General features: G+C 40.1%; 4 protein-coding genes across 6 annotated transcripts; all 4 read left to right on the top strand.

The window, feature by feature from the left end:
- The first annotated feature begins 11,688 nt into the window (after positions 1-11,688).
- pnpla3 (patatin-like phospholipase domain containing 3) lies at positions 11,689-39,664 on the top strand. The gene is made up of 9 exons (XM_060839465.1): positions 11,689-11,875; positions 20,400-20,632; positions 26,637-26,702; positions 29,808-30,017; positions 34,265-34,325; positions 34,854-35,102; positions 35,318-35,450; positions 37,752-37,874; positions 39,141-39,664. The coding sequence occupies exons 1-9, from the start codon at positions 11,689-11,691 to the stop codon at positions 39,367-39,369; spliced, it is 1,491 nt and encodes a 496-aa protein (XP_060695448.1). The 3' UTR covers positions 39,370-39,664.
- Positions 39,665-49,375: 9,711 nt separating this feature from the next.
- Positions 49,376-78,248, top strand: LOC132824756 (sorting and assembly machinery component 50 homolog). 2 transcript variants are annotated; one of them, XM_060839463.1, is made up of 15 exons: positions 49,376-49,515; positions 52,774-52,884; positions 55,284-55,385; positions 58,198-58,285; positions 58,864-58,970; positions 59,060-59,190; positions 62,727-62,814; positions 63,486-63,614; positions 63,969-64,040; positions 70,635-70,721; positions 71,018-71,088; positions 72,627-72,694; positions 75,740-75,886; positions 77,243-77,384; positions 78,107-78,248. In XM_060839463.1, the coding sequence occupies exons 1-15, from the start codon at positions 49,495-49,497 to the stop codon at positions 78,150-78,152; spliced, it is 1,410 nt and encodes a 469-aa protein (XP_060695446.1). In that variant the 5' UTR covers positions 49,376-49,494; the 3' UTR covers positions 78,153-78,248. The 2 variants fall into 2 exon arrangements, with proteins under 2 accessions (XP_060695446.1, XP_060695447.1); XM_060839464.1 differs by lacking the exon at positions 55,284-55,385.
- A 1,812-nt stretch (positions 78,249-80,060) lies between these two features.
- parvb (parvin, beta) lies at positions 80,061-159,763 on the top strand. 2 transcript variants are annotated; one of them, XM_060839911.1, is made up of 13 exons: positions 80,061-80,467; positions 115,967-116,056; positions 116,332-116,402; positions 117,090-117,192; positions 123,979-124,119; positions 130,553-130,668; positions 134,649-134,707; positions 138,197-138,216; positions 140,221-140,282; positions 141,937-142,005; positions 148,484-148,585; positions 151,877-151,949; positions 155,123-159,763. In XM_060839911.1, the coding sequence occupies exons 1-13, from the start codon at positions 80,350-80,352 to the stop codon at positions 155,197-155,199; spliced, it is 1,101 nt and encodes a 366-aa protein (XP_060695894.1). In that variant the 5' UTR covers positions 80,061-80,349; the 3' UTR covers positions 155,200-159,763. The 2 variants fall into 2 exon arrangements, with proteins under 2 accessions (XP_060695894.1, XP_060695895.1); XM_060839912.1 differs by lacking the exon at positions 80,061-80,467 and adding an exon at positions 103,232-103,319.
- A 20,319-nt stretch (positions 159,764-180,082) lies between these two features.
- Positions 180,083-219,479, top strand: parvg (parvin, gamma). The gene is made up of 13 exons (XM_060839461.1): positions 180,083-180,426; positions 184,931-185,021; positions 189,101-189,165; positions 191,578-191,680; positions 192,377-192,520; positions 195,163-195,278; positions 201,753-201,808; positions 203,424-203,452; positions 204,924-204,985; positions 209,324-209,392; positions 215,690-215,791; positions 216,531-216,603; positions 219,116-219,479. Exons 2-13 carry the CDS (start codon positions 184,946-184,948, stop codon positions 219,187-219,189), a joined length of 969 nt encoding a protein of 322 aa, XP_060695444.1. The 5' UTR covers positions 180,083-180,426; positions 184,931-184,945; the 3' UTR covers positions 219,190-219,479.
- Positions 219,480-225,101: the final 5,622 nt, after the last annotated feature.

The raw sequence follows: 225,101 nt of genomic DNA, 5'->3' as shown, positions 1-225,101 counted from the left end.
CTGCTACCATTATTTTCATGAGAAAAGGGTCTTGTCTTAAATGCGATGTTGTATATTGCAAGGTAGCAATCAGAATCAATTTACAGATAGACAATGTTACTCAGACTATTGCTGAACCTATGTTCTGTCCTCTTTGACATCTTAAGATGTTCTGCCTTTCCACGCCCAAATGTTTATGACATCATCAGATTGATGGACCTTAATTCAGTCTTCAGCATTCACTCTTTTATTATCAAGGCTTTATACAATGGAGGTCAGCAGCTTCTCACCATCAAAGTTAAATTGATTTGGAAAGCATCTCATAATATTCAGTGAGGGAAATGCATATGGAATCCAGGTACTAAGGGAATGCACAAGGAGTTTATCTATTATGCTAGTTTTTTGTTAATGTTTTCTAATCAACCAGCTCAGAGATGTTATTACACATTTCTAAAGCAGATGGGATTTGAACCCGGATCTTCTGGCTCAAAGGTAGGAGTATTACTACTGCATCATAGGAGCCCTGTTTTATGCTGGTTTAAACCAGTGTAAAATTTAGCAGGTGCTAGTAATTTTGGTCCCTGACATAACTGTCCAGTTAGTGAGCAGTGTGGATGCCACCTGGATAATGAAATCATTCAAAGCAAAAGGCACCTGGAAGTTGGTGTAAAAGCAAATGTGGATGTGAAATAAAAATGGAAAGTGCTGAATGAATTCAGCTGGCCTGGCAGTATCTGTGGAGACAGAAATAGAATTAAAGTTTCAAGTCCAATATGCCTTCTTTGGAATGTTCAGTTTCAAAGAATAGTCATGTTGGACTCAAATCATGAACTCTGTTTCACTTTCCAAATGGCGTGGCTTAATCATCTATCACAGCTATCACACCCAGTTTTAGAGAATGATGAATTTAGTCCCAGTAATTACCTAAGCTCCCAGGTTTGTGTTGTGAGATTTACTGGTGATGAAGCTGCAAAACAGAAAAAAAAATCAGCACTTTCAGAGGAGGAAGAAGACACTGTGCGTTTTTTTTCATTCAGAACTTGCATTCTGAAGAATTTTTTTTTCTTTTTGAGGCTTTTATTCACCCATATTCACCTCAAGGTACTGAATATCACCAGAACAGCCTTCTAGAATATTGCTAACAAACATTTAGTATTTCGCCAAGTGGGTATTAATATGTGAGCTCAGAGTCAGTGATGATAGGTTAATCAACACAGAAGGCATTCCATTCTGGGCAATATTCGCTTGTGTTTACAATCCAACAGTGGATACTGAATAACAATCAGGAGGCGGAGCCCTGGCAAGTTTTATTTAATTGATGTTATTAATCAATGTATTCTCATGTCAGTGTGTTAATTTGGTACCACAACTGGTTCCTTAAACAGCTATCCTTTAGAGAGAGTATCACCATCAACGAGCCTTACCACCAAGTAATTCTTATCCAACACAAAAACAGAAGTTGCTGGAAAAGCTTAGCAGGTCTGACAGCATCTATGGAGAGAAATCAAAGTTATTGTCTCAGGTTCATTGACCCTTCCTTAGAACTGATGGTAGCTAGGAAAATATTGGTTTATATTTAATTCTTATGTTGCACCACGAAGTTAACTCTTAATTCCTTCCAGGCATCCAGGGACTGGTAATAAATGCTGGCAGTCCATCCCAAGCACAGATTTCCTTTAGCATGAGGCTAGTGATACTTCTCTGCAAAGCACTGTTTTGAAGTTTCTGGACTCCTGGCACAGTCTCAGCAAAGCAAGCACAATGTGCTCAGTAAACTCGAATCAATTTCAGCTTCCCAAAGTCATAAGACAGTTTAATATATTTTCAGAGATAATAATAGCTGATTAGAATGGTACTACAGAATATGTTTACAGGCACTCCTCAGATAACAAGCATATCAGCCCCTGGACTTTGTTCAAAAACTACTTATCAATATGCGTGAAAATCAAGAAGATAGAAAACAGTTACATAAGTGTAATTAAAAGTCCAATTACAGTAATAGAGAAGGAGCAAAACTTGACATTCTCTTGGGAAACAAAGCAGTGTCAGTGACTGAGGTGTCAGTGGGGAAGCACTTTGGGCCAGTGATCATAAATCTGTTAGTTTTAAAATAGTTATGGAAAAGGATAGATCTGATCTAAAAGTTGAAGTTCTGAATTGGAGTAAGGCCAATTTCGACAGTATGAGGTAAGAACTTTCAAAAGTTGATAGGGAGAGACTATTTGCAGGTAAAGCATGGTTGGAGGCCTCAGAAATGAGATAATTAGAGTCTCGAGGCAATATGTTCCTGTTAGTGTGAACAGCAAAGCTGGCAGTTGTAGGAAATGCTGAATGATGAGAGAAATTGAAACTCTGGTCAAGAAAAAGGAGACATATGGTAGATATAGACAGCTGGGATTGAGTGAATCCGTCCAGGTGTATAAGAACAGTAGGAATATACTCAAGATGGAAATCAGGAGGGAAATAAGGGGACAAGAGATAGCGTTGGCAAATAGGGTTAATGTGAATCCAAAGAGATTCTACAAAAACATTAAGGACAAAAAAGTAACTAGGGACAGAGTAGAGCCCCTTAAGGTTCAACAAGGCTTTTTAAGTGTGGAAATGCAGGAGATGGGTGAGATACGAATTGTGTATTTTACTTCAGTATTTATTATGGAGAAAGATATGAAAGCTAGAGAACTTTGAGAAATAAATGGTGATATCTTGAAAAATGTCCATATTACAGAGGAGGACTGGGCGTCTTAAAACACATAAAGGCTGTTAAATCACCAGGATGTAATCAGGTGTTTCATAGAACTTTGTGGGAAACTAGGGAAGTGGTTTTTGGGCCCCTTGCTGAGATATTTGTACCATCGATTGTCACAGGTGAGGTGCCAGAAGACGAGAGGTTGGCTAATGTGGTGCTACTATTTAAGAAAGGTCATAAGGAAAAGCCAAGGAACTATAGACCAGCGGGCAAAAGAGAAAATGCTGGAAAATCTCAGCAGGTCTGGCAGTATCTGTAAGGAGAGAAAAGAGCTGATGTTTTGAGTCTAACTGACCCTTTGTAAAAGACCCTTTGTCTCTTTTGGTTTCAGATTCCAGCATCCACAGTAATTTGCTTTTATTTTTTATAGACCAGAGGGCCTGACATCAGTGGTGGGTGAGTCATTGGAGGGGTATCTGAGGAACAGGATTTATATATATTTGGAAAGACAAGGACTGATTAGTCAACATGGCTTTGTCTGTGGGAAATCATGTCTCACCAACCTTTGACTGAATTTTATGATGAACTCGCATAGAAGATTGGTGAAGGCATTATCTAAGTGGATTTCAGCAAGATACTTAGACTGCTTAGCAAGGTTAGATCACAGGAATCCAGGGAGAGCTAATCATTTGGATTCACAATTGGCTTAAAGATAGGAGACAGAGGGTGGTGATGGAAGGGTGTTGTTCGGACTGGAGGCCTGTCACCAGTGGTCAGCTGCAAGGATCAGTGCTGGATCCACCGGTTTTCACCATTTATAGCTGAAAATGTGTTGCTGGAAAAGCGCAGCAGGTCAGGCAGCATCCAAGGAGCAGGATTCTCCTGCTCCTTGGATGCTGCCTGACCTGCTGCGCTTTTCCAGCAACACATTTTCAGCTCTGATCTCCAGCATCTGCAGTCCTCACTTTCTCCTTGAAGATTTTCACCATTTATAAAAATGCTTTGGATGTGAATATAGGAGGAATAGTTAGGAAGTTTGCAAATGAAACCAAAATTGGTGGTGTATTAGACAGTGAGGAAGGTTATCTCAGAGAATAATGGGACCTTGATCAGATGGACCAATGGGCTAAGGACTGGCAAATGGAGTTTAATTTCAATTAATGTGAGGTGTTGTATTTGGTAAGGCAAATCAGAGAAGGACTTATACACTTAATAGTAGGGTCCTGGGGTGTCGCTAAACAAAGACACCTTGGGGTGCAGGGTCATAGTTCTTTGAAAGTGGAGTCTCAGGTAAACAAGGTAGTGAAGAAGGCATTCAGTATGCTTGCCTTTATTGGTCAGTGTATTGAGTAAAGGAGTTGGAATATCCTGTTGCGGTTATACAGGACATTGGTTAAGCCACTTTTGGAATACTGCATTCAATTCTTCTCTCCCTGCTATAGGAAACATATTGTTAAATTTGAGAGAGTTCAGAAAAGATTTGCAAGGATATTTCCAGGATCGGCTGGTTGGAGCTATAGGGAGAGGCTGAAAAGGATGGGGCTATTTTCCCTGGAGCATTGGAGGCTGAGGGTTAACATTATAAAGATTTATAAAATCATGAGGGGCATAGAAATGGTGAATAGCCAAGAGCTTTTTCCCAGCATAGGGCAGTCCAACATTAGAGACATAGGTTTAAGGTGGGTGGGTGGGGGCAGTGGGAAGATAGATTCAAAAGGGACCTGAGGGGCAACTTTTTCACACAGAGGGTGGTGTGGGCATGGAATGAGCTACCAGAGGAAGTCGTGGAAGCTGACACAATTACAACATTTTAAAGGCATCTGGACGGTATATACGTGGGAAGGATTTAGAGGGCTGTGCTCAGATACCGGCAAATAAGATTAGATTAATTTAGGATATCTGGTCGGCATGGACTAGTTGGACAGAAAGGTCTGTTTCCGTGCTATACCTCTCTGTGACTCTATCCCTCTATTCCTTAAATGTTTTATATGATTATTGCACTTTGCAGCTTCTTCAAAAGCTGGAAAGTTCTCATGAAAATGAAGAGAATTTTCATATTGTGTCTAATAGAAGCGAGACAATCTAGGACAGTTTCACACAACAGAAAGCTGCATAACATGGAAAGCCCATTGTGGAAAATGGGATTGATTAGTGTGGGTTAACCTGATTGTTTATGACAGAACTGAAAATGTGTTGCTGGAAAAGCGCAGCAGGTCAGGCAGCATCCAAGGAGCAGGAGAATGACGTTTCGGGCATGAGCCTTCTTCAGGAATGAGGAAAATGATTGTTTATGACAGGCAATTTTTAAAATGTTAGAAACTGAGGAATTTTCCAGCATTATAACTAATGGATCCAAAAAAGGTCTGCTACATAGTTTCTTCTTTCACTACTGTTGGCAACAATTGCATTTTCCGGTGATTTGTGACACCAACACCTCAAGGATTAGTGGATTAACACAATTAAGTATGTGCAGATAGGTCAGAAGCACAGTTCCTGCACTGCACTGCAGCACATTATTGAGTGCTGTTTCTTTCATCTCTCTCCCCATCTAGGATAGTCTAAGCTGTACCACAAGAGGTTTATTGACTTGACAAAGGAAATCAAGTTCAGATTAATGTGGCCTTTACTTTAACCGTGGGGCATCCTCCACTTCTTCAGTAGAATGAAACATCTTCATTTACACTGCACTGTACTGAAGTGTTCCATCAGGATCTCACCTCACAAGCTTTTCTTTCAGCCCCATTGATCCTTCTGTCCCATTGGTTGTTTACTGCCATCTGGCAGATTGCATATAAATGTCTACCCCTCTCAGTACCACTCGGGAAGAAACTGATATTTAGGAGCTTAAAGGAAAAACTGAATGTTCCAAAACACTCTATGGTTCTGAGCCATAATAAGAGAATACTGTAAGTCAGAATAGGAGGCAATCTGAACAGTCTTGATTTTAACGTAGTGATGATGCAAGGAAGAAGAAAAGTTCTACAGTATGATTTGAAATTAGCAGCAATGAGTGAGGGATATAACGGGAGAGATGGCAGAGAGTTAAGAAAGTTAATGATGGGAGGAGGGTGGAGATGAATTACTGAAGATGGATTACTGGGCTAATGGTAGGCTACTTGGTAGTGTGGTTGAGCAGAGGGATCTTGGTGTCCATGTACACAGATCTCTGAAAGTTGCCACCCAGGTAAATAGTGCTGTGAGGAAGGCATATGGTGTACTGGGCTTTATTGGCAGAGGAATTGAGTTCCGGAGTCCTGAGGTCATGTTGCAACTGTATAAGACTCTGGTGCGGCCTCATCTGGAGTATTGTGTGCAGTTTTGGTCGCCATACTATAGGAAGGATGTGGAGGCATTGGAACGAGTGCAGAGGAGGTTTACCAGGATGTTGCCTGGTATGGTAGGAAGATCGTATGAGGAAAGACTGAGGCACTTGGGGCTGTTCTCATTGGAGAAAAGAAGGTTTAGGGGAGATTTGATAGAGGTGTACAAGATGATTAGGGGTTTAGATAGGGTAGACACTGAGAACCTTTTACCGCTAATGGAGTCAGCTGTTACAAGGGGACACAGCTTTAAATTAAGGGGTGGAAGGTATAGGACAGATGTTAGGGGTAGATTCTTTACACAGCGGGTTGTGAGTTCATGGAATGCCCTGCCAGTAGCAGTGGTGAACTCTCCCTCTTTATGGTCATTTAAGCGGGCATTGGATAGGCATTTGGAAGTTATTGGGCTAGTGTAGGTTAGGTAGGATTCGGTCGGCGCAACATTGAGGGCCGAAGGGCCTGTACTGCGCTGTATTTTTTTCTATGTTCTATGTTCTTTCTATGAAAGGAGGACCCTTTATCTGACAGTAAGTTTTATGTACTTTCATGGGTTTATAAAATCGTGAGGGACATGGATAGGTGAATGGCCAAGGTCATTTCCCAGAACAGGCAAGTCCAAAACTAGAGGGCATAGGTTAAAGGTAAGAGGGGAAAGATTTAAAAGGGACCAGAGGGGGCAATCTTTTCATGCAAGGGGCGGTGTGAGTATGGAATGAGTGCATACAATTACAACATTTAAAAGGCATCTGGCTGGATACATGAATAGAAAGGGTTTAGAGGGATATGGGCCAAATGCTAGCAAATGGGACTAGATTAATTAGGTTATCTGGTCAGCATGGGCCAGTTGGACCAAAGGGTCTGTTTCTGTGCTATATATCTTTACGATTCTATGTCAACAAGTAATAGAGGTACTAGAAGAGTTTTTCCATTTATAGGTACAATACTCAAATTTGGGTTGGCTTTACTTTCTTTCAAGGCAGGAAGAGGAGGTCTTTAATAAACCATTCCCATCAATAATACCTGGAATCAAAACCTGATCAGAAATATTATTGACGATAAAACATTGATAAATACAGAACCCAAGTTCATTAGAACAAGCAAAAAAAAGCATAAACATTGAGTGAAACAGATCTAACCCACTTAGAATTAAATTAGCCAATAAATGTAATATCTTCACACAAACTAACCCAGTTGGAACTAAATTAACTAATGAATGTAACATGTTAACACAAACCAAAGTAATTTATGACACAAGATTACAAAGGTTAATTCAGGATATATAATCATTACAATCTCACTGAAATTGCCTGCCACTGCTAAATATCCATGCATTGTAAAATCATTAAAATAGCAAACCAACTGATAACAATGATGTTACACCTGTTAACATGCTGAGGTTGCACCTTAAAGAAATATCACTGAAATCTTGCTCTTCGACGCTTTAAACATTGCCAGCCTCCATGTATGCCTGTGAAAATTATACCTACAAAACAGAGAAACTGGAGCTCATGCTTTGGTGCAGTGATAAGGCATAAAAAGAGACAGGGCAGTAACTTAGTACAAAGTAAGGTCTGGGTAACATATAATGCAAAAAGTACAAGAGAATATCAACAGCCAGGTGTATACCTCACCTAATTTTATTCCCATTATCACTCAGCAATCAAGACTGAAATACAAATATGTAAGTTGCTTGGTAATATAAGGAGATCATGGTAAATTGTGGTTACACATAACCCTGCTGCATTACCCTGAGGTGACAGGGTTCAAATACGTGTCGAACAATTGATTGCACAAGTTTGTGATATCTGAAAGAATGTCAAATGGACATTGAAAGAGGGAATGAGAAGCATTTCCATGGGATGACAAGAAATTAATCATAGCAGTGGGCTCTTGTGACATTATGTTCTTCCTAATGACAGAAAAAAGTCTGTATTTATGCAGCACCTATCTCAAATTTGGAATGTGTCAAATTATTTCACACCTAATGAGTTATTTTCTAATGATCCAATCATTAACATTTAAAGAAAAGTCTAAATATCCATTCATCAGTTGAGAAATTGATTATAAGTACAGGGAGTTAATGTTGAAGATGTGTAGGACTTTGAATAGGCTACATCTGGAATACCATGTGCAGTTCTGGTCAATGCATTATCGGAAGATGTGATTACACTGGAGGGAGTGGAGAGGAGATTCACCAAGTATTGCTTAAGATGGAGCATTTCAGTTATGAGCACAAGCTGCATAAGCCTGTGCTGTTTTCTTTGGAGCAGAGAAACCTGAGGGAGTACCCCTGATGGAGATGTACAAGATTGTGAAGGGTTTAGATAAGATGAATAGAAAGTAGCTATTTCCCTTAGTTGAAGGGTCAATGACAAGGGGACACAATTTAAGGTGATAGACAGGATGTTTAGAGGGAGGTTAAGGAAAAATACTTTCAGCCACAGGGTTGTGAGGGTCTACAATGTTCTGCCTGTGAGGGTGTTTGAGGCAGGAAACCTCACAAACTTTAACAAGCACTTGTATGAGCACTTGAAATATCATAACATTCAAGGCTATGGTTCCAGTGTGGGAAGGTGGGACTAGTGTCAATTTAATGTAAATCCTGTCCCTCAGGATTCCCTCCAATAACTTACCCACTACCAACATCAGGCTCACTGGTCTATAGTTCCGTGGCTTGTCCTTACCACCTTTCTTAAATAGTGGCTTGATGTTAGCCAACCTCCAGTGTTCCGGCACCTCATCTGTGACTATCAATGATACAAATACCTCAGCATGAGGCCCAGCAATCACTTCCCTAGCTTCCCACAGAGTTCTAGGGTACACCTGATCATGTCCTGGGGATTTATCCACTTTTATGCATTTCAAGACATCCAGCACCTCCTCCTCTGTAATATGAACATTTTGCAAGATGTCTTTTTCCCTAAATTCTACATCTTCCATGTCCTTCTCCACTGTAAACACTAATGCGAAATACTTGTTTAGTATCTCCCCTATTTTCTGTGGCTCCACACAAAGACTGCCTTGCTGATCTTTGATGGGCCCTATTTGCTCCCTAGTTACCCTTTTGTCCTTAATGTATTTTTAAAAACCCTTTGGATTCTCCTTAACGCTATTTGCCAGAGCTATTCTCATGTCCCCTTTTTGTTCTCCTGATTTCCCTCTTAAATATACTCTTACTGCCTTTATACTCTTCCAAGGATTCACTCAATCCATCCTGATATACCTGACATATGCTTCCTTCTTTTTCTTAGCCAAACCCTCAATTTCTCTAGTCATTCAGCCTTTTCTTTCACCTCAACAGGAATATACTGTCTCTGGGTTCTTGTTATCTCATTTCTAAAGACTTCCCATTTTCCAGCCGTCCCTTTCCACCACTATTTTAAAACTAATATAATTATGGTCCCTGGCCCCAAAGCGCTCCACCACTGACACCTCAGTCACCTGCTCAGCCTTATGTCCCAAGAGTAGGTCAAGTATTGCACATTCTCTAGGATATCCTGGGGACTTATTTACCTTTATGTGTTTGAAGACCTCTAGCTCCTACTCTTCTGTAATATTGACTCTTTTCAAATGTTGAGTACAAAGAAAAATTAGATTTTTATTTATAAAGACCATTTTGTCACAAAATACCAGCTTTCAGTCTAGTGGAACAGGTGTAATAATTTCTCTTTATATCAGATGTCTATGTGTATCTCTACAAGTCATGTTTATATACATAAGTCCTCTGTGAAAAATCATCAAGGGGATCATTAAAATGGATAGGGAGTATTTGCAAAAGAAGCAAATGTGATGTGGGAAAAAAATGTTTTCACACAATTGCTGGTTAGGGTGTGGATTGTACTTTCTGCTCCTGTGGTGAAGGCAGTCATTCAAGAGGGTCCTTTGTTATTTGTTATTTACATAAATGATCTGGATGTGAATATACAAGGCATGATTAGTGTGTTTGCAGATGATACAAAATTAGGAGGTTTATAGCCAGAAAGGTTATCAAAAATTACAAAAGGATCTTTGATCAAGATTGGGAAGTGGGCTGAGGATTGGCAAATGCAATTCAATACAGATAAGTGTGAGATGTTGCACTTGGGAAGTCAAACTAAGGTAGGATTAATACAGTAAATAAGAAAGTCCTGAGGAGTGTTGTGGAACAGAGAGACTTAGGAGTACAAGTACATAGTTTATTGAAAGTGGTGTCACAGGTAGACAGGATGGTGAAGAAGGCATTTACCATTCTGGCTTTCATTGGTCAAGGCACTGAGTATAGGAGTTGGGGTGATATGTTACAGTTGTATAAATTGTTAGTGAGGCCACACTTGGAGTATTGCGTACAGTTTTGATCACCCTGTTATAGGAAAGACATAGTTAAACTGGAAAAAGTGCGAAAAAAGATTCACCAGGATGTTGCCAGTACTAGCAGGCCTGAGTTCTAGGGACAGGTTGGATAGGATAGGACTTTATTCCTTGGAACGTAGGAGAATGCGGGGTGTTCTTATCAAAGTGTATAAAATCATGAGGGGCATAGATTGGATGAATGCATATAGTCTTTTTCCCGGGAATGGAAGCACACTAGCTTTTGGAGCGACGCTCCTTCAAACCTGTTGGACTATAACCTGATGTTGTGTGATTTTTAACTTTGTACACCCCAGTCCAACACTGGCATCTCCAAATCATCCCAGGAATGGGGAATTTAAAACTATAGGGCATAGGGAAAGAATTATGAAGGACCTGAGGGGTAACTTCTTCATGCAGAGAGCCATGCATAATGAGCTGCCAGAGAAAGTGGTTGAGGCGGGTACAATAGCAACATTCAAAAGAAACATTTGGATATGTATATGGATGGGAAGGGTTCAGAAGAATATAGACCAAATGCAGACAATTGGAAGGAGCTGAGTGGGCACCATGGTCAGCATGGACCAGTTTGGGCTCAATGGCCTGTTTCCATGCTGTATTACTCTACGAGTCTAAGAAGACAATGGATTTTTATTTTAAATAGAAATCAATATGGGGGATAAAGTGGTGCTCATTTGGAGAGTCAGTGCAGATACCATTTGCTGAATAATGTTCTGCACCGTAACTCTGTTGTGATTACGTATGGCTTCCGTTGTTAATAATGCTCCAAAACCGCCGTTCTCTCCTGTTCCTTCGCTCTCCAATTGGAATAACTTCGTATTTTGGCTGATAACAATTCAATTGTAAATTACAGGATTTTCAATGACTTGATTAGATATGAAAACCTGCAGAACTGTCACATTCGCTGTCAACGATTAAGATTGTCGCCAATGTGCTTCTATATCACCAACTGCGGTAGGCAGCAAGTTCCCTCAACTTACCTTCCAGCATTTTTTCTTTCTAAGTTGCTGATATTTTGGTAAATGTTGCGTCTGCACCTTTTACCTGTAAATTTCACCGGTGTGTATATGAAAATATCGACATGAAATAAGCCAGGTTCCATTAAAATGAATTTGGAGACTGATGAAAAGTTCTCCAATAATTCCATGTCCCCACCCTTAAGTCTGTGTAGTTGATTGGCCAGTGTTAGCATTCCTGTCACACGGGCACAGTGCCTTTAACTGAGCTTCCTGCTGCCGTGTGAAACAGATCAGGAGGAAGATGATTAGCTCAGCTCTCCTTAATGTAAACTCTTAGGGTTGTGAAATTCCCCTGTCGCTTTCCTTTCTCGCATTGGAGAGGTTTCTGTAGCTCGAGATGTTCGATCTGGAAGGCGGCTGGAACGTCTCTTTCGCCGGCTGCGGGTTTCTGGGTGTTTATCATATCGGTGCAGCGAGTAGTATCCAAGAACACGCTCCTTACCTGACCAGGGACGCCACCAGGATCTATGGAGCATCCGCCGGAGCGCTCACCGCCGCCGCTGTGGTTTGCGGGGTTCCGCTGGGTGAGTCCTAAACCTGGGGTGGACAGGGGACACTATCTGGGTCAATAAATCCTCGACACCAACGCCAGCATCCTGCTGAGCACGGGGCTGGGGAGGGCTCTAGAATCCAAAGGAAAGTCAGAGATGAGGTTATGTTTGGAAAGTAGGCAACGGGCAATTTTGGAAAGTTTTTAAACTTATTTCAAAATATACTTTGTTTACAAAAATCTTATTCACAAAGGCAGTTCCATTCTGTACAATGGCACATTAAGGAAACAAACAGACCATTGGAGTTACATTTTTTTATACATAGTATTTCCTTTCTTGGAGTCTGGAAAATGTGTATAATTTTGCCTCAAAGAATTGAACTTTTATCTCCACCGTTATCGTCACTAACTTTTTACATTTTAAAATCAAATAGCTTCCAGTTTTGAGAAACTGCAACAGCGTTTTGAGCGGCAATGTCTTAGAGCCTGGCTTGTTTCTCGTTCAGACTGCAACACGTGAAATTTCCACTATCCTCCCAACAATTCCAATGCCGAACCTGTTTTACATCCGCTGCAGAAGCAGTGGATGTGTTTAATTGATTGTTTTCTTGTTAACACACCATATTTGGCCGCTTTCTGTTATTTACTAATAGGGTTGACAGAATGATCCTCAGTAGCTGGAGGTTTTTGTATTGCACAGAATCCAGTGGAGAGAAATTCCAAGGCGAAAGTAAAGCTTGTTTTCTCTCGGCCTGCCCCTATTTAATAAACACCCTGCGTCTCCTCGCTGACTTCCCGCACGTTTAATACACAATGATTTAACAAGTCTCTTTATTATTAGCTGGGACAGCTGTTAGGTTTTAAAAATCTGATTCGCTGTATCCAATGTTAATGTGGAGTTACTTCCTGCCCAGGGTTGGATGGTGATTTGTAATTCCTCCGAATTTGAAGGCAGTGATTCCACGATGAATCACGACTGACCTGAGGTACAGCGCTCTGTGTAATTGGAGGCTGCTCCGTGGACTGATTTCATGGGGCGGGTTTCAAAGTCCGCTTGTTGGTAGGGTTACTGTCGGCCATTGACCTCACTGACCTCACACTGAGCTTGTTGTAATTAGGCTCTTTTCAAATACAAACTTCTCAAAAATGATTTTAAAAGTTCAAAGTTTTTTTCAAAATAACACTTCCACTGTTTACGTGGAAAGTGGATGCTTGGTTTTGGTATTAAAGGGACTCCTTTTATAATTGAAAGCCTTTTTTAAAAATGATATTATCCAGTGTGTTTTAGCAATCATTGCAAATGTTTGCTGGTAGATCTTTAGGATGAACTAAACGACTTCACTAACTTACAAGCTGAATTTAAACATGCATGATTACACTTTTAAATTAAATAAAATGTTCCCTCCTGAGGGGCTTTAAAGAATGTTAAGTACAGATCGATGACAATGACTTCATTCAGTCATATTTGCTGTTCACAATGTGGCCCCCTCTAAATTCGAGATGAAACTCACACTGGGTGACCATTGTGCTGAATATGTACACTTTGTAAAAATGGCCACAAATTTCCTGCTGCCTGCCACTTGGATACATCCCCTTGTCCCATGCCAACATTTGTCACAGGCATGTTACAGTGCTGCAATGAGCTTCAACACCAGCTTAAGGAACAACACCTCATCTTTCACCTTGATAGCAAACTTGAGTTTAACAATTTTTTAACAACTTAAATATCTTTCTCTATTTTCATTAGTCTTCTCCTACGACACACCTCTACACCTCGGTCCTCTTGTCAAACATATACACTTCTTGTTAGCACCATACCTAGCATTTATCTCTCTCAGCTTATCATCTACAATTTTTTTTGCCTATCCTCTTTGTTGTTACATGCTTTCCTGTGCAGGTCTCTCACTTTTGTCTCTAAGTGAATAATAAAAGGTACTTAGTCATTTACTTCCATTTAGAATGTATTTGCAGCTTACAATGCATTGTCTTGCCTTGGCAAGACTAAATATGGATTGGATTAGTGGTGCTGCAAGAGCACAGCAGTTCAGGCAGCAGCGAAATCCTTTTGCTTGGTTGACGAGCATTATCTTTTAGTATTTCTAACCTCTGTCTTGCTAGTATGTGCATGTTCCCATCCATAAGCTGCTGTACTGTTCCAGTGAAGCTTTGACACCAACCAGAGGAAAAGCACCTCCTGCTGCTTGCTCCGTTTTGGACAACACATCATCTAATAATAGACTTTGATCTTGACAAGAATCACCAAAAGCCAAGGCAGCTGTTCTTTTTTTGAAGGAGTTTTTGATTCTGGTTTCCTTTCCTCCACTTGTAGTTGCAACTGTCAGAATCGCGATCAAAACTTTGTGAACGTTTGTGTACCTTGAACCCAGTGTTATGACCCCAGCTGATTGTAATACTGGACAAGTCTGGTTCTGGAGTGAAATCTAGACTGATTCACCAGTGCTTTATTTTGGTTACCTATACTTAATCACTGAACGTGTTCATATGAAGTTGCTAATAAACTCATTAACAAAAGGACATGAGTGTAATGTTGTAAAGATTAGATTACTTACAGTGTGGAAACAGGCCCTTCGGGCCAACAAGTCCACACCGACCCGCCGAAGCGCAACCCACCCATACCCCTACATTTACCCCTTACCTAACACTACGGGCAATTTAGCATGGCCAATTCACCTGGCCCGCACATCTTTGGACTGTGGGAGGAAACCGGAGCACCCGGAGGAAACCCACGCAGACACGGGGAGAACGTGCAAACTCCACACAGTCAGTCGCCTGAGTCGGGAAATGAACCCGGGTCTCAGGCGCTGTGAGGCAGCAGTGCTAACCACTGTGCCACCGTGCCGCCCATAATTGGGGGGGGGGGGGGGGGAGAGAAAACTGGTTTTTAAACAAATTACATTTTGGAAAGATCTTATTGTAAGCAACCAAGCAAAAACTAAGTTTCTTTCAGCAATATCTTTTACAGATGTTGAATCCTAGTCATGCATTACTCCTATCTGAAACTTTCTTCAACTGGCAGGTTCGTAAGCATTGCTTTTGCAATCTTTGCGCACATTCTCCAGTTGTGAATTTTTCTGAGACTCAAAACATTTTTCATTGCATCTGACAGAAGATATGCTGGCTTTTTCCAGACTTATGTACTTGAACCATTAAAACAGTAAAACACTTCTTTCCAACCCTCTTAGCATGAAAACCTCCAAGTTAAAGACAACTCTTCAAAAAAGATCCATTCCAGCAGAACTTGAATGCTTGAGGCTATTGACCATCTATCTTTATCACACTAGCAAATATTCAACTCTAAACATCCCTGCATTTTTTATCTCCAGGTAATATGCTTGTCATTTAACTTAAGTTAGAGAGTTATAAATACGTACAGCACGGAAACAGAACCTTCGGTCCAACTTGTCCATGCTGACCAAATATCCGGATCTCATCCCACCTGCCCCATATTCCTCCAAATCCTTCCTATTCATATACCCATCCAAATGCCTTTTAAATGTTGCAAGTGTACTAGCCTTCACCACTTCCTCTGGCAGTTCATTCCATACACGTACCACTCTGTGTGGAAAAAGTTGCCCCTTAGGTCTATGTTATCTTTCCCCTCTCATCCTAAACCTATGCCCTCCAGTTCTGGACTCCCTGACCCCAGGAAAAAGACTGTCTTTCTTTTTATCATATCCATGCTTGTCATATTTTTTGTAAACCTCTATAAGGTCACCCCTCTGCCTCCAACACTCCAGGGAAAACAGCCTCAGCCTATTCAACCTCTCTCTGTAGCTCAAATCCTCCAACCCTGGCAACATCCTTGTAAATCTTTTCTGAACCCTTTCAAGTTTCATAACATCATCCCAACAGTAAGGAGATCAGAATTGCACGCAATATTCCAAAAGTGGCCTCACCAACATCCTGTACAACTGCAACAGTAATCTCCCAACTCCTGTATTCAATACTCTGACCAATAAAGGAAAGCAAACCAAACGCAACCTTCACTATCCTATCCACCTGCGACTCTACTTTCCAGGAGCTATGAACCTGCACTCCAAGGTCTCTTTGTTCAGTAACACTCCCAGGACCTTACCATTAAGTGTATAAGTCCTGCTAAGATTTGCTTTCCCAAAATGCAGCCTCTCGCATTTATCTGAATTAAACTCCATCTGCCACGCCTCAGGCCATTGGCCCATTTCATCAAGATCCTGTTGTACCTCAAGGTCTGAGGTAACCTTCACTGTCAACTACAACTCCAATTTTGGTGTCTTCTGCAAACTTATGACTATATACCTCTTAAGCTCACATCCAAATCATTACATAAAGTGACTGAAAGTAGTGGATCCAGCACCGATCCTTGTGGCACTCCGCTGGTCACAGGCCTGCAGTCTGAAAAGTGACCCTCCACCATCACTTCTGTCTTCTACCTTTGAAATGGTTCTGTATCCAAATGGTTAGTTCTCCCTGTATTCCATGGGATCTAACCTTGCTCACCAGTCTCATGGGGGATCCTTGTCAGCTGCCTTACTGAAGTCCATATAGATCAGGTCTACTGCTCTGACCTCATCAATCCTTTTTGTTATTACTTTAACTCAATCAAGTTTGTGAGACATGATTTCTCATGCACAAAGCCATGTTGACTATCCTTAATCAGTCCTTGCCTTTCCAAATACATGTACGTCCTGTCCCTCAGGATTCCATCCAATAACTTGCTCGCCACTGACTTCAGACTCACTGGTCTGTTGTTTCCTGGCTTGTCCTTACCACCTTTCCAAAATAGTGGTACCACGTTAGCCAACCTTCAGTCTACCAACAGCTCATTTGTGACTATCTATCATACAAATATCTCAGCAAGGGGCCCAGCAATCACTTCCCACAGAGTTGTATGGTACACCATGGTCTTTTTTTTTTAGCCAACTTCAACTCTGCATTCAAAAGGGTTTCTGGTCCTCAAAAAATAAACCTCAGAACTGAACCAAAAATTCCATTGCTTCCATCTTGGAACCAAGTTACCAAATAATAGTAATATATTGTGAACATCCATCACAGAACCCGGAGAACAAGGACAAGTAGAAGTTCTGCCCTGCTATTGTTTTGATCACCTACTTTGCTCTGTGTTACATTTTACACTTGTATGGAAATCCCTGATCCACTGGCAATTTGAAGTTTTCCCCTTTTTTTTATATTTACTCCCATGGTCACCTAAAAATGTAATCAGAACTTGAAAGTAATCCTTACTGTGTAAGAAAATCTCCTTTTTAAAGGAGAAACTAAGGTCTACAGCTAGCAGTGTTAAACCTTCAAAATAACTGGTCTGCCTCTTTTTTTTGATTTGGGTTTGCAGAACATGCTTTCAAAGGTTGCAGGTGATACAAAATTGAAATGCTGTAAACAGAAAAGATTTGTAGCAGATTTCCAAAGGACAAAGGTAGATTGGTAAAATGGACAAGATACATGCAGATGAAATTTAATTTAGATAAACATGAAATCCTACACTTTAGTAGGAAGGATTGAGATACAATACAAATTTTAAATGGTATAATTTTGAAAGGGGATGCTTGAACACAAGGATCTGTGCAGTGTGTCCAAAATTGATTAGAGCAGATTGGATATGCTGTGATGTAAGGTGTGTGATCTTTAAATATTTAAGATTATTTTGTTTTTGGAGTTTGGATTTTGAACTAGTTATGAATTGGTCTGTGATGAATGGGTTTTTGACTTAATTTGTAATTTTTGCAGCTATAGTGAATTCTTTTCTTTGCTCCATAGTATGTGAGAGAGACTTGGAGATTTATTGGCCCTTTGTTTGTTTCCGTTTTTAGTTGAGATTCTGAGTGAACCAAGTAAGAGGTGTAGTGCAACGGTCTTTAGTTAGGTTCTGAATTGAATTGTTTTTGACTCGAGTGAAACATCCTACTTTGGTGAAAAAGACCTCTGGATTTTAGTTTTTGCAGAAATCTTGGCTGAACCTGGATATGTAAGGCAATTGCTCCTGAAGAAAGGGAATATTCTTGAATTGTTAAGTAATACATTAAACTCCTTAAATGGAGATATTTGAGACCACAAGTGTTTAATTAAAATCCTGAGGGGCTGCTTCAAGCTGATAAAGTTTACATTCCATTGTATGAAGACTAGAGGCAGAGGGTTATCAGATTATCGAAACTGGCAATTGAAGCCATGTTTAAGGTGGACCTTGAGTTCATAAGATAAAGGCCGGCAAGTGTGTTCTACCATTCCATCATGGCTGATGTGCGCCTCACCCCAATTTTCCTGCCTTCAATCCATTACCAAACTTAATTTAAATGAGGAGTTAGACATTTAATTACTGTCCCATCATCCACCACATTTGTGGTTCACTTAATCTCACTACCCATAAATGCACAACCCTTTGGAAGAAGTAGTTTCTCCCCAACTGTTTTAAATTTGTCACCCATTATCCGAAGACTATGACCTCTCATTCGAGAATGCTCCACAAGTGGAAGGATTTGCTCTACATTTTATCCACACCACCTCTTTTTATCATCTTGAATACCTCAATTTTATCTCCCATCATTCTTCTAATTTCCAAAGAACATAGACCTCAACTGTTCAATCTCTCTTCAAATGACAAACCTTGACCTCTGGGATTAATCTAGTGAACCTTCTCCGAATGCCTCCAAGGCCACTACTTTGCTCAAATAAGGAGACCAAAACAATACTCCAGGTTTCACCAATACCTTTTTTATAGTTGTAACAATATTTCCTTCCTTTTTTACACTATATTGCTTTAGCTATAAAAGCCAACATTCCATTTGCTTTCTTTATTATCTGCTGTACCTGCATGCTAGCTTTCTGTGACTCATGAACAAGTAAACCTAGATCCTTCTGCACTGGAGCACCCCTAAGTGTCCACCCACTAAGATAATAGGTCACCTTCCTATTTTCTCAGCCCAAATGCATGACCTCGCACTTATCCACATTAAACTCCATCTGCCACATTTTGGCCCACTCTCCTAACCTATCTATAATCCACTTGTAAGGTTCTTATTTCATCATTGTAATTAACCATCCTGTCTATTTTTGTTGTCCACAAATTTTGCTATAGAGCATTTTATAAAAAGCTGGGGTCCAAGGACTGAACCTGTGGCACCTCACTAGTTACATCTTGCCATCCAGACAAAAAAAAAATCCCAACTCTGTCTTCTGTCCATCAGCCAGTCATCTATCCAGGCTAATAAATTACCCCTAATTCCATATGATCCAAATTTGTGTGGCACTTTATCAAACATCATCTTCTGGAAGTCCAGACAAATTATATCTACAGTGTGCCCGTTATCCACTTTTCTTAATTTTTCAAAGAATTTAGTCCAACATGATTTGCCCTTCATAAAGCCATGCTGACTCTAATGGATATGAAATAGAACATAGAAAGATACAGCGCAGTACAGGCCCTTCGGCCCTCGATGTTGCGCCGACCGAATCCTACCTAACCTACAGTAGCCCAATAACTTCCAAATGCCTATCCAATGCCCGCTTAAATGACCATAAAGAAGGAGAGTTCACCACTGCTACTGGCAGGGCATTCCATGAACTCACAACCCGCTGTGTAAAGAATCTACCCCTAACATCTGTCCTATACCTACCACCCCTTAATTTAAAGCTGTGTCCCCTAGTAACACCTGACTCCATTAGCGGTAAAAGGTTCTCTGTCTAAATGGAAGGAGTATTCTCTAATGGGATTAATATGATTGTGTATTTTACTTTGTTTTGAAATAATTAAACTTCTGTTATGTAACTGGTTTGGTTTAATCTATTTTTCCATTTGTGTAATAAAATCTGCCTTTATTGCACTTGCGTTTTACTGCAATTTGTGGTTGTTTAACGAGACCATCTAGCTTAAAACTGAAAAGGAATGATCTATCAAGCCAACTTTTAGCTGGGATTATAAAGTTAAGACTCTTGGATTAAATGAGATACTGGATTTGAAGTATAGTTTAATTATACAAAATAAGTCCACAACTGAATTATACTTGTCAAATTATGACAATCAGGAACTATGTTGAGGCCTTCGAAATTTCTTTAGCATTGTGCTACTATCCCAGCAGATTATCAGTTATGTCAAGAAATTGGAGAAGCAGGAGTTTTTCTCATTGGAATGGAGCATGGTTTTAAATGTTTTTTGGAGTTCAATCATTTTAATAAAGATGCTGTGTTCAGTGGCAGAAGGGTGAGTAGTCAGTAATCAAGAACATGCAATTAGTGTAATTGAGGAAATCAGTCATTAAGACTTGAAATTAGACAGTGGTTTATGATCTGGAATGTATTGCCTGAAAGGGTCATTAAAGCATATTCAATAGTAACTTTAAAGGGTATTTGATAAATGGGAAGGCCAAAATTTCCACTATTTTATGGAAAGAAAGGGAAATTGATTAGATCGGACTTTAAAAGAATTGTCAAGGGCCTAATGATCTGAATGGCTTTCTTGTGCGATATTATTCTGATTGCATAATCTATTATTTCTTTGTGTTTTGATGAACTGCAATTCTTTAACTTTGTTCTTTGTTTAACTCTTCAAGACAGTTGTTGTGCAGATGTCATGAAAGTAGCTAAGGAAGCCAGAAAAAGACACCTAGGACCTCTGCACCCATCCTTCAACCTCGTAAAAATAATTAAAAATGGACTTTTCAGGAGTCTTCCAGAAAATGCACACCAACTAGCCACAGGCAGGCTCTGCATTTCTCTTACACGGGTACCCGACGGTGAGAATGTGCTGGTATCTGAGTTCAACTCTAAGGAAGAACTCATTCAGGTAAGATGGAATCTCCTCAAGCTGTAGCTGTCCCTACATTGTTATACGTGCTGAGTCGTAATTTCTACCTCCATTAGGATTGTGCAAAGCAATGATATGGGACCGCAACTGAGGCTAACAGTCTGTGAATTGCTGAGTACCTCTGCACCTGAGTGGGGAAAGGGGATACTTGTCACTCAGCGGTGACAACAAACTTTAGGAGTTCAATCATATGAGTGTTTGTGACATCTTGCATATTGCTATTATAAAAGATAAATCAGGGTCTGTGCAATTGTCAGTGTTTGCAAACATTCCTGTACTGAAACTAAAACAACCTTGGACATGTGCAGCATAACACAAATCCAAAGGTGCTATTGGTGAGTGCATGCTGTCCCTTAAGGTGCACTGTCAAGGTTCACATGCATTGCTATGTCCCTTTTTTTGAAATTACAAATTACCAAATGCTGCCAGTTTTCCTTATTTGAAACAATAATTTGGAAAATGTTGCATCTTATTGAATGAGGTATAAGTGAATGTTTTCATCATGTATAAAGTCCGGTTTGACATGCTCAATGGCCCTAAAAAGTTAACTTTAAATTTGTGTACTGTCAAATTTATCTCAAGTTCCATATTTTGGCAATCATTTGAAAGTCTGTTTTACTTGATTTTAGCTTTTATATTAATGAAGTTGTACACCTTGGTGTACATCTGAAAATGTAAATGAAGGCTTTTAAGACCTTGTAACTTCCTGGTTTGCTGTGTGTGAGTACTTCAATGTGATTGTCTAGTTCCTTGTTGACATCATTGATATGGTATACAAAAATACCCTCTTGATTTGATAGCAGATTGTTGGTACATTTTTGTCAGATTGATAGATCTTTGTGGACAGTTTTTCTAGGTCAATGGTTAACATCCTTGCTTCATCACTGGACTGGCCTGGATTTTATACAATGTCAAAATCATCCTGGGATTGAGCCACTGTGCTTATTTTGTTTTGCTCTTGTTCTACTATTACCAGTATTTGTTTTGAAGTTTAATTAACATTTTTTTTTAAAATTTTAAATTTCATGAAGAAATATAACTTTTTTTCAGCAAAAAGACATAGGTTTGCCTTTTGAGAGTCTGAGTTTGTCCAAAGTTTAAAAAAATCACACAACACCAGGTTATAGTCCAACAGATTTAACTGGAACCATCAGGTGGTTGTGACCTGATGGAGTGTCGCTCTGAAAGCTAGTGCTTCCAATTAAACCTGTTGGATTATAACCTGGTGTTGTGATTTTTATTTTTTAAAAAATTTTGTACACCCCAGTCCAACACCGGTATCTCCAAATCATGAGTTTGATCCATCTTTGTGATTGTTGCTCTCCTTGTTAGCCAAATGTTGTTCTTCACTGCAATGACTGCTCATTATGTTCTCCCTGAGGTGGAGGTGTCGGTGTTGGACTGGGGTGGACAATGTTAAAAATCACACCAGGTGATTGTCCAAAAGGTTTATTGGGAAGTACAAGCTTGCTGCTTCATCAAGTAGCGAATAGGGCAAAATCATAGGTACAGAGTTTATAGTAAAAGGTCAACGTGTTGTACAACTGATGCGATTATATTGAACAAACCTAGGTGGTTGTTAAGGTTTTTTTTCATTCTTTTTTAGAATAGGTTGCAACTTTCTATTCTGATATGTAAATTCCAGAATGTCTTTCACATCACAGCCCTGAGAAAGTAAGGTTTTTTTAAAAATGTGATCTCTCGGCTCAGTGTATTTAAAGGTGTGCAGTTAGAGTCTATCTATATCCCAACCTTGAGTCATGCTGGTTCTGTTTTCAAAGTAGGAATTTATAAAATGTCACATGGAAATCAGAATGGTGTTTTGCCTCCCTGGTGCCAGGATCAAGGGTGTCTCAGGATGCAGAATGTTCTCAAGGGGGAGAGGGCCCAGTAGGAGGTTAATGTACACATGGGAACAAATGACATGGGAAGGGAAAAGGATGAGATTCTGAATAGAGAACTAGGCAGGAATTTAAAAAGTAGGTCCTCCAGATTAATGACATTTGGATTACTCTTGGTGCTGTGAGCTAGTGAATGTAGCAATAGTAGGGTAGAACAGATGAATGCATGGCTGAGGAGCTGGAGCATGGGAGAAGGATTCACACTTTTGGATCATTGGAATCTCTTTTGGGGTAGCAGCGACCTGTACAAGAAGGATGATTGAAACTGAATTGGAAGGGGACTAATATACTAACAGGGAGATTTGCTCGAGCTGCTCGGGAGGTTTTAAACCAGTGGGATGGGGTTTGGGAAACCGGAGATAGTGAGGCAAGAGATCAATCTGACCCTAGCACAGCTGAGAAAAAGAGTCAAACAGGCAGGGACAAGGTAGAGAACAACAAACTGCATTTATTTCAATGCAAGAGACCCAACACGGAGAGCAAATGAACTCAGGGCATGGTAAGGAACACGGGACTGGGATATCATAGCAATTACAGAAACGTGGCTCAGGGAAGGGCAGGACTGACCGCTTCAAGTTCCAGGATACAAATGCTACAGGAAGGATAGAAAGGGAGGCAAGAGAGGAGGGGGAAGTGGTGTTGTTGATAAGGGATAGCATTACGCTGTGCTGAGAGGATATTCCTGGAAATACATCCAGGGAAGTTATTTGGGTTGAACCAAGAATTAAAAAAGATGATCACCTTTATTGGGATTGTATTATAGACTCCCTAATAGTCAGATGGAAATTGAGAAACAAACTTGTAAGGAGATCTGTTATTTGTAAGAATAATAGGATGGTTATGGTAGGGGATTTTAACTTAGACTGGGACTGACATAGTGTTAAGGGTTTAGATGGAGAGGAATCTGTGTGTACAAGACAATTTTCTGATTCTCTAGTAGGTACATCTACATACTGAAGATGCAAAACTTTACCTACTCTTTGGAAATGAGACAGGGCAGGTGACTGAGGTGTCAGTGAGGGAGCACTTTGGGGCCAGCAACCATAATTCTATTAGATTTAATATAGTAATAGAAGTTGAAGTTCTAATTTGGAGAAAGGCCAATTTTGACGGTATTAAGCAAGAACTTTCAAAAGCTGGCAGTTGTTCACAAGTAAAGGGACAGCTGGAAAGTGGGATGCTTTCAGGAATGAGATAACAAGAATCCAGAGAAAGCGTATTCCTGTCAGGGTTAAAGGGAAGGCTGGTAGGTATAGGGAATGCTGGATGACTAAAGAAATTGAGGGGTTGGTTAAGAAAAAGAAGGAAGCATATGTCTGGTATAGACAGGATAGATCGAGTGAGTCCTTAGAGTATCAAGGAAGTAGGAGTATACTTCAGAGGGAAATCAGGAGGGCAAAAAGGGGACATGAGATAGCTTTGGCAAATAGAATTAAGGAGAATCCAAAGGCGTTTCACAAATATATTAAGGACAAAAGGGTAACTAGGGAGAGAATAGGGGCCCTCAAAGATCAGCAAGGCAGCCTTTGTGTAGAGCCACAGGAGATGGGGGAGATACTCAATGAGTATTTTGTGGAAAAGAACATGGAAGACGTGAGGAAATAGATGGTGACATCTTGAAAAATATCCATATTCCATAAGAGGAAGTGCTGGATGTCTTGAAATGTGTAAAGGTGGATAAATCCCCAGGATATGAACAGGTGTAGGCAAAAGTGAAGACTGCAGATGCTGGAAATCGGGGTCTAGATTAGTGTGGTGCTGGAAAAGCACAGCAGGTCAGTCAGCATCCGAGGAGTAGGAAAATCAACGTTTTCGGGCAAATGCCCTTTATCAGGACTGGCTTTTGCCCGAAATGTCTATTTTCCTGCTCCTCAGATGCTGCCTGACCTGTTGTGTTTTTCCAGCACCACTCTAATCTAGACCCTGATCAGGTGTACCCTAGAAGTGATTGCTCGGCCCCTTGCTCAGATATTTGTATCATCGATAATCACAGGTGAGGTGCCGGAAGAGTCTAGCTTGGCTAATGTGGTGCCATTATTTAAGAAAGGTGGTAAGGGAGACCTGACCGATAGTGGGCAAGTTGTTAGAGGAAATCCTGAGGAACAAGATCGTGTTTTTTTTTGGAAAGGCAAGGAGTGATTAGGGATAGTCAACATAGCTTTGTGTGCGGGAAGAAATAACAGCGGATTGAGGGCAGAGTGTTACATCTGATCTATATGGACTTCAGTAAGGCAATTGACCAGGACCCCCATGGGATACTGGTTAGCGAGGTTAGATCTCATGGAATAAGGGAGAAGTAGCTATTTGGACACAGAACTGGCTCAAAGCTAGGCCTGTGATCAGTGGAGTGCCACAAGGATCGGTGCTGGGTCTACTACTTTTCTTATAAATGAGTTGGATGTGAATATAAGAAGTATAGTTAGTAAGTTTGCAGATGACACCAAAGTTGGAGGTGTAGTGAACAGCAAAGAAGTTTACCTCCGATTACGAGGGGATCTTGATCAGATGGGCCAATGGGCTGAAGAATGGCAGATGGAGTTTAATTTAGATAAATGCAAGTTGCTGCATTTTGGGAAAGCAAATCTTAACATGACTTGTACATCTTTAATGGTAAGGTCTGAGGGAGTGTTGCTGAACAAAGAGACCTTGGGATGCAGGTTCAGCATTCCTTGAAAATAGTCATAGGTAGATAGGATAGTGAAAAGGCGTTTGGTATGCTTTCCTTTATTAGTCAGTATTGAGTACAGGAGTTGGGAGATCATGTTGCGGCTGTACAGCACATTGGTTGGGCCACTGTTAGAATATTGCATGCAATTTTGGTCTCCTTCCTATCGGAAAGATTTATGGAGCTTGAAAGGGTTCAGAAAAGATTTACAAGAATGTTGCCAGGATTGGGGGATTTGAGCTACAGGGAGAGGCTGAACAGGCTGGGGCTATTTTTTTCCCCAGGAGCGTTGGAGGCTGAGGGGTGACCTTAGAGATTTACAAAATCATGAGGGGCATGGATAGGATAAATAGACAAGGTCTTTTCCCTGGGGTCAGGGAGTTCAGAACTAAAGGGCATAGGAATAGGGTGAGAGGGGAAAGATAAAAGAGACCTAAGGGGCAACTTTTCCACACACAGGTTAGTGTGTGTGGAATGAGCTGCCAGAGGAAGTAGTGGAGACTGTACAATTGCAACACTTTAAAAGGCATCTGGATGGGTATATGAATAGGAAGGATTCAGAGGGATGTGAGCCAGATGCTGGCAGGTCTGACTAGATTAGATTTTGGTTGGGATGTCTAGTCAGCATGGACAAGTTGGATCGAGGGGTCTGTTTCCATACTGTACATCTCTGACTGTCTGTTGGAACAAAATAGAATGTATATGCAAATTTACCCCATAGACTGATATGTACGTGGGAGAGAGAGGTGTATGTGCCAAAGAGTAAATGGCTATATTGGGTGGAGGTGTGGTGTAGTGTCTGAAAGAGTGCATATAGAGTCTAATCTCTCTCCTTTTTTTTAGAAAAAGCATTGTCTGAACTGAGATGGCACCTTTTTTTTTTATTTTTAATAAAAGCTTGTTATCTGAAAGAGTGACTTGAAAGAAGTTCTGGGATTTACATATTGAATTGAAACCTGCATCCCCATTCTAAGTGATTAAAGGCTTGCCAGCAATCTGTTTGTTCAGTACACCGCATCAGTCTTATGAGGCTTTGATATTTTAGTATAAATTGTGTCCTATGATTCTGCCCCACTAGCTACCTGACAAAGGAGCAGTGCTCCCCAAGTTGTACTTTCAAATAAACCTATTGGAGTATAACCTGGTGATGGATTTTTTTTTAATGTCCTCCCTGAGGTTTGGGTGTTTTCAAATGATCAACTGAAAAAGTTGCATAAAGTAAAGAACTTTTCACTCCTCCCAACACTGACCCGCCCTCTTTTCCCCCCCCCCGCCCTTTTTACTGAGGCCCGGTTATGTTGATTAGGATCTGACTCCTGCACTTAATTCCATAACTTGTGATGTTTTTATACTCTGGCTCTAACACTGAATACTGCATTAAAATATATCTATTACAAATATTTCTGCTTATTCTCAGGCTCTGATCTGCAGTGCCTTTGTTCCAATTTATTGTGGACTCATTCCACCATCTTTTCAAGGAGTGGTAAGTGTGTTGTTTTTTATTTGGTAGGCTTTTCAGAATATATCTCTTCAATATTAATTTAAAACCCTTTTTAACCTATGTAGGAGGGTCAATATAGCGAAAAGATCATGCATCAATGGGGTTTGATCATGACCGATTCGGAATGGTCTGTCTGATTTCAGTGCAAGAGTCTTTAAGAATGCTTCTTGCTGCAACTTGGAGTTTTGTGATCAAAAGTTGTCCATGAAAGGGAATTTGATCTGCTGACTCAAAGATGAATGGATCTACCATGTGTGATTTGTGTTTTTTTTTTGCTCTTTTTTTTCCCCAAGTGGAGTAGCACATTTTCTGTGCAGGGAAAGCAGAGTTAATTTTTTGAATCCAGTGACCCTTCTTCTGATCACTGGACTCAGTATTAACTCTACTTTCTCTGTACAGTTGCTGGCAGATCTAAGTTTCATCAATTTCTGCTTTTTGTTTTGGATCTTCTTCATCCACCATTCTGTTTTATTTTAGCAAATTGTTCTGGAAGATAGCAAGTGTGAGTGTGGAAAAAATGTTTCTCAGATTTCTTCTGGTGACAACTGGTAGAAATATTCAAATGCTTTAACCAAATAATTTTGCATAAGGACCAAGATGAATTCTTGCTATTTGGTTTCTCCAATATCTAATTACTAATTGTGCTAATAGGTTAGGTGCTTCCAATACAGAACACTGGCCAAAATTTTTTAACATTCATGAAGTGCCAGATCAGCATTAGAACCCTAGAATGACGACTTGATTAGGTATTGATAGGAAGAAAATAAACCTCAATTTTAGAAAAAAAAGGAAGTCCTCAGTTTAGTAAAATCTTACCACTCACCTCTTTTTAACCATGCTGATGACCAATGTGTGATTTTTGTTTTAATTAAATTTAAAAGTAAAACATTTGGCTTGCCCTATTACCTTGCAGTTCTGTACTGCTGCCAGTGTGAATTCAGGGGTTGGCCCTCAATGTTTGTTGCCTCCGATATCAGACCCAGAAAATAGAGTCTTTCTGTGTTGGGGTGAAGAAATAAATAACTACAAAGGATTTAATAAGGTTCTTGGCTTACGATAGGCATAACAAGTTTACTGAACCTACATAAAATGTCCTTGTAATTAAGTTCCCCAAAATCAGTATATAGTGACTGAACACACAACTTTTGCTATTTCAAAAAAAACGTGAATAAAGGTATATAGCTCACAGACAAAAGAATGTTTTGTGATTGTGTAAAATACACAACGTCGTATTTCTTTTCCACACTTATGTTCTTGTAATTGACTCTTGTTGCAACACTGCTTCAGTGTCCAGCTCATGCATTAAATGAGTGACTGATTGGATTGGGAATTAATCATTGCAAGGACATTTTTTTTTGTCGGATTTTTGACTTTTACAGACTACGCAGTGTGAAGTGGGAGGCTTTTTTTTCATAGGTTTGAGAAGAAAACCTAAACAGCATGTTCTTCACTACAGTCCTCGTACAGAAATGGTTAATTACTGAAAGCTCAAAACATTTCTGAAGATTAACTCAATAAGATAATAATAGGTAATGGTCCTTAAATGTCACCCAACTTGAAGAGCAGTAAGAATGCAGATCAAACAAATTTTTTTTCTTGGTTTTGAAAAGCCTAGGAGTGTAGTTTGTTTGGGGTGCAGGTGGTGTAGGGAAGTTAAAATTATGCAGTGAGCTCTGAATTAGTCAGAGTTGTACACACTGACCAAATATCCCAATCTGACCTTATCCCATTTTACAGCATGTGGCCCATATCCCTCCAAACCCTTTCTATTCATGTACCTATCCAGATGCCTTTTAAATGTTCTAATTGTATCCACCATGTCATCTGGCAACTTGCTTCATGGACACACCACCCTCTGTGTGGAAAACATTGCTCAGATCCTTTTTTTAAAAACAAAATGTCTTCCCCTCTCACTTTTAAACCTATGCCTTTTAGTTTTGAACCCTTAATTCCCTAGTTAGCAAAAACAATCTGTCTACCTGTCTTGAAGTATTCAATGCCCTTTTATCCACCATCTCCAGAGGCCAAGTGTTACAAAGTCACAACTCGGAATAAAAATGCCCTCAACTGTCCTAAAACAGTGTCCTCTAACCCTCATAAGAGGGTAGCATAAATCTTTTTAAAAATTTTATTCCTTTTTTTAATCACTCAAGTGTAATTTATGGCAATGCCACATTGGAATGAATATTTAAGAGCTCTTAGGAAGTGGACAACTAATCTTGCCTTGCCAATTAAGTTAGCTCAGCTTCAGTGCTGCATGGCATTCACCTCATAATGTTTCCACTAATCTTCAAGGAACAAAAGTCACCTTTATCAGAATATTTTGAAATGCTATCACTGTCTCTATTTGAAAATGTCAGTTTTAACTTTGTTTTTTCTCATTCCAATATTCTCAACTGCTTTGAACCGAAAACATACTTGTATGAGCTTTCTTCTCTTAAGAGTGTTAATGATCTGACTGACTGTAGATTCGTGGATGTTTACAGCACAGTAGGAGGGCATACCGGTCAACAAAGATGTAACTACACTAATCCTATTTTCCAGCTCTTGGCTCATAGCCCTGGAGGCTATGGTAACAAGTGAATATCTGAATGCTGTTCCAATGTTAGGGTGATAGCTTTTCTAATTCAATCAAGCAGTGAGTTCCACATTCCATGTACTATCTGCACAAGGGAAAAAAAATCTCCTTGGCTTTCCTCTTAGTTTTCTATCTCTTGCTTTTTTAAAGTCATCCCTGTGGTTATTGACCTCACGAATAATTAACATACCATTCCTGTGCTTGTAACACACAGGACAAGTTACCATGCTTGACATCCAAAAGACTTCCTGCATTATCTTGCATTTATAATTACCTTTTCTTTCACCCTCCACAGACACTACTGTAAATTTCAAACGCCTGCACTCCGTTTTCTAATTTTCCTGTGTTTTCTTTTGAGTTTTGCATTTTATTTTGATTTAAGTAACTATTTTTACAGTGTGACTTTGGAAGAAACCTTGTCTTTAAAATGTATTCTAAGGTTGAACTGGAGACTCTACCATGCAGATCTGATTTAAAAGCATTTAAAATGAATCCCTTTATTTTGTTAGCGTTATGTGGATGGAGGGATCAGCAACAACCTACCTCTTTCTGAATTGAAGAACACAATTACAGTGTCTCCATTCTCTGGAGAAAGTGATATCTGTCCTCGAGACAACCCCAGCAATTTCCATGAACTGCGGGTCACCAATACCAGCATCCAATTTAGCTTGGGAAACCTGTATCGACTGACCCGAGCACTCTTCCCTCCAGAACCAAAGGTAGAATTTTTAAAATTACAAAAGTTTTTAAAATTGTTTAAATTTAAAGACTTAACTTTGCATTAATGGATTTTTAAAAAATATTTGCTTATCTGGGTACCACTCAAAACAAAATTGGACCCCAGCTTTTCTGAATTTCACACATTTTTGTTTTGCAAAAAACCTTTTTGGATTACTTATTTATTATGTAGATGGAGAGATCAAAAACAGTTTTATCAGTGTATTTAAATACTATTTTGACTTATCTTTGTTGCATAGGAAGCTTATTTCATCTTTGCACAACTTTGACATCTTTGGACAAGGTTACAGGATTTTTTACTTCAAAAAGCCTCAGTCCTGTCTGCCTCCCTGATGAGTTCTCCCACAATTAGCTTTGGCTGCCTGCTGAGGCCACACTTAAACTGCATTTGGGTTCAATGTAATGTAAAACAATGTTGTTTTTGTGATGTTTATTGTTGCCTGCTCAAGAGACCAAATGAAATTGGAACCAGATGGTTCCATGATCCAAAACGGAAGCTCTTCTGGTAACTTTTTAAACTTTTTTTCCCTAACATATGACTTTCACTGGACAGGCTAGAGTTAAATTCACTCGCAGCGTTTCCTGCTCATTTTATTCTGATCAGGCAGAGGATGACTTCAATATCTGAAGTGTCTCCAAAAGTATAATTGTTTCATTACATATTTGTCCATGGTTACGTAAATGTAATAGATGAATTTATTTTTCCAATGTCTGGATTTCACATTATTCAAAATAAAATGCAATTCTGAAAAAAAACATCTAGTTCTCTCCTTGTTCACACACCAATCTACCCATTGTTATATGCATCCATCAAATGAATGTCTTGATGTGATCAGAATAGGAAATACAGGGATTATGCGGGTTCTGCAGTTAAGACAGGATAACATTTGTAATATTTTGGATTTAATCGCTAGAAGGTTCATCTTCTCTCCTTTTTATATAGTTGCCAATGCACTAGATGTGTATTTCAAGCATTTTGTATGTTTATTTCCAAGTTATACACTTTTTTTTCTTTATGCCAGGTTACCTTTCTATTCTAAATTATATTTTGAGACCTCTGAGCAGAGCCATTTGGCCCACTCCACTATTCAGTGAGATCATGGCTGATCTGATAATCCTCACTCCGCTTTCCTGCCTTTTTTTTCTCCACCACCCTGGAGTCACTTGCAGATTTAAAAATCAGTCTCTGCTTTGAATATATTTGACGACGCAGCCTTGACCGTGCTTTGCAGTAAAGAATTCTGTAGCTTCACAACCCTCCGAGGACATTGCTCTTCACCTCTGCCTTAAATATGTGACTCATTATTTTGAGATCATGCCTTTTTGGTTCTACAATTTCCCCTTTTTTGGTTATGAGTGGAAGATGGAGTTTTAATTTTAGATAAATGTGAGGTGCTGCATTTTGGAAAAACAAATCTGAGCAGGACTCATACACTTAATGGTAAGGTCCAGGGGCATGTTGCTGAACAAAGAGACCTTGGAATGCAGGTTCATAATTCCTTGGAAGTGGAGCCTCTGGTAGATAGGATAGTGAAGAAGGTGTTTGGTATGTTTTCCTTTATTGGTCAGTGTTGAGTACAGGAGTTGGGAGGACATGTTGTGGCTGTACAGGATGTTGGTTAGGCCATACTTGGAATATGGTGTGCAATTCTGGTCCTCCTATCGGAAGGATGTTGTGCAATGTTGAAAGGGTTCAGAAAAGATTTACAAGGATGTTGCCAGGGTTGGAGGAGTTGAGCTATAGGGAGAGGCTGAATAGGCTGGGCCTGTTTTCCCTGGAGCATTGGAGGCTGAGGGGTGATTTTATAAAGGGTTACAAAATTGAAGGGCATGCATAGGGTAAATAGGCCAAGTCTTTTCCTTGGGGTTGGGGAGTCCTGAACTAGTAGGCATAGCTTTAGGGTGAGAGGGGGGGAAAAAATTTTAAAGGGACTTAAACTCTTTATGCAGCAGGTAGTGTTTGTATGGAATGAGCTGCCAGAGGAAGTGGTGGAGGCTAGTATAATTGCAACATTGAAAAGGCATCTGGATGATTAAATGAACAGAAAGGGTTTAGAGGGATGTGAGCCAAGTGCTGGCAAATGAGACCAGATTAGGTTGGGATATCTGCTCGGTATGGACGGGTTAGACTGAAGGGTCTGTTTCCGTGCTGGACAACTCTGACTTTCTTTCGCTCTACCCTGCCAAGAGCACTAGGAATTTTGTATGTTACAATAAGATCTCTTTCATTCTTCTAAATTCCAAAGAGTACAGGCCTAACCTATCTGACCTCTCCTCATAAGGCACACCCACTGTACTTGCTACCAGTTTAGTAAACCTTCTCCGGAATGCCTCTGTTGACTGTGTATATCCCTTTTTTTAAGGAGCCCAAAACTGTTCACAGTATTTCAGCTGAGGTCTTTTCCGTGCTTTGTACATTTTTAAAGTCTTCACACTTTCTTATCCTGCTCTCTTTGAAATAAAGGCCAACGTTGCTTTTGCTATTAACCACAGAATTTGGTTGCCAGCTTTTTGTGGTTCATGGATAGGGAATTCTAGATCCCTCTGTTCTGTACCTTTTGGCACCTTCCTCTATTTGAATGAAATTCAACTTCTCTTCTCCCTGACAAAATACACGACCTCGCGTTGTATTCCATGTGGTAAATTTTTGGCCACACTCTGCAGATGTTGAGTCAGCCTCACCAGTTGCCTTACATTTTATTTTTGTCATGTGCAAACCTGGCTATAGTATTGTCACTTTGCTTATCCAGATCATTTGGTCCCAGCACTGCACTTAAATGCATAGTGATAGGGAATTTAAAAATTACTTAAAAGGAAACTATTAGTTAGGATTTTTCCCCACCCCCCTCTTTAGAACTAGGATGCAAGCAGCAGACTTGGGAGATCGAAAGACAGAATGAGACGGAATGCTCGTTGTTTGGGTTATAAGAGACAGCGATGCAGTCAGAACAGTTAACTGTCAATCCTAATTCTCAGGCCATGTAGGCAGACCGGAATTGATCAAGGATTACACCAGCGTTAAGCTATTGTCTTCCTTTCATTTTGAGGAAAGTAAAATGTATGCACAAACTCTTTTTTTTTTTTGCTGACACGAAACCAGAGACTGAATATTCCTGGATTCTAGCTAGCGCAAATAGAATATACTATAGCCTGGCTGATTTTTATTTTGAATTGTTTCCTGGTGGAATTCTTAGAACAATCCTGATTTTATTTGAAAGCATGACTTCTAATAGCAGAATGGTGGATATATTTTTGAGGCTTGCACAGATGAGCCGGTAGAACACAGTCAGGATGCTGTCAGATGTGAATGCTCAACAGGACCGGTTTAGTCTGCCAGTCATTAGGAAGTACAGCTGACATACCAGGCTTTACACTTGCTCTGAAACTATTGTCACATTACTCGTACACATGGTCGGCAAAATGTCTTTTTGACTTGACCGTGCCGTGTAAGTGACAAAAACAATTCGTGGATTAGTCTCCAAGTATATTCATAGCACGTGATTATGCTATAAGAAATCATTTATTTTTAAAAATCCAGACTCTGTAGAGTTGCACTGACAACCGCTTATGATCATCAGCTGGGCCCGCAATGTGCTTTTGCTTATGGTAGATACATTTGTAAAGGTTAAGGACATTGTTTTATGTCAGCAAAATGAATTTGTACATCCACTGCACCTCTCCAAAACAAAAATGATTTGGAGATAGAGACTTTTGCTGCATCCCTCTGCAACACTTGGATCAATCAGAATCTGCTTTGTCTGGTATGATGATTTAATTTCTTAGTTAAGCTTTTTTTTCTCATGGCATCTCCAGTGAATTATTAACCAACCAATCAGCACACTCTTCACATTCTGTGTAAAATGCTGTCTGTTATTTCCTGCCCCCCTCCCTCCTGAGTCTGCTTCTTGCATCCTAGATCCTGAGTGCAAGCTCACAAGCTTCAATGCCTGGGTCTAGCTGTTCTGAATTGTGTTCCAGTTTAACTGAATGCAGAGAGGGGAGGAAAAATGTCATGAGTATCTTGTGTAAGTGTGAAGAATGCAGGGTTCGGCCAGGAAGTGATCTTGTGATTTTTTTTTCATTAAAAAATTCTACTGCCACCTTTTTTGTCTGTTACCATAACATGCTTTCTTAAAACCAGACAGAATGTCTGTACACTCTTTTATCCTTTTTTCTACACAGCCTGCCTTTTATTCAAAATAAATTTTTTGATGAAACCTATTTTCAGGTGCTTGGTGAAATGTGTCATCAAGGGTATGGAGATGCACTTCGATTTCTTAAAGGGAATAGTAAGTCTTGAATTTCCTTTTGCATGATTTCAATCTTGAACATTGTTAATCTAATTTGTTGCCACCATTTCCTAAATTTCCTAAACCTAAGAGTAGCGCTTGGTTTTCACAAACTAACTTTCTTTAACAATTTTTAAGAGCATTCCTACTGTCAATAATCTTTTTTTTAAAGAGTGGGATGTATTCACACCATTTGTGCATAGCAAAGCTGTCAAAACTAAAATGTGAATGCAGTCCAAATCCAAACAAAGTCTGATCTATCGGTGAAATTGAAGTGGTTTCCTTAAGGATGGGAATCTTGTTATTTTTTATCCCAGAATTTAAAACTACTCCAGTCTCTGGATTTGCATTTCATGAGTTTTAGTGCCAATAATTACTTTCTTTTTGTGTTGCACCTTTTTTAAGAAATATTGACGTGGTACTATTTATTTTGCAGTTTCTATCTACTATGTGGTAGAAATTTTTGTTAGCTGCTTTTTAAAATATTTTTGCATATGCCAATCTACCCTGTTTCTGTTTGCTTCTCAGATCTGCTTAAAATGCCAGTTCTTACAGTTGATTTGACTTCTGTCACATCAATGAGGGAGATTGACAAATCTTACAAACAGTATCAGGACAATTGTAACAGCAAATCTCTGGAACAGGAGGAGGTAACAATGGTTACAAACAAAGCTTCAGCACCAAAACCCAAATCAAACAATCAACAACTGAGGAAAAAGCATTGGTCATCAGCTTTGGATGCAGAAACAGACAATTTACCACCAAGACTTTGTATCGGTACTGTTAAAAACAAATGCCTGCCTTGAATATATAATTGCATTAGCTAATTGAACTTATTTCCACAATGGCCAGATTTCAGAATTTATATGATACATTGATTTGTGTACAAGATTCCTGTTGCAAGTTTCTATTAAAATTCCCCAGGGTATGTAATCGATCTAAAACTGTTCGGTTCTGACATCTCCATTTTCTTTTTTCTTCTTCCCCTATAGCGTTGCATGAAGCTTGTAAGGAGACAAGTGGTCTTTATGCACAGCTTAGCAACCTCCTCTTGGTTAGAATGGCATCTTATGCAATGTTGCCTTACACACTACCATTGGAGTCTGCTTATTCTTTTGGTTGCAGGTATGTGTTCTGAGCAGCTAAATTTTGCTGGCTTCAGTGACTTTTAAAAATATGGTTATTTTACCAAATAATTTGACTACTGCATGAATCTTCCAAAAAAAAATTTACATAAGGAGTAGGCTGTGCACGTTCTGCCATTCAGTAAGATCATGCTCTAATCTTGGCTTCACTCTGCTTTCCTGCATTTTGCCTGTAACACTGTGTTTTCCTATTCAGTCCAGAAACCTGCCTCTTAGCCTCGAATATATTCATGACTCATTGGGGCAAAGGTCTTCCCAGCATGCATCCTGTCAAGCCCACTCAAATTCTTTATTTCAATTAGATCACCTCGCATTCTTCCAAACTCCAAGTATAGGCCCATCCTGCTTAGGAAATAACTTTTCATTTGCAAGTTGATGGGGCAGTCAACACACTCCATTCCACAACAAATAAAGATAGTTGCATGACCTTTGCAGTTACTGGAAAAGTAAAAAGGCATAGATTGATAGAACCTACATGTCAGATATACCTGACGTTCCTCCACTTTATTGTACTAAAACAATACTATTAATAGGAGGAATATACTTGCACTTGAGAAACTGTCACCATTAGTGGCATTGTGACAGCAAAATTTATTTAAGGATGACAACACTGGAGATAGGAGAATTTTGTTTTCTGTTGGGTTATATTGCAATGGAACATGTAAATGCTTAAAACTAGTAAGGTGCATCTCAATATCAATATATTAATTGCATCTCTGAATAAATTGGACTAATATGTTAAATTGAAGTGTCTGATTGCTCCTATTCACTCCTTGGTTTGTTCCTAACCTGAGGCTATTCCACAAGTAGTGTCCGGAACTGTCAAATACGCATGCATCATTTGGTTGTATTTGGAAACTACCATCATATCTCAAATCTATAAAGTAATTTAAAAAAAAATAAACAGCCACTATGGACAGACGCCTCAAAATCCCTTTTCTTACTGAGGAAAGTGTAAATTTTTAGAAGCATCTTAAAATAATACCATGAAGTAGGAAATCATTGATCTATTGTGCCAGCCCTTAGGGTGTTGTTGTTGTTGTCGTTTTATTTTAAAGAAAATGGTTAATGCAGTCATCTTTTTGTTTTAGCTCCCTTTCTGTGTAACTGTAGCTTTTTGAGTGGTTAAGGTTGTGCAAATATATAACAATGTATTTGTGCTCTTCAGTTAAGATCAACTAACTGATTTCCCATTAAGGACATGGCAATCTCAGTTATTTTCCTTGGCTATCACAGTTTCCACCCGTCATGCCAATAGAAAGTCTAATTGTGTTATCCCAACTGCCACCATCAAGTAAATTACTTAGGCACCTAGTTCAATTCTCATACAGCAAATGGCCATTTCCACAAGGTATTGGAGAGTTATGTTTCAAGGTGCTGTGGCCTGTGTAAAGGGAGAACTCCATTTTCTGTGTAATTACAGTAGGTTTGGATTTCCCTATTACTGTACAGAATTGCAATTGCAACATCATATAGGATACTTGGTAGAGGAAGCCAAACCTGTTTACTGACATGTAGTGGTGTTTCATGTGCTAACTCAACTGGGTTGGATTGACCCTTGTGCCAGTGACGTCACATGGTTGCAATTACATGCGAGCTGCTGTTCTTGACAACACAAAGGCAAAATATAGCAGATGTTGGCAATCTGTAAGAAAAGGAGGAAAATGTGAGGTCTGCACATGCTGAAGATCAGAGCTGAAAATGTGTTGCTGGTTAAAGCGCAGCAGGTCAGGCAGCATCCAAGGAACAGGAAATTCGATGTTTCGGGCATAAGCCCTTCATCAGCCCTGATGAAGGGCTTATGCCCGAAACATCGAATTTCCTGTTCCTTGGATCCTGCCTGACCTGCGTTTTAACCAGCAACACATTTCAAACTGAAAGAAAACACTACTGAAAACATTACGTGGCTGAATAGGTAACTTTTTTTTTCATAATAACTGTTAAGTCACTGGTCTGGAGTTTAATCTTTCTATCTCGTCACAGCTATGACCTGACATACTCGCGTCTATTAGCATTTTTATGCTTGCCTTTCTTTTCAAAAGGCTTGCAGTTGTCTACATATTCAACAGGCAAGGAGATGAATTTCATGTAACTGAGTGAGACTTCTGTTGCTTGGTCTGCCTAGAATGGTTGTAACTTCAACCAGCAATGGCTTGGAACAGAAATTACCTGGTTGGTTTTAGGGAAGTGCTGGTTTGATTGCAATCAGTAAAGGAACATTACAATTGCAATAATTTGGCTACTACAGCTTTGATTTAACTTATGTTTTTTTGGAAAACAGGTTAGTGGCGTGGCTTCCTGATGTCCCAGAAGATGTCAGTTGGATTCGTGAGCAATTGCATATTATCAGTGGTGTCATTTATCACCGAGCGACAAAGCGGTTTCGGCTGAGTCCACGTTCTAGGTATGCATAGCACCGTTTTCTGTCTTGTAAATGATTTTTGTTTGGATGTTCCAGCTTCCAAGTATAGGCAATATAATTGACTAAGACTTCGAAAACTTTTTGGATATGTTTGGAAATAAAATTACTTCAGTTTAAAGCAAAGGCTGACCTTTTATAAACTAATGTCATGACTGAGTTGCTCATAGTCTTTGATCTCTTTTTAGGTTTTGCACACCTCTGTTGGGTTAGAATTTTTCTTAGTCCAAAATGAAATGGGGAAACAAGTCCAGAAACATAGAAAATAAGAGCAGGATTAGGCCATTTGACCCTCAAGCCTGCTGTGCCATTCAGAATGATCATGGTTGATCATCCACTATTCCCACTTTGTCTCCATACCCTTTGATCCTTTTATTACTAAGTATGTATCTTTAAGGATTAAGAAAATAAATAATCTATGGCTCAGGCAGTACCACTGTACCTCTGATCCAGAATGTTCCCAGTTATAGTGCTACTCCAGGGCATGATGGTAAGGGAAGAACCTAACATTGGCTTGTCTGCACCAGCTGTTATCAGTACAAGTCCTTAGCCCAGAAGAGCAAGAAGGGTTTAGTGGCAGGAAAGTAAAATCGTCCACCAAATCCAAAAATGTTGATTTTTGACCATGTCGTTTTGCATACTCATCAGGATAATCAATCCGCATTTCAGGACTCCGTCCAAGATTATGCAATGAAGACTGAAAGAAGTGGTATGCTGGAAATGTGTATAACTAACTGAATATCCCAAGATGTGTCTGTGATTTGGGAATGAATTAGTTATCATGAGCAAGTTGAACAATCTAATTGCTAGATTGACTGACTCTATTTCCCCAACAGTAGATACTTCCCTAATCTGAGGGGGTCTTGTTGTACCTACCTCTAGACTAGGAGGGTTCAAGTCCCACCTGCTTCAGAGGTATGTAATAGTATCTCTGATCAGGTTGATTAGAAAATGTCTACACACTAATCTAGAATCATCATACCAATAAAACAGTTGTCAGGTCATGAGTTTCAAATAAGACTAAGATAAAGCTTTAGAAGATGGTTGTTCTGTTGGCTGTCTAGAATGTATTTTCATTGCTATAATAGCACACATTTTTATTCAACAGTGATTTTGAATTTTATGTATCCAGGCTGTTGTGAATTGATTAATGCTTTTTTTAAACAAAGTTCAAAGACCCCTGTTTTTAATAGAACCTTATTTTGATCCATGAACTCTGTTTTTGGTAATGGTTGCCTTTTTATTTTTCAGTGTTCTACCTAATGTACCTCTAAGAAAATGCTTTAGCCTACCACCTATCTCCAATCCACGCCAACCTTACTTCACTTCTCAAATCTCATCTGTGGAGCTTCACTCCCAGCAGTTTGGATTGCAGGAGCTGGGGAATTCAATGCTGTGTGAATCTGATGCTTTGGCAAAGCAAGATCTAGTTGCGTCAGACAAGCAAATTCATTTTTTCACCAGCTCTTATGAATCCTGAATGGTGACAGAAGATTTGGAAAGACTGCCAAACAGGACATCTTTTCAGAGAGATGTGTGTTGCCTCCGACAGTCGTCATTCCTATATTCAGTCAGAGTAACCAATGTTTCTCCTAGTTTCAAGTTAATTGTCTTAAATCCACTTAAATGTTTACCTCAGAATTGTTGTACAATCCAAACTGCTTTTCAGGAATCTTAACGTGTTAGGAATTACATAGGGCATGACTTTGTTTGCACTTTATTGTTAACCAGATACAAATGGCTTCCACAGCATTGGTGATTAATGCTGAACTGTTTATAGCACATCAACTCAATGGTATTTATCATTTTAATCTACTAAAGTTATCAGGATATAAACTATTTTATTAAAACAATTACTGGATTTTAAACTACTGGATAGTTAGTTTGATCCAAACCATATGCATTAGTTTACTTCTTTCTGTGTACTATTGCTACTGTGCACTCCTTTACGTGCGTGACTAATAGAAACCTGACCAATTGCATTTGTTAATTAAAAGTTAGTATATCAAATTCATTAATACTTTGGTATTTTGCCTTTGGGACTTTTGAATATTCAAGTATTTGTAAGTGGTATCGAATTCACGTGACCATCTTCTACAACTTTACACATTTTTTTGGACTGTCTAATTAATGTTTCTAGCATTGCAAAAATATTAACTTGTTAAAATGTTTGAGTATTGGACTTTATATTGTGCTGAAGGTCTTGTTGTAACAATGGAGGGAGTCTCTAAATTTTGTTTTTAAATAGAGATCTTTAATATTCTATCTATCTACTCCCCAGTAACTTCCAGTGAATGAACTTGCTACATGCTATGGAAAATTGTGTGTGTGTGTGTGTGTGTGTGTGTATATATAAAAGCATACATTTCTTACACCATGTATTTTTGTTCATCCATTAAGATGACTAAAAAAACCTGGAATTTTTTTCAGTAAAAGGTGATTTTTTTTTCCTCTTAAAATTTCTGTCAAGTCAACTTTTATCTCTGGTGCTATTTTCATTGTGATCTTTTTGAAGATGATAAAAGTCATGATGTGTTTTGTATCTGTCAGTACTAATTGATGCACGTACCTCAATTTCAAATTTGTTTTTGAATATTACACTTTTTTTGGATAAATTTAATTCTATTTATGTTTTTTTTGTTTACACGTTAAATTAAGTAATTTTATAGTTAACAAATTTCTGTATGGTCTGAAGAGTGTATCTCTAGAAAGGTATAATATACACTGTATCTTAAATCAAGATGAGTACTAATTATAGTTTCTTCTCTGATTCAACACACTCTCCAATATTACAGTCAATCTTTTGTGACATTGCCTGGAGTAGAGATCAAGTTTTCTTTGGCTTCAGGATTAAACAGGAATACTGTAGCAGAAAATGCTGAAAATACTAAACAAGCCTGTTTGTACCAGAGAACAAAGTTAACATTTCAGGACCATGATCTGTCACCATGTTTGAGACATTGGCCTGCATAACTTTTTTTTGTTTCCCTCAGTCATTTGAACATATGTCCGTCTGCACTTGCAGCTTTCTAACCTGACATTTATCAACTTGCTGACAAGATGCTGTCTGCAGAACTGATCTCTATGTAATGGGATTAACACCAATTATCTGACACCTTCTCCACCTCCACAAGACCATGACTATATCATTGAATGTAAAGCCATTTTTCTATCACTAAACGCTATTGTAGATCTTCCCTCCACAGCCTCAATCCCAAATAACCAACTTCTCCCACAACATCCACAAACAGGACTCTGCTTGCAGATTTCTTATTGCAGCCTTTGTCATCGCATGGAACTGACTGACCCTCTTTATCTCAACACTTTTTTTTGGTTTAAACTGTTCCCACCTAATCAGTGACTCTTTCATATCTTGCCACATTTTTTTTTAAAAGTTCTGATGTACAGTCAGGGACCTGAAATGTTCATTTCTGCTTTTCACTCTCTACTGTTAGACCTGAGTATTTGTTTGTATTACTGATTTTCTGTCTTGACCGTACTTCATTTTTGCCACAGAAATGGTGTGCACAGATAATTCTGCTTTCATTTTAAAGACCTGTATTCTAATGTTTATGTAATGCGTTGATGTTTTTATAGAAAAATCTGTCCAGGGGAAAAAAAAAGCAGAGTTCACATTTAATCAAATAAAACAGTTGTAAACAGGTGCTCGATTATCATTTAAGATGACAAGTTTGCATTGGCTATTTCTAGCATAATCAACTTTATTTTTCTATGCTCACATTTCAGTAAATATTTCGCACAAAAACATGTGAAGACTTTTTATATTTGTACTTGCTCACCCATGCCATTGTACGTGCCCAAAGGGAAAAGCAAATTACCATGTTTTGATAGATCTAGGCAATAATTAACAAGTTTAATTTAGTCTCTTTCAGATCTGCATTTCTCTTTTTTGTTTTCATTCACTTTACACGAAAGTCAACTAGAGTCTGTAGGTAAAACTTAAGAAGAATGCAGCATAATACACTACAATACAATATATTGTTAGAAAACTTTTAGATCAGGCAGTTCAGAAGTAACACATTTATTCTAGATGAAGGGATGATCACTTTTTTTTATTGGGATTGTACAATAGACCCCTTCCCCCAATTCTTCCCCCACCACCACCCCAATAGTCAGAGGGAAATTGAGAAACCAACTTGTAAGGAGATCTCAGTTATCTGTAAGAATAATAGGGTAGTTTATGGTAGGAGGTGTTAACTTTCCAAACATCGACTGGAACTGCCATAGTGTTAAAGGTTTAGATGGAGAGGAATTTCTTAAGTGTGTACAAGATAATTTTCTGATTCAGTATGTGGATGTACCTACTAGAGAGGGTGCAAGGCTTGACCTACTCTTGGGAAATAAGGCAGGGCAGGTGACTGAGGTGTCAGTAGGGGAGCATTTTGGGGCCAAAGACCATAATTCTATTTGTTTTAAAATAGTGATAGAAAAGGATAGACCAGATCTAAAAGTTGAAGTTCTAAATTGGAGAAAGGCCAATTTTGACGGTGTTAGGCAAGAACTTTCGAAAGCTGATTGGAGGCAGATGTTCGCAGGTAAAGGGAAGCCTTCAGAAATGAGATAACAAGAATCTAGAGAAAGTATATTCCTGTCAGGGTGAAGGGGAAGGCTGGTAGGTATAGGGAATGCTGGAGGACTAAAGAAATTGAGGGGTTGGTGAAGAAAAAGAAGGAAGCATATGTCGGGTATAGACAGGATAAATCGAGTGAATCCTTAGAGTATAAAGAAAGTAGAGTATACTTAAGAGGGAAATCAGGAGGGCAAAAAGGGGACATGAGATAGCTTTGGCAAGTAGAATTAAGGAGAATCCAAAGGGTTTTACAATTATATTAAGGACAAAAGGGTAAGTAGGGAGAGAATAGGGCCCCTCGAAGATCAGCAAGGTGGCCGTTGTGTGGAGCCACAGAAAATGGAGGAGATACTAAATGAATATTTTGCATCCGTATTTACTGTGGAAAAGGATAGGGAGGATATAGACTGTAGGGAAATAGATGGTGACATCTTGCAAAATGTCCAGATTAGAGAGGAGGAAGTGCTGGATGTCTTGAAATGCATAAAGGTGGTTAAATCCCCAGGACCTGATCAGGTGTACCTGAGAACTCTGTGGGAGGCTAGGGAAGTGATTGCTGGGCCTCTTGCTGAGATATTTGTATCTTCGATGGTCACAGGTGAGGTGCTGGAAGATTGAGGTTGGCTAATGTGGTGCCACTGTTTAAGAAGGGCGGTAAAGAAAAGCCAGGGAACTATAGACTGGTGAGCCTGACCTCCGTGGTGGGCAAGTTGTTGGAGGGAATCCTGAGGGACAGGTTGTAACATGTATTTGGAAAGGCAAGGACTGATTCAGGATAGTCAACATGGCTTTGTGCGTGGGAAATCATGTCTAACAAACTTGATTGAGTTTTTTTGAAGAAGTAACAAAGATGATTGAGGGCAGAGCAGTAGATGTGAACTATATGGACTTCAGTAAGGCATTTGACAAGGGTCCTCACGGGAGACTGATTAGCAAGGTTAGATCTCATGGAATACAGAGAGAACTAGCCATTTGGACACAGAACTAGCTCAAAGGTAGAAGACAGAGGGTGGTGGTGATGGAGGGGTGTTTTTTAGACTGGAGGCCTGTGACCAGTGGAGTGCCACAAGGATCGGTGCTGGGTCCTCTACTTTTTGTCATTTACATAAATGATTTGGATGCGAGCATAAGAGGTACAGTTAGTAAGCTTGCAGATGACACCAAAATTGTTTGTGTAGTGGACAGTGAAGAGGGTTACCTCAGATTACAACAGGATCTGGACCAGATAGTCTAATGGGCTGAGAAGTAGCAGATGGAGTTTAATTCAGATAAATGCGAGGTACTGCATTTTGGGAAAGCAAATCTTAGCAGGACTTATATACTTAATGGTAAGGTCCTAGGGAGTGTTGCTGAACAAAGAGACCTTGGAGTGCAGGTTCATAGCTCCTTGAAAGTGGAGTCGCAGGTGGATAGGATAGTGAAGGTGGCGTTTGGTTTGCTTTCCTTTATTGGTCAGAGTATTGAATACAGGAGTTGGGAGGTCATGTTGTGGCTGTACAGGACATTGGTTAGGCCACTGTTGGAATATTGTATGCAGTTCTGGTCTCCTTCCCATCAGAAAGATGTTGTGAAACTTGAAAGGGTTCAGAAAAGATTTACAAGGATGTTGCCAGGGTTGGAGGATCTGAGCTACAGGGAGAGGCTGAACAGGCTGGGGTTGTTTTCCCTGGAGCGTTGGAGGCTGAGGGTGGATCTTATAGAGGTTTACAAAATCATGAGGGGCATGGATAGGATAAATAGACAAAGTCTTCTCCCTGGAGTCAGGGGGTCCAGACTAGAGGGCATAGGTTTAGAGTGAGAGGGGAAAGATGTAAAAGAGACCTAAGGGGCAACCTTTTCACGCAGAGGGTGGTACCCATATGGAATGAGCTGCCAGACGAAGTAGTGGAGGCTGGTACAATTGCAACATTTAAGAGGCATTTGGATGGGTATATGAATAGAAAGGGTTTGGAGAGATATGGGCCGGGTGCTGGCGAGTGGGACTAGATTGGGTTGGGATATCTGATCGGTATGGACGGGTTGAACTGAAGGGTCTGTTTCCATGCTGTACATCTCTATGACTGTAACTGCCCATGTTAAACTATCACATTATAATTACACTTCTGGAGCTGCAACAATTCCAATCACTTAAAGGTTTAATTCCAGGATGTGACATAATACTTCAATGAGATTTAAGCTAACTCAGATTAGTTTACCTACAGTGTGAAAACAGGCCCTTCAGCCCAACACAGCGACACTGACTCTCCAAAGAGTAACCCACCCAGACCCCTTTCCCTCCAACTAATGCACCTAACACTATGGGGCAATTTACCATGGCCAATTCACCTGACCTGCACATCTTTGGACTATAGAAGGAAACCCACACAGATACTGGGAGAATGTGTAATCTCCACACAGATGGTCGCCCAAGGCTGGGATCAAACCTGGGTCCCTGGTGCTGTGATGCAGCAGTGGTTAGCACTGAGCCACTGTGCCACTCCTGTTAAAGAGTAACCCACCCAGACCCAATTTCCTCTGCACCTAGGACTACAAACAATTTAGTATAGCCAATTCACCTGGCCTGCACAGCTTTGGGCTGTGGGAGGAAACCAGAGCACCCAGTGGAAACCCACACAGACACGGGGAGAATGTGCTATTTTGCTGTAATGCTTTTACAGAAATAGCTTGCTTCTATTCCTGAAATATATGAAGAAGCAACACTATACCACTTGAGAATGTGGAGACAACATCCTTAGACTCAGGTTCACACTTATTGCATTTCCCTTTTAAATAATAATGAAACAACATCCATGATTCTGTGAAGAAGTCTTTCAATCCTCCTATTTTGGAAAATGTTTAAATTAAGCAAAGGAGCAAGTCTGGCAACCCACTCTTGCTATGGAAAGGTTTGGCTGGAGATGGCATGAAAAGTAAGATTTGAACGTTATAGTGCTTTTCCTGACCTTAGAATGACCTAAAGAGATTTCCAGCCAATGGAATTCCTATACTGTTGAACTGTAAGAAGTTCATAATGTCATATGTACTGTAGTCATAGTCTCCCTTTATTATGGGGCCACACAAGAAGATTTTATGAGAGGCATAAGAACTTGTAGAAAGTCAGTTTCTCTTGAGGCTTTCCTATTTCAAATTGCAGTCGAGAAATCATTAATTGTAGTAAGTTTGCTGCTTCTTTGTATTTGTTCAGTTGTAGCACATCTGTGGGATTCTTTTCTCACTGTAGAATTCCGAACTGTGCTAATGTCAGTTATTACTCCCTTTTCTGAAAAATTAGATTCCATACTTAAGTAAAATTCAACAAGCAGTTGTTCCTGTCTGATAAGTTAAGTTGCTATTAGTTATATTTGAGCTTTGCCACTGATTATTAACTTGCGTCATGTCACGCTGATTCTGACCATATTTGTCAGGCATGCCTATAGGTATGCAGCAGTGATGGTTCGAAGGAATAGAAATACCAACCCTAATACTCCTTCCCTTTCTGGGCACCAAGACAGTGATAAAAGCCTAGAGATCAACAAATTTGACACAAGCCAGTTGTCCAATATGGAGCTTTGCTAATCAAGGGAGTCATGTTTGTATTATTATAAGCATGCCTTTATAGGCTATAGGACCACTGAAAAGTTATAGCATAGAAATAGGTCATGCACTCTATCATGATGGCACAGTTGAATAAACCACCTTCCTATTCCAATTCTACTTTACAGCACCTGATGCTTAGAGACCACAGGTTATAATGCTTCAGGTGCAGTTTCAGATTGCTTCCAACTGAGTTGAGGGTTTCTGCCTCAACCAGCAAACTGGGCAATGAATTTCAGACAACCACCACCCTCTGCAATTTGCCTGACCATCTTATCTAAAGGCAGCACCTTCTCTAGCATAACCTCAGTAAGGCAATGTTGCGTCTCCCAAGTATTGCTTAATCTTTATAATGGACATGAACTTAAAAATGTGTAGAAGTGCAAAAACTGAGCTAAAGACATAGTAACTATATACTGGATGAAATAATCAAAATTGAATATGTACAGCATTTATCTTAAGGGTAATTGACTATATGGAGAACAGCAACCATGTTACTGTGAACCAGAATTTCAGTAACAGCAATATGGATTATTTGCCAGCATTCTTTAAAAGTTTGTAAAATTTGAAAATGTGTAATTTGTTATGAAAATAAATGATTGAATGCTTAGTTATTAAGGTTGGAAGCATTTTCAGTAATGTACCAGAATACCATGGGCGGCACAGTGGTCAGCACTGCTGCCTCACAGTGCCAGAGACCTGGGTTCAATTCCCGACTCAGGCGACTGACTGTGTGGAGTTTGCACATTCTCCCCTGTGTCTGCGTGGGTTTGCTCTGGTTTCCTCCCACAGTCCAAAGATGTGCAGGTCAGGTGAATTGGCCATGCTAAATTGCCCATAGTGTTAGGTAAAGGGCAAAATGTAGGGGAATGGGTGGGTGGTGGGTCGGCGTAGACTTGTTGGGCCAAAGGGCCTGTTTCCACACTGTAAGTAATCTAAAAAAAAATCATGTTCCAACTATCCTGAAATATGCCATACTCAAATTTTATTACTTTTGATTTTACATTACTGTCCAAAACGTAGTGACTATCTTGATCAGTAAGCACCTCTTAATATATATTGTTCTGTTTGAAAAATTGACAAAAACATCAACATAAATAGGGCAGGTGACTCATTGAGGTATAAGGATGTGCATTTCCAAAAACCAATGCATTGAACATCAGAACTAACAAAATTTCTAATAAAACATTTCATCAGGACCAGAAACACTAAGAAAATTGATACACATCTCTTGAATAAATGTACATTAAATAGAAAGAATGATCACAAGTAATGAACATTTGCATGGAAAAAAGTTATTTTCAATGAGTGATCAATCCAGTGCCAGGCACAGAACTTTCAGCATCAAACCTTTGGAAAGAATGAAGGCTGGAGAAGTGGGAATTCACTTATTTGAACAACCTGGAGAAGCTGGTATTACTTCTGGAATATAGTGTGCCTCTACTTTTCACTGGAGTGAACAGAGAAAGTTAGTATTCTAATTTATGAAGTTTCAATAAAATAGAAGCAGATTCAATAATGATTTTCAAAAGTGAACACTGGAAATACTTGGAAATCACATCAGAGTGCTTGAAGAGTGGAATCAATGGAAATCTTACAAAGGGCTGGTGTCAGGTCCTGGGGTTTCAAGAAGTTTGAAATATTGCTATTTTGCCTATATCTCGAGATGGTAATAAATGTATTTCTCAGATCTTAGCATCTGATTTGGATTGTTACATTGAGATACCAATAGCAGGGTACATGTAAGTACGTGTGTACAATATAGTTTCCAGATCATATCTCTTAAAATACTCAGCTCTTCCCTTGAAGCTTTTTCCTGCTTGCTTGACACTCTACTTACATTACTGAAAAACATGAGAACTTCCATTTCGCTGGGAAGCTTCCAGTCAATCAACATCCAGCAACTTGCTCTGAAAACAATACTAAATTTGTGATAAATTGCACACATCTGTAGAGACCAACCGCAATATTCTAAATTAAGCTGTATCTTTTGAATAAATAATCAAATTGCCCTATCTTCTAATGTTATTGAATCATTTTTTATTAAAATCCAAAATCTGGAACTGCATCTGTACACAAAGTAATTTTTCTCCTGGGGAATGTTGCTGAACAAAGAGACTTTGGAGTGCAGGTTTATTGTTCCTTGAAAGTGGAGTTGCAGGCAGACAGGATAGTGATGCAATTCTGGTCTCCCTCCAATAAGAAGGACATTGTGAAACTTGAAAGGTTCAGAAAAGATTTACAAGGATGTTGCCAGGTTTGGAGAATTTGAGCTTTCGAGAGAGGTTGAATAGGGTGGGGCTGTTTTCCCTGGAGTGTCAGAGCCTGAGGAGTGACCTTATAAAGGTATTTCACATCATGAGGGACATGGGTAGGGTAAATATGGGGAGGGGTGGTACAGTGGCTCAATGGTTAGCACTGCTACTTCACAGCACCAAGGTCCCGGGTTTGATTCCTGCACATTCTGTGTCTGTGTGGGTTTCCTCCCACAATCCAAAGATGTGCAGATCAGGTGAATTGGCCATGCTAAATTGTCCATAGTGTTAGGTGCATTTGTAGGGGAATGGATCTGGCTGGATTACTCTTCAGAGGGTTGGCGTGGACTTGCTGGGCTGAAGGAGCTGTTTCCATACTGTATGGAATCTAATCTAAAATAGACAAGGTACTTTCTCCAATGTAGGGAGTCCAGAACTAGAGGGCATAGGTTTAAGATGAGAGGGGAGGGATGTAGGAGGGACCAGAGGGTGGTGTGTGTATGGAATGAGATGCCAGAGGAAGTGATGGAGGCTGGTACAAATACAATATTTAAAAGGCATCTGAATGGGTATATGAATAGGAAGGGTTTAGAGGAATGTGAGCCAAGTGCTGGATAGTGGGACTACATTAGATTGGAATATCTGGTCAGCATGGATGAGTTGAACCATAGGGTCTATTTCCTATAGGATTGTACATCTCTATGACTCTAACTGGGCCATACGGAGGTATGTCTGTTAGTTTTATTTTGATTTGATTTATTGTTGTCCCATTTACCTAACTCCAGTGAAAAGTAGAGGCACACTATATTCCAGAAGTAAAGTCCGAAACTCCTTAGTATTCCAGGAAGGATCAACGCTCCAAAAGTCAGTGTCTTCAGATAAACCCGTTGGACTCTAACCTGGTGTAATGTCATTTTTGACCTTGGGGATAGCATCAACCGCGGGCCGCATGGCCGCCTCTAGCTGGAAGGTTCCGCCGACAGTTGATTGACGGCTACCTTCAACATGTGATTGGTCCGTGTCGCGGCCCCGCCCTCTCGCTGCCACCCAGTCAGCGGGCGCGCTGGCCCGGTCACGTGCTGTGTGCTGACGGCGGCGTCCTTGCTGTCGGTCTCGGGCCGTGTGAGGGGTCATCAGGTGGAACCCGGCGGCGAGGAGGAGACCGCGGGCCCGGCTCTCAGTGACTATGGGTACTGTCCACGCTCGGGTAAGGACAGGCGAATGATCCGGGATCCCCGCGGGGATGTCCTCTTCAGCCCTCGAGCCTCCCTAACCTTCCTCCCCAAAGTTGCTGGGCCCTCTCTGGGATCAGCTTATTGATCTGTCCAAGTGTTTTCCCAGTGAGTTACTGCTGCCACCAGCATCCTGACGGGGAACTATTGACAAATTTCCCTCGAATATTGAGGAGGAGCGTTACGTTTCTTCGCTGTCCATTCCTGGGATGTGGTTGGCAAGGATTGATTGGCCACCCGTAATTGGGGAGGCGATGATGTGTTCAACCACTTGGCGTGGTGTGAGTGCAGTGCCCTTTCCTCAAACAGTTTGATGCAACTGGGTAACTTGCTAGGTAGGTCATTTCAGAGGGTAGTTAGCTCACTTTTGTAGGTCTGTTTCATGAGTTTGTATGACTTTAGGCTTCTTGTCACCTTGCTGCTGCTGCTGACCTTTCTTTGTGGTTCAAGGTTGTAGAAAGGGTGACATTGATGATTTACTAACTTATTGCAATGCTTCTGTTAGATTGAATACTACAAACAAATGTGTGTCAATGGTATGGGCTGTGTATATGAGTCTAACTGTAGAGAGATTTTTGAGTTTTAATGTGTCCCTTCACCTGTCCAAACGCACAATGAGTGTATGTCATCATTCTTTTGACTTGAGCTGTATTGGTGCTTTCACAGGTCAAGTGGTGAACTACATGTCACAGAATATCTTGCTTCAGCCCAGCTCTTTTGCGGTGTAATTTTTAAAAAAGTTAACGCTTGAGATGTTGACATTGCTTGGTCTCTATGCCAGTGGAAGTGTTGAAATTGGGGTTGTTGAATTTTTAGACCATCAGGATGCATAAAATACTTGACACATTTTTCTTTTGATGTGTAGTCTCTGTAGTTATCATAACAAATCTATAAGCCAATTTATAATTCTGTTGTAAGGTCCTGCAGACAACAAAGGAGATAAGAGACCAGTTAAACTTTCTTTGGTGTTAGAGGATGCACATTAGCCAGAATACTTGATGAATTCTCTAGCTTTCTCCAGGTATGGAACACAAGGTACGTCTAGCAGTCAAGTCCTCAAGTTGGATTTGTGCCCCTTGAACATCAGGCAGAGATAAGAATGATGAAGTTTCATTGATAAGCTTTTTCTGCTGCCACATTTGGGAGAACGTTACCAACTCTCCTGACAGTTGGATAATGTGAAATGGAAATATATTGCACACTTGTTGGGTTAAATGGACAATTTGTGTGCTCTTGGTGCCATCTTATGTACATGTTACCTAGGTACAGGATGCTTAAGTATATGTTACAGAATTGAGCAACTCATTAATAAAAGCTCAGCATAAGAATAAAGGATAAAGAAGTTTTCTTAAAACGTACTCGCACTTTAGTCTTTTAATTAAGTCCATGCCGGCTTTCAGACCGCTGAGCCAAGTGTCTAGGAGATGCTAGGCATCAATCCTGGAGGCCTTGCTTGCAGTCCTCAAGGAGCTCGCTGCTGTTCCCGTGCTGGCTTCCGCTCTGCTCTGTTTATCTCTGGGACTCCCCAAAACGTGTTGCCCCCATGCTGGGTTGGCATGTCTTCAGGGCTCACCTGGAGTCGCTGCCTCCCACGGTGGCCTCACCTGGGACTTGCCCCTAGGACATGCCTGAACTCGCTACCTCCATGTTGGCCTGGCCTAGGCCTAGCCTGTGGGATTCACCAGGACTTGCCGCTGCCACTCCAGCCTATCCTGGGCCTCTCACCCGGCACTCGCCTGAGCTTGCTGCCTCCGTCTGGCCCCTCCAGGGCAACTGACTGCCCACTTGGCAACTACTTGCAAGAACAAACCCCCATTGCTATCTCTGTTGTATCCAGATCATGCATTACACATAAATAAGAGATAACAAGCTGGGCACCAATAGGTTTCATGCACATTGCATTGTATTCACATTTTTATATTGTGAACTCACTTGTGAGGGATGTATGTGACCTGATCATAAGACTTAGGAGCAGAAGTAGGCCATTCAACCCATCATCTGCTTTGGCATTCAATGAGATCATGATTGATCTGATATGCCTCAACTTTCCTTTCCTGATGACCTTGATTCCCTAACTGATTAAAAATCTCTCTATCTCAGCCTTGAATGTACTGAACAACCCAGCCTTAGCAGCCCTCTATGATATATAATTCCGTGGATTTGGAGCCCCTTGAGAGAGAAAACTCCTTCACACCTGTATCTTAAATGTGCAACCCCTTTTTTTTGAGGTTATACCCTCTGGTTCTCAACTCTCCCACAAGGGGAATCAGACCTTTCCACATGTACTCTGTTAAGTCCACGAAAACTCTTCTATGTTTCTAGAAGGTTTACTCTCATTCCAAAGAGTGCAGGCACAATCTACTCAACCTTTCCTCATAAAGCATAATCTTTCATCCATACTGGTATCAGTCTAGTGAACCTGCTGTGGACTGTCTCCAATGCCATTTTACTTTTCATTTGACAAAATGCCCAAAAATGCTTCACAGTATTCCGGTTGTGGCTAGTACCTCATACGGTTTGAGCAAAACCTCCCTTTTATTGTTTCAATCCCTTTGAAATAAAGGTCAATATTCCATTTGTTTTCCTATTTACCCTTCGAACTTAGGTGCTAGCATTTTGTGATTCACATGATCCTCCACATGTTTATTCTGTACCTTGAGTTCAAAGATGATGCATTTCCCAAAATAACATGATTGGTTTTGTTTTACCTTTGAATAAATGTATGCCTTAAAATCTCAAACAGTTTCACCATTGAAATGTATGTTACTTGTCAGCAGTCTTTAACATTATGCTCATTATGTCTGGCATTTACATTTTCACTGTGTGTTCTCAGACCTGCGCCTTCTCTACCCAATGAGAAAACCAGTGAACATTTGGGGGAAAAAAATACATTTTGCATAATTAATCATGTTTGAAGATCTTTCCCTTATTATTAAAATTTTAGACATGAACTGATTATAGATCCATTGTCATTATCCCTGGCTCATGCTTCCTAGAAATGCGTACTTTTATTTTCCCAGACCCTTTTGGTCTAGGGAACTATTTTGAGCCTTGGATCCAATAAGACTGAATTATTTTATTCATTGACTCTCGATGTGCGCAGCACAAACTAAGAGTAAGAAGCAAACTACTGGTATTTGACTTCTTCATTTTTTTTTCCATGTTACTGTATCAAGCAAGTATGCATTTAGAACACTAGAGAATAAAAGAGAAATATATACAATATCTTTCAGAGCTTGGAGCCTCTTCCAGTGAGTGGACCGAATTTATCACCTTCAGTGGATGAACTGGAAACAGTTGAAGTGGAACCTGAAACCAAGCAAGAGGTTCTGGAAAATAAAAGGGTGAGAAACTTTTTTTTAATCTTGTGCTTTATTTAAAACAGATTTGTTTATGACCATATATTGTGGGATTTTGTCTGTTTTCACTTAGCTAGCAATGTCTGCTGTGTGCTAAAGGACAGACAAGTGATAACGTGGTGAGTTATTCAAATAAATCACAAGATGAAGCAAGTTGTGAAATTCACCTGGAATATAAGTTGGGAGTCTTAGTCTGTAGAGCACTGGAAACAAAAAGCCCTGGGTTGATTCATGGAGAAAATAGTCTGAGAAATCAGCACTTCAAGTCACCAATCAACCTAGTGGTTTGAAACAAAAGCACATTGCTGCCATAACTCAGAAGGTCCAGCAATATCTATGGAGTGAATACAGAGTCCAGTGACTCTTCTTGAGAACTATCCTGATGGTATTTTTGCTGTTTCTATAGCCTTTCAGCATTGTTTGTAATGCCTGAGAGATTCAGGCAATTGTACTTTTAAACCTAGACTTTTTTTCTTGCTAACAGCTTGAAGTTGTCAAGCCTGCATGCTAGATATTCTGAACCACATACAAAATGTTGGAGTTATTTTTGCTAAGTGACTTTGAGTTAGCTATTGCTAGTTAAATTCTAAAATGACAAGCTAATCAATATAGTTTATTGATTTTGAAGTTTACCGCTTCAGTTTGTGTCTGTGGGCAATTCAGTTTTTATTATGACCTCAAATTGATGCTTGTTAGATACTCAAAGTCCCAGAAGATTGGAAAATTGCCATTGTTGCACCTACATTGACAAAAGAAAGGACATAGAAATGAGGTAACAAGAAGTCAGTTGGCTTCATGTCTGTTATTGGGAAAATGTTATAGTCTGTCATGAAGGATGTAAGAGCACAACATTTATAAATGCAAGTTATGATCAAGTAGAGTCAGCGTGGTTTCATGAATGGAAAATCATGCTTGACAAATTTACTCAACTTTTGAGGAGGTATCCAGCTAGATAGATAAGTGAAGCAATGGATGTGATTTTATTTTGATTTTTAGATGGCTACTTAATAAGGTAAGAACCCATGTTGGTGGAGGTAATGGTTTATCGTGGCTAGAGGATTAGCTAATTAACATACAGAGTTGATGAATTTTCAGGATACTAACTAACTAGTTTTCTACATTGTATGGTTTTATTCTGGAAGCGAATACTGATGCAGCATGGAATTAATTCCGGTGTTGGTTTCAGAAAGAGTTGTTTTTCCCTCTTGCTCATCACTTCATCAGATTTTCTAATGTGTTTCAGGCAATGAGTTATACATTTGGAGTATCATAACTTTCAGCCTTTTCTGTTTGGTACAAAGTTCCACTGTTTGCCGATTTTTTTTTTTAAAATTCTAAATCCCCTTTTGGAATTGCTATGTCCTCATTCTCATAATTGCACTTTTTTACATGAATTCATTTGCTTATGCATGACTATCACAATGTTGAATGAACTTGTATTCTAATTGTTCAGAATTGTAGTACTTAAAGTATGCAGAACTATGTATCTGAATTGACAGCTAGTATAAATTTCAAATCTAGGTCAGAAGCCTCCTTTTAAGTATCTCTTTAGCATCAGATCTTACCTCAAAACCATGCAGCTAGGTTGTGATTAACAAAGCAGAAATGTGTGGTTTGAATATAGAGTTTCTCAGCTATAATACTGTATTGATTCTGCTTGAAGAACCCAAGATTATGTTTTAAAATTGAAGAAACTGTCTGAATTTCACGTGGACTTTAAAACTTTAGCTCAAACTCTTTAACTACCCGACTGACTTCTAATCACTTTTTGACTTCTGTTATTGTGTTGATAATCTGTATATGGGACTTCTTAATGACTTGTCATTTTCTCCATTTGCGAAGCTGGATATTGTAACATTCAAAATGTAATGTGGAGTTTTCTTGTTTTGGCCCAGAAATGAGGAAGACTATGTGTTCAGCAGAACCCCATGCTCCTTCCACCATTGTTGCCACTGCTTTCAGATCCAGCCAATCAAATTTTAATTGTAGCGTATGACAGGAGTTCGCATTGCTCAATTAAGTATCTGGTAACATAGTGATTTAATTTAATTTGGTTTCAGTACTGGGTACTATTACTGGCACATGTATCAATATTATATTAAATACATGCTAAATCACTTAGAGAACATCATTCTTTCCAATCCTCTGATACGTTCTAAATTCCTGAATTTAGTCAAGACTGTCTGATTGGGTTTCTTGGTTAATCCTTGGTCTTCTTTTTTCTTGTTAAGCCCTATTAAATAAATTATAATTGTACGTCATGTTTGGGTTCTGCTCGAGGGAATTAGCTTTTTAAAGTTGAATTTATACATGCCTATTTTAAGTTTAGAAGAATTCTCAATTTGAAATACTTGTCAGGTCATAAACTCTTTTTCCCATTCTAGGTGGTAGTTCAGCACGTGCACATTGATGGAATTAGCAGAACTAAAGATGATCTCCTAATATATGAAATTGCTGATGTATTCAAAGCTAAAAACCTCATTGAGGTAAGTATATATATATATATATATATATATATATATATATATATAAAAAAGCTAGTAGAACAAATTTACAACAGCATTAGAGTGTTCCAGGGCCCTTTCCATAAACATGTTAGTTAATTTGCAGGAGAAATAATTTGCATTTCAATTGGGAGGAAAGTCCCAGGGCTAATTAATGGAGAAGAATGCATAAGACACAAGAAGTGCATAAAATATCATTGGACTATGTTTGTCTTCACTATGGCTTCGAGGTACCGTTGAGCTATTTGTTTCATGTACAACTTTAACTTTTCTCCTGCTCAACAGCTGTAAATTCCCAGCCCTGCAAGGTGATTCATGTTTTACATTCTGTGTCTGCCCATTTTTTCACCCTTAACTTCTTCCAAATAATCATTTGTTTCTCTAATCCAAAGCCCTAGCCCTCTTTCAAATCTTCTGTCTTGTGATAGTTTCTCTCAATGCAGTCATCTATATTGTTAATAAAGATGAAGAGCAACTGTCCTAATGTCATGTTATAGTAACCAATCTGCTAATAGAATGATTATCATTGGAAAATGCTATTAACAAGAATGTAATAAACTGATGTTCCAACCAAGTCCATAAGATTCTGTCTCATTAAAATAGACTATGTATGTTTCATAGGCAGAATTGGATAATGCAGATGCTGGAGATTAGAGTCAAGATTAAAGTGGTGTTGGAAAAGTACTGCAGATCAGGCAGCACCCTGACGAAAGGGCCTTTGCCCGAAACGTTGATTTTTCTGCTGTTGGATGCTGCCTGACCTGCAGTGCTTTTCCAGCACCACTCTAATCTTGACATGTATGTTTCATACGGACTTGTAATGCAGATTGTCTTCCCCTTGAATTCTTTCTATCCTGAATTTAGTAATCTCAGCAGATTAGATTAAAGTACAAAGTAATATTTTGAGGCGTTATCTTTTGTAGAAACAGAATATTAGATTGTCGAAACATGGGGTCCTAATTACCTTTCTGATCCGTTTTAAATAGACATTAACAAAATGAATGACCAACAATGTAAATTACAATACTTTTCCTGCACTTTTGATTCATTTTTAAGACCGGAAACCACAGAGTAGATGTGGTTGGTACTAGTACAGCTTTAAGGTGTTTGCTTCTAAGATGATTTAAAATTAATGAAAATTTATAAGCAGCCACTGTAGATAATGTTTAAATTTTTTTTAATTAGTGGACCTCCACAAAACATTTGAGTCAAAATGAGATTTTGTGTATTTTATAATTAATGTATTAGAGATTAAAGAATGTGATGAATTTAGCTTTATCTTCCCCATTTTTCACAGTCAGGTAATTACTTTTAAAGTTTTACTGGTGTAAATGCAGCTGCAAATGTGTGCACAGTAAGTTCCTAGGAACACCAGTTAAACGAGTGACCAATGCTTGTGAAATTAAATATTGACCTGAATATGACAAGAACTCACCGCTCTTGTCAAAGCAGTACTATGTGTATGCAGTAGGCAAGGATTGGATTTAATGCCTTTTCTTAAGGCTGGTGGTGCCGTTCTCCTTTAGTCTGTATTGAACTGAAGTATAAACCATGATTATACAATTGAATCTCTTCAGTTATGATTGACAGAATAATCTTATGACTCTCAGAAGTGTGAACACCAACCCAAGACTGACACCTGAACAGAGCCATATGATTAGAATTTATACAAATATAAATTTATATTAATAAGTTTATTTAGTACCTAGTATGATGTACTGAAGTAATGCAATTGTATTGGAATCACTGAAGTCTGTGGTGCAGAAGAAGGCCATTTGACTTATTGTGCCTAGCAATTCATATGGGCATTATTCTCTAGTACCAAATCTCCTTTTTTTTTCCCCATACATTTAAAACTTTCCTCCCTAATGTTAATCCATGCAGTATTTGCCAGGTAGAAGCAAAACTTTGCAAGGCCTCTATTGAACCTGCCTTCACCACCATTCCAGACGGTACATTCCATATCCTAACAATTCGCTCACTGAAAAGGTATTTTTCTCTTAACACCCTTTCTTCTTTTACCGGTCACTTTAAATTTATGTTCTTATTCCCATTCCTTTTCCAAGCAGGCACAATTTTGCCCTATCTATTGTGTCCAGTCTGCTAGATAGAACCATTTTCAGTGTGCTGCACACCCACAAACTGTGTTGAGTAGAAGGATATTCGAAGATTTTGGTTAAATATTATAGAGAATATGATGGTTTTGAGGTCTGGTCTTGAGCCTTTTCTAAAAAAATACAAAATACCGAGTTAAGGTTTCAGGCCAATGTCATAGTGTATGTTCTGAGTTGGGGGAATGCCTGCGCTTCATGCACTGTGCAGTGTTATCACCCGTAATAAATCAGCAAGAGATTTTTAAGATCGAGGGGAACAGAATCAACCCAATTCAGTACAATAGGTTAAATTTGAACTGATAGGTGAGATTGACCTCTGCAGCTATTAGTTTGCTCCACTATTATTAACTTTATTGGTTATTAAGTTATGGAATCGACTTTGCTATTATTCTGTTTCTTTAACAGTCACTTAGGCAAAACAGTTTTTTTGAATCTACGTTTTCTTGACAGCAGTACGTGTCCTCCTCAAACATTACTTTTGTCATACAATTAAAACTTTTCCCCTTAAGTTAATCCATGCAATGTTTGCCAGTTAGAAGCAAAACTTAGCAAGGCTGTGTTTAGCAAGGAGCACTATAAAATTTAAATTTAATACTTTGATAATACTTTTATCACTATAAGAGCTGTTTCATTGCAAAGTTTGATGAAATATTAATTTTTTTCCTATCTTTTTTAAAAAGGTGATGAAGAAGTCCCATGAAGCTCGTGAACGCTTACTTCGTCTGGGAATTTTCAGAAATGTAGAAGTCCTTATTGATACTGCCGAGGGTAATTTTCAAGATGTACATACTCTAACCTTCTACTGCCTAGCAGTTCCTGGCATAGTTGAATGCAGTTTAATAGTATTCCTGAAGTCTATGAAGGGTGTCTCCTTTAAATATTTTTCTTTGCTTTTGCCACCCCTCCAATTCAGCCTTTGTTTTTTTTCCAAAAGAATCTGTGATTAGATTAGTAAAACATCTGGTGATCAAAATAATCCTGTCTTTCACCTGTATCATTTATTCAGTATTTCAGACACATTCATGCTCTATACTGGGCCCAGTAACCCTTGTATCTGGCTACTACATTGTCTTCGATACATATCATTAAAAGGGAAGCAAATAACTTGTTTCCACTCTTACGGCTACAAATCCTTAATAAGCTGTGCAACTACTTGTGGAGAATGTGTTCCATCCCTCCCAGTGAAGTTAAATTTCATTCTTATTAAGAACTCATGAAGTGGTTGTTTGAGCTCAGAAGCTCTGTGTTAAACATATTTTGCTTTGACCTGTTTTGTGCGTTGACCAATGGTGCTACAGAGCTTTCTGATGTTTGTTTACGTTTGATACATTTTGTTGATATTAAAGGTGAGGAGGCATTGGCTGAAGGATTGGACGTGATTTTTGAAGTAAAGGAAATGAGGCGATTGACTGGGAGTTACAACACTATGGTTGGCAATAATGAAGGAAGCATGGTAAGATAGTTTTTATAATTGCATTAGTTGTAAAGAATACAGCTGCAATTTCATTTTACAACTTCTCTCTTTTTTCTTTTTCCATGTAGGTTTTGGGTCTAAAGCTGCCCAATCTATTCGGTCGAGCAGAAAAAATAACTTTCCAATTCTCCTATGGAACAAAAGAGACCTCTTATGGCCTCTCATACTTTAAACCACAGCCTGGTAACTTTGACAAAAAGTAAGCTCTTAGTCCATGCTTTTCCACCATATGAAAATGATCAGCAGGAAATTATGATATTTTGCATGTTTGTCTGATGTCTCCTCAAAATCATTACATATATAGAGGTCCACGGCACAAGAACAGACTGTTTGGGCTATTGAGTCTGCCTGGGTCAAAATCAAGCACCAAATTATTCAGCACCTGGCTTTTGTCTTGTATCCCTTAATATTAAAGTGCACAACTAAATATTTCATCAATGTTATGAGGGTTTCTGCCTTTACCATTCTTGGAACCAGTAAGTTCCAGATTCCCACCACCCTCTGAATAGGTCTTTCTTTCATTTGCTTCCCCCCTAACTTACTGTCCTGTACCTTAAATGTATGTCACCCTTGTCATTGATCCTTCCTGCAAGAAGAAAGGGTCCTTACTGTCTACCCTATCTATGCTCGTAATAATTTTTCTTATCTCAGTCTCTTTTGTATGCTGTCCAGTACAGAAGCATCACTCCCATAATGTGAATTCTAGAACTGCACATAGTACTCAAATTATTTTTCAAATAATAACTATTGATCTGTGAATGTTTTCCAAAGGCGATGAACATTTCATTTTGTGCTTCACAAGAATAATTTGGGTTTTTGATAAATACTACATAGAAATGCAACCTCCACCTCTCTCATCAAGCTCCATATCTCTTGGGCAAGGATTGGGGAAGTACAAAATATAAATTTCATTATGCAAATATTTGTCTAATTTGTGAAAACTATGGGTAGGCTGATGGTACTTGGCATTATTTTAATACAAATGCGACACAAATTCTGCCAGGGTTAGGTACACAATTAAACGTGTAAGTTGACAGGTTGCTGTCAGGAGTGGGTGTAGCTGTGTACCAGCTTTGCAAAAGCAGGATCTCATGGTTTAACTTTTTATTCAAATGTGTTGAGTGACATGAAGTTCTTGTATGAAGTCAAGTTGCCGCAGAAAGTTAAGTCAAGCCCTAAGTGTCTTGTTAATAGTGTAATTAGTGTTCAGTACTCCCAGTGCATCTGTCTGGTAAGAAAATGAACTATTATGACTGCATATTGCTAAAAAAAGACACTTTGTGTTGAAGATTTTCATCTGGCAGTCTTTAGATCAATTTGGGGGAAAACCAACCTCAAGTTATATGATAGGAGAGGGCTGATTGGTGATAGGATTTTTGTAGAGACATTGTCATGAAGAATGCATCTATTAATAATGATTGACAGTTAACTGCCATGCATTGTTTTCATATTTCAAACCAGCCAGGTTGACACTGATTGGACAAGGCATTGTTCTAACAAATGAACCAGCAAGTAGCTGTCACTTGTTTTGTTGAGTTTATATATACATGTACATGTTCTTTCTGTCTGCAGTGAACAGGATCTTGTGTATTAATATATGTAGCATCAAGTAAACATGTCAAACTGACAGCCCAACTGACAAACATAAAAAGTGAAATTCTTCTCACTATCCAGAGTATCTAGTAAATGTTGATGCTTGGTATGTAGGATGTACATCCCAAAGACCAACAGATCATCTCAAAAAGCATATCCTTCAGCTGTTTGAAACAAGCAAATTATTGATGATATCAAACCAGCCATGCTTGCTTGCATAAGTCCTATCAATAGTCATAGACTAATCATGGAAACAGACACTTTGGTCCAACCAGTCCAGGCTGAACATAATCCCAAACTAACTAGTCCCACCTACCTGCTCCTGACCCTTATCCCTCCAAATCTTTCCTGTTCATGTATCCATCCAAATGTTCAAAGTTTGTGCGAAGATTTGTAGCTCAGGTGCTTGTTGTAGTGGTCCTGTTCGCCGAGCTGGAAGGTTTTGTTGCAAACGTTTCGTCCCCTGGCTAGGAGACCTCATCAGTGCTCTGGAGCCTCCTGCGAAGCGCTTCTTTGATGTTTCTTCCGGCATTTATAGTGGCCACTATAAATGCCGGAAGAAACATCAAAGAAGTGCTTCACAGGAGGCTCCAGAGCACTGATGATGTCTCCTAGCCAGGGGACGAAATGTTTGCAACAAAAACTTCCAGCTTGGCGAACAGAACCACTCCATCCAAATGTCTTTTGAACATTGTAAATAAACGCACGTCCACCACTTCTTCAGGACGTTCATTCCACATGCGAACCGCCCTCCGTGTAGAACATTTGCCCCTCAGGTCTTTTTAAATCTGTCCTCTCATCTTAAAAATGTGCCTCCTAGTCTTGAACACACAACTGCCATTAGCTCTATCTAAACCCCTCATTATTTATAAAGTTCGATAAGGTCGCCTCTCAATCTCGTACAATCCATTGAAAAGAAGGTCTCAGTCTATCCAGCCTTTCTTTATAACTCAAACCATCCATATCTGGCAACATCCTGATATACCTCTTCTGAATCTTCTCCAGCTTAATAATATCCTTCCTATAACTGGGTCAGCAGAACTGGACAGTGTTCCAGATGAGATCTCACCAGTATCCTGTACAACCTTAACATGACTTACCAATTCCTATACTCAGAGGACTGAGCAATGAAGCAAGTGAGCCAATGCCTTTTTAACCATCCTGTCTATATGTGATGCAAACTTCAAAGAATTATATACCTGCACCCCTAAGTACTTGTGTTCTACAACACTACCTAAGGCCCTACCGTTAATTGTATAAGCCTTACCCTTGTTTGTTGTACCAAAATATAATTCCTCATATTTATCCAGATTGAACTCCATTTGCTATTTTTCAGTCTATTGACCCATTTAATCAAGATCCATTTGTAATCCCAGTAGTGTCAAACATTAGATGTGATCCTGCAATTGGACACCATTCATTGGTCCCCCTGCACCTCTGAAGTCTGTAGACATTCTCAGTTTAAGTGACACTCTGCTTTTTCCTGCCAATGTAAACAAATTCTTCATTTTTTTTCCCCCATTATACTCCATCTGCCAGATTTTTGCATACTGATTCAAGCTATCTGCATTGATATGCAACTTTAAGATGTTGTCACACATACTTTCCAACCTGGCTTTGTGTTGTCTGTAAATTTAGCTCCAATTGCTTTTTCTCATCTAGGAATAAAGCCAGTTAGAATTAGACCCTTTTTATAAAAATAATCTGATGCTTTGACCATTTCCGTGCAGACAAATTCAGCATCTGTTCATTTGGAAATAAATAATTCTTTGTACTTTTTGCTGTAATAATTAGTTAACTGGTTGTCCATTTGCTTCAATGCATGCAAAGTTGTATTATCACTTTTGGTGTTTTTAAGAAATCATAAATACACTCCCATCCATTTAGGCCTGCAAGTAATAAAATTCATGGTGTTACTGCTTTGTACAAGATAAGAATTGAGCTGAGGGATTTGGAGATTTCCTGTGATTTAATGAGGTATTGTTCCCTGCTTGCTGAGGTGAACTATATAATTCAGATCGGAATAAATATCAGTTTTAAGGTAATGAAACTGCAGTATTTGTATTAAAACAAAGCAAATTTTTTGTGATATTAACAAAAACATGCTCATCAATTTAAGCATGTCTGTATCTTTTTCCTCAGTTTTTCTGTCAATTTGTATAAGGTAACTGGACAGTTTCCTTGGAGCTCGCTTCGTGAAACTGATCGAGGCGTTTCAACTGAATACAATGTATGTATGAAGTACCTTTTTTATTTAATTGTTTTAATTTATAATCTTAGTGATGCTGTTTATTTGTAATGATGCATGATGTATAATTTCTGTTGGTAAACAGATTTTTATCAGCATCAGTATGATTGTATTAGCATGCTTGATGGTATGAAAGGAAGTGGTGGAGAGATGGAATACGTTTCAATTTTGAGATTAGAGGTACTGCAGTACAATATTTAAATACAAACATCTTGGTATGGAAACTACAGAGAATATTCGTGCAAATTTGATCATAATCATAAGCCTGTATTTTGAAGTAGAGGCTACTTTCAAGAGCTGTTTCATATTACTGTGTCTCTATACCAATGGGAAGCTTTTCCTATTGAATTATCACGACAGATTCTTTTCGTGAACAAAAGAAAGGATTGCGCCTATTTTCTGTATACTAATAGCAAGTGATAGAGACTTATGAACTGATTGATTTCTTTGCGCATTAGGTTTGAGCAGTTATTTTCTGGACAATAGATATCTACAATCTTGAACATGTATCGGTCAGAACATTTATATAGAGAAACTATTTGCGCTGAGAGTATTTTTTAGAACCAGGGCAATGCAGAATAATTATTTTTGCTTTACAACTGTAATGAAATATTCTTCAGGTACTGATGGAAAGATCATTCTTCTCATTGCAGTTTCCAATCTGGAAAACACATCACGCTCTGAAATGGGAGGGAGTTTGGAGAGAGTTGAGCTCATTGTCTCGCACAGCATCTTTTTCTGTTCGGGAAGAAAGCGGACATTCTCTCAAATCTTCGATTTCGGTAAAGCTTCAATTATGTGAACTTTAACTCAAACCACATCAATGATCAAGTGGACCATAGTGTCATGCTTTGTTATCAAAACATCTTCAAGCGCTTAACACTTCATTACTTGGAAGGGCAATGACTTGTGGATAAAATAAAACCGCCATCTTGCCCAGTCATCATCACACAAATAGCATGAATTGAATGACAAGTCTGTATAGTTACAGTTCTTATTAATTGGACTTCTAATTGATAAAGTTCACTACAATTTTTTTTGCAAAGGCATATTGGAAATGCATTGGTATTAGTTGTATGTTCTGGGAATTTTGTTACCGTTGGAATACTGATCAACATTATTATTTTTTTTCACAGCATACCATGACTGTTGACACGCGAAATTCAGCGATCCTCCCCAAACGTGGAGCTTTGCTGAAAATCAACCAGGTAAAGCAGAAGTCCTGACAAATGAATGTGTTTTAAGCACCAAAGCAAAAATTTCAGCTTTTGTCAGTATGAAGCAGGTCATTTTCGGGGTGACAGAAAAATTGTGGTTTAGTTTTTATCGTGGAAACTACAAACATTGTGCCAGAATCAAAAGTTAATCTGCTTCATGAAAAAGGTTCACTGAATTATTTGATTTTGAGGAACATTAGAGCACTTAAATTAATTGAGGGAATCCACATTTAATGTTGTTAGGTTATTAAAACTGAAAATCTTATTTAGCATTATGACAGTTATTTTAATGTTGTTTACTACAGTACTGTTGTGGGGAAAATCACTAGTCTCGGAGTCAGAATCGGGATTCAACGGCAGTTTATAGTACAAAGAAAACTGAGCACCGGGGGAGAGAGAGAGAGTGAGATATTCTCAGCACGGCTGTCAGCTGCGAGCCTCCTCTCGGCCTCCGAACATGTCATGATATTTCATACATTTTGTGGTACAATAGTTCAAGTAACGAGTCTTTGTACAGCATGTTTGTTTGCAGAAAACATTACAAAATCATTGTCAGTTTCAGTGGTCGTGCTCGTTCTCCCTGAGAAGGAAGATAATTTTCCATTACTGCAGATCTGAAGTATTAACACTTGTGCACAAGCAGTCTCAGGTAGTTAACCTATTGAAGGTGGTGGCTTGACTCAGACACTTCGGCGGACAGTAGACGTTACTGGTGTGTATTCTTTCCCCCACCTGCCTTAAACTAATTATCTATGCTTTGTCTGTTGTGCTGGTATCCTATTGGTCTCATTCAGTATCTGTGTATGCTTTGCTGCATTTAATGTAATGGCTCAGCAGCCATCTTGTATGCTAAGTGACCAATTTATGGCTCAGCAGCCATCTTGTGTCTGTGTGCTCTGTCAGCATGCCCAGTGTCGACTCCCACTTCACTCCCCCCTTTGTGGTCGAGGTGACTTCTGAGATCTCCCACAGACCACACAACTCTCATATAGAGGTAGGCCTTTTGTCTACCTGGGTTGTGCTGTGCGCCAACCACGCAACCGCGGCAGTGTTTGACTATATCTCTTCTCGTTCCCTTTCACCACCACTCTCCCTAGACTTGCTATCATAGCTTCCCTGCCTGTATGTGGTACAGCTCGAGCAAAGTATTTTGTCTGCAGGCTGGTGCTACCACCTTGTCCGCTTGTCTCCAGACACTGCTCCCCTTTAAGTGCTCCCTGCATTCCCCATCTCTGCCTCTCTGCATGCGGGGTGTCCTCCTGCAGGTACTGTATGTGAGTAGCATCTTCCACTAGTTCTATTGTTGCTATTGGAACCTTGTCAATGGTTTCCTGCTCTAAGGGCTGGGTTGCTCTGTCTGCTGCTTGGTTCCCTTTAAATTTCAGTCAGCCTGGACTATCGTTCTCTGGCTCTTTTTGGTGCGCTTTGATTTTTATTATTGCAGCCTCTTTTGGTAGTTTGCTGGTGCTCGGCAGTGCTTGGATTTTTAACTGGTATTTGATGGGGGTTACCCCAGCTGTGGTGAACTGTCTTCTCCCCCATGTAACCATGTAGTCATGTATAACTCTGAAGGCATATTGGCTGTCTGTGTAGATGCTCACAATTCTCACCTTTTGACAGCAAGTGCAAGGGCTTATGCTCGAAACGTCGAATTACCTATTCCTGAGATGCTGCCTAACCTGCTGTGCTTTAACCAGCAACACATTTTCAGCTGTGATCTCCAGCATCTGCAGACCTCATTTTTTTACTTTTGCGGACTGACTTCCTGACAAAACGATCTCGAGTTTATTGTTTACCACAGCCCATCCTGTGCAGGGTGACCCATCTGTGAAGAGGGTCTCCTCGGCTGTGTCTGGGGGCGATATCCTTTACTCTACCCTAATCTTCATCCCCATCGATGTCTCCGCAATTGTGTGGGTTCCCCGTATCCAGAATTCCTTCGGTTGAGCTTTATCCTGTATCCCTAACTATCATGGGTGAGGACAGCTGATTGTCAGCTCTGTGGATCTCTGGAGTCCCGACATTCTGCAGTGTTCCAGGTGGTGTTTGGGGGTTCCCCATGTTTTTCCCAGCACATTGCCTCTCTATGCCCTGCTCTATTGCAGTGGCTTTATGCTGTTCCTTTTCCTATTACCTGCCTGTGGGGCTCTACAATCTCTGGCAAAGTGGCCCTGTCGGCCACAGTTATGGTAGGATAGTTTGGTTCTGCCTTTGCCTCCATTCTGGTAGTTTGCTCTGTCGGATTTTGTTTTTATTGCGGGAGCTTCAGCCTCCTGAACCCTGCTAGCCCACTCTACCAGGTCGTCATAATTTTTGGACATTATCACTCCCATTTTCAGGATGGATTGATGGGTGCTAGAGAGCCCATCTCTAAAAGCCTGAATGAATGCCTGGTCCCCATGATCTGGGTTTGCTTGTCCTGAGCACTGCTTGTATTACCCTAAATGATTGTTCCACGTACTCAGAGGCTCCTTCCCCTTTCACCTTTTTAGTGGTCATGATTTTGCTCCAGTTCATGGGAGCACTTCCTAATACCCGCTGGACCTCTTCCTTAAAATGGGCGAAGGGGGCCTGCTGGGCACCTATCTCTCCTGTAAGCTTGTGTTAACCCCCCCCCCCCCCCACCACCACCCCAGGGAGGCCATGATTTGTTGCCTTTCACCGGGGTAAAGGGCTTATAGTTTGCTTTTGGCTGCAACTCTGTTCCCCCCTCTCGAGACTGGCGCTAGATTATATTCTTGCACCTCTTGCTTTGCTAAGGAAACAGTTGGTCCCTGCTGTACAGTTTTGTAGGAGGAGAGAGAGTCAGTCTCCCTTTCCTCTTGTACTTTTTCTAATCTTTGTTCTAGATCCTTTATTCTATCCTCCAGCTCCTCAATTCGTTCTTGGCTTTTCCCCCACCTACTTGTTCAATTAGGCCTGCTAATTGGTACACTAACATTACCCCTATCTTTTAAGTTTTATTTCGTTTTTGTTTGTCAATCCCATTCCACTGCTGTACTCCTGTCTGGGATGGATCCCAACCCCCTTTCCTCATCTTTTCTGTCAGCACTAGTCTGTCTGTCTTTTATTTCTCAGCAAGGGAACCTGCAGTGTCCCCTTTAAAATCCTGATCCGCCATCTCACAGATTGTGTACCCCTGGATACCACCAACAGTAAAGTGTCCTTAGCCAGTGGGACGACTTCACCCCATGGCCCCTAATACTGTCCCAGAACTGTCTGTAGCAGCCTTCTACCAAGGTGTGCTCTCTACTGGTGGGACTTCTCTACCCTCTCGGCCACCACCACTGGTTGGGAATGTAGGTTCAATAGAGTGTGCTCTCTACTGGGACTCCTCTACCCTCCTTGCCACCTCTACTGTTCCAACACCACCCAATAGGCTCAGAAACCTACCTCTAGCCCAGTGTGCTCTCTACCAGGATCCTTCGGGCCATGAAGTCACCACAGGCAAGTTCCATAGCCCCATCACCATGCCCCTCTGACAGATTGGGACCCAAAGCCAATCACAATGCAGGGAGCCTCCAATTTACCCTTTGACCTCCCGCCCAGACAAAACCCAGTAACTTCTCTTCCCTGATCCATTTGCCATGAACCATGGGGGAAGGGAAAGAAAAAGAAGAGTAAGGCCAAGGTCTTACTGCAGGAAAATCGACGTTTTGGGCAAAAGCCCTTCATCAGGAACGAAGGGCTTTTGCCCAAAACATCGATTTTCCTGCTCATGGGATGCTGCCTGACCTGCTGCTTTTCCAGCACCACTCTAATCTAGACTCTGATCTCCAGCATCTGCAGTCCTCATTTTCACCAAGGTCATACTGCCATTAACAGGATCAGCTCAGCTCCACTGAATGGTGGCTTGATCAGACACTAGAAAAGGTCTGAGGGGTTCTGCGAATGTTCCAAAGAAATGCCAGTAGTGGCCAGAGTAAATGACACCCCCAAATAGTTGACATTAAGCACAACAGAATTGGATGACACATTTTAAGATTACGACTATTCTAAGATTAAGATGGAGACCAGGGCAATCTTGTTCTGAAGGTTTTCTGTGGAATTCCGTTTTTTTTTCAGAACATAATGGATACTGTGTCAGTGAATTTATTCAAGGCAGAGTTACATTTTTTGTTTGATAGATCAAGGTAATGAGAGGCATACAAGAAAGTAGGATTGTTACCACAACTAGATCAACCATTATCTTACTGAATGGTGGAGCAGGCTCAAAAGGATTGAAAACAGAACTTTGATCCAACACCACTGCACTGTCGGGACATCCCAATCTGACCTAGTCTCATTTGCCAACTTTTGGCCCATATCTCTTTAAGCCCTTCCTATTCTGATACTCATCCAGATGCCTTTTAAATAATGCAATTGTACCAGCCTCCACTACACCGTCTGGCAGCTCGTTCCACACAAACATCACTCTAGGAGAATGTAGCAAAGAGTACAATACGTGAATGGGGGTGGGGATGGAGGTGATAGGTCAAAGGAAAGGGTGGAGTGGATAGGTGGGAAGGGAGATTGGCAGGTAGGACAGATTATGAGGACGGTGCTGAGCTGACACGTTGGAACTGAGGTAAGGTGGGGGAGGGGAAATGAGGAAACTGGTGAAGTTCACATTGATGCCCTGGGGTTGAAGTGTTCCAACGCGGAAGATGAGAGGTTTCTGTAGGCATCGGGTGGTGAGGGAGCGGCAGCGGAGGAGGCCCAGGACCTGCATGTACTCAGCATAGTGGGAGGGGGAGTTGAAATGTTGGGCCACAGGATGGTGGGGTTGATTGGTGCAGGTGTCCTGGAGATGTTCGCTGAAACGCTCTGCGAGGAGATGTCCAGTCTCCCCAATGTAGAGGAGACCGCATTGGGAGTAACGGAATTGGGATTACGGGATGGCATTTTTGCAGGAGGTAGGGTGGGAAGAGGTGTAATCCAGGTAGCTGTGGGAGTCGGTGAGTTTGTTTAAAAAAAAATGTCAGTGGCAAGTTGGTCATCATTAATGGAGATGGAGATGGAGAGGTCCAGGAAGGGGAGGGAGGTGCCAGAGCCCGAGCATTAACCGTATAAGTCCTGCCCTGGATTGCCTTACAAAAATGCAACACCTCACATTTATCTAAATTAAACTCCACCTGCCACTCCTCAGCTCATTGACCCATCTGATCAAGGTCCCATTGTACTCTGAGATAATCTTTGCAGTCCACTGCATCACTTATTTTGGTGTCATCTGCAAACTTACTAACCATTCCTCCTATATTCACATGCAAATCATTTATATAAATGATGAAAAGCAGTGGACTCATCACCTATTCTTGGTGCACTGCTGGTCACAGGTCTCCAGTTCAAAAAAAACCCCTCGATATCCTATCTTCAAACCAACTTTCTATCCAAATAGCTACGCTCTCCCCTCCCAGATCCCATGTCATCTAAACTTGATAAGCCCTGTGATCATATAGTTGTTCTAGGCCTCCAAGTTACTATAGTTTTGAAGAACTGCCATATCAGATTCGAAATGTTAACTCTCTTCTTCTCTCCACAGACATTGCTGAGGTTTTCCAGCACGGTTTTAGTTTTAGTTTTACTAATCTAGTCACCTGATCACTGTTATCTTTGTTTCTCTTCATTCCATCAGTCAGCTCAGACCTCAGCTCCTGACTCCCATCCAGTGTGGCTGTTGAAGCCCTAGTGGCTAATTTCAAGATGGTGGCAGAATGCAGAGAGAGAGAGAGTTAATATTTCCTCTCTCTTTTTCTTCTTCTTTTCCCTCTCTGTCTTCATTATTTTCCCCTTCTCTTTTTCTTGTTTCTTGACAACACTCAGCCTCCAGCGAGTGATGACTCCTGGCCTCTGGTGCAGTGGCCTGCCAGTGTGGTGACTTTCCACAGTGGCCTCCTGGTATTGGCATGGCAACCTCGTGCAGCCGCCTCTTGGCTTGGCGCACTGACTTCCTCCTGTAGGAGCCTCCCAGCATGGTGTGGTGACCTCCTGCAGCAACCTCCTCCTTTAGGGGCCTTTTGGCATGGTGTGGCAACCATGCCTCCCAGTTCTGGCACAGTATGGAGTCAGGGCCTAGTGCCGACTAGAAGCTAAGTGCCAATGTGGTCTGCTTTATTGAAGTTTTATTTCTGTAATGCAGGACATTCTATTTTCTGTATTGCCTAAATCTTGGAACTAAAGAAGCTGTGCCTAAGAACTTCTGTATCTAAGTTGGCATTATAATTGGTGAAGTAAAAACTTTTCACTATATTCATAGAGTATATGTGACAATAAAGGCTAATTCTATTCTAGATGCTTTGAAAAATGCTGCATGTTACAGGCAGAAATTCTCAGTTCTAAAATTGCTTGATCTAGGCCGTTCAAACAAGGAAACTGAGCAAATCTCTCATATCTGTTTCACTTGCAACATTATCAATAAAAAAAGTCCTCATTTATCTTGGGTGTTTAAAAGTAGTTGGAGAAAATCATTTGCCAAAAAAACCAAACATTTATACTTATGAAGCTGTTAGTCTTGTCTATGCACTTTACATGCAGTGTAAGCCAGAATAATTGTTGCCTGTTCATAAGCATGCTTGTTATTACATCAGTTTTCTTTCCTTTGAATAGGAGCTGGCGGGTTACACTGGAGGTGACGTGAACTTTCTGAAGGAGGATGTTGAGCTGCAGCTCAATACCAGCCTCTTATGGGATAGTGTAAGAGCTTATGATTTCAGTTATGTGTGACGTCTAGTTCTGGTTATAATACAACTCATGAGCTTAGAAATGTTAAATCTCGTACAAGATTTCATGTAGTAGAATTGATTATAACCTGTACAATGCAGCTTTGCGATATGCTATACAAGTTGCATTCCTGAAGAAGTGCATAGAATGACTTGTGGCATTGCAGCGTGACGAGATTGAATGGTTGTTGTGTTGCTTTGTTGATGTGTTTACATCAAGAATAGTTCCTTGTATTTATGTAGTGCTGCATTTATTTTTTTTATCACTAGGTTCTCTCAGCTTCCTTGTGGGGTGGTCTTCTAGTACCCATGGGAGATAAGCCATCCTCTATTGCTGATAGGTGAGTGTTTGTTTCAGTGGTAAATGAAAGTAGCTATGTGCTGGTTATTAGATAATGTTCTAATACAGACAATGAAACTAAAATGCATTGTGGAACACAGTATAAGGACATGGTACACCTAATTTAATCCATCTTCTGGAGCACTTGGGTGCTGTGGTGGTACAACTCATTTCATTCATCTGTATGGACATTCCTCATCTTAATTGTCACTAGAACAGAATTTTCCTGTACTATTTTGTGCATAAAATGGGCTAAATGTATTATTTAGGAAAACTGGATGAGGGAAATTAATCTGGTAGTGTGAAAGGAGACAGTCAATGCAAACTTTTATTTCCTGCGTTTTTATTTGTGGATTATTGGACTTCAAATACACTGTAGTTTTCTTGCTCACCCATAAGTAAGAGGGTTGAGATTTTAAGGGCTCACCTGAAAGTCTAGATTCATCAAGGGTTGAATATTCACCATTTTTCTTTTTCCTGGTCAAGCTGCCTCTGGGGTACTTGTATCCTTGAATTATAACTTGGATTGCCAATAGTAGATCTCGCTTTTCGGGAGCTATGACAGTCAATTGCAACTTAGACAGTAAGTCAGAATATAATGTTTATGAAAAGAATAAGTAAGGCAAAGTCTAATGTTTAATGTTAAGACTATTATTAAAACCAACTGTCACACAGTAAGACATTACATTGCTAATGCATTGCAACAAGTGTCTAGTACATGTTTTCCCCAACTCTCCATGAAATTTCCAACCTCTGTCAAGTTTTTTTGAGTACTTGGGTGGGGGAGGGGGAAGACTTATCAGCTACTTGAGACAAAAGTACAGATATTACTCATTTAAAGTGAGTTCAAACATTTTGTTTTTGTTTCTGCACGATTTCTAAACTGGGGACAGTCTCCAAATATTGTTGCCTCCACTTTTAAACTCTGCATGCTCAGCCTTTTTTGAAAAAAAAATCAAATCCTTGCTTCCCCCCGTTGCTGTAAGGATCTTGGGAAAGGATTGAGTAAGGGAGCTGGAGGTACTGTGACTGGCAGGGAATAGGGTGGGAAGCAGGAAATTCGGGGGAAGGAAATGGAGATAGGGTGTAGAGGGGAGTGTTAAATGAGAAGTGACAGACAAGTAGAAGAATTGGTGCATTTTGGTTTTTTTTAGCAGTTGAGTTCAAGGAGGGAATAAGCTTTTAATATTTTAAATTCCCAATTAGGAATGCGATCCACATCATATTTTCTTGTGGGAAGGTGATTTTTGTTTTATTAGGGCTACAAGTGCTACATGAGGGATAGATCTTTTCCTGTCCCAGGTGGCTTTTGTGAATCTAAAGATGGTCAATAAAATTCCTTTGGTGTATAAATCATCTCATTACTCTAGAATGAAGAGGGATACTGTTAAATCCAAATGTGTGTTTTTAATATAGAATGACATTTGGACCAATGTCCATTGTGAAATGTTTCACTGTGAGGACAGTGAAAACGATGGCATGTGATGTGCAGATCGGCGAGTTTTATTACTGACTCTTCCAAATCTGTTTGATACTCAGATTTTACCTTGGAGGGCCAACAACTGTGCGTGGCTTCAGCATGTACAGTATTGGACCACAGAGTGAAGGTATGACATGCATGAAGACACAAATACATGTTTAACAAAGGTTAATAGAAAAGCTCTTAATATTACCCATTCTAAAACTATTTCTTTAATGTGAATTCCCCACCTTGTTGCAGTTTGAAGACAAAATCAAGTTTCGCTTCTTGTTCGGTTGATAGCTCAGTGTGGTACTGAGCTGAACAGCAGGTAGACTTGCCAGTTCAATCCCTGCTTTGCATTTAGGTAGTGACAATTGCCTGTGCTCAAGAGGGTTTAGAATTATTGGTTGATGTGCCAGCTCTTTGCTGAAGATTGGTCATTGTTGGTTTATGGTAAAGTGTTAGTTGAGCTGCGCTACTGTTATTAAGTACTACATCAGAGCTGTCTGGAAGAGGCTAGAAAATATATCACTGACTTTAATATAGCAGATGAAAAATTTCAGGAAAGCGAAAGTAGAATTATATTGAATATACAGCTCCGAAATAGGGCTTTCTTCAACAATATTTATTGTTTGTGCTTCTTATTTTGTATCTTTGCCTTGGGACATTATATTATATCAATTCACAAAAACATTATAAAGCATGCTTTCTCACCTAGCTTCATAGATGATATTGAGGTAGATGACCATAAACTTTTAAAAAAGGCAGGTTTTAGGAATGTTAGAAAGGACGTAAGAGAAGCAGAGTGATTTGTGGAGGGAGTTCTGAAGCCACTGGCCTGCAGCTGCCTCATGGCTAAGTAGTGAAGCATTTAAAATGAGCAGATTGCAAATATCTTGGACATTGTTGGGAGAAATGGAGTCATGAGAAATTTGAAAACCAGGATGAGGATTTTAAAAATTGACGCACTGGTTAAGCAGAGCTTAAATGAACTTTGCAACTTGATGGGAGAGTGGGACTTGGTGAAAGTAAAGACATGATCAGCAAACCTTTAGCGTCATGTTTACACACAGTACAGTGAGAGGGACGTGGCAGGTGTGCATTAGACTTAAAAGGGAATGAGGATTTCAGCTGCAGATGAGCATAGACTGGATTGGATTCAAGTGACATAATGGCAGTGGAAATAGGCTTGCTCAGTGATAGCTAAGATATGTGGTTGGATGCACATAATTTGGTCCATCTAGTCTATAATCATGTTGATATTTCATGCGAGTCTTATTATTCAATACACCACATCTCAATGTGTCCTTATTTCTTTCATCTCTCATTTGCCTAGTTTACCAATGAAAATATTTTAAGCTCTTTGCCTCAATCAATTCCTTTGGTACTGAGTTCCATGTTCCAATGGCTTAGAAAATTTGTCTCCTTATTTCCGTGTTGTTTTCTAGCCCTAGTTTTGGATTCCCTCCCAAGTGCTAACAATCTTTTCATGTTTGTCCTGTCCAATCCATTCATCTTTTTCTAAAGAAAAATGTCTCTGCAAGTATTTAATCTTCCCCGATGACTGCAATCCCAACAATGTTCCATTCATCTTCTGATTACTTGCTTAAAAACGTTTTGCAATTCATGCACTAAGACATTCAGATTGTTCTGCATCTTCAATCTTTGCAATCTCTTCCCATTTTGATAATTTGTTTTTTTTTCTTGTTACCCAAATGGGCAATTAAACGTTCTTTCAGGTAAGCTTCATTTGCCAGACCATTACCTGTTCACTTATCCTATCTAACTCCCTTTGTCACTTCCATGTGTGGTATTCACAACTTGCCTTCCAACCTGTCTGACTATTCTTCTTCCCATCAACCAATCAGGTCGTGCCCTCTACCTATGTTCACCTATCCCTACCTCACCACCACCACCCCCCCATTATCTGCAGCTTCCCTTACACTCACCCCCAGTCCTGAAGAAGGGTTGCACTCGAAACATTGCTTCTCCACTACCTGATGCTGCCTCTTCTAACCTCTTGTCTACCTATCATTAAATTTAGCAACCATACAAATCAATTTTATAAACTGCAAAGAGTCAAGTTTCCAACAATGATCCCTTGATCCCTGTGGCACTCCACTTCTTACATTTTGCCAGCCAGAAAATGACTAATTTATGATTGCTGTTTCCTGCTATCTAATCAATCTTGTCCCCATGCCAGTATGTTCCCTCCTACACCAAAATGTTTTATTTTTTGTAGTAATCTTTGTGGTACCTAATCAAATGGGCGGCACAGTGGCTCAGTAGTTAGCACTGCTGCCTCACTGCGCCAGAGACCCGGGTTCAATTCCCTCCTTAGGCGACTGGTTGTGTGGAGTTTGCACATTCTCCCCGTGTCTGCGTGGGTTTCCTCCCACAGTCCAAAAATGTGCAGGTTAGGTGAATTGGCCATGCTAAATTTCCCGTAGTGTTAGGTGAAGGAGTAAATGTAGGGGAATGAGTCTGGGTGGGTTGCTCTTCGGAGGGTCGGTGTGGACTTGTTGGGCCAAAGGGCCTGTTTCCACACTGTAAGTAATCTAATCTAGTCTAAAAAATGCCTCCTAGAAATTCAAGTCTGGTACATCCACCAGTTTCATCCTAATCACCAAATGTGATATTCTGCAAATGTTTCTATCAGTGCCACAGTCACTGGTTGATCTTAAATCCACCTCTAGCAAAGTGAAACAAAAAACATGCTGGAATAATGAAAGAGGCCACAGGCAGTCAGTGATAATTTTCTTTATTGGAATTCATATTGAAAACAAGTAGTGTTTGAGCCTATTTATGAAAACTTGGTGATTTTAAAATTGTACAAAATATTAACCCTTGGAATGCAATGGTTACAGTGATGCAATATATTGGAAATGCTTCTGAGTGGTTGCAGGGAAAAGAGTTTCTAGGCATGAGTTGCTCATGTCTTCTGAACTATACATCATAGAACAGGTCTGAGGCAAGTGAGTTAGTTATATTCTGTCATATGAACAAAACAGTAATTATTCTTGGTAGTTAAGCTTGTATTTTTTTTTACAAAAGAATGTATCTTCACATTTAATGTAATTCTGTCCTTTTTTACATTCAAAAGCTGCATTACTTTGGAGTTTAAATTTTATATATAAAATGTACATCATGTATCAAAGTTTGATTCTCCCTCTCATTTCCACTGTACAAGGAGATTACCTTGGTGGTGAAGCATATTGGGCTGGAGGACTGCACTTTTACACACCTCTGCCTTTCCGTCCAGGCCAGGGAGGATTTGGAGACCTTTTCAGAACACACTTCTTCTTGAATGCTGGCAACCTTTGTAACCTCAACTATGGTATGGCAAATATTTGTTCCATAGGTGATTGCTTCTTGTAAGTTATTTTTCAAATGAGATTTACACTGCATCGATTAGTTAAATTACAATAGAATTATTGTATCCCATGCTTTCATATATGAGGGACATTAACTAATGTTTTGTCTTGCAGTAGGAATTTCTCAAGCATCACACCTATACATAGTAGTTTCAAAAATTCATGATACGGGAATGTAGACTGTTGTCCTTGCTAGTTTAAAAATAAATACACAGCTATAATTCTAGGGTGTGGGTTTGCTCGCTAAGCTGTAGGCTTGATATCCAGACGTTTCATTACCTGGCTAGGTAACATCATCAGTGGCGACCTCCAAGTGAAGTGAAGCTGTTGTCTCCTACTTTCTATTTATATGTTTGTCCTGGATGGGGTTCCTGGGGTTTGTGGTGATGTCATTTCCTGTTTGTTTTCTGAGGGGTTGATCGATGGCATTTAGATCTATGTGTTTGTTTATGGCGTTGTGATTGGAGTGCCAGGCCTCTAGGAATTCTCTGGCATGTCTTTGCTTAGCCTGTCCCAGTCGAAATGCCAAATACAGCCATGAACCCTAACCACCTTACCATACATCAAAGAAACTTCAGAAATGACAGCCAGACTACTAAGACCCCTCGGAATCCTAGTAGCACACAAACCAACCAACACACTCAAACAAAAACTAACAAACTTAAAAGACCCAGTACAACCCATGGACAAAACCAACGTCATCTACAAAATTCCATGCAAGGACTGCCACAAAATACGTAGGACAAACAGGAAGAAAGTTAGCCACCAGGATACACAAACATCAGCTAGCCACAAAATGACATAACCTTCTCTCCCTCGTAGCTCTACACATGGATTTAAAAAAAAAACACCAATTCGACTGGGACAACACCTCTATCCTCTAACGCCACTGATAATGTTACCTAGCCAGGTAATGAAACGTCTGGATATCAAACCTACAGCTCAGAGTAAACCTCAACCTGAGCTACAAACTTTCTCAAACCTTGCAAAAAGCTGTAATTCTGATTTGTATTTTAAATATCTGCTACCAGAGTTTAAATGCAAATGCAGTATTTTGCTTGTGAACATGTTGCCCTTAATTTAGGGTTTATTACCTATCCAACACCATAACAAATATAAAAAAAAATCTGCTGCGATTTCAGTGATTTACATGAGAATATTTCCAATAGGATGAACTTGCAATTAAATTACGTTTTATAGTACTAAGTAATGAAAAATCACATTTGATTTAATGTGATGGTGCTGGTTTAGCAAAGGAGCTTAATTGGAAATATTTTTTATTTCACGTATATGTGAAAACCTTGTTGAATCTTTTGCAGGTGAAGGTCCCAATGCACACCTGCAGAAGCTGGCAGAATGTATTCGATGGTCCTACGGGGCAGGGATTGTCCTGAGACTGGGAAACATTGCCAGACTGGAACTTAACTATTGTATTCCCATGGGTGTACAGAGTGGGGATAGGTAAGTGCTGTTCATATTAATCAAACTTTTGAAAAGTGTACTAATATTAAAATAATCCATTATTAAACTACTGTGTACACATAGGGCTATGTACAAACATTGATCTGTGCAGTTTATTTGCCAATTTTAACACTTGAAAGAAAAAATGGATGAGTATTATGTCCACAATGATGAGAAATCTTGCATTTCTCTGTGGATCCAGAGTTGTCTAAACTGAAATATAACCGAATAGTGAAGTTGATGTTGCTAAATAAGGAATTTTGTTGAACTATGCGTTAATAAAACAGTCTGAGATATGAGTTTGCTTTTGGTTTGCTGTATTGATTATAGGCCTTTAAGGTAAGGCAACACCTGCGGAAAGAGAAACAGAGTCAACATTCTAAACCTGATATGACTCTTCCTCAGAACTCTACCAGAATCAAAACGTTAACTCTGTGTTTTCCTCACAGATGTTACCAAACTGTTGAGTGTCTCTAGTGTTCTATTCTTCAGATTACAGGAATCCCTAGAATTTTGCCATTATAGGACTGTAGCATCCTTGATATAGGAACCAAAAGATAGTGTTGGATATCAGAAATTAAAATGAAAAGCATTGGTAATATATGTCAGATTTATCAGTCTGAAAGAGAAACTTAAATTATTGGATAGACTTTTTTTTTCATTTTGATGCCATATGTTACCAAGTCAAAGTTTGTTGTAATCTGTGTTTTTATTCAATGCAGGATATGTGATGGTGTCCAGTTTGGAGCAGGGATAAGGTTTCTATAATACCTTTTATTGAAAAGAAGCAATCTACATGTATTTCATTATTGAAAACTGAACCAATACTTTATCAAAAACATAATAAAGTTGTCTGTAATTTGATACAGTTTGATTTTATTTTAATACTAAACACTGCACAAGCGATAACTATGAGTATAAATACTCAAACAGGCATGAGCCATTCAACCCTTGATCTTGTCTGACATTGTTACTGATGTGTTTCTGCTTGCATTTGTCTTGGCAGTGAAAGCTTACTAACTGTGTCACTGTGTTGGTGGTCATTGCTATCTTTGCAGAGCTCTCCAGATTGGGGCTTTCTACCTATGAAGTTTATTATGTTTGATGACCTAAAGATCACCCTAAGAGCCCTAACATGCAGCAATTGACAACAAAATCCTCACATATATACCTCATAGTTTCTTCACTGTACAAGTTTATTGGTACACATAAAATAGTCCAGGCATGGAAGGTATTATCTTGAATTAATCTCTTATTCCTGAAGAGGCGCCTAAATCCATTTTGCATTCAGGTCTATGCATGGTACTGTAGTCAGCACTTATTTAATGAAGGGAAACATAAAGTTGGTTCTTGGTAAATGAATTAAATTGGCTGATTTCATCATCCTTATATCAACTTTCCTACTTTGTCTCCATGCCTCTGGATTCCTTTAATGATTAAAAACTGTCTATCTCAACCTTCAATATTCTGAACAATTAAATCTCAACTGCACACTGCAGTAAAAACTTCCACTGATTTAGAACCCTCGAGAAAAGAAATTCCTCCTCATCTGTGTCTTAAATGGGAGACACCTACTTTGAGAATATGTATGTCCTCTGATTCTTGACTGTCCCATAAGGGGGAACAATCACTCCACATCTATCCTATCGAGCACCATAAGAATCTTGTATGGTTCAACAAAGTCAACTCTCATTCTTCTAACTTCTAGAGTTCAAACTACTTAACCTAACCTCCATAAGAAAATCCCTCTATTGCCTCAGATCAGTCTAGTCTGGCTTGTCTGCACTGTTTCCTATGCCAGTATAACTTTTCTGTGAGGATGGAACCAAAGTTGATCACATTCCAGGAGGGAGTTTGAAAGAGAGAGACTGACGGAGGATGAGAGTACGGGTAACCGTATCAAGTGAGTGCTGTCTGCAGACATGAGGAGGTGGTGCTGTGGGAATGTGACTCAGAAGAGTGTGTGTATGATGGTGGAGGGGCTTTGGTGGCTAGCTACTTCTGGGAAGCAGCCTGGGGAATGTGGTGACGTCTCTTTTTGAGAGCGGGTAGTGGGTGATCAGCCACTTCAGAGCAGAGGGTGCAGATACTCAGGAATGTGACAGTGATTGTGCTGGGATAGGGACACTGATTTAAGAGTCTGTGTGTATATATATTGAGTGAAGTGGCCATTAGCCCTATCTGGAGGAATTGAATTGAAATTGCTTTAGTGTCACTTCAGTTGCTACATTGGGAAGGTGACCATCGGGGGTGAGGGTTGGGTGGTAGTGGGTGGGGAGAAGATAAAGGTCAGGAGGCATTGCCTTGAGAATTTGGTCAGGCTGAGTAAATGTGAGGGTCTAGATTAGAGTGGTGCTGGAAAAGCACAGCAGTCAGGCAGCATCTGAGGAACAGGAAAATCGACGTTTCAGGCAAAAGCCCTTCAGGAAATTCCAGCACGAACGTGATGTGCTTTTCCAGCATCACTCTAATCTAGACTCTGATTTCCAGTATCTCAGTCCTCACTTTGCCTGAGTAAATGAGAGAGTTTTGGGGGAGGTGGAGGTCAACTGCAACCTAGTGACCATGTGTGGGGAATGGGGATACCGGGAGCTGGTTGTCTGGCAGAATGGGCGTTGTCTTAGGATTGTAACCATGTGAATGGGGTTGGGGAGGGTGAAGCTTGCGTTCAGCCACTTCCCGGCAGAGAGGGCGCTGTTTTGGGAGTGTGGCCGTGCGAGGGGGAAGTGGTTAGCACCATCCCGTCAGAGGGGGAGCTGTTTTGGGAGTGTCGCCGTGCGAGGGGGAAGCGGCGGTTAGCATCATCCCGTCAGAGGGGGAGCTGTTTTGGGAGTGTGGCCGTGCGAGGTTGTGGGTGTAGGGGCGAGGTGGCGGTTAGCCACATCCTGAGGCTGCGGCTCCTACAGATGAACCGCAGTACTGTACTGTACTGTAGTGGCGACGTCAGTGAGTAGCGGCTGGAGAAATGGCTACCACACCGATCAGGTCACAGAGTGTGCAGCAAGCCGGCAGGATGAAGAAGGACGAGTCTTTCTTGGGAAAGCTAGGAGGAACCTTGGTGAGGAAGAAGAAGGCCAGAGAAGGTGAGGAGAGGGACATGGTGAACAGAGCTGCTGTCCAGGAGTCAGTGGTTCACTCCTCTCTGATTTTATACAAATACAATAAAACAGCTTCAACTGCTGCACTTCGTGCATTACTTGATCGGAATTTTAAAATTGTGCCTCTATTATTATACCTTTTTAAACTACTTTCTAAAGCCAAATTAATTCGTTACCCCTTTTGATTCAGTTGGAAATACCCCCTTTAGTTTGGTTCTTGGTTTAAATTTATTGAACTATCTTATTTGTGGTTGATTCCTCATACAGGTCTAAAACCTGAAGGTTATGTTATTTTAAACCGAATTTAACACCGCATTCATTCTGTAAAAAGTTTGACAAAGGTTGATTTTATTGTTGAAGGCCTGACTGGGTATGATTAATAAAATAAATGGTCATGTGCTATTTTTATGTCTCATTCTTTTGTGAGTTTAACAGCTAGAGATAAGCAGGCAAAATCTGTCCATGTTCTCCCTGTTCTGGTGTTCTCAAAACCTGTAAAATTATAGCCAGACTCTTTACTGTTCCACCAATCAAACCCATGTGCTATTTGCCTTATTAATTGCATATTGTGCCTGTATTCCAACTTTGATCCTTTGTATGAGGATACATTAATCTATCAACATCAGAAGTTTATACGATCTGAACTGTCTTGGTTTTTCTGATTGCCTTACCAAATCAAATGATCTCTCATTATTACAAATAGCCTTCAAAAGGAAGACTGGTTAAGTGAGTTGATAGAATATGAGATCACTCTATAATTCTACCAATTCACTTAACCAATCTATCCCTTTTGAAGGCTATTGGTATCCTTTCTTTTAGTTAGATTCCCTACAGTGTGGAAACAGGCCATTTTGCCCAACATGTTCACACCGACCCTCCAAAGAGTAACCCACCCAAACCCATTCCCCTACTTCACCCCTGACTAATGCACCTAACACTATTGGCAACTTTAGCATAGCCAATTCACCTAACCTGCACATCTTTGAATTATGGGATGAAACCGGAGCACAGGGAGGAAACCCAAACAGACAAGGGAGAATGTGCAAACTCCCCACAGTTCCCTGATGGTGGAATCGAACCTGGGTCCCTGGTGATGTGAGGCAGCAGTGCTAAACACTGAGCCACCTTGCTGCTGCTACTTAGCTCTGTAATGCCAACAAATGCCCCTTCACAAAAGTCATTATTAAATATTATGGATAATTGATTGAAAAGCAGTAGTCCAGGTGACACTGCACTATTTACACCCTACCAACTTAGTGCTTAATTTCTTAAAGTATCTGTCCTTTCTAGTATAGCAACTGCTCAAGTCTACAGATTGTTTATTAAGCCATCATTTTGTTGCATAAATTTCATAAAATTACGAGCACTGCTTCCACTGATTTCCTTTTATCAACCATGCTGGTTCCTCAAAAGAAAAGTCCCAATAGATTTGTCAAACATGATTTTCTTTTCAGGAAATCCTGTTGACTTTGCCAAACTATGTAATGATTTTCTAAGTCCCTCGTTATAACCACCTTTTAATAATGAGGTTGAACCAACTAGCCTGTAGTTCCTTGCTTACTGTCTTCCTTTCTTTCTTGAATTGTGGTGAAAATATTTACTTCTTTTCAATATGCTGGACTTAGAGAATTTAAAAACAGAGATAAAAGATTACAATGAGTACACTTACTGTTTCTGCAGCCAATTCTTTTAGGACCCGAAGATATAGTTGAGAGAATTTTTCAACGGTTAGTTCTTTTCGGTTGCCACTTTTTTTTAATGCTGATATTATTTAACTTAAGTTGCTCAATTTCATTACTCCTTGGCTCCCTACTATTTTTGGTACATTGTTGTGGTTCTGTTCGCCGAGCTGGGAATTTGTGTTGCAGACATTTCGTCCCGTCTAGCTGACATCCTCAGTGCTTGGGAGCCTCCTGTGAAGCGCTTCTGTGATCTTTCCTCCGGCATTTGTAGTGGTTTGAATCTGCCATTTCCAGTTTTCAATTCCAGCTGTCCGCTGCAGTGGCCGGTATATTGGGTCCAGGTCGATGTATTTAATTGAATCTGTGGATGAGTGCCATGCCTCGAGGAATTTCCTGGCTGTTCTTTGTTTGGCTTGTCCTTTAATAGTAGTGTTGTCCCAGTCGAATTCGTGTTGCTTGCCATCTGCGTATGTGGCTACTAAGGATAGCTGGTCGTGTTGTTTCATGGCTAGTTGGTGTTCATGGGTGTGGATCGTTAGCTGTCTTCCTGTTTGTCCTATGTAGTGTTTTGTGCCGTCCTTGCATGGGATTTTGTACACTACGTTGGTTTTGCTCATGCTGGGTATCGGGTCCTTTGTCCTGGTGAGTTGTTGTCTGAGAGTGGCTGTTGGTTTGTGTGCTGTTATGAGTCCTAGTGGTCATAGTAGTCTGGCTGTCAGTTCGGAAATGCTCTTGATGTATGGGGGTGTGGCTAATCCTTTGGGTTGTGGCATGTCCTCGTTCCATTGTCTTTCCCTTAGGCAACAAGGGAACCATCCATCAACAAACACATCGACCTGGACCCAATATACCAACCACTACAGCGGACAGCTGAAACTGACACCCGGAAGCGGCAAGGGCAGACCACTATAAATACCGGAAGAAACATCAAAGAAGCGCTTCGCTGGAGGCTCCAAAGCACTGATGATGTCGCCTAGCCAGGGGACGAAACGTTTGCAACAAAAACTTCCAGCTCGGCGAACAGAACTACAACAACGAGCACCCGAGCTACAAATCTTTGCACAAACTTTCCCTTAGGCATCTGTTGATGAAAATGCAACACAAATTCCCAGCTCGGCGAACAGAACCACAACAATGAGCACTCGAGCTACAAATCTTCTCCCAAACTTTGAATTTTTGGTACATATTTTGTCTTCCGAGGTGAAGAAAGATTCAAAAGAGGGATTCCATAGTGCCTGTAGCTCATGCTTTAATTTAAAATTCAGCTCATTCAGAAATGTTTGCTTTAAACTTCGCCAGTTTATTGTAGCAAGAAAAGTTGTTTATTGCTTATGTGTATTTTTTTGTAATACATGCAGCTTTATAGTATTATGACCTAAGTTGGAAGAATGTGCTGTTAATTATGCCCCGCTGCCATACCAAAATGTATAAAATCCCACCTAGACCACAAAGATGACTACTTTCACTTGTGGGATGTGTGCATTGCTGGGTGGGCCAGCATTTATTTTCCATCCATAGTTGTCCTTGAGAAGGTGGTGGTGAGTTGCCTTCTTGAACTGCTACAATCCAAGTGCTGTACGTACCAGAGAGGCGGAATTCCAGGATTTTGACCCACTGACACTGAAGGAATGGTGATATATTTCTGAGTCAGGATGTTGAGTGGCTTGAAGAGGTATTTACAGCTGGCAGATTTTATGTATCTTCTGCCCTTATCCTTCTAAATGATACTGGTCTTGGGTTTGCCTGTCTTACTGCTATTTAGAATAAAAGCAATGCATCAGGTTTTATGATTAACTAAAAATAACGTTTTATTGTAACACAATTTCAACAAAAAAGCAGAACGAAAGGAGGGATTTCTAACGTACCACAATGTGACTTAAACTAAGCTCCCTTTAAGATTCCCAAAGAGTCTTAAAATTTAATCACAATTAATGCAGACAAAATGAAAAGGGCCTGGGAAGGAAAACAAATATGTCTGGTTAAACAAAATTCCAACGATCAGTGGTCCAGATTTCAAGAGTGGGTTTAATCATCTATCACAGTCTTGTTTTTATTTTCACAGTGATGACATGCTATTGTGTTTAAGAAGATGGTTGATCAGGTGACATTAGGTCTTTTGTCAGTATTCTTTCTTTCGAGCTTTTTCTTTTGCCTTTTTTCAACACTGGAGGAGGGAGATGGATGCTTTTAGTTTGCAGACTCTGGATGTGTTTCTCTCTACTGCCCTGGTACTTACAGCTTTTAGCACTGTGCAGGATAGTCAGTCAATTGAAGGACTGTAGTCAGGCAGAACTACTTTAATTCCAAAGAATCTCTGCTACTCTGTCTTGAGCTCTTCCCCATTGCTGCTTCAAAACGCATTATATTGTGCAGCTCACAAATATGCAACATTTGATTTTCCAGTTGCAAAAATCTCCCAGCATTTCATTTAGATAGCAGTCCAACTTCATATTTAAATTTATAGTCCCAAAAAGGAAAATATTTTGTATTATAGTAAATTTGCAGTTAGACGATATTCTCTGATGGTCTTCCAATTACTGGGCAGATCAGAAGCATATGGTGAATGGACTGGTTGCAGTCTAGTCTAGTTTATTCTGGTGTTAAAGATATTTTCTATTCAAGCAATTCAGAGATGAATTACAAACCCTTGAAGCAGGTGGGTGTTGAACCTCCTGGTCTCCAGGTAGAGACACTATCACTGCACCACAAGAGCCCCTATTCTAATGTTAAATGTTATCTCATCATGTCTGTTATGGATGTTTGAGATGAAATAGAAGTAGAGTGCTGGTGAGAATTATAATTTAATTAAAGGATAACTGAGTGAGAATTACATATATATGACAAAGGGAACAAGTATCAGTAGTATTTGAGTTTTGTGATGTGAGTTGGAATTAAACTTTGATTGGAAATAATATATGCCTAGATTCCAACAGTACCAACACAATGGTTAGCTGTTTGTGGGTTCATGATTGAAAGCTAACCATTATTCGAACCAAAGAGGGATTGAGGGGTGGAGGGATCCCTCAGCCTAGTGGAAGAATGAAGTAACAATGTGAGCCTGGGTTGTTTCTTCACTGAAGAGGGGGCAAGGTATGGCCTTGGCTTTTCAAAACCGCACAAAAGCAGGATAGGAATAATTTTTTTTTCAGAATTGGATATTAATGTGACATGAATGAATCTTTGGAGAAAGTATTTAACTTTAATGGATAACATCAAAAAGTTGGTTGACAATCTGTTTATGAAGCATGGCAGATTTTGACAAGTTTAGAAAAGGTGATGATAATTCCATAGAATTGTTCAAATTGGAATTCAATGGATTGTATCCCAAACTGCATACATTCTATTTGGAAATTCCCCAGTCCTGGTATCTTGTCATTAGACTGTGCAAAAATGTTGTGTTTAGACAAACTTTTAGTTTTGACAGGATTGAAATTTGCAGAGAAATACACACAGCTAATCCACACTCTTTTTAAGCACTAAAAATGTTCTCTGAAAGTTTCCTTTCCAATGGTGTTTCTGGCACAAATGGGGAAATTAACCATAGTACAAAAAATGCAGGACTCTGTTTTAATGGACTTGGAAGGTGAGAGTACAGTACCCAAAAATTAACTAAGAAATGAAGGCAAGTGCTTTTGACAATTTTGAGAGTCAAATAGAATTTGGGGCTTACAGTAAAATAATAAACTAGAGATGTCCAAGCTGTAGGCGCTCGATGTTTTGGTGTGGTTCAAAATACCATTATACCACAAAGTGTCATGAATGGTAGTATAGAATGTTTATAAAACTAAAAAAACAACAGAAGATTCAAAAGAAGAAGTTGGAGATATGGATCAAAGAAAGGGCATTGCTCTGGTCAGAAAATGTTTCTGCCCAGTAATTAATGTGCTGGTGGCAGAATCTTTCAATTTTTAAAAAATTCACTTGCAGGGTATGGGCATCACTGATTGAACCAGCATTCACTGCCCATACCTTGTTGCCCTTGAGAAGTAGTGGTGACCTGCCATCTTGAACTGCTGCTGTCCATTTTGGTGTAGGTATATCCACAATGTAATAAAGGAGGGCATTCCAGGATTTTGACCTTGTGACAGTGGAGAAATGGCAAGAAATATCCAAGTCAGGATAATGATCTAGTAGGTGATTGTATTCCCATGTATCTGCTGCCATTGTCCTTCTAGATGGCAGCAGTTATGGGTTTGAAACATGCTATGTGAGGAGTCTTGGTGAATTTCTGCAATGTATTTGTAGAAAGTGCACACTACTGCTACTGAGCATTAGTGGTGAAGGCATTGAATGTTCATGGATATTGTCAAACAGGCTGCTTTGTCCTGGTTGGTGTCGAGTTTTTTAAGTGTTTTTGTCAAGTGAGGGATTTTCAGTCACATTCCTGACTTGTGTCTTGTAATTTGTGGACAGTCTTTAGGGAGTTAAGAGGTGAGTTATGCTCTCATTATTGTGGAGTGTTAGGTGGTAGATGTAACTTTAATGGAATAGACTGGCTGAAATGTTACTTAGCTTTGAGTAAGAAGGATCAGAGTAAAGGAATTTAGAAGTTCTACCTGTTTCAGAACTGGGGGTGATTGCTGGTTTTTAAAGATTTTCATTATTCCTTGTAGAGCTACTTGAATCTATTACTATGTTAGTGTTGATTTAGTGTCCTGTAAAATAATCTTGCTATTAAGAATTCCATTAATTTAAATAAAAGTATTGATGGCACTGAATATGTAAAGTAACAAAGCTGATGCATTTGGAAAATCTAACTATTTGAAATTTTACGCAATTGGGACTGTATTGTTATGCTTTAATGGAACACAACTCCTCCAAAAGAATTAAACAAATGTTATTGATATTGGGGGTGCAGAAAGGTAATAGTATTAAAACATTTAGTTTGCTGATCTGTCCCCAAAAGCATTTGAAAGTGTGGCATAAAACAAAATGCACTTTGTAGAGTTAGCAACAAGATTCCAAGGAGAGTATCCAATTAAAACCTAAGGCATACAAAGCAGTGGAAACAAGTGGTCAGAAGATTGGGATTTTTCTTAGGAACCAGCAGTACATAGCTAAATGGCTTATAAGGAGGGAGAAGCTTGATTGAGAAAATAAATTGGCAACAAATATATAAACAAACAACAAAACCTTCCATGAATATATAACAAAAGAGAGTAGCTAAAGCAACTGGGGGATGTAGCTGGGGAATTGATAACTGGGGACAGGGAAATGGAAGATAATTGTAACTAATATTTTGCACCAATCTTCATGTTGTAGAAACTAGAAGCATGCCAAAGATAACACAAGCAGGGTGGCCATGGGAGGTGAGATCATGTCGCAGTCTCTATCAAGAGGGACAAAGTATTCACCAAACTAATGGGACTAAAGGCAGAATGCTAAGATCTGATGGCTTGCATCTAAGTGTTTTAAAAGAAATGGCTGCAGAGATAAGAGGCATTGGATGTCATATTGTGAATCTCACTGGATTCTGAGACAGTTCAAGTGGATTTGAAACTTGCTAACATATACTCAAGATATATTCAAGAAGGAGGAAAGACCAAAAGCTGGCGATTGTACTTCGGTTAACCTAACATCTGTTTGCAAAATGCTGCAGATGGTAAGGAAGAAATTTAAATTAAAAAATTGGAAAAGCTTAATGCGATCAGAGTAAATATGGTTTTGTGAAAAAAGTCTTGTTTAGCAAATTTGCTTGCATTCTTGAAGGATATAACAAGCAGACTGATAAGATCTGGTGGAAGATATTTGATAAGGTACCATATTAAAGGTTATTGCACAAGTTAGAAGCTCACGATATTGGGTTTAGAAAGTGTATAAGATATGAACAGATGGGGAAAGAGTTATATTTTGGGTTGCATGAGTCAAAGGCTCAGCTAGCATGCCTTGGATCAGATAAAAACTTGCAGTAAACAATGAGGTGCTGGAGGCAAGGATACTAGGTTGACGAGATGAAAAAACATTCCTTATGTAAAGCCATTTAACAAGATGAAAAAAAGCATTTGTTATGTAAAGTCAGTTAACAAGGTTAAGGGCATTCACTGTGTAATACCAAATGGCTTAATCTTTACTGTTGATGGTAACTGATTGTAATGGTCACCCAATCAATATAAATGTTGCCTTATTTGGATGCTGCTCCCTTTAAGTGACTATATAATTCATTTAAGAACGTGCTGTTCGAGAGAAGACCGAGAACTCATATCTCTGTGCACATAGGCGATTGTTCTCTATCCCTTCAGAGCCCTGAATAACTATGGAGGTAAAACCATACTGTGTCTGAGTGTTTGTTTCGACTGATACTGGGATAGAGAAATGATACGTGAGTCTAATGTATTAGAATGGATAAATGATGTCTTAACATGCAATTGAGTCATAATTAATGGATAGTTTTTCAGGTTGCTCCGGTATAATAGTTTGGATTAGATGATGCTGGAAAAGTACAGCAGGTCAGGCAGCATCCGAGGAGCAGGAAAATGGATGAAACGTTGATTTTCCTGCTCCCCAAATGCTGCCTGACCTGCTGTGCTTTTCCAGCACCACTCTAATCTAAACTCTCGTTTCCAGCATCTGCAGTCCTCACTTCTGCCTGCTCTGGTATAATAGCCAACACAAATTGGCTATAATGCGAATGACAAATTGTGGATGTTGTTTGGAAACCACAAACCTTTTACTGAATGGGTGTAGTGATTTTCTACAGCGATTTTCTACAGTATGATTTTCCATTACGGTTTTCCAAAGCGTGCTCTTTGATAACGCGAGGTTGTAGAGGAACGCAACTGTCACATTATAGCAGAATGGCTTGTAATTGAAGTGTCATAAGGGTTGGTCCTAGGGCAGCAATTACTTATCTATAATGTCTTGGAGGAGAGAGCAGAGTGTAAATGCATTAAACTTTGCTGACAATGCAAAAATAGTGGGACGGCATCTTACAATAATGTAAGAAATCTACAAAGAGTATAGAGTAAGTGAGCAAACGTTTGGCAGGTACAGTTTACTGTATGAAAGTGAGAGGTTATGCAATTTTGCAGCAAGATTCAAAATGCCGACTATTAAATAGAGAGACTTCAAAGTGTAGCATGGAGCGGTCTTGGTGTTCTTGTGCATGACGTACAAAATGTTAGCATACTGTTGCAGCAGGTAATTAAGAAAGTGGAATTTTGGCCTTCACTGCCAGGGTTTTGGAATTTAAAAATAGGGAAATCCTGCCCTTTGTCCAGGATATTGGTGAGGCTGCAGTTGGTGTTCGGTACAATTTGGACCCTGTATTTAAAAGGATCGTAAGAGGGTATTCAGAAAAGTTCACTTGGTTGATTCCTGGGATGAAAGGATTGACTTCTCAAGAACATCTGAACAGGTTAGGCCTGTATTTATTAGAGTTTATAAGAACGAGGTATAATATTATTGACGATTTGGAGATGTCGGTGTTGGACTTGGGGTTTACAAATTTTAAAATCTCATAACACCAGGTTATAGTCCAACAGGTTCATTTGGAAGCACTGGCTTTCAGAGCGCCACTCCTTCGTCCCCTTGATGGAGATGCACGTGTCCAAGAATGAGACAGATAGTACAGAGTAGTCGATGGTGAGTTTGGTGAAATGAAACTTGTTGATATCATTGTGTAGTTTTTTTCAGTAACTCCTCTCCATGGGTTCAGAGGATACAGACATGAGCTGCAACCGACAGGGTCCCCTTTGTTGTCCAGTACTTCCTAGGAGCTGAAAAACTACGCCATGTTCTTCGCAGCCTGCAACACATTATCAATGAGGATGAGCACCTAGCTAAGACCTTCCCCGCACCTCCACTTCTCGCCTTTAAACAGCCACCAAACCTTAAACGGATCATTGTTCGTAGCAAAACTGCCCAGTTTTCAGGATGACACCATACAACCTTGTCACGGTAGACCCTGCAAGACGGGTCAGAATGTTGACACGGATACCACCATTGTGCGTCGGGACACCTCTCACCATATACCTGGCAGGTACTCATGCGACTCAGCCAACGTCCGCTGCAAATCATACGCTGCAGGCAAAGATGCCCTGAGACGTGGTACATTGGCGAGACCAAACAGAGGCTACGGCAACAGGTGGATGGACATGGCAGAACAATCAACAGACAGGAGTGTTCCCTCCCAGAAGGAGAACACTTCAGCAGTCCGGGACATTAGACCTCAGACCTTCGGGTTACCATCCTCCAAGGCGGACTTCGGGACAGGCAACAATGAAAAGTGGCCGAGCAGCGGCTGATAGCCAAGTTCAATACCAATGGGGATGGCCTCAACCAGGACCTTGGGTTCATGAAACACTGCAAGTGACCCACATTACACTATCCACGCACACTGACAGATGGACATAGACATACACACCCCCCTTCTGTCTTACACTCACACACATACTCCCACACACACTCACAGACTTAAACCCCTTTACACTTGCATACACACACCCTCTCGCAGATACTCATGACACCCACCACACACACACGCATCCCCATACCCTCATGCATGCATTCACATATGTTTGTGGGGTGAATTTGTACTTGCAGAATTATATTTTACTTTTCATGAACTAATGTAAGATTCTGTAAATCCATTTTTTTTTAGGTTAGAATCAATCTGATCATCGTGGCACAGACAGCCCCACAGGGAGTTAATACCTTCATTACCTTATCTGGGCCAACATGACACCAATGGTTAAAGTGTACTTGAGAATGTAACTTTCTTCCCAAAAAAAGTTTTGCAATTTACATACGAAAGAACTGAAACCAACATGGTCATTTTAAAAGATGAGAGACTTAACAAACAATCCGGGTCTTTTTCATTTTATAGTTTGTTACTGTAAAGTTTTGCTATAAATTCTGTGTCTTACAATCTTATTCTCCACAATTGCCTGATGAAGGAGCAGTGCTCTGAAAAAGCTAGTACTTCCAGATAAACCTTTTGGACTATAACCTGGCATTGTGAGATTTTTAACTTAATGCTATTAAAGCATACAAGATTGAGGGAGCTTTACAGGTTAGAAGTTAGGAAGATGTTTCCACAACAGGGGAATTTCAAATAAGGGGACTTAATTACAGAATATGGGGAGGCAATAGTCTAGTGATACTATTGCAGGTTAATCCAGAGATCCAACATTCTATGCACCATGATTTGAATCCTGCCATGGCAAATGGTGGAATTTGAATTCAATAATATTCTGGAATTACATGTTGAATGATGACCATCATTTCCAATTATCGGAAAAAGCCATCTGTCACTCGTCTCCTTTAAGGAGAGAAACTGCCATCCTTTCTTGGTCTGACCACGTGAGATTCCAGACCCACAACAATGCAGTTGACTCTTAGCTGCTGTTGAAAATGTGTTGCTGGAAAAGCGCAGCAGGTCAGGCAGCATGCAAGGAACAGGAAATACGACGTTTCGGGCATAAGCCATTTTCAGCTCTGATCTCCAGCATCTGCAGACCTCACTTTCTCCTCTTAGCTGTCATTGTCAATTAAGGACGGGCAATAAATCCTGGCCGAGCCATTGATGCCCTCGCCCCATTTTGAAAAAGCATGTTCATTTAAAACATGTGAAGGAATGGCATTTAATTAAGGTTAGTGAATGTGAGTACTTCTCTATCTTACCATATAGTTGGGGTAGGTAGATTTTTGAAATACCAGAGGATTGACAGCTATGCAGAGCTGGCAAATAAGAATAGTAGAGGCCTGGGAGAGATCAGCCATGACCTTGTTGAATGGTGTGGTGGATTTGAGGGACTGAATTGCCTACCCTTCTCGTATTTCTAATGTTCTTAGATTCAATCAGTCAACAATAATACAAAGTAAAGATGAGAAAATAATTATGGGTAAAGTAGAAGAAATGGATAGGGACTGGTCCCTGACCAAAATTACTCATGAGTAATGCAAGGGAGTTTGCTAACAGTAAATTTTGAGATTTGTGTACAAATATGAATAATAAGATGAATGTATACTTATGAATTTGGCAATAGAAAGCCTTTTTAGGAACAGACGTTGGAAAGGGACCACCAGTGGTTCATACATTTTGACCAACATCCCTAAGTTTTATGTTGTTGTCTGTACTAGCATACGCTATGCATGCTAAAATTAAAAATCTCACACACCAGGTTATAGTCCAAATGGTTTATTTGGAAGTACTAGCTTTCAGAGAGCTGCTCCTTCAGGTTACCTGGTGTTGTGTGATTTTTAACTTAGTTCACCCCAGTCCAATGCCAGTACCTCTGCATCATATCTGTGCTAAGATGTATGTAAATGATTTGGATATGAGAGGTATAGTTAAAGTTTGCAGATGACACCAAAATTGGAGGTGAAGTGGACAGTGAGGAAGGTTACCTCGGATTACAACAGGGTCTTGGTCAGATGGGCCAGTGGGCTGAGAAATGGCAGATGGAGTTTAATTCAGATAAATGCGTAGTGCATTTTGGGAAAGCAAATCTTAGCAGGATTTACACACTTAATGGTAAGGTCCGAGGGATTGTTACTGAACAAGGAGACCTTGGAGTGCAGGTTCATAGCTCTTTGAAAGTGGAGTCGCAGGTCGATAGGATAGTGAAGGCGGCATTTGGTATGCTTTTCTTTATTGGTCAGAGTATTGAATACAGGAGTTGGGAGGTCATGTTGCGGCTGTACAGGACATTAGTTAGGCCACTGTTGGAATATTGCGTGCAGTTCTGGTCTCCTTCCTATCGGAAGGATGTTGTGAACCTTGAAAGAGTTCAGAAAAGATCTACAAGGATGTTGCCAGGGTTAGAGGATTTGAGCTTTAGGAAGAGGTTGAATAGGCTGGGGCTGTTTCCCCTGGAGGCTGAGGGTGATCTTAGAGGTTTACAAAATTGAGGGGCATGGATAGGATGAATAGACAAAGTCTTTTCCCTGGGGTCGGGGAGTCCAGAACTAGAGGGCATAGGTTTAGGGTAAGAGGGGAAAGATATAAAAGAGACCTATGGGGCCCCAGCCTGTTCAGCCTCTCCCTATACCTCAAATCCTCCAACCCTGGCAACATCCTTGTAAGTTTTTTCTGAACCTTTTCAAGGTTCACAACATCTTTCCGTTAGGAAGGAGAACAGAATTGCACGCAATATTCCAACAGTGGCCTAACCAATGTCCTGTTCAGCTGCAACATGACCTCCCAACTCCTGTACTCAATACTCTGACCAATAAAAGGGTGGTACGTGTATGGAATGATCTGCCAGAGGAAGTAGTGGAGGCTGGTACAATTGCAACATTTAAGAGGCATTTGGAAGGGTATATGAATAGGAAGGGTTTGGAGGGATATGGGCCGGGTGCTGGCAAGTGGGACTAGATTGGGTTGGGATATCTGGTTGGCGTGGATGAGTTGGACCGAAGGGTCTGAACCATGCTGTACATTTCTATGACTCTATATTGTGATAGAGGATATAGTCTGTAGCAGTAAATTTTGGGAGGAAATCTTAAAAGATCTCTAAGTAAATAGTGATTGATCCCAGAATGAAAATGGATTGCAATTAGCTGTACTGTTGTGACAGTTTGTGAATTGCTTAGAGGCTGAAGTTGATAATGCCAATGTCTCAGAATTACCAAGCTTTAAGGCATAACATGAGGCCATTGAAACCTATTTCAACTGGGGAGAAATGTTTTATTATAATGAAGAGAGACTTAAAAAGTGGAAAGGCCCATGAAAGGTTGTGGGTAAAGATTGAAAAATAATAATTGTAGGCTTAGGAACTTGACTGGCCAGACTATTCAAGGATATTTACAGCATGGTGACAAATGTACAGATTCTAAAAGATTTACAGAAAGTAACTAAGAGTCAGGTACCTCCCATGAGCATATGTTATCCATGAAAGAGGATCAAACTGTAGCAGTTGACACATTGATGAAGATGGGGTCAGCCTGATGCTAAAAAGGACAACTATCAAAAGTGGGTATTGAAGTCAAACATTAAACAAGGAGCATGTCAATAGAGCAATATGACTATTGTAAGGAGAGGAGAGAAAGCTACTTGAAAGTACTACAGTTAGTTGAGTGTTCAGGTTGAAGGATAGGAATTTAAAGCCATGGATATGAAAAATGAATGACAAGAATGGAAATTGCAGAAAATGCAGTGTAAGCTTGGGCGACAGCATTGAGACTGAGCATGCCTTTAGACAGAGATAACAAACTATTGCAACCGATCTTTAAATTGGAAGGGTAGATCAATTAGTAACAGTACTGAGGTAGAAGGCAAATAAAAGTTAACTTAGCAGGTTCAAGGAATGTAATACAGACTAGGTCGAGAAACTTGTGTGCCTTAGTATCTGCAGACAAGACAATAAATGATGTCAAATAACAAGTTCCAAAGCTGGAGAGAATTTTGAGTGTACGCACAGATGCACAGAACAGGTGCTAAAACCTGTCAGAAGTCAGGCAGCTCAATACAGTATATCTCTGCAAAGTAACTTCATAGAAAATCTTAGTTATTAGATTATTTTAGTGCCTAATCTTGCACAAACCTGTATTTTTACACCATTGTATCTATGCCAGAGAGTTTCAGAAAAATGGTCTGTGGAAAAATAATGCGAATCAATATTAGAACAAACTCTTGATTTTGTAACAGCTGATACAATATTTTGTATTTTCATCTCTGTACATAATGCTTTCACTTAATTGTAGTTTTTTTTCCCTGAATAACACAATTTTAAGTAGAATGATTTGAAAATGGTGAGGACTGCAGTGCTGGAAAGTCAAATCGATGAAATGTGGAGCTGGAAAAGGCAGAGCAGGTCAAGCAGCATCAGTAGAAGTGGAGAGTTGATATTTCAGGCAAGACCGTTCATCAAGACTGGCGACTGGTGGACAGGGGCTGAGCAATAAATGGAGGGGGTATGGGGACTGCGGAAAAGGTAGGTGTGATGGCAACAAGTGGATGCAGATGGGTGAATGAGATTAGACAGTGGGAAAAGTGAAACAGATAGGTGGCAAGAAAGATAGACAGGTTAGGCCTGGTCAAGGGGCAGGGCAGAAATGGACGGCTGACCTGGGATAAGCTGAGGGGATTGGGAGATTTGGAAGCTGATGAATTCCATGTTGAGGCCATGAGGTTTTAAGCTCCCGAAGCAGAAGAGGTGGTGTTCTTCCTTCAGTTTAAATATGGCCTTTTTTGTTTTGTGATGGTGGAGGAGGCCCAGGATGGACATATCGTTGGGGGAGTTGAAATGGCTGGCAACCGGGAGGTGGAGTTGATTGGAGTGTGCAGACTATGGACGTTACCTGAACCAGTCCCCGTGTTTGCACTCAGTCTCTCCAATATGATGGGGATGCAAGTGAATTTCTGCGGGACCTAGAATGACTCTTTGGGGCCTTGAATGAAGCTAAGAAGAGGGGAAGTGTGGTGGCAGCTGTTGCACCTCGTGCAGCTGCAGGGAAAATTACCAGGTTAGGAGTGTGGACCTAATGAGGGAGTTGCACTTGGAACGGTCCCTATGGGGAGCAGATGGGGTGGGGAAGGAAATATCTTCTTGATGGTGGAGTCAGACTGCAGTGGTGAAAATGGCAGAGAATGATGCAATGAAGTAACTCATTTGTTTATTCTTTGGACATTATCAGAAAAAAAAATGTAAGCGCTGAAAAATGCGATAGGTGTGCAACTCTGCATTCTTAACTGAAATCATTTCCAAACTTAAATTATCAATAAATAGGAAAATAAAATATCTTCTAAAAAGTACTAACTTGCGTTCATTGTCCAGTCATGTTAAATTCCTGACTCCATCTAGTGGTAAACATTGCTGCGGGAGCTGCTGGATTTCCAGAATTAGTTTGCATTGGCCAACATCTGACCATGAAGCTCGTGATGTCACTGTGAGATCAGGAGGGGAGCCAGCAGACATGCTCGGGCCAAAGGGACAAACAGAGAGTAGGAACAAGGCAGAGGATGGATATAGGCAAAACTGATGAGCTGAGACCATGCCAGGGGAATGGCTGGAAAGAGGCAAGATCAGGAGCCAAGTCAACAGTAATGATTTTGGGAGTGGAGTGAGAGGGTCAGACTAGAAATACTGGGACAGATGTCATGTGAGAATGCAACCCATCATCTGTGGCTAATAATGCTACAGTAAAGTCCAGATTTAATGAATACATGCCATATTTTATTAATTATGCTGAGCAGTGTGACTTTAAGTGAGGCGTAGTGTACAAATTACACACACTCAACTTCTGTATTAATAAGAGAACTATGTCAAAGTCTTTCATTGTTGCAGGTTTCAATGCATTATGTTATAGAATGTTTTTGATAGCTATATTCGTTCATTTATGCTTTCCAGAATGAAGATTAGATTAGATTCCCTACAGTGTGGAAACAGGCCCAACCAGTTCACACCGACCCTCCGCAGAGTAACCCACCCAGACCCATTTCCCTCTGACTAATGCACCTAGCACTATGGGCAATTTAGCATGGCCAATTTACCTGACCTGCACATCTTTGGACTATGGGAGGAAACCGGAGCACCCAGAGGAAACCCATGCAGACACGGGGAGAATGTGCAAACGCCACATAGACAGTTGTCTGTGGCTGGAATCCTACCTGGGACCCTGGTCTTGTGAGGCTTCAGTCTAACCACTAATCCACCGTGCTGTCCTTCTACTACTTAGCTCTGTAATGCCAACAAATCTAGATGTATTACTCAGCCCCTTCACAAAAGTCATTATTACCTGTATAGCAGAAAAAAAACACGCTTGAATTGCAGTAATAATGAGGCTGAAATAATTAGGACAATGATATTGTCAAGCCAATGACTAAGCAACGTAAATGTGGATTAATGTTTCCACATCTTGTGAAGGAGTTGTAACTGGGTGAAACATTTCAGAATATTTGTGTATGAATGAAGTAATTTAATATTGGCTTCAGCTAAATATGATGTCATTCTGGTTCTTAGGCATAAATATTGAAAAAAATGGCAATATAGTTACAAATCAGGATAATGTGTGGCTTGGAGGGGAACATGCAGATGGTGGTGTTCTGGTCCATCTGCTGTCCTTTGCCTTTTGAGGCAGCAGACATTGAACTTAGTAGATTCTGTCAAAGGAGTCTTGATAAATTGTTTTGCCTTTTGTGGATTGGTACAGACTACTGCCACTATACATCAGTAACAGAGGAAGTGAATGTTGAAGGTATTAGATGGGTGCCAACGATATAGGTTACTTTGTCCTGGAAGGAGTCAAACTTCTTGTGTTGTTGGGACTGCATACATCCAGTAAAGTAGAAACTATTATATCAAACATCTAATTTTGCCTTGTAAATAGTTGACAGGCTTTGAGGAGTCTGATGTGTGGTTGCATGCCACAAAATACCTAACCTCTGGCCTACTTTAGTTGCTTTATATGGTTGGTCCAGTCAGTTTCTGGTCATTGGCGGTTCCCAGGATGTTAATAGTGAGAATTCAGCAATGGAAATGCTATTGAAGGTCAAAGGGATCTCTTGTTGAGATCATTGCTCAGCACTTGTATGATACTTGCTATTAATCAGCACAGTCCTGAATATTATTCAGGTCAATATGGACTGCTTCAGTACCGGAGGTATTGTGAATGTGTCAAACATTGTATAGTTGTCAGTGAACATCCCCAATTCTGGAGGGAGGGTAATTGATGAAGTACCTGAAGGTGGTTGGACTGAGGCTACTACCTTGAGAAATACTCAGTGATGTTCTGTGACTGCAGTTATTGACTTTCAACGGCCACAACCGGTGGGAGGTTTATTTGCCCCCCCTTCTCTTTTCTTCCCCCACCCCCCCCCCCCAAACCCTTTCACCCAATACCTATTTAATCCAGTTTTGCTTGAGCTTTGTAATGCCGTATGTGATTGAATGCTGCTTTGAAGTCCAATATAGTCATCCTCACTTCATCTGTTAAGTTTAGGTCTTTTGTCAATGTCTGGACCAAGGCTATAATGAGGTAAAGCCCTGGTGGTACCCTAAGTTAACATCAGACAGTAAGGTATTGGTAAGTTTCTCACAGTATAATCAATGATTCCTTCCATCGTTTTGTTGATATTTGAGAGTGCATTGATGGGGAAGTAATTGACTGGCTTGGATTTGGCCTGGATTTGTGCACAGCGCATTATCTGGGCAATCTTTCACATTGCTTGGTAGGGATCCCAGTGTTATATTGTTACGATCTGGGGATTGCCAAACCAAATTAATTTTTCTGTCCCTGGATTGCAACACAGTAAAATTAAAGTATTCAATCGTCCTTGAAATTGACCCCATACACTTTTTGAGTAACTGGAACTTGACTCTGAATAATTGGTAATACACACCAGGTTTTTAGTTCAAACAAGAATTAACAATTTTGAGTCAAATAAGAAAAAATAAGGTAATCTAATCAGTGTGTAAGATTTAAGCCCAATCCTGTTGAATTGAACCATTTGTCTTGTATCAAAAAGTGTGACGCTGAAAAAGCTTTGCTTTCTCCTTTAGTCTTGTGTGTCAGCTTTAATTGCTAGCTAGTCGGAAAGGGGGATTTTGACAAAAAAGTCCAAGTAGTCAACTAATAGTTTTAAGAGTTTGTATCATTGCCATTCCTAGAATTTTGTAAAGTACTTCCCATGAGTAATTATTACTTATTTCTGGTTTACATAAAAAGGAGTGTCAGAAGTCTTCATGATAAGAATAGCTCAGAGGCAGGAAATTGAAGGACGGATCAACTGGGAGGAATTATTGCAATAACCTAACAACTTTCATCGCATGTTACAGACCCGCAATTCCCCACTTTGTATTTGTCCATATGGTTGTGGTGGTCTGTGTCAGTGATGTAATCAACAATTCTACAGAGAGTTGGTTTGCATCATAACTCTTTTTTTGAGAGTTAGAGTCATAGAGATGTACAGCACGGAAACAGAACCTTCGGTCCAAACTATCCATGCCGACTAGACATCCCAACCCACTCTAGTCCCACCCCTGGCCCATATCCCTCCAAGCCATATACCCAGCCAAACGCCTTTTAAATGTTGTAATTGTACTAGCCTCCACCACTTCCTCTGGCAGCTCATTCCATACACTTAGCACTCTCTGCGTGAAAAAGTTGCCCCTTAGGTCCATTTTATATATTTCCCCTCTCACCCTAAACCTATGCCCTCTAGTTCTGGACTCCCCTACCCCAGGGAAAAGACTTTGTCTATTTATCCTATCTATGTCCCTCATAGTTTTATAAACCTCAGCCTCTGCCACTCCAGGGAAAACAGCCCCAGCCTATTCAACCTCTCCCTATAGCTCAAATCCTCCTCTTTTCTGAACCCTTTCAAGTTTCACAACATCCATCCAATAGGAAGGAGACCAGAATTGCACGCAGTATTCCAACAGTGGCCTAACCAATGTCCTATACAGCCGCAACATGACCTCCCAACTCCTGTACTCAATACTCTGACCAATAAAGGAAAGCAAACCAAACACCGCCTTCACTATCCTATCTACCTGCGACTCCACTTTCAAGGAGCTATGAACCTGCACTCCAAGGTCTCTGTTCAGCAATACTTCCTCGGACCTTACCATTAAGTGTATAAGTCCTGCTAAGATTTGCTTTCCCAAAATGCAGCACCTCCCATTTATCTGAATTAAACTCCATCTGCTGCTTCTCAGTCCATTTGGCCCATCTGATCAAGATTCTGTTGTAATTGGAGGTAACCTTTGCTGTTCACTATACCTCCAATTTTGGTGTCATCTGCAAACATACTAACTCTTATGCTCATGGATACTCTGGCCACTCCCTCACAGTCGCATGTTACCCCAGGTACAATGGTAGGATGAGATCATCCTCTGAGATACTGCAAATGTAAATGCCCTAATCCTGGGGAATCATTATGCAGATGATTTCCTGACTGAGTAATTCCTCAAGACAATGTACATGTGATATACCTAGCTTCGGGATAGCTAGAAAGTATTTCTGAATGGAAGAGATTAAATGATGGTTTAATTTGATAATAGGAGGAGTAGTAGCAAATGACTGTCTAGTTGGAGTGGGAATCATCCACATTCTTTAGATTAGATTACTTAGTGTGGAAACAGGCCCTTCGGCCCAAAAAGTCCACATCGACCCTCCGGAGAGCAATCACCCCAGACCCATTCCCCTACATTTATCCCTTCACCTAACACTACGGGCAATTTAGCATAGCCAATTCACCTAACTTGCACATTGTGGTAGGAAACTGGAGCACCCAGAGGAAACCCACGCAGATATGGGGAGAATGTGCAAACTCCACACAGACAGTTGCCTGAGGTGGGAATTGAACCTGGATCTCTGGCGCTGTGAGGCAGCAGTGCTAACCACTGTGACACCGTGCTGCCCAGAACAGCGGCATGAATGATGTCCCCAACCACTTCCAGAATGTTTAGTCAGTGCGTTAATGTCCAGAGAAAGGCCCATTTAATCTTTTGACGTTGCAGTCTACTTCAGTATCTGAGGACTCGAATGAATATGGCCTTGATGTCAAAGGCAATCACGCTAGCTTCACCTCTGGAAGTCAGCTCTTTTTGGTTAAGTTTGAGGTCAGGAGCTATGTTTGCCTGGTGGTACCCAAACTGGGCATCACTGAGCAGTCTGAGCAACACCTGGGCAATTTTCCACATTCAGGTTGATGCCAGTGTTGTAATTGTCCTGGAAGTGTTTGTCTATGAGCGCAGCAAGTTCTGGAGCACAAGTCTTCAGTACTATTGCTGGAATATTGTCAGAGCTCATTGCTTTTGCAGTATCCAGTGCCACCGACTGTTTTTGATATCACGTCGAGGGAATCAAATTGGCTGAAGCCTAGCATCCATTATGCTGGGTACCACTGGACAGATCGTCCACTTGGCACTTCTGGCTGAAGATTGCTGAAAATGCTTCGGGCTTGTCTTCTGTACTTGTGTTGGGCTCTTCCATCACTGCGGATGGGGATATTTGTGGAACTACCTCCTCCAGTGAGTTAATTGTCCAACACCATTCGTGATTGGATGTGACAGCACTGTGGAGTTTAGGTCTGATCCTTTGGTTATGGGATTGCTAAGCTCTGTTTTTTGCTTTTATACTGTTGGGCATGTGCATAGTCCTATTTGGTAACTTTATCAAGTTAATACCTGCACTCTTCATTGAACCAGGGTTGTTCCCCTGACTTGATGGTAATGGTTTAGTGGGAATATGCTGGGCCATGAAGTTGCAGGTTGTGTTGGAGTACAATTCTGTTGCTGTTGATGGCCCACAACGCTTCATGGAAGCTCAGTCTTGAGTTGCTAGATCTATTCGTGGTCTGTCCCATTTAGCAATGATAGTGTCACACAACATGATGCAGGTTATTCTCAAAGTGAAGGCCGAACTTCGTCTCCACAAGAACTGTGCAGTGGTCACTGTTGGTGATACTATCATGGGCAGATGCTTTTGCAGCCAGCAGATTGATAAAGATGAGGTTGAATATGTTTTTTTTTCCCCTTTGTTCCCTCGTCACCTGTCGCAGATTCAATCCAGCAGCTATGTCCTTTAGGACCTGACCAGCTCGATCGGTAGTGCTGCTGAGCCACTCTTGGTAGTGGACATTGAAATTCCCTAAACAGAGTATATTTTACATTCTTGCCATCCTCCGTGCTTCCTCCAAGCATTGTTCAACATGGAGGAATGCTAATTCATATGCTAAGGGAGGATGTGGTAATCAGCAGGAGCTTTCCTTGCCCATGTTTAACCTGAAGCCATGAGACTTCATGGGATATGGAGTCAATGTTGAAGACTCCCAAGGCAACTTAGTAAGGGTAGGGTGACAGCCTCGTGGTATTATTGCTAGATTATTAATCCAAAAACCCAGCTAATGTTCTAGGTCCCAGGTTTGAATCCCACTATGGCAGATGGTGGCATTTGAATTCAAATTGCCCTTTGCAATGACTGATTAAGCCACTCAGTTGTATCAATTGCTATGATGTCTCAACAAAGAAATGAAACCAGTTGGAGCACCTGATTGTCTTTTCCAGTGCACAAGTCAATGACAGAAACAACCTTGCCGATACTGCAAAGTCGTCCTTAACATCTGGGGCTAGTGACAAAATTGGGAGACTGAGTTGAGAGTTGATCTTTTGGGCATGGCCCTTCTTCAGGATGCTGCCTGACCTGCTGTGCTTTTTCCAGATCCACACTTTGCCATCTCTGATTCTGCAGCAGCTGCAGTCCTCACCACCTCCTAAATTAGGAGACAGGTCAAGCAACATACTAGCATTGTCATACTAGTGGAATCATACCTGACAGACAATGTCCCAGACATTGTCGTCGTCATCATTATCATCCATGCATATATCCTATCCCATCAGCAGGACAGACCCAGAAGAGATGATCACACAGTGATAAACAAAGTAAGCCTCCAGATTTAGGGTGCATAGATTTCATAGAAGCATAGTATTATAGAGGTCAAAAGGTCAGCATCAATAAAAATATGAGAAATTATACTGTTTGTGACTGATTTTCAGGTACCCATCTAAGTGATGAATGAATGCAGACCTGAGGAAGAAACGACTAATTGAGCCAGAAGGATACTTTCAGCTGGTGTCATAAGGCCATATTGACAGACAGATGTATGAACCCGTGCTTGTATCAATTAGGAAAAGTTGCATGATAACTAAACTATGCAACAAGTTGAAGATAAATGGGTTGAAATATGTTTTTGGTTTAGGCAGCATTCCTGAGTTTTAAAGCCCATTTTCTTGGCACTGGCATAATGTGTAGTATATTTGTTTTTTACTAGTGATGCATGTGTTAACATTATATGAAGAGTTTTAGAAGCATACCATGGTTTCAGTGGTGGCCATATAAAGTAGTAATGGTTTTACATTTCCTTTGACAAAAGCAGAATATTAATTGAATGTTGTACATATGTCACTGATAATCCATTTCCTCCCTGTATCTTTTAGGCTAAGGTTTGAGCATAATATGAACATGGCTTCTTCCTCATTTTTTGCTGTTTCATTGTCCTTTTCGTCATAATTGTGTTTCTTCTGTTTTTTTGGTAAATCCCTAATCATTGTCATGACCATGACAATTGTGTGATATCTGACCATAGTCAGTACATTTATTCATTGTGCTACACTGTGCTGGAGAAACAGGCTGTTAACTTGGCTCTGCTTCTTTGTTGTTGATCATCTCTAATTTATTTGTCGCATCTGAAGGAAGAATCTTAAACAAAAGTAAGTAAGCCAGAGAACAAACCGATCAGCTTCAGTGACCTGATCTGCGTAATTCCAGCCTTTTCATGCTTGTATGTTTGTAATCTGTCATTAAATGTATTGCTGTCCATGGTGTATTTGTTGAAACTTACTCTTTTAGTGATAGTGAGATACATTTAATATTGTAGTTTATGCAATGAGAAATAGAGAGATAAGGCAGGTTGAAGTTTGTAACTATACGGGGAACCCAAGTTAATATTTGGTACAGAGCTAACAATAATACCAAACCAGTGGCTGAATTTTTCAGAATTAGGCTTTTACATGAAGTTCAATAATTTTTAGTGACATTGCTTCTAATATTGATGTTAATAAAGTTGTACCACTAATATTTTATTAGCTCATGCCTGCAGTTTCCTGCTTGATGTGTTTCAGATCTTGTTCTGGGTATTGGATTGATGCTGAGACTAAATTCATCATAGGAGGAAATTCTTAGAAAGGAAGTGCCTGACATTGCTCAGTTTGTTGTGGAATACTGCACAAGGTGGAGAAATGTAGATTTGAACGTATTCAATGTGATTAAATGTTGCAAGATTTGTGCCAATGTTTGCATTGCTGTTGGATGTAAAGTTAATGTTTTTATTAGGGAATCTTTGACCAGGAATTTGTTTGGCTGGGCTGAATGACCATTCTCATCTGAATCTTGATTGTGCTGTTTTGTGCCAAAGTGGAACTGAAATGAAATTGGGATTTCATATCCTCAAAATTTAAAACCAAGTTTGGTTCTTCACTTTGCTCTCAGTTTTAAAATTAACTGAAACTATAGCAATATAACAGAAGTACAAATGTGTGTTGCAATAAAGTCCTGACTCTGACACAGGGTGATTGTGTACTGGTTTAACTCATCAAACATTCAAGAATATCTGCTTTGATCATGAGAGATCAATGTAGTGTGTAACCAACACACATTGGTTATGCACTACACTGATCTCTCTTGATCAAAGCAGATCTTACAGTCACAGAGATGTACAGCATGGAAACAGAAACTTCGGTCCTACCCGTCCATACCGACCAGATATCCCAACCCAATCTAGTCCCACCTGCCAGCACTCGGCCCATATCCCTCCAAATCCTTCCTATTCATATACCCATCCAAATGCCTTTTAAATGCTGCAATTGTACCAGCCTCCATCACTTCCTCTGGCAGCTCATTCTATACGCATACCACCCTCTGTGTGAAAAAGTTGCCCCTTAGGTCTCTCTCATATCTTTCCTCTCTTACCCTAAACTTATGCCCTCTAGTTCTGGACTCCCCGGCCCCAGGGAGAAGACTTTGTCTATTTATCCTATCCATGCCCTCATAATTTTGTAAACCTCTATAAGGTCACCCCTCAACCTCCGACGTTCCAGGGAAAACAGCCCCACCCTATAGCTCAAATCCTCCAACCCTGACAACATCCTTGTCAATCTTTTCTGAACCCTTTCAAGTTTCACAACTTTCCGATAGGAAAGAAACCAGAATTGCGTGCAATATTCCAACAGTGGTCTAACCAATGTCCTGTACAGCTGCAACATGACCTCCCAACTCCTGTACTCAATACTCTGACCAGTAAAGGAAAGCATACCAAACGCCGCCTTCACTATCCTATCTACCTGCGACTCCACTTTCATGGAGCTATGAATCTGCACTCCAAGTTCTGTTTGTTTAGCAACACTCCTGAGGACCTTACCATTAAGTGTATAAGTCCTGCGAAGATTTGCTTCTTGAATATTTGGTTAGCTAAACCAGTACACAATCACCCTGTGTCACAGTCAGGATTTTATTACAGTGCACGTCTCCTGTAAGTTGAATTTCTGGAAAAAATACCCAGAAATATATTTTCTAAATAACTGAACTGTTCCTTCTTACTGAAGTACACATTTTAAAAGTATTCTTTCTTGTAGATCTACAGCAAAACAGACAGTTTGACAGGATCATGCAAAGGCCAGTACGCCAAATGAGTCTTCATTAGCCCTATTATCATATAGTTCTATTCCTTTCTCTTTATGTTATCTTTCCCTTGAATACATCTATACTGTTTGTCTACACTACTCCTCAAGTTCCATGTGACAAATTTATGTTCAGTATTTATAATGGAATTAAGACATTTTTCCTGGATTGACATGTTGTGGTTCTGCAGGACATTGGTGAGATTACTTGTAGGATACTGAGTGCAATTCTGGTCTCCCTGCTATAGGAAAGATGTCAGACGTGGACGGGTTAAGGAAAGCTTTACAAGGATGTTGCCAGGATCAGAGGGTTTGAGCTATAGGGAGATGCTGAGTAGTCTGGGGCCTTTTTCCTGGAACATAGGCTGAGGAGTGACCTTACAGAGGTTTATAAAATCACGAGGGGCATGGATAGGATCAATAGTCAAGATCTTTTCCCGGTGGGGGTGGGGGGGCAAAACTAGATGGCATAGGTTTAAGAGGAGAGGGAGGAGATTCAAAAGGGATGTAAGGAGCAACGTCTTCAAACACAGAGTCATGCCTGGAAAGAGCTGCCAGAGGAAGTGGTGGAGGTCGATACAATTACACCATTTAAAGAGGTATCTGGATAGGTACGTGAATAGTTAGGGTTTAGAAGGATATAGGCCCAATGCTGGCAAATGGTACTGGATCAGTTTAGGATATCTGTTCGGGATGGATGACATGGACTGAAGGGTATATTTCCATGCTGTATAACTCTATGACTCTATTTTATTTATTAGTTTGAATGCCTTAGTTATAGCCCTTGGATTTGGCCTTGTGCAGTTGGAATCACCTTTGTCTGTCCAACTCGAATCTTTAATAGCGCTGAAGATTGCTTTAAGGCCACCAGTCAGTCTTTTCATTTCTTGGCATAAATTCCCCTGCCTGTTCAGCCTTTCTGATAGGTAGAACCTCTCATTTTTGATATCATTTTAATTTTTTTTTCAAACTATGCTTTATACTTATCCATAAAGTCATGGATGCTGCTGAGTGAAGACATTGTCCTAAGTTGAGGCACTTGTTTTTCTATTTTAAATATAAACTGTTTTGCATTACAACTATAAAGGAAGTTTGTTTATGGAATCATAATGTTGATATTAGTTTTATGTCGTCTCCCTGTTAGCACTCCCTTTATTAATATGAAGTATTAGGGCTTAGTTGAACCTAGACTTGTCTTTTCATGGAAAATGTTGAGTCATTCATTATGTAAAAGAAAAGGTATTGGGCATTGAGGACGTATAACATTCATGCTTGAGAAAGAATGAATCAAAAACCCTGTTTTTCAACTATATTGGGCCATGCATACAGAAAATGTTCAAATTCCTCTTGCAGTTTTTTTTGTCGTCTTGTAATACTGTATGCATTGGCCTGAAGGGTTCGTTATGTCAATGCACATAACCATCCAGTAGGTGGTGCTATACTACACTCCAAAACTAAACCATCGACTGCAAATAGAAAAACTGAAAATGAGCCTGACATCTGATAGCTTGAGAATAGACAATTCCATGTATAAACACTTTGCAAAAATTGGAAGAGAAAGCAAACCCTTTGAGAGGCACCCTTAGAATGTTAACCGACTACTTTCTTATTCACAGATCCACTTGAGTAAATTGCTTTTATTTACAATTATAGAATTTGTAATCTTTCTACATTATCCTTTGTCAAGGAACATGGGAGATATGATCTCTTAGCATTACGTTTGACCCTGAGAACTCTGACCACACATCAGCTCCAACTCTAAAAGTGTCTACTTCGACTTCTAACATTGCTGGTCTTTGGATCTCTTGCTGAAAACCCCAGCTTTCATAAAGCCAAGCTTGGCCTCTATTCTAATTTGTGCCAGGTCCAGTTTGTCTGTTAATTCTCTGCACATTCCTTTGTTCTTGGTTCACAGTGCCTTGTTTTTAAAAGTTCTTATGCTTGTTTTCAAGTCTCCTTGTGACTTCACTCTTCATTATTTCTATAACCACCTCCAGAATTAAAGGCTGTGTAGATCTCTGTGCTCCTTTCATTCTAGACTCTGATTTAAATCACTGTTGCCAGTTGTACCTTCAACTGCCCAGGTCCAAAGCTATGGAACTCCTGCCATGTGTCTCAGCCACATTAACCTCTATAAGGTCACTCCTCAGCCTCTGATGCTCCAGGGAAAAGAGTCCTATTCAACCACTCCCTATAGCCCAAATCCTCCAATCCTGGCAATATCCTTGTAAATCTTTTCTGAACCCTTTAAAGTTTCACAACATTCTTCCGATAGGAAGGAGACCAGAATTGCACGCAATATTCCAAAAGTGGCCTAACCAATGTCCTGTGTAGCCGCAACATGACCTCCCAACTCCAATAAAGGAAAGCATACCAAACAGCTGCTTCACTATCCTATCTACCTGCGACTCTGACTCTATGACTGACTGACTGTTTCCCCTTTTAGGATACTTCTTAAACCTGTGTCCTTAAGTTTTTGATCAACTGTCCTAATGTCTCTTTATGTGGATCAGCCTTGTTCAAACTATTCTTGTAGACCATGCTCCCCATGATTTTTGAAATTTCTGAGATTATAAGAACTATGAGCTATATTTTAGATTACTTCGATAGCGTGTTCATTTTGTGCTGTCGTGGAAATTCCCATGTTCAAACGCAGTTCTTCTATCACAAACTGTGACAGCAAAGGGTCTTTTGTATCATTGCCAAGCACGTATCTTTTTATTTGATGGAGCGATTAAGGATCTTATTTCCTCTCTTCCCTTGTATACGTATTTGTCACTTAGCAATTGCACCCAAAAAAAGTGGGCACTTATTTCTATGTCCCCTCCTTTATCAGCTTGGACATTCTTCCTGGGACTGCTTAGCAAGACCCAGTAGTATAAAATATTAGTCGTTATTGAAGTTATTTTACCACAATTTTTTTTAAAATAACAAATATTTCAATTCATGAAAAACCAATTAATTAGAAAGGAAATTAGATTGTAATAAACAAAGAGTATATTTTTAGTAAATAAACTTTGTCACGACCTTGTTTATGGTAGCAGATAGTATAGCTTATGCTAAAACTATGACTGTAGTCACTGTTTTCAAAATAGTTATTTTGTAAATCCTTAGTACACTAGCTACAAAGGTTTTCTAGTTTGATTTGACTTCAGTAGTTCTCGTCTCATGACTTCTCTTTGAAGACTCACTTTCAAAACTCAAAAAATTTGAATTAAAATCTTAATTTGAAGCAAAGAGAATTCATATAGCTGTCAATTCAAACTTCAAAAATAAATTGCATATTTAATTTAAATAGCATGACTCCTTCAATTGCTTTCTCAGGATGAGGCTATTTAAAACCATAAGAATAAGAATAGGCTGTTCAGGTCAAATAGCTGCTCCTCCATTTAATAGGCTCATGGCTGATCTGGCATTCCTCTCTTCCATTTTCCTTTTGCCCATGATTTCCTTACTGATCAAGAATCTTTCTATCTCAGCCTTAAATATACATGAGGACTCTGCCCCTGCAGGAGTTGCAAAGGTACTCAACTTTCTGAGAAACTAAATTCCTTCTATTTTTGTCTTAAGTTGGCGACCCTTTTTATTACGAGACTGTGCCCTCTGGTCCTAGACTCTCCTTTGATGGGAAAAATCCTCTTAATGTTTAGACTCTCTAGTTCCTGCAGAACTCTGTTTCATGAGATTGTCTTTCATTCTTGTTCACCACAATGAATAGAGTCCTAACCTGTTTAGCCTTTGTTCAAGGACAATCCCTCCATACCAGGAGTTATCCTAGTGAGCTTTATCTGAACTGTCTCCAATTAAATAACATTTCTCCTTAAATAAAGGGACCAAAACTGCTCTGAATATTCTAGCTTGTCTCATCAGCACCTTGTACAGTTGCAATAAGAGTAGGACTTGCCTACTTGTATACTCCAGGTAAAAAGTGAGGACTGCAGATGCTGGAGATCAGAGCTGAAGAGACAGGCATAGCTGGGGCCCATAGTCCAAGAACTCCCCACCTACGTTCGGGACACCACCCACGCCCTCCACCACCTCCATGACTTTCGCTTCCCCGGTCCCCAACGCCTTATCTTCACGATGGACATCCAGTCCCCATCACGAAGGACTCAAAGCCCTCTGCTTCTTCCTTTCCTGCCGTACCAACCAGTACCCTTCCACTGACACCCTTCTTCGACTGACTGAACTGGTCCTCACCCTGAACAACTTCTCTTTCCAATCCTCCCACTTCCTCCAAACTAAAGGAGTTGCCATGGGCACCCGCATGGGCCCCAGCTATGCCTGTCTCTTCGTAGGATATGTGAAACAGTCCATCTTCCGCAACTACACTGGCACCACCCCCCACCTTTTCCTCTGCTACATCGATGACTGTATCGGTGCTGCCTCGTGCTCCCACGAGGAGGTTGAACAGTTCATCAACTTTACCAATACCTTCCATCCCGACCTGAAATTCACCTGGACTGTCTCAGACTCCTCCCTCCCCTTCCTAGACCTTTCCATTTCTATCCCGGCTGACCGAATCAACACAGACATCTACTATAAACGGACTGACTCCCACAGCTACCTGGACTACACCTCCTCCCACCCTGCCCCCTGTAAAAACGCCATCCCATATTCCCAATTCCTTCGTCTCCGCCGCATTTGCTCCCAGGAGGACCAGTTCCAATACCGTACAGCCCAGATGGCCTCCTTCTTCAAAGACTGCAGATTCCCCCCAGACGTGATCGACGATGCCCTCCACCACATCTCCTCCACTTCCCGCTCCTCCGCCCTTGAGCCCTGCCCCTCCAATCGCCACCAGGACAGAACTCCACTGGTTTTCACCTACCACCCCACCAACCTCCGTATACAGCGTATCATCCGCCGTCATTTCCGCCACCTCCAAACGGATCCCACCACCAGGGATATATTTTCCTCCCCTCCCCTATCAGCGTTCTGCAAAGACCACTCCCTTTGTGACTCCCTCGTCAGGTCCACACCCCCCACCAACCCAACTCCACTCCCGGCACCTTCCCCTGCAACCGCAGGAAATGCAAAACTTGCGTCCACACCTCCTCCCTTACCTCTCTCCAACGCCCCAAGGGATCCTTCCACATTCGCCACATATTCACCTGCACCTCCACACCCATCATCTATTGCATCCGCTGCACCCGATGTGGCCGCCTCTATATTGGGGAGACAGGCCACCTACTTGCGGAACGCTTTAGGGAACACCTCTGGGACGCCTGGGCCAACCAACCCAACCACCCTGTGGCTCAACACTTTAACTCTCCCTCCCACTCCACCAAGGACATGCAGGTCCTTGGACTCCTCCATCGCCAGAACATAGCAACACGACGGTTGGAGGAAGAGCGCCTCCTCTTCCACCTGGGAACCCTCCAACCACAAGGGATGAACTCAGATTTCTCCAGTTTCCTCATTTCCCCTCCCCCCACCTTGTCTCAGTCGATTCCCTCGAACTCAGCACCGCCCTCCTAACCTGCAATTTTCTTCCTGACCTCTCCACCCCCACCCCACTCCAGCCTATCACCCTCACCTTGACCTCCTTCCACCTATCACATCTCCATCGCCCCTCCCCCAAGTCCCTCCTTCCTACCTTTTATCTTAGCCTGCTGGACACACTTTCCTCATTCCTGATGAAGGGCTTTTGCCCGAAACGTCGAATTTCCTGTTCCTTGGATGCTGCCTGACCTGCGCTTTAACCAGCAACACATTTTCAGCCAATTGTATACTCCAACCCATTTGAGAAGAGATGATGCAAAGCTTCCCAGAATGAAACTAGTTTTTAGCCTAAATACTTGCCCTTACCAAGCTAAATGCTCACATGCTTTTGAAGTCATGCTCAACAAACATGGAAATACAAAGGCAGATTCTTCTGCACTTCTCTTCCAAATTTATACAATCTAAGATTACTATAATGCCACTTGCACATGGCTGCACAGCCTTATTTCTCAAACATCTCAACTGTTCATTATCCAGTACCTGCAACAACGTGACCACATTATACTGATAGTTAACCAAAATCAGTTTCTTGAATTGGTTGGAAATTGTACCCTCCCAGTTCTCATTTATCACCAGCCATATTACTGCCAACCAACTTATCCTTGTTTTGTGGCAAGGGAAGTATTTATTTCTTGTGGCTGTGGTTTGCTGTGTAGCACCACCCCAAAAATGGGCACTTATATCTCGATTATCAGTATTCGCACTCCTTAAGTAATAAGAATCTCATCCGAATAAAATATTAGCTTTTAGTGTGGATATCTTAACACAGAATGTGATGTTCATGTGTATGTTTGAAAGGTCCAGCTTTTGCATGTTGTGGTAACTTTAGATTAGATTAGTTTCCCTACAGTGTAGAAACAGGCCCTTCGGCCCAACCAGTCCACACTGGCCCTCCGAAGAGTAACCCACCCAGACCCATTTCCCTCTGACTCATGCATCTAACACTGTGGGCAATTTAGCATGGCCAATTCACCTGACCTGCACATCTTTGGAATGTGGGCGGAAACCCACGCAGACACTGAGAGAATACAAACTCCACACAGTCGCCGAGGCTGGAATCTAACCTGGGATCCTGGTGCTGAGAGGCAGCAGTACTAACCACTGAGCCACCGTGCCGCCCCTAAATCTTGATTTATTAGTTGCCTTCATTGCATGTTGCAGAGATTTGTAATTAAAAATGGATGTATACACCTGCAAAGTCTTTTTTGAGTATTTGTGTTTTAGTGACAGGTGGTGTGTCTGTGTTTTTGAATGTATGCGAAACTTCATGCCTGCAGCAGTTACCACCTTTGGTGGAAATCATATTGTAATAGGACATGGAGTTGTGGATAGTCTTTTCTGCCCCACTCATCTAGCGCCACAGCAATTTCAACTCTACTGAGTTGGTAAGTGTATGCTCTTAATGCCCCATTTTTGATTTGATCAGGAAAACATGGTTTGTTTGCTGTTCTCAATGGTCCAGGATGTTTATAAGTTCTTCATTTTTGTATTCGAGGTGCAATTAAATTGAAAATATCTTTGACCTAACTTGATTTACTATTTAAACAGAAAAAAATTTCACTCTGTTATCTGTCAAGTTATTTTCTCTTTGTGCCCCTCTTTGTATCTCTCTCTTCCAGAAACTTATGCTGTCTTCAAATGCGCAATTATGGGATGTATATCAGTTTTACACTGCTGCATATATAGTGTTCAGTCATGCGTCATCTCCTTTCAACACTGACAGCACTAGCAAGAATCAAAGTTTAAAAAAAAATTGTTCTGCTGTCATCATGATCTGCGATGCAGTTCTTAAGCTAGTGTGGAGATGTTCCCAGCTGTGCTTTTGACCTGAATTTCTGTAAAACTAAATTTAATGTTTGACTGGTTGCCAATTATTTTTATTTCCATACTGTCTCCTCATGATACCAGTTCATTTTCCGCCACTGACCCTTGCATCATTGATGTGATATTGTAGGTGCAGACGTCTTGGCGTGATAAATTCTGTACCCTGTAATTGAGAATGGTAAATGGCTCAGTATTGCAGAAGATCATGTTAATTGCCATCTTATTTTTGGAGTTGCACCAACTCAGACCTCAGATTTCGTAACATTTTGATGAAGAAAAATTGCTCACTTCAATGTACAGAATTTGTTTTAACAAAGATTAGTAATAAATGGTGCAGATAAAAACTGCAAAAGAAATTTTGTTTTTTTCTACTTTGATATAAAAGTATTTACCACGTTTGTTCCCTTTTGGGATAATATTCACAAAGTAGTAGTGATGTGCTCAAGTAATCATAAATCTTTAGCTTGTGTTTTTTTTAAGCATTTCCCCCTATTGATGCAAATTCCCTGTGTGAGGAATGTAGAGAAACCACTTATGCCTTTTCTTGCACAATATCATTATTGAATTGATTATTGGAAGTGTATACGAGCTGTCCTGGGTTGACCCATTCCCTTTTTGGATCCCTGAATGAGGGACCCTGGAATGATTTTGATTGGGCATGCAACCGATGTTGTAAAGTTTTCCCAGTGCTTTAGGATTTGATTTTTGAACCTGAGATATGATATGAAACCCATGAGATGTTGGTTTCTGCAGATCTGTAAATGTTATCACTGTGCTGATGACTGGGCTATTGAGCAGAAGGATAAAGTTGCTTAAAAGATGTCTTGATGTCCAGACCCTCTTGGATGATTAATTTCACAAAAAGTTTTGAAATTTTTCTTGTTTACAGACATGTAATATAAGCATAGAAACATGCATCAAAATACGTCATTCCACCATTTATGCAACATCATCATCTGAATGAAAATGGATCTTGCCAAACAAAAATAGAAGCATGGGATACAAGGCCTGTAATGATGTGACACTTATCCACATATCTATTAGGAGGCTATTCATTTTATAAGTGGCACCATTGCAAAGCTGAAATTCATTCATTTTAGAAATATTTAATGGATAAACTTGCAAATTGTCTGGATGGAATCTGATGGTCTTTATTTACAGAATAACAAAGCTACAGAGTACAGAAAGTGGGCATATTATACTGTCTCGATGAATGTAGTACATTTCAGAACTATAACATTACTTTGAATGCAAAGTATGTTTCTCATGTTGACATTCTGCAAATGTGCTTTCACTACCTTCAGGTCTAATTCTGGAAATCTCTTTAAATTGGGCTTGATATCAATATCAAGTATCATCAAATATACTAAAAAACTACAATAAAAAGGTCTTTTCATGAATACTCATTCCTATAACTGTAGTGGAGGCAACTGGCTTTGATTTATAGTTTGAAATAATCAGGCAATATTCTATCTGTGATTATTTTTCGACACAGCATATATTTAACTCATCTTCTACTCATTGGACTTTGTACCTGAAAATATTCTGCTTCAATATTGTTGGCCACAAGTAAAACAAAATGAGCAAGCTGTTTAGAGAGTTGTCAGAGGATGGTAGTTGTTGCTTAGAATGGAACTAATCATTGCATGTGTCTCTTGCTGCTTTCAACCCTGTCACAATGATAGAAATGACACATGTGGGACTTGGCTAGGCAGCTCATGGTTGGCCCAGCTGCAACTCTTCCTCCTGCAGCTGGACTGGTGTACTACGTAACTGGAATATATAACTCTCTCTTACTAAAAAGATGGCAGGGCTCTTGTGTGGGGCGAAAAGGAGCAAGAAAAAAGGTAGTGAGAACTTTTTTTTGTCTGGCATGTGAATTGATGAGTAGAGAACAGTTTTTGTTAGTGCAACCATAACCAACAGTTCTATGTTTATGCTATTTATAATACAGGCAAGAACTGCAGTTGAGTTTGAGATTGCTTTCACACCATTTGATAATTTGTAGTCATGAATCTAACCTGCCTGTTTAAATGTTTGTTCGACAAATAATTCTTCTTCTGTCAAAGCTTCATTTGATTTTAGTTGCACCATTCTATTTTTTTAATCATCTTGGATGTAGTACATTTCCTTCAATAACTAAAGTTAGTTAGTTCATTGTGATTTATGAATGGCTACAATATTATTACTCAAGTGATTTATCAGAAAACAAGTTTATGTTCACTAAATGTAAGAAGTCTTAAGTGACTAGATGTGATTTGGTGCCACTTGGGGTCAGTTTTCTCAAATGACAGGCTTTTACAAGCAAACAAGTGGTGCAAATGGCGAGGCATAACCTGTAGTGTGATGTTAATACAGGAATATTTTTGTTCTTTTCATTAATCTGGTGTGATGGTGTTTCTATTAATAATGTTGTCTTCTCCTCACCCATAAAGCCTGTATATATTTTAAATTCATCAGGAGTATCAGGTGAATAGACTGCATATCCTTCAATGATCAGAGCTGTATTTAAACTCTATTAATAAAATGAGAGATTATGTTTTGAAGATAGAATTGTATAGCTGACCCATGTTTTATCCGCCCAGCTCTGAAAATCCACTTCTCTTTTTAGTCTGTATAGCTTCTGTTAGTTTGAAGGTTTAGCATTTTTTTCTGTCTTTATAACTTAATGCATCAGCACGTTTATTCAGCAGTTTGCAAAGGATCATTGCTTCATGTGGTGCAAATAATATTTGCTGTTTTACCATTTGACTGACTGGTGTTTCTGATCTGTGGTTCCATTAGCCTTCACCCAGTATTAAAATATAAACCTGAATACAAATTAAGGGCTGATATAATGTGGATTTTTTTTCAAAAGAACTAACAATTTTTGTTTTGCGGAATGATGAATAATTACTATTTCTAATCAGTTATAAAGATGTGGTGCAGAGTTATAGAAATGATCACCTATTTCCTGCTGTTGTTTGTGCAGATGCTTTATTGTACAGATGTGGCTATTTACGTATGAACAAGCTGTGCCTGTCGAGTCATAGACATCTATAATCTGGAAAAAGGCCATTCGGCCCACCAAATCTGTCCTGGTCAAAAACAAGCATCTAACTATTGTAATCCAATTTTCCAGCATTTGATTCATAACCTTAATCATGGTATTACAGAATAAAGTAATTTTTATGATGAACATTTTGTGGGGAAAGAAAATTCATGATGGTAGTGGCAGCTTACGAATTCTCTCTTATGCTTCTTAACGAGGTTTGTTGCCGTTCATTAGTACCAGTTTTTTAAAATAATTATATTGCCTGATAACTTTCTTTTGATTTTCTCTGATCTTATTACTCTGTTTTGTTCCTTTCTAGTGAGTGACTTACAGGAAGAAGGTAAAAATGCTATCAATGCTCCATTGTCTCCAACACCTACTGACATTCATCCAGAGGACACAATGCTAGGTATTTAAGTGTGCTAGTCTTTGCTTTGTATTTTTATTGATTACTTGTAAAGTAAATCTTTACCATGTAATAGTATGTGGCACTTTTCATTTTCTATATCATCAGATTGCTAGATTTTGTTTCATTTTAATTCATCAACTATAACATTTCAAATGTTTAGGTTTCCTTTGTGTTTAGTTTATTAAGGCTTTCATGTATTTGGTGTTGATGTACAAAAATATCAAATTCCCAAATCAAAGTATTGCTCTCTTACTTCCTTGTTTATTCAATTATAGAAGAGAATGAAGAAAGAACAATGATTGAACCACATTCCAAGGAAGAGGCCAAATTCAAAGAACTTGTAAAGGTAAAGTATTTAAGTGCAATGTAATACAATCCTGAAATCTTTGGTAATTTGCTGTCAAGCATAGTGATCTATTCCTTAATTTAACTATTACATATAGGACAGATGATGGGATGAGTAAGAAATGCATTGTATTCTTGCAGGCATAGGTTGGTAATGTTTCTAGATGTGGATGGAAAGTCTTTACTGGTGGGATTGTCATTAGTATTATTTTTCATCATCTTTATTAATAATTGTATGAAGGTGTTTGCAGATGCCACACAATTGTTCTGATATTTGAGCATTAGATAGGGTAAAATGATGATGATCAGATCCTGATGTGTTAGTGGAATTCCATGTAAATACCAAGCAAGGCTCAGATTAAAACTTGCACGCTGGAAGAGATACAGGAATGATGGTGCAAGCTTTTTCCATTCACAAACAGTGCTTTGAGGCTGCAGCAAAAGCTACCTGTTGTTGAGACGTTTTGGATGATTTCACATTTTTAAAAAAATTTAATGTTTACTAATAACTTTATTCGCAGCTCATCTGGAATATTGACTGTTTTATTCCCTTCAAAAGTTAATGATATAGAGGGGCCACACAGGACCTGTGGATACCAAATTGAATCCTGATAAAAGTCATTAGTTGTTGCAAAATAACATCTGAACTTATTAGTATAATTTACGGTGCAATAATTATAATTTTTAGGTTCTCATTGACTGGATTAATGATGTACTTGTAGAAGAAAGAATAATAGTGAAAACTCTTGAAGAAGATTTGTATGATGGACAGGTTTTGCAGAAGTTGCTAGGTAAGAATAGATGTTTTATATATATATTGCTTTAATATTAAAACACTAAATACCTGAATTTTTGCATTTCTGGATTGTTAGAGGTGGGATGTATTTTGCAAAGGTTCTGATGTACAGACATGAGAAAATTGTTTGAGAAGTTTAAACTTCGATAGGCTGATTTCCACAGGTCTGGATCCTCCATGTATGTCTTTGACTCTGAGCTTAGTGTGAATACTTAGGGTGAGGATTTAGCCTCATACGTAGCCAAAAAATACTAAACATCTAATGCCAAGGCTAAACTGAGCATCATAACTACCCTTCCAACCACTGGACTATGACCTTTCTCAATCCCTACCAGATCTTGCTACATCCCTGACTATATTTAGCCCCTGACCAGACCAGACTCACCCACCTCGCCAACATCCCACTCGTTTGAGCCATTTGATTGCCCACTTAACTCATTCACTCACCCACCTATGTTCCTTCATTTAAAAAAAAATTGACAGCCAGTGTCTTTAAAAGGGGGAATGCCATCTCCCTCCCCCAAATCTCCTGTTGGAAATGCTACGCTATCCAATTTTCTGTGCCTCCTGCAATCTTCCTCCACAGTAAATAATTGATTTTGTCCAGAATGAAAACCAGCAAATAATTTCATGATCTTTGTTCCAAAAAGGCATTCACATTTAATTGAATCTTTGGAATTTGCAGCATAGCAGGAGACAATTCAGCCCATCATGACTACTCACGCGCTCGGAAAGAGTAGTTGTAGTAATTACGTGTCACTGCTTTTATTCCCCTAACACTACACATTTTTCTTCAAATGCTTGTTCAACTCTTTTATTGTATTATTTAAGAACTGCCTTCCATTACCTTTTTTTCATTTGGTACATTCTGAATCCTTTCAGCTCTTGAAGAATTCTCCTCCTCTCCCCATTTCTCTGATTTGCATTTTTCCTGTTCTCCCTAAACCTGCCCCCCCTCAAATTCTCCTGCCCATGTGCATAATTGCCTTGTGAGATATTGCTATCTCTCTTACACACAGAACCCCGACAGTGGAAACAGGCCATTTGGCTCAGCAAGTCCACACTGACCCTCCAGAGTAACTCATCCAAACACATTCCCCTACTCTATTCCTCTATATTTCCCCTAGCTAATGCACCTAGCCTACACATCCCTGAACACTGGGCAATTTAGCATGGCCAGTCCACCTAACCTGCACATCTTTGGACAGTGGGAGAAAACCGGACCACCTGGAGGAAACTCACGCAGACACAGCTTTTTGCAGCAGAGAGCACTGGGAGCTGGGCGGAAGTGAAGTCAGAGGCTGTTGTGAAGGTGGGTGAGTGTTATTTAAGTAGGTGTGTTCTAGGCCCCAGATCCTACACAGTAGGGCCTCCCTCCCACCCTCCTCCTCTAACCTAAATTAAAAGTCCACAGCTAGCAACAAAACACTGGGGTCGTGGGAAGTTTCTTTTGAGAAAAGAGCGAGTCTTTGGCTCAGGAGTCTTCGACAAAGAAGTTGAGAGAAATGATTACGCCACAGTTGAAGAGGGTGAAGACATGATCGCTAAGCTGATTCAGTGTACTGCATGCATGATGTGGGAAGTCAGGGACTCTGGTGTAGCTGGCTTGTATAACTGGAAAGTGTGTAAACATTCAGCTTCTGACAGAGCATATTGCAGCACTGAAGAAAGATCTAGATGACTTCAGGCTCAGTCGAGAGAATGAGATCTTTCTGGACAGGACCTTCAGCGAGGTTATTACATCGAGCATACCAGAAGAGAGTAGTAGGTAGAAGACGATGAGGAAGGCAGAGATGAGACAAGTGTAAGAGACCCCGCGGGAAGTATCTGTCAGGAACAGGTTGAATCTCTTGGAAACCGTAGAGACAGACATCACTGCCAGTCCAAGACGCAGTCAGGTCTGCCAATCAGGGATTGGTGTGGAGGCAGAGCCGAGGAGCCAGACATCTCACAGAGCCGTGGTAATAGGGGACTTCATAATTAGAGGGACTGAAAGGGGTTTCTGCGGCAGCAGGCGGGATTTGAGGATGGTGTGTTGCCTTCCTGGTGCCAGGATTAAGGGTATCACAGACAGAATGCAGGAAATCCTCAAGGGCAAAGGTGAAGAGCCAGGCGTGGTGGTGCATGCCGGCACAAATGACGTCGGGAAGAAGAGGAGCAACATTCTACAGCGGGACTTCGGAGAACTCGGAAGAAGGCTGAAAAGCAGGATATCCAGGGTGGCTATCTCCGGTTTGCTTCCAGTTCTTCAGGCTGGAGAGGACAGGAACAGGGAGATAATAGATTTGAATGTGTGGCTGGGGAACTGGTGCAGGAAGCAAGGATTTAAATTCTTGGAAAATTGGGGTATGTTTAGCGGTAAGGATAAATTATACAAGAGGGACGGTTTGCACCTTAATAGATGGGGGAACCAGCATTCTGGCAGGTAGGGTTGCCACTGCAATACAGCTGCGTTTAAACTAAATAGCGGGGTGGAGGGGACAAACTGGAAGTTTAAGAAGGAAGTTAAAGGGAAAGTTAGAACAAGAGAAGTCAAGAAAGACCAGCGGAATCAATGGAGCAGAAAACTCGAGAAAGGATCATGCCGTAAGGTCAATGAAATAGGGATTGATAGGAAGGGTGAGGAGAGTAGCAAATTTAAAAATATTATCTATGAATGCACGAAGCATTAGAAATAAGGTGGATTAGCTTGAGGATCATTTGGAAATTGGCAATTACGATGTTGTGGGGATAACTGAGACGTGGTTTCAAGTGGACAGGCCCTGGGAAATGAATATTCAAGGCGATATGTGCTATCGTAAGGACAGACTGACTGGCAGAGGGGGTGGGGTGGCCCTGTTGGTAAGGAATGATATTCAGTCCCTTGCGCGGGGGGACCTAGAATTAGGGGATGTCGAGTCAGTATGGATAGATCTGAGAAATTCTAAGGGTAGAAAGACCCTAATGGGAGTTATCTACAGGCCCCTAAACAGTAGCCTGGATGTAGTGTGTAAGTTGAATAAGGAGCTGAAATTGGCCTGACGCAAAGATATTACTACAGTTGTTATGGGGGATTTCAACATGCAGGTACACTGGGAGAATCAGGATGGTACTCGATCCCAAGAAAGGGAGTTTGTGGAGTGCCTCCGAGATGGATTCTTAGAACAGCTTGAGCTGGAGCCTACCAGGGAGAAGGCAATTCTGGATCTGGTATTGTGCAATGAACCGGATTTGATCAGGGACCTCGAGGTAAAGGAGCCATTAGGAGGTAGTGACCACAATACAATAAGCTTTAATCTGCAGTTTGAAAGGGAGCGGGTAGAATCGGAAGTGGCAATATTTCAGTTGAATAAGGGGAACTATGGAGCTATGAGGGAGGAGCTGGCCAAAGTTCAATGGTGCAATACCCTAGCAGGGATGACAGTGGAACAACAATGGTAGGTATTTCTGGGTATAATGCAGAAGATTCCAAAAAGGAAGAAAGATCCTAAGGGGAAGCAGGGGTGGCCATGGCTGACGAGGGAAGTCAAGAAACATATAAAGACAAAAGGGAAAAAGTATAACATAACAAAGATGAGTGGGAAATCAGAGGACTGGGAAGCTTTTAAAGAACAACAGAGGATAACTAAAAAGGAAATAAGCAAAGGAAAAATGTGGTATGAAGGTAAACTGGCCAAAAATATAAAGGAGGATAGTAAAGGCTTTTTTAGGTATGTGAAAAGAAAAAAAAATGGTTAAGACTAAAATTGGGCCCTTGAAGACAGAAACTGGTGAATTTATTATGGGGAACAAAGAACTGGCAGAAGAGTTGAATTGGTACTTTAGATCTGTCTTCACTGGGGAAGACACGAGCAATCTCCCAGATGTAACAGTGGCTGAAGGACCTGAACTGAAGGGAATTTATAGTAGGCAGGAAATGGTGTTGGAGAGACTGTTAGGTCTGAAGGTTGATAAGTCCCCGGGACCTGATGGTCTGCATCCCAGAGTACTGAATGAGGTGGCTTGAGAAATCGTGGATGCATTGGTGATCATTTTCCAATGTTATATAGATTCAGGATCAGTTCCTGCAGTTTGGAGGGTGGCTAATGTTGTCCCATTTTTTAAGAAAGGAGGAAGAGAGAAAACAGAGAATTATAGACCAGTTAGTCTGACCTCAGTGATGGGAAAAATGCTGGAGTCAATTATAAAGGATGAAATTACGACACATCTGGATAGTAGTGACAGGATAGGTCAGAGTCAGCATGGATTTATGAAGGGAAAATCATGTTTGACTAATCTTCTGGAATTTTTTGAGGATGTAACTCTGAAGATGGACGAGGGAGATCTAGTGGATGTAATATATCAGGACTTTCAGAAAGCCTTTGATAAAGTCCCACTTAGGAGGTTAGTGAGCAAAATTAGGGCACATGGTATCAGGGGTAAAATACTGACATGGATTGAAAATTGGTTGGCTGACAGGAAACAAAGAGTAGTGATAAATGGCTCCCTTTTGGAATGGCAGGCGGTGACCAGTGGTGTGCCGCAGGGATCAGTGCTGGGACCGCAGCTTTTTACAATGTGCATTAATGATATAGGTGAAAGTATTAAAGTAATATTAGCAAATTTGCTGTTGACACAAAACTGGGTGGCAGGGTGAAATGTGAGGAGGATGTTAGGAGAATACAGGGTGATCTGGACAGGTTAGGTGAGTGGACAGGTGCATGGTAGATGCAGTTTAATGTGGATGAATGTTTGGTTATCCACTTTGGTGGCAAGAACAGGAGTCAAGTTAAGTAAAGAGGCAGTGCAACGAGATCTAGACGTTCTTGTACATTAGTCAATGAAAGCAAGCATGCAGGTACAGCAAGCAGTGAAGAAAACTAATAGCATGCTGGCCTTCATAACAAGAGGAATTGAGTATAGAAGCAAAGAGGTCCTTCTGCAGCTGTACAGGGCCTTGGTGAGACCGCACCTGGAATATTGTGCGCAGTTTTGGTCTCCAAATTTGAGGAAAGACATTCTGGCTATTGAAGGAGTGCAGCGTAGGTTCATGACGTCTATTCCCAGAATGGTGGGACAATCTTACACTGAAAGACTGGAGCGACTGGGCTTGTATACCCTTGAGTTTAGAAGGCTGAGAGGGGATCTGATTGAGACATATAAGATTATTAAAGGATTGGACACTCTGGAGGCAGGAAACATGTTTCCGCTGATGGGTGAGTCCTGAACCAGAGGACACAGTTTAAAAATAAGGGGTAGGCCACTTAGAACAGAGTTGAGGAGAAACTTCTTCACCCAGAGAGTGATGGGTGTGTGGAATGCTCTGTCCCAGAAGGCTGTGGAGGCCAAGTCTCTGGATACTTTCAAGAAAGAGTTGGATAGAGCTCTTCAGGATAGTGGAATCAAGGGTTATGTGGATAAGGCAGGAACAGGATACTGATTGAGGATGATTAGCCATGATCATATTGAATGGTGGTGCTGGCTTGAAGGGCAGAATGGCCTACTCCTGCACCTATTGTCTATTGACACAATAAGAATGGGCAAACTCCACACAGACACTCGCTCGAGGCTGGAATCGAACCCAGGTGCTGCGAGGCAGCAGCGCTAACCACTGAGTCACCGTGCTGTACGCTTCTATAATCTCTGATGAGAGGTATTAATGACAACATCATCTTCCTACATTCACCTACTTGTTTTTAACCTTATTTCCTTCTAATTTACTAGAAAAATTCTTGTCCTGTCATTTCAAACCCCCAACTGTCAACCTTTTGCCCTTCTATGTTCTGTAGTATTTCTGAAGTTTTCATAATATTAAACAACTCATTAATCTCTGTCTTTGTCCCTAGCCACAGCAAAACAATAATTGGCTATTTTGTTGATCTGACTGATCATTTGTGCAAGTTTAAGAGAAAATTTATCCAGGGTACAGTTGGTTTTAGGGATTTGTAATTAAGTTAATTGAATTACATCAAGTACTATTGAGCCTAGCTCTCTGCCAAAATCAGCTGCTACTCCAGGATCATTGTGGAGAGTTAAAATAACCCCCAGCTTCTATCCTGGTCTTGAAAAGCTGTCTACTTTTTTTTCCCCAACGAATGAGGGAGGATATGGATATCTTTCCTCCCAAAATTGAGAACCCCTCTTAGCTGCCTTTGCTACTTTCCTCCTTTTGCCTTTCTAATTTAATCGAACCTCACCTAGGATTAAACCCTCCTCTTGAGCTGAACAACCTTTATTGTCTAGTTTCTTTGCCATCTCCTCTTATCTCCTGTCTGAGTTCCTTTTTCCCATGAGACCCAGCACCTGCTTCTTTCACCTCCATTCTTTTATCATTGTTTGGTCAGTGTGCAGGAATTTTCTGGCATTGTCTTCAAAGCACCATTTTCACAAGGACTGTAGTGGTTCAAGGAGAAGGCCTCTGTTAATCGCCTTAATTTAACTGATATTATCTATTAAATGCAGCCTTGATAGCTCACATTTGGACAACAAATATCCAGTCTGAGTTTAATAGTAATTGTGACCTCAGATTATCATTACTACCTTTGCTCAAAGTTGCTAAACAGAGTAATTTAAAGAACCTTTCAGTAAAAAGCCTGAAATTTCTATGTAGGATCTTAGTGAACTCTTACTGTCTTTCTTCTTTGCATCATTCTAACATTAAGTAGGTGACTGTTTAAGAAACATACAAACCTGGTTTTGGTTGGTTAAACAATAGTACCATATTAGTTTCAAAACTTTAAGTCGGTTTTTGCTTTGCTAAATTTTTTTCTATTTCCAGGAATTTTCTAAGGATCTTTGTCACTTTTTGGTTTTGTTCATGCAGAGAAACTTGGAAATCGTAAACTTAATGTTGCAGAAGTGACACAGTCAGAAATAGGGCAGAAGCAGAAACTTCAGACTGTCTTGGAATCTGTAAATGACCTGCTTCGACCTCAAGGCTGGGCTATAAAATGGAGTGTTGATTGTGAGTATAAGATTGCTGAATGAGTTTTTGCTATTGATATAAAACTTTGTCCTCTTAGTTAACTGAGCTGGTATCAAACCAATGAAACTTTTTCAGTTGCAAGCATTTAAATTTTATTTCCATATCACGAGAAAGGTGTTTTAATATTATAGATGAAAGTTTAACGTTAAACTTGGAAATTTTCTGACAAGATTAAACAATGGATATTTTGTCTGTCTCAGAATTGTACCTAAAATTGAGTTTGAGTGAAGGAAAGGAAAATTGTTCAGACTCTAGCAATTCGTGGAGAATCTGCTGATTTGACTTTTTGGTATATTGACTGAGCGTAAGGGACAGTTGAAAAACAGGGCAGCAATGAATTAAGGAGCCAAATCCTTCTAGTCAGTTTTGCTGGAGTTTGATGTTTTTCGTTTTTTTGTTGGAATTTCCTAGAAAATCTTGCAAAATGTACTAAAATGGTACAATTAATAGAAGATATATTGATATAGTTTATGCTTATTTTTTCTCATGTTTGTTATTGCTGTTGCTTGAATCAGTGTGATGCATTCTTCAGCTGAAATATATGATCTTACTTTTGCTAATTTTGTTCTTTATCTCAGTATTAGTACAACAGTTGCTGGACATGGAGAAAATTCTCTGTATTTGCTCAGCCTCTCTGTCTTTGCTTTATTTAGATGTTGCCAAGGTTGGAGAGTTTGGGCTATAGGGAGAGGCTGAATAGGCTGGGGCTGTTTTCCCTGGAACATTGGAGGTTGATGAGTGAACTTGTAGAGGTTTATAAAATCATGAGGGAGGTAAAATCCTCAGGGTAGGGGAGTCTAAAACTAGAGGGCATAGGTTCAAGATGAGGACAAAGATTTAAAAGGGAGCGAAGGGGCAACTTTTCCACCGAGAGTGTGGTGCATATGTGGAATGAGCTTCCAGAGGAAGTGGTGGAGGCTGGAACAATTACAGCATTTAAAAGGTATGTGAATAGGAAGTGTTCAGAGGGATATGGGCCAAATACTGGCAAATGGGACTAGATGAGTTTAGGATATCTGGTCGGCATGAACTAGTTGGACGAAAGAGTCTGTATCCACTATGTACATCTCTATGACTCTGCTTAGTATACCTTGCCAATAACCTCACAGTCATAAGAATTGAAAACACTTCTGGCCACTTTCTGTGGATCAGCAGTGTCCCCATTATAATTACCCCTTTGTTTATCTGTTACAGGCAGTTTACTGCCCATAGCTTAAACTTCATGTCAGTCTCACGTCTGTCGTCTGCAAGGTGTTAGAAAGGATTCTAAGGGATAGGATTTATGACCATCTGAAAGAGCATGGCTTGATTAAATGCAGTCATCATGGCTTTGTGAGGGGCAGGGGTCATGCCTCATAAATCTTATTGAGTTCTTTGAGGATGTTACTAGACAAATTGATGAGGGTGGAGTGGTAGATGTGCTGTATATGGACTTCAGCAAGGCATTTGATAAGGTTCCCCATGATAGGCTCATTCAGAAGGTCAGGAGGAATGGGATACAGGGAAATTTAGCTTTCTGGATACAGAAATGGCTGGTCGACGGAAGACGAGTGGTAGTGGAAGGAAAGTATTCTGCCTGGAAGTCAGTTGTGAGTGGTGTTCCACAGGGCTCTGTCCTTGGGCCTCTACTGTTTGTAATTTTTATTAATGACTTGGATGAGGGGATTGAAGGATGGGTCAGCACGTTTGCAGACGAGACAAAGGTTGGAGGTGTCGTTGACAGTATAGAGGACTGTTGTAGACTGCAGCATGACATTGACAGGATGCAGAGATGGGCTGAGAGGTGGCAGATGGAGTTCAACCTGGATAAATGCAAAGTGATGCATTTTGGAACATCGAACTTGAAAGTTGAGTACAGGATTAAAGACAGGATTCTTGGCAGTATGGAGGAACAGAGGGATCTTGGTGTGCAGGTACATGGATCCCTTAAAATTGCCACCCAAGTGGACATGGTTGTTAAGAAAGCGTTGAGTTTAAGAGCCGTGAGATCTTGTTGCAGGGCAGAAATTGTTAATACAAGGGGTCAAAGTTTTAAGCTGTTTGGTGGAAAAGTATAGAGGGGATGGCAGAGGCGGGTTCTTTACGCAGAGAGTTGTGAGAGCATGGAATGCGTTGCCAGCAACAGTTGTAGGAGCGAGGTCAGTGGGGACGTTTAAGAGACTGCTGGACATGCATATGGTCACAGAAGTTTGAGGGTTCGTACATTAGGTTTATCTTACGTGAGGATCAATGGTCAGCACAACATCGTGGGCTGAAGGGCCTGTTCTGTGCTGTACTGTTTAAAAAAATTTTGAAAATAAGATACTGAATATTTGCATTTGTGCTTTCTGTTTGTAATCCTGCATAACCAAACTTCCTCCTGCCTTGATGAAAATGTTTTTGAGCTTTTGTTGTCTGAACTCTAGTTGTGTGTGAAAAGGTAGTAGTTTTGTGCTATTTTCCCTGCTGAATGCAAGTTCACCTCAGAGACTATAATCTTCAGGCAGTTGCATCAAGAACAATGGTTGAGATTTCTTCACTCTTGGACAATGGACATTGTCATAAAGATGTTTGCCATATTCATTTGCATGAAGGAGTAGTATGTTCAAAGAGCTAATCGAGATGTTAAATTTGTTCCTTTGGATATCATTCAAAGAGAGATCACCCAAAACATATTCTGAAAATCAGCTGGTGAAGTAGACAATGAAGTAAATATCCTCTAGTCACAGCTCTAAGCTTTAATGGTTGTGAAGACTTGACTTCACCCTTTGCCTAAGCTGTGATGACCCTCACATTAAACTTCCCATTCGTCGTCCTGTGTTAGTTTCCTTTCCCGAGGTTTCACACATGAGATGCAATTCACGCACACCAACTACTGCAAATAGTTGAAGTTTATTAAAGCCTGTACAAGCTAGGTGACCCCCCTTTGACCTGTTTCGCAGGCATGTGAAGTCCATAAGACCATAAAACATAGGAGTGGAAGTAAGGCCATTCGGCCCATCGAGCCCACTCCACCATTCAATCATGGCTGATGGGCATTTCAACTCCACTTACCAGCATTCTCCCCGTAGCCCATAATTCCTTGTGACATCAAAAATTTATCAATCTCTGCCTTGAAGACATTTAGCGTCCCGGCCTCCACTGCACTCTGCGGCAATGAATTCCACAGGCCCACCACACTCTGGCTGAAGAAATGTCTCCGCATTTCTGTTCTGAATTGACCCCCTCTAATTCTAAAGCTGTGTGCACGGGTCCTAGTCTCCTCGCCTAACGGAAACAATTTCCTCGCGTCCACCCTTTCCAAGCCATGTATTATCTTGTATGTTTCTAATAAATCTCCAGTGGACAAGCTCCAGTGCCAGGATGTCCTTCCTGAGGTGTGGGGACCACAACTGGACACAGTATTCCAAATGGGGCCTAACCAGAGCTTTATAAAGTTGAGTCAAAAGAGGCCCTGAATAAAAGAAACACATCCCCTTTAGCTCAGGTTGAGCTTCTGGATGTAGGTTTGCTCGCTGAGCTGGAACGTTCATTTCCAGATGTTTTGTCACCTTACTAGGTAACATCTTAATCATCCCAATATCCACAAATGCAGCTGCATCAGAGCATTATTTCAATGAGCCAACACACACTGCAACATAGAACTACTGTGTATTCAAAAAGAATGGGTACCCAATGCACACAATCCGCCGATTTCTCAGCAACGACCCCATACAAGCAGACAAAACACAGTCAGAAACCCCAGCCACACTCCCCTACATCAAAGTCATCTCGGAAATGACTGCCAGACTATGCAGACTCCTTGGCATCATGGTAGCCCACAAACCCACCAACACACTAAAACAGCAGCTAATGAACTTGAAAGACCCTATACAGACAACAAGCAAAACTAATGTAGTTTACAAAATACCGTGCAAGAATTATAACAAAGACTACATTGGACAAACCAGCAGAAAACTAGCCACCAGGATACATGAACATCAACTAGCCACAACACGACATGACCCTCTCTCACTAGTATCCTTACATACAGATAAGGAAGGACAGCACTTCGACTGGGACAACACATCCATCCTAGGACAAGCCAAACAAAGGCATGCATGAGAATTCCTAGAAGCATAGCATTCCAACCGGAACACACTCAACAAGCACGTTGTGTTAGACCCATCTACCATCCCTTGAGAAAAAGAACAAGAAACTACATCGCCACAGGAAATGACATCACCAACCCAAAGAAACCCAAACACATATAGAAAGCAGGAATCATCACCAGTGCTTCATCTGGAGGCCCGCTGAAGATGTTACCCAGTAGGGTGACAAAACATCTGGTAATGAACCTTCCAGCTCAGCGGGCAAACCTACATCCACAAACACATCCCCTCTATACAGGTCAGTTGGAAATGCTCACAGGTACTCCAACCGTTCTCCAACCATCCCACCAACATGTTACCCCAGGTACAATAGTACGATGAGGTCATTCTCTGAAATAATGTAAATGCAAATGTCCTAATCCTGGGAAATCATTATGCAAATGATTTCCTGACTCCATGATTTGTCAAAATAATTTAGAATGATATACTTCAGTTTCGGGAGATGATTACACAAATGAATTTGATTGGCTGAGGGATGGCTTTGAAAGCATATCTGAATGGAAGGGACTGAATGAGAGGTTAATTTGATAATAGCAGTGGAATAGTAGTAAATGGCTGTCCAAATGAAGTGTGGATTACAATGGATAGTCAACTAAATTCCTGCATGCTGTCTAAGACAGAATGCCGCACCCACCCACTTCCAGAATGTTCAGCCTCTTGGAGAAAGACAGTACAGTTTAATTCTTTAACATTACTTTAATGTCCAGAGAGAGACAGAGTACAGCTTAATCTTTTAACATTACACATTTCTAACATAAAAGCAGCCCATGGTCTCCTGGGACAATGGCAGTTATCACCTCACTTTCAAATTTTTATACCCTATATTTTTATTTAACCATATGAAAAAAAAGATTCTTGAAACATCATTGATGTACAGAAATTCATTCTCTACAGAAATATTTTTCATACTGTTTCTGGAGCTAAAGATTATTTTCTTTCAGATGTTGTTAATTTAATGCTTTTTATGATGATATGGGGAAATGTTGAAATATTTCCACATTCATCTTAGTGAGTTTGTATGCGTGAGAAGATAATTTTTTATGCCCTTTGGTTCAGACAGAATGGTAATTAGATTGTTCTAGGCTGTGGATTTTCTCATGGCAGCTGCTAATGCTACAGTCACAATGACTGATTGGAGTGTGTTTCTGTTTGAAGCTACTCCTGTCAATTTTAGAGAAGTTTTATCATTTCTGTCTTGATGATGATAGAGTATTCACCAGCTATATCACAAAGGAAAGGTCATGCTTATTAAACCTTATGAAATTGTTTGACATGGTGGCACGGCATAGATGAGGATAATGCAGAAGATTAATATATTTGCATTTTTAAAAGGTTTTTGAGAAGGTACTATATAATGGACTCAAGACTAAGGTCAAAATAAAATGAATGATGCAGTGGATTTTTGCAAGCTGAAAATAACTGGTAAATTAATTTTAATGTGGTAGACAAGTGTAAGATGATGCATTTTATAGGAAGAATTAGATCACATAGTGCTAAGGTAGTAGTGCCTGAATGAGTTGGGGTGTTAAAAGGGGTAAAGATACACAAATCACAAGAAGAAACATAGGCTAATAAGGTCTTTTTAAAAAAGCAGTCCAAATACCAGGGTTCATTGATAAAGGTTAGAACTGAAAAGCTGAGAAGATATGATAAACATTTATTGAATCTTGGTTAATCTATACTCTGATTAATGCAAATGGTTTTGGTCTCTATATTATTAAAAGGGATATAGAGCTATTAGAGATTATGCAAAACAGTTTGCCAGAATGATCTCAAAGAAGTGTACAGGCCAGGACATTGTCTTTCTGTGAACAAACGTGACTTAGGGGGTGACCTGACAAAAGGTTTTATATCTCACCCATAAAATTATTTTCACTAACTTAATGAAGATGATCCCACATTCAAGGATGCCCAGAATTAAGGTGATAAAGATAGCTATTAATAAATCCAATGGTTAATTCAAGCACAGTCTCTTTTACCTGGAAATTTGTAAAAATGTGACATGTGCAAGGAATTGTTGAGGCAAAAGCAGTGTTTTTATTGGGAAGCTGGATAAGCAAGTGAGGGAGAAAGAAATTAATGAAAAGGCTGGTCGAGTGAAAAGAAGTGCACTTGGAACATCAAGTCCAGCACAACCAGTTGGACTGAATGGCCTGAGTGCACAATACAAAAATAATAGAACAGAACAATGTAAGGAAAGCTAAGTGACTACTTAGTTGTGTGATAGAATCCTTGAAAGCTGCTTGCTGGGTGGTGTTGTGATAAATGTATCTCCTTTTTAGCGATCCACACAAAAAACATGGTGGCTATTCTTCACCTTCTCGTGGCTTTAGCCATGCATTTCCGAGCGCCTATCAGATTGCCAGAGCATGTCTCCGTGCAGGTGGTGGTTGTACGGGTAAGTGAACCATCAATCTCTTAAAATCATTTGGTATTAAAGTACTGTGAAACTATTTGCATGATTGTTTGGTTTAACTTTGCAATTTGTAATAATTTTGAACAGTGTGATAGAAAATGGAGGAAGATGTTAGCTTTCAAACCAGGAGAATTTCCAAAATTTCCTCAGTTAAAATTGTGGAGATAAAAGTTTTACAGTAGTATGTTTGCAAACCTGAGATGATAACATACAGAAGCTTTTATAAAATTGCAACATGGTGTAACCAAGGGAATGTGGTTTCAATAATTGTATGAAGATCTGTTTTGAGGGGTATGTGGAACATTCCTTCGCTTCATGGAACCTCTCCCTCTCCCTCTCCCCTTTTTTTCTAGTATATTTGCAATTTCCTGATTTTGCTTTAAACTGGAAAATTTTGTCAACTTTATTTCCTGTTTTCATGTTTCTCTCACTTATGCGTGGTCCATATCGTCTTCCTCCCATCGCTACTCTGTCTCCGTTCCTGGACTAGACTATGAATATTTGTTAGAATCCCACTGAAAACCTTGAATGTTTTCTCAACCCCTCAAGTCCTGTAAAGACTCCATTCCATTGTTCCAGTTTCTCTACCACTGTTGCATCTACCCTGATGTTACAAACATCCATACCAGCATATCTGATTGATTGTTTTCTCTTTCCCTAAACTAAAGGTCTCTATCTACTAAGGCTGACAGACCCTTCAATTTACTGACCGATTTTTCAGCCCTACCCCAGTCTCCCAAAACAGTGATAAAGCTCCTCTTGTTCTCACCTCCATCCCACTAGTTTTTATATTCAGTGAATCATCCCTCTGCCATTTCTGCCACCTCTAACTTGATGTCACTACCAGATGCATCCTCCCCACCCCTTTTAGCATTCAAGAGGATTGTTCCTTCTGGTACCCTGGTCCACTTGATTATCCAAACCTTCTTGCAACGCCTGTCAATTTAGCTTTCTCATTCTCATAATTGAAGGTTCATTGAACATTGCTGGATGAAACAGTAATTTGCATTCAATTTAGAATCACAGAGTCTGCACATTGTGCAAGTAGGCCATTCAGCCCATTGAGTCCACACCAACCCCTCAAAGAACATCCCACCCAGACCTCGCCCCTAGCCTAACCCTGTAACCTATAATCCCCATGGCTAATCCACCTAACTATCACATCCCTACACACTATCAGCAACTTAGCCTGGCCAATCCACCCAATCTGCACATCTTTGAACTGTGAGAGGAAATGGAGCAACCGGAAGAAATCCATGCAGACACAGGGAGAATGTACAGACTCCACCCAGACAGTCATCCAGGGGTGGAATTAGTACATGATGTGCACTAAGAATTAAGTCGGCTGTACAGTGGGGAGTCCATATGCAGACCGGGTGGCTGTGTTGTGATCACCTATGATCAGTTTACAAGCATGATCATGTGCTAACCTCCCTGTCATTGGCTTTCTTCTATGTTCTGTGTCAGTTGAACAACAGACAAACATTCTTTGATTAAGTCATTTATTGCCTACTGGGCTCAATATTTTGTTCAACAGTGTCAGACTGTAATCTCCAATCCTATTTTGTTTCCATTCTCTTTGGAGATTTCAGTTTTAATATCATTTTTCCCTTTACTATTGCTTTTAGCGGATATTATTCATCAAACTGTCATTCACATTTCCCCAGCCACATAGAGTCATAGAGATGTACAACATGGAAACAGACCCTTTGGTCCAACTCGTCATGCCGACCAGACATCCCAACCCAATCTAGTTCCGCCTGCCAGCACCATATCCCTCCAAACCCTTCCTATTCGTATACCCATCCAAATGCCTTTTAAATGTCGCAATTGTACCAGCCTCCACCACTTCTTCTGGCAGCTCATTCCATACACTTACCACCCTTTGCATGAAAAAGTTGCCCCTTAGGTCTCTTTTATGTCCTTCCCCTCTCACCCGAAACCTATGCCCTCTAGTTCTGGATTCCCCAACCCCAGGGAAAAGACTTTGCCTATTTATCCTGTCCATGCCCCTCATAATTTTGTAAACCTCTATAAGGTCACCCCTTAGCCTCCAACGCTCCAGGGAAAACAGCCATAGCCTACTCACCTTCTCCCTGTAGCTCAAATCCTCCAACCCTGGAAACATCCTTGTAAATCTTTTCTGAACCCTTTCAAGTTTCACAACATCCTTCTGATAGGAAGGAGACCAGAATTGCATGCAATATTCCAAAAAATGGCCTAACCAATGTCCTGTACAGCTGCAACATGACCTCCCAACTCATATACTCTACTCTGAACATAAAGGAAAGCATACCAAATGCCGCCTTCACTATTCTATCTACTTTCACTATCTTATCCACTTTGAAGGAGCTATGAACCTGCACTTCAAGGTCCCCCTTGTTCAACAGCACTCCCTAGGACCTTACCATTAAGTGTATTAGTCTTGCTAAGATTTGCTTTCCCAAAATGCAGCACCTCGCATTTATCTAAATTAAACTCCACCCGACATTTCTCAGCCCATTTTTTTTGTATTTGTCACACGACAGCCAATCTCTTATCATTTAATTCTCTTGTCTTTCATCTTATCACAGACCTTCCTTTTTGTTTTTCACACCCTACATCCCCTTTGGTTTGCTTCAAATTAATTACATTTCTAATCATTTGCAGTTATGATGAGATCTCATCAACCTGAAGCGTTAACTTTATATCTTGCACCACAGCTGCTGCAAAGCCTACTCAGTTTCCAGCATTTTCAGCTTTTATTTCCGATATCTAGCATCTGTAGTGTATTCTTTCTGAAACAGTCACAATCTGAATTCCTAGAAAACCCTAGGGAATCGTATGCAGGTTGTCTCACCGTAAAACTGTATCTTTTGCGAACAGACTCTGAGACAAAGAGCAACCTTATTTATCCACAATAATTTGAAGAATGCAGTCTAATCGATTGACCGTGTTGGAAATGTCTTCAGTCCTTGCTTTGTGCCCTGCCAAGGGGAAGCTTGCAAATAGGATTGTCTGCCCATTCATCAATCTCTATTGCTTCATGGCCATTTTGCTTTTGCAGGTATTGTTTGTCATCGATTGGAATCCTCTTTGCAATTATAATTAAATGCTACTTAATTCCTTTTAAATAATGTCTTTTCTTCCCTCCGTATTTTCCTAGTTTCTGACTCTAGCCTTTCCATTACTCATTGAGATTTATATATCCTTGAGCAATACTTTTTTTTGGGTAGGAGGTGATGGTGACTCCTTGTATTTATTTCCAATTGTGATCTTCTAGTCAGCTGCATTACCCTTTTTACAGGTACCTCTATCTTCCTGATTATACCCACGTTATTAATACTGTTTGCTGACCTAAAAACTATTCATTTGGGGCTGATATGTTTCTCGACCCCATTCTTCCTGGCTTCTCCCTGTAACCCTTGATCCCCATACTAATCGAGTACCTATCTATCTATATATTAAATTCACTAAATGTCTTATTGCTGCAGCTGGCTTAGAGGCTGAGTTCCACAGCTTCACCACCCTATGGCTGAAGGAATTCCTTCTCATCTCCATTCCAAAACGTCATCCCTTCTACCTGAGGCTGTGCCTTCAGGTCCTAATCTTTCCTCCTTGTTGAAACTACGTCTCCATGTCCACTGTATCCAGGCCTCTCAGTATTCTGCAAAATTCAATCAAATCCCCTCTCATCCTTCTAAATTCCAAGTACAGAACCAGAGTCTTCAACTGCAACTGTTCCAAGGCCAGCTCATCCGTCCTTAGAGTCCTTAGGGCTCAAAACTACTTATGATATTCCAAATGTGGTCTGACCGGAGCCTTCTATAGTCTTAACTGTACATCTGTACTCTTGTATTCTAGCCCTCTTGTAATTAATTCATACTTATTGTCAAATTATTTATAGTGTAAAAACGTAATGTGATTTGTAAAAGTCAAATTGATTCTGCTTCTGGTTCAATGTATTTGTTTTTTTTTTACAGAAGCGGGAGGGCATACTTCAAACATCGCACGTTACAGAGGAATTTACCAGCACAACAGAGTAAGTTGAAGTTTACCATGTGTCTCAAATATAAAAGTAGTTCAGTAGAATAGTTGTTCAGGAGATGAATTATCATCTCAAAACTGGTGAAATTAAATTTTAAGGGAGTTTGGGAATTTTCAAGGGAATAAGGGCACATGGTCACTTCCATAGAAAAGACCATATTTCTTGTGGGCCAACATGTTGTTTTATCTTAAGTTAAAGTCTGGACATAGCCAATTCTTAGTGAATGACTTGTTAATATGTTCATTGTAACAGTTATTCTGATCCCCTTTGAGGAACAGATGACATAAATTCTACATCTCATGCTAAAATTGCTGAACAGATTTATTAAGAATTAACTTTGGAAGCAGAAGTCAAAAGGAATCATTAATTTCTAAAATTGGGTACAAAATAGCTAGGAGTTGTGTGTTTTCTGTGGAACTGTTTTACTTTGAATGAAAACTTGTTTTGCAAAGTTTTAAAGGATTGAATTTCTGTGAAATTCTTAATTGACCTCTATGATTTTAATGGCGTTCAGCAAATTGATAAACTGAGGAAATGCTCAAATATCTACTGAACTATCAGCTAGACCATGAAAGACTGGAAAATCGGCACCAGCGTTGAATACCCAAATTCAAAATGTTTGCAACAACTGGCTCTTAACCCTCTTGAGTAATTATTCCCACCTATTAAGTGTCTCCTTCTGGTACCTTGTTAAATTTCCAACAGCCATATTCTGAGTAGAGAGCATGTGAGTCTATTGACTTGATATCCATGAACAGATTAAAACCATAAGACATAGGAGTGGAAGTAAGGCCATTCGGCCCATCGAGTCCACTCCGTCATTCAATCATGGCTGATGGGCATATCAACTCCATTTACCAGCGTTCTCCCCATAGCCCGTAATTCCTTGTGACATCAAGAATTTATCAATCTCTGCCTTGAAGACATTTAGCGTCCCGGCCTCCACTGCACTCTGCGGCAATGAATTCCACAGGCCCACCACTCTCTGGCTGAAGAAATATCTCCGCATTTCTGTTCTGAATTTACCTCCTCTAATTCTAAGGCTGTGTCCATGGGTTCTAGTCTTCTCGCCTAACGGAAACAATTTCCTAGTGTTCACCCTTTCCAAGCCATGTATTATCTTGTAAGTTTCTATTAGATCTCCCCTTAACCTTCTAAACTCCAATGAATACAATCTCAGGATCCTCAGCCGTTCCTCGTATGTTAGACCTACCATTCCAGGGATCATCCGTGTGAATCTCCGCTGGACATGCTCCAGTGCCAGTATGTCCTTCCTGAGGTGTGGGGACCAAAACTGGATATAGTACTCCAAATGGGGCCTAACCAGAGCTTTATAAAGTCTCAGTAGCACAACGGTGCTTTTATATTCCAACCCTCTTGAGATAAATGACAACATTGCTTCGCTTTCTTGATCACGGACTCAACCTGCATATTTACCTTTAGAGAATCCTCGACTAGCACTTCCAGATCCCTTTGTACTTTGGCTTACGAATTTTCTCTCAGTTTAGAAAGTAGTCCATGCTTGTATTCTTTTTTCCAAAGTGCAAGACCTCGCATTTGCTCACATTGAATTCCATCAGCCATTTCCTGGACCACTCTCCCAAACTGTCTAGATCCATCTGCAGCCTCCCCACTTCCTCAGTACTACCTGCCTGTCCACCTAACTTTGTATCATTGGCAAACCTTGCTAGAATGCCCCCAGTTCCTTCATCCAGATCATTAATATATTAACGTGAACAGCTGCAGCCCCAACACTGAACCCTGATCAATAATCATATTGAACAGCATCGCCTGTTTTGCTTCAGGCAGCCTTGGGTTGAATTCTTGTATAAACTGTAAAACAAGAGACCTGACTGTGTTCCTTTCCTGTGTCTTATTTTAGGACCATATAAATATCCCCATCTGTATATCAACAATTCCTCATGTCAAGGAGCGTTCTTAGTTGTGAACAGCTGTGTTGAATTGAGGTGTCAAGTGTTGCCTCTGATTTATGAGCCTTGTTTTAGCCTTTTCTCACTATTAGCTGATAGAGATGGTCGCAGCTTGTTAGCTCCATAAGCTGTTCCCTGTTTTTACCATTCTCTCCCAGTGACCACTCTTGTTGATTAGAAGGTATTGGCATTATCTTTGATGACATCAAAGATTTGGTCATAATTGGGCAATCTGCTTTTCACATGATGAGATTAATAAAGCTGAGCTTCATAGAGGCTTTAAGAATGCTTTTGAACCATTTCATTCAGTTGAAAAGGCTCCCTTTTGTTTGAAGCATAATATTTTGCCACTGCTGCTGCATTCCCCAACATACACATGGGCACACACTTGCACCCCACATTTTGACAGACGTGCACAAGCTGACGAGCACCTTCCTTGACTGTTACTCTTCAAATCAGTTCATTGTGAAGATAGATTTCAGAACCAACAAATTCCATGTCCTGATGCTGTAAAGATGTCTTGCTTTAGGGCAATGTTCGCCCCTCAACCACCCTGAGATATCAACTATAAAAATGGCACATGAGCTGAAGTGACTACATTTTTTACAAGAACTGGCCTGGCAGACAATCCAGAATTGCCCAATACCAGAAAAATACACGATTCCTTCTTAGTGAATGGACTTGCTGCTTTGTATGAACTGTCAAATTGTACGGACACAAGTTTGTACACAATCACAGGTCAGTAACAAATTACAGTGTATTCCCAGGTTAGGTACATTTTGTGCATTGCAAAATAAAGTTCTCCATATCTTCCTTTAAATAGAATTCTATATCCGCTTCCCCGGGCGGTATTTTCAGTTTTCTCACTAACAATTTGTGTGGTTTCCTTCAACATGCTTGCCATCTAATATTCAAATATGATCACTCATGTCCTGTGGGCTGCGCGAAATTGAAGTAATTGCACTCAGCCATTGAAACTGAAAAATGTGTCGTCATTCTGGGCTAGATTCTACTGTGAGATCTGGAAGTGATAGGGACAGCTGTATTATGGGAATGATAGGTGGCCAGCGTATGAATATTGATATGCACCATTGCCTTTTCATATTTAGGTGTGCTAAAATAAGAATCTACTCTTTCTCCATATCACTTTCACAGAAAAGCTTTTTCAGTACCCTGATTATTATCCTCTTTGCCTGTGACATGATGTGGATGCACACAGGAAAGAAAAAGCAGAGAAATTTGTTAAGAAATATGCTTCAAATAATATATGTAATTAATTCTCAGCGTAAGAATGGCTGTAAGCACAGCTCTAGTCTGGTGATTAGGTTAATTGATCTAATCCACATAGCCCTTATTATATTACAACTAGACATATGATTTCTTTGTTATTTATTTTCTAAATATTAGTGTTTGCCAAACCTCCTCAAATAAGATATTTCAACTCTGTCTTATCCAAGAACCTTTAAAAATTGGCCAAAAGTCTGGTATGAATGAGACCAGACCTGTTTGTTTGATTTTAACTCTTGACTGTTTGTTGTACTGTGTGTTTCAGGATGATGATGGGGAGATTCGGTAAGTAAAGGACGAAATGCATTCATTCTTTATTACACCAAAAATTGAAAAAGGTCAAATAGTTTTGTTTTATTTTGTTGAATCTTTTAGTTCATGGCAACATTGTACCCCGATTGCGAAAGTAGTCCTTATGTCAGGATTTCAAACAAGGCATTCACTAATGTTTAGTCAAAGAACTACATGGGGAATCCTCATTTTGCTAATAGGTAATATATCTTTTTTCTGAGGGGATAGATAAGGAATGCATTTCTTTCTATACCAAAAGCTTGCCTAGAGATATTTTAATATCATAGACATACTACCAAAGCCTAATAACAAGTTTAATTGTGGATGGAATATTTTTTGAACAAAATAGCACGAACTGAATGCAAGCCAGGTTTCACCAAAGTATTTCAAGATTAGCTGCCAAGCCTGTAAGAAGAAGCTGTGCTGGTGATAAAGTGGGGAAATGTAGCAATTGTTGTGGTTAGAATGTCCCCAGCTTTACTCCTGTTCTGTGCTGAATTATTTAATCTCATTTGTGATCATCAATCGTGTAATTGTTGTAGTTGTACTCAGCAATGCTCATTCCTGAGTGCCATCTCACGATGCCTACTGAAAAGTGTATGATTGTGGGTAGTGATAGAAGTATTGCAGTTGCAAAGCTTTTCTCCTTGCTGTTTATGGTTGCTACCTGGCTTTGCATTTAGGGGAGATATCAAGCTGTAAACAAGCAGCTTAAGGTTATTGACCTTCGATCCAGATGTGATGTCACATGGCTGAAATTTCTGAGATCTGAATAAAATTTTGATGGACTGCATGAGATGATCATGTTTTCTCTATCAGAGGACAATTACACCATCTAGTGCTATACTGTCACTGGTATAGTCTTGCACCAATTCCCACCACTTTTTTGTTTCCTTTAGATATTTTGTCCAGCTGCTGCTCTGGAACTTCTCCTGATGGGGCAGTTTAGATCAGGAGCTTTCTCTGTGATACAGTAATGGGCTAGTCATTTCAACCTTCTGTGTATTTTACAACTTCCTGTCATTTACAGAGTCATAGAGGTATGTGGCATGGAAACATGTCCTTCGGCCCAACTTGTCCATGCCGCCCGGTTTTCACTATCAAACTAGTCCCTTTTGCCAGTGTTTGGTCTGTGTCCCTCCGTACAAATCCCATCCATGTACCTGTCTAACTATTTCTTAAATGATGAAATTCTACCCACTTCCACTGCTGTCTCTGGCAGCCTGTTCCAGACACTCACCACCTTCTGCCCCCTTTCCCCTCTCATCTTAAACCTATGCCCTCCAGTTGTAGACTCCCTTTCCATGGTGAAAAGCTGTTGGCTATTTACCTGATCTATGCCTGTCTTGATTTTGTAGATGTCTACAAGGTCACCCCTCAGTTTCTTACACTGCCTATCTAACCCATACCTTCCAGTCCAGGTAGCGTCCTTGTAAGTCTTTTCTGTGTGGAGGTAACTCTGGTTCCAAGGTGCATACAAGTAAAGTAGTCCCAGGTTTTATTTATCAGTTTTGGCAAAGTTATTATGTTTATCCAAACTTAAGTGAGGTTGGAAGAATTGACTCTTTGCCCCTTTCTAACCCAGGGAATGTTATACGTTTCAGCACCTGATCACTTGGCAGCAAGCCTTGTGAAAGGTGTTTGGAGTACCAGTGAGGAAAGATTTAAACTCTGCTTTTGACTCTCACACTCAGGATCGCATATGAGTAATATGAGATACCAAAGTGCCTAGTGGTGTTTCTGCCAAACTGCATGGGTGTGCAGTTGAGCAACAGCCTAAAAGGCACTGTGCAGGCCTCTTTTTTTTCAGATTAAGTAACTTGTGTGTGGGGATAGCATAGCATTTTAATTTTTGCCTAAGTATCACGGTTTTAACATTGCAGCCCAATGCTGCATCATTACCCCAGAGAGGCAGTAAATAGTGAGGAAGTGAGGTCTGCAGCTTCCACAAACATCCTTTTAAAAAAAATTGATGTGCGTTCTCACTTGTTATTTCAGAGCGGGATGCATTCGATACATTGTTTGACCATGCACCTGATAAGCTCAATGTTGTTAAGAAGGTAAATTCAAAAATGAGTTCTAAAACATCTCAATTTCTGAAATGGTATGATGAATTGCATAAACAGATCAAATGTGAAATTTTTCAAGTGGTACAATGAGTTACTTTTATCTAAGATCATTACTTCTTCTATTGAATAGTAAAGAAGGACACCACTCAGTCTATTATTCAGTCCTGATGCTAGGTTTCAATTGGGGCTATCTACCAGAATCTCATTAATTTGACCTTTAAGTGTATGACTTTACATTGCTTCTTTTTGTCTACTTACTTTGAAACTGTGTTCGAGTCCATGGCAGTATCCCATTAAGAGACAAAAATGTTTTAAGCATTCTTTGTTCTTACCGTAATCTCCGGTCTGTGCAACCTTTTTACAATTCACAAAGTGGGAATAGCCTTTCATTATTTACCTATTCACAATTTTGAATTAATCACACATGATCATTTTTAATTGAACTCAGTTTTACAAGCTCCCTTAGTGAGTTTGAAACTCAATATTGGGTTGCTAATTTGCTACCATAACTATAGGAGTACCATACCAAAATTGCAAACTTTGTATCAGTTTTCAGTAGACCGTCTGAGACTGAGTGTGACATGATAGAAGTGTGTAAAATGGTGAGAGTTATGGATATTGCAGACAGTCAGTGTCTTTTTCCCTCTGAGTGGAAATGTTAGATACTAGGGGACATAGGTTTTAAAGTGAGAGGTTTAAGGGAGACGAGCAAGGAAAGATTTTTATGCAGAGAGCAGTAATTGTCTGGAAAACACTCAGGGAGATAGTAGAAGCAGATATGATAGCATCATTTAAGAGGTGTTTGGACAGATACTTAGACAGACAGGGAATAGATTGATACAGGCCATATGCAGGTAGATGGGATTAGTTTGGAATGGCATCATGTTGTCATTGATCGCATATATGTATATGCTGTAGTTATTATTAAGAGCAGATACTAACTGGGGAAAGATGAATGAATGTACATTAATGCTTTTTATGGTGAAGTGTAAATGTCCATACCTCTGGGTCAAGTTCATCTGTCACACAGCTGATTCATAATGTATCTAAACAGGTTGATTAAAAATTATTTTTACAAAGCAGTTTCTGTCAGGAAGGGGCTCGTCTGTGAAGTGGAGTAGTAGCCCAAACTTAAGAGTTTACTATGTGGAAGACAGATCCACTCCTCATTCTTCCTTTTGCCAGAACCATGTTTGCCACATTAATGCCACCTTGACAAAGTAGCTTGAATGAGGTTATCTAAATGGGGAAAGACATCATAATATTTGTGATTAAATAGACTTTAAATATTGGTGACAACAGAAGCAGGAAATAGTGGGTTCTATGCTTTAAACAAATCCTCTCCTTTGACTGTGGTTATCTCTTCTGCCAATTTCAATTTAACACAACGGCCAAAAATTCAATTTGGTTTTGCTCCATTCTACTGAAGCTAACCCATAAATACAAGTGAACAGTATTATTTATTGAATAAGATGTAAGTTTGTCATTGTGAAGGCCCAAATTGTCATGTGATCCTGATTGGAAGCTTTGGTTTGACAAGAAGCTTTTAAATGATCATTGGTGAAGAGCAAGGGCACCACTTGTTTGATAGCCTTGTTTGATTTGAAAATAGAGCTTTGATGTTTTTATTGTTTTGTTTTCCCAGTCGCTTATCACATTTGTGAATAAACATCTAAACAAACTTAACTTGGAGGTGACAGAACTGGAGACACAGGTATAAATGTTTTGGAAATATTCTCATTTTGTTGTATAGCAGTACAGACCTAATAACTGATTATTAGAAAGAGCATTCAGGATTCTTCCATCAGTGCTAATTATTTATAATTCTAATATTTAATTATTTATAATTCTTTCAGTAATCGTAGAAACAAGTCATTTCATAAGATGCCACATCCACCAGAACCTTCAATTTGTAACCATCATTTGGAAAAAACCTTTTAAAGCAACTGTGTAAAAGGAAATTCCCAGTTAACTCATTCCCCATTATTTGGTAATAATATAATTGTTATTGGACAACTGTGATCATAGCAACAGTTCATTTCACTTGAAATATGAAGAGGATCGGAAAAGTGAATGTAGATACTTTTAACTAATGTGTGTTACGAGAGCAATGCACTAGTAACCAAGCCCCACCACTCCATGAGTTGCACTATTAATATGTCAGTGTTTTGATTCAATCAGCAATATGACTGACTGTTTCCTTTGTGCTGCAATCCAGCTTTCATAAATGTAATTAGAAATACCCTATTTATTATGAAACAAAACTCATTTCCAAAAAAAAGTAGCAAAACTGATTAACATTCAAGATACAATCTGGAATTGGATCTATGCCCTTTTAATCTCAAGGCAAGTGTTCACACAATCAAAAGACAACATAGACATAGACAACATGGAAACAGACCTTTCAGTCCAACCTGTCCATACCGACCAGATATCCCAACCCAATCTACTCCCACCTGCCAGCACCTGGCCCATATCCCTCCAAACCCTTCCTATTCATATACTCATCCAAATGCCTCTTAACTGTTGCAATTGTACCAGCCTCCACCACATCCTCTGCAGCTCATTCCATACACATACCACCCTCTGTGTGAAAAAGCTGCCCTTTAGGTCTCTTTTATGTCTTTCCCCTCTCACTGTAAATCTATGCCCTCTAGTTCTGGACTCCCCAACCCCAGGGAAAAGACTTTGCTTATTTATCCTATCCATGCCTCTCATAATTTTGTAAACCTCTATAATGTCACCCCTCAGCCTTCGACGCTTCAGGGAAAACAGTCCCAGCCTGTTCAGCCTCTCCCTGTAGCTCAGATCCTCCAACCCTGGCAACATCCTTGTAAGTCTTTTCTGAGCCCTTTCAAGTTTCACAACATCTTTCCGATTGGAAGGAGACCAGAATTGTACGCAATATTCCAACAGTGGCCTAACCAATGACCTGTACAGCCGCAACATGACCTCCCAACTCCTGTACTCAATACTCTGACCAATAAAGGAAAGCATACCAAACGCCGCCTTCAATATCCTATCTACCTGCAACTCCACTTTCAAGGAGCTATGAACCTGCACTCCAAGGTCTCTTCGTTCAGCTTTGTTTCTCTTTGTTCACTCCCTAGGACCTTACAATTAAGTGTGTAAGTCCTGCTAATTTTTGCTTTCACAAAATGCAACACCTCGCATTTATCTGAATTAAACTCCATCTGCCACTTCTCAGCCCATTGGCCCATCTGGTCCAGATCCTGTTGTAATCTGAGGTAACCCTCTTCGCTGTCCACTACACCTCCAATTTTGGTGTCATCTGCAAACTTACTCACTGTACCTCTTATGCTCGCATCCAAATCATTTATGTAAATGACAAAAAGTAGAGGACCCAGCACCGATCCTTGTGGCACTCCACTAGTCACAGGCCACCAGTCTGAAAAACAACCCTCCACCACTACCCTCTGTCTTCTACCTTTGAGCCAGTCCTGTATCCAAATGGCTACTTCTCCCTGTATTCCACGAGATCTAACCTTGCTAATCAGTCTCCCGTGGGGAACCTTGTTGAACGCCTTACTGAAGTCCATATAAATCGCATCTACTGCTCTGCCCTCATCAATCTTCTTTGTTACTTCTTCAAAAAGCTCAATCAAGTTTGTGAGACATGATTTCCCATGCACAAAGCCATGTTGACTATCCTGAATCAGTCCTTGCCTTTCCAAATACATGTTACATCCAGTCCCTCAGGATTCCCTCCAACAACGTACCCACCACTGAGATCAGGCTCACCAGTTTATAGTTCCCTGGCTTATCTTTCCCGACCTTTTTAAACGGTGGCACCACGTTTGCCAACCTCCAGTGTTCTAGCATCTCAGCTGAGACCATCGATGATACAAATATCTCAGCAAGAGGCCCAGCAATCACTTCTCTAGCTTCCCACAGAATTCTCGGGTTCTGGGGATTTATCCACTTTTAATTGTTTCAAGACATCCAGCACTTCCTCCTCTGTAATCTGGACATTTTGCAAGATGTCACCATCTATTTCCCTACAGTCTATATCTTCCATATCCTCTTCCACAGTAAATACTGATGCAAAATATTCATTTAGTATCTCCCCCATTTTCTGTGGCTCCACATAAAGGGTGCCTTGTTGATCTTTGAGGGGCCCTGTTCTCTCCCTAGTTACCCTTTTGTCCTTAATATATTTGTAAAAACCCTTTGGATTCTCCTTAATTCTATTTGCCAAAGCGCGCTCATGTCCCGTTTTGCCCTCTTGATTTCCCTCTTAAGTATACTCCTACTTCCTTTATATTCTTGTTGTATGAACATATATTAATAAATATTGCAGATGAGTGGAATCGAGACCAATCCTCCAAGTTAAATCAAAACATAAAGACAAGGCACCAAAAACATTTTGCGAAGGGTAAAAGAAAACCATCCTTGTTGGCCAATAGTCCAAAAAAATTGGAATTTAGCAAATTCACACAGTCCACCAGGTTGACAAAGTCAAATTGCTAACTACCATAAATCGGCTAAAGATGTTCGAAACATGTTTTGATTCAGATGGAATTCAATCCGGTTCCAAATCTTTTGGAAGAGGTCATAGTGCAGCTTTTCAGGGTTTACAAGATATTCAAAATATTGAAATGTAGAAACTATATCAGGTTCCCAAATACTTTTATGCAAGAAAAGGAATGAGAAGATTTGAGGGTTTCTCCTTCCTAACTCTCTAGGTTTGTGTGAGAACAGAAACCAAAGCTAGAAAATGTTCCTCATCAATTATCAGCACAGGGGACCATCTATAATCTCTTTCAAAGTCAGGTTTTCGAGTAAGTGAACTGCAGAACTTGTTTAATTTTTCCTAAAAGCTGGGCGATTGTTTCCAAAATCATTTGACTTTCTGTAATTAGCAGAGGGATCATAGCTCATGTTATACTTTGACCTAATTTCTAACAAAGTGAGAGTTCCTATTGTGAAAACTTGTTTAATCTAGGTATCCAAGTGGTTCAATATCTTACAATATTTTTTAATATAATCCACAAATAAAGTTATTTAGTCCCAGCAAGTAGCATCATCTTCCCAAAGGAAAAAACGCATGAGAAACTTTAAAAGTTTTGTTCATAAACTCAATCATGATAAGGATGATTTGAGAGTCTTGGGAAACTTGACAGTTGTGTGTGTTAATAATCTCTATCTTATCGTTTGCTACAGGAGCAACATATAGAGAAGAATCCAGTAAACACAGCATAACAATTAATACCTGAGTTTTTATAAATTATATTTTGATGTTAACAATTCGCAATCCAAATTGTTAACCCTATTTTCAGTGAGGTCAATTGTCACAGCCTCTTACGTGCTTCCTGTAGCTTGACACACAAGATACCAGTTTCAGCTTGTTGTTGGTCTTATTCTACTTTCAGTCAGTCATCGAGTCATTCAGCACAGAAACACCCTTCAGTCCAACTTATCTGCACCGACCAGGCATCCCAATCTCACCTAGTCCCATTTGGCCCATATCCTGCTAAAACCTTCCTATTCATATACCCATCCAAATGTCTTTTAAATGTTGCAATTGTACCCACCACCAGCACTTCTGGCAACTCATTCCATACATGCACCAGTTCCTTTTTAAAACTATCCCTTCTCACCTTAAACCTATGCTGTCTAGTTTTGGACTCCTCTACCCTTGGAAAAAGACCTTGGCTATTCACCCTATCCATGCCACTCATAATTTTATAAATCTCTACAAGATCACCCTCAGTCTTCACTCCAAGGGAAAAAGCACCAACCAATCAACCTCTTCCAATAATTCAAACCCTACAATCCCAGCAACATCCTTGTAAATCTTTTCTGCATCCTCTCAAGTTTAACAACATCCCTCCAGTAGAAGAGCATCCAGAATTGTATACAGTATTCCAAAAGACCCTTACCAATATTCTGTACAGCTGCAACATGATGTCCCAACTCCTATACTCAGTTTTCTGACCAATGAAGACAATCGTGCCAAACGCCGCCTTCACCACACTATCTACCTCTGACTTCACTTTCAAGGAAGTATGCACCTGCAACCCTAAGTCTCTTTGTTCAGCAACACTCCCCATTAACTGTATACGTCCTGCCCTGGTTTGCCTTAGCAAAATGCAACATCTCACATTTATCTACATTAAACGGTATCTGCCACTTCTCGCCCATCTGATCAAGGTCCAGTTGTTCTCTGAAATAATCTTCAGAATCCATTGCACCACCTATTTTGGTATCATAGAATCCCTCGTGTGGAAACATCCAAAGAGTATCTCATCAGACCCTTGCCCTTATGCTATTATTTTACATTTCTCTTGACTAATGCACCTAACCTACACATCCCGGTGGCACAGTGGTTAGCACTGCTGCCTCACAGCGCCAGGGACCTGGGTTCGATTCCCGCCTCAGGCGACTGACTGTGTGGAGTTTGCACGTTCTCCCCGTGTCTGCGTGGGTTTCCTCCGGGTGCTCCGGTTTCCTCCCACAGTCCAAAGATGTGCGGGTCAGGTGAATTGGCCATGCTAAATTGCCCGTAGTGTTAGGTAAGGGGTATATGTAGGGGTATTGGGTGGGTTGCGCTTCGGCGGGTCGGTGTGGACTTGTTGGGTCGAAGGGCCTGTTTCCACACTGTAAGTAATCTAATCCCTGAACGCTATGGGCAATTTAACATGGCCAATTCACCTAACCTGCACAACTTTGGTCTGTGGGAAGAAACTAGAGCACCCAGAGGAAACCCACACAGACATGGGCAAAATGTGCAAACTCAACACGGCCATTTGCCCAAGGCTGGAATTGAATTCGGGTCTCTGGCACTATGATGCTGCAGTGCTAACCACTGAGACACCTTGCCTCATCTGCAAACTTACTAACCCTACCTCTTTTACTTACATCCAAATTTCTCTAATTCTCTTTACTTCTTTACTTTCCTCAGTCTCCTGCCCTTTAGCAAACCCCACATCTTAAAAACACAAAATAGTTTTCCTTTAAAGAAAGTAAAATTTAAAATGGATATTTGAACCAAATGATGTTCCATCCAGAAAATTGAATGCAAATATTAAAATATCTTGTATTTGATCTGAGTGCTAGTTTAAATGGACTGAATTATCTTCTATTTTACATTTATTGTATAATATTTCTCATTTTCGTAAGTTTTATCCTATTGTTTAATTGTTCTCCCTCATCCAACTTCAAAGAATTAACAGGAATAGATATAGTAGATAAGAGAATACCCTATTTCCACTGATTGGGGATTCTAGAATTTAAAGTTCATATTTGAGAATTAGGGCCAGACATTCAAGAGATATGTTAGGAAGCATTTCTACATACGAAAGGTGGTGAATGTTTGGAACTTTCTTCCACAAATGGCAGTGAATCCTGGATCAGTTGTTAACTTTAAATGTGCGGTATATAATTTTTTAAGTAAAGGTATTCAGAGATATGGGCCAAAGGCAGGTATACGGAGTGAGCCCACAGTTCTGTCATGATCGCATTGAATGGCGGAACAGGCACAAGAACCAAATGCCCTTCTCCTGTCGCATGTTCCTATCTATCTCCTGGGCTCTCAGCATTGTGTTCAACTGTTAATTAAATAGAGTTGCATATCATCTTCTGTTCTAAGTAGAAGCTTTTTTGCAGTGTTGATTGCTGTTTTTGTGGGCTCAAACTTCCTGACATTGATCTCCAGTTGCCTTTCACTAACTTGAATCAATTTGTCATCCTCATCAGTATACAGTTTGAAATAATGTTCATGATTGCCATTTTGCTATGTAAGTTATTTTCTCTCTTCATACTTATACATAAGATCACTTGTCAATTGCTTTCTTTCCCTGCTGGAAAATCCAGATTTCTTCTGTGTCTCCTCAGCTCAATGATCTGATGACAGAATTGCTTCTCTTATTCTTATCTGTGCCGTCTCCAGGGCAGCTGTATCTTGGTCCTCGACTGGACAGAATAGGCCTGGCATTGTCTGACCAGAGAGCTGTGCACAAACTTTAAGTTGCTATGCACCTGTTCAGAATGTGTAGTTTAAATGGATGTTGTCCTCCAAATTGAGCTGTACTTCACATTCATGTTGTTTAATTTTATTTGCTTTATTGATTTCTATTCCAAGTTAATCAGATGGTTTTTTTTGGAGAAATTTAAGTGCTATCTGCTTTATAGAGTAGAAGCACTGTCATTTTAATATACTACTTTGTCAGTTTGCAGATGGTGTATACTTGGTGTTGCTTATGGGACTTCTTGAAGATTACTTTGTTCCTCTCTACAACTTCTATCTGACACCAGAAAGTTTTGAACAGAAGGTCAGTACTATGAGTACAGTATAGTCGACTCTTGTTCAATCAGCTGCATTTGCAATTTGTGAGCATTTATTAATTTAGCAAGGTAGTAAAACTAGCAGGCATTGGTTACTTATGATCCATTGGGTCAGCACATTAATCCTGGTATACTGTGAAAATTGTAATGTTCAAGTTTGATCTAGAAGGGGGAACAAGGGCAATTTGTAAATCCTGTTAAGAATTTGTAGCAATTGTAAAAAGATTTTTTTTTTGGTAATAAATAAGAGTCCATGTCACCTGATGACCTTAAATCAAGAAGCAATATCAATCGAAAGGAAACTCTGATGGTTCAGGCTCTACCTGAATCATGCTGTGACCAGGATCCTGGCAAATCGCATAGCTAGGGCAGTAAGTAGGACTTTAAGCTAAATTTGAGTGTGGGTTTGGTTATTTACATAGAAAAAGTTAAAGTGGATTGAACATTCAGAAGAGGTTATTAAAGTTTCCAGAACAATTAATAGGACAGAGAATAGAAAAAGTAAAGGATCTAACTTTAAATTAATAAGGAGACAATATGAGAAAGGGGCTGAAGGTGTTGCACCAGAATGCACACAGTACATGAAACAAGGTTAATGAGTGTGTAGCGTGGATTATAATTAGCAGGTATGATGTGGGTATCACAGAGACATGGCTTCAAGGGGTTTAGCAGTGGGACCAAAATATTCAATGATACAAATGAAATCAAAAGAACCAGCAGATAGGCAGATGGGGGTAGGGTTGCCTTGTAAGAAATGAAATTATATCAATAGCAAGAAATGATATAGAGTCAGATGGTGTAAAATTAGATTAGATTAGATTACTTAGATTAGATTAGATTAGATTAGATTAGATTACTTACAGTGTGGAAACAGGCCCTTCGGCCCAACAAGTCCACACCGACCCGCCGAAGCGCAACCCACCCATACATTTACCCCTTACCTAACACTACGGGCAATTTAGCATGGCCAATTCACCTGACCTGCACATCTTTGGACTGTGGGAGGAAACCGGAGCACCCGGAGGAAACCCACGCAGACACGGGGAGAACGTGCAAACTCCACACAGTCAGTCGCCTGAGGCGGGAATTGAACCTAGGTCCCTGGCGCTGTGAGGCAACAGTGCTAACCACTGTGCCACCGTGCCGCCATGAGGTACAGTTCTGCATGAGGTACAGTTGAGGAATCGCAAAGGAAATAAAGACCCTTATGGACCTTCTCGCAGTAGTCGGGATGTGGAGCAGAAACGAAACCAGGAGATAGAAAAGGCATGTAAGGAATCACTTACAATAATCATGGGGAACTTCAATGTGCAGGTGGACTTGAAAATCAATTTGGTAGCAGATCCTAAGAAAACGCACTTGTGGAATGCCTATGCGATGGTGTTTTTGAAGTATGTTGTAGTAGAGTCCATTAGGAAACAGACAGTTCTGGATTTGGTGATGTGCCAATGAGGCAGACTTGATTAGAGAGCTAAAGGTAAAGGAACCCTTAAGAGGCGGTCATCATAATATAGTAGTGTTCACCCTGCAGTTTGAGAGGGAGAAGGTGGAAGTGCTTTTGTGGGGTGAATAAATGAGGCTGACTACTAATGAGACTATAGCATTTAGTGTATGGAGCTAGGAGACTGAGGATGCTCAAGCTTCACTTCATGACTCTTGCAAGCATGAGGCGAAGACCCTAATCATCGACGATCTTACCTGAAATCACTAGCTGGTAATGAAAGGATATAGCAGTATCCCTGTTGGCTGGTGTGCATGACTAAGATAGCCATTGACCTTAACATCTTGTCAAAAGTCACTGATGCAAAGCAATAATCCACATTGTCACTTGGCACCTTCATGTGTGCCTTTCATGGCAGAACCTGCCCCTCAAGGATTGATTTTCACAGTCATCAGTTAAAAGAACACCAAATGTAGACATCCCCACCTAAATGGATTACTGTTGCATGTTTATTGGTTTATAAATGAAAGAGTGCCAGTGCACACGGGGACCCTAACAGTAAGTGATAAGAATTATATGTTCACGAATGGAAAGGTTTCTGAATTGAAATTTATATATTTCATATGAGGTTCAATTTAAAATAATGTGCCTGTTTAAGTTTACTAAATTTAATGTTTATGCAACAATTTCAGCTTTCCACCTTTTTAAAAAAAAACCTGCTTTGTAAATTATGTATTGAGATCTAATTGATGGAAAAGTACATTTATTTGTCTAGGTAATCCACAAATCCATTGTGGAGTCATGAAGATCCTGATTCAGGATATCACTGCTGCACTAAGAAAGTGCAAAACCCATTTTCATCAGTATTGCAGTTGTGCAAAGGAATCTTTTGAATCAATAAAAACACAACCTCCAGAGCAAAAGGATGATAAATGTGTTGTAGAATAGGGTTGATGAGTTAATGGGATAACATTAATAAGCATAGTATTTATTTTATAACAAGTTTTTTTAAAAGGCTAGTATAGTACAGTGAGTAAATTACAGAAGTTTTTAATGTTTTTGGATTTTTAAAATATTCTTGACTTTAGGGTTTTCAGTCCTTGCATCTTAGATTACTGTCTGTTACATGAGTTCCAATTTTCTCCCCTGCTGAGTGTGTCTTCATTTGCTTTAGACCTTTATAAAAGGTTTAGTAATATTCCTGGGATAACAATCGAATAACGAAAACCCTGACCTATCGGTTAAGTATCCTATGATTAATGCCTGTGTTTAAAAAAATCAATTGATCTTGAATGTTGTAAAATATTTGGATTTAAACACATTAAAGACTGGAATAGGTGTCCACAATATGCAAGGACATTTCTTTGGAGTTTTTGATAATTTCAAGCCTTCTTGAAAAACAATATAAGATAACAATCGCAATGATTTAAACTGACTCATGCAAATTGGAATTTGTACTTAATGTGATTCAAATTGCTCTGAACTGAAATATTCACTGGTATTTAAATCGATTGGTTTAATGGGGCTTCCATACTTCCATACAACTGTCTGCAAGTTGTGGCATTGTGTGGAAGATGAGTGACTGAAGTTGTGCAGTCCTGAAAAGCATCGGAGCTGGTGCATACATTGTAGGGTTTGTAACTTAGATGATCCTACTCTTACATGGAATGCTGTATTCTAGTTGGTGGGCTGAGCTTTGCATGGAGCAACAGGCATAGAGTAGATTTGACTGGTGAATGGTACAGTGAACAGTAGTTTTTTTTTGCAATTTACTTTTTTGATGGACTAAACTTTTGATGTCATGAAGTGATTGTATTAACTGTTTGTTTTTCTGTAGGCTCACAATGTAGCATTTTCCTTTGAGCTTATGCAGGATGGCGGACTTAAGAAACCAAAGGCTCGCCCAGAAGGTATCTTTTGTATTTCAAATATATAATCTTGACTACAGTGGTTCAGATTTATTACCAACTGTATTGCTTATACCAATTAAAAGCAACTCTTTAGTATTTGGAACCATCAAATATAATTTCAGGCCAGTATTAAATTGCTGTAGAAATAAAAAATAATCGAATTTGACTCTAGTTACTGTTTATCAAATTTCAAGGTTGAATTGGACACTGGTTCAGGTACTCATTAGAGCATACTGTATGGCTAGATTTAACATAACATAAGAAAGGGAGCAGCAGTAGGTCATTCAGCTCTTCAGGTTTGCCCCACATTCAACAAGGTCATGGCTGATCTGTCCCAGGTCTGAATTTCTCTTGCCAGCTCACCGTAGCCCTCGAATCTCTGGTATTTCAAAAGGTATCTATCTCCTCTTTGAATACTTTCAGTGATCTAGCCTCCACGGCTCTGTGGGGTAGCGAATTCCAGACATTCTGGGAGAGGGCATTCCTTTGCCTCTTAGTTCTGCATGTGTGTCATCTTATTCTGTAACTATGCTTTCTAGTTTGGTATTCCCCCACTGGTTTACAATTTCTCAATATCTAACATGTTAAGCCCCCTCAGAATCATTTCAGTGAAATCACCCCTCAGTCTTTTAAAATTTAATGAATAAAGTCCTAACCAGTTTAGCCATTCTTGATAAATCAACCTATTGAATTTCTTTTGAACTGTCTCCACTGCCAGTCCATCCTTAAACGTGGGAATGAAAACTGTGCAAAGTACTCTCCAAGTATGGCCTCACCAACACCATGTACAATTGTAACAAGGTTGCTGTATCTTCCAGTCCAAGCATTAGAAGCCATAATTGCATATGCCACCTTGCTTGTACCTGCATACTGCCATCTTTTGTGTTTCATGCGCAAGACCATCTAGATTCCTCTGTATATTTGTTTGGAATCACTTTCCATTTAAGTAATAGTCTGTGCTTTGATGCTTTCTACCAAAGTGCATATCACTTTCTGATATCAAACTCCATCTGTCAAATTTTTGTCTACTTACTCAACTTAAGTAGATCCTTGAAGATTCCTTATGATTTCATCATAATGTACACACTCTCCTATTTTTGTATCAGCAGCAAATTTAGATAAATCGCACTCTTTTCCCCCGCCCCTCCTAAAAGTTACTAATATAGGTAGCAAATAATAATGGCACTCCAGAAGTTATGTATTTTCAACCTGAAAGATCATCGATCCTAACTGTTTGTCTTCTGCATTAACCAATCCGTAATCCATGCTAATACATCATCCTCAATAACATTCGCTCTTATCCTGTGCAATAAGCTTTATGTGGCACCTTATCAAATGGCTTCTGGAAATCCAAAATCACTATATCTACCAGTTCTTCTTTATCAACTGTGCTTGTTATATCTTCAAAGAACACTTTACAGATTTCTCAAATGTGATTTTTCTTAGACCAAACTTTGTTGATTGTATTGAGCTTCCTAAATTCTTGCAGTTTCTTCTTTCATAATTGACTCTAGCATTTACCCAGTGAATGATTTAATCTAATTGGTGTATAGCATCCTGCTTTTTTTTCTCTCCCCCTTCTGAAACAGGTGCAATCTCCCAATCTACTGGAACTCTTCTAGTATTCAGTAAGTTTTGGCTATTTGACCAATGCCTGCATTATCCCTACAGCTACTTGAAAACCCTTGAATGCAGGCTATCAGGTCCTGGCAACTTGTCTGTCTTTTGTCCCATTAGTTTGTTGAATGTTTCTTACCTTCTGTTAGAGACCATTACAGGATCTTTCCTCTCTTTAGCGCTTTGCTTACCTGTTATCTTTGGAATGTTCATAGTGTCTTCCACCATGAAGACCAGTGCAAAGTATTGGTTTCAATTATTTGCTGTTTCCCTGTTCCCCATTATTAATACCCCAGTTATATCTTCAAAAGGTTCCATGTTTACCTTTTTTAAAATGTTCCTGAAGAAGTTCTTGCTGATTTGTTTTTATGTTTATTGCCAGTTTACTTTCATAATCACTTTTTTTTCTATTAGCCTTTTAGCCATCTGGTTCTTAAAATAGTTGCATAGTCCTAGCATGCCACTAGTTTTTGTCGTTTTATATGTCTTAGTCTCCTTGACTATCTTTGTTAACCAACTTAATGTCCAACTTAGGAATGAAATGCCAAAAAGGATGTATTAATATTAATTTAATGATTGATAGATAAACATTTCCTCATATTTAGGAATAGTGCCCTGTTCATTTGCATAGAAATCGAATCGCGAACTGACTTAAGAATGGAACCCATTCTCAACAGAGGGTTGTCTGTAATTTCCATTGTTCAGTTTGTGGAAACTGGTTTGAGATTTGAGTTGCTTTCCCTCAAGCTGAATTTGAAATTCAATCATGTTGTGATTGCTATCACCCAGAGGATTGTTATATATAGGATCTTTTATAAATCTCATGCATTACTTGATTTAAAATGTCCTGTTCCCAGGTAGGTTTCAACGTACTGCTTTACGAAGCAATTTCTAATGCACTCTGCAATTTAGTTTTCCATGTTACCTTTGCCCACCTGATTTGTGCACAATATACATATTAAAGTTGTCCACGTCAATTATAATGCTCTTACATGCCTCCACTATTTCCTGATTTATATTTTATTCCTCTGTGAGACAACTGATTGGGGGCTATGGGTGATTGCTACCTGAGATTATGTCCCTTATTTCCACCCAAGCATCATTGCACCTAAATGACTACTCACCACTGCATTGGTAGTATCTTTTATTAACAAAGCTGTCTCTGAGTCTTGCGCCACCTGATAATTATATGTTCACGTTGTATAAAAGTTATAAACTGAATGTCTTATACATTTTTGGCAGCAGGTTCCCTGCTGGTTTTATCTTGGTGACTGCATGTGCTGGTGACACTAAACTTTTTGCCTTTTCTGGAGGCAAAAGCTCACTCTTTGCGCCTGAAGTTATACTCCAGAGATATCAATGAGATGAAATTAAGTAGGATGAGTTAGAACTGCATACTCCCGGACTTTTGAGAGTTGCTATGGTATGCAAAGCCATGAGCCTGTGATCTTCCCTTTCCAGTTCACTTTCCCTCTTTGCCTTTAATTTTTTTCTTGTGAAATTGCTAATTTTTGTTAGAATGTTCACAGTGAATGTGTTGCATATTCTCTTGTCAGATATTGTAAACCTGGACTTGAAGTCCACGCTGAGAGTGCTTTACAATCTATTCACAAAATACAAGAATGTGGAGTAATTGTTGGAATAATCAAGACATTCTGGGAGAAACATCACTGAGCAGTTACCAGGAATGCCTCCCATATACCTGTGCCTTGCCAAGTTGACATCGCAGTATTAGTTTGTTTGGATTTTTTTAAATAAGAAAGTTCCTAGTTTGTAATTTGCTTTTATATTTATAAGACTGTTTCCTCCAGATACATTTCTTCCTTCTCTTAAAACCATTTTGTTATTTAACTAAATGTCCACCCCTTGTCTGAAGTGCAATGGTTACAATATTGTCTGTTATAGAGTCAATGGAACCCGACCATTTTATTTCCTGTGTTATCTTTTATGCTGTATTGTAGTATGAATTTTGTTACAACATGCATGTTACCTGACTCCTCCTCACCAGGTTATATTGAGGATAGTGTATATCATTTGTTGCCTTGAAACCTCTTGAGGATTGAGCAGTGTTCAACCTTTCAATGCACAGAACTCGTTCCTAGAATATACAGTGATGTCTGTATGGGAAGATACTGGTTAGAAATAGAGAATGCTTTGCAATTCTACAACAATTAATTGACTTTGAAAAGTGACAGGTGTAAGTCATCACTTATGCTGCAATACTGTTTTCTTCACTCTTGAATGCAGTGGTAGGTTCCCTACCTTGGAGCCAGGAGACCCAAGTTCAAGTCTCACCTGTTCCAGCATTGTGCAGTAACATCTGTAAATAAGTTGATTAGAAAATAGTAACTGTTTCCTTCAAATGGCCCTAGTGGTGCAATGGTAGTGTCCCTTCCTCTGAACCAAAAGTCTGGGTTCAAGTCCCACCTGATCCAAAAGTATGTACTAGCATTTCTTTACAGGTTGTTTAGAAAATATATTATTTTCTTCAGGGGCTTTTGTGTGTAGTGGTAGTCTCCTGACCTCTGAACCTCACTAGTTCAAATTCCATCTGCTCCAGAGGTGTGTAATAACATCTCTGAACAGGTTGATTAGCAAATATCTATTTTCTTCAAGTAATCATGATGCATCTTCATTTATATGAAAATTATCCTATATATTTACTCCCACGACTTCATCAGTTAAAATGAAGTAAATAATGCAGTTATAGTATTGTTCATGTGCTATGCCATATTTTATCATAGTCCACTTGAGTTCTTAAAGCCGAGAGAGTAGGTTTCTACTTCCTTTTAAGGCTTTACCAATGACACTGAGAGATGCATATGCCTTGCACTTTTCTCCTGGGCTCAAATGTCTCAGTGCAGCTGATATTGAGAATTCAGTGAAGCAGCAACTTTCATCTCTTTACAATGCTACAACCTCACTGCAAGCAGTGATTCATCATTTGTTGGAGCACTACACAGAGAGTCAGTACTATTTACGTAATAAAATAATTCTCATAAATTTGTAACAGGCTTTACAAAGATAAGAGTTTCTTCTGCTTTTGTAATCTGTCTCAAATTCTTAGGAAAATGATGGCCACTACAACAAAGAAGGGGGAAGTGACTGAACATAATGTTCTGAGGAGAGAGTGACAAATAGTTAGGTTGAAAAGCTGTCATCAAAATTAATGGAAGGAGATAATACAGTGAATATACTGACTTCCTTGAAGGAATTTTCTTTCTTTAAATGATCAGAATTCATTATTTGTATGGTTCCCAGAAAATATTCTAGGATTTTATTGCAGTGTTCTAAATTACAATACTTAATATTTAATGCATGTTTTGACAATGGATAATTAAGTAGAGGCACAGAAAAAGCCAGGCTAAATATACTTAGATAACTTCTATAACAATACAAAACGGTTAAACATAAACTAATTATGTATCAGAACACAGCTGGTTGACTACTTGAATTCAGTATTTTGACAATTCTGTATTTTTTTCATTGGTGTTTAATACTGTTAAAGAAAATCAAAATATTAGGCTGGAGATTGATATGTTAATGAATCCTTCAACCAAATGGTGGCACTGTAGTACAAATAGACTGTAAGGCACAAGTGAGTCTTTACAATATGACTGAAACATTTCTGCTTTGAAACATCTGTCACTTTGCAGACTATTGAATATCAGGGTGCTGGGGGTGTCTGGAGGCAAAGTTTTTTTTCTTTTGCCAGAAATGTTTTGAAAGCTGTTTTATAATTGGAAAATGAGGAGGGCTTAGTGCAACGTATTTGAGTTGACTGATTCAAGTTAAAATTGATGATTTTAATGAAGCAAAGTTAACCTGAGTACAGATTGAGAATTCTTGGATAAAATTGTTGATTGGAGAAATCTCCCTCTGTTGGAGCACAGTCATGTTACCCACTCACCCAGGGACAGCATAAGGACAGTTTAACGTGTAATTGGGACTTGATCTAGAGGATTCACAGTTCTCCTTTGCTGAGTCATAGCCCAGGGTGCAAGTAACTGCTTTCAGAGGTCTAATCTCAGTGCTTATTTCTCACCTACTTTATTCACCCTCTCACAAGAGTGGCACTGAAGTGGAAGATGTCAGATTCAAACCTTATAAACTGCAAGTGAAATGTGGAGCCTTCAAATTGTGTCAATGCATGGGAACCTTTCAAAGAAAGCTCCTTAATGGTACAGGAGTTCAAAAAACATTGCATATTGTAGGAACAGTTCTGTTTTTCTGTATTTTTTTAATATACTTAGTGATTATATCTTAAACTGTTTTCTATTGTTAGATTCCAATTTACTATTATAATTGAGACATGAAGATAGTGAAGTACATGTACCATAACTGGCACTTGAGCATTAGAAAAAAAGTTTGCACACAGTTGGGTTTTTTCTGATATTTGCCTTGCACAGTTATTTGTTTTGCCATCATGACAGTTTATAAACTCTTACTATCTTTTGTATAATCTTTTGCTATTTATCAAACTAACAAGTTTATAGGTATTTTCTTAGTGCATGATATCATCAACTACGGTGCTAGTTCGGTGTAACCAGAGGCCAGTATGGTTATAACTTGCAGTGTCAATTTACTTGAAAATTGTTTCTTTTAATAGAAAAGTATACTATTCCTCATAAACTGGAGATAAGTTTACAGTGATGCAGTCACTGACTAGTGTTACTTGAACAATCATACACATGCACCTGTAAGTTCCTTTTGCACTGAATTGCCTTAACAGTGTGATTTTCTTCTAGCACTTTAGAAGAGTATAAATATGATTCAATGATGTTATCAGTTTTCTTATTTTGTATGCCATCTGAGTTATATTCACTGTAAGTAAGGTACAAGACACCAGCACATTTGCATCTGGTATATCAGTCTTCGCGATCTCATTAAAAAAAAACCCATATCCAACTTTACATAATGCCCTACTAGTGCATCTCCCTGAACTTGCTGATCTGCATTGATTCCTGGTCACCTAATGTCTCCAGTTTAACTACTTCCTCCTTTTATTTAAATCTCTCTATGGCCATTTCATTCCATAGCTTTGTAGCCTCCTAAAGTGCTGCTTCAGGCTCCTCTTCCCATTGAGCCCTACAGTCTTACAAATTTGACCTTTCATGCATTTTCCCTTCCTTATCTTTCACTTCTGCACTATGCCTGCTTCCAACGGTTTGGAATTCCCATTTTACATCCCATGTAACCTCTGTTAATGCGTTCTGTTGACAAAACCTTGTTCTCCTGTTACGTCATCACCATTAGCAAGGCATCAATTAATTTGAAGATTAAGAATCTTGGGATATTTTTGTGTTAAAGGCATATCTAAATGTTTCTGCTGCATGCCATTTACATGGTACAGATTTTACCTACTAGTTGCCCAAGCCTGGTTATTATCCCAACTTGTTGCAGACTCGGATGGGGTGCTTTATTGTTGGAAGAGATTGCCCATTAATATAACCGCTAACGTTTGCATTCCAGAAAGCTTCCCTGATTAATTTGATGACCGAATGTGGCAGTTTTCCCTCCCATTACCAACCACCTTTAGTGCCTCCTATTCTTAAACTATCTTAAGGGTTTCCCTTTGATTCCATTAACTCAAGTTTGGCCAGGCTTCTTTGTGTTGTGCTTGGTTAATTGCTGTCGTCTTGTTGATTGCACCTACTTCTGCCTGTCCTCCAGGCTGCCTTTTCCCTGGGGTGATGTGTAATATAAGGGCATACATCCAGATTATGCCTCTGACTTGATTGACAGGACATCAGAATGGATCAAGCTACCATGTTGTTTATCTATTCCTAGTATATAAGAACAAGATCACTGTTACCTGAATTAATTTGATTCATGTTAATTTAGCTGTAATATGACTGAATTTCTACAGAATATCCTCTGCAATAAATATAGTTAAGTATTGACTTATGTACAATATGTTCTTTAAGAATATGGAGGTTGTAAATCTCACTGATCCTTGGCAATTTAATTTTAATCTTAAAATAATTAGTTAAATCCTTGCAACCAAATCACTGACTTTGTAGTGCATAAAATTTGAAAGTTACAATTGTATGTTGCACCTTTTTGACACTTGGACCTGGCTGATATTGAAAGTTGCAGCTAAGTGAGGCTCAAGAATCTGATTTTGAAGTTAAACCAAGTTTTGACTTTTTTTTAAATGTTCAGAAACATTAAATATTTACATTTTCTTCACTCTACTGCATTGGGTAGTGTCAGTTCTAATATGCTCTCCGAGAAAAAAAAAGGTTCGTTTTTAAAATATTTTAAGATAAAACACATTATATTCCATGTTAATAGAATATTAGATGTGTGGAACTCAAATTGAATACTTCTTACTGAACAAGAGAATGTGAACAATAACCTTGACTACAGCTTGGACTCTTACTCCTAGCAGCATATTTACATCTGTTTCTTGTAAAGGTGATGTATTCTGGTGCACCTATCAGATTGCAAAGGTGCATTTTACAGCTCCCTTTACAAATTTTGCAAAGGTACTATGCATGTAGACAGCGTTCTAACAGTTGAGCTGCTTTATCCAGGCCTGTATGATTTCGTAGTGACAATTTTGACTTGAGTGAAGGAATTGGATTACTAGTTGACCTCATTAGGGATGAGGTGAAACTGTATGGGACAAGATGTTTGCCCACTATTTAGAAAGTTTAGTTTTAGTTATGTAATAGATATAATTTATTTTAATTGATTTTGTTAGATGAATCCTCAATGCAATAAACATAGATATCACTATCATGAGCAGTCCAACAGGAATATTTTATAGATCGAACAGAAGGTTACATAGTATTGCAATACGTTTTAAAATATTTTATTGTCAATAATGTAATTCAGCTGAAGTTAGTGCTGCACCATTATAAATAAACGTTATGGCACAAAAGTAACTGCAACTATAATTTGTGTTTAAAGCAGTTCAAAATCTGATGTCACAGAAAGATTGCTGTTTGATCACTGCTTTTGCCATCCCGCTCAACATCCTTAGAACACATTTGTATAATGAATATTCAGTGAAGCAATGTATTGTGGTAATCATCTCAATTTCCCATTCCTATTTTTGTGCTCTCATTGGGAGTCCATATTTGATTATTTGTTCAAAATTAATTCAGTGGCATACCAGGGTTAATCTTTGGTGAAGAAATGGAGTTGTCAAGATTACTCCCTCCCCAGAATTTCGTTGCTTGTTTGTCATTATAATGTAAATTGCAGCTAATATGGGATATCAACTTAATGTCCAAGTATTATACTTAAGCAATACAGGCACATGTCCAGCTGTTTTAAGAAGTTTATAGCAAATCTGTGAAAATAGCCCAACATAGTAACAGAATCTGAACAATAACCAGCAAAGTGTTGCATAAAACCTCAAATTGATTCAAGTTATGATAGCTGCAAATGTGTTGCTGGTCAAAGCACAGCAGGTTAGGCAGCATCTCAGGAATAGAGAATTCAACGTTTCGAGCATAAGCCCTTCATCAGGAATAAGAGAGAGAGAGCCAAGCAGGCTGAGATAAAAGGTAGGGAGGAGGGACTAGGGGGAGGGGCGATGGAGGTGGGATAGGTGGAAGGAGGTCAAGGTGAGGGTGATAGGCTGGAGTGGGGTGGGGGCGGAGAGGTCAGGAAGAGGATTGCAGGTTAGGAGGGCGGTGCTGAGTTGAGGGAACCGACTGAGACAAGGTGGGGGGAGGGGAAATGAGGAAGCTGGAGAAATCGGAATTCATACCTTGTGGTTGGAGGGTTCCCAGGCGGAAGATGAGGCGCTCCTCCTCCAGCCGTCGTGTAGTTGTGTTCTGCCGGTGGAGGAGTCCAAGGACCTGCATGTCCTCGGTGGAGTGGGAGGGGGAGTTAAAGTGTTGAGCCACGGGGTGATTGGGTTGGTTGGTTCGGGCGGCCCAGAGGTGTTCTCTGAAGCGTTCCGCAAGTAAGCGGCCTGTCTCGCCAATATAGAGGAGGCCACATCGGGTGCAGCGGATGCAATAGATGATGTGTGTGGAGGTACAGGTGAACTTGTGGCGGATATGGAAGGATCCCTTGGGGCCTTGGAGGGAAGTGAGTGTGGAGGTGTGGGCGCAAGTTTTACATTTCCTGCGGTTGCAGGGGAAGGTGCCGGGGGTGGAGGTTGGGTTGGTGGGGGGTGTGGATCTGACAAGGGAGTCACGAAGGGAGTGGTCCTTGCGGAACGCTGATAGGGGAGGGGAGGGAAATATATCCTTGGTGGTGGGGTCCGTTTGGAGGTGGCGGAAATGGCGGCGGATGATACGTTGTATGCGCAGGTTGGTGGGGTGGTAGGTGAGAACTTTACTCAAGTTATGATAGGAAGATATTAGATTTTCACATGAGTGGAACAGGATAGTGCAGTGATTGGTCAGGAAACTGTACTTTCACCCTTACCTAGGTGTGAGTCTAAACCTGATTGAGTTTTGACAATTTCATCATAGATGTTAGTTCATGGAATATAATTCTCATGGACATGCATTGTGGAAAACATTGCTTTCCTATTGGGATTAACTGCAGATTTCTGCAAAAGCATAATAAGAATTCAGAATGGAATTAACCAGTTAGTTACTTTTCTTGAGTGTAGTTATGATGCTGGAGTTTCTTACCTCAGTACAGACATGTCTCACCTCATATTATACCTGATGTATTTGAGAAGGAAAGAATTTCTCATTTATAGTGAAGTATCCAACAGAAGTATTCATCTATTATTAGAAAAACATGTTGCTCCAATCACAAGATTTTAATAACTTGAGAAATTATCTTGACTTTGTGCACTGTTAATGAATTGTCCTACTGTTAAAAGTGATTTCTTTATTTGATCTCCAAGGTCATTTGAAATGCAGTACTGAGTCAGTTACTAAGAGTATCAGAAACTATACTCCTGTGAAAGAATACAAGTGTCTTCTGTATGCATGGTTTGAGAAACATTAACCATTATTTATTCTAATAAACATGTTTGTTAGTGACCTTGAGGATATGTAGTTTTTGTTGCCTTATTAAAGTTTCACTGGTCTTACAATTATCATAGTAGTACTTATAGCTTTGTCAGCTATATTTCATTTCCTTTTTTTGTAAATACATTTATAAGCAAATTTTTTAACTTTACAAACATACAAGATTATTGAAGAGAAAACAATCAATAACAAATATCAGTATAATAAAAAGAAAAAAACACAAATTACAATACGACTACTGTCTATTAACCTACCCTATAATACAAAGCAAACCCTAACACTGTGCAAAGCAACACCAAAAAAAGCAAAGCAAAATAAAATCAAAAATACACAAAATACAGAACAGCTATGCTCAGTGCAAAGCTCCCAAACAAAAGAACGGGAGGATTGTATATATATCCGTATTAACTCAGCAGACCCCCTCCACGGCCCAGGGCTTGACAAATCTAATCGTCCTGGTTAAAGAAATGCCATAGTTAAGATAACTGACAATTCTATAGCCAAATAGAGCTGCCATGTCTTATAAAAATGGTCTGTTGTGTGGTGCACCATGTTTGTAAAAAGGTCCAAGGGAATGTGCCCCATAATTAATTTCTGCCATCCCAGCAAGCCCGGTGGGTTCTCAGACACCCAATTCATCAGAATATTCTTCTGTGCACAGTATGCAAGAATATTAAATGGATTCTTCCCATGTCTGTCTAAAGATGGTAAATTCAATAGACGTAAGAGGAGAGATATCGGGTTTACTTTGACTTCAGTCCTCAATGCCCTCCCTATCTCTCCCTCACGGCGCTCCAATAAACACGGAGCCTCTGGCATGTCCAGAAACAATGGGTAAGAGTATCTACACTTATTTTACATTTGGGGCACACTGAAGATGCCCCTTTTTTAAACATCGCCAGACCGTCTGGTGCCAGATGAGCCCTATGCAGAAATTTTAACTGCATAGCGTATGTCCTATTACAGATTGAGATCTTTCACGTATTCTCCCATATGTTCTCCCATGTTTCAGAAGAGATCTCCATTCCCAGCTCTTGCTCCCAGACCTCACAACCAGTTAATATCCTGCCGGGCCCTGCCACCCAGCAGGCAATAGAGGCACTAACCAACAGGGTGTTAGTGGAACATAGCAACAACCTCTCTATATTGGGCTTGTAGGGCTTAGTGAGAAGCGTAGTCTTCTTCTGGATGAAATCCCTAACCTGAAAAAAACGGAAAAGGTCTCTGCTGCGAAACCCGTATTTGCTGTTCAGTTGCTCAAAAGACGTCATAACTTCCCCCTCAAACAAGTCTCCCAAACTAGAAACTCCTCTCGCAGCCCATAGTTTGAACCCTGAGTCCATCATCCCTGGTCGGAACCCTGGCATGCTAACTATAGGTGTAAGTGACGAAGTCTTGGATAAACAACCATCGCTCTGACGCATCACTCTCCATGCCTTGACTGTACTAATGACAATGGGGTTCAGGCAGTGGTCATTTTATCCATGAACAACAAGTTAATAAGAGGGCACTTTGCCTGGGAGCCATATTGAGCTTGGATTGTTACCTACCCAGGAGAAACTGAGGACTGCAGATGCTGGAGACCAGAGTTGAGAAGTGTGGTGCTGGAAAAACACAGCAGGCCAGGCAGCATCCCAGGAGCAGGAGAATTGACATTTTGGGCATAAGCTCTTCTTCAGGAATTTCTGAAGAAGGGTTTATGACCGAAATGTCGATTCTCCTGCTCCTGGGATGCTGCCTGGCCTGCTGTGTTTTTCCAGCACCACACTCATGACCTACCCAATCGCAGACAAAGGACAGCAGGGAGCTCAATTGATACCGACTGATGTCTGAGAAATCAACTCCTCCCCTTCCTTGAGGCAACTGCAATTTAATAAGTTTGATGAGGGGCCACCCATGATGCCAGACAAAGGAACCAAACCACCCCATAAGCATCTGCAGCGTTGACCTGGGCAACATTATAGGGAGCATACGCATGGGATAAAGCAAACGACGAAGAACATTCTTCCTAATGAAATTGGAAGAGCCTCCCATCTCTGAAGATCTCACCTAATATTGTCGAGTAAGCGAGCAAAGTTAGTCCGAAATAACAGATCAAACTTGAGGGTAATAAAAATGCCTAGGTACCGGAACCCTGCCTGTGACCACTTAAAAGGGAACTTAGGGCCACCTTCAACTTCTGGTACATCCTTAAGGTTCCCCAAAGGCATAACCTCCAATTTTGTGAAGTTAATCTTATATCCTCAAATAGCCCCAAATGAATTGATACATTGTATCAAATCGGGTTCGATTAAAAACAGAAGGACATCGTCCGCTTACAGTGTAATCTTGTGTGCCCGCAATCCCACTTCCGGAGCACTATGTGGACGTTCTGATGAATGACCTCTGCCAGCAGCTCTATCACCAATGTAAACAACAATGGTGAGAGGGGGCAGCCTTGCCGACTACCCTGACCAATCGTAAAATTCCCAGACTTCACCCTGTTGTTCATGACTGCAGCCAGAGGGTGGCGATAGAAAGCCTCCACTCTCACAGCAAAGACCCCACCCAACCCAAACTGTTCTAAGACATAAAAAAGATACGGCCATTCTCCCTGGTCAAATGCTTTCTCTGCATCTAAGGAAATCACCAACCCCTGAAGCGATCGTTGCTGACAAACTTGGAACACATTCAGCAACTTCTATTATTATTAAAGGACCTATGCCCCCTTATAAAGCCTGTCTGATCCTCTTTAATAATATGGGGCAACACCCTTTCCAATCTCAGCACCAGGATCTTGGACAGAATCGTGAAATCTGAATTTAATAGAGAGATGGGCCTGAGGCACGATCCTCAGGAACTTTACCCTTCTTAAGAATTAGGGAAATATTAGCTTCTCTCAAAGATGGCGGTAGGGGTTCATGCATATAGGAGTGATTGTACATCTCCAACATCGGCCCTGACAGAATCCCTATAAACTCCTTATAAAACTCACCCAGAAGACCATCAGGGCCAGGCACTTTCCAATTCTGTAGATGCCTAGCTGCCTCCTGTATTTCCTAAACTGTCAAGGGGGCATTAAGAAGAGAGGCCTGTTCCAAGGTTACCCCAGGAAGTCCACGTTCTTAAAAAAGGTCTCCATTTTAGCCCTCCTGTCTTCAATACCTTTAGACCGATACAATTCAGAGTAAAAGCTCCGGAAAGCCTCATTAATCTTTTTAGCATAGTGTGCAAGGACCCCTGCGCTGTCTCTGATTGTAGCAATGGATTGGGGAGCACGCTTTTTCCTAGTCAGATACGCTAAATACTTCCCTGGCCTATCGCCATATTCGAACAGCCTTTGTCTAGCAAAAGCAAGATCTTTGTTTGTGTTGTGTGACAGTATTGAATTCAAGGCAGCCCGGAGGGCCGTGACCCACTGTAGCTTAGTCACCGAAGGCCGCATAAAATGTGCCGCCTCAGCGGCTTTCAACCGTGTCTCAAGTTCCTCCTTCTGTCATTTCCGGCTAGCCGAATAGGAAATAGCTAAACCCCTAGCAAAGGCCTTAGCTGTCTCCCATAGCATAGGTGGACTAGTAGCCGTGCCTGAGTTGATTATCAAGAATTCCTGAAAATCCTTCAAGAAGTATACCACAAATTTGGAATCCTTAAGGAGAAAAGGGTCCAAACCCCAGTGCCGCAAACATAGCCCCTCACTCTTGGCCTTCACCTCCAAATACACTGCTGCATGATCAGAGATAGCTATATTCCCAATTTTACAACTCATAATCAAATCCAGAAGGGATCAGGGAGCCGGAAAGTGGTCAATCATCGTGTGACATTTATGTGGGTTTGAAATAAAAGGTGAAGTCCCTGCCGGTAGGGTGAAGACATCTCCAAATATCCACCAGCCCCAACTCCTCGCATAAGTCAACCACCTGCTTGGCCTGCGAAGAAATAGTTGGGGGCCCACAAGGCATCCTGTCCACTGTCGGATCCAAAAGACAATTAAAATCACCCCCCCCCCCCATAATAATGTGCCGTGTTCCAAACGCACTCAACTTAGAGAAAGCACTAATCAAAAATTTGACAGGATGCACTCGAGGACAGTAGACATTTAAAATGCCAGATTCCTCCCCATGTATCAGGGCTTTAAGTATCACAAACTGTCCCTGCTCATCTTTCACCTCCTCTAATAATGTGAACGGAAGATTTTTCTGGATAAGTACCGCCACTCCCCTACTTTTAGTAGTAAAGGATGAAAAGAATACCCGGTCATAACCCCCTGTTGTAATTTCACGTGTTCCCCATCATCAAGATGAGTTTCCTGCAACAAAGCGATATCAACCCTTTCCCTCTTTAGGCTAGAAAGCACTTTTTTTTCCTTTTAGCAGGCAAGTGGCTTCCCTTAATGTTCCAGGTGCACCATTTAATAAGACACTTAGCTATATCCCCTTTCAGAGACCCTTGAACCCCTGGGAGGGCAAAACCTTCTTACAAAGGGTTGAGTATAAGTAAATAAAGACTCATAGCGCTGAAGAACTATATATACAAAAACTACTCTATCATAACTATAAACAGCTATTACTGCCAAAAAAAACCAACTAGTGGGCACTCACCCCACCCATCCCCTCCTTCACAGCTCCTTCAAATCCGGACTGTGCCCCAGCCTTAGGCCAGAGACAAAACAAGGAGACGATCCTTAAATCAACAGAAAAAAGACCAAGTCAGGATGAACACTCCACCCATCCCTGGCTTCATGTCACCCCTACTTGTGACTAAAAGAGAAACAGAACAAACAAAAAAAAGGGGAGAGACAACAAAGAACATCCACAAAATTTCCCATCAGAAAATCCAGTTATTTAAAAAAAAGGAACAACTTGTTCCAAGGTCTTTCCCCCCTTTCCAAAAAGGAAATTATTCAGGAGAAAGAAAGGAATTAAAAAAAAGGGAAAACATGTATTCTTCAGGCCAATCCATCTATTTTAAAGTGTCTACAAAGTTTGTAGCTTTATCCGCTGAGTCAAATGTATAGACTGAGTCCTCATGGCTGAAATGAAGCACTGTGGGGTATCTCATGGAGTACTGGATGCCCAGGTTCCTCAGCCTCTTTTTAAACTTCATCAAAGGACTTCTCTTTCGAATTACAGCTGCAGAGAAATCGTGGAAAAACATGATTTTTGACCCCTTGTACAGTAGTGCCTGTGGATCTTTTCCCAGGGATCTGGAAGCATCTATGACTTTTTGCTTGTCTTTATATGAATGGAAGTGCACTAGGACCGAGTGGGGGCGCTGCACCAACCCTGACCTGAGCACTGTAACCCAATATGCCCTTTCAATCTGTAGCCTGCTAGACTCGATGTAAAGGCCCAAAACCTTTGGCAGCCGGTTTTCAAAGATGCTGTCTGGCTGCTCACCTTCAGGGAGCCCGACAATTCAGAGATTTATCCTCGGATCTTGATTTTTGAGGTCGTCAATATGGTCTCGCAAGGCCCGCACATCTCGCTCCAGCACCTGGATGAGGACTCCATTGCCTCAATCGCAGTCCCAACTTTCAAGGTAAGTCTCTCCATCACCACAGCCAATTCCTGTGAGTCTGTCAGGTCCCTGGGGGGTTCAGGAAAAGCTGCTGCTGCTGCAGTCTGTGGTGTGGTCGGTGCTGCAGGGGAGTATCCTCCCTGCTGCTGTTTGCTTGTTCCTTTTCCCTTTGGCATCCTTCCCACTCCCAAATATTAACAAATATGTGTTCTGTAAGGTTTTAAACTAATAGTTCCACCACATAAGTTGGGCAGGGATGGCAAAAGAACACCAGTATGCCTTGGCTGTTAGACAGAGCTGTCCACAGCAGTTCCACAGAATTGCCGCCATCTTGCCGAGACACTATATTTCATTTCTAATGCAACCTTTTGAAATTCAATGCAATGCAATATGTTGTGGGATCAAACTCAGGTTGTAGAGAGCCAGGTCTGGGCACATACTGGACAACCAAGCTTTGTTAACTCTACTGACCATCCAACTGGGTCAGAGAAAAAGGCATTCCTAACTCTGTGTGTGTCTCCCCATGCCAGCAGGCATCAAGGATGATGTATAGTATTCGGTAGCATAGTGGAACTTGCCTTATGTCTCACTGCAAGTTGTTTTTTTCATCTCTTTAAATCATTGTTGTTTTACCTCACAATATTCCTTTTAACACTTAACGGTCAACATTTTTCTAATTTTCACTGTAACAAAAAGCCTCTTTTTGGACCAACTTGGGGGAGTGTTTGGATCTTAGTGGTAGACAGGCCAAATCTTAGCTGGCAAGGAATGTTATCTGACATGACAGCTGGCACCTAGGTATATCTTTCATGCCCATCTGAAGGTCACTGCTCTGGAGAGAGATCAACTTGGAAAACATTTAGAAAGAAGGCAAAGCTTCTGGACTGGGAGATCCCAAAGTTGTTATGGTTCAGAAAGAGCCCATTCAGCCCATTATTGCTGCAACGTCTGAGTATTTTAAGTTTGGGCCAACTTCCTTCCTTTTTCTCCAGAACCTGTGTTTCTGTTTAAATAATCATTTAATGCCTGCTTGAATGCCTCAGCTGAACTTGCTTCCATCATGCTATGACGCAGAATATTCTAACCCTTAACCATGAAAAAGATTTTTCTCACCATGCATTTGCTTCTTTTGCAAAACAGTTGAAAACTGTTTTCTGATTATCAATCATTTCCCAGGATGAACCATTTCATCCTATTTACTCTGTAGATCTCTTATAATTTTGAAAGTTATGAAATTTCCCCTTGACCTGCTTTCCAAGGAAAGGTCTGAACATCTATCTATCCTCGTAACTGAAGTTTCTCATCAATGGGCTCCATTAATTCCCTTCCTCAAGGAGACAGTCCTATGAATCTGAAGAAGGTGGCACAATGATTAGCACTGCTGCCTCACAGCGCCAGAGACCCGGGTTCAATTCCCGCCTCAGGCAACTGTCTGTGTGGAGGTTGCACATTCTTCCTGTGTCTGTGTGGGCTTCCTCCGGGTGCTCCGGTTTCCTCCCACAGTCCAAAAATGTGCAGGTTAAATGAATTGGCCATGCTAAATTGCCTGTAGTGTTAGGTGAAGGGGTAAATGTAGGGGAATGGGTCTGGGTGGGTTGCTCTTCGGAGGGTCGGTGTGGACTTGTTGGGCCGAAGGGCCTGTTTCCACACTGTATGTAATCTAATCTAAAAAAAAGGTGGACCTTAAGTGAATTCTTCAGCAGGAGTATGATTCATATGTCAAATTCCTAGAGTGTGGAAACAGGCCCTTCAGCCCAACAAATCCACACTGACCCTCTGAGGAGTAACCCACCCAGACCCATTCCCTCACTTGATTTACCCCTGACTGATGCACTTAACCTACACATCCCTGAATACTATGGGTAGTAGTACCCATCCCTGAATACTATGGACAATTTAGCCAATTCACCTAACCTGCACATCTTTCGCAGACACCTGGAGAATGTGCAAACTCCACACAACAGTAGCCCGAGGCTGGAATCGAACCCGGGTTCCTGGTGCTGTGAGGCAGCAGTGCTAACCACTGAGCCACTGTGCTGCCCCTTGACAAAGGACATTTCTACAGTAGCTGAAGTTGTGGAGTGAAGTAGAAGTACTGAGGATAATGACATCAAAATGAAGTGGCTCTGACATGTTTAGAGGTGCAGGCTGGCTTGCAGTCAAAGCAGATCTCAGAAAATTAGAATGGAGAATCTTGGGCAACTGATCAAAGAATCCCCAAGTCTTGACCAAACAAAGCAACATCTCCTCAGCACAAAGACTGATCTTTTGACCTTCTCAAACTAGAAGAATGTTTCAAGCTAAAAGAATTACTTGTTTGATGAACTGTTACTTAAGTACTCTGTTCCCTAGCTGATGTGTAGGATTAAGGACTTCTGTGTTATCCCCTTAGAAAGTTATTTGATATTCTGTGTTGTACTTAACCTGGGAGACTTAGAAGACTCTGTTACGTACACAGACCAGGAAGACAAGAGTGGTGAAAAGGACATAAATTGTGAGTATCTCTTCATTGTCAAGAAGGGTTTTTTCCCCATTAGCTGTAGGGAAGACATCAAAACATAATTTTGTTGACACAAAAGGAACAGGATGTTGCTTATGTCAGTTCTTTAACAATGGAGTGTTCTGTGTGACTGAGACAGGGACACAGCTCTATTAGTATAGTTAACAAAGGTTCAATACTGGTCAAAAGAGACCAGAGAGACTGTATGAGGGATGTTGATGTCTCTGCTGTACTAGAAAGTCATGGCTAAATGCAAAATATCAAATCATCAGCATCTGATGGTGATATTGTGTTTGTCACTTGCTGGGTCTTCATAGAGCAAGTGCACATTTAACATGGCATCTTGCAGCTGTTGTTTCCACATTTGCGTGCGGTGTGTCCTGAAAAGAGAATGGAAGATCCAGAAAACTCACCAGTAGTCCTCAAGGGTGGAGTATTGTCAAAGGAAGGCAGATCTTAGCCATCTGTTGCTGCTGAATAAACTTTAAGATTCAGGACAAGACAAGCTTCTCCATTTAGTAAATAACACATAATGGCATCAAAATGAAGTAGCTCTGTCATGTTTAGAGGTGCAGGCTGGCTTGCAGTCAAAGCAGCATAAAAGTTACATAGAATGTCTACAAAACAGTGTGCATTGTAGCAAAGTGTAGCTTGCAGCTGTGTCTTCAATTGAAATGCCTCTTGCATGTTGAAGTTATATGGTAGGTTGTAAAAGGTGATGCCGTAGACCATGGATATGGTATCAGAAGGAATAGATACACAGACTCTCATATCTAGTCTAAAACAGGTCTTTTTGCTGTTAAGTAGTAGAAATCATCTGATGATCTATAACGTGCCTGAGAATTACTGTCTTTTTCTTGGGCGAAAATAGGTTGCGATTTATTTTGATATTTTGCCCCACTACAATCCTTGCAATGACTGTTCTGCATCTGCAGGCAGTTCTGAAATGCCATCTTGATATGTTCTGCAATTTTCCCACCAATAGGGAGATGTCTTGTCATACTGAATAAAGAGCAATGGTGCTCTCTTCTCACTGCTTTTTATTTCTAAATGACTTGGCCAACTTGCTGTTCAAATTGGACAGACTTATCTCTGGGGTCCCAAGGGGAAAAAAAATCTGTCTCCTCAGAGAAGGGACTTGTGTTTATGGATTTAGAACCTTTACATGGTGGGAGCAGACCATTTGACTCATCGAGTCCACACCGACCTTCCGAAGAGACCACATCCTCTACCCAGTCTCTGTAACCTTGCATTTCTCAAGACTAATCCAATCTCACATCCCTGAACACTATGATGAATTTAGCATGGCCAATCTACCTAAGCTGCACATCCTTGAAGTGTGAGAAGAAACCGGAGCACCTGAAAGAAACTTGCGCAGACACGGAGACAATGTGCAAATTCCATCCAGACAGTCGCCTGAGGGTAGAGTCAAATCTGGGTCCCTGGTGCTGTGAGGTAGCAGTGCTAACAACTGAGCCTTGTATTTCAAACTACTTGAACAGCCTTTGCCAGCATGTGTTTTCTGAGTTGTAAGAGATCAGAGAGTCTCAATCTGGATGCACAATACAATGTGGTCTCAGTCGGGTGTTCATTCATTGCATTAGATCACTGAATATCTTTTAAGTTATCTTTTTAACCGTTTAGTTTCCAGCCTTCTGCAAGCTGAACTGGGATGTCTCTAGGCCTTCTCCCAGGATAGACCTTCTGCCATACACTGACCATCTGACTGAGTCTAGAGCTCGTCTTTGACAATACCCAAGTGTCACACTGACTTTTCATCAGGGTTCGTCAAGAATTTGTCATGTGCTGCTGACTGATTCAAATGCTATTAATCAGGATGAATGGGAAATTTTATCGAGCAAGGGGGTCCACTACCAATGCCATTAATAGTGAGATCAAACAAAGGGTTGTAGAGAAATCCTCATGCTTCTGAACCTTTTGTTAAGTGTTTGCACTGTACATGTAAATTAATAGGAAACAAGATTATGTAAATGGTATTAGCTTGGTCCTAGTTTCCGCCATTAAAGTTCTTAGTTCTTGAATTCAGTTTGATATGGAAGGTTAGGTATTAGCACTTTAGCATGTCCACCCTGATAAAACCCACCTCTGTCGCATTCATGCTCTGATGAAGAGTCATCTAGACTCATTGTAAGCCTGCTCTCTCTCCATGGATGCTGTCTGACCCACTGTGATCTCTAACATTTGGTGTTTTCACTACAGATATAGCAATATTCCCCTGATTTTACTGTATCAAATTCTGTACTTTTCTTAGGTGCTTTTAAAATTCGTGATTTATTTGTTTGTGCCTGACACTAATGTTTTTATTCTGGGAGGATTCCCCAAAGAAGTCCACACTACCACACATAAATTGTGTGGCTGTGCCAGAAAATTTTAAGAAACAATATTCACTTTGATCTGCCATGCATTTGAAAAATGACAACAATGACCACTAGTCCTATAAAAAGTGAGTCTGGGGAATTAATAATGAAAGATGATGAGATGGCAGATGAATAGGTATCTTGCAATGCACTTCACCAAAGAAGATAAAAGCAACATTCCAGACATACGTATAAATCAGGAAATGGAAGGGAGGGAGGATCTCAAGAAAGTTACAACCATCAAGGATGTGACATTGAGCCAGACTATTGGAACTGTGAGCCGACAGACTCCTGGATGCTTGATAGACTTCACCCTCAGGTCATAAAATAAATAGCTTGATAGATGTTTGAAGCCTGGTTTTGATTTTCCAAAGTTCCCCTAAAGTTAAGCTAGGTTCAGTTCGATTGAAAATAATGAATGTGACTCCTTTATTTCAAAAAGAGAGGAATAAAGAAAGGGGAACTGCAAGCCAGCTAGCTTGCTATCTCTCATCGGGAAGATGTTAAAAGACCTTAAAGCAGGGCACTTAGAAAAGCCCAAGGTGATCCGGCAAAGTAAACATGGTTTAATGAAAGGAAAATCACATTTGTTGAAGTTCTTCAAAGAAGTAATGTACAGTAGATATTATTGGATTTACTAGGATTTTCAGAAAACATTTGAAAAGCTTATTTGATGTCATATCAAAAGTTATTGTTGGTAATAAAAGCACAGTAAGGGTTAACATTGGCATGGATAGAAGATTGACTAGCTAGCAGGCAATGGTAGGCATAAATGAGTCATTTTCTGGTTGGCAAGATGTAATAAGTTGTATGCTACAAGGATCAGTGCTGGATCCTCAATTTCTTAACAGTTTATATAAATGAATGAATAAAGGATCAAAGGAAAGGTTGTTGAATTTGCTGATGATGAATGTAAACTGACAACTACATTGTGAAGAGGGTAGAAAAGAGACCACAAGGGCAGGGAACTAGGTCAAATGAAATGAGTAAATATGTTAAGTATAATGTGGGATATGTGAAATTTCCCATTTTGGCAGCAAGACTAAAAGAAATTATGTAAATAGTGAGAGATTGTGGAGCTTTGAGATGCTGGATGCCCTGCTGATTGAATTATAAAAGCTTAGAATGTCTGTATCACAAGTAATTAGAGAAGTTAATAGAATATTAACATTTAATGCAAGGTTGATTGACGATAAAATTAGAGAGATTATGCTTTACTTATACAGGACATTAAAACCATATTTGGAGTACTGCTTATAGTGGTCTTATTTAAGGAAGGATATAAATGCGTTGGAAGTAATTCAGAGAAAGTTCACTAGATTAATACTGTATCTGGAATGGGCAGGTTGTCTTATGAGAGAAGATTGGACAGGCTAAGCTTACTCACCGGAGTTTAGAAAAATGAGAGGAAAGTTGATTGAACCATATACAGTAAAGACCTGGGGTGTTGAAGGGATGAATATAGAGAGGATGTTTCTTCTTGTGGGAGACTATAGAGCTAGGGATAACTATTTAAATAAAGGATCACCCATTTAAGGCAGAAATTAGGAGAATTCTTTCTCTCAGAGGATTGAAATACTTGTAAATTTTCTTTCAATGACAGTACAAGTTCAGACTTGGAATATTTTAAAGGCAGGGATAGATAATTAATAAGGAGGTGAGGTATTGGCAGAGTTAGGAGAAAACATTAGGTACTCATCAGACGTGATCTTATTGAATAGCAAAACACTTTCAGGCTGCTCACCATTCAAATCATGTGAGCTACCATTTCAAGAGATTCTTGAAAATGTTGTTTTACCATTAAATGGTCGTGGATTTATTCATATGTTTGTCTAAAATTCAGTTATTTAACATTTGCTAAAGTTGCATTGTTGCACATTACATTTTCAAAAATAAGTTGTGTGCAACACAAAGGTCTGATTTATTTCTCATTCCTAGTTGCCTTGAGAAATGATGGCTGTACTACTTAAATTGTTGTGACACAGGGACAGACAGTCAAACTAAATCAGCATTCCTATCTCTGTATTTATAACATGGCAAAATTAAAACCATTGAAGATCCTCAATAGTTACTCCAGTGGTTCCTAATCAGACTTTTGAACAACAAATCCCAGACTTTGCGAATAACTAATTCATGACACTGATTATCTATCTTAAAAGATTTAACAATTTATTAACTATGTTAGAATTTTAGCAGAGATAAAAAATAAACAACAAAATAATCTAATTAAAGTCTTTGCTTTAAACCTGAAGCATTTGTTTTTGGTCCCATTCATACAAAAGCCAGACAACCAAACATACACAGTTGATGGATAAATAAAGGAAAATAACAAAACTGGCCAGATTAATTCAATGGTTTTCTCAATGTGTGGTTTCACAAGTGGACTCCTTCATTGCTTTCCTGGAAATATTGATCAGGGTTACCTTTCCAGTTCACTCACATATAGATTGTAATACTTCAAACTCAGCCTTTTACTCTCTGGGCTTCTAAAAGCTGTCAATGGTAGTTAGGCAGTTCAACATCATCTTGCTGTGTCATCAGCAGACAAACTCATCTCCCTGAAAGCATGATCCAAAATGAACAGCTTCAACTCTGGTCCTGCACTGATAGACCAACTGTCTTTTCCAGACACCCCAACTGCAATTCAACATTTGCCATCTGCTTGAATGTAAGATCTCTTCCAGACTCGCAGGAGCCAATTTCCAGGTGCTGACCTTGATAATAGAAAAGTTCTATCTAGTTAAACACAGTGTGCTTCATTGTTTCTACAGGATTGAGCAAAAATCCCCATCATCTGAAATGCTGGACAAGACCCTGGACTTTTCTAACATCTAAAATACTGGACAAAATCTAGAGTTTAGGCTGCAACAAATATCTACAGAGCCAGAATGATTTCCGTCCGGCACTGTTGTTCAGCCTAGAAGTCCAATCCACTCCATGAGGACAATTAACCAGACCTGAAACTAACTTTTACACCTCAGCCTTCCCAACACAGACTGAATCGAACCTGTACAGATAACAGGCATTCAACTTCAATCAATATTCATTCACAGAGACACTGGATGTTCAACTTCGATCAAAATACATTCACACATGCTCTTAATTATCGGCAAGCCAATTAGCTTCAAAGAGAGCAGCACTAACACGATGGCAAGCACAGTTTGGCGTGAAGACAAGAGATCTGCAATTAATATAATTGGAGGACCCAACTTCAGCCAAGGAGCAATTCCCACACCTATCCCCAGAAGAGGGATCCCGGAGAGCTATCTCCCTGAGCACTATCTGCACAGCTATCTCCAGAAGAAGGATGGACAGGAATTCTGAAACCTACTGGCACAGGCCTGTTTCATACCAGACAACCAGCAGGCCTAAGAACCGACTGACACCAGAAGGCCTCAGGCACATCCTGAGATGAAAATCAACCTGCAAAACCACCAGCAAGTAAGGAAAACCAAGTACTCACTCTCTAAATTCATTATGGGTCCTACAGCATCAATAGACTCCACCAGACTGAAGGCCTACACCATGTGAAATCTTCATCAAGGAACCATGCTGGGACAGCCAGCTGTACTTCACAATCATGTTTCTCCCCAGTGGTGACCTTAAATTGCCAAGACCCCAAGGTTTTCAGCCTAGCTAGCAGGGATGGGAAGGTGGATAGTAGCAGTGCAGGAACCCCAAAGGTAGGAAACCTGATTGGAATCTCTGTGATTAAAGCTGCTATTTAGCCACTAATAGTGCTCAACCTGTATTTAATTTGATAGTGTATTTAATTACTGTCCTCTGTATGGTTGACTGTGTCAATTTCATTGTTTATTACGTCTGCCTTTATTTATTATATTACGCTTCCTTTTTGTATTTAATAAACACAGATTTTTTTTTTGCCCGGAAACGTCTATTTACTGCCTTCTTCACATTCCTAAATAAGTCCAGTGTCAGAACCAGAGATCTGGGGGTGATTCAAACCACCTAAAAAAATCAATAAATTCCTGATCGCATTCCAGAACCCCATGGTTGGCTGTTATCTGTCGGAATCTGTGTCTTTGAATCAAGACTCAGCCTGCAGCTAACCTCCAAGCCTAGCCTCACAAATAGTCTGTTCTTTTCCACTTATCGCAAGCTGTTTCATGAAGTCCACAAGTGGCTATTCCCCTTTAATAGCTCCAAACCACAATTGATAAAAAAATAAAAGCAAAGACTGTGAAAGGTCAGCAAGGGTTCTAACTGAACTGTCTGGGTCCTTTTTTGCAATGGTTCTGTGGAATTGCAGAATTCTGACAGCACAATGAAGGATCTGTTCAGCTAGAATGGTTTATGGCTCAAGAACAATTTGAGGTGTGGTTTGCTACAACATTACCTCTCTTGCCTTCTCAGTGAAAGGTGGTTCTCATGAATTAACTATTGGATTGTTAGAGTGCAGTTGGGAAATATTGTATACTATACTCTGAATGTATGTGTAATGGAAGTGTCAGCAACGAGTACATGTATTCTTGATGGGGGGACAGCTTTACTGACCTTAATGAGAGTGTATCCTTCAGGTACAGTGCTTTATTTAACAATCCTGACTCAAGATCCAAGGATGGTTTTGAGGGACTATTGTTATAGAATGACTAGATTCTGTCCTGCTGTTGCATCTATGATATTTCAATAGGTGTTTAGTTTCAACTTCTGTTCAGTGGTGACCCCCAAGCTTTTGCTTACACCTGAACCAGTAGTGTTGTCTTTGAAAGTGGCTGAAGTACCTGTTCAAGATAGCTTTTTACCCATATAAATGGATGGAGCACTGAACAGCCTCATTCTAAACTAAATGAAAAAGACGGTTATTTCTAATAATATTTTAATAAAGTAATCAAAGATATTTGACAAGTGTCTCTTGCAATGATGTCCTGGAGCTGTGATGATTGCCTTCTGATAAAGAATTTTTTTTTAATGATTCCAGCCATTGGAGGGTATTGCCTTTGTATATTGGAAAATATCCAAATAACTTCAATAATTTTTCTGCAAATTAAAAATTAATTATGTTGAGATTGATAGCTGAAATTAGAATTTTAATTTATCTTTAAGCTAGATCACAAAATCTCATGGAAATTATTAACTTCAAAGGGGTGAGCATATTGGAGATTTTGCCACATAAGATTGTAAAAGCACCAATTATGCAGTTTGGAATTTGTACTAAACATTTCAACAAGTGCCACTGTGGCTGTTTCATATTTACTTCTGTAATGGTACATTTCCAGGCTGATACTTGCTGCACTGTATAAAAATTGGAAAATCTTTGAGTGAGGATAAGGAGGTTGAACATGGTTTGAAGAAGCACCATGAACTCTTGTGTCATTAGGAAGTCTGAAAGAAATGAATAAAATGTCAGAACCATAAGCAACTTTGTTGTGAAATGAAATTGTCATGTAACTCGATTCAGTGAACAGAGAGGAAATGTGATGAAACCGCTGGAGACTGTTTATAGAACTGCCTGTAAGGTCAGGCTTTTCACAACTATATGAAGAGGAAGAATGTACAGACTGAAACATCGTGATGGTGCAGCTCTATTTTAACATTTCTGTCACTTCTCGTTGATCTGTGCATATCAGAGTGAGGGAAGTCACTGTTTGTACTTGTTTTCCACATATTTAGGCCCCTGAAGAATCTCAATTATTCATGGAGTAAATCTCACTTGACATGGTTCCTCCTTGAAGATGAATGCCCTCTGATTCTGAGGTCTAGCAATAGACTTTTCAATTTCTCATTTCCTCATTTTGCATTATCAACTCCCCAGTCTTGTTCTCTAAAGGACCAATGTTTACTACTCTTTTCCTTTTTATAAGCTTTCAGTAGTTCCCGCTATCTACTTCTTTCATCTACTTTCCTTTTTTTTCCAGTAATCTTTGCTGGCCTCTAAAATGTTACCAATTTTTAGCCACTCACTAGATGTCACAATATGTTTTCCTTTTCTTCCAATTTCATAACACATTTAACTTTTTTAAAATTAACCATGTTCATCTTTCTCATAGTCTTTCTTTTAGAATGAAATGATTATTTGAGAGTTATGAAAAAGGTCCTTAATGTCTTATTATTTATATAGCATTTTAAGCTATCTCCATAATCCACTTCAATTTCCATTTTCACATCCTTGTAATCATTTTTATTTAAGCTAAGACCTAAATTTATCACCTCATATTGGATGTGATATTTTATCATGTGACTAATTTTATGGAAAATCTTTTGTGATGGGATTATAAACTAATCCTTTCTCATTAAATATGACAGGATCTAAAACAGCCTGTTCTCTAGTTGTTTCCATAATATATTGTTCTAAGAAACCGTCCAGCTACCTGCTATGAACTCATCCTCTTATCTATATTTTCGTATTTGCATTATCCAACCTACATAAAGATTAAAGGCACCAATAATTACTATAGTACCTTTCTTACAAGCCTGCTGGTGTGGGTAATAGAAGTATTGCACCCATACAGTTCAGTTTGTGACTGTTTGTTGCAGCATTATAGGAGTTTTGTTATGAAGTTTAGTTCATCCTATTATTGAGTTGGAATGTTTGATGTTGGCATCAAATGTGAAAAGTGAAACGTTTCCTCACCAGCATCTTGTTAATTTGCCACTTTGGTGTAAGCTTTTCCACATGTCCCCAAAAAGAACTAAATACCATTGATCAATTTAGTGTATGGAAAGATCAGGATTATTACCACCATCTAAAAAAGTATGAGGTCACCATATCCAGTCAAACTACTTTGAGTGATTGTTAAGTGTCTTAGAGAAATTGCAGTGTGTATTCAGTGTTAGTTGTTTTAAGTGATTAGGTACATACAAGTTAAGAAATAAATTCTGGTGAAATTCATCGTATTAGAACTTAATTCACTGTAAATTGTGTGAGAATATGTACTTTTGAATGCATCTCAACATCAATGGTTCCTCCATAGTGTGAGTGAATGGAACTCAAACATTAAGTTAAAAAAAACATTCAGTTAGTTTAGGTTATCCTGATATTTAGGTCAGTCTTGCAATTCTACTTTGACTCCCCTTCTATCATCTTATAGTGGCTTGTTTCAGTTTTCTGTCTGTTGCAACGGTTAATTGAGGGGGTGGCCCATATCACATCTACTACGAAATCATTTCCGTTACTCAGCGTTGCAGATATCCATATGATCTCCAGTTAAAACCACAAAGGGTGAGGAGGAAGTCACCATAAAGTCAGAAAAATAACTGCTTTGCTAATATAATTGTTTTTTTTTTGTATTTTGTAGGGATTGAGTTGAGCCTACATAAATTCACTTCTCAGATTTCTGCGTAAGAATCTAACAATAGTAAAGTTAGTTATCTCCTTGCCACGGAATTCAATCTCCAGCATGTACATGTGGCCACTGCTGATAAACAAACTGTTTAGTTTTCCGTAATAGCAGCTGAAAATATGAAGTGAAGGAGATGCCTGATAATTTCCCACTTGGCTGAATTCCAGGAAACTGGTGATCTTTTTGGGGGATAAAGAATAATTCACAACTTAAAATTGTGGACTAACAAAGGTAAGTTTTAGAGATCTGTGTACATGCATTTGGCAACATTATACATTCAAATCATGCAAAACATGCTATTTTAAAGTCACAAGTTGCGAATTGTCCTTTCTTTCTCATCTTTCTCGTGCGAACATTATTTTAGAATGCCTTTATGTTAAGTACCCTCTTCTGCAGATTGTAGAGGAGTATTGCAGAATCTAAAATGTCAACCATGCAAGTGTACTGAAATTAATTTCCTAGTCTGTGTTTGTATGCCATTGAGAATTTATTATATATTGTGATTAAGGCACATTTATTTTTTAAAGCAATAACTACATCAATGCATGTTGATTCTGGCTGAAATTCAGAAAGGAAGGAAAGTGGAGTCAGAATTAGAACTAAAACTTGATATTTTTTCTGTATGTATTACAATATTCCAAAAAAAAGTACATTTTGCTTTAATTTTTTGTAATATTTTTATTTTCTTAGTTTAGTGGATAGGAGAATGGTTAACATTACTTCATATGTGTTCAGTGAGAAGAGGCCCAAAAATCCAAACCTAGACAACTTAGGAGCAGAAGTCAGCCATTCAGTCCATCGAGTCTGCTGTACTATTCAATCCGACCATGTCTGATCTGATAAACTTCAACTCCAATTTATTGTTTTTTTCCATTAGCTTGAACCCCTTACTAATTAAAAATCTGTCTCTGCCCTCTGAGAAAAAAGACTTTTCATCTCTGTCTTAAATGGATGACCATTACTCTAATATTATGTCCTCTGATCCTCGACACTCTCACAAGGGGAATCTATCTTTCTGCATTCACACAGTCAAATCCTGTAAGAACCTTGTATGTTTGAGTAAGGTTGCCTCTCATTCTTCTCTATTTCAATGAGTACAAGCCTAATCTACACAACCTCCATTCATTTGCCAGTATATTCACCTGACTGCCTCCAATGCCAGTGTACTTTCTGTAGAGAAGGGGCTCAAAACTGTTCACAGTATTCCATCTGTGGTCTGACTAATGCTTTCCATTGCCCTTGAAATAAAGACCGAAATTCCACTGGCCTTCTGTATTACTTGCCAACCTCAGATGCTTGCTTGTAATGATCCATTCAGAGAAAGAGGTTTGAAGAATTGTGCAGCTGGTAAAATCAGTGAAACCTGAACAAAAGCCATTCCCACTTCTGAAAAAACACTACGAAGGCCAGTATTCCATCACCAAGTCTCCCTTTATTTACATGTGCATTGTACGTGACACTGACCCAGCTAGCTCCTAGAATGAACAGACTCTCTGACACTCCTGTTTATATCTGTCAGCCAGGACTCCCTGATTGGATTAGGTTAACAGCCTCAATCAGGGAACTTATATTCAATGAGATCTACCTAACTGATCTTATTCCAATTGCTACAACTTCCATTTGTATGTTTTGCAACTGCCCTGAATGTGCTCTGCTCCTTTATTCTTGGAAATTGTTGTGTTTCTTTTCATAGTATTATTACCTCAGGCCATCCATTGTTCTTCCATATCAGCAAAATGACTTGTAAAATGCAGCAATTAAAAATTCTTCAGTGCGCTTTCTTTCAATCATTGAAGTCTCTCACCTCATCCTGATTTTTTTGTTATCCATCATGTGCCATTAAAATCAGATTTAAAAATTGACTCCTGTGAGGTGCTTGGACAAGAACTCCCCATTTGATTCTTCTCTGATCTGTAACAATTTTCCTCATTTATCCTGTTTTCATCTTATAGTCTCATAACTGAGACTTGTAACCATTTGGAACTTCAATGTCCAAGTCAACATGTCTGTACTTACCGAGACAGCATGTTTAGGTTCCAAAAAGTGGCACTTACATCAATGAAAATTTCAATTTACATGGTACCATTAATTTGGAAAAATCTCCTGAGGCACTTCACAAAGGCATATTTGGATGTTAAATGAAAGGTCATGATGGAAGACAACACCAAAGCTTAATCAGAGCTGGCTTTAATGAGGGCTTTAAGGAGAGAGAAGGAGGTGCAGAGGTTATGAATTTAAGGAGGAAGTATCTGATTTGATTTGATTTATTATTGTCACATGTACCTAAGTACAGTGAAAACTTATATTTTGTGAGCAATACAGGCAGATCAATGCAAATAAGAACATACAGATCATAGGGTGTGTAAACAGAGTGAGGTATTCAAGGTTACGGCTGCACAGGAGGTGTACAAAGCAAAATCAACATTATTTGAAAATAGAGAGGTCCATTTAGCTGTCTAATAATAGAAGGGAAGAAGCTGTTCTTGAACATGTTGGTGTGTGTGTGTGTGTGTGTGTGTGTGTGTTCGTTCAAGCTTCTGTATCTTCTGCTTGACAGAAGAGGTTGGAAGACAGTATTACTGGGATAGGAGGGGTCTTTGCTGCTGTTGGCAGCCTGTTCATGACAGCGAGAAGTGTAAATGGACTCCATAGATGGGACGTTTGGCTTTTGTGATGATTTGGGCTGTGTACACAACTTTCTGTAGTTTCTTACAGTCCTGGGCAGAGCAGTTGCCATGCCAACCCATTATGCACCCAGACAAAATGCATTCTGTGGTGCATCTGTAAAAGATGGTGACGGCCCTTATGGACATGCTGAATTTCCTAAATTGCCTGAGGAAGAAGAGACATTGCTGTGCCTTCTTGACTGTCATATCTCTGTGGGAGCTCCAGGATAGATTGTTGGTTATCATCACTCCGAGGAACTTGATGCTCTCAACCCCCTCCATCTTCACTCCATTGATGTAGATAGGGGTGTGTTCTCCTTTTTTCCTGAAGTCAATGATCAATTATTTTGTCTTGCTGATTTTGAGAGAGAGATTGTCACCATTGCACCATGACACTAAGCCCTTCATCTTCTGTTTTTTTATTCTGACTCATCATTATCTGATATCTGGCCTGTTGAGCTGACATTGCTGAAGGCATAGCAGTCGATGTTGGAATGAAGGAATAGTGAGACACCCAACGAGTCCAAGGTCCGAGCACCAGTATGTTTTCTTTAGGGAGGATTTTAAAATTGGAGGGCCAGGGAATGGAATAAAAGATCAGTAAGAATGTGTGGTGTATGAGCAGAATTTTATGTAGGGCAGGGTATAGGCATCAAAGGTATGGATGAACTGAATGTCCAAGCAGATTGGAAGGTGGCTAGGGTATCATGAGAATAACTGAGTCTGAAAATGACATTGCATGGATAAATGTTCTGCCAGCAGATGTACAAAGATAGATGAAGGTGAATACTAATGGGGTTGGAAGTAGATTAACTATCTCTACAATATATCAATAGTAGTAATGATAAAGCAAATTTGTGGCAATTTACATTGCACCATTAATTCCTTAGTGGACATCATCAAGCATAGTCACATTGAGTGCATGCATTTTTTTTCATCATACTACAATATTTCCCTCTTTAAGTTATGATAGCAGATCCTATTTTCTTGTTCTGCAAATGAAGGGAATGTAGAATGAGAACAGATCTCTCGGATGAAATTGACATAACCCACCACACCACCCAAAACGTGGATTAGGAGGTGGGATGGTCCAGAAAGTAAATGGGTGGCTAACCTGCTCATCCAGCCTGTTCTCTCCCTTACTGGTGGTGACTAAGGTGTCAGGCACCCCATCCACCATTAGGCCTATTGAGACTTTTAAGTGGATTATTGACTCCTTCTTAAGGGCCCCATTGTGACTCCACCACAACTGTTAGCTCTGTGGGGAAGATAATTAACCCAGCTCCTTTCACTGCACAGGCTAACCATGGGCATGTAATGGGGAGAGGGGAGGTGGAGGTATCATCTTTATGATTCCCTGTGCCCTGCTGCCAACTCCCCAAAATGATACATCCCTTGTCTCCCTCCACACGCCCTGAGTCTCCTAGTTGGGTCTGGCCAAAACCCCAAGCAAGTCTGCAATTCACTTTGTTCTTCTTCAGGATTGCCTCCAGTCCCAACAGTGACCATTACTTTCTCCTGATGCTCGTGGAACTTTGGATCTATTGGCCAATCAGATTGATTTAACTTGAGACTTCCAGTCTTTAAGGGACTCAGATCCCTTTCTGAGCTTCTTAAAGCTATTCTCAGAATATTATCCCTGCAGAGTGCTGTGTTTCTGATCCGTAAGGTGCCAGTAGACTTTTGGGAAGCAGGTGAGGATGGTAATCCGTTCTTTTTGTGAGATCCACCCTACGGAGTATTCTTAGCACTTTTGTTTTTGAAAAATCATCAACTAAGAAAGGTGTTGAGGTGAAAGTCAGTAGAAAAAATGTTCCCAAATTATTTGTGTGATACTGTTGTGAAAAGTCTCACAAATGTCAACTGAGTACAATAGGCTGTGGGATTTGTGATACTTGATGTGGTTATCTGTCTTGAACTAGCCTGTACATTTGTTATGCCTGGTGGCTATCTGAGTAAAGCAGGTACTCGATAAAGTCTGATGAATGGAGCTCTATTCATTTAAAACTTACAGATAATATTTTATAGAGACTTGTTTTGTAGAGATATGTACATATTTGTATCTACAGGAGAAGCAAAGTGAGATGGATTCATCAATTCCTAATCTTGTCACTGAGTATGAAGAATTTAAACCATCAACAGAAATTGACGTTGCTCCAGGTTTGTGCTCACGTTGCTTTTAAAAAATGTTTCATTTAAATTTTCTCTTGGCATCTCTACACAATATGTTTTTCTGTTGAGAGACAAAATGTTCCAGTGTTATATCCTGATCATGTAGCAGGAAAGACAACTCAGGTAGAACAGGTTGATGTCCCAAAACTATTCAGAGGGGGTGTTAAAAAGCATAATAGAAAAGCAAAGATGGATTATGAGAAAAAACTGGCAACTAACGTAAAGGAAATACTAAAGTTTTCTATAAGCACATCAATAGTAAAAGGGTGGTAAAGGGAAGATTAGTGATTTAAGGATCAAAAAGGGGATTTATACATTGAAGCAGGAGGCATGGATGAGATATTAATTGTATGCTTTACTTTAACAAGAAAATAATGCTGCCCAGGAAATGTTGAGAGAGATGGAAGCTGTGACTGAAATTGATAAGGAGAAATCGTTGGATAAGTTATTTATACTTAAAGTTGACAAAGCAGTGGGACCGGTTTAGATGCATCCATTGAAGTAAAAGAGAATGACAATTATAGGGACACTGACCATTGTCATTCAGACTTCCGAGACACAGAGGAGGTGTCAAGGACTGCACAATAAAAGACACTATGCCCTAGTTCAGAAAAGGTTGTAAGGATAAGGCTATCAATTACAGACCAGTCAGTTTAACCTCAGTATGAAACTTCTGGAAACAATTATTGGGACAGAATTAGTGGTCACATAGGAAAAAAAAATGTTTTTTTTTAGGAAGACTCAGACTAGGGAAAGGAGAAATTGTGTTTGGCTTACTTGTTGGAATTTTTTGAAGGGGTAACAGAAAGGCTGATGAGGGAAATGCTGTTGGTGTGGTGTATTAGAATTTTGAAAAAGGATACAGTAGCCCATACTTGTGAAAAATGTTATACAGCTCATGGAACAAAACGGACAGTAGCAAAGTAGATACAATATTGGCTGAGTAATTGGAAATAAAATAATTCAGAAATGAGATAACACGAATCCAGAGAAAGTATATTCCTGTCAGGGTGAAAGGGAAGGCTGGTGGGAATAGGGAATGCTGAATGACTAAAGAAATTGAGAGTTTGGTTAAGAAAGAGAAGGAAGGATATGTCAGGTATAGACAGGATAGATCGAGTGAATCCTTAGAAGAGTATAAAGGAAGTAGGAGTATACTTAAGACGGAAATCAGGAGGGCAAAAAGGGGACTTGAGATAACTTTGGCAAATAGAATTAAGGAGAATCCAAAGGGTTTTTACAAATATATTAAGGACAAAAGGGTAACTAGGGAGAGAAAAGGACCCCTCAAAGATCAGCAAGGCGGCCTTTGTGTGGAGCCACAGAAAATGTAGGAGATACTAAATGAATATTTTGCATCAGTATTTACTGTGGAAAAGGAAATGAAAGATATAGACTGTAGGAAATTAGATGGTGACATCTTGCAAAATGTCCAGATTACAGATGATGAAGTGCTAGACGTCTTGAAACGGTTAAAGGTGGATAAATCCCCAGGACCTGATCAGCTGTACCCGAGGATTCTGTGGGAAGCTAGAGAAGTGATTGCTGGTCCTCTTGATGAGATATTTGTATCATCGATAGTCACAGGTGAGATGCCGGAACACTGGAGGTTGGCAAATGTTTAAGAAGGTGGGGAAAGATAAGCCAGGGAACTATAAACTGGTGAGCCTGACCTCAGTGGTGGGCAAGTTGTTGGAGGGAATCCTGAGGGACAGGATGTACAAGTATTTGGAAAGGCAAGGACTGATTCGGGATAGTCAACATGGCTTTGTGCATGGGAAGTCATGTCTCACAAACTTGATTGAGTTTTTTGAGCAAGTAACAAAGAAGATTGATGAGGGCAGAGCAGTAGATGTGATCTATATGGACTTCAGTAAGGCGTTCGACAAGGTTCCCCACGGGAGACTGATTAGCAAGGTTAGACCTTATGGGATACAGGGAGAACCAGCCATTTGGATACAGAACTGGCTCAAAGGTAGAAGACAGAGTGTGGTGATGGAGGGTTGTTTTTCAGACTGGAGGACTGTGACCAGTGGAGTGCCACAAGGATTGTTGCTGGGTCCTCTACTTTTTGTCATTTACATAAATGATTTGGGTGCGTGCATAAGAGGTACAGTGAGTAAGTTTGCAGATGACACCAAAATTGGAGGTGTAGTGGACAGCGAAGAGGGTTACCTCAGATTACAACAGGATCTGGACCAGATGGGTCAATGGGCTGAGAATTCAGATACATGCGAGGTGCTGCATTTTGGGAAAGCAAATCTTAGCAGGATTTATACACTTAATGGTAAGGTCCGAGGGAGTGTTGTTGAACAAAGAGACCTTGGAGTGCAGGTTCATAGCTCCCTAAAAGTGGAGTCGCGGGTAGATAGGATAGTGAAGAAGGTGTTGGTATGCTTTCCTTTATTGGTCAGGGTATTGAGTACAGGAGTTGGGAGGTCATGTTGCGGCAGTACAGGACGTTGATTAGGCCACTGTTGGAATATTGCGTGCAATTCTGGTCTCCTTCCTATTGGAAGGATGTTGTGAAACTTGAAAGGGTTCAGAAAAGATTTACAAGGATGTTGCCAGGATTGGTGGATTTGAGCTATAGTGAGAGGCTGAACAGGCTGGGCTGTTTTCCCTGGAGCGTCGGAGGCTGAGGGGTGACCTTATAGAGGTTTACAAAATTATGAGGGGCATGGATAGGATAAATAGACAAAGTCTTTTCCCTGTGGTTGGGGAGTCCAGAACCAGAGGTCATAAGTTTATGGTGAGAGGGGAAAGATATAAAAGAGACCTAAGGGGCAACCTTTTCACGCCAAGGGTGGTACGTGTATGAAATGAAGTGTCAGAGGAAGTGGTGGAGGCTGGTACAATTGCAACATTTAAGAGGCATCTGGATGAGTATATGAATAGGAAGGGTTTGGAGGGATATGGGGCTGGGTGCTGGCAGGTGGGACTAGATTGGGTTGGGATATCTGGTCAGCATGAACGAGTTGGACCGAAGAGTCTGTTTCCATGCTGTACATCTCTCTGACTCTTTTACAGGCAGAGAGAGCAGTTATTAAAGCATATTGTATCCTGAGCTTTATTAATAGGGCACCAAAGACAAGAAAAAGGAGGATATGCTGAACTTATACTAGTTAGACTTCAACTGGAATATTGTGTTCGGTTCTGAATGCTACACTACAGGAAGGACACAAGTGTTTTAGAGAGACTGAAAAGGGGTTATGAAAATAGTTCTTAGGATGAGAACCCTCAGTATGAGGATAAAGAGAAAATGCTGGAAAATCTCAGCAGGTCTGGCAGCATCTGTAAGGAGAGAAAAAGAGCTGACATTTCGAGTCTAACTGACCCTTTGTAAAAGCTGGGCTCAGTATGAGGATAGAGCTGAAAATGTGTTGCTGGAAAAGCGCAGCAGGTCAGGCAGCATCCAAAGAGCAGGAGAGTCGACGTTTCGGGCATGAGCCCTTCTTCAGGAATCTAGGAGAAAGTGATTATTTGAATAGCAACACTGTGAAAGGGTATGGGGAAAAGGCAGAACAATGGCATTAAGTCATAATTCTTCCAGACAAACCAATGCAGACATCAGCCGGTGTCTGTTACTAGTGAGCTGAACGGTCATCTTCTGTCCAGTAGTGATTCTGTGTAATATCTCTGTATTGTATTTAATATTTTAAATGTTAATTTTCTTTCCTGCACCAGTTTCTGCAAATGATGCTATGTAACTGATTTATGCCAAAGCTCCTGTATTTAAAAGAGCTTCTGGATGGTCTGCACCCCTACACCTGTGGGTTTCATCACCCAGTGAATTTGCCATTTTCTGGTTGCTATAGCCTAATCAGCACTATAAACAGCTGTTTGGAAATTGCAGACTTAATCCTACATCTGATCGTACTGCTCAAAACTTTACTGCTGGTAAAGCCCAAAATGACCTATATAATTGATACTGACATTGGCCATTGCATGCAATGGTTTGTCACTTGCAAACAATTCCTGACTGTATTGGCTCAGTGGAATATGCTGAGAAGAAATGTTACTTATCGATTTACTGTTTATTTGGATATCCCTTTTTGCTTTCACAGGTGAAAGGAGAAAATTTATACAACCAAATTCACTCAAGGATCCGAAATTGGACCAATTAATGACGGTTAAAAACTTCACCTTCCTTCTGTTTTTATTGTGATCACTCACAATGTAGATTGAGATGAACGTGTAGACCTTTATCTGTCTGGAGAAGAGGTCAGATTTCTATTGATTTTACTTCTAAATCCTGAACACTTTGGGATTGAGTGACACTTCATAGCCCACTTGCCCTTTTGAAATCTCAGTGGTCCATCACATGTCTGAACACTGAAGTCAGGACCAGCTTCAGGATAATGGTCTCCAGGTTCATTTTTAAAAGAACTTTACATGGCATTTGTAACTTTAAAAACAAAATGTTAAATTGTTTGAAAAAGTCCCACATGAGAAGTTAATGTGTAAAATCAAAGCACACAGCGTTGATAAAATGCCAGCATAGATAGAGAATTTGTTAGCAGACAGGGAATAGAGTAGGAATAAATGTCTTTTTCAGAGTAGAAGGCAGGATATGTGAAGTACTTGGGCCCTACTTCTTCAAGATGTACATTAGTGTTTTGGGTAAGGTAATCAAATGTCCACTTTGCCAAAAACAGGGAGTGAGAGTGCTCAGGAGGATGTAAAGAGGCTTCAGAGTGATTTAGTTAAGTAGAATGAGTGAACAAATGCATGGCAGATGCTATAAAATATTGATAAGTATGAAGCTGTCCACTTCAGTCAGAAAAGATGAATGGCAGAGTACTATTGAAATGGTATAGATTGGGAAATGCTAATGCATAAAGGAACCTGGTTATTCTTGTCACCAAAAGCGAGCATGCATGTGTTGCAAGCAGTTAGGAAGTTCATTGCACAGAAAAGCTGTGATTGCAGGAACAAGGAAGTCTTATTTCAGCAGTGGAGAGCCTTGATGAGACCACACCTAGAGCATTGCATGCAGGTTTGGTCTCATTTCAGAGAAAAGTCTATACTTGCCATAGAGGCAGTGCAACGCATGTTCATCAGACTGATTCCGGGGTTGGCAGGTTTGTACTGTGAAGAGAGATCGATTAGGCCTCTGTTGACTGGATGTCAGTAGAATAAGAGGGGATCTCATTGAAACATGTAAAATTCTGACCTGGATAGACAGATTGGATCAAGGATGCTGTCGCACTTGGTCAGAGGGTCCAGAACAAAGGGTCAGGCTCTCAGGATACGATGCACCCTATTTCGACTAAGATGAGGAGAAAGTTCTTCCCTCAAAAAGTGGTGAAACTTCATCAATCTCTATCACATAAAGCTAGGTCACGAAATATATTCAAGGAATAAATAGATTTCTACATGTTATTGATGTCAAAGTATATGGGAGAATGGGAGGGTGAGGTATGGCATTGAGAAAAGGGTCAGCCCTGATCATGTTGAATGGTGGAGTGAGATCGATGGGCTAAATGGCCTACTCCTACTATTTTCTATATTTCTATTTCATTCTGGTTTCTGTAACCCCTGCCCTCCACGTGCACCGATACACTCTATTTCAAATCACCCCATCCCACTGCCCCTAACCTTCACTCTTCTGGTTCATCCTTTGACCTTTTCCCTGAATGCCTCTCCATTTCCCCTCCTGACCCATACCCCTGGTAGTCCCCTTCTCTCCTGCAATCTGGTTTTCAGCTTCAGCTTCTATACCTCTCTTCTCAGCCTGACATTTAAGGGTTTGGGCAGAGTAGATGGAGTGAAACTGTTCCCATTGGCAGAATGGTCGAAAACCACAGGACACCAATTTCAGGTGAAATTAAGTTTTTAAAAACTCAAGGAGTAAGGGACAACATTTTACAAGGCGAGGGAAATGCACAGCCTGAGAATTTTGTGGACGTTGATTCAGTCATGGCTTTCAAAAGAGAATTTGATAATTACCTGTAAAGGAAAGGATTGCAAGTCTCCAGGGGATAAAAAGCAGGCATCAGGAATGTTGCTCTTGCAAAGAGCCGGTGCATATCTGAAAGGCTGAATTGCTTCTCTCTGGTTGTATGGTCAATTATGCTATGACTCCCTGGTTTGAAGTCTTTTTGTGTTTATACATATTTGTTATTCTTCAACCATCTGGTTGAGATTAACTTGTGGATTGCTACTGTGTAACAGATTTTGGCTCCAAGTTATAAGGAGAAAACAGAGCAAGAAAGCTGGGATGCTCTCTGGCATGAGGGATTAGAAATGTGAAAATATTTTGAGTATTTTGTATGGACAGATAGCATAGTGTTTACTTTGGAATCTCACCCTTTAAAGCAGCTAGTTAACATAGAGAAAGCTTTTTTATGATAAATGTTAAATTTATAATGGAAAATTTGACAATAGGGAATAATATTTGCGGATGAAACCTTCATGCAAATGTTAGCTTTTTATTAGCTTTTTTATTATGCCACTAGATATTGTGCCATTTAATTTAAAAAGCAGTTTGGAATTTATTTGCTTATGAACTGCTGAACCAGCTCTTATTGCCTCTTCTCAGTTTCTCATTGACTGGATCAATGCTACATTGAAGCAGGATCATATTGTTGTCCAATCACTAGAAGAAGACCTATATGATGGATTAATACTACACCATCTGCTAGGTAAGCCTGTCAAGACCCAGCGTGCTTCAGTTCTGTTGCCCTTATGGTATTTTGTTTGTTTCCTTACCACAAACATTATCTGGTGTAAAGGAAATGCATGTGGTCAAATTGGAAACTGACTTTAGACAATATTTTGGATTACTTCCTGAATCCATGTGTTTTTAAACAGGGAAGGGTGCATTTCTTGACCAAGTCCTGGGAACTGATAGTGCAAACAATTGAGATGAAAGTAAGGTAACAATTGAGAAGTCTTGAACATAATGTTGTTGTTCAATGCAAGGATGCCAAAGGTTCAAAGTTAAAGGTGTTGGGCTCTATGGAACAGTCCTCTTTAAATGTGCACAAGTGAAGTATAGCTGAGGACAAATTGAACAAGAGAGTGTTAAGAAAAGTCCCAGGCTCCATATCAGAGTAGACTATAATTAACCCAGAACTGATGAGCACTTCCCAATCTTCAAATTTGTTTGATAACAGCAATTGAGTTGTGATTCACTTGAACTTAATGGCTAGAATTGTAGCTGTAAACATTAGAAATGAGAAAGTATGATAATAAGCATCAGTTTTAAGAATGCAAGGCAGATGCTTCTTGTAGCAGTAGAAAGACAGAGCAATAGCTCGTCGGCCTATATGTATCTGCACAGCCGAGAGTTCAGTTTCAAGCAGAAAGTTTTTATTTTCCCTGTATCTCTCCATTAGCACATTTAGGAAACATCAAGCTGGATGTGGAGGAAATTGCTGTGTCTGCCAATGCACAGAAACAGAAACTACGTGTCATACTGGAAACTGTAAACCAACTTCTCCAAATTACAGATGATCATAATCTGAACTGGAGTACTGAATGTAAGTATTCAGCAGAATGCAGATGAGCTTTAATATCAGTTTACATGCCCTCTGTTTCATATTAAAATATACTATAATATAGATCACTGAATGTCAGCTGGTAAACTATTTACCTCAATCCATTCAAAACCAGAAATTGTTGGAGAAGCTCAGCAGGTCTGGCAGCATCTGTGGAGAGACAGCAGAGTTAACGTTTCAAGTCGGTTGACCCTACCTCAGAACTGCTTTTGCAGCAATTTCTATTTTTTTTGTTTCTGATTTACAGCATCTGCAGTTTTTCTCTGGTTTTTAAACTCAATCCATTGACTGGTTCTTGGCTCAGTGCAGGAAAAACATTATGAAGCTGGAAAGGAGCATGCATTGAGTCAGACTGTTGAAGGCGAGAGGTCTGATGGCTGCTGGGTGGTGGATGACTGATGAGGAATAAAAACCAGGCAGAAGAAGGGGTGAGGGCTGGAGGCATAAGAAGTTGCAAGATAGTTAATAAAGGGTGTGACTCAAACAGTATCCAATAAATCAGCAGAAGGATTAGAGGATAAAATGAGAGTGAAGATGTATTTTGTGACCATTAATCAAAAGTCAGAAGGGCATCTGACTTCACTGCCTGTAAGTGTTAGTGATGTAGGGAGTGGTTTGGAGGGTGAGTCTTGTGGTTTGTCAGATTCTAAAAGTTCTTTGCATCTGCAGATTTCAGTATTTTGTGATTATATCCCACACATGTATTTCAACAACTTTTTCTGTGTTTATCCCTCCTCTGAATGACCTTTTTCACTTGTATTTCTTACTACTGGAAACTGCACATGGGGTGTTAAAGCAAGTTACTGAAGTTCAGGATTAATCATGACTAGTTACTTTGTGCACGATGGTGGTAATTGATGACACAGTTGGGTATGCAAATGAGGTAACGTCAAAAGCACTGCTGCTAAAAAGCACTTTGTGACTTAGTGCTATGTGTAGGTGTTCCATTCAGTTTTCTCACTGTTTAAGTGCAGATGGTCAGGCAGCAAGATGTTGCCATTCTCTGCTGGGTTGAGATTGAACTACAATGAGAATCTCTTCATTCAGAGCATCCGGTTTAGATGAATTAAATTTTGTTAAATCTAATTCAGTCTTAAGCCAGAGCTATTTTATTTTGGTGCTAGTCTGCAATGAGGCAACATCTATTTAAGACTCAGACATATCATAGCATTACAAAATGTGTTTTAATATCTCTATTTATAGAAAAATAAGGAGGTGTGTTATAATTTCATATATCAAAGAGGAAAGTTAATATATGGCTTAGTGTTTCAGGCTGTGTACTGATTTATTCCCCCTGTTTATGAAATGTTGTGTTCATTCACAATCACCTGATGAAGGAGCGTCGCTCCGAAAGCTAATGTGCTTCCAATTAAACCTCTTGGACTATAACCTGGTGTTGTGTGATTTTTAACGTTGTGTTCATTGTGAGGAGCATCACTGTTAGGTTGGCTTGTGAACGGGCACACACAGGGCCACAGTGCTGCTGTGTGACATTGCTACTCAGTGATGGAACATCAGCAGCAGCAGTTGCCCATCACAAAAGTGGCACTGCCCAAATATCTCTCAGTCAGTCTGGGGCACAGGGGCAGATGAAGCCTGAAAGCTGTCATGGCCAGCTTATGTCACCTACCATTTTGGTGTTCAGAATAATGATTCCATTTATGTGAATCAATGAATTGTTTGGTTTGGGAAGGAAAATTTTCATGGTAATTCAATAGCCTTTGCAAAGAATGATAGTAATGGACCAAATTATCCAGGAAATGGCTGTCCATCTCCTTTATTTCACAACATGAGGGAGCACCACATTCCTGAGAGGAGATTCCACTCAGTTCTCCCTCAGGAATGTGGAGTCGTACTTCCATTAGACTGTTCTTTCAAACCGCAGCACACTCAGAAGAAGGTAAACCCCATGGCCTTGGGGGAAGGGGGTGTAAGTGTCCCGGGGGTGGACTATTTGGAAGTATGTAAGTATGGAGACTGTTTCATAGTTACTCTAGGGTTGTGCTATGTAGCTAATAGTCAAACTTTATCTGAGTAACTATTTTACTTAATTTTGTCCGAACCCTCTGAAGATTCTGGTTTTAATGACAACTTACAGAATGTTCCAGATGTGGGACACTTGCCCAGAGGTAAATTTGATCTCCTGGGTAATTTCTTCAGAATCTGCTACAATGGAACATATCTGGCTTTCAGAGTAATGGGGCAGAGCTCTGTAAATGTCGAGCTTCTTGCCTTAACCATACAGCTATGTGTAGTTGTGCAGTGGAAGACAAGTACTTGTCTGCAGCACGACAAGCTTAATAAATCTGTTGGACCGATAATTATACTTTAATAGAACCCTTTGACCTGCTCATGGCAGTCCCACATGTTGTTTCCATAAATAATTATAAAAATGGGACTGACAGTAATTTCCAGTCAGTTAAAATCACACTGATGAATGAGTCATGATTGGGGCCCATGTTAAAGGTGAGAAGAATCAAGGTAATATTTATTGTAGCTCGCATAGTCCCAGCTCTTCAGAAGCACAGAATACTGATTTGGAAATCCTGTCCACTTGTTCTGTGTAACTCAAGTCAAAACTATTGTTTGATCAATTGTCAGCCGTTGTTTCCTTTCCCTTTCAGTAATCCATAAAAAGGATTTGGTCTCCACATTGCATCTCTTGGTCGCCATTGTGAAACACTTCAATCCTGACATTGACCTTCCGCAAAATGTGTGTGTGGAAACACTCGTACTTGAGGTAACTATGGAAACCAAAGAAGGAGATGGTTACTTATGCTGACATGATTTCAAGTTTATTTTAACAATAATTATTTTGCAATGTTGGTACAGCAAAGGATCTGTTCAGCCTGATGGTTGGTCTTGAGTAAAATCAATACATGTTTACACACAATGAGTGGTGTACACTAACCCAATCTTAGTCCTGGTATCTAGGTTCATTTGTATAGTATATGGTGTCAAATCACTTCCTCTTCCTGATATCTTTAATTTTAAAAGGTTGGCTTGTAACATAGTCACAGTCCTTTTCTAGTAACTTAGTCAACTGAGATTACCCAGAGGAGAAATGTATGGGAGAATCATCGTCTGTCTTAATCCTCATGTTCTCTGTTTCTTTTCTCTCTTGATGATGAAGGAGAGTATAGTGTGCCATTGCTCCCCCAAGTTGACTTTGATTTGAAGATAATCATTTTGAGGACTATCTGTGGATTCCAGAACTGTAGCCCTTTTGTCTGGGGCTGAGGAATTAATTTTTACCTGGTCTTTTCCAGGCATCAAAAATGTAATGCACATTTCATTGATTCATTGAAAACCATGAGAAGTGTGGAATACAAAATGACTGAGAACTAAAGCACATGCCTGCTACAAAACCAAATGCAATTTTACCTATCTTCAAACCAGTCACCTGATGGGAGGTTTGCAAACTATCTCCTTGTCTTCCAATATTAAGAAATAAAGCTGGAGAATTCCTTGATCTCATTTAAAAATTAAAATCTCCCAGCAGTTCAATAACCATCAGGTTCCACGTAGCAATTAGTCATTGAAAGGAAAGGAGCTTGATAATTTATCATTCATCCAGGTAATTAAAGAGATTGGAAAAGAAAATAGAGAACAATATTTTCAAATACAACAGGGCAGCAAACTGAGAAAGTACAAATAGATAAATCTGTGGTAAAGGACAAATTTAGGACAGCTGTTAAAAGACTGAGTGAATGATTAGCAACAAGCACAGGTTGCCAGAAAGGATGGCTGTAGGCATAGTTAATAAACAGCTACGTGTTTTATTAGGAAAGCAGTAGTGTTGGGTGACAGGGCCCTTATCAGAGCTCATCGTGTGACCTCCATCTGTTCTTTACAGTACAGCTACTTTGGTGACTTCTATTTGTCACAGGAAAGTTGAGCAGCATTGTCTAATAGCACAGGTGAATTTTCTTTGAACCTGTGTAAATAAAATCAAAATTCAACTACGTCATCATAAACCATCGTAATTGTAAACAGATGGAAGCACTGTTCAAATTCCACGTATTAAATCAGAAATTAATTTAATAAATTGCCATAAACCAGAGGTCCTATTGATTATACAAAGTCATTGCTGTCCAACATTGTTTTTCAGGCTCGGCCCGCTTAGTTGTTAAATATTTGGTAAAGCATGATTGTGTCTGTTGGTTCAATATTTGCTTTACAAATGGCTATAGATCTGTGGCATTTGAAGCCCTTTACTCTTTATAATCTTATGCTACCAGTTTTTTCAATCTTTCAGAATATTATAATCAATATGCTAGGAGTACATTTGCTAATGCTATTCGGGAGGGTTTAAACTAATTCAGAGAAGGATGGGAACCTAAATTGTAGTTTCAGTGAAGTCAGAAATATGGTTTCAATATCACAAGGGTTCACTGGCAAGCAGGAATGTGATTTGAAGTGTGTCTACTTCAATGCCAGGAGTATCCAGAATAAGGTGGGTGAACTGGTACCTGGGACTTCGATGTTGTGGCCATTTCGGAGACATGGACAGAGCAGGGGCAGGAATAGTTGTTGCAGATTCCGGGATTTAGATGTTTCAGTAAGAACAGAGAAGATAGTAAAAGAGGGTGAGGTGTGGCATTGTTAGTCAAGGACAGTATTATGTTGGCCGAAAGGACATTTGAAGACTCGTCTATTGAGGTAGTATGCGCTGAGGTTAGAAACAGGAAAGGGGAAGTCACTCTGTTGGGAATTTTCTCTGGCCTCTGAGAGTTCCAGAGATGTAGAGGAAAGGATAGGCGAAGATTATTCTGCATAGGAGCGAGAGTAACAGGGGAACTTTAACTTTCCAAATATTGACTGGAAATAATATAGTTTGAGCCCTTTATTGGGTCAGTTTTTGTCCAATGTGTGCAGGATGGTTTCCTGGCACAGTATATTGACAAGCTAACAAGAGGCGAAACCACATTGGATTTGCTACTGGGTAATGAACCTGGCCAGGTGTTAGATTTGGTGGTAGGTGAACACTTTGGTGATAGTGACCACAATTTGATTATGTTTACTTCAGCAATGGAAAGAGATTGTTATATACCACAGGACAGAGAGTTATTGCTGGGGGAAAGGCAATCATGATCTGATTAGACAAGATTTAGGATGCATAGGATGGGGAAGGAAACTACAGGGGATGGGCACAATTGAAACGTGGAACTTATTCAAGGACAGCTACTGCATGTACCCGTCAGGCAGGGAGGAAGTGGTCAAGCGAGGGAGCCCTGGTTTACTAAAGAAGTTGAATCTCTTGTCAAGAGGAAGTAGATGGCTTATGTTAGGATGAGACGTGAAGAATCAGAGCACTTGAGAGTTACAAGTTAGCCATGGAAGAGGGTAAATCGGTTGTATGTGGTGTATATGGATTTCAGTAAGGTGTCTGATAAGATTCCCCACAATCAGCTTTTGCACAAAATAGCGAGGCATGGGATTGAGGGTAATTTAGTGGTTTGGATCAGAAGTTGGCTAGCTGAAAGAAGACAGAGGGTGATGGTTAATGGGAAATGTTCACCCTAGAGTTCAGTTACTAGTGTTGTACAGCAAGGATCTGTTTTGGGGCCACTGCTTTTGTCATTTTTATAAATGATCTGGATGAGAGTATAGTGGAATGGGTTAGTAAATTTGCGGATGACACTAAGGTTGGTGGAGTTGTGGACAGTGCTGAAGGATGTTGCAGGTTTCAGAGGGTCATAGATAAGCTGCAGTGCTGGGCTGAGAGGTGGCAAATGGAGTTTAATGTGGAAAAGTGTGGAGTGATTCACTTCGGAAGGAATGCAGAGTACTGGGCTAATGGTAAGATTCTTGGTGTCCATGTACATAGATCCCTGGTAGAGGGATTGAGTTTCAGAGCCACGAGGTCATGTTGCAGTGGTACAAAATTCTGGTGCAGCCATACATGGAGTATTGTGTACAGTTCTGGTCAACGCATTATAGGAAGGATGTGGAGACTTTGGAAAAGGTTCAGAGATTTACTAGGATGTTGTCTGGTATGGAGGGAAGGTCTTACAAGGAAAGGCTGTTTTTGTGAGAGAGAAAAAGGTTGAGAGGTGACTTAATTGAGACAGACAAGGTAATCAGAGGGTTAGATGGGGTGGACAGTGACAGCCTTTTTCCTTAGATGGTGATGGCTAGCACGAGGGGACATAGCTTTAAATTGAGGAGTGATAGATATAGGACAAATGTCAGAAGTAGTTTTTTCACTCAGAGTAGTAGGGGCATGGAACAGAATGCCTGCAGCAGTCGTAGACTCGCCAACCTTAAGGGCGTTTAAATGATCATTGGACAAGCAGAAAGATGAAAATTGAATAGTGTAGGATAGATGGGCTTCAGTTTGGTTCCACAGGTCGGCACAACATTGAGGGCCGAAGGGTCTGTACTGCGCTGTAATGTTCTATGTCTATAATAAAGCCTTAATTGACATCAATGCAAAACAGATACAAAAGAATTTGCTGAACAGGAAATGACCAGCAGCACTTCTGGCTGAAGTCCACCTTCTCTGCTTCTAAAGAAATGTAAATTAAGCACAAGTAAGCAAAGCTATTATTACTATGGCATATTGTTGACAGACAAAACTGACTGACTAACTCACCACAGCCTGAACCAAGGCAAAGAAACTCACTTCCCTTTTGTCCATTTACATTTACCAGTCTGTCAAATAGAATTGCTGTGAAAGACTTATTATAAGGCCATCCTTTTAAGGGACTGTTGCTCTCCGGAAACTAGTTTGCTTTATCTTGCCAAACAGCAACTTCTGCTTATTCTCAAGAATAGTGCAGTGCGCTAAATAAAACATTACTGTATAGTGTGATCACAGCTTTTGACTTCTGCAAAAAACAACACTGGCAAAAGAACACTTGTCCTGTTCAAACAGTCATCAAAATAAGTAAAAAAAAAGTAATGTTTATTCTTAAAAGAAAAGAGCAGTTACATATACTGGAGACTTCAATGGTTTGAATCTAACTGTGGGCATTGCTTAGGGAGAAAAAAATACTTGAAATAAAGCATTTAATTTGTGATATTTTAAGTATCTCTTGTTTGAACAGTATTTAGTCATTACAGTTCTGGCTTTGCGTGGTAGAAATTAAATTGGACTTTTAAACATGAGGCTGAGAGTTCATTTGGAGATGAAGAAATAATGGACCTAGTCAAAACTCCTATCCTGCAAACCAAAAATTTCTGCATATTGAATTGAACTGAATTTATTGTCACATGTATCGAGGCAAGTGAAACGCTTTGTCTTGCAAGCAATGCAGGAAGATCACAAAGTTAAGTAGCATAGATAAGTAAATAATAGGTAAACAGTGGCAAAAACAAAAACACAGGTACACATGAATGTTAAACATTTGTGAGTTCATTTATTATTCTAAACTGTTTTGAAAACTGTTGGTGCATGTGTTCAGGCTTCTGTACATTCTGCCTGATGATAGAGGTTGTAGAAAAACATTGCCAGGGTGGGATGGATCTTTGAGAAAGCTGGTGGCCTTTCCTTGACAGTGGGCCTGGTAGATGGATTCAAGAGATGGAAATTGGCCTTTGTGATTGTCTGGGCCAAGTTCACCACTCTCTGTAATCATCTTCGATCTTGAATTGTACAGTTGCCATACCAGGTACTGATACATCCAGGCAGAATGCTCTCAATGGTGCACCAATAAAGGTTGGCAAGGGTATTCGCCATCATGCCAAATTTTCTCAGCTGCCTGAGGAAGAAGAGACGTTGTTGGGCCTTTGTAATCAGTGTGTCCACATCAAGAGTCCAAGAAAGCTTGTTGTGGATGACCACTCATAGGAGCTTGACACTCTCTACTCGTTCCACCTCTGTGCTGTTAAGGTGTAGGGGGGCATGAGTAACATCCCGCTGAAAGACAATAGTGAGTTCCTTGGTTTTGCCAGCATTGAGAGCTAGGTTGTTTTCACGTAGCTATTCTTAGTGTCAAGATGTTTTAGGAAAGAGTGAAGGGCAAGGGATATGGCATGTGACATGGATCTGTTTGTCCGATAGGCAAATTGGAGAGGGTCAACAGTAGTGGGGGGGCTGCAGTTGATTAATGCCATGACAGGCCTTTCAAAGCACTTCATGACCACCGAAGTTAGGGCCGCTGGGCAGTAGTCATTGAGACAGGCTGCATGAGCCTTCTTAGGCACAGGGATGATGTTGGCCCTCTTGAAACAGGCAGGGACAGTGGCCTGCTGCAGGGAGAGGTTGAAGATGTCCGAAAAGACCTCTGCCAGTTGATCTGTGCAAGCTCTGAGTGCACGGCCTGGTACTCCGTCTGGTCCCATCACTTTCCTTGAATTCACACGAAGAAAACTGATCTGTTACCTCTCTGCCAAAATACTGCTCAAAGCATAGAAGGCATTGAGACGATCTGGGAGGGATATGTCATCATTTGCTATCTTGCTCTGTCTCTTTTTAGAACTTGTGATGTCATTCAGTTGGTGCCATAGTTGCCGGGTGTCTGTCTGAGTCTCTGGTTTGGATTGGTATTGGTTCTTGACTGTCTTAATGGCTCTCCGAAGGTCATACTTACCTTGAATTATCGTGACCCCCGTGTAAAAGAGACTTTATATTGTAAAGTTGAGTTTGAAGCAAGTTCTTTTCAACATTCTAAGATAAATATTTAATTTAATGGAGTGTTTTAATTTGTATTCATCAAAAAGAGGCATGTTGCTTTCAGGGAATATTTATCACTTTTTAAGCTGGTGTCAGCTCAGGATTGGGTTTTGAAATGATGTGCAATATGAGGCTTCCCCTTCCCCAATCCATTAATGCTCTTCACCCTTACTTCATCAGCCTGACATTTCCATTTTCCAACCTTACTACATGACTGAGCAAATCATCCAAGAATGTGAGAGGAGACTTTCACGATGGCCTGGATTTTATCTGTGTTCCACTCGTGAATGAGCTGTATGCTATTGTTTGCGGAAGATTCAGGAGAAGCAGTTCCTCTAAAAATTAATTTACACAAGACTGTTAAATATTGATTCAAATGCTGTGGAATACATGGGCTGGAAAAGAGCTTGCAGCTCTATAGTTCAGCTTGTCTGTTCCAATCACTGGAGCCCTACATAGATTGTTGAAAAATTAATATTTCAAAGAATTCCTTGGCAGTATTTATTCAGTCAGAATTATGTTACTTTTCCTATGGAGGGAAACCTCTTACATTTACATATCCCAAATGAAAACTTAATTATTGTCTTTTGCTAGATTGATAAAACAGGAATAAAGACGGTAAATCAGTTGGAATATTTCACAGGCAAAAGGTAGGATCTGTTCAATTTTATATCACTAGGTGTCATTCAAACTCTTGAGTATACCTTGAAAGTTTCAAATGTTAACTTGCATATGGTTATGAGATGTGGTGGGACTCAGATATGAATAACAAATGGTACCCCAGAACTTTAACACACTTTCTCTCTCTACAAATGCTGTCGGATTTGCCGAATATATGCAATCCCTCCTTTTTATTATTTTTGTATTAGTTTTTAGCCTTATTTTCCTATGCCTGTTAGATTGAGTTAAATTGTTTCTTCCAAATAAATCATAGCTTGTAAACATCACGTGTGGATGTGACTTATCTGAGCTTTCATTAGAGTTTGTGAATTGATTTGTATTTTACGATGAGCTAGATGGCTTAGTGGATCATCATCTACTTTTTCACCAGGGACCTGGTTGTGAATCTGGATTAAATGGTGGACTGAAGGGTTTGTCAATTCATTGGTGTTAGTGATGTTCAAGATTAACAGAGCAATTTGGGCAGTCTCAGCTCATCTGCTTGTGCACATTGTTCCACAACTAAAACAACGAACTGTGCTTAATTTGATTTGGTTTGGACAATGTTGCTCTTGTGTGGAAAATGTAGAAGTGTTCCAATAGATGATTGAGTTCTGAACTTGGGGCTGAGCCTGAATGAACAATTAAAGGTCATTGAGGTAAATGGGAATGTGAAAAACTGACAGATCAGCCATGATTTTATTGAGTGGCAGAACAGACTGAAGGAAGCTGATTTACTGACTCCTGCTCCCAATTCTTGTGTTTGTTTATGAACTTGGGACTGAGCCTAAGTGGCTAGGGCTTTGCTCTGATTTGAAACTTGTTTCGCCTGAACTGAAGTCACAGAGACGGGGTGGCATGGTGGCTCAGTGGCCAGCACTGCTGCCTCCTAGCGCCACGGAACGGGTTCGATTCCACCCTCAGATGACTGCGTGGAGTCTGCAAACTCTCCCCATGTCTGCGTGGGTTTCCTCAGGGTGCTCCAGTTTCCTCCCACAGTCCAAAGATGTGCAGGTTTGGTGAATTGACCATGCTAAATTGCCCGTAGTGTCAGGGATGTGCAGGCTATGTGGGTTAGCCATGGGAAATGTATAGTTACAGGGATAAGGTAGGGGGCTGGCTCCGGATAGGATGCTCTTCAGATGGTCATTGTGGACTTAATGGACCAAATGGCCTGCTTCCACACTATAGAAATTCTATAATCCTATTCTACATATACCCTGGAAACAGATCCTTCAGTCCAACCAGTCCATACCAATCAGATGTTAAGCTAGCCAGCATTTAGCTGATATCCTTCTCAGCAACAGCATTTAAAAGGACTGCAACCTGTTTAACAACAAAATGGTGTTTTCAAATATGTCATTTTCAAACGCTCCATTTTGTTAAAAGCTTCTGGACTCATCTGTATTTTTGTTGACTCTCCTTGGTTTTGAGACAGTCACATTGTTATACCACATATCCTCATCATAATTCCAAGCAAGAAGCCTCCATGTCAACTGATTTGCATTCAGGATGTAAATAAGTTTCAGTTTACACATGAAGAAGGAATAAAGTGAATTGGTTTTGCACATTTTTAAATAGTTATTTCATTTTTCTTTGGAATAGTGATGATACAGAACAAGACCAAAATCCAGGTAAGATATTTCCTGAGATAACTATCCACATATATGGCTGAAATCTAATGAAGCCTTCAAACTATAGAATACATTTCACAGAACTCAACAACATATGTTGGCTCATGATTTGATTCCATAAAGTCTATAATAGGTTTCCCTGCTTTGGTATTTGTGTCATTGTAGATCTGTTTCCTTTGGTTCTCTTCATCAATGATCCTTACTTTTGAATGAAATCTGTGAACTGGATCTTTAAATCAGAAAGAATTGATAGTTATGTATCAGATTCTGTCTCCAACATCCCTGTTTTCAACCTGGCTGTTATTTTGCAGTAGACCAGAGATCTTTAAATCAGTTAGGAGAAAGTGAGGACTGCAGGACTGCAGATGCTGGAGATCAGAGCTGAAACATGTGTTGCTGGAAAAGCGCAACAGGTCAGGCAGCATCAAAGGAGCAGGAGAATCGACGTTTCGGGCATAAGCCCTTCTCCAGGAATCTTTAAATCAGTGTTAACCATTTCCACCATCAAATTCCCTGGTATTGACAGATTGCTGGGTGTGTTCCTAAAAAAATCCAAACAGGACTAAACTTTGACCTGCAACAACAACACAATTTTCCTGGCTTTCAGTGGATCCCAGATTGAACAAACATGGTGATGGTGGTGATGTATGTATGAAATGTTCCCATAGAGTGATATCAGTATTACAATGTACACTGCCGGAAAAGAGGTAAATCTATGCAAGTCCTTTTTGTTATACTTAGAACAAAGAAGATTCACTACATTGAATGTTCACTCTTGAACATTCAATTTTCATATAAACTATTTAATATTGTTAGACTTAAAAAATTGTAACTTTTCATAATAGTCTCGTGACTTTCTACTTCAAATGTATGTTTTACCAGTTAACATTTTGCAGTGATTCGGCCGGAAATGTATTTTACTACTTAAGTAGTTTAACAGTATTTAGAATCAGCAAAAATTAGTTTGCCTTGCTCTGACTAAATCCTGTTCTTCACTTCTTTTTAAGAAAGTGCTGATTTCTCCTCGTGATCATCTTCTTTGTACTTGCAATGTGAACATGTGTGTAGTCATCATTAGCATCAAATCTGTCTTCCCTTAGTTAGTACACTCTATAACACATTTATATGAAATATCAGATAGTTTTGGAATTATTTAAGTTTTAGCTAGCTGTGTGCCTGTCTCCTGTGTTTTCCTTATTATCCTCCCTACCACTAGCTGCCCCGCCCCACCCCATGTCAATTTTTGGTATCTGCATTTCAAATAGACTTGAATGACTTTTTCAAGGTTGAAAGATCTTAGTTTAAAGCAATAAGATTGATGGCTTACTATTTGGTCTATAACATGTCTGACTGAGCTATATGGAAAATTGAATCTAAGTGTTTTCAAATTAAAATTTCAAGAATGTTTTTCTCATGATAAGAATTACATGCTGCACATTAAGATTATTCTGATTTTCTTTTGTGTTTTTAGAAGTCGATGGCATTAATGACCTCTTTAAACTTGGGTCCGACAAAGTGAAAGTAGTACAGCAGGTATTATATTGTACAGCAAGTGTTATATTGTACAGCAGGCATTATACTGTACAGCAAGTGTTATACCGTACAGCAGGTATTATATTGTACAGCAAGTGTTATATTGTACAGCAGGTATTATATTGTACAGCAAGTATTATACTGTACAGCAGCTATTATATTGTACAGCAAGTGTTATACTGTACAGCAGGTATTATATTGTACAGCAAGTATTATACTGTACAGCAGCTATTATATTGTACAGCAAGTGTTATATTGTACAGCAGGTATTATATTGTACAGCAAGTATTATACTGTACAGCAGTTATTATATTGTACAGCAAATGTTATATTGTACAGCAGGTATTATATTGTACAGCAAGTATTATACTGTACAGCAGCTATTATATTGCCAGTTGAATTACATTTCTTGCATTTCTTGCTCTGTTGTTCTCCGTTTTTTTTCCCAACTGCCCTTTCTTTTCATTGTTTTTTAATAAGCTTAGCGGCACTATGTAAATGCACATTGTTGTTGAGGTAGAGTTCGAGAGATACTAGCACCCTTCCAGGAACTCACCCACGTTCTCCTTATATATAAATAATTTCAGGTAATGAACACTGACAGATTATTTAATCATCATTCTTGACAATTGCACCTCATGGTATAAGAGAGGGGTAATATTTCTCACAGGTGGGCTCAACTTACTCTTTGGAGTAGCTTATCCTGCAATGTCCTCGCCTTCACTGAACTGTTGCAGGTGGATCCAAGCAGTTGTTTGCATGAAGCAGCAGTCACATCCTGATAAATTGTTTTGAGAAGTGGTCCAGACCAGGTTGGGATAGCCATTTGGTCACCTAAGCTCAGTGGATTAGCGATTTGTCTTTCTAGCAGACTGGGTTGTCTAAGCTAATGTCCAACAGTCTTGAAGATTGTTTAGTACCATGTTGTGCAACACCCAGAACTCAACAATATGCAAGCCGCACAAAAAGAGATAGTTGAAGGTCACTGATCGCATTTCTAATATAAGAAAAAGAAAGAAAAGGTGCTCCGGGTGTTATTTGATTCACCTCTCTGACTAGCAGACTGTAGCTGGAGTCAAGACAGTCATAAGCCAATCTTGAAAAAGAGAGTAACAATGACACCATGGTCACCACTGACACATGGAATGTGTGCATCCTCATGAGCAACATCACAGCTAACAGGTTTGAGGGGAGAACTGTTCTTGGCAGTTGAAAGCTGGCTCAGTACAGAGTCCAGATCATCACCCTCAGTGAGATTCATCCATCGCAGGAGGGTGAGCAGAAAGAAATCACTGCGGGTGACACATTCCTTTGGAGTGACTGTGGAAAAGAAGAATGACTAAGTTGGTGTAGTCACTGTCAATGGGCATCTGGTCAGTACAGGGGCCATTGGAAACAAGGGGAGCTGGCAGTTGTAAGACTATTGGTCACCTCTTGTTGCAGATGTGTGTTGAGCATGAGCTCTGAATCCCCAGTACAGTCCTTTGCATCTTTGATAGTGAAAATGTTTTGGGTGCAGCACCGTTCTGTAACATTGGTCACCTTAACATTAAAAAACTAAAAATTAAAGGTCTGTTCCCCAGTCACCTCTAAGGTTTGAATGTCCTGAGGGGTGTCACAGCACAACATGCAATGTAACATAAACCTGTTGTCTGGTGCATTTGACAACTTGAGCCTTAGAAGCAGTATGAAGAGAACTGAAGTAATGTACTAACCTGCTCCAGGAAAGTACTATCTTGAATCCAGGTTTTCACTTTCTGACCAGAGACAGTTCATTTTCTCAAGCTGTTATTAATTGATTGTAGAAGGTAAATTCCAAAATTGCCAAATGTGATGCAAGTTTATCTACAAAATGGAAAGTCTATAAAGCAATTATCCTTCCACTCTGCTTTTCAGTGTGAGCCTTGGACTGTTTACCAGCATCACACCAAGAATGACCACCACTTTCACAAAAAAAAACTGCAGATGCTGGACTCCAAAGTAAACAGGCAGGATCTGGAGGTCGAGAAGTCGACATTTTGGGTGTAACCCTTCTTCAGGACTGAAACATCAACTTTTCCATCTCCTGATGCTGCCTGGCTTGCTGTGTTCTTCCAGCCTCCTTCCCACCACTTTCACTAAGTTGCCTCCAATGGTTTCTGGCCATCAGATGACAGGACAAAATAGCAGACACTGAGGTGCTCACCTGAGCTCACATGCACCCCTTACTGAGACAGTCACAATTGATTTGGCTGGTCATGTTGCTGGAATGCCAGACACTCCCTCAGCAAAGTGAATCTTCTATTAAGAGCTTGTGCTATCATAACAGTTAATGGAAGAACCTCAAAAGACATTCTTAAAGCTTCACATAAGAATTTTGATATTAACTTTGAGTCCAAGAGAAGTTTGCCAAGGATCACTGCCCCTGGCTTACACAAATAGAAAATGATGTAGTCACCTTCAAAAGCAAATGCATATCAGAAACAGTAAGGAGAGAAAATCCTGTACAGGCAGTTTGACTTAAACTCAAACATTTGTGGTGCCCAGTCCTTTTTATAGTCAAACCTTCTGGGCACAGACTGGTCTTAGCAGTCACCTGCTATTTAACCATCATAGGGGACCAAAACGAAGAGAGGTTCTTAGATATGTAGCTGGTGGCAAAATTGCACTGTGGTCAACAACAGACCTTCAGCTGAATCTTGTTGCTATCTCACCATTGTGGGAGGGAGAGAGGGTATCAGCAGGAAAACCCATGTTTGTTGTTCTCCTAAGAATACAAAAAAGCCCATTTAATAGGCAAAAGTATAAAATTATTGGGAATAAAATCTCCATGCATAGTGAATGATGAATATATATGAATTAAAAAAAAGCTGGATTTATTCATTTCAGTCTCACTTAAGCCAATTTGTTAAAGTCTTTTTGCCAATCAGTACACTTTGTTCTTTTCACAAATAATGCCTAGCTGTGAAAATTGCCTAGTAACTAGTTCAGTAATGTATCAGAGATTTCTGCACCTCATCCCATGTTGCCAATCAATGTGACAAGTGCTTTGTTTAAGTGCAAAAAACTACCTCCTCAGGTACTAATATCTCTGCTCCTTCCAGCATCCATCGTTCTTTGTTTTTAGTTTATTCTGATTCCTAATAAATAGCCTAAATTTTTGTGTGACAGAGATAGAAATATAAAATGGTTTAGGGAAAGAAAACAGCATGCTGTGCTAAATGGTTGTTTTGCAGAGCAGAGGGTGATAGCGGTGTTTCATGAACCACTGCTTTCTTTATTACAAAAAAATGATTATTGTCATATGGAGTAACATATTTTTTTTAAAAAACTGCCAATGCTTCTAAACTTGGAGGGATGGTAAGCAGTGAGGATAAAAAATGAGGTCTGCAGATGCTGGAGATCACAGCTGCAAATGTGTTGCTGGTCTATTCCTGAGATGCTGCCTGGCCTGCTGTGCTTTGACCAGCAACACATTTGCAGCAGTGAGGATAATGCCAGTTTAATGCATCAGACATATGTCAGCCAGCAGAATGGGTAGACAGTTGTCACATGGAATATAGAAGTGTGGGGTTTTGGCAGAAAGAAGATGCCATATTGATTGAAGGATCCAGTTGAAAATGGGCAAGGGGACCTTTGGAAGGGGTGGGTGGGGGGGCGGATCCATGACCATAGATCTTTGAAAGTGGTGGAACAAATTGAGACCAATTAGCAGAGTGTAAGGGAATTTAGGGTTCATAAACAGATGTATTGAGTGCAAAAGCAAGAAACTCGGGTAAAACCTTCATTAATTTTTAGTTAAACTCAAGTATTGTGCCCAACTCTAGCCACTGTACTTTGGAAAGATGTGAAGTTCTTTGAGAAGATGCAAACGATGCATCAGAATGTTTCGAGCTATGGGGGATTTTAGCTTTAAGGTTAGGTTGGAAAAGCCGAGGTTGTTCTTGTAAGAAAAAAGGAGCATATTTAATTTGTCAACATTATGAAAAGGTTCAGATAAGGTAGATCTTGAAATAGCTGCCCCATTAGCCAATGGTTTAAGGATGAAGGGGTCACAAATTTCAGTTTTTTGGAAAGAACTGCAGAGCAATTGTGGGGGAAATGTCTTTGGATAGTGAGTGATAATGACCTGAAACTCTTATGAGGATTGTGCAAGTGGAAAAGATCAATTATTTTAAAAGGAAATTGGCTGGCTACTTGGGAACAAACTTTGAGCTAAAAGGCTGGAATGGGAGAATGGGAAAGTGAAGAACCAATATAGGCTTGATGGACAGAATGGTCTTATAACTCTATGCCTCTGAATATGACACTCTGATTTTGTGTTGGCGCAAAGATAAACTGAATTTATTTCTTTTTTAGGCAATACTTCATTTCGCTAACAAACATTTGGGTCGTTTGGGCGTGGTTGTGAAAGACCTTACCACACAGGTTTGTATATTTTCTTTAAATATCCTTTGAAAGATATTTTATCCATTCACAGTCAAGTGTCAGAGACTAAGGGGTGACCTTATAGAGGTTTATAAATTCATTAGGGCATGGATAGGATAAATGGGCAAAGTCTTTTCCCTGGGGTCGAGGAGTCCAGAACTAGAGGGCATAGGTTTAGGGTGAAAGGGGAAAGCTATAAAAGAGATCTGAGGGACAACATTTCCAAGCAGAGGGTGGTGTGTTAATAGATATGAGCTGCCAGACAAAATGGTGGAGTCTGGTACAAATGCAACATTTAAAAGGCATCTAGGTGGGTATATGAATAGGAAGGGTTTAGAGGGATATGGGCTAAGTGCTGGGAAATGGGACTAGATTAGGTTGGGATATCTGGTCAGCAGAGACGAGTTGGACCGAAGGGTCTGTTTCCATGCTGTACATCTCTATGACTATGAAGAATCGACGTTTCAGGCATAAGCTCTTCTTCAGGAATGAGGCTGGGGAAACTTGCGCCCACACCTCCCCCCTCACCTCCTTCCAAGGCCCCAACAGATCCTTTCATATCCGTCGCAAATTCACCTGCACCTCCACACACATCATTTACTGTATCCGCTGCACCCAATGTGGTCTCCTCAACATTGGGGAGACAGGCCGCCTACTTGCGGAACGTTTCAGGGAACACCTCTGGGACACCCACACCAACCAACCCAACCGCCCCGTGGCTGAACACTTTAACTCCCCCTCCCTCTCCGCCAAGGACATGCAGGTCCTTAGCCTCCTCCATCGGCAGACCCTGGCCACATGACCCTGGAGGAAGAGCGCCTCATCTTCTGCCTAGGAACCCTCCAACTACATGGGATAAATGTAGATTTGTCCAGCTTCCTCATTTCCCTTCCCTCCCACCTTATCTCAGTCCCAACCCTCGGATTCAGCATCGCCCTCTTGACCTGCAATCTTCTTCTCGACCTCTCCGCCCCCCACCCCCTCTACAGCCTATCACCCTCACCCTCACCTCCTTCCACCTATCGTATTCCCAGTGCCCCTCCCCCAAATTCCCTCCCCCCTACCTTTTATCTCAGCACATTTGGCACACCAGCCTCATTCCTGAAGAAGGGCTTATGCCCGAAACATCGATTCTCCTGCTCCTCAGATGCTGCCTGGCCTGCTGTGTTTTTCCAGCACCACACTTTTCAACTCTGGTCTCCAGCATCTGCAGTCCTCACTTTCTCCCATCTCTATGACTATGTATGGAAAATCGAAGGCTATAGGTCACAATACATTCAATGTAAATGAGAACTGTTGTTAGAGGGCATCCAGCAATGTACAAAATGATTTCTCACTTTATGAGGTGAAAATGTTATTTACAGATATACAACAAGCCCTGCGCTGTTGATAGCACTGCCTGTTTAGTTACAGAGGACCATGGGCGACTCAAGTGCATTCATTCTGATTCATTTTCCTTCCATTTTCCAGCATCCACAGTTCTTTGTGTTTTTTTAAATAATTCTGATTCCTTAACTGAGTTTTACCAGTCAAAGCATAATCTTTGTGAGGAAAGTAACAAGTTCATTTCCGCAGATGTAACTATGCTTCATCAAGACTGCTCCATGAAGAAGCTCCACTTAATTTTCAGAAGAAATTCATTAACGTTCATTTTTTTCCAGACGTTCACCATTACAGCTCACCCACAGCGTCTATTTATGGAGTAATCTCCACTCGACAGGTTGAGCATAGCCTAAAAATTAAACTCTCTGGGTATCCTCCATCGCAGGAGCACTGATCATATGTCAAGACTGGCGTAACATTACTGTAATGAATTTGGAGAATGAATGACACGAACATTGCCAAATTCAGAAGGGAAGGGATGAAGAATGGAGGGATTTTAAAATGCAAAGAAGAATTTTAATATTGGGGCATTGCTAGACTGGCAGGCAATGTAGTTTACTGAACATTGGCACTGAGTAAATGGGACTTGCTGTGAATTAAGGTACATTGAGCAGAGGTTTTGATAAATTCAAGTTCTTTATGCATGCAGACTGACTAAGAGAGCTTTGGAGTAGTTGAACCTGGCAAATATTACACAGGTGTAATGGAGTACCTAGTAATGGGAACACAAACTATACCTGTTTATAGCATAACACTGGCTGTTTCTCTAACCTCTTCACACAGCTCAGCATTACTATCAGTCCAGAGACCTGCCTCTGTCGGAATTGGCTGCAGGAGCCCAGCTGAAGCCTAATCAGTGTTTATGAAAGTTTAGTGTAATTTGCTTGCTTGTTTCCATTTAAAAAAACCAAGAAAGTGAGGGATATCTGGAGCAGGCAGAATAAGGAGCTCAGCAAGAAGATTGGTCATGATGGGATTAAATGGCAGGGCAGACATAAGGGGTCATGTCATCTACTACTGTGTTGATGTTTTAATAACTTTGTAAGCCTTCTCAGCACCATTCTTCACTTGCTCTGCCACCTTCAGAGACCTGTTTTTATATTCCCCCACGTTTCCTTCTGCTTTTGCACCCCACCATTTGGTGTATATTTCCTCTTCCTCCTCTTCTTCCTATTTCCCCTGCTGCGTTCCTGGTTTCCACCTTTTCCTCCAAATCCCAATCTTTTCTCCTGCCTGAGGGTTCCTTTCCCTACCCCCACTGATTTCGCTCCCCCCACCCCGGCTTCTCTCCACCCTCTTCCTCTAACTCCTACCGAATTTCAAGCCTTCTCCCCTGCCCATGTTAGTTCCGTGCATTATCTTTCCTCTTCATCCTGTCATGCGTTCAGGTCTTATCCAGGGCCCCTCATGGACCCCCTCCCCTGAACCTGTGTTCTGCTGGCATGCATCAGCTGGGAATACATCGACCCTCATGGTTGGCACATGTAGAGTGTTAATACTGTGCACATGTGTGACATTGTTTAGATTTAGCCACGATCGGGATGGAATACTCGACAGTAAAACTGAAATGCCTTGTAGGTATTCACTCTGATAAACAACTGCAGCTGATTGCAGTGTCCAGGCAAGAGATCTGCAGAAATTGCCAAAGGGTTAAATGTCAACAGCATTATTCTGATTGGGTTCTGCTCTCCAGCAACACTTAAACAGAATGGCGTCTGAGATCAATTCAAGCTGAATTGCTCAAACTATAAAAATGTAATTTTTCAATTTCTTTCTTAATTCCTAATTTAAAACAACTGCATTTGTATGGCACCCCACAGGGCCCCAGGATCTCGTAAAGTATTTTACAGCTGTTGAAGAGTGTTTTGATGTGTAGTTACTGTTGCAGGGGCAAGCACAGTAACCAATTTACATAATGTAATCTACCTAAACAGTTTTGTGTTGATGACAAGATAACTTTTAGTGACTATGTTTGAAGGATAAATGTTGGCCAGGAGAGGGAGATGGTCATCCTTTAACTATTGCCTTGAGATATTTGATAACCCCTCAAGAAGAGTCCAGTTAATGTTTCATTCAAAAATTGTCATCTCTAACAATGTAGCACTCCTTCTGTACTATACTGGCTTTTGTGCAACAATCTCAAGAGTGAAACTGGAATTCTATATTACCAGACTCAGGGGTGAATGTGCTGCTCTGGGCCACAGGTTCCAGTAAAAGTTCATCAAGTACAGGAAATGTGGTCTTGAGCTCTGAATCTTGAAAATTATTACTAAGGCATATTATAAGTCTCGTTTGTGAACATCATCATTGTGCTTCATTGAGCATGATCTCCTACTTATGTAAAGTAACCTAGAGGAACACTGATTCCATGAGAATAAAGCTCTAATCAATGAATTAAGCCATGAATTCTGATGAAATGCTGAGAGGACTACTTTAACTTATATTGTGTAGGAATGTCTCAGTAAATGTTGGTGTTGAGAATTAGGGTCATAGAGTCATGAAGATATACAGCACAGAAACAAAGAGGATTGATGAGGCCAGAGCAGTAGACATGATCTATATGGACTTCAGTAAGGCGTTCGACAAGGTTCCCCACGGGAGACTAGCTAACAAGGTTAGATCTCATGGAAAACAGGGAGAACTAGCCATTTGGTACAAAACTGGCTCAAAGATAGAAGATAGAGGGTCGTGGTGGAGGGTTGCATTTCAGACTGGAGGCCTGTGACCAGTGGAGTGCCACAAGGATCAGTACGTTTTGTCATTTATATAAATGATTTGGATGTAAACATAGGAGGTATAGTTAGTAATTTTGCAGATGACACCAAAATTGGAGGAGTTGTGGACAGCGAAGGTTACCTTTGAATGCAACAGGATCTTGATCAGATGGGCCAATGGGCTGAGGAGTGGCAGATGGAGTTTAATTCAAATAAATGTGAGGTGCTGCATTTTAGGAAAGCAAATCTTAGCAGGACTTCTACACTTCATGGTAAGGTCCTTGGGAGTGTCTACTGCTGTCCACTGCTCTGCCCTAATCAATCCTCTTTGTTACTTGTTCAAAAATCTCAATCAAGTTTGTGAGACATGATTTCCCACATACAAAGCAATGCTGACTATCCCTAATCAGTCCTTACCTTTCCAAATAAATTTAAATCCTGTCCCTCAGGATTCCCTCCAACAACTTGCCCACCACCGACTTCAGACTCACCGGTCTATAGTTCCCTTGCTTGTCCTTACCACCTTTCTTAAAAAGTGGCACCACATTAGCCAACCTCTAGTCTTCCAGCACATCACCTGTAACTATCAATGATACAATGTCTCAGCATGTAGCCCAGCAATCACTTCCCTAGCTTCCCACTGAGTTCTAGGATACACCTGATCAGATCCTGGGGATTTATCCACTTTTATGTGTTTCAAGACATCCAGCACACATCTCTTTTGTAATATGGACATTTTTTATGATGTCACCATCTATTTAAGTTCATTCTATATCTTCCATGTCCTTCTCCACAGTAAACACTGATGCAAAATACTTGTTTAGTATCTCCACCATCTCCTTTGGCTCTACACATAGGCTACCTTGCTGATCTTTGAAGGGCTCTATTCTCTCATTTGTTACCCTTTTGTCTTTAATGTATTGGTAAAAACCCCTTGGATTCTCCTTAACCCTATTTGCCAATGCTATCTCATGCCCCTTTTTGCCCTCCTGATTTCCCACTTAAGTGTACTCCTACTGGCTTTATATTCTCCTAAGGATTCTCTCGATCTCTCCTGACATATGATTCCTTCTTTTTCTTAACCAAAACCTCAATTTCTCTCATCAACCAGCACTCCCTCTAGCTACCAGCCTTTCCTTTCACCCTAACAGGAACATACTGTCTTTGGATTCTCGTTATCTCATTTCTGAAGGCTTCCCATTTTTCAGCCGTCCCTTTACCTGTGAACATCTGTGCCCAATCAGCTTTTGAAAGTTCTTGCCTAATACCATCAAAATTAGCCTTTCTCCAATTTAGAACTTCAACTTTTAGATCTGGCATGTCCTTTTCCATCGCCATTTTAAAACTAATGGATTTAGGGTTGCTAGCCCCAAAGTGCTCCCCCTACTGACACCTCTGTCACCTGGACTGCCTAATGTCCCAAGATATATTAGATTAGGATATCTGGTCGGCATAGATGACGCGGACTAAAGGGTCTATTTCCATGCTGTACTCTCTGTGTAAAAAGAAAAATCACCTCTCACAGTTCCTTTAAACTTCTGCCTTTTACCTCTCACCTATGCTTCCTAGTACAAAGTTAAAAATCACACAACACCAAGTTATAGTCCAACAGGTTTAATTGGGAGCACACTAGCTTTCAGAGCGACGCTCCTTCATCAGGTGATAGTCGCATGAAGGAGCTACGCTCCGAAAGCTAGTGTGCTTCCAATTAAATCTGTTGGACTATAACCTGGTGTTGTGTGATTTTTAACTTTGTACACCCCAGTCCAAGCATCTCCAAATCATGCTTCCTAATAGTTGACATTTCTATGCTGGGAAAAGACTGACAATCCATTCTATCCATGCTGACCGTAATTTTGTTAACTTCTCTCACATCGCCCCTCATCCTTTGACTTTAAGTGAAAGCAAACCAAGTTGGTCCAATCTCTCCTCATAGCTAATACTCTCCCAACCAAGCAACAGCTTAGTAAACCATTTCTGTACCCTCTCCAAAGCCTCCAATTCCTTCTGGCAGTGAGACAACCAGAACATTGTAAATAATATTGCATTTCAACTAGTATAGACGAAAGACTCAAAAGTGTCTATTTTTCTTGGAGAGAAACGTTGTTGCATCTAAACTATAGTTAAATATTAATTGAAAATGGATGAATTGGTCCTCTGTCCTAATTGGATTCTGTTCATTACTGTATTTATTTCCCAGTTTTCCAATGGGGTGATCCTGATTCTGTTAATTGGGCAGTTAGAAGGCTACTTCATTCACCTGAGCGAATATTTTTTAAATCCTTCAGATTACAACGAAAAGGTGAGTTTAAAATTGTCTTTGTTATACATGTCTTGTTTTTGATTTTTCTGCTTTCTCAAGCACTTATTATGATGCCTTGCAAAGCTCCATAGTTGAAAAGGAAGGAAACAATCACTGCGAGTTTGTGGACCCAAGCTCATGAGGGTAATGTGAGCAATTGAGTCAACTCAATCAGTTGACTTGCAGGATTGGACAGGAGATCTATCTTTGCATTCAGCACTCCACGTAAACAACCTCCATGTGATGAATCTCACATTTGTTTCCTACTGCATTGTAGCACAGCTTGCTGTTGTGTTGAGATAAGCTCTGGGTATGATAAATGCATGAAGTACTTAGTTTAGACTTTATAGGTATCTGTGAATTTCAAAATCCTGGATTCTCATTTAACTCAATGTGTGACTGCACTAGCTTATCAGCGCTGTTTGAGGTTGGAGTGATGTGAAGCTTTAAGAAGCCTGATAATTAACAGATTCACAGCTAATCACTCCACATTACTATTAATACATATTATATTAATCCCCGATCATCAACATACTTTATTAAATTTATTGGTGATGTGGATGGGAATTGGGGACAACAAGAAAGAGCCTCTACAGTTTCTACAAAAATTCTAATGCACATCTTCAGATTTAATTCAAATTTTTAACTAAAATTCATTTCTCATGTACCTGAATGAGGCGCTGATATCTTTTGCACAGAAAATAAAGCCCATTATAACATATGCTGTCTTCAATTACAGCTTCACAATGTTACATTTGTGCTGGAACTTCTTAAAGAGAGAGGACTGTTGAAGCACCCAATTGATCCTGCAGGTCAGTGAATATTTAGGAAGATAAGAAGGTCCTTTTTTTGTACTTTTGAAGATTAAGGTTGTTGTGATTTTGCCTATTTCTCGGACAGTGCAGCTGGGCTAAGTTCCTGTGGCGATGAGACTTAGCCGAGGCTGAGACTGGAATCCATCTGATTTGGGCTATTTAGACCACAACCAGAATAGAATATAGATTCGCTTCCTTGAAGTTGAGTTATTGATGAGACATTTGATTTTTCTTGAACCCACCTCTAGGAAAATGAACCAGCTGTAGGGATGATTTTATATGGAAAGTATAGGCCCTCAGTAACTCAGGCTCTAAGTAACTATTTGCAGGTACACTCGCTCTCAAAACGAACAGTCTCAGGATCAAGGGCCCAGCAAATTTAGATTTTGTTGGAGTTTTGAGGCAGGGTCTTTAGGCAATGGGAGGTTCATGATCCAGTTTGGGTGGGGTCATGGATGGCTTGGAGTATGGCAGTAGAGCAGCCTGCCAGTAACAAAATAGGTAACAAGTCCAGCATCATCCAACTCCAAAGCCAGCATTCAGCTATAGGTTGTTCTGATATAACACGTTTTCGTCAACATGAATTGGTTATAACACGATTGAAGAATTGTGGAGGATGTTTTGTTGAACAGGTATAGTGGTTTTCTATAGCCATTTTTCCATAGGGCAGTTTTCTATAGCTGTTTTCGTTGGTGCGATTTTTATAACTATCGCGTTATAGCAGAACGACCTGTACATTAATTTTAACTGCGTAAAATTTATTTAAAAATTAGATGAACTGCACATTCTAAAATAATTCAGACACTATTATTAGACAGGTGGTTTTGATAGTATGTATCTGCACAAAGATTTGATGCAAACTGAAAGATAGAGTGAATATTAATCTTGCAAATACTGGAACATCCAATGTTGTCATCCTTCCTTCTCTTTATCCTAAAGTCCACTTGGTTGGTGTCACTGATCACTGCTGTTTTAAAGAGGAGTGTGAACACATGGGAAGGTGATGAAATAATGAACAAAACTCAGATGAAGCTCTCTGATAATCCCTCAATTCCATGCAAAGATATTTAAAACTGAACATTGGAGTAGTGCCACATGAGGCAACCAGGTGTTCACCCAGAGTGACAACAAACGGGACAAGCAAAACAAACTGCTAGCTTTTTTAAAAAAAAACAACTCAAAGCCAGCTGTAAACACATGAAGCTAGCTAAAGGTGTGATAAAATAGCTCCCTCTCGGAGCAGTCATCAGTAAGGCCAGAATAAAGGGAAAAACCAAATAAATCTGCAATTGAGTAATATATGGAACTTTGTGTTTTATTTTACATCTGTGTGCCGTGTTTGTGAGTTACAGAGAAGGATGGATATTCGGAAATTGCAGAGAAGGATGGATATTTGTTGAAATTATTGATGACTTGCTGAAAACACTAAGGAAAAGCACCCTCCAGAAGCAGAGGGTATAGTTTCACATTGAAAGGATGCCTGTTTAAGATTGCGATGAGGAGGATTTCTTCTCTCAGGTGGTTCAGAGTCTTTGGAATTCCTTGCCACAGAGAGCTGTGGGGATAGAGTCCTTATGTGTATTTAAGGCTGAGACAGGTAGATTCTTAATCAGTCTGGGAATCAAGGGTCATGGATTGAGGGGCGGGACAGCCTGCTTCTCTTCCTATTTTTTATGGTCTAAGAAGAAATACTACCTCAGCCCCATTATCTCAGTGTCGTTTAATTACCATTTAGATATTAAGGAACCTTGTTGAGTGCATCCCGTATGTAGTACACACTGTAGGCACTCTGTGCATCAGTGCTGGAGGGAGTGCATGTTTGAGGTAATGGAAGGGGTGCCAGTCATGTCAACTGTTTTGTGCCGAATGGTGCTAATCTCCTTGGATATTGTTGGTGTTACACTCATCCAGGCAAGTGAAGAGGATTCCAACACACTCGTGACTTGTGCCATGTGGATGGTGGGCAGTCTTTTGGGAGACAGGGGACATGTAACTACAGACTTCCCAGCCTCTGATCTGCTTTTGAAGCCACATTACTTGCAAGTTTCAGTGTATTGTTGGGATGTAAATGTAAAATCAGATCCATGGAAGTTATAACTTTTCTTTATTATGGAGCAGATCCTTCCTTTCACCCCTGAGATCACAAATTACAGGCTGTCATACCCTTTCAAACTGGAGATCTTACAGAATTAACTCTGAAACTTTGTTATATGACATAAGAGGATGGGGGTTGGTGGGGGATGGGGGTGAGGTGAATGGGGTAGGTGTTGGTGGTGGAGTGGAGAGAATCAGAATGGGTGAAAAACAAATTTAGGTCCAATATCAGGGAAGGTTTAATCACGTTACAAAGAATAAGGCTTGAAGTGAACTTTCAAGCCAGCAAAGGTTCTGGAATGAGAGCTGTATGATTGTTTAGTGATAGACTTGGATATCTTCTTTGTTTGTATATTCGTTATGATTGTGATTGCACATTTTAAGAGAAACTTCCTCTCTTTCCTGCTCTCCACAGATATTGTAAATCTGGACAGTAAAGCCACGATCCGAATCTTGCATTGTTTGTTTGCAAAGTACAAGGACAAGTGAAGGAGAGCATAGCACTTCCTAGCAGCAAGAAAGCAACCTTCAAATGCAGGGAGTCGTTTGAGTGAAAAAAATTAACTGTAACACAGAGGTTTAGAGACTTGTACATAGTCTGTTGAATGAATTCCAGAAACTGCCTTTTTTTTATCTTTACAGAATTAGGCAAAATTATCAAGCAGCACATTTAAGAATGCTGAGACTTTGCAATTTTTATACGATTTGTAAATAGACAATACCAAGGAGTAAAATCATTGTAATGAAAAAGGGTTCAATGACAAGGCTCCTAATTAATATAAAGCAATTAAACCAAGAACATTAAAAATTGAATTTCACTAACTGCCTGTGTTTCAGTTCTCTTTTATCAATTGCACTAATTCTATCAGTAAGATTTAACAAGCCTCTGTGGATTTTTAATGCTTCTGCTGAAATAATCTTCATAATAGCGTGTCTTGTTGAAGAACAGTTCTTCAAGGGACATTGTTTTCCAAATAGGCTGGTAAGCAATGTTATACTAACACTGTGGTAAACTCCATCACTTTTATTAACCTATGTACTGAAATTCCATTAATTATTAAGAATAATCATTCCTGCAGAGCTGCTCTGCTGCAGCAACATGTCAGCTTCTTACCTCGAATTGAACTGAGCCACATAGAATAAGTTTGATATGAGATCTGTGCTGAGTTAGTTCACTTATACCAATGGGAATAATCAAGTTAGCCAGGGAGGGAAAGTCACCTAGAGCTTTTGCACCTTGTAAATAGTCCATGATCAATGTTGAAAAGTACATTCATAGAAATCAGGTAAAGCTTCAGTGCTTCCATTCCCCATACACGGAATGGTCTACCAGCACTAATTGTCCAGACTCCCAGATGAACAATGACCTCAGCTACCAGCACTCATGGTGTTATATCACAGCATGAGTCACAAGAAGCAATGGGGAAATTCACGGAGCTTAATAGCAAAGAATAATTAATGCTCTTGCTTTCCTGTTGTTCTTTTCTCCCCAAGAGTTTCCAAAAATGAAACATTAGTCTGAGTTTTGGGATATTCAAATGCTTCATTGTTTAAAACTGTCTTTGGTGCTATCTCTTCATAGGAACAAGAGGTGAAAATGAAAATTGTGTAATTTTCTATTTTTTTACCACCCATTGTTAAAGCAGACACTTTTTTTTAATGAAGAGCATAATAACACTCATAAATGTACCACTGTTTCAATTTAAGAATCTACCAGTTCCAAAGCTGAATTTTACAAGAAAGGATTCCTGAATGGTCTGAAATATGAATGTTCAAAGTGCATTAAGACCAGTCACACCAATATACCACAGAAAATCCTTGTACCCAGCTGGAGACTTCCATTTCATTAATCTAGGCTGGTTTTAACTTAATGTTCAGAATGAATTATCACAATGTAAATTCAAACTTAATTTATATTCTGTGAAAATGATTCACTGAAAAGATCTTAATACACTTTGATACTGTTGCAAGAGATAGGCAGTGAGAGCAAAGGCTTTTTATCTGGAAAGCCATAGTTTTTAATGATATATTGTTGAGCAGTCATCCATTTAGAAAGCATTGGCACAGCTTTTGTTTGATTTCCAGGCATTTTTACCTAGTTTGTCTTTTGAAAGTTTACTATGAGTCTTAGCAGAGCTTGTTTTCATTCTGTGATGATCTGGGCAATTTGAATTTTTTTGATTATTTTGAAAATTTAAATTTTGTTGAATATGATGAAATTGGAGCCTGTTGGGCAGTTTATAGTCAGATTGTACTTTTATAGTCAGATCAGTCAGGATTGAAGAGTTTTCCTTTCCTTTCCAATATACTATATCTTCCCATTTTGGAATATTGCGTACAGTTCTGGTCTCCCTGCTGTAGGAAGGATGTTGTGAAACTTGAAAAGGTTCAGAAAAGATTTACAAGAATGTTGCCAGAATTGGAGGATTTGAGCTATAGGGAGAGTCATAGATTCATAGAGATGTACAACATGGAAACAGATCCTTTGGTCCACCTCGTCCATGCCGACCAGATATCCCAACATAATCTAGCCCCATTTGCCAACACTTGGCCCATGTCCCTCTAAATCCTTCCCATTCATATACCCATCCAGATGGCTTTTAAATGTTGTAATTGTACCAGCCTTCACCACTTCCTCTGACAGCTCATTCCATACACGCACCAGCCTCTGTTGCTTCGTAGGTCCCTTTTATATCTTTCCCCTCTCACCCTAAACCTATGCCCTCTAGTTCTGGACTCCCCCACCCCAGGGAAAAGACCTTGTCTATTTATCCTATCTGTGTCCCTCATAATTTTATAAACCTCTATAAGGTCACCCCTCAGCCTCCGCTGCTCCATGGAAAACAGCCCCAGCCTGTTCAGCCTCTCCCTGTAGTTCAAATCCTCCAACCCTGGCAACATCTTTGTAAATCTTCTCTGAACCCTTTCAAGTTTCACAACATCCTTCCAGTAGGAGGGAGACTAGAATTGCATGCAATATTCCAACAGTGGCCTAACCAATGTCCTGTACAGCTCCAACATGACCTTCCAACTCCTGTACTCAATGCTCTGACCAATAAAGGATTGCATACCAAATGCCTTCTTCACTATCCTATCTATCTGCAACTCTACTTTCAAGGAACTATCAACCTGCACTCCAAGGTCTCTTTGTTCAGCAGCAGTTCTCAGGATCTTACCATTAAGTGTATAAGTCCTGCTGATTTGCTTTTTCAAAATGCAGCACCTCGTATTTATCTAAATTAAATTCCATCTGCCACTTCTCAGCTCATTGGCTCATCTGATCAAGATCCGAGGTAACCTTCTTCGCTGTCCGCTACACCTCCAATTTTTTTTTTAAAGATATTTTTATTAGAAATTTAATATTTTGACAGATTTACAAAAATAAACAGAACTTTCAAGCACAAACATTAATATAAAAATAGATCTTAAATATATAATCATCAAAATTCAAAGGAATGATACTAAAGAAGAAAGAAAAACAATGAAACTCAGTTAACTACTAATCTAATCCACAATTATCCAGAGTGTATAGTTGAGTCACTTACATCCTTCAAACAAGAGAAAATGTTCTCTAATACACTCATAACAGTATAATAAAAAGGAAACTATTTCCAAACAATAAGAACAAAAAAAAACATGTTTGAATGGAGATCCTCCCCCTTGTTCTCAGGGGGCCTTACTTCCTTTCTAAAGGTCCACCATATCCTCTCCCAAACAGTGTCCCACCCTTGACCCGGGCGCTCCTTAATAGGATTTAGATATAATACCAAGCTAGAGTTAACAGTGAGCGCCCCACCCCCACCCCTCCCCACCCATACCTGAGTATATCTGATAGCATCAATGCCACGTACAAACACACATAACTATAAAATTACAACTCCAACAAATTACAGTTAAGTATAATAACATAAAATAGCAAGGGAAGACAACCCTGCTCCCAGAAGCAAAAGTAAAGTAGAGTAAAGTATCCATTTCTCCCCACGGAGTGTGGAAGAGGCAAGCCAACATAAATTGTCTCTTACGATTTATTTAAACGAGTCTAAAAGTTCCTTAGCCTCTTCTGGTGATCTAAAATTATACTCGGATCCTTCGTGGTTAAAGCATAACGTCGCTGGGTAGCGTAAGGTGTATTGAATATTTAAGTTCCTTAAACATTTCTTCACCTCATCAAACGCCTTCCTCCTTCGTGCCAAAGCCGGGGAGAAGTCCTGAAATAACATAATCTTGGATCCTTCATGAATCATAGCTTTAGGATCCTTTCCAAGCTTTCTGGAGGCGTCCAGGAGTATCTGCCTCTCCCTATAACTCTGCAGCCGGAACAGGACCGGGTGTGGGCGCTGGTTTGGGCCAGATCCGCGTGCTGCGACCCGGTAGGCCCACTCCACCCTTACCCGGTCAGTTTCAGCCCCCAGGTTTAAAAGCTGGGGCAGCCATCGCTCCAGAAATACTGCTAACTGTCCCTTCTCTTCTTGTTCAGGGAGGCCCAGAAGACGGATATTCTTTCTCCGATTTCTATTATCCAGGTCATCCATGTAGATTTCAAAGGCCCGGACTCTCTGCTCCAGAGCTCGCACCTGTTCTGCAGCTGTTTGTGCTGCAGCCTCGGAGGTCGTGGCCTTTAGCTCCGCCCCCTCCACTCGGCCCTGCAATTCCTCAATAGCCTGGCTGTGCTTTTGTAACTTTTCTTCGAATGCATTCCATCTCTGTCTGGATTCTACAATGAAATTGACGAGTGTCGTTTCCAGCCTGGCAATCATCTCTTCAAGGCCTGTTTTTACATCAGCTGCAGCCGGAGGAGGAGAGGAGGGTGGGGGAGGGGTCTTTGTTTTCTGAGAGCTGCGGGATCCCTTTGGTTTACTCATTATCCACTTAATATTAAACTGCTTAAATATAATAGTAAGCAGCTAATTAAGGTTAGAAAATGTTTTTGGGTGGTTTGGTAAGTGTGGTGGGGGTGAGTAACTCACTTTACCCAGGTTTTGGGAAGAGCACTGTAAACTCAGACTTGCTGAGTCGCCGCCATCTTGGATCTCCCCACACCTCCAATTTATGTCATCTACAAACGTACTAACTATAACTCCTATGTTCACATCCAAATCATTTATATTAAAAATGAACAGCAGTGTACCCACACTATTCCTTGAGGCACACCACTGGTCACAGGCCTCCAGTCTGAAAAGCAACCCTCCACCACCACTGTCTGTCTTCTGCCTTCGAGCCAGTTCTGTATCCAAATGGCTAGTTCTCCTGTATTCCATGAGATCTAACCTTGCTAACCAGTCTCCCATGAGAAATCTTGTTGAACACCTTACTGAAGTCCATATAGATCACATCTACTGCTCTGCCTTCATAAATCTTCTTTGTTACTTGTTCAAAAAACTCGTTCATGAGAAGCTGAGGGGCGACCTTATAGAGGTTTATAAAGTCATGAGGGGCATGGATAGGGTAAATAGGCAAGTTCTTTTTCCCGGGGTGGGGGAGTCCAAATTGAGAAGGCATAAGTTTAAGGTGAGAGGGGCAAGTTATAAAAGGGACCTAAGGGGCAACCTTTTCAGGCAGAGGGTGCTTATGCAATGAGCTGTCAGAGGAAGTGGTGGAGACTGGTACAATTACAACCATTAACTGATTAAGTTTTTTGAGGAAATGGCAAAGAGGATTGATGAAGGTGAGCAGTAGATGTAATCTATATGGACTTCAGTAAGAGTGAAATCATTCCCTACCATTTTGTTAAAGAAAATTAATGTGTACTGCTTCAAAGCTTTTTGAATTTGTTAATATCAATGAATGTTCCTTATAGTGTTCCAAAATATTCCAGATCTTCTAGAGTTCTCTGCCTAAAAGCAGATCCAAGCCCAGTGCTATGAGCTCTAACACAGGAAGACTAGGATGCATGCTTAGAATCTGTCCCTTACTTAGAAAAGGGGTCGAGCACCACACTGAGAGTGCCAATGTTATCCATACCAGCCATCCAGCTAATTGAGCCAACCATTCCCTCACAAAATCTGTATTCACTTTGACATGCATGTTGCATGCTATAGTTGTGTATATAGATGGTAGAGGTTCCAATTTCTTCCCAACCAGGAATCTCTCCTCATATTACCCATCACTGGTACATATTAGAAGGATTCATACGGTGAAATCCAACCTGTTTGGCCATGTTATGAATGGGCCTTCCTTAGGCTCTTGGAGTGAGGCCTGAACGCAGAGCTTCTGAGTCAGCTACAGCTCACTGTGCCACAAGATCGCCTGATATTCTGGATGAATGTACAAATACAGACTGTAGCTAACCACAGCAGGAAGCAGACGTGTGAGACCACAGCCTCGCTCTAAGTCACGAACCTGGGATAAAAGCTGAACTGTTAAAGTGAGCATCGAAACTTGGGTGAAAAGCCCAAGCAACA

Source organism: Hemiscyllium ocellatum, chromosome 19, assembly GCF_020745735.1.
Source record: "Hemiscyllium ocellatum isolate sHemOce1 chromosome 19, sHemOce1.pat.X.cur, whole genome shotgun sequence".
Lineage (NCBI taxonomy): Eukaryota > Metazoa > Chordata > Chondrichthyes > Orectolobiformes > Hemiscylliidae > Hemiscyllium > Hemiscyllium ocellatum.
Note: the sequence above shows the minus strand (reverse complement) of the source record. Positions and strands in the feature narration are given on the sequence as shown.

What these genes read in the sequence shown, in the direction of transcription:
- pnpla3 (XM_060839465.1), top strand. Translation starts at nt 11,689, where the DNA reads ATGTTCGATCTGGAAGGCGGCTGGAACGTCTCTTTCGCCGGCTGCGGG. An exon ending in TCTTCCCTCCAGAACCAAAG is followed by an intron (nt 30,018 to 34,264) that starts GTAGAATTTTTA and finishes ACCTATTTTCAG; the next exon opens with GTGCTTGGTGAAATGTGTCA. An exon ending in CGGCTGAGTCCACGTTCTAG is followed by an intron (nt 37,875 to 39,140) that starts GTATGCATAGCA and finishes TTTATTTTTCAG; the next exon opens with TGTTCTACCTAATGTACCTC.
- LOC132824756 (XM_060839463.1), top strand. Translation starts at nt 49,495, where the DNA reads ATGGGTACTGTCCACGCTCGG. An exon ending in CCAGCCTCTTATGGGATAGT is followed by an intron (nt 70,722 to 71,017) that starts GTAAGAGCTTAT and finishes TTTTATCACTAG; the next exon opens with GTTCTCTCAGCTTCCTTGTG. An exon ending in TATTGGACCACAGAGTGAAG is followed by an intron (nt 72,695 to 75,739) that starts GTATGACATGCA and finishes CCACTGTACAAG; the next exon opens with GAGATTACCTTGGTGGTGAA.
- parvb (XM_060839911.1), top strand. Translation starts at nt 80,350, where the DNA reads ATGGCTACCACACCGATCAGGTCACAGAGTGTGCAGCAAGCCGGCAGG. An exon ending in GAAGAAGAAGGCCAGAGAAG is followed by an intron (nt 80,468 to 115,966) that starts GTGAGGAGAGGG and finishes GTTCCTTTCTAG; the next exon opens with TGAGTGACTTACAGGAAGAA. An exon ending in AATTCAAAGAACTTGTAAAG is followed by an intron (nt 116,403 to 117,089) that starts GTAAAGTATTTA and finishes TATAATTTTTAG; the next exon opens with GTTCTCATTGACTGGATTAA.
- parvg (XM_060839461.1), top strand. Translation starts at nt 184,946, where the DNA reads ATGGATTCATCAATTCCTAATCTTGTCACTGAGTATGAAGAATTTAAA. An exon ending in TCTGAACTGGAGTACTGAAT is followed by an intron (nt 192,521 to 195,162) that starts GTAAGTATTCAG and finishes TTTCCCTTTCAG; the next exon opens with TAATCCATAAAAAGGATTTG. An exon ending in AAGTGAAAGTAGTACAGCAG is followed by an intron (nt 204,986 to 209,323) that starts GTATTATATTGT and finishes TTTCTTTTTTAG; the next exon opens with GCAATACTTCATTTCGCTAA.